Source organism: Xyrauchen texanus, chromosome 25, assembly GCF_025860055.1.
Source record: "Xyrauchen texanus isolate HMW12.3.18 chromosome 25, RBS_HiC_50CHRs, whole genome shotgun sequence".
Taxonomy (NCBI): domain Eukaryota; kingdom Metazoa; phylum Chordata; class Actinopteri; order Cypriniformes; family Catostomidae; genus Xyrauchen; species Xyrauchen texanus.
Window position 1 is genome coordinate 13,275,511 of NC_068300.1, and position 288,358 is coordinate 13,563,868.

Consider the following 288,358-nt stretch of genomic DNA (forward strand, 5'->3'; position numbering starts at 1 on the left):
AAAAGATAGCATATGTTTAAAACGGGTGAAAAGTTGGTGGTTTTGTTTTGTTTAACTAATAATGTGCTGTTTTACTCATGATTTGTGTGAAAGGGAATAAAAGTTGCTGTTGTAGTGATTCTAGTGTTTTTGAACCAGGAAACTGCCGCTATATGTACAACGAGCCATGTAAAAATTATTTAGCCACATTTTTAGGTATAGTAACATGATTCTATGAGACCAGGTTGTTATTCTTTTGAGATTTGTGTTTTTTTGTTAAATAGTTGACTCTTCTATTTTGTCCCCCATAATTCTGAATATGTGGTCATAGGTTCTATGTGACAAATAGGTTCTATGTGACCTTTTTTATGTTATTTATTGGTTGCATGGTTAGCAGTATGATGGTTACCATACATCAGCTTGTACAGTTTAGTGAAAGTATTTTAAAGTAACAAACACCAGTGACTTAAAATAATAGACTTAAAACTTGCTATGCAAGTTATTTATACGCTATATTTATAGAAATGTATATATGAATAAACATATGTTTTAATATATATTTCTAAAAAGACAATGTTTGTTTTGTTTACATATCCAAATATAATTGCTGTATATCAAACCAAGTGGCATTGATTTTAAAGAACAATAGCATAAGCACACTTTTCAAGCAAAACATAAAGAAGTTTGTTGGGTTTTTCATTTTAAACAATACATACTGTAAAAAAAAAAGAAGAATAGTTTATGCATGCTTTCTGGTTGTCAAAGTCAATGTGATGAACTATACAACTGTGATTACTCTGCTGGGGGAACCTGTGTTAACTTGTGGGAAATTGACTTTATACGTCCACTAAAATCAAATTGGGATCACATTTGTTGGTTAAAAATAGTAATTACAAAAATGGCTAAAACATACAGTATGTTCACCATATGGTCCATGCATACTGTGCTGGCCTCCTACACACTGTTATTTGTAATGACTGTTCATGTTAGAATTTTGCCAAAACTGTCAGTCTGTTGGACAAAGCTTGTATCTATCTGTAATGCCTCCAGACACCGTGTTTCCATGGAGACAGTGTCATCTCGTGGCCTGAAGCGCAGATTCGAGGAGGTGGACAGCGGCTCGCCGTGTTCCACACCAAAAGATTCGGACGATGACATCTCCAGCAGTGACAGCGCAGATAGCTGCGACAGTCTCAACGCTCCCTCCAGCTCCCTCACGCGTAAGAACATGCCAAAAGTTACTCTTAAAGATTCTGTCAATTATCATCGCAACTACCTGGCTTGTTGTAGCAGCTCAAACTATTGCCTCTTGTGCCTCACTTTACCACTAAAGTTGCTTTCAATAAAGTTTAGTTTGATGCCCCATTTAATTCCAGACATATGATTTGCACTGTTTGCAACTTATAACTTGAATCACCACAGAGACTAGGCTTTCAGTTTCAACGGTTTTCCACTGAAATGGTTATACAGCGGTGATACACAATACAGCTATGACTTCATTAAATTACAGCTATTCAGGGGAAAGGTAAGAGAAGGAAATACTGAACCGAATTTGTATTCAGTAACACACTTCTGTGACACTTAAGAAATTATTCTCGATAATAATTTAAAGTGCCTAATGAGATTCACATTGGTAACAGTGGTGTAGTCGGGGCCATATGCACATATACACTACATGCTTAATTTTTTTTCCCAGGGCTGTTTGCGTAAAACGAGTTCCAAGGATCAATATTTGGATATACCATCGATATACCCACTTGATTTGCTTCTTTAGAAGTCTTTAATCTACTGTTGTTAGTTTCCCTTTAACAGTATTGGATGCTGTTTTGTGAAACTGGAGATTCTTTGTTGTATTTGATGCATTATCACTTGAATTCTGCCATTCCCCTCTTCTGACAACTGTTGTCACTGCCATCACAGACTGAGGGAATTTATGACAGTGAGTGGAGAGAGTCAGCATCATGCTGAAGAAGTATCAGGTAAAAGGAATTAACAACGTCCTGTAAAATAAGGAATTGCCTCGTAATTAAGGGAAAAAACTGTGCTCTGTATTGTAGGAATGACACGTTTATGATATGTACAGAGTTGCAGTACCGCATCTCTGATTGGTAGGATAGGATTTGCCTTTTCTGTAGGTCTGATAACCATGCAAATAAGCACGGTAATATTCAAATGAAACTATTTCAAATGTATAGGCTGCAGTTGTTTTATTTGCTTTGTTGTATACAGGTACAGATCCATAAAATATTTGTACTATAAGAATCTTCTTAGGATGATGATTAACATGAAAAATCTCACCATTTGTACTAAACTAGCCAGTTAAGTACCCATGATGGCAAATTGCTTTTGTTTGCAAGTGTCTATTTTTTAAAACACCCTCTTGATCCAACAACCCTTTTTACATGTTGGAAATTGTTTACTAGAAATAAAGTATTAAGTAGTGGAAGGCATGATCCATAATACATGTAATGTAGTGTAATTCCAACTTCATACTTCAGAAACCCCATGAAAAGTTCCATATAATTTAGTAATGGAAAGTTCATTGCTGATCATAGTCCACAGATAGCAGGCCATTAATGAACATACATAAAGTTATTATGAGTGCTTCGATTGATTTACCCAAGATGGACAAGGCCCTGAAACAACATTCCAATAAATCAATCAGATTGTTGGGGTAGTTTTAAGGTAAGGGTTTGAGTTAGGTTTTAGCTTCAGGCTGGGGGTATACAATATGAACAAAAGTAAAAAATATCAATAATAATCAACCAATAATTTCCCTCAAATTTTACAGTTACAATATGATTAGGTTAGGACAAGGTTATAGAATATGGTTTGACCTATGAGTGTTTGGTAGGACTTTCTTATCAATGAAGGACGTGGGTCCAGTATTATGCTCTACTTTGCTAAATTATATTGTGTTACAAGCAGCAAGCCGATTTTAGGAAAAAGTTAGACTTTGGCAATGTTATCTCTAAAGGGCCGTGGATTAAGAGCTAAAGCTGTAGATAAATGATAACATTATTGTTTACCACTTGACTTGACTTGACTTGACATTATTGTTTACAGTGTCTCTTCATCTTGTTTCTGTAGCTCCCTCCATTCTCAGAAGACACAAAGCCTCTTTAGGTCGTAAGCAGGTACGCTTCGACGCAGTGACAGTCTACTACTTCTCCAGAAGGCAGGGCTTCACTAGTGTGCCCAGTCAGGGTGGCAGCTCTCTGGGCATGGCGCGCCATCACTGCGCCATACGCCATTACACCCTGGGCGAATTTGCTCGAGAACAAGATAGCGGCCATAAACACGTGCTGCGTCAGCACCTACGGCAAGAAAAGCTCAACGCACGCAAGTTAAAGGTAAGTTGTGTTTTATTGTATTGTTGTAGCTATGTTACATTGCTCATTGTAGCTTATTTAATTTTTATGGTCACAAGGGTTAGCTTGAAATGTATAGACTTAAAAGCAAAAGCAACAATTCGGAGGTGTTAAAACCAATTTTTATTTTGGGATTACACATTTTTACATCTTTCTAGCTTACACGAAATGGAACTGTAGAGTGCCCAGAGGCTGAGTTGCTTACCCTGGACGACATATCTGATGAAGATCTGGATGTGGAGAGTGTGGAGGTGGATGACTGCTTCTTTCTTCAGCCTCTCCCCACCAAGAGGCGTCGGGCACTACTGAGGGCCTCAGGCATTGCTCGCATTGATGCCAGAGAAAAGGCTGAGCTGCGTGCCATACGCCTGTCCCGCGATGAGTGTGGTTGTGACTGCCGCTTCTACTGCGACCCTCGGCACTGTGGCTGCAGCCAGGCTGGAATTAAATGCCAGGTAGGTCCTTTTGTAGTTTCACAAGCCAGACAAACCAAGACTTGTCCAATGTCTGGCACACATTAGTCTCAGCCTCAGATGGCACACTCACAGCTTGTTCTCTAACAGTCTGATGCTTATAAAACCCAAAATATGAAAATGCTTTCTCGATCAACTCAGTGCCAATCTGACTGGCTGGTTCGATGGAACTTCCGCGAGTACAGGATGTTTTATCAGTTCATCTGGAAGCCGAGTTATGTTCACAGGGTTCCGCATTGATAGAATGAGCACTTTTAAGGATGACATAATCACAGAATTTGACATCAAATCTTTTCAAGATATTCAGAGTTTTGTTTGAGGCATGTAACCGATAGTAAAGTGGACATCCATGAGCAGAGCTGCATTTTCTTATTTATGTCTGTGAAATTCTCTATCATGACGTTTTCTGTGCTGTACTAAGACTCTCTACACATTTTCTGCTATTCTCCTCATCACAGTTACATTATGTACTCTTGATTCCACTACCTCAACAGCTACAGTATCTGTATCTTCCCTTAAGTGTTATTGTGTTGTATCTTATTCAAATAAAGCAGTCTCCACCAAAAGTGGAGACAAGAGTGGAAAAATGACAAATTTTGACTTAATCTACCATCTGAAAGTAATAAGTACAGACAAATGTTTGGCAAAAGCTAATTAAAAGTAAGCTGCTAACTTAACAACATTTCTTAACTAAACTAATTCAGTAGCATGAAAGTAGTTCAGCTATTTTCACAATAGTTTAGCTTTTCCAGCGAGTAGAGGTGTAGCTTCACAAATCGCTACATTTGTCAGTGTATGTGTATGTATTTGAACGTGGCAATGGTGCCGAGGGAGTAATCAAGCACGATCAACTGAACCATCCTCTCTATCATACTGTATGTAGTGCTGGGAAATCCAAATAATTTAAGTAAATCGGTTCTTTCGGACAGTTCATACAGGTTAAAATTAATGTTTCACTTTAAGTGTTGGGAACCAAAACTGGGTCCAGTTCTTTCAGATGGTTAATGTGAATTACCTTTAATTTATGAGTGGATTGTAGCTTTGGATGCTACAGTTTATAAGTAGCTTCCCCAGCACTGGTACAGACTATTTTATACAACAGAATTTCCTTGCATTCATGGATATCTAATTTACAGCTCTTGCCATGTTAGTGTACATTAAGCATCACATAGTCTGTGGGCTGTCCATAGGCTGAGACTAGGTACTTGGTGATGTATGTGTTTGTCAGTGTTGGGTGTAAATTAGCTTGTATTTGCAGGAAGGATTGTGTGTTTACTGTACTATGATAGTTCAAATATTTTCACTTAAATGCAGTCCATCTCTTCAACAAGACACAGACCCACTCATATTGTTGTCTGCTGGGATATACAGTGGCATAGTGTCTTTCATATGTCTTATTTCTGACATTTTTGATAGTTGATACAAAATTTAACAGTGGTGAATAGCAGGTAAATTTAACTTTAGACAAATCACATTTTATCATTCTCTTGCTCCCCTCTTCAAAGGTGGATCGAATGTCCTTCCCATGTGGCTGTACCCGTGATGGTTGTGGTAACAGCGCTGGCCGCATTGAGTTCAACCCTCTGCGTGTGCGTACACACTATCTCCACACTATCATGAAACTTGATCATGAGAAGAGAAGCTTGTTGGGGGTTAGGTCTGCAGAAGACTGTGGAGTTGAGACCGAGCTGGTCTCCTCGCCATCTCTCTCTCTTTCTCCCTTGGACTCAGATGTGGAAGTGGAGACCCACAGTATTCAAGAGCTTCACAAGGAGCAGTGTGAAAGTCTGGAACGTGAGAATGAAACTGCTGTGCTACACCTCCAGAGTGCAGAGGAACAGGAGAGGAGACGGGAGCAGGAGGAGCAGCAGGTAGATGAGGCGCAGACCGCTGATCCAACCCTTTGTCTCCTGCAAGGGGCTTTGACAAGCCAGGCTGGGATGGAGGCCATGGAGGGTGTTCTTCTTGAAGGTCCTTTTCCTGAAGGTGCAACCCTGCTTTGTATTACAGAGAACCATGCTGATGAACAGACCCAGCAGAGGTTGCTCAAAGACCCAGCTTCTGTCCTATACTATCAGGTAGGCCCCGTGGAGACAGCAGCCTTTGAGACTCTTCCTGCTGAAGATGAGGAAGTGGTCAGCAAGGTTGAAGAGCCAGAGATGGAGACTGAGGGTGATCGGCAAAAACAAGGTACCTGCGGGCAGGAACTGGCTGAAAGCTTGTCTGCCGAAGTACCTCCACCTCCAGAGATGAACCCACATGGGGATGAAAAACATCTTTGTCCTGAACAGGCCTTGAATAGCGAGGAATGCCTCGAGACCTGCCTGGCACTTGATGAAGAGGCAGTTGAGCTTCCTCCAGAAGTGTAGAGCCCATCACCTTTGCAGATGTTTTGCACAAGTTAGTCATTCAATTCAAAGAGAGCCTACTCCACACAGTGGGATATGTTACAAGATTGCATAAAATTAAATACAGTAAATGTAAAAGAAACAACTTACCTACCAGATTTAGTCGGTGATAAGCATGTGCTGTGTTTGAGGTAGGTTGTCCATGGTAAAATAAATTATTAAATAGAATTCTATTCTATAAAAATAAAACAATGTATTTAAAGTAATGAAAAAAGAAACTCAAGAATAGGGGAGGTCCTGATTTGACAACAATTATTGCTGTTTCCCAAATAGTATCGGTTTATAATCTGATACTGGCGGAAAATGTGGCCTTTCTTTTGAGGAACAAGCATTTTCAGGATTAACCAGTGGCTTCTTATTGCCTTTCAAGTTTGCAATTTCCTGTAAAGCACCCCAACAATTAATTAGCACTGTCTGAAGTGTAGGCCATCTGTAGGCCCCCAGGAATCTGTGCCAGCAGAATTCTGCAGAATTTGAAAACCAGTCCAATTTATGCCGGTTCATTTATTAAAATCTTGGGCTAATTTGATTAGCTGTCTGCAGGGTTGCCAACTTTTCACCACGTGAATACTGGAAACTTGAGCATTTTAAGCTTTTTAATAAGAGACACAATGCCTTCAAAACAGGATGTTTCCCCATCCAACTAGAGTCTCGCTGCTAAAAAATTAGGCAATAGGCATTCTGTATGGGCATCTTCATTTTGGGCCAAATACGGGACATACCGGCTAATACGGTAGGCAACCTTAGCTGTCTGCTACCAATCAAGAGTGTTGAACACATTAATCTCAGTTTAACACATTTTACCATGTATAAATCTATTCCACAGAATTCTGTAGGTTAACCCTTAAAATCAGCACAGAAAACGCAAAAATGTCAACAGATTTCCTATGGGCCTGGCTAAATGCTTAATAAAATGCATATAGATAATGCTAACCCAGTGCTAGCACAAAGAAAATGGGGTTGCTAGTGTTTAGAAGAGGGTGTTAATGTGTAGCATCCCTTCCTGTTAATAGACCTAACAATCCTGGAAATACTTGGTTTTCATGTACTGTACAAGTGTTTTGCTAAGAGCTAGCATGAAGACGAGTGAAAAAGCTGCTTGTTCTCTGTATGCACGTTGAAAACTTGATTCATTAGAAATTATTGAGGCAGTTTGGGAGAATGAATGGATGTGCAAGCTATTTGCACAGCAGTTAATTAGTGATTTATCGTAATCTTGATCTAACGCCGTTCAAAGCCGAAGCCTGCCGTCCTGGTTCGCAGACATTTATTTATTTACCACCACTTTGTATTGTCATCTACAATCATTTTAAAATTGTAGTTATTTGAAAAAATTTTTTTTTACATTGTATTAGTTGTTCGGGGGTTGAATATAATTTTATTAAATCACATTTTATTGCACATCAAGCCTTTAAAGATAACAGAAGAGAGCTTAGCTTTGTCATTTTAATTTGGGTTGAATGTGAAAAAAATAGGTGAATCTCATGAAATCTGCCATATGTCCTGGTCATATTGTACACTAAAAGTCAAGTAATTTTTATTTGTATAGTGCTTTTCACAACACGCACATCATTTCAAATCAGCTTTACAGAAAATCATACTGAGTCATGATTGTGTAGTTTTACATCCATCAAGAGTCAAGTTCTATTTTAGTGGTTTATCTTAAGAGGTTTTTGGTGCAATAATTAGCACCTCTGTTTCAACGGAATTGAGTAGAAGGAAATTTCTGGACATCCAATATTTGATTTAATTTATACTTTAATTTACAATTCCTGATAATATCTCCCAGGGGATGCATATACAAGGAGAAAAGCAGAGGCCTTAAAAATTATCCCTGTGGCACTTCATACTTAACTTTTGTATAATTAGACATTACTCCTTTACACAGACAAAGTGGTAGCGGTCTGCTAAATAGGACCTAAACCATGCTAATGTGTCCACAAATGGCAACATCATTCTTAAGCCTATTCAAGAGAATGTTGTGATCTATGGTGTCAAAGGTAGTGCTAAGATCTAAAAGCACTAGAAGTGAAATGCAACCGTGATCAGATGATAAGAGAAAGTCTTTTGTAACTCTGATAAGTGCTGTCTCTTTACTGTGATGGGGCCTAACTCCTGACTGAAATTGTTCATATATACTATTTCTCTGTAGAAATGAACATATTTGGAAGGACACAATCTTTTCTAGTGTTTTCAACATAAAATGGATATTTGAAATCAGTCTATAATCAGCCAATTCTCCAGGATCAAGCTGTTGCTTCTTAATAAGTGGTTCAATAACTGCCATTTGAAAGTTTTTGGGACATGTCCTAAGGATAGCAAGTATCTAATAATATTAAGAAGAGGTTCTGAGATTTCAAGGAATACCTCTTTTAAGAGCTTAGTTGGTATTGGATCTAACAAACATGTTGTGGCTTATGATGTTTCAATAAGTTTTGTTAGCTCTTCATGACCTATGACAGCGAAGGATTGAAGTTACTCATGAGGAAAATTATGAGACACTGTTTTCTGAGGTGCTGTGACAGACAATTGCATAATTCCAATTTTATTTCTGATGATTTCAATTTTATCAGTAAAGAAATTCATGAATTCATTGCTATTGTACTGCAACAGAATATCTGGTTCAGTCGAGGCTTTATTCCTAACCAATTTAGCCACAGTACTGAATAAACAAATAGGATTGTTGTGATTATTTTCTATGAGTTTGCTAAAAAACAGACACTATCCTTCCATGCACCGCAAAATGCCTCCAATTTGTATCCTTTGTATTCTTCCTTCTGGACTCCATTTTATGAGCCACTCTCTTGAGAGCATGAGTGTAATCATTGTACCATGGTGCAGGGATTTTTTCTTTATTCGAATGGGGCGACACTATCAATAGTGCTAGAGAAGACTGTATGTATATTTTCTGTTATTACATCCAGTGTTGGGTAACGTTAATTTTAAAAGTAACTCGTTAGAATATTGTGTTACTCCTTAAAAAAAGTTACTAAATTAATTAAAAAGTTACTTTTATGCATTACGTTACTTTTGCGTTACTTTTTTCTCACCGCCACTCTCTCTTCTGCTGTGCATTCAATACTAATACAAGAGATATGTAGAGACAATACTGGTCATGCTAGCTACTGTACAATGCTCATGTCAAAACAACATACTAAACAAGTAGATATTTAGTCTACAATCAGTAGGTCTTCACATCATATTTATAATAAAGACTCAATTACTGGAATATGCATGATTTGTTTTTCCATTGACATGGCACTCAACATGAATAATGACGAATAACCACTGTCTTACCTAAATCAGCAAAGTCCAACACTTGAATCGTGCTTAATTGACAAAAATAATCCTAAAAATAGGCTTCGTTTTCTTTATGCAAAATATTTTTTCTTTGATTTTTATTTTAAATGTGAACTGGACATATGCTAGAGAGATTCATCTGTATGTCTTCACAATCTCTAAACCCAGTACTTACAATTCTAAGGTGATCTTTATACATCATGAATATGTATGACAAGTCAAGTCAGACTAGGGGGAGACTGTATATCATAATGTTGATTTGCACATGGACCCTGTTTGACTGGTTTGTCACACTGGGCCTAGATTTAAAAGATTATATGTTCCTGACAACAGTACACCTTGTTTTAAATGTCCAAAACCCTTGTTTAAATCCTTTGAAAACCATCTTCCTCACCCCTGCTGTTCTTACCTTTTCTATTTGAATCATTCATCTCTTCCCCATCCCTCTTATTTTAGAATATGAATTATTTGTGGCAGTTTTTACCTAGTTGCTTTCTAAGTTGTTTTGGTTCACTTTAAGTGTTAGTTAAATGCATAAAGGATTAATCTGAACTGTTACATGAAAGGAAAAAAAATAGTGTCTTCAAATAGTATAACAAATTCTGTGACGTTGCTAAATTATTTAAACTTAAGAAAATTGTCTTTTTGCAATGTGTGTGTATGCTTGTGTATGTGTGTTTGTGCGTGTGCCAGAAAGATATGAGATAAACCAATATTTGTAAGTGCAGTTTTGGATCATCATATTTCAAAAGGTGCTCTTATTTTTAGTTTTTACATATTCATTCTAACACTATATGTAAAGATTTATATGTAGAGAGAGAAAAAAAATCAGATGATCATCAAAGAAACAGATCATTCACATTTAATGATACAGTTCCATTTTAGCTCTGCAAACTGTTGTAAATGCAAATATTCAAATTATCTATCTGCTTCTGGTTTGCTTGACATTTAGTCATGGGTAATGGTGTCGTTTCTTTGTTAAATTAGTTCAAATGGAGCACATGAGGCTAATCACAAATTCTTTAGCATGGGTTTCCCCTCTTATGGGTTTCAGACGTTGTTAATCTCCAAGCATTAAGTTTGTAAATTCATACTAAATCTGCAATAATTAGACTTTTTGCAAATGACCAATCAAGCTAGAAGGATTTTTTTATTTTATATGGTTTCTATGTTAATACTTGTTTTTGTTTGTTTTTTTACTTTGATTTTGCTTCATTGTTCGTTAGCATGTCTCTCCATCTGAGTTTACTGAATGATATTAATGTACTGGCTCCATGTGTGTGCTTTTTGTCAGTTCTTTGTGTTGAATATGTGGAAATAAATATGCCACCAAACATTCCTGCATTCAAATAAGTTTTATCTACAGCAGCATCTGGACTAAAGACTTGTTTTTTGACCTTTGATCATTGTCTTGACATACTTTACGTAAAAACTTACACTAATTCAGTTGTCTAAAGCCTCATGGCTTTGAAAAGGAGGTTTGAACATCATATGTGCTTAATGTTCCTGTAGCTGAAGCTGAAAGTATTGATTCTGATGTGATTTTTTATTTTCAATGCCACCTCCTTTTTGGCATACACAGATCAAAAACCACTACAGTAACTAAAATCCAGTCCACATTATGATTATATGTAATTATGTTTGTTTGTGTGAGTGTGTATGTGTGCTAGAGGTGCTTTATTAATAAGGCTGAGTGGAGTTCTATGCTGTAAGAGTGACTTATGCTAACTGTTGCCTACAGAGGAGACAAAACATAAAAAATGTGAGTGAAATAAAATCTAAAATAAAAAAAAGATGTCTTCAGCTGTGGTCTGTCATCATTGAGTAAGCTTGTTGAGATGCATGAAATCTGAATTGTATGCTATCAGCATGCATAAAGGAAATCAGTTACGTTATGTTACATTAATGTTCTGGGTTAAATAAAATTTAAACTCAATCGACAGTGTCCAGTAATAATTTCTGACATATCTCTTAGTATGTAAAAGTATGTTTACAGTATTGTGCTAACAATAGAAATCAATGGGGCGATTAATTGCATCAGATTAAGCGTTACAAACTGTTTCTGAATGTATTACCTCAATACTTACACATTGTATGCCCCCTCCAAATAACCAGCAAAATCCTGAAGTCTTGTAACAGTTGGATTCCACGTTCATTCACTGTGTTTGTTGTGTTTATTAGGAGTCTCGCAGCAACCCTACACCTTCACCTATCCATAACTCTAACCATAACCATAAAAATATTTTTTTTAAAAAATGAAATTAAAAGTTATTTTGAAAACAATCATACCGTCGTATCACTAGGTGGCGACAGTGAGGAGAAATGTGATGAAAATGATGAGGAGATGAATCTTAAATTATGCTAAGTTAATAAACTAACCGATTAGCTTGTGAGCTAACTGGAGAAAACAGGCTCCATATTCACAAAAAATCTTAAGGCTAAAAGTAGCTTCAAAAGCGTAAATTTAGGAGCAACTCTTAAAAATTAGGGGGTATCACTCCTAATTTTAAGACTAGTAAAATTGTCATCTAAGAGTAATTCATGAAGCATTTTAAAGCTAAAAGTAGATCCTAAACCCACATTAAACAAGTCAGTTTATCATTTAAACCTTCGGGTTAATAATATGATATGTGACATAAAATGTCAAAGTTATAGTTTGTGATATTTAAAGAGTTCAGAAAATATGAACCAAACAGCAAACATTTTTAAAGTTCTTGTAGCCAATAGAATCGCTTTATGATCGAAGGTGGGCGTTACGTGTAGAGAGCGTGTCGTGAAGTGGGTGTTCTTTTTAATCTTGCGGGATGCAGATATTTACACTTGAAACTGACATGCCACTGATGCTGTGTCGATAGAGTGTAACTTCTTTTGAATCCGGAAAATTCCTTCGAAGTGGACTACCAATTTGTTTTGATCATCGCTCTCAACTTTAACACTGATTTCCAAACGGCAACCGTGGTCAGAGTCATTCCAAATAGCAGTGACTAGAAACAGAACAGCAGCACAGTGCTTCTTGTATTTGTGTAACAATTCCCATGACCACTAGAGGGAGAAACTGTCTCATAAATGGATTTAAACTAAGCATAATCCTGACAGATGTTCAGTAGGCCTATGTGGGCAAACGTCCAGAAAAAACCTTCTTTCCCCCTCTTCCTCAGACATAAACCCTCAAATGCATGAGGGATAAAAAAGAAGTCTGTCTTGTTCACTGTTTGCTCTTGTTCTTTGCCAATGAACCAAACACAAAAATCTAAAACAGACCACTAGTGAAACTACTTCTATTTTGCATTCATTTTAAAAAAGATTTTTTAATAATTTTGTCTATAGCCTTTTCATTTGTGACAAATATGAGACCTACCAAGCCGTCGCAGCAGCTCAGTGTTTGCAGTAATGTTCAGTTTCTTCAAACTCCAGTCACTATGTACAAATTTTTCAGCTCAGTTTCTCACTTTTAGTCATTTATCACATTAATGTTCTTAAAACACTGTTTTTGGTTAGAGACACTGAGTAATGGGACTCCTTGTTTGCATCCCTGATGCACTGTGAAACCAAAAAGGGATTTTAATAAATCCACAAAAGTCTCTAATGCCCAACACAGTCATTTAGAATGAAAGAGGAAGAGATATGACATCCTGTTGAAAAATTGCATTTAGGGCAAAACAGGCATATTTCAAGGTTCAGCTCAACTCAGTGCACATTTATATGAAATTTAAGCAAAGGGTGAAGGGGACAATCTTAAAAGTGTACTTAATATTTTTTGTTTATTTTGCACTGGCCAAAAAAAAAAAAAAAAAAACACGCTACATAGCCTGTGGATCATCCAAAAGCATTCGTTTTCAGTTATTTATGCCATTGTTTAAATGTGCTGTTCACAGTTAACCATTATTTAATTGGGTGGGTAACAAGATAAAGTGAGTAGTTTTTGGCTAGTCATGTGATCTCTACATGGCAGCCTCCATGTGGCAGGTCAGCTCTATGTAAAACAAAACAGCTTTTATTGGACTACTGATTTGACTGGAGTTTTCGAAAAAATAAATATAAATCTCCACGTTCACTTTCACATTATTCTTCATTTTGTATTTGTTGATTCACATGATTTGTGCATATCACCACCTACTGGGCAAGTTTGAGAATTTATAGTAAAAAGTACTTAAATATTGATCTGTTTCTCACCCACACCTATCATATCGCTTCTGACGACATGGATTTCACCACTGGAGTTGTATGGATTACTTTATGCTGCCTTTAATGATGACCAGAACTTCAAAGTTCTGGTCATCATTCACTTGCATTGTATGGACCTACAGAGCTGAAATATTCTTCTAAAAATCTCCATTTGTGTTCAGCAGAAGAAAGAAAGTCATACATATCTGAGATGGCATAAGAGTGAGTAAGAGGGAGAACTATAGAGGGTGAACTATCCTGTTAAAGATTATATCCTGTTAAACTTTTAATATAAGGCAAAATTACTGTGTGCACCTTTAATTTTAGCAAAGGGTGGGGGGCCATCTTAAGTACTTAAAACTACTGAGTTGATGAAGTCTGTTTTGTATCTGTTTTGACTACCAATAATAAAACTGCAACCATCTTTTCAACATCAGTTAATGCCTTGCTCAGAGAACAATGACATTTTCCTGTATACCCTGAATAGGAGGAAACAGCTTGGTGGGTACTATGACCGAATGCCTCTTTGTCCTAGGGGCTGTCTGCATTCTCTTCCTGTACACATAATGCATCAGATAGCAGTGAAAAACATTGCCACAACCTATTAGCCAAGATGCTGTGTTGTTGCACAAAAGTGCTTGCTTGCTAACAATTCTGCATTTCTAAGATTCAGTATATACATTTATGTAAAGGGTTGATGTAAAAGTTTCATTCTGTGAGGATGCAATGGCAAATATTTGATTAGTATGACTTTCAATTTAAATGCTAAAGGCGAAAATATGGGTAGTCAGTGGGACTTAGTGTTAGGTCACCCAAAAAGGAAACCTTTCTCATCATTTACTTACCCTCATGTCATCCCAGATGTGAATGACTTTCTTTGTTCTGTTGAACACAAATTAAGATATTTAGAAGAATATCTCAGCTCTGTTGGTCTTTTCAATGCAAGTGAATGGTGGCCAGAAATCGGAAGGTCCAAAGAGCATATAAAGGCAGCATAAAACTAATCCATAAGTCTCCAGTGGTTAAATCCATGACTTCTGAAGCTATAGGATAGGTGTAGGTGAGAAACAGATAAATATTTAAATAATTTTTTACTATAAATCTCCACATTCACATCTGAAAGTTACACGTGGCACCTATTTCATTTTATTTCACATCTGCAAGTCAGCTGCTTATGTTTTCGGATGCAGTCATTGAGGCTCTATGCATTTGGGGAATACCAATATGGCCGCTCAAACACTTCTGGTGGCTTATCCTCCTGCTGGCAATTTACTGATATATATATATATATATATATATATATATATATATATAGTGGGTACGGAAAGTATTCAGACCCCTTAAATTTTTCACTCTTTTTATATTGCAGCCATTTGCTAAAATCATTTAAGTTCATTTTTTTCCTCATTATTGTACACACAGCACCCCATATTGACAGAAAAACACAGAATTGTTGACATTTTTGCACATTTATTAAAAAGAAAAACTGAAATATCACATGGTCCTAAGTATTCAGACCCTTTGTTCAGTATTTAGTAGAAGCACCCTTTTGATCTAATACAGCCATGAGTCTTTTTGGGAAAGATGCAACAAGTTTTTCACATCTGGATTTGGGTATCCTCTGCCATTCCTCCTTGCAGATCCTCTCCAGTTCTGTCAGGTTGGATGGTAAACGTTGGTGGACAGCCATTTTCAGGTCTCTCCAGAGATGCTCAATTGGGTTTAAGTCAGGGCTCTGGCTGGGCCATTCAAGAACAGTCACGGAGTTGTTGTGAAGCCACTCCTTCGTTATTTTAGCGGTGTGCTTAGGGTCATTGTCTTGTTGGAAGGTGAACCTTCGGCCCAGTCTGAGGTCCAGAGCACTCTGGAGAAGGTTTTCGTCCAGGATATCCCTGTGCTTGGCCGCATTCATCTTTCCCTCGATTGCAACCAGTCGTCCTGTCCCTGCAGCTGAAAAACACCCCCACAGCATGATGCTGCCACCACCATGCTTCACTGTTGAGACTGTATTGGACAGGTGATGAGCAGTGCCTGGTTTTCTCCACACATACCGCTTAGAATTAAGGCCAAAAAGTTCTATCTTGGTCTCATCAGACCAGAGAATCTTATTTATCACCATCTTGGAGTCCTCCATGCGGGCTTTCATGTGTCTTGCACTGAGGAGAGGCTTCCGTCGGGCCACTCTGCCATAAAGCCCCGACTGGTGGATGGCTGCAATGATGGTTGACTTACTACAACTTTTTCCCATCTCCCGACTGCATCTCTGGAGCTCAGCCACAGTGATCTTTGGGTTCTTCTTTACCTCTCTCACCAAGGCTCTTCTCCCCCGATAGCTCAGTTTGGCCGGATGGCCAGCTCTAGGAAGGGTTCTGGTCGTCCCAAACGTCTTCCATTTAAGGATTATGGAGGCCACTGTGCTCTTATGAACCTTAAGGGCAGCAGAAATATTTTTGTAACCTTGGCCAGATCTGTGCCTTGCCACAATTCTGTCTCTGAGCTCTTCAGGCAGTTCCTTTGACCTCATGATTCACATTTGCTCTGACATGCACTGTGAGCTGTAAGATCTTATATAGACAGGTGTGTGGCTTTCCTAATCAAGTCCAATCAGTATAATCAAACACAGCTGGACTCAATTGAAGGTGTAGAACCATCTCAAGGATGATCAGAAGAAATGGACAGCACCTTAGTTAAATATATGAGTGTCACAGCAAAGGGTCTGAATACTTAGGACCATGTGATATTTCAGTTTTTCTTTTTTAATAAATGTGCAAAAATGTCAACAATTCTGTGTTTTTCTGTCAATATGGGGTGCTGTGTGTACAATAATGAGGAAAAAAATGAACTTAAATGATTTTAGCAAATGGCTGCAATATAACAAAGAGTGAAAAATTTAAGGGGTCTGAATACTTTCCGTACCCACTGTATATATATATATATATATATATATATATATATATATAGGAAGGGGTACCATAGAGGATATTAGTGTGAACTGTCTGCTTCTACGGTGCATTTTCTCTTTCAAGTCACCAACTGTCATGGTGGAGCAACAGTTTGAGGAGGATATTGCTGAGCAAGTTAGTTAAAGTCAATATATTAATAGAAAATTACCTGAATAAAAACACATTTCGATTAATGGCACAGACTTTTGAAGGTAATTCTATTGCCACCTTGAGTACTGAGGTTTACCTCCACATTAAATCAAGAACACACATTATGCTACACATTATGCTATATATGTGCTACATAAAACAACATAGGACAAACACCGAACCACATGAGCCTACACAGACTAAATAACATACCTATATAAAGTGCACGTGCAAACGTGTGCAAAAAGTACGGGACAGTACAATAAATTACAAAACATTAACAGGACTCTCTCACAGTGATTGACAGTGCAGCGACGACCAGTACACAGTAGTGCAAAAAGATGACAGTTTCTAAAAATGCTAAATGTAAACATAACATACTATGAGATGTGTTCTATGCACATAGCAGTTATTGAGGTAACAGCCAGGTATAAAGTGACAATAATTAAAGTGCAACTCAGGACACGTGTGTGGGTGTGTGTGTGTGTGTGTCAGTCCAGTCTCTGAGTATTAAGGAGTCTGATGGCTTGGGGGAAGACGCTGTTACAGTCTGGCCTTGAGGGCCCGAATGCTTCGGTACCTCTCTTGCCAGACAGCAGGAGGTTGAAGAGTTTGTGTGAGGGGTGTGTGGGGTCATCTACAATGCTGGTTGCTTTGCGGATGCAGTGTTTTTTGTAAATGCCTTTGATGGAGGGAAGAGAGACCCCAATGATCTTCTCAGCTTTCCTCACTATACTCTGCAGGGCTTTACGGTCCGAAACTTGATGCAGTGATGCAGCTGCTCAGGATGTTCTCAATAGTCCCTCTATAGAATGTAGTGAGGATGGGGGGTGGGAGATGTGCTTTCCTCAGACTTCGAAGAAAGTAGAGACGCTGCTCGGCTTTCTTGGTAATAGAGCTGGTGTTGAGGGACCAGGTGAGGTTCTCCGCCAGGTGAACACCAAGGAATTTGGTGCTCTTGACGATCTCCACAGAGGAGCCGTCGATGTTCAGTGGAGAGTGGTCACTCTGTGCTCTCCTAAAGTCAACAACTGTCTCTTTTGTTTTGTCCACATTCAGAGACAGGTTGTTGGCTCTACACCAGTCCGTTAGTCACTGCACCTCCTCTCTGTATGCTGACTCGTCGTTCTTGCTGATGAGACCCACCACGGTCGTGTCATCGGCGAACTTAATGATGTGATTCGAGCTGTGCATTGCTGCACAGTCGTGAGTCAGCAGAGTGAACAGCAGTGGACTGAGCACACAGCCCTGGGGGGCCCCAGTGCTCAGTGTGGTGGTGGTGGAGATGCTGTTCCCGATCCGGACTGACTGAGGTCTCCCAGTCAGGAAGTCCAGGATCTAGTTGCAGAGGGAGGTGTCCAGGCCCAGCAGGTTCATCTTTCCAATCAGGTGCTGAGGAATTATCGTGTTGAATGCTGAGCTGAAATCTATGAACAGCATTCGAACGTATGTGTCCTTTTTATCTTGGTGGGTGAGGGCCAGATGGAGGGTGGTGGCGATGGCGTCATCTATTGAACAGTTTGGACGATACGCGAAATGCAGTGGGTCTAGTGAGGGGGGCAGCTGGGTCTTAATGTGCCTCATGACGAGCCTCTCGAAGCACTTCATGATGATGGGTGTGAGTGCGACGGGACGGTAGTCGTTGAGGCAGGACACTGAAGACTTCTTTGGCATGGGGACGATGGTTGTGGCCTTGAAGCACGTTGGAACGATGGCGCTGCTCAGAGAGATGTTGAAGATGTCGGTAAGAACATCTGCCAGCTGGTCTGCACATCCTCTGAGCACTCTGCCAGGAATGTTGTCTGGTCCAGCAGTCTTCCTTGGGTTGACTCTACGTAGAGTTTTCCTCACAACAGCCATGGTAAGACAGAGCACCTGGTAGGAGGGGTGGTCTTCCTCTCCACCACGTCGTTCTGTTCTTCAAACCTAGCGTAGAAGTCATTCAGCACATCTGGAAGGGAGGCATCTTTGTCACAGGCAACTGATGTTGTCCTGTAGTTGGTGATGGCCTTGATGCCCTGCCACATGTGCCACGTGTTGCCGCTGTCCTGGAAGTGACTGTGGATTCTCTGGGCATGTGCGCGTTTTGCCTCTCCGATTGCTCGGGACAGATTGTCCCTCGCTGTTCTTAGGGCAGCCTTGTCGCCTGCTCTGAAGGCAGAGTCTCGGGTCCTCAGCAGCACACGCTCCTCCCCAGTCATCCACGGCTTCTGTTTGGAATGTGTGGTGATGGTCTTGGAGAAGGTAACATAATCAATGCACTTGCTGATGTAGCTGGTCACTGATGCTGTGTATTCCTCCAAGTTGGTAGTGTCGCCATATGTTGCAGCCGCCCTGAACATGTGCCAGTCAGTACACTCAAAACAGACCTGAAAAGCAGAGCTGGCTCCTGCTGGCCAGGTTTTCACCTGCTTCTGGAGCGGTATTGTGCGTCTGACGAGCAGTCTGTATGCTGGAATTAGTATAACAGATATGTGGTCTGAGTAGCCGAGGTGGGGATGGAGCTCCGCCCGGTACGCCACTGGGATGTTTGTGTAAATAAGATCAAGCATGTTCGCCCCCTCTTATTGCAAAGTCCACATACTGATGGAATTTAGGGAGCACTGTCTTGAGATTCGCATGGTTGAAATCTCCAGCGACAATAAACAGTCCGTCAGGGTAAGCGTTCTGCAGTTTGCTCATAGCCCCATACAGTTCACAGAGCACTTCCTTAGCGTTTGTGCTGGGGGGAATGTAAACTCCGGTTATAATAACAGTGGTGAATTCCCGTGGTAAATAAAAAGGTCTGAATCTAACAGTCACAAGCTCCACCAGCAATGAGCAGTAACTAGAGACTAGCATAGAGTTAGTGCACCATTCTGTGTTGATGTAATCACACAAGCCACCACCACAAGTCTTACTGCACAGAGCTGCATTTCTGTCGGCACGAAACGAGGCGAGCCCGTCTTGCTGAATGGCGGCATCCGGAACTCTGACGCTGAGCCACGTCTCTGTAAAAACAAAGACACAGCAGTCTCTAAGCTCACGTTGCGTAGTCTGCTGGAGTCGGATGTAGTCCAGTTTATTGTCCAGGGAGCAAACATTTGAGAGCAGGGGTTTGAATCCGGCTAGGGTTTGTTTTTAGCCTAGCATGGACCCCCGCCCTCTTTCCGTGCTTTTGCTTCCTCACACACCACTTACGACATCCCCTCCCCGGGCACTGGCATCAGGCGACGCCGAGGACTGGAGGCATGGTCTCCGCAGCAAGCCGAGTTCGCGTAGCAACTCCTGCAGATCATCATGCGGCTTGGTTGTTGCATGAATCTTATATTTTAACAGTGTCTGGCGATGGTAGACATGAACACCGGTTGCTCCGATGTCCATGTGCCGTAAATGTCGGGCTAAGTGACAAAAATGCACCATTTTGGATCCGGAGTGGCTGCTGCATGCTACCGCGCTGCCATATTGGATCAACGAGCCGGAGCCGGAGTCTGAGTAATAATCAAGAAATAAGAAAAGGGGAGATGTGTCAGTTATCCAACACTTCCTGTCATGCCTTTACCATTGTGTTGCACTTCCAAAGGCTGGAAAAGTCAAAGGAATGCAGACAGTGTAAGTACCAATGCAATACAACACAACTATAGGAAATGCCTAAGTGTTAACGTGTATTTTCTGAATAACAACAATGAGCGCTATGAATCAGAACATTTGAACAGTAAGTACCAGGTTTTTATAGATAAGCTGAAGGATGTGAAACAACAAAAAATTATGGTGCCAATTGCTTAATGCTGTCAGTTCAATAACAACAACAACATCCTTTTATATTACAGAGACACAAAACTGCTTAAACTGTTTATGACCTTATGACCCTTCTCCAATCAAAAAGAATAACATGACAATTTTCAATTCACTGGAGTACACTTACCGGAGTAAGTTCATACAGATCAGCTCAGAATTTACAGTATTAAACACCCCTGTCTGGAACACCGTGTATGGATAAAAACTCTAAATGTGATCAGAAAATTAGAGCTGTAAAAATGTGACTCAACATCGATGGAAAGTTGTTCGATGGAAAGTTTTATGCACTTGTAAAATGAATGAGCATGTCAAGAGTTGGCAAATGGACAGTGCTTGGCAAATGGAAAATAGTTTTTCACAGAAAAAAGAAACTTAGTTGTGGACTGAATTTCAATGTTGATGATTTCTGTTTAGTTTGAAACTTTATAGTAAAAGGAATTTGTAATCATAATGTTGATTATTTCAAAACTGCCTACACTATGTATTACACCTAAGCAGTGTTGGGAGTAATTGGATTTCAAAGTAATTAGTTACTGTTATATAATTACATTTAGGCATAAAAGTTCTTGTAAACAGATTACAGTTACTGACTTTCAATGAAAGTAATAACTTTTAAGTACATTACTTGGGGTTACAAATATAAAAAAAAACTATATGTATGTAATACAATTAAAACCATAATTCATATGTTCATATGTACGTCTGTTTACATTTCTGTTTCTGTAAGTTTTTGTGATGATGAACAATGAGAAAATAGACATTATTTTGAATTTGTTGAGTGGAAAAAAAAAAGTTAGAAAGTAACGTAATAGTAAAGTAATTAGTAATGTGGTTACCTTTTCATTGAAGCAGTCTGTAAAGGAATCTGAGTATAATTTTGGAGAAATATTTAATCATTTGTAGTGGATTCCTTTTATTAGTAACTTTAGTAACACTGCACCTATGGTGTTCTGGACATGAACCTAAAATGGTGTGACTTGTTGACGGGTGTGCTAGTACTTTTCTAAGCAATCTGAATTATGATTTCACCCGGCAGATGATAAAACGGGTGCAAAATATCCCATATACAATTTAGCAACCACAGAGACATGTCCTGTAACAGCCCAAAAAAATGCTGGTGGTGGCTTTTCGAAATGCAGAAATGTATAAAGTTTATAAATGAAATTTAGCTGCACTGTTGCCATGGTTTGTGTTTGTAATCACTGCATGCACCCTCTTACATTATGTCACACCCCCGGTACTCCATCCTGAGAGATGTGGTCCTTTTTTAACACTAAAACTATTCCTGAAATTAATCCAATAAACCATAATCAAAAAAAACAAAAACAAAAGCTCCCTTCACAAGTAACAGAAACGTCCCTTTTTCATCCCTTTTAAGTAGCCTTTAAGGAACAATGGCAACAAGGAAAAAATACAAAGTCTACCATGACAGCTGAGTAAACAGCAGTGATTTGAGACATTTCTGTTTTATGTAATGTACACATGAACTGTGCTTGTGACTCATTTGTAAACAATTTAGCAGCTAACAACCACTTGTTGCTTTGTCGTAAGTTGTGGTCTTAGCAACATATGAACTGCAAAAGCACATTTTGCCCAATAAAAGGATTTCTGTCATCATTTACTCACCCTCATGTCATTTTAAACCTGTATGACTTCCTTACATGCAATAACAATGAATGGTGACCAGAGCTTTGAAGTTTTTTGGATCACTTTTATGATACTTGTGATATTAGTACCCATACATTGTTATTGCACGAAACAGAGCTACCAATATTTTCTTATGTGTCAATATATATGTCAGTTTGTTTTTTTCAGAATGTCTCCTTTTCCACAGAAGAATGAAAGACATATGGGTTTGGAATGACAAATGTTATTTGAATTTTCATTTTCAGGTTAGCTATCCCTTTAAAAATAGCTGATTGACTGGTAGACCTTTCAGTTCCTCATTTTCTTAATACAATCTTTGAATAACACCTAGTTCCAACAATATTCAACAATAAGTTTATATTTGTACAGTATCCTCCTAGCAACCTAAGGCAGCTGTAAAAGGAAGTTGTGGTTAATTACATTTCCCCTTTAGGGTGACCATACATCCTCTTTTTCCCGGATATGCCCTCTTTTTTTGGATCTGAAAAAAGTGTCCGGCCGGGATTTCAAAATTCGCAATAAATGTCTGGGATTTGGCTTTCTTCATGTTGAACATACTTTGTGAATTTGATACTCCGCACCAGTGTTCATGTTCACGTGTCCTTACATGATTATTCTGACAGAGAGCGGCAGACTAAGGGTGCTTGGCTGCAGCCTCGTTAGGCTGGATGTCTCGGCTGCCACGTCATCAAGCACCGTCGAAGGCTTTTTCAATTGTGAGGACACTTGGAAGGCAGCCTCGTTTTGCAGCCTTCGTCTTCCACATTTTGGAGGATGCATCGGGTGTATCCTTTTGGCCTTCTATCACCCACAATCATTTGCACATGTCCTAAATTATTTTAAAAAAGGGTGGAAAACGAATAGCATGATCGTGGACGCGGAAACATTTATGAAGCTGCTTACTTTTTTCTTTTCTTTCTCTCTTCAGGTTTTATACACATTTACACCAAGATAATGTGTAGAAAAATGTTAATGCAAGTAGTTTAGACAATACAAGAAATTAGAAGATACAAAGCACAAATAAATAAATGATTAAAAGTAAAAAATGGCTTTAATGAATTTGAAAAGCTTTAAAAGTTTGATTGTTTTTACAAGTATAGGGTGCTGTTTTTTTCATATTTGAAAGGGTTTAAATATAAATTCTAAGATCAGTGTTCCAAAATGTAGGCTATTATATAAAGGATATACATTTGTATATTACATTGGGACCCTTTCCTATTAAAAAATACAGTTTTGATTTTGTTGTGGGGTCCATAGAATCATTACCACCTTTCACCCCTCTAGCTACGGCCCTGATCATAAATAACATAAGTTGCGGAAAAAAATATTGACTTTGAAATATGCTACTTATCAGGGACTTGTAAAGTAATAGGATGGATAAAATAGACCATGATTACAATTTTACAACCCCTTCTTCCGATATTTGTAGTGCAATAACTGTACTTGACCTGTAAGGCTGGAACTTCAAAATTCAGAAAATACAAAAATAAAACAAAGATCAGGCCATGTGAGGGGTGAAACAAACATCTACAAGATCTTCAAGATTTACACATTTCAAATATGTAAAAAATATTATAATTTTTATAATTATAAAATTATAATATTTTATAATATTATAATATTTTTATATCATTGATGACCTGGATCTCTGAACCCTCCAATGTCACAATATCTGTTTCTGTCCTACGATTTACAAATATATGCATGCCAAATACCAGCCTCCAAATGGTTATGTTACAGTATTACTTTTAAGGTCTTTTTTCACTCTAAGAGATGTTTGACAGTTGAGAGGGGTACAGCACAGCTAAAACCATATGAAATCAATTATGTCATATATTTGTAGGCAACGGGCCATCATGCAAGGAAAAAGAAAAGAACATAACAAAGGAAGAACATGACAACATGGCCAAGCTGTTCAAAGAGGACACATCAGCTGAAGAATAGTCTTCAACAATGAAAAATGTTCAATAGGAAAGTTTCACAATGTACCTGTCAAAAGCATGTCCAGGTCAGATTTCATACAAAGGTGTACACTACAGTCTTAAAAAACAAAGGACAACTGGCTCTAACAAGGACAGAAAGAGATGTGGAAGGCTACAACTAAACAAGTACATCAGAGTCTCTAGTTTGAGAAATAGATGCCTCACATGTCCTCAGCTGACAGCTTCATTGAATTCTACCCACTCAACACCAGTTTCATGTACAACAGTACAGAGAAGACTCAGGGGCGAAGGACTTAAGGGAGGAAAAGAAAAAGCCACTTTTGAAACAGAAAAACAAAAACAAAAAAGGTTAGATTGGGCAAAGAATCACAAACATTGAACAACAGATAATTGTAAAAGAGTGTTATGGATCTTAACCCCATTGAGCTTTTGTGGGATCAGTTAGACTGTAAGGTGCGTGAGAAGTGCCCGACAAGACAGTCACATCTATGGCAAGTGCTACGGGAAGCGAGGGCTGAAATGTAACATGAGTATCTGGACAAACAGACAGCTAGAATGCCAAAGATCTGCAAAGCTGTCATTGCTGCACGTTGAGGACTTTTTTGATGAGAACTCTTTGAAGTAATTTAAGAAGATTTTTTTTTTCAAATTGTAATAAAAGTTTTTGTGATCTACTGAGAAACTGATTGTGATCAGTTAAATTACACTTTGGTGAATAAAAGTACCCATTTCAGAGCAAAATCTGTACATTATTCAAAACTTTTGGCCACCAGTGTGTGTATATATATATATATATATATACACATACACACACACACACACACACACACCCTACTGTTGTAGTCCATCCGCCTTGAGGTTTGACATGTTGTTCATTCTGGGATGCTATTCTGCTCACTACAATTGTACAGAGTGGTTATCTGAGTTACCGTGGTCTTTCTCAAGTCAAGTGGTTTTTATTGTCATTCAACCATATACAGTTAGTACAGTACACAGTGAAACGAGACAACGTTCCTCCAGGACCATGGTGCTACATAAAACAACAAAGGACCAACACAGGACCACATGAGACAACACAGACTAAATAACATACCTATATAAAGTGCACGTGCAAACGTGTGCAAACAGTACGGGACAGTACAATAAATTACTACAAATTAACAGGACTCTCTCACAGTGATTGACAGTGCAGCGACGACCAGTACACAGTAGTGCAAAAAGATGACAGGTTCTAAAATGCCAAATGTAAACATAACATACTATGAGATAGTGTTCTATGCACATAGCAGTTATTGAGGTAACAGCCAGGTATAAAGTGACAATAATTAAAGTGCAACTCTGGACACGTGTGTGTGTGTGTGTGTCAGTCCAGTCTCTGAGTATTTAGGAGTCTGATGGCTTGGGGAAGAAGCTGTTACACAGTCTGGCCGTGAGGGCCCGAATGCTTCGGTACCTCTTGCCAGACAGCAGGAGGTTGAAGAGTTTGTGCAAGGGGTGTGTGGGGTCATCCACAATGCTGGTTGCTTTGCGGATACAGTGTTTTTTGTAAATGTCTTTGATGGAGGGAAGAGAGACCCCAATGATCTTCTCAGCTGTCCTCACTATACTCTGCAGAGCTTTGCGGTCCGAAATGGTGCAAGTCCCAAACCAGGCAGTGATGCAGCTGCTCAGGATGCTCTCAATAGTCCCTCTATAGAATATAGTGAGGATGGGGGGTGGGAGATGTGCTTTCCTCAGCCTTCGAAGAAAGTAGAGACGCTGCTGGGCATTCTTGGTAATAGAGCTGGTGTTGAGGGACCAGGTGAGGTTCTCCGCCAGGTGAACACCAAGGAATTTGGTGCTCTTGACGATCTCCACAGAGGAGCCGTCGATGTGCAGTGAAGAGCGGTCACTCTGTGCTCTCCTAAAGTCAACAACCATCTCTTTTGTTTTGTCCACATTCAGGGACAGGTTGTTGGCTCTACACCAGTCCGTTAGTCGCTGCACCTCCTCTCTGTATGCTGACTCGTCGTTCTTGCTGATGAGACCCACCACGGTCGTGTCATCGGCAAACTTGATGATGTGGTTCGAGCTGTGCATTGCTGCATAGCAGCGCCTCTTCGCAGGAAATAAAGTTATCTATGGGGTCCTATGTCAAATTTGTTCTTTAATAAGGTTGTAATAAGCTGAGGTTTTTGCTGCTGGCAGTCACGTGCACTTCATCTTTATCAGCACGCTTTGTTGTGATTTGTTGTTGTGTATAAACTACAACTACATACACAGAATGGCAAAAGTTAATTAATTATTTCTTTATTAACTTATTTTATTAAGTTTACTTGCATGCAGACAGATAAATTGTAGTGTACTATAGGTTCGGTTTGAATAATTGTATATTTTCTATAATCTTCTGATTATTTTAGTGTTGCACTGCACCCAGAGCCGCTAAGCTCAGCGTGAGCCGCGAGGCAAAAACAGGCTCAACGCGATAGTGTCCCTTCGGGGTCAAAATTATGACTTTGCATCATGCACTCTCTCTCAGTGAACGTGACATCTGCGTTTGTCTTACGTAACATCTGAGTGCGCCTTCACATCGCTTCACTCACTCATCTGAATGAACGGATTTTCTGCACCTCCTCTATAGACCTATTCCCAGACTGTGACAATCCACCTTTTAGCAGTGTAAATCTAGCAACCCTTTTTAAATGATAATTTCTAAAAAATATTGAGTGTAGGTTTATAACATTATACTTTGCGTTATATTACCCTGGAATTTAAGTAGTTTGAAAAAATAAATTACCACAGCTTTTAGAAACCACAAGGTTTCTATTGCATCTGCTGAGAGAGTAACAGTAATTTGGCATCTTCTCCCATCTGTCTTAATCCACTGCTCTCTATTTTTTCTTTTTTTGGAAAGTCATTCAAACGTAATAGTGGATTTTGTCTTTTGTTCTTGGAGCAAATGGGTAAGTGAAAATAATATTTGCTGTGGTCTCCCAAAGTTTATCCTGCAAATGTTTACATCCATGTTCCAAAACCCAGAGTGTGAAAAAGGTGTATTGTTTTGAAGGAATCTACAGCAGGTTGGAGGATTCAAAACATCTGATGTACCATGGGTAATGTAGGTGTTTACCATGTATTTCGCTATCAAACTCGATTTTTAAACAATGAAGTTGAGATAACGCAGAGGGATTGATTCAACAGAATGATATACCATCGATGAATAACCTTGTAGCTCATGGTAGGTCTGTTTTTAAAGTTTTTCACAAAATCTTTTTTTATAACAACAACAAAAAAAACATTTCTGGAAATAAAAAAAAGAGTAACCCATTTTTTATTTGGTATTACTTTTTAAATAAAAGTTTTCTGCAAAAAAACAGGCATAAATCAGTCAGAATATGGGAAGATGCCCACAAGGGGGCAAAGGACGCCTACCTCTCCCTTAACAGGCATGAATCAGTGTTACTCAACAATGCTCAACACACACTGACAGTCAGTCAATTCATTCAATTTAGCGGAGAATGAGAGTTTGTAAATTTGTAAGACTTTAAATTTGTAATGTTTTTCTGAACTGGTATGGGATGTGGTCCAAAATGCAAAACAATTTCAGCCCCTGAATGGAACGCTTCACTTGCATCCTAGCACTGAATATTAGTCAGTTATTGTTCACTTCCTCCTGTGTGAACTGTCCATTGACATGGAATCCAAAGACAGGATATTCAGCAAAACTCAATCTTGCAAAATGTCCCGTATTGTGAAACCGTTGTCTACCAGAAACATGTCACCTAATTATAGATGTTGGAGAAGTCCACAGTCAGCTGTTATTGCCTTGTCTGAGGCACCCACCATACAGGTCCCACCATACAGGTCACTGGCAAAGGTAAATCTTCCCTTTGTTCCATGCAAATCACGATGGCCCAGCAGCTTTGCCATTGGGGAGATTTCAACTGCACACCCACGAGTTGCAGTTTGGGGTGAAGTTTGAACCTTAAGTTCTCAATTAATCATATACACAATTACAGTGAAGCAGTCATTGGCAATGAACATCTTAAATCTCAGGCTCCCTCCAACAATGCTCAAATGGCATGTAAAGAAAAGAGAAACACGCAAGTTGAAGTAAAAATAATATAGTAAGTGTGACAGGGCGGAGGGTGGGGCCGGGTCGTGATGCTTCACACCCGGCCCCTAATCAGGCTAATCAAGCCTCAGAAAGGGATAAAGGCCGACTGGAGACTGCAGTGGGACAGAGAGAGAGAGAGATTTACGGGCAGCTGTCTGACACCTTTGTGTGTTTGTCTTTTTGTTTATTTTTTCATTAAACTTATTTATATCGTCAAGCCGATTCTCACCTCCTCCTTTCCATGAATCCCTTTACAGTAAGAAAATAGAATATAATACAGTGGTAAGATTATATGGCAGCAGGTGTACAGTAATGATAAACTGTCATCTAGACAGGCTGTGCACTAATGTATGCATAATGAGAACTGGCAGGAACAGGATGTAGAGAGTACTATCAGCTGTGCTCTTGCTTAGCCAGAACAAAAACTATAAAACCCATTGCCTATATCAGGGGTATCCGCAAAGGGCCGGTCTGGCTAACGTTAGCACACACTGGCACCAAACGTTGTTTTCTTCATTAGTTTAAGAATTGAAACTTACCTTATCAACTGCAGCCATTTCCTCTTCGCTTTCTCATTGCAAGGAAAGCAGTAGAATGACAATTTAATAGTTTTTGTTGGTCTCAGATCTGTTTGAAAAACAAGGGACACAGCACTGCTGCATGTCGAAAAGATGAGTGCCTCAGCCAAGGAAGCAGGGGCTTGAACCCGGAAACAGTATTATCAGAAGGTCGATTTTTAATTGGTTTAAATGGTTAAAAATAGATATATGACATTAATACATGTTGATAACTAATAACTGTTGTTCTTATAACACACTTATAACAGTGTGTTGCTGAATGTACTCAGATATTGTACAAACTTAGTTAATGTGTTATTACGAACCTACACCTAGAATCTGTAAAATAGATCATGTACATTTTCATATTTCTTTTTAGCTCACTCAAATATTTATTACTTTCATTTCTTAACAGGTGCTATTGGGGGCTAAAATGTTAATATAACATCAGATCATGACAGGAAAGTAAAGAAAGTCAATCAAGGCTTATGTTTTAAGATGAAAACATTTATTATTATTCTTGGTCTTTTTATAGGTGTAATTAAAGTCCCATTTACACCCCTGTTTACATTTTGATTTTTTTTACTTTTTCCAATGTCAGAGGCCAATTATGTATGACATTTATATCCTGATGAGACGGTGAAGCATTGGACTTGAAGGAAACATGTTTTGTATATTTATCTTGTCTTTGAAATACTTCAGGGGGCTGAACAAAATATGAACATGCTAGAGTCTGTAACATTTTACAGACCTTATTTTTTGGGAGTGCCTTATCTGTTTTGAAACAAACAGACACAAATATTGTTTTACTCATTTGTAGGTTGCTTTGGATAAAATGCAAGTAAATCTATTCAAAGTTGCATGCATCAAACCCAATGACTGTCAATTTAAGTATTTTTTATTACAATAATATATTATGAGATGCAAATTAATAAGTAGATTTCATATAAATTATAATAATTGTTATAAAGTAACGGTGAGGGCTACAATTGTTTATAAATCAGGTGCCAGGCCAAAAGCACTTGATTATGAAAATTTGAGAGTTTAATGGGCACTTTAGTGATGTTGTAGTTACATAACAAAAAGAAAGGGAGACCTCCCACCTTAGAGAAAACAAGATTAGGAGGAATATTCCAAAATGAGTCAGGGTTTGATAAATACTGTTTTAACATATTTACCTTGAAAGTATTATTTAAGGAAGCAAAATCTAGAAAATTAGAAAATTTAGACCACTACATTCTAAATATTTATATATAACCACAGACTTTTTTGACAGTAAGTCATTCTTGAGATAACCTCAGATTTAGCAAGAAGGGTTTGTCCTCTCAGAGATAAATCTCTCTGTAACCACAAATTGAATTTCCTATTTTTCAATAACTGGGTCAAAGTTCATTCTGCATCTGACTTTATCTTCCTTACACATGGATACACCTAGATAAGTCACCACTGACTTAACTGGAATACCGAAAAGAGAGAGAGAAGGACAGGTTTTAATAGCTACCAAATCACACTTATCAAGATTTTGATTTAAGCCGGAAGCTTTAGAGAGAAATTTTATGTGCTCAATGCAATCGGAATCTGTGATTCATCTTTTAAAAACAGGGTAGTGTCATCAGCAAGCAGGCTAATAAGGAAACGTTTGTTGGCAATAGTAATACCCTGCAGACTACTCGAAAGGAAGGAGGAAAGAAATGGTGCAGCCAAAATAATTAAATAACTCCTCTTGACAACTGGAATCTAGGAGAGGTACCCGGTTTAAGGTTGATGGAACAAGTTGGCATTATTGTAAAGAGTTCTTATAAATGTACAGAATGGATCACCAAACCCAAGCTTTTAAAAGATACAAAAATAAACTCATGTTCGAGAGAGAAATATACAAAAATAATAAAACTGTCATCATCTACTAATTTGGTATAGTCTAATAAATCTAAAACAAGTCTGATATTATTTGCTATATGTCTTTTTGGTATAAACCCTGACTGAGTCTCATCAATAACAGAACTCAGGACTCATTTAAGTCTTTTGGCCAAAGCCCAAGCTAATATTTTATAATCATTATTAAGAAGAGAAATAGGCTGCCAATTATCTCTCAAAGAAGTATCTTTTTTAGGTTTAGGTATCAGAGCTAGTAGGCCTTGTGTTAAACAGGGAGGCAGAGATTCTGATTGAATACTTTCCAAAAACATCTCTAGTTTCTCAACATCTCAAGAGACTTGTTATTCTTAAGGCCTTCAATACTCTCAGTTATTTCAGCCATGGTTATAGTTTTATCGCAGGCAAGCTGCTCATCTCTAGATATTGATATAACCTCCTTTAAAGACTGAAAGAAAAGAGAAGCTGAATCCATACAGTAATTGGATTTATGAAGTTTTGAATAACAATAATTGGCAGAACCCTCAAAGTATAAAAGTGCAACGGTAGCTGACTAACAAAGTCAAATGATTCTTCGGCATTATTGCAGTCAAATACGTGAGCTTACGCAAAATGAAAGCTTACACCCACCAAAATCAAACAGGCATACCATGCTTAAGGTGGATGCATTTCAGACCCATCAACGAAAGCATGGCCACTTACAACGTGAGCCCTCTTTCCCTCCTTTCAATCCTTATCAGGCTAAAGCAGCTGTCTTCTTTCCTGATCAGACATGATGAGATCCTCAGTGAAGTGAAGCTGATTAGCACGAAGAAACTCTGATGTCCTCGCTGCCTTCCACACTTCCACACCTTTCTGCTAGACTGCGTCTTCCTTCTGCTGATGGCAAAATGAGAGTATTCATTAATATGGTGAACTATCCCTTTAATTTGATGCAGGTAAGAAAAGTCATATGGGTTTGGAACAACATGGTGGTGAATGATGACATTTTCCATTATTAACAATAATATTAATAGTATTATTATTGTTATTATTAATCATTCTGTAATGCATGTTAAATGTGTATAATTTACTGGAATATAGGAGAGTAAACATCCATTACATTATATGTGAAAGTAACTAGTTACTCACTACTTGGGTATTCTTTTATTGGATACTTTTTCACTCTTACTCAAGTCATTTTTAATATTATTACTTTTACCTCTACTGTAGTAATTATTTTTTAATTGTACTTTTACTTGAGTAAAATAGTTTTTTTGTTTTTGGCACTATTCTGAGAAAACTCTAGAGACTGTTGTTTGTGAAGATCCCAGGAGATCAGCAGTTACAGAAATAATCAGAGCCCGCCTGGCACCAACAATCCTGCCATGGTCGTAATCGCTGAAATCAAATTTGTTCTCCATTCTGATAGTTGATGTGAACACTAACTCAAGCTCCTGACCCGCATTTGCATGATTTTATGCATTGCACATAATCACATGAATTAGTAGGTGTACAGATGTTCCTAATAAAGTGTTGAGTGAGTGTATACACACGTGCGCACGCACACACACAAATTTTTATCTACCCTATCTATCTATCAATCACTCAGTGTCTTTTATCACAGGGATTGTCTGCTGGGCTCCAAATGTGCAAATTCTTGTGTAAATGCTATCTTGCTGGGAAGAGGCCTTTCCTTCTAACAATTTCTCACTGGTAAGGAATAACGTTGCCTCACATATTCATTTTCATCTTTATTCCCTGCCATCTTTCTCTTTGTAGTTTTTCACCAGTCTCCGAACCTCCCATTGTTCCAACAACACTGATGTGTAAACACTTGTGGCGCTGGAGTGCCTTTTGAAAACAATACGGCTGAAATCTTTTCCAAATAGTTTTTACATTACCTAACAAATTACATCTTCTCTTCCAAAGGAAAACAAAGATGTGCACACCAATAAATTACATGTTTAAGGAACAGCTTACTCACCCACTCACATTTTTAGAAAAATTAATTAATTTATACATGGGCCTAATCCCTTTTTTAAAGTGGAGACATATCATGGAAAAACTTGCTCTGTGCTGTAGGCCCCCCTAAACACAGAAGGGACACACTGACATCATTCAGATGAAGGATGAGAGAGGTATGTAATTAGCTGCAGTTTCGTGGATGTGGTGCCTTTGGCCTTTTATGGTCTACAAGAGGGAGACCTCAGGAGACACAGCCTAACTGGGCAGGGATAATCAGACCTCTCCAACTGTGAACCCTGCCCCCGTATAATAACATAAGATTCATTTAGAGATTAGATTAGAGTCTACACAAAATTAACACTATTTCTCCATTAAAGTCTTATTGTGCTTAATTCATGCAACCTGATCCCAAAGAATCATGTTACTATACCACCATTGTACGTGAACACTAGAGACGCTACAACAATTACTTTTATTCCCTTTCAAACAAATCATGAGTAGAAGGACAGTTTCTTAATTCATAAACACTTACTTTTCGTCCTGTTCCTCACCCAATGCTAATTTATAATATCTAAACACTTTTACTCTTGTAAGGCAATCCATTTACACATTTGCAATACATTACCAAGTACATTTACTAGTTTGTTTTGGTGTGATAATGTTGCTCTTATGATGCGAAGGACTGGCATGCTGAAGACAATGTGATTCGACGTGAGAGCTGAAAAGTTCATAGAAGCACCACAAAATAACATGGTTGCTTCAGCAATAGCATTTTTCTAGTCACATTTGCTTATTATGACACTATCGGTTAGGTTTAGGTTTTAGGTAGGACTATAGGATAGGAACAGGGGTGGACTGAGAAGAGAATACGGCCCTGGATTTTACATAGAAACCGTCCTAAAAGCGGACCCCTTCACCATATCGTGGTGCCATTTTGCAGCACTCCTCAGACAGTCGAAGGCCCGTTTCAGCTTATCGCTGCTTGTTTGTGGCTGGGAAAAGTCCCGGTTCTCCCTATGGCCAGTCCACCCTGGATAGTAAGGTAGGTTTTGTTGATTTAAAACACAATAGAGAATTAACCTTTACAGCTGTTTAGGGGAAAATGTAACTCTATTTTAGCGCCACTCAGTGGACATTTCACCTCTGAACTGCCATGACATGAGTAAGGAAACACTTAATTTAGTAAAAATATTGCCACAGTAACATCATTTTCATGAGATCAAGCTGGTAATGGAATACTGGTTAATGCTGATGTATAATGTAATTTATGGCAGATATAATTAGCACATAATGCAGAATGCAGAGAAAATGCATTCAGGTGTGGCTCTATTCTGTTATGAAACCAATTTCTTATAGATAAAACTTATTAAATAATGTTTCACTTGGAAATACATCACAATATGGAAGTGAAATTAGTTTAATGTTGTCTTTAAAAATATTGGCGGTTCAGCTCCATGTTACGAATCATTAGCTTAAGGGGAAAGATCACAATTACAGTAAGCGAGATTACATTATATTTTGGCAACAGTGTCATAGAAACTCATTGCACTTTTTTCAAGTGTTGATCTCCCAGCATGCCTCTCTTCTCTGAGACGTGGCCAGACACAGGTGTGACCCTGTTTTCAGCAGTAATGTTTTGCATCGCTTTCATGAGTATTACATCTGTGGCCTCTTCAGTGTAGTATATTTTCAATTATCTCAACACTCTTCTATTTACAAGGCCAGAGTGCATCTGGGAACACAGAGGCCTTGCCTGACATGAATTGTTCACGGTGATGTCAGCGGAAAACCGCTGAACTGGACTTCGAGGGGTGAGTGATGACATCATCTCATTAATGCTTTGGCTATGAAATCATTTCAGTACATGAACAGCTTTATTTTGTGGGGTCACATTGACGGAGATATGAAAAAAGCTCTTTAAGCGTTTCAGAATGGGAACTGTTGAGATTTTGTCCATTGGGGAGCTAGTGAATCATAATAATCAATATACATTTGTCTAGTTACACTCATAGACATTTCCCATGACTTCCCCAGGCCTCGAAATAAAGATTTCAAAAAATTACCCACAGGTTATCCACACTGTAAACTATTAAGTTTACAGAAGATTTTTTCGAGGCAATCAGTTACATCAATTATTTTTGAAAGTTAATAAACTCCCAAGTTTAATTTAATAGAACTTTCAGATTTTGATATTGTACTCAACATGCATGTTAATTGCTCTTATCTTGAAATATTGAGTAGGCTAACTCATTTAACATTTTAATGCCACTAAACTTTAACTCTTTGGCTGAACTTAAAATGATCATGTAAGCTCCACTTAAATACTTCAAGTAGAGGGTAATAAAAATACCAGTTTCAGTTAAATTTAAAATCCTGTAAATTTAAATAGATCATTAGTTAATTAAACTCAAAAAAATAAAACAATTCTTAATATGTAAAGTTACTTAAAATTTATAAGTTTTGTGAACTCAAAAGAAAGAGAAAGCTCTAAATACTCATCAAGTAAAATATTTCTCACCATTTTGGAATGCCCAATTCTCAATGCGTTCTAAGTGCTCATGGTGGCGTAGTGACTCAATCCAGGTGGCGGAGGATGAATCTCAGTTGTTGAGGGTGAGACATCAATCCACGCATTTTATCACGTGGCTTGTTGAACGCGTTACCGTGGAGACACAGCGCGTGTGGAGGCTTCACACTGTTCTTCCTGGCATCCATGCACAACTCACCAAGTGCCCCACCGAGATCGAGAACCACATTATATCGACCACGAGGAGGTTAACCCAATGTGACTTTACCCACCCTAGCAACTGGGCCAAGTGGTTGCTTTGGAAGCCTGACTGGAGTCACTCAGCACGCCCTGGATTCGAACTTGCAACGCCAGGTGTGGTAGTCAGCATGAGCTATCCAGGCCCCCTAAGGTTAAGTTAGGGGGCCTGGTTAAATTTTCCCTACTCAAAACAATCAATTATTTTGAGCATTAGGGTTTACAGCGCATGACCGTGGGAAACCTGACCATAGCATATTCATAAAACACACTAAAGCAACAAAATAGCAATGCACTTGCAAGTTGCAACCATCCACAACATCCAAGCATCGTGGTGGTGAGGTTTGCACAGGCAAGCACCACTCACATTTTTTTTTTTAAGATTTGATGTTGGTCTGTATTCCCTTGATCATTTGGTGAGGGAGGAGACCGTAGCAGGAATGTAGTGTTCATGAGAAGACCTGATTGTGGGAAAATGTGGGAGGATGTTTGAATTCTCAAGGATGCCAAAGGCCTTCACACCATCAGGGTGAGTGTGGTCAGTTTGGGTGTAAAGGGCCGATCACTGCAGCTTGTCATCTCTGACCACATGAACTAGATTATCTGCCATGTGATACAGACTGTGCCTGGGTTATCTTTAGGAGGGAGATTCTCAGTCCCTGGAAGGTTGCTAGACAAGGTTATTGAGTGATTTAATATGTTTCAAATCAAGAACTAAGGAAGGTAATTATGCACAGCCAAAGATATCAACCGGGCAAGAGGTCAGTGTGTCGACTGAGACACATACAAGCTTGTAACATTCTGGTAAGTGATTACACATCACCTGACCCATGCCCCACACAAATGCTTCCTTTAAATAGACAGCAGATTATAAAAAAACCACTTGTTTTTCCAGACAAAAGCCCTATTTACAACTGGTGTTAACATTAGTCTCAGGTAATCCGATTGCAAGTGGTCAGCGCTAAATGCTGATTTAAATGTACAAAATAACCTGTGATCTGATCACTCAAACCACATTTGGAGAAAAAAAAGGACACCTTTAAAAATATTAGACATCAGCTTTAATACAAGTAGTAAGTCGACTAAAATAACAATGAGAACTAGATAGGTAAAGTTTGATGTTGGCTTTACAAAGCCTTGTCTGAAAGTATAAATTTATTAATGTTATGGTTATTTAGACTATATAGTAAGACAAATCGCCAGCTAGCAAGCTAGATAGTCAAACAGAAAAGTAATTTGTCAAAACCATGGTTATGACCATTTTTTAAAAGCGAAGCTATATTAAACAAATCTCTTGGTGTAGTACTTTAATACTAAGTAACAATGTTCTCAGTGTAATGCATAAAAACCAAAACATCCACTACGTCACCAAAATCCACTATGCAGCAAGGACCCTCTCGTTCCCTTTGTTCGATGAAGTCGGATCCTGTTTATTCCAGGTAATTTTTCTTTGTGCATGTGAATGCATGTACCTGAAGTGCAGCTTTATCTTCACTTCTTTGGGGAATCAATTGTTTAATGACTGACCACAGTCATTATTTTCGTCTGAGCCAGTTAAATTAGGTAGAAACAATAATATTAAAGTAATTACGCTCGAAATGTCACATTTGAGGACTGCAGATAAAAAAATGTCAAAGTAGTTTAAGAGAAACCCTCCGCTTGATGATTAGTGGTCACAGGAGACACATTAGATGCATGTTAATATCAGGTGTAAACAGCAAACTGTCTCGGCAGACCACTAGTATCGTATCACCTGAAAAAGATGTTAATACCGGGTGTAAACAGAGTCAAATGTCAACAATACAAGTTGCAGTGGTAGATAAACAGAGCGCAACACAAAGAGAGATAGGGAGAGAGAAGAGCTAGTTTATTCATTTTACGAAATACCCACAAGAGGCCCATTCATACAAGTATACAGAAATCATTGAAAACATAGAGGAGGACCCTGCTGAGAGAAGGGATATATACCGTAGAGGGGTGACTTAGGGTGAACGGACTGTTTCCTGTGTGCCTTTGAGAGAGAAATCAAGCCTGCAGTGTCAGGAGAAACAAGAAGCTCAAATAATAAAAGGAACGCTCTTGGTTTCTGGAGATGATAAGGAAGTGGTTGCTTTAGAATTTGAAGTCTGGGAAACATAGGATGCACACTTCCCATTATATTACAGCAATCAAAATTAGGTGTAATTAATCTTTATGAATCAGTGAATAGTATTATTTTGCTTGGATGGCTGACATTTCTCTACATGGCAACCTGTTCCAGGAATAAAGTCGGAATTGTTTTGTTTTCTTCCAAATTCCAACTTACATGCAAGGGTTAGGGTTAGTGAGGCACAAGGATATTTGTTTTGCTTTCTAAGAATAGGTGGATGTTTTGACTAGATGGATGGGAGATTGATTAGCAGCAAGTTTTTCCATTGTTATTTCTTTACTAAGAAAGAAGGAACTGGAGTTTTTTTTTTTTTTTTTAACACATTAGAATGTAAGGGTATTGATATTGGTAATGACTCACAAATGTGAAATGTGCATAGTCATGAAAATAATAAAAAGTACAAATCCTTAAAGGGGTCATGAAATTATCTTTTTATATATATATAGTTTTATTATCTTCCCTGAGGTCCAATGATAATGTTAGTAAAGTTTTTTTGTACATTAAAACAGTCATTATTTAGTAATATATGATAATTTTCCCACCCTGTCTTTGGCCCTCTGTCTGAAACACTTGGTTTTGGCCTAAGTGCCTCCTTTATACATCAACGAAAACACCCACTGTTTGGCTAACATCTTGCAGCCCATCGAATAGAGCCATTTTTGAAACTATCGGAAGAAACTGAATAAGCACCAAAACATTATAAAACTAAATGTCATGGTTTACACATACTGTAACACACACCCAACATATTGCATCCAAATATATTAAACGGTTCATATCAAGCACAACTGTTAACACTCACACCCTGTCTACAGCAGACGTGAGAGTCGCGTCAAAAGCAATAGAACCCATTATAATCAATGATGCCATCTTCCATGGAAACATCCATTGCGGCACGCCCCATTGCACCGACAGTAAACAGATGTACCTTTCCATTTTGCGGTGGTGCTACTGCTGCCAACAGCATAAACAGTTTAGACAGCTTGTGTTGATGCACCCTGTGTAGACAGCCTCAAGCAATTGCATCGTGACGCGTCAATGAACATGCCTGGTGTAAACAGGGTGTCAGCACCATAAACTATCACACAGTCATGACATATGAAATATTAATGAATGAAACTTTTTACTCATGGCTTTTGCTATTTCGCCTAAGTGTTTTTAACTGCCCCATCCATAAGAGTTCCTTTGCAAAGCTTGAACTGTATTATGACTGGTATAAGAGCCGAACATACAATCCACTCTAATCTATATGCTGAAGACACATCCCCATCCAGTTTCTATTTTTCATACACCAACAACTAAGAATAGTGCAGATGGGCGAAAGAGAGTATCAATGATGTGTTTGTGCTCAAAACAGATGGAGGCAGCAGCTGAATGCAGAGAGCAGAGTTGTAACTTGACACTGCATCTTTTAAAAGCAGCCCAAGATATGTATCAAGCAGTCAAAGATGTCTGCCTGTACATGTTTATGTAGAAATACATTTAAATCCAGACAGGCACAAGAAGGTGTCTTTTGTAAATTTACTTTAGATGAATCTCCCATGACAGGCCCATCTCTCTCCACTTCAACAGTGTGACTGTGAGCACCAGTGGGCGGGGCCAAGGGTGCAATGTTGGAAAATTAGGTGTTGCATATGCAGATGTATTTGGTCCTTGTGATGTCAAAAGTTCCACGAATTTCAAACTAGCCATTTTTGTAGCTTGGTTTAAATAAATGCTCGTTTTTCTATTAAGGAGGAAGTTTTCAGTTCAGAAACTTCCAGTATGTTTTTATAGTACAATGACCTCTTATATGTCAAAAGATCAAGGAAAATTTTATTCCTCATATCATGACCCCTTGGTGGAATGGATGGTTCTCCCAAAAATGATAATTGTATCATCATTTACTCACCCTTTGTTATTTTTCTTCCATGGAGATGTTTAGCAGAATGTAAGCCTTAGTCACTATTCACTTCCATAACATCCAGCCTAACCTCACCTTTTGTGTTCCACTGAGAAAAAAAGAAAGTCATATAGGTTTGGAACAATATAGCAGCTCTGTGACAGTGAGGGTGAGTTAATTATTGGGTGAACTATTACTTTACATGTCTCATAATTTCTAGTTTACTACGGTTTTGGCTGGTCTTCCTTTAATGATACCTTTTTGATACTCACTAGTATCACTTCGAACCCATTGTTCTCTTGAGTACACTCTTGGCTCTTACACTCTAAAAGAGTTGCTCGTAAATTTATCAGCATTTGTGGTGACAACAGGCCTTTGTTGGTTTTCCCACAAGGCCACCTGTTGTGTTTTGATGGAGTGTTATCCAGGGGTGTTGATTCCTGTTTTGGAGTGAATAGATCGGGAGGGAAGAGGCAGTGCTTTATTGGCCAAGGGGGGTATGAGATTTCAATATTATTGGAGGAAAATTCTTATAGTTTACCATATAGCCAACTAAGTTAATTCATTGTTTGTGAATGCTGCAAATAAACAACTGTCTTAATCAGTATTCTAATCTTGTTTTGCATGTAAAATATCCAAACATCATTTAAAAAAGGTACATTTACTCGAGAAGCAAAAATAAGTACTTGCTTTCACAGAATCTTGAATACTTTTTTCATACTCCATTTGTAATAAAAAAATCATGGATTTTATCAACTGGATTCATATTTCGCACAAGTATGAAAATTATAAACACTGCTTGAGAGAACATATCACATGTCTATGCAAGCTGGAATGAAAATAATGTCAGAACAGAAATAGGTACGCCTACTACGCCACCATAAGTCCAGCATGTTTTCATAGTTTATGTGTCTTTAATTGAATTCAGTGTAAGAGGAAGTGTTATGTTAAACACATTCAGATGTGAACAGATTTACTGTGCAAGTCTGTAAAACATTCAGAGGACAAAAAGTAAAAAGCACGAAAGAGAGACACTAGCGGGACAGCCCCTGTTTCCGTTCTCGAATGTGTTGATTTGTTCAGCACCTTTCTGGTTTCACGGTGGTCATTACACCCCACTGGGAGACATTAACCAGGTTGCCTGTGAGAAAACAAGCCCAGTGTGGAATCAACAAGTAAGCAAGGGCCCTGGGGGAAGGCGGGTGTCATAATACACCCCACAACATTTCCTGAAGGGATCCCCTGCCTGTAATTAATTACCATTTGCGATGAGCTCATAATGTTATTTATAGTGTCTCCCAGGGTACAGGAGCTTGCAGTGGGGGACCACAATATGCTCTTTGAGAATAATAGACACCTGGGCTCTATGCCCGAGTGTGTAGTCATGGGAATGGAAATTAATTGTATTCCAAGTAGAAGGCTATGGACTGTATGTTTAAGGTAATGCACACCAGTGTCCTTGGTTAACTTTTATAAACCTATAAGGCCAACCAACCATCTACTGAAAATAAGACAATATCTGAATCCACACGCACAATAATTTGTCACAGAGCCCTTTCCACTTTTGACGACATGCTATCTGATCTGATTACATAAACATCTAAATCCCTCTCCATGCGTTTGCCATACTGTCTTTGTGAAGTTTGTATTGAGCATCTAATAAAAAAAGTGTGCTTCTGAACAAACTTGCAGAGACAGCCTTCAAAATTAAAATGTTTCATATAATAATTATGGTCTTCCACTGTATAATTTATCAATTTAGCATCACAGAATGAAAACAGTTGAAAACATCGTCACTAATTGACAGCATTCAATTATTATAATATTATAATATTATCAATTAATATTTGAAGCATTCACAAAAAAAGACAGAATTTCAGAAATACTGTACATACACTTGTTAGCACAATAATGCTATCGTTTATGTAATTCATTGCACTCCGTTTATGGACATCTATCGTAGCGGACCGTAACTGCGGATATTTTAAGTAATCCCCACTATTGACTTCTTGCCAATAAAGTGAAAAGAGCGCACAAACAATTTATTCCAATGCTTTTTCAAACAGATGTTTCTAAAACTTTAGTTTTGCTAAATTTAGGTTTGATTATTAGGATAACCATTAACTACACACATTGTCTGGGAAATTTTTAAGAAATCTTACATCGTTTAAAACGCACAAATCTAACCGCATGACACGCAAGCAAGCAGTGACCGGCACAAAACGGCAAACAATCGCTCTTCCGCTAGCCAACCGGAAATTCTGCCCACCATGCAAAATACAGTGGACTCACTGAGAATATTGTGGATAGCTTTACGTGAATCAATACATAAATGAATTAACATTCAGTTATTAGCTTTAATTTACCTTGTAGGACATGTAGGTGTCCTTAGTGATGTTATAGATGTTCATTAAGAAATGAGGACTGACACAGTTTAATCCATAATATTCTCTTCTTTACATTTATATAAACTGCGTGTATCCTCTCTAGGTACCTTGTGTCACTATTACAAGTGACCCAGCAACATCATGTTTTACATTTTTGGGATGATTTCTATAAAATCCTGCTTAAAACTACTCAAACACATATTAATCTCATAGGCTCTCAATGTAAAAAAGCAAACGCATGTCAGAGTAATGGCGGCCCAGCAACACTTTTAATGCGGGGCTTATTGAAGGGTCAATTACTTACAAAACTTGAATGGTCTAGCTCCTATGTACATAAGCAAACTTCTATGGCACTATAATCCATTATGTTCACTACAATCGCAAAATTCCGGCCTGTTGATAGTTACCAGAGCCTGCCAGATCCAGCTCTGGTCCAGCCTGATGTCCCACAGCTATGTGTCTCTGAGTAATGAATACAAACTGCAGTCTGTGCCAACCAGACAGAGAGGGGGCGCATTGATGATCACTGTCTGCATCACTTCAAACTATTATGATGGACTTCACAGAGAATGAAATGCTGCCATCTCCAACCGTACAGCAAGGGATACTTCACTGGCCACTTCGTGCACCTCAGACTTAGGATGGACTTCACCGGGAATGAACTGCCACGCTAGACTTCAAGGCACATGGAATGGAATACACTCTCTTAAAATGGAATATGTAGGCAATAAATTGATGCCAAGTATAGTCTTCATCAGTCAAATAAAAAGGACACTTTGTCTACGTGCACTTTCACAGTCAATTCAGGATGGACTTCAAAGACACTTAATCATTAATCTTACTTTTCAATCAATGTCCATTTAGTTTTAAACGTTGCCCACAAACCTTTACTCAGTTTACTCAAACAATACATGACTTGTATTAAACATAGATAATTACTGTAATATTGGCGTTATTGGCCTTTCCCACCTACAGTTCTGGTACTTTTTCTTTAGTAACTTTCTAGATGAGAACTCTTACGAGGAACGACCCATGGAGACATTTATAAACCATACCCAAAATTTACAACCATTGTGATGTCATCTAGTATCGACCATTTTTCTTCTGACTTGGTTGGAATGTGTGATTCAATAGCAACAACAACACCAAAATCAACAACACTGACAGAGGATGCTGGGATCGGAGTTTACACAAGCTTTGGCTGCATTCGAACACGTAGGCAGCTGCTTAATCAGTTAACGGTTTAAACAACAGCATTTTTGGATGAATAGAACTCTAAAAAGGAAACTGGTCTATTATTTCATTCTACCTCCTTATACAGCCCTCAAAGGCAGCAATTTCCAGTTTTCAGATGCTGTCTGGGACTTCAGGTTAGAGTTTAAACTGGGCGCGAGAGTGGTGCGTGCGGAGCTCCGTGCTGCTGCAGTCGGAGTGAGAGGAGTGGGGAGGAAGTCAGACTACCATGCAGCATGCACTGAATTTAGTGAACAAAATGTTGAAAGCACTATAAACCTATTTATCTACACAATCTTTTACAATAAAGGCTTTTATGACTCAACATAAATTACTGTACTGAAATACTCATTGACTGTGGACCCCTCTCCTTTCTCAGTGCTTTATGTGACATAGGTTTTTGACCAATCAAAGACTGCAGCACTTCCCACAGTCTGCCACAGTCCCTATATGCCCACAAAGTACCTACTCCAGTTTAGGAGCTAAAAATGTCCCTAAAACGGTTCAGATGTACTCTAGTTCCTTAGGTGCGAAAGCGACCAAATGTACTATTCCCGGGGAAAGGGCAAATATTCATGATATATAGCCAGAGGCGAACTGACTCCCTAGCAGAGCCTGTTTTTTTTTTCTTTCTATTAACTAACATCTTAGGGAGTTTTGCGCTCCTTGCCACAACTGGACCGCGCATTAGCTATGCGTTGGACATGTGCTCGTGTCTGCGTACGCTTGTGAAAATTATGTTTCTGGCCTTTAAATGCTTAACGAATGTGCAATTTGGCACTAATGCAGAAGCTGACACTTCACTCATATGCTTCAGCTCCGCTCTTGCGAATCATGTGGAATCCCCTTAACTTAGCCTTTAGAATGTTCTGATGATTCCAGAAGTATCCAATGGAAATTATACTCCAATGTCCTTGGCTAACATTTATAAAACAAGAAGTCAATCTATCTATCCATGCACTGTAAATAACATTCCTTAAATCCTCTAGAATTTGAATTTACTGGTAATTATGAAAAATCCATTCCATTTTATGATTGTGGATAAATCAGTTGACACGGAGATCTCCATATCAGCAAATGTTCTGGATGAGTGTGACCTCATCATGATTGGTTCCTTAGTTATTTGTCTTGTAATGATTTCCTTGAGAAGTTGTAAACCATAGCAGGGCACAGAGTGGGGGATTCTAACAGGCACGGCTGGAATTAAGGTCAACGCATCACTCTCCATGACTGTGATTTACTGCCATCATGGAATAGGAGATTTAGGATATCGTGCCACCAGCCGTCCAAACTAAATTTTCTCCTTCGTATTACAATGTCACCAACTAGTTTGTCAAGAAAAACTTTGAGGTTAGCTTAACAAAGCCTTGTCTGAAGCTACCAACTAGATAGTCTGACTGTCACATAGTCAGGTAAACGGTCACAAAGATAGTCAGAAAAACCTTCAGACTGATACAGCAACATAAAGCTGATTAAAGGTCTTGTTTGAGTTTGTTTACATTTGAATGTTTTCAAAGTTTGAACATTCCGTCAAAGTAAAGCTATAGGATTTTGATCACCCACTAAGGGAAAAGTGTAAGTCTTATCAGCTAGAAAAGAACAGTCTGAAGGTCTGTGCTAAGTACTAAATTTTTTAAAAACCCTTAACCATGACTGTTTATCAGCATGTTGGCTTTGTCAAGCTAACATAATTACATAATGTTTGCGTTTAATATTTAATATTTCAGTCCCTAAAATTCTGCCTATTGGCTCCTTTTGTGTTGAAATAGCATGAGGGAAAGTAAATGATAACATAATTTTCATTTTGGGGCGAATTCTCTCTTTAAGTTTATTCAACGTTTTTAATTTCTGAGTGTGGTAGAATGGTCGAACATCGACCCCGTGCCACTCAGTGAGATGTTTCTCTCCACAGAGGGATTTCATGGTGCAAGTCTGCCCGGGGTCCTCATTTATCTAGCTCTCCCAAACCAGGCCTGACAAAATAAATTCCTGAGGACTTCAGAGGAAAGTCTCAAATCGCTGCAGATTTACACTACTCCCATGCTGGCAGGCTTCCAGGGGAACTGATAAAACCATTTCAATTGCAATCCAATCTCGCCTACGCATGATCCGGCACAGAGGGTGGGATAGGAACAGCTCTTAGCCACCATAAATTCTCAGGCGGTAATCGGAGCTGGAATGGGATGCTAGAGTTTGTTCATGATTAGTTATTGACCTTCCACAGGTACAACGAGTGTCCAAGTCATCTGAGGCCGATTATATGCTCCTCCTAAATAAAGGAAACACAACTCCTGATTAGAGGGGTGGATTCTTCGCATGTATCATCAGAGGCAAAGTCCACTGGGATTTTGCTGTTATAGCTGAGAGACTTGGTATTTGTGGTGTTAAATTGAGAAGTAAAGATAAGATAAGGAAACCTCCAAGTTAACTTGATTTGTACATTTTCTGAACAAAATATGAGTGGTGCTTGGTGTTCTGGGTGCTTGCTTACTCACATAATGGATGTATGGAATCATTCATGTCCATATCATTCATGGGTCAAATTCAATCTACAATAACCCAAAATAGTTTGGGTTATTAATGTATTCCCAACATTTGAAATGTGTTTAGCTCTAAATCATTGTTTTAGATCTAAATCCTGAGGTAATTTATTTTATATCTCAGTATCACAATATCAGCATTCATCTCACAAATTCCCCATTAATTATTGATAATGACAGCAGAACCAATCAAAACAGCCTGCCATATACTAAATCATAATTGGACTTGATTGGCATAGAAGTGTTAAAGGCTGTTGCATTGGCTATGTTGTGAGTAGGGAATAGACAGTCTCTCTCATTCCCTTCAACAGCTGAGATGGCACTAAGCCTGAACAGTCCACACTTAATCTATGGATCCTCCATTTACAAGAGTTTTAATGTGAGAAAGTGCCATTCTCACACAGTCAGTGATGGCAGGTGGAGTCTGATGTTACGAAACCTTGTCAAATGAATTTGCTGTATGAATCTCTACTTCGTTAGCTGCCTCAGAAGAAGGAAATGAGTGGGTAAGTTGTAAAGAATGCAGCTGGCAATGTTTTGGCTGTACAAAGAAACCCATCACATATTTGCCATAGTCAAAATTGTTTAACATAACTGGTTAAGGATTTGTAGAGAAATTAAACGCTTGAGGATACACACTGTATAATTGTAGATGATGAGCAGAACACACAAGCACACACACACACACACATTTATATACGGTGCATAATTGTTTAGCCTACTTACAGAGCTCGAATGAAGGCATACAGTGGGTCATGAGGCAACTTGTAGTGTACTCATACCCTTCCCAAGACCCTGATGAGAATGTTAACACCCCACACACACACACGTCCTTCATAATGAAAGGTTTCAAGGGGAGTGAGGGGTCATAGGTTCAGTTTTAATGGCTGCTTAAACACTTCACTGTTAACAGGTAAATCAAAGGTTTTTAAAATGGTCTCAAATTTGCCTTGAAGAAAAACAGGGCACACTTCCATTCATAGATGTTCTTTGTTTTAGGCTATAATTCAACTGTGCACCTGGGTTCAAAAGTAACAATTCAGTTGACTTATTCTTCCAGTCATCATCAAATCTTCAAGGACTTCTTCTGTAGCATCTTTAAAAATGTAGGGAGTGAGAAACAGAGGGGGACTGAATAGACAAATTCCATTATTGTAACTTGGACATAGCAGGTGATGGGCCTAAAGAGTCTTAATGGCTCTAGAAACTCATGCTGGGATAATGAGGAGGGATTGGTTCACTGTCTTGACCCAGCATGGGTGCTCTCTGACTGGACTAGATGTCTGGAAATCACTGCTGTTGGAGGAACAGACCTCAAAGACAATGTCCTGAGGAATTCTAATAATGAAATGTAGCTACTTATTAATTTCATACAGCTACAACAAAAGGCTTCAAAATCTCAAGATGGCATTTGAGGAATGTTGATTGAAATGTTTGCAGCATTACATTGATTTACACAGAAGGTAATGGCACATGCAAAACTTTAATGAATGTACTTTTTTAAGTAAAACTTTATGCTTAGTTCTTATTACACTATAAACCAATAGTGTTCCTCAATGTAGAGTTTCTGTGGTAAAGTGAAGAAATATTTAAAACATGATATCAAATATCAAACATGGGTCAGCAGCATTTTGTATGCTGTCTGCATTTACTCCCAACGAAGAATTAATAATTATTCTATATTCCAGAATAAAGATCACATTGAAGCTATAATCGAAAAGGAAACTTCTTGGGAAACCAGATTTAATGACTATCTGTGAATATAAATAATCCCAGAGCATTTCTTGGAAATAGGGATTTCCAGAATTGTTGCAACTAACAAATCTACACCTAATAATACATACATATTCTCACATAAACTCTGAATGACTGATCTGTGCCAATTGTTCTTGTTTAGATTAAGTGCTTTGGTATTTTCATATGGGGCCAAACCAGTGTGGTGGATAAACTATGCTTTGGGGTTTAGGAACTAGCTTTGTAAATATAATTGTCTTTCCTTAGGATCACTGCAGTCAATCTTACTGGTGAAAGGCACAATTGGGTAGACTCTAAAAACTATTTAACATTGTTGGCATTCAGAAAAAAGATGTGTGACATGCCTCAATCTGGGTGGCAGAGAACAAATCTCAGTTGCCTCCGCATCTGAGACTGTCAATCCGAACATCTTATCACATTGCTTGTTGAGCGTGTTACCAGAGACCTAGCACATGTGGAAGCCCATGCTATTCTCTGTGGCATCCATGCAAAACTCACCACACACCCCACCGAGAGCAAGAACCACATATTTTAGCGACCATGAGGATGTTACCCCATGTGACCAGGGGCGTCGGACTAGGGGGGTAAAGGGTACTGAGTACCCAGGGCCCGAGGCAGGGGGGGCCCCTTAGAAGTCAGTTTTCTATACATACATATTTGGTATGGGGGCCCAGCAAGATGGTTTGTACCCAGGGCCCAAAATTTGGTGCTACGCCCCTGCATGTGACTCTACCCTCCCTAGCAACTGGGCCAATTTGGTTGCTTAGGAGACTTGGCTGGAGTCACTCAGCACGCCCTGGATTCGAAATCGCAACTCCAGGTGTGATAGTCAGATACTCAATACGTCAATACTCGCTGAGCTACCCAGGCCCCTACATCCCACGTTTATTTAAAGAAATTCCAGGTTCAATACAAGTTAAGCTCAGTCGACAGCATTTGTGGAATAATGTTTATTACCACAAAAAAATTATAATAAGATACAATATAATAATAATAATAATAAAAACATTTCCAACTCACCCCTTGTTTATTCAAATAAAAAAATTAGGTTACTGTAAGACACCTACAATGGAAGTGAATGGGTACAGTCCATAAGCATTTCAAAAGAGTAGACTCAAAGACGGCTGGGCAGCTCAGAGAGTATTGACGCTGACTACCACCCCAAGTTCGAATCCAGGGCATGCTGATTGACTCCAGCCAGGTCTCCTAAGCAATCCAATTGGCCCAGTTGCTAGGGAGGGTAGAGTGGAAAAGAACAATTCTTTCATTATGCATTGGTTGTTTCTCACGACAGAAGAACACGAAGCACAGCTATGTCAGTTTCGTAAAACATTTAAGCTAAGACTGATAATCAGGACGAAAGGTGTCCCAACTGTACTTCTGTCAGTACCAAGCAGACTGTACCACTCGGCTTGTAAAATCGATTAAAGCATATCGTAGTTTAGATGCTTATTTTTTTCCTTTGTAGAAAGGAATGGAATATTTGGTCATTCCCATTATAATCAATAAAGATAAGCACGTGACTTGCACCTTCATTTTTTATACTGCGATCGATCTATAAGGTCACTTTTAGAGCACGTAAAAAATACTTTGACTAACTAGCCAGCTAGACTCTTCCTAGCAAACTTTGACAAAACTTTTGTTCACCTACAGAGATAAAATGTGTGCTACATATCCTATAGTTGTTGGTACTGCAAATATTCACTGCCTCTCTTCCTGAGCATCAGGCTCAAACAGAGTCTGTTGACTTGTGCAAATGTCCTCCTCTACACATTTCTGACAGTGTTATAGCCCCGGCAAGCCTCGCCCTAACGCCGCCACTGAAGGCTGGAACATTACTTTAACATATTGAAATGGAAACAGAACTTCCCTTAAGAACTCCAGTGATATGTGAAGAATTAATTGCATATTCTTGGTCACCCAGACGTGTTGAATGGCCCTTCAGGATAAGATCAGCCCAAAAAGCTTATGTTCGACCATTTATCTTTGGCATGTGTCAGCGACGTTGACTACATGTCCACTTCACTTAATCTAGTTCACATTCTTTGAGACTCTGTCAAACTGTGATATGGTCCTATTGGGGTCATCAGTCTTAGGAACTCTCTTCTGAGGTCAAAACAGGTCAAAATGTTATGCTTTAACTGAATCCTGGGTTTAAATGATAAACCTATTATAAACCTATTACTACTACACAGTTATAGAATGTGTCTTGCTTATTTATAACATATTGTTTTTATCATCCAATGACAGGTTCGATTTCTGCATTTCATATGGAAAGATCCTATTGAATAAAATAGCTAAAACCAGCTTAAGCTTGTTGGACAGTCTTAGCTGGTCTCCCAGCCTAGTCAGGCTGGTCATTTGGATGGTTTAGAGAGGTTTTAAGCACATTCTAGCTGGCCTCTCAGCTATACCAGTGAAGAACCAGCTTGACCAAGCGGTTTATTTTCCAGCAGGGTCCTGATATAAAACATTTCTGATGTCCAGAGTTTGGTAATTGGATGTTAGTTTGTAAAAGCAATGAAGATGAGGAAAGACTTTTAGCAATGTTGCATTTTAACCCTCAATGATAGAGTACATATGTTTATCTATGGATTTTCCCAAAACATTACACACTGACTGTAGACATTAGAGAGAAAACAGATATAGGAGGAGGAGGGGAATACTGAGAAAGACAGAGAGAAAGGAAGACTGTGTCTCTCAACATATATCTTCTATCCCTTTCTGCACTTTTTCATCAGAGTCAGGCACATGTCAGTTTGCATGTTTCTGCGTGAGAGCACAGACGCATACGTTTGTGAGTTTCTGACATGCTTGAGCATGTGACACTACTAGAGCACCTATGATAACATCTAGGGTCTGTTCCCACAGTAACATTTTGACCTTTCGCTGTCCTCCCCATACAAACAAGTTTGGTGCACCATGACCCCTACCTGCACAAATACACACACAACTCACCATGACACACTGTGGTCACAATAGATTTCAATAGAGATCAGTATTTGTTTCCATTACACAGAATGAAGGTAGGTCGGCACTCCACATACATTTTTATACATTACTAGTCAGGCTTCCCATCTCTTTTGACCAATGAAAAATATTTGAGAACCATTTCAACCACATTACAGCAAAGAACCGACTCACAAATCGACATACACGAGCTCCAAAGAACAACAACAACATTTAGGTGAGGAAATATTTTCGAGTGAACATTTAGTTAACTTTCATGACTTTTCCAGGCCTGGAAAAGTTTTTACTGGATTTTCGGCACTGATTTTGGAAACAAATCTATGGAATTAATTTAAATATGGAAAAAAGTGTGAAACAAGCTGAGAGTTGAAAGATTAAAACACAATCAAAGTGGCCTATAAAATGTACTAAACGTAAACGCAAGGTGCTGGGTATGTGTAGAACTTTGTGAATGATGGGTGTTCTGATTCTGTGGAAATCTATATAGCTTTCTGTGGAGTGTTTCATGCACAGATTCTGAATGGGCCTAGTCATAGCTGCCCTAAATGTTTCTGCTTGAAGGCATAGTTTACCTAAAATTAAACTTCTATCAAAAATTACTCACCCTCATGTTGTTCCATCTTCTTCTGCTCCTTTTGTCTACTCCAAGTCAGAAAGAAAGTCATAGAGGCTTGAAGCAACATGAGGGTACTCTTGTCTCTTGCACCAACTGGAGCTAAAAGTTTTGTCATGTCATTCATTATACATAAGACTTTATCACACAATTTTAAAAACTATGTCAAGGAACTATGTCTGTTTTCTGTCATGTCTGATGAAATTTAGTTATTCTTGCAGTAGGGAGGAGAACTTATTAATGTTACGGACAAAATTAGTCATAAATGTGAAAGCAACAGTTTTGCAAGACACTGCTATGAGCACAGGGAATCTCCTACGATTCGGATACATTGCACAGAAATGCAAGCAATGCCTTATATCATTAGGACTGGACATCCTCCAAGGGATGTGAACATTTTAGTTGACATTATCTCAACCTTCCTTAAAGTTGTGAACTGGTCTTAAAACCAGAGACACCCAACCTACATATATGCACTCATTATAAGTCACACACATAAACATTTGGACATACAATACACTTCTAATGTTTTCAAATGAAGCTAATCAAAATGACTAACGATTAACCCTCAACCAAACCCTACAAATACACATAATAGAAAACTACTTTCGAATTAAAAAACAAGATCAACAGTATTTTATGTATTTTTTTTCCAAATCAAGATGTTGCCAAATGTCCCCAAAGGGCGGTCAAATTTAGTTTTTGGGGGACAAATTTGTTCCCAATCTATACTTCCCTGCAAACGCAGTAACTACACATAACTCAAAATTGAAAATCAAATGTGCTCAGATTCAGAGAAAATAGAGTAAGACTATTTTATAATCAACATTTGGCACATTTATAAGCCACAAAAATACTTTTTTTTTGCTTCAGTGTTGAGATTCATATCCCAAGGTTAGCAGAGCCGGCCAGATCCAGCTCTGTTCCTGCTTGGTGTCGGACTGTTGCGTGTCGCTGAGTGATGATGACAAACTACTAGACATCACTTCAGTCTTTTGATGCCAGCTCCAACTGTAAGACGTCGGATACTTCATATGCCACTGCCTGAACCTTGGATTTAGGATGTACCCCACCGAACCTCACCGCAATGTCCTGCCGGTTGAACTGCGATGCACCTCATTGATCTCTGCCTGCATCACATTTGTCTATTGATGGACTACACTCTTATAATGGAATACATAGACTATCAATTAATTGCTAACAAAAGCCTTCATCAGCCAACTAACAAAGGATAATGCATCTATTTGTACGTCTGCTGTTAATCCAGTATGGACTTCAAAGACATTAGTCATTAATCTTACAGTTCATACAAAATCTGTTTTAACACTGTCCCTTAACACTTACTTAGTTTAATCATTTTAAACCATGACTTGCACTGCACACAAATAACTAATACTGACATTATATTCATGTTGTTTAGCCAGAGGGGAACTGACCCCCACAGTGAGTCTGGTTTCTCCCAAGGTCATTTTTCTCCATTAATCAACATCTTTTGGAGTTTTGTGTTCCTTGCCACAGTCGCCATCAGCTTGCTCACAGTTGTTCTAAATACAACTATTATTTAATAGTTTTTTTTATACACAATTTACTATCATATTTATTCAAACTACACAATGATCACTCTAAGACTTTATACACAATGGGAAAGACCTACACACACCTTTGACCAAAGGCAGGTCGGGGTTACATTCCCTCCCCAAAGGACAGTGAAACAGTTGTTCTGGCTTACAACATATTCTATCTTAATGTTTAGCTGTGGAATAGAGCTTTAACAATTTAAAGGGTTTAAATGCTAATTCTGTCCTAATTTACACACTCTCATGATGTTCCATATCCCATATGACATTCATTGTTTTATCTTTGTTCCTTAGGAGTTCCATGTAAGAAATTAATATACGTTTGGAACAATATGAGGGTGAATAAATGATGACAGAATTTGTATTTTTAGGGGAACTACATCTTTAATGACATGCAAGAGGTTCTAATTGGGTAATTTAAGGATAATGTAGCAATCTATTTCAAAACTGAAAGCCATGCAGGCCCTGTTCCCCCATTCACGTCAAATCAAATCAAATAAAATCAAAGAGACATGTGTTCAGGACACACCTGGAAAACAGTAGCGCTTAGATAAAGCACACCTGTGGAATTCAATATCTTCACCTGCTGGGAGAGTCTAGGCAGCAGACCAGTCCCCCTTAACCTCTGACCTTAAAATCATACTTGACTTACAAACACTCAATGTGGTTTCTATATAGAAGGGATGGGTAAAAATCTGAATTTCTGAAGTTAAATTGGAATGACATGAAATGGAATTTACTACATTACAATCTCGGTCACTCAACACAGGAATTTCATTCAACCAACACAAAAGCACACATTTTGTTTAATAAACAATTACGTTATACAGTTTGATTATTTATTCCAATTTATTCCTTGATACGATTTTTTCTAAACAAATTAGACATAATAAATTAAACTAACACTAAATTAACACAGCAACCATCAAACAGGTTTTAATTTTGCCATACAGCACCAGAAATTGTTCACCACAATATTTGATGTGAAATAAATAAGTAAACAAATAAATAAATATACTCACTGTGAAATATATTGAGTAGGTTAAATCCTTCTGGGTATTCAAGCGTTCTTCGACAATGATGCAATTTCCAAAATTAATTTATTAAATATAGTGAAATAACTAACACAAATGTATTTGGGTAGCATCACCTTATTTCTATCTTTAGGTGGCAAATTGATTATTAATAATATTAATTGATCATTAATAACATCTAATATGTCTGGAAATATCCCCTATTTTGCGTATGATAGCGTTTCATCTTATACTGAAAAATCTAACGTATTATTAAAAAACTAAACATACAATCATTGAATTTTGAATGTCATTCCATTTTAATTCTACTTTCTTAAAGGAATTCTGGGTTCATTACAAGTTAAGCTCAATCGACAGCATTTGTTGCATAATGTTGATTACCACATAAATGTATTTAGACTCAACCCTCTTTGTCAGGTTTTTGTTTTAGGTATTAAGGTTTGTTGACATTACATTGTCATGGCAACGATGTTGTGAAATGTGACTTTACACAGAAAAGGTTAGTAAGCGATTTTATCACACTAAAATAATTTTAACACGCACATTATTTACGTCATGTGGCTGTACTTTTGAAATTGTGAGTATTTTCACATTTGTAGATTGGCCCCCTTCACTTCCATTGTAAGTGCCTCAATGTAATCCAGATTTTTGCTTTATTAAAGAAAAGGAGGGATGGGTTGAAATGTATTTTTGTGGTAATCAATATTATTCCACAAATGTTGTCGATTGAGCTTAACTTGAATTGAACCCGGAATATTCCTTTCAATTCAAATTCAAATTGCAATTCTACATCCTGTTCTACATCCTCAGGAAGTAAACTGGATATTAATTCAATTCTGAATGGTGCACAACCCTGCTATAGATTTTTTTTCTGGTCCTGTGGGTTAAAATCATCTGGGTGGAAGGTGTTGTTGATATGTAAGCATGGAAATGGTCCTGTTTACATGAAAAATGAATGAGATTCAACTTAAGTGCTGAGAGCTTAATATTAAAAAAGTAAGGACATCTTCATATTTTTATGCTCCTTTCGAGGGAGCTAACACCGCTCTCGTGGAGAGAGCTCTCGCAGCCGAAGCTACAGAGAATAGTTTACTCTCCATCTCTGTAGTGGACGTAACCCGAGCCTTCCGACGAGTGAATATCCGTAAATCCGCGGGTCCAGACGGCATTCCGGGCCGCATCATCAGAGCATGCGCGAACCAACTGGCTGGTTGCTCACCTTCGATGATGTGTCTGGCACTTCGCACCACACTTTGCAGGGCTTTGCGGTTGTGGGCGGTGCTATTGCCGTACCAGCGGTGATGCAGCCAGTCAGGATGCTTTCTACAGTACTGGTGTAGAACCGTGTGATGATGTGGTGGTTCATTCCAAACTTCCTCAGCCGTCTCAGGAAGAAGAAGCGCTGGTGAGCCTTCTTCACAACTGCCTCAGTGTGGACGGACCATGTGAGTTCCTCAGTAATGTGGACACCAAGGAACTTTAAGGCAATTTAAGACTAATAATAATTTGACGAGTTGATGTTAAACAGGTGAGGCAATCGTGTTATAGTTTATAAGGAGCCTCCAAAAACAGCCTAGTCCTTCAAGAGCATGGATCATTCGAGATTTGTCAATTTGCCAACTGATGCTTCAGCAAATAATCCAGCACTTTGAGAACAATGTTCCCCAAAGAAAAATAGGAAGGATTTTGGGCATTTCACCCTCTAGAGTGCACAATATACTTAAAATATTCAAGGAATATGGTCAAATCTTGGTGCGTAAAGGGCAAGACGAAAACCTTTCTTAATGGACGTGATCTCTGATCCCTCAGACATCACAGTCTTACAAAACGGCATTCATCTGTAATTGATATCATGAACATGGGCTTGGAATTACTTTAGTAAACCTTTATTAGTCAAAACCACTCACCGCTGCATCCACAGATACAAGTAAATACTTAAGTATGCAAAGCAGAAGCCATACATCAACACTGTCCAGAAGTGCTGCCAAATTCTCTGGGCTCGGTCTCATCTTAGATGGAAAGTAGAACAGTGGAACTTTGGTCTGAAGAGTCCACATTTCCCAAAATTTGGGAAAAACAAAGCTGTTGTGTATCAGCATCAGGTCCAAAAGGCAGTGTCTGTATAGGCCAGGGGTGTGTCAGTGCCCATAACATGGGTAACTGGCACATCTGTGAGAACACCATGAATGCAGACAGATATGTACAAACATTGGAGTAACATATACTGCCATCCAGCACCATCGTTCCCAGGGACATCCCTGCATTTTCCAGCAGGACAACTTCAAACCATTATACTGCCCGGATTTCAAGTGCATGGCTCTGTCAGCAGAGAGTGTGGGTGCAAGATTGGCTTGCCTGCAGTCCTGACCTGTCTCCAATTGAGAATGTGTGGTGCATTATAAAGCAGACCATATGGCAACGAAGACCCTGTACAATTGTGCAGCTTAAGACATAATGGATTATTGGGGGAAAATTCAGCTTTTTAAACTTAACAAACTTGTGTCTTCAGTGCCCAAATGCTTATTAAGTGTTGCAATCATCTGATTTCTAATTACTGTACATTTTCAAAAAACAATGAAATTCATAAGGAAAGACATCATATAATGTGTAGTTGTAGTGCTTTAAATATAGCAAAGGGTGAATATAATTTACAAACTCTTTTTTGTTTTTATTAGCATTTATCATACTGTCCCAACTTTTTCGGAATTGGTGTTGTATATCGTGTGTATTGTACACTGTACATTGTATATTATTATTTGTATATTAGATATGTAAATTGTGTTTTGTAAAATGTTTATTGTAAATTGGTTTATGTCTCATCACTGTCATGACTGCTATGTTGCTCAGAACCGCACCCAAGACTTTCACCCACTGTTGAACTTGTGTACATGGTTGAGTGACAATAAAGTGATGTGATTTGATATTTAAGAGCACAGATTCACAAAATCATCTGCAATGCGTTTTCAATCAATGTCTCTTTTTTTTTCACTCTTATCATCCTGAAGCCAGAGCATGACTGCTGTGTGCATTTTCCATTCCCCTTTTTGATTTGTAACTATTAGCACCTAACAAACATACCAAAAACAAAAGTTGTCCTAAAAAAGACAATTACTATGCATGCCCGGCCCCCAACTGGGCTAATCAGCCGAGGAGAGGGATAAGTGTAGCAGAGAGTGAGAGAGCCACACGCAGCTGCCATGTGTGCGTTTAAGTTTTGTGTCTTTTTGTTTAGGTTTAAATTAGAATTCAACTTTGACTGTTGAATAAAGCCTCCTTCATGTCCATTTGAACCGTGTTTCAATAGTTTACAGTTAGTGGTGTTTCAGGACAATATTGAATGAAAATTGAGACAAATTTGCAGAGCAATCATAACTCTAATCTTGCTGATAGGATTAAGGCAGTACAGAAGACGGGGCGAGTTCACAATCAGATAAAAGGGGTGTTTCAGTGCCACTCACGTGTGCATATCAAATATAAAGCCGTAAATACATTTTTTAAACAATGAAAGAAAATGTAATTTGAGCCATTTCACCCTTTCTCTTTATTCCTTTTTAAATAGAAAATGATATAGTCAACAGAAAAATTACTTTCTATCTGCTTATTCTTTTCATCAGTGTTAAATTCAATAAAGAAGAAACCACATTTATAATTTTTGGGTTTAAAAATTAGAAAATTATAGAAAGTCAAGTACACAGACCCTATACTGAAGCCAAAACGTAATGTCCATGCATGTGGTCGTGGGGTCTCAGGAAGTTCTGCAGCAAGATTTTGAATAGAAGTGAGAATCAATGTACTTCTCTTGCATTTCACAAGAAAACCGGATTTGGCAGTAGGGCGCATTGTGTTTCACAAGTTTGCAGTTTCAAAGTTGAGTCATAGAAATCCTCCTAAAATGTGAATGGGTCCTTCTTTTACCCCCTCAGCTACTTCTCAGTGTGTCAAGGCATTGGAGATCGGACAAAAATAGGTTCACCTAGTTGTGAATTCCCAACTAGGTGACCTAATCTTCCCCACCCGTCCCTTTCTTCCAGCCCTCCATGCGTTCATTCTGTTGCAGTCAGCGTTGCCTGCACAACAACTGAAAGAGCTGGAAGAAATTAGGGCCGCAGGAAAGCACGGCAACATTTAAAAAGTGGGATCAAAGCCACCCTGCCTCTCTGCCAGCCAATCCATTGATCAACTGTTAAGAGACTCTGTGACACATGTGAGATGGAAGGTGATGTGAACTTAAGCATGGATGAGAAGATAGATGGCTTTACTGTGGTGTGAACTGCTGTTAGGGTGGGGAATCATAAATACCAGATGATTTTACAGATGATGGAAGAGAGAACTCGGAGATTAGATGTTTTTAGTGGACAAACATCACTCATAGCTGAACAGAAACAAAGTCATCCCATAAACATTGTCTCTGGCTCTTTTGTTTGCCTGGAGTGACATAGAACTGGCCATCCACCCAATTTATAAACTCTGTCAATCCCTGTCTCTATGAGTCAGAGTTCCCCAAGTCCCTGAGTTCTTGTTCCAATGAGCATTACATCATACATCATATATCTTTCTAAGGCAATTGTACATGGATGCAAGTGCTTGGACAACATTCTGCCAAAGGTCTGTTGAATATGCTTAATGTGCTTTCTTGCATTACTTTGGCGGTAACAAACCTCAGTAGTCAAATATATTGACTTTAATGTACTTGCTCAGCAATATTCTCATCAAACTGTTGCTAAGCCATGACAGTTGTTGACAGACCCCTTTGTCTTGCAAGAGTCTCATTTGCTGTTACTATGGGTAGGTTTAGGGTTAGATTTTGTGGTTGGGTTAAGGTTAGGGTTAGGTGTAGTTTCTGTAGGACTCCAAATAAACACAATAAGCAGTTTGTGAACATTGCATGCGAAAGAGAAATCTCACACTAGTAGCAAACAGTTCACACTAATGTCCGCTATAACGCCCGTTGTGGCTACATTGAGATTGCAATGTGTACTTGTGTTGGGATGTGAATTTATAAAGTTATGGTCTGACACATTTTGGAACACAACTACTCACAAAATCCAGCTTGCGTAGCTAGATGTGTCTGTGTTCACGTACTTGTGTAAGTATGTTTTGGGCTTAACGTTTTCATACATGCAAGCTCAAAGTCTAGTGTGACCGCACCTTTAGTCTGACCAAAATCATACACGATTTTTGCGAAGTTGGATTAACATACCTTGATAATGCTATCGTAGCTCAGCTTCATTCAGCATGTTAATCAGAACATAGTTGGCCTCGGCATTGTTTTCATGCTCAAGTGATGTGCTTAACAAGGCATATTTGGCATCCATCCTTCAAATATTCATGTATACTCAGACAAACAAATGAAGAATGTAGCCTGACTATGCAAAAACCCACTGTAGCTCGATTATAACTGTGCATACAAGTGTACTGACAGTCTCCTTCATCTGATCTGGCTGTATTAACCAGCTCTGCTCAAGTCAGAAGAGAAAACTCTGGGCCTTTCCAGAAATCATAGACTGAGCTCAGCGTATACAGCCAGAACATGACTGGGTGGTTAGCCATGAGTGTGTGCATGCTCCTAAAAGATTCCAGCTTAGCAACCAACTTACTTACACACTAAATTTCCATCTCACACACGTTCCATGCTCCGGCCAACAGCCTAAATATTCTGTTGGGAAAAAGGGAAGGTGGTGTGTGTGACTGTAGGGGGCTGGTAGCCTTTTACTGGTGGATAAGGACGAAAACAGGCGGAGATCGGAGCAATGATGGCTCTCGTGGCCGTGTGAACTGCCCCAAGGGGCATTATGCCAAACTGTTAATGTAAGCCAGACCTCTGGCAAATGTGAGAACTTTTCAAAGACTTTTCACAGTACAGGAAACGAAATAAAGGATCCACATTTAAGAGAAGAGAATAGTTAAGCGGGGTCCTCTTGCATGCTCTTTGCCATGACTATGTAAATATCACATGCTCAAAAAGTAATGTGGGTCGAGAGAGCACTACCCTAAAGTTTATTTAATTACCTAAACTAGAGTTTCTTGAGATGGCATCACACAGTACATTTACATGCACAGTTATAATCAAGCTACAGTGGATTTTTGTGTAGTCGAGCTAAAGTTTTCATCGGTCTGTCCAATTACAATGGTGGCAAAAATATTGGCACCCATGGTAAATATGAGCAAAGAGGGCTGTGAAAAAACAAATCTGCATTGTTAATCCTTTTAACCTTTCATAAAAAATAAAAAAAATATCACAAAAATCAAAAACACAAAAGAATTAAAACAGGAAATATCTCATTATTAAATAAATATTTTTCTCAAACGCATTGGCCATAATTATTGGCACCATTTTATTCAATACTTTGTGCAACCTCCCTTGGCGAAGATAACATCTTTGAGTCTTCTCTTATAATGCCTAATGAGGTTAGAGAACACATGGCAAGGGATCTGAGAACATTCCTCCATACAGAATCTCTCCAGATCCTTCAAATTTAGAGGTCCATGTTGGTGGACTCTGCTCTTCTGTTCACCCCACAAATGTTCTAAAGGGTTTAGGTCAGGGGACTGGGATATCCATGGCAGAACCTTGGTTTTGTGGTCAGTGAACCATTTTTGTGTTGATTTTGATGTTTGTTTTGGATCATTGTCCTGCTGGAAGATCCAATCAAGGTCCATTGTAAGTTTTCTGGCAGAGGCAATCAGGCTTTGATATTTTTATATGTTGGTATATGATATAGTCCATGATGCCATGTATCTGAACAAGATGTCCAGGACCTCTTGCAGAAAAACAGCCCCACAGCATTAAAGATCCAGCACCACATTTAACCGGGCATTGGGTACTTCTTCATCTCTTTGTGCGCCAAACCGATGTCTGGTGTTTGCTGCCAAAAAGCTCTTTTTTTGTTTGATCTTACCATAGAACCTGGTCACATTTGAAGTTCCAGTAATGTCTGGCAAACTGAAGATGCTTGTGTTTGTTGTTGGATGAAAGCAGAGTCTTTTTTCTTGAAATCCTCCCAAACAACTTGTGGTGATGTGGGTGATGCATGATATATTTTTTGAGACTTTATGACTCCAAGGCCAAACTAATTTCTGCAATTTGCCAGCAATGATCCTTGTAGATTCTTTGGCCACTTGGACCATACTCCTCACTGTGCGTGGAGGCAATATAGACACATGTCCTCTTCCAGGCCTATTATTACGATTTCCAGTTCATTGGAACTTCTTCATTATTGCACTGATGTTGGAAATGGGTATCTTCAATGCTTTGGCTATTTTTTTATAGCCACTTCACATTTTGTTAAGCTAAACAACCTTTTGTTGTCCAACAAAAATTTAACTTTAAAAAGGCAAGTAAATGTAGTTTCCAGCCCTACCAACTTTCTGCCCTCAAGTCATGACAGTTGGTGGGATATAGACAGATAGCACGGCAGCCAAGTCAGTACTTTCATGATGTGAGGTGTTACTTGATGTTCGGCTGTCAGAGCCAGACATTTGATAGAGCTTTCTTGATAGTCAGATCGAGAGCTATTTAAATTAGATTTGCCTGTGTTCATAGAACATTGCACATTTTATGACAAGCAGAGGTCTGATTGTGTAAAATTAGAATAAGTGGGTGTACATGTTAAAAAATTACTGACAAGGAACATTTCCCTGGAGTAGGCTGGGGATAAGTACCTTACAAAAGATGAAACCAGCAACCTTTCAACCACCACTACTGAGCTTTAACTGGTACTCCTCACCACCCCAGTGTCCACAGGATTGCCCAAAATGAATCATACTCAAAGAGAGGGCAAGAAATGGAAAGATATTAAAAGCTTGCTAGAGACTGGAAGTGGGTGTGTGAATATTTCAAGCTGTAAATCATTAGATTCATCATCATAAGTTTGTGACTCATGTTTCACAAGACGATGTAGGGGAGAGAACCTCTCCCTGCTGAAATAACCAGCTTAGACCAGCATGAATTTCCATGCTGGTTTACTCCTGCTGTGGCTAAAACCAGCTAAGCCCTACTGTTCACACTGAAAAAAATATAAATTGCAGTTTCAGACAATAAATGTTACAATAAAATATCATATTACATGGCTACAAAATTACCACTAAACTATTTGTAAAAGGGGTAAAAAAAATAAACGAAATAAAATAAAATAAGTAAATAAATACAATTTTAAAAAAATGTCCTTACCCCATTGCAAAGTATTTTTTCTTGTTACAAGTATACATTTTTACAAAATGATGTTAGATTTAACATCATTTATGTCTGTACACTGACATAACTCCACAATTATTATCCATTACACAGCACAGCATTCAAGTTCTGAACTAGTCTGTATGATCCTCTCAGAATGGACACCACTTACCCTGGCCTCTTTTATCAGCAGATCTAGGATCAGTTTCCCCTCACTATTGAGATCATTTCAGAATAGACTCAACATCAATCCCTCTGGGATCAGGATGCTTCTGTGTCAGGTCTTTATTTGGGGGGTATGACTCTGCCATGGAATCACTTGATACTAGTGTTCAGAAATGACAGAGATAAGCTGAGAACTGGCATGTGTTCTTTATAAACACTGCACTTACTGTGGTCATCATTAAGTGTGCTTGAATCAGCAGCTTGATACCCAAAGGACTTTGCAATAGTCTGTAATATTAAGCAGAGTCTCTTTGTGAGAGCACAGATTGCCATAGAAGGTGGTGACTTGGTCAGTTTGGAGTAAACAGACAAGACTTTAGCGTGTTCTTCCTGATGAAGGACTACGAGCTGATTCATTTGTAAGAACAGATGTCTCACGTCCCGTACTCACAAAGAATGAAGATCTTATCTGTTTGTTCGAGACTTAATGTTCAAAGGTTAAGTTTACCAATTAAATTATGTGTTGCATTGAGTAATACAGCGCTCCTTCATATGGAATGAACACACATTTCAGCAAGTTTACAACAATTTAAAAACAAACACTCACTGAATTGTATATATACAGTTGGACTGCATAAAAACAGTTTACATGTGAAGGAGGAATGCAATATCTAATCCAAAAACAGTTCTCTCACCTAACCAAATCATCTAAATATGTTTTGTACTGTGTTTAAACCCTGTTCTTCAAAGGCCTTGCTGGGTTAAAAGAATTACTAGTAAAAAGCTGCTAATGTCAATGCCGTGCACTCATTTTTAGGGCACTTTTAAGCTTAATGTGTACTTTATATATTTTGCTGCTACAATTCACTAGATTGAAATGGCTATAATTGAATGGAGAGTTTACCCAAAAAGGATTTTTTTTTTTTTGTCATTCAGCCTTACATGTCCTTTTCTATGGAAGAAACAACATGGTTTAAGAACAATATGAGGATGAGTAAATTACTACAGAATTTTCATTTTTGGGTTGAACTAAACCTTAAGGTACAGTGAACTTAGAAGATCTCTTCTGTTTTTTGTGCTTATGTTGCACAATGTTTTTGTGTTTTGGTGGGTGTCATCAAGTTTATGTATCTTATAGTAAGGTGCCATTATCTCAAAACAAACAGTGATGGATTCTCACTGGCCACTAGCCGATCCTGTTTATTTCCACTTTCCAATGTCAAACAAACTCAGTGAGAAGACTGGACATTTCAACAGGTTTGCTCCATCTTCCCCCAGATATGGGGGGATGTCTACACTTTTGGGGGTATTAATAGGCTACTTGTAAAAAAAAAAAAAAAAAAAAAGAAAAAATACATTTTGTGTGTGTATTTTAAAGTTTATGGACTGGCCTCATTCACTTCCATTGTGAGTGCAATCAGAGTTACCTCTATAGATCTGTTAGCAGGTCACATTCTACTTGGGTTTTCTGGTGTAGCAGAAAAAACAGCTAAAGACAAAACTGATAGGGTTGAGCAGCACAAGCTAAATTGTTAAAGAAACAACACCTTGGGCCCACCAGAGTCTGTCTGTCAGCAGGACAAGCAACTGTCTCATCATTCTCCAGTTGCTGTCAACAGCTAAACACATTTATCAGAAGGTTTGTTTGGCTCTTATGTGAAATACCATGCATTTCCTCTGTTCAAACAGTCACAATCATGTCTGAATCCTGAATCAGTCATTTTTCTGGGAAACATGTTGAGGAGGATATGGGACTCTCAAAGTAGCAGATGTTTTCACGCATCTTTCAGAGTCCCATGTGGTGACAAACTCCCTGTGGCAATCCACTGAGCTAAGTGTCATGAGAAATGGTCATCAAACATTGTAGGAAAGTGTATAGACAAAAATGCCTTAAAGAGCGTCATTTTTTAATTAACATGATGGTAGATTCCAAATAAAGAATGATGAATATTAACATATCTTAGGGAATACTCCTTTAGTTCATCATGGTGCTAGCACAACGTTATGGGTTCAATTCCCATGGAATACATTGATAAATATGTAATGATAAACAAATTAAATGTATAACTCGCTTAGGATAAAAGTCAGTCAAATGTGTAAATTGACAAGCAGTTATATCACAGCTTTGCCCCATGCTGCTCCAAACTGTACGTCAGCTTCCTGTGAAAAGATTTGTTTCCCCGAAGAAAGAAAGAAAAAAGCCAAGTACTCCATGTGAAATATGTTTTTCATTGTAAGAGCTGGGGATGCATCATACTTTGCACTCAAACCAAAACACAGCAACATTCCTTTTCACAATAGCAGGAAGAGAAGGATTGTTCCTGTAACAACACATAGAGTCTGGACCAAATGGCATAAATGATGACCACGCAAAGGGTTTTGGAGGTTGCATTTTCCCTCTAAGATTAAATTTAACAATCCACTGATGGTTGGGGTTTGGGTTAGGGTGCCTGGTTAATAAAATAAGCACTACTCTTGTATACATTATATAATACTTAAAACAACAGACTTTAAAACTCACTTTCGCACCTCTCGTTGGACATTTTACCCATAAACTGGTGCTCACACATGCCAATATGTTCAACAATGCTTCCAGCTTTGGCCACTGGGGGCAGTGCTCCATATTTCAGTATGCACAGACCAATTTCAGCTGAACAACTTTCGACCTACTGTCGCCGAATTCACAGCGAGATCAGTCTGGAATTTCCATGCTGGTCCAAGCTGATTTATGGTGATTAAGTATGGGTTTGGTTTTGCTGGTGGACCAACAGGGCAATGCTGTGAATTTGGTCAACCAGCGGTGCATTTCACAAAAGCACCGTTAGCCAATTATGGTCGCAATTTCCATCATAACCAACATAGTTCAATGATTTGGTGTGTCCCGAAAGCATAGTTCCAACGAACATTCACAAACATCAGAGCAAAGTTGTTTGGTTGGAACTACAGCTCTCCACCTGTCCCTTATCAGGCTAATTAAGCCTCGGAGAGGGATAAAGGCAGACTGCGGATGGTGGTGCGAGGAGAGAGAGATTGTTTACGATCAGCTGACTGTCGTGTGTTTGTGTCTTTTGGTTTATTTCTTCATTAAACTATTATTTATATTGTCAAGCCAGATCTCGCCTCCACCTTTTCCTTACATTCCCGTTACACTGGTGCCAAAGACCCGGGAAGGAGGAGGGAGACGCCGTAGTAGAGTTCTTGCCACTACATCCACCCCAATGGATGGCGTTCCGTCTGCCAGGGGCCGGAGGACTGCCTCTGATCGGCCCGGGGAGGCATGGCTGTCATCCGCTAGAGGGTGGAGTGACTGAGGACCAGGCTACGGCGTATCGGAGAACCGGTGATTAAGTTATTTTTGACTCTCTGTCCTCTCTCTCCCTCTGCCGCTCCGTGTTGGCTTTCCCCTCTCTGTTTTTTTTTGTTGGTATGATCCCTATTACAGGGTGTAGGTGCCGCAGTTTTTGTTATTATTGTTTCAAATAAGAACAAGGGAGGAATGTGGCAGGGCGGAGAGCGGGCCGGGTTGTGATTCTGCACATCCGGCTCCTAATTAGGCTGATGAAGCCCAAGAGGGATAAAGGCAACTGGAGATGGCAGTGCGATAGAGAGAGAGGTACGGGCAGCTGTCCGACACCTGTGTGTGTTTGTCTTTTTTGTTCAATTAAACTATTATTTCTATTATCAAGCCGGTTCTCACCTCCTTTCCATTGAACTTTGTTTCAGAATGCTGTAAGATAGCTTCAAACTGAATTTTCAATAAAAATGGCTAAAAAAGTCAGTTATTTTAGAGTCCCACAACTTTCAGCCCTCTACTGCTCTCACAGTGGATTAAATTTGAATTAAGCAACTTTCTGGTGTAAGTATAAAAGATATATTATCATTTTATTTTTCCAGAAGTTATTACTCCACCCCCTGCCTAACGTTGTTAATGCTGTATGTTGTTAACATGGTTTGAATGATGGATGTGTGACATAGCTACCGTTTCGGGAAACAGCTGTGACAAGCTAGTTCATTTCTCCAACGAGGAAGGTGGTTAAGCAGTGAGTTACGTCATTGTACAGAATACGCACCCTTGAATACGCACCCTTGAATAGTCTTTCTAGATTACCACCATGGCCATGCTGGTCCACCAATTAGACCAGCAGCAAACTAACACTAATCAGCATAGACCAGCTTGGACCAGCTGTGAAATTCAAAGGGCTCTTCAAAATGAATGTTTTCCTAAGGCCCAATCAACAGACACTTCAATTTACTACATTGCAGAACCTTTAACCTGTTGATACGCAAAACCCCCGCATGAGGTAGTGACGTCACTCTGCTTACATTTAATATATAATTTACCGTCTATAAATGTCATTAATGTTAACAAATTATACATCTTTTCAAATGTCTAAGGGTTCAACATTGATATCCGATCTCTGTTTCATGATAGCAATGATCCAGAAACAGCTATTTAGTTATTTGTGTCAGGAGTACAAATGCAAACATGCAATATCAAAACGAGACTTCATACCTTTGTTATGACAACGCGATCGCCAGATGAATCCAGTTCGCCAAACTTGGGTCAATTGTCCATAACAAGCGTTCATTGAAAAACATCCAATAGTACTTTTTGTCCATAAAAGTGATAAATCTGAGAAATATTGATATATTCTCCATTGTTTACATGAGATCTCACCTGAAAGAATTACCCTTTGTTGTTGTTTGTCAACAAACTATGCAATCTGAGCAGCATTTGTGTTGAAAAACTGTATATTATCTTATATATTAGAGTCTCGTAAACAAAACGAGCCTGTCTCCAAAGTCTATTTTTAAAAAAGCAGCGTAGTTTTATTCATAATAGCCAGGCAGTGCAGTCAGATTTTGTGTCGTCTTGAAAGGCGTAGCCTTAATTTTACTCCGTACACTTCCAGCGATTTTACAGAGATAAAAGCTTGCAGGGACCTCATTTTTTGTTAGATCATCTTCAAATTTGAAGCATAACTTCTTTAGACTTGTGGCTTTGAGAATATTGTATTTCTGGGTTGTCTTGGCACTATTATTATTGTTTTTTTGTTCAGAACATAATATTTCCATGACTAAAAACTTCAGCTCCTCTAACTTTAAAAAATAATAAAAATAATGCACAAAGTGTCTTCTTTCAAAAGATACTACAACTGTGTCCATACTCCAAAGTCCAGTAAATACAACCATTTAAGTTCAGGTATGTCATTTTCATGGTTTGTGCTCAAAAGGGGTTGCGTATCAACAGGTTAAGATGCAGCCACTGTGCAACATTAACAGTGGGTCCTCGAGTTTAAAAATATAATGTTAAATGTTCTAAATGATTATTATTTTCTACTTCAACGGCCTGTAGACTTTCACAGTTTACACCGTAGAAGGTCAAGCCTTTGCAAGGAACATGTATGGAACATGCTGATAAATACAGATATGACTCTGAGTAGCAGACTGAAGCCATCATTGGTTTCCTTGGTACATATCATTGTTTTTGTCTTTGCTGGCCTTTTGGAGACTTATTGCAACAAGTCATTTTAACAAACACAAGATTGTCTTTCCCTTTGGTTATGTTTGTAACAACATTGTGCAATCTATTAGTAACTACCCATTGTGTATCTTCGTTTATTCATCATCATTGTGTCATTTCTTGACAGTTACAGATTATCTATACATGCTGCATGAGGAGCACTTTGACCCACACTGAACTTGGGTCATCCCAACAGGTGGAGATGCTGTTGGGATTTCACAAATAGAAAATGAACTGCCATTATTAAGGGTCTGAATATCTCGAGTTACCAGCTGGACTCAAACGGTCACCATGCCTTGGACTTACCAATTAAAAGAAACATCTCGTTCTGGCCCCAAGCTTGTTTGTGAAGACAACTGTGGTTTATTTTCATAGCAACCAAACACTGTGAAAGGAAAGAAGTATAAAACCACACTTCCTTAGCCCTGCCCTAAATGCTTTAAGAGTCAATTTACTGCTCTCTAACATTTCTTGAAGATGTTCACTGCATGGTATCACATTCCAAACAACTGCTCTTAGATGGAGGGATGTTAGTTTGACCTGCTTGTGACTCAGTTTATCCGTCTATCAGAGTTGAATGGACCCCTCACTCATATGGAAATCGCAACATTATAATCACAACATTTCCTGCCATCTATATAAGGAACTGTAGGTCACTCATTTCACTGGAAAGTTTTACTCTCAACATAGGCTTATAAGGAAGATCTGGACATATTGTGGGGAGCAGAGTCTTTTACAGGACTACTCGAACATGAGTCATCCCTTAGAACAGCAAGTTTCATTGCATATCATTATGATGCGTTTAGATGATGGTGACATTTTTACATGAATGATAACACTCACTTTCCAAACATGGCAGAATCATGAATGTACAGGATACGGGGAACAATAAAAGTATGTGATAAGATACAATGTTTTCAATACAATGAATAGGGTTTCAGAGCCAAATACAACACTCAGAGGTTGTGGCCTATCAGCGGGCTTCAGATAGATAATATTATTTTTAAGAATAATATATTACTGTTGGACATGCAAGATAAATTATACCCCATGTCCATTGGCATAATGTATGTCACTGTAACATTTTTGAATTTACTCTAAAGGAACAAGTAAATTTTAGCGGAAGTATTATATCAGCTCCGCTGAAGAGAGTTCATCATATATGTTCCACTAGAAAAAAGTGTTGACCAGAAAAAAAGTGTCAAACAGAAGGTGTTTAATTTATAAAAAACTATTTACATTTAAAACAGTATATTAACTAGTTTTTATATTTAAAACATTAACATATTTTTCTGAAATGTTTTGCTTAAAAAGTGTGCTTGTGCTATATTTTATTAAAATAAATACACGTTGTTTTAATATATTGTTTTATATTGCTATTTAATTCATACATCAAGTGTGGCTTAATAGTCCAAACACTTTGTGGGGCCATATAGGCTATATATTTGGACTATATTGATTGATGGTCAAAGGATTTACAACGTATAGTAATTATTTTAATATAATAATGCTACTAACTGTCCCTAGTCATGGGGGTTAGGGTGTCCTTAAACAAATGGGGAATGTATACAAAATCTCATTCATACTTGAATGGTACCATTGTTATATGATATTACATCTGTTTGGTCATCTGCATTGACTCAAACTAAACTGAAATAATCGTAAACAGTCTTTGCATGGATGAAAACCGATCCTATACTAAGGCAACATATGTGTTCTGTAAATGGTATGGTGGGAATGTTTATGTGACTCATTAGCTGTCTGGGAAAATCTGAGCTTGGGTTCAATGCAGAATACAGCTCTTGCTTTCTCAGTGTGGGATCTTAGTGGATGTGCATTAAACACAGCCACGTGTCGTGAACCATTTTGTGGCTTTTTAAAGATAGTTTCTGAACAATACACACTTTAGTGTCATTTTAAAATGATTTCCTGTAGTGCCACTGTTAAAATTCCCCATAACGAGCGCAGTTTTCTGTTCTGTGCAGATGTATTCCCTATTTGAACAGGAAGTTTGGGCAGGACATGCTTCTTCGATAAGTTAATATTGTCAAAGTGTAGATGGTCTCAAAGCAAACACACATGATTTAAAAGCCACAAAGCCTGTGCTTGTAGTGCGTTTTAAAAATAATGTGTGGTTAACCCCATGTAACACTACATTTTTAACACCGTATCCTCCACCCCTTTTTTTTTTTTTTTTTTGCTGAATGAACACTATTCTCCTCTATCTCATAAAATGACCTACATGAATTGAATTGAATCCAGCTGAGCTCAATTTAAGTTATGTTTAGTATGGTACACAATCAAATGATTCAAAGTCAAAGACTGACCTGAGGTCCAGTATTAATAGCAGATTTAGTTGCCATAACACATTGATTCTCAACTGGTGGATTGCAGCTCTGTTCTCATAAGATTAAGGACAGCCAAGAATGAAACGGTGCGGGATGAGAATTATACAATGCAACTAACCATAAAATCGTACTTAGGATAGAAATATAAATGAGCCAATTCGTTTTTAAAAGGGAGGAGAAAATTCTTTCTATATATCTGTTGTTGATGTCAAAGGCTGAACATCCATTTGAACTGTATTGTGTCACTTGGAAATATGTTTAAATATGTCATATTGTTGGGCCTAGGCGATTTATGGTAATTTCAATACATTTCAAAGTTTGATTTTAATGACATTTTTGTTTAATTTTGGTATCTTTGTTAGGTCTGAACTTATTGTCCAATGTAGAATCTAGAGCCTGAAGCAAAACCAGTCGAGAACCACTGCCCTAGTACCAAATATAATGAGCTAATACACTTGGCAGAGAAAAAGGTACATTTAGCTAGAAATGAAAATAGAAGCTAGTCTTGAATTTCTTAGCATCAGGATTTCTTGCCCTGATGTTCTTGACTGATACTCTCTTAGTACCAGATCACATACAGATTTATGAGTTTCTTACTGTATTTTCAAGTGCATGACAACAACTGGTCCTTGTACCCTTTTTTCACCTTGAGCATGTGAAAATACAGTGTGATAATTTATGGCAACAAAGACACAAATAACTCTAATGAGCCTTTGAAGCGTGATGTTGCACTGGAGTAAGTTATTTAGAATCTGAAGGAGACCTAAGCAACAAACTAAACATAAAAAAACTGAAGTTCAGATCTTACTCTGTGGCATGAGTTACACACCAAAGTTTAATACTTAAGGGGTGTTCAAACACACATTAGTAGTTAGTCTCTATGTTTTTGGTTTGGTGTAAGCGTATTCTGTATTTAAGTGTATCAGGTGGTGGATCACTCACTGTACTCCTATTGGTAGTCGCAGCCATGCATTTCTTCCCTTTTTGCATAATAGAAGCCTAGAAGCCTTTATTATGGTCACACATTATACAAACATGTTTTTACATATATACAGTGAAATTCTTTTTTTCACATATCCCCCACCTAAGCTGGGGTCAGAGTGCAGGGTCAGCCATGATACAGTGCCCCTGGAGCAGATAGTGTCAAGGGCCTTGCTCATGGGCCCAACAGTGGCATCTTGGCAGTGCTGGGGCTTGAACCCCCAACCTTCTGGCCAGTCAGAGCCTTAACCGCTGAGCCACCACTGCCCCCATTTTATGTAATAATTTACCAGAGATTGCTGAGGTGGATTTATATCAGTCCTTGTAGTAAAAATATACAAACACAGAATTTAATGTACAAATGTCTACAATGTGACAAAAACTTCCTAATATTTGAATTTTGATCAACAAAGAATTCAGCTTTCAGGATTCAGGCCGGGAGGAGCTCCCTTCAGCAAGAAACAATTGTCTCTCATAAAGTTGAACTTAACTTGATTTGCTTCAAGGGTACATGGGTAAGCACATGTTCCATCAGACAAAATTCAATTTCTTAAAGATAAATCCATCTACCAACTCACAATGCAACAGGTTTTCAACAGCAATCACCAACACCTCCCTAAACGTACTTTCCTTAAAAGGAAAAGGTTAAAGAAGAACAGAATGAAGGAAATAAATTCCACAAAGTCTTTATGGCAGTAAGTCGAAGAGACAGGAAGTGAAGGCAGGCCTTTACGTTAGAAGCATTTCCTGTTGAAGTGATGCATATCAGTTTGCTTCAAGGCTTCTGAACGCAATACAAGAGATTTTCTCTCTTTTTCACAAATTCTTTTCTTTTAAATTCTCACTAGAAACTCCTTATAGAGGATATAAGTTATGCTACATTCAGGTTCAAGTAAAGCTTATTGACTTTGTTCAACTCATTGGTGGCTTGCACAATGTACCATAGTTTGTAAAGGCAAAACAGCTTTTACAAAAATGCATTTGAAACTGTAGCCAGCTGGTACGAGATAGCTGTGCAGTATGTAAATGAACACTAGTGACTGAGGCTAGAGGCCATGGCTTTTATAGTCTACTTGCTAATGCGTCTGACTCCCATGCCGTGGATCGCCGGTTCCAATCCCGCTCTGGGTGGGTCAAGTAGGACCAGTGACACATTTATAATGAAAGTTTATGGGCAATGCTTTGCACCAGGATTACCGTGAAAAATACAGAGTTTTTGATACCGTGAAAAAACGTGAACTAGTTTTAAACCCAGAAAATTATATTAAATGAATGTGTATCTAAGATTTATGTAGATTATGTGTAAAGATTCATGATTATAAATAAACTTCACATTGCTATGTGACCTTGCATGTGGTTATGGATGAAGGCCTTGGAATGAACACCAAGTGCCTTTGGTACTATGCAGATGCAACACCTGTGTATATAAAAGCAAATAAATATCAGTGTGCATAATATGATATGCTTTGTTCTTAAAACAGCGCCCCAGCTATTTGGAGAACACCATTTACATTTACATTTATGCATTTGGCAGACGCTTTTATCCAAAGCGACTTACAGAGCCCTTCTTACAGGGACAATCCCCCCGGAGCAACCTGGATTTAAGTGCCTTGCTCAAGGACACAATGGTGGTGGTTGTGGGGATCGAACCAGCGTCCTACTGATTACCAGTTTACCAGTTATGTGGTTTAGACCACTACACCACCACCACTCCGCACCACACACCAATGCAACAAATTATTTTTGTTGTGCTCTTTATCGGTCGCCATGGCAGCAGTTGTGATGTCACAATGCAAGTATGAAAGTTCTCCACCTACAAATCTGTCCAAGTAATCTAACATTTAACAAATAATATACAAGACATCTATAGGACACATTGGAAAATAGAATTGTAGGCTACATATAAGTCTTTGGGTGTAGTTTGAAATCAGATTGCCAAATTTTCTGATCTAGTGTTTATGATTTTCTACTGAAAACGGTCCCAAATACAATTTTATTTTTTACTAATGTATAGTGCATTTAGGTTTTCTGTATGAGGCAACAGTTGTAGTAATGGTTAAAACAGTCACAAGTCAGTTAATCTGAAGTCTCTAAACTCAAAGACATCTCAAATGTTCTCTAGACTCCAGACATTGATGACAAACCCTTTGACTCAGAGTAGAAGAACCAAAGACAGCACATTTTCCTTTAGTGACCAAATGCTGAGTTATTAACTATTGTATAAATCTATAGAGCTCCTTGGTACAGACCCATACTCTTGCTCCCATTCTTCAATTCCAGATAAAAGATCCCACATGCTCAACGTATTTGTGTTCTCAAAATTATTGCTATGTATGCTGGAGGGCTTTTGGAAAAAAAGAAGCATACCAACCTTGGATACGTAGCCATGGTCCCAGTCCTCCAGTGAAGACATTTTTGGCTACCACCAGCACTTGTTAATGTCCTACATGCACAGTACATGCATACCGTTAACATATGACAACATCCAAGCAATAATCAACAGATGAAAACCCCTTTGCAGAGCCCATAAAAAGAAAACCTGACCCACATCCAGGCTCATTACCTAATCTTTTCTAATTGAACATATGCAATGCTAGATCCCGAAGAAAGCCTCTCATACTATGGATTTTAAATGATTCCATGCATTACTATTTTGTGTTACCTGCAAGTTGCTCTAAGACTTTCCTTCTCTGGAAGCTTTGGTTTGTGATGCGATTTGTTAAATGTACAACATTCATTCCCTTTAAGGTGTCAGATGTTGAGATGCACAGCATACATAATGTGTTTAGTGTCATGAATTTAGAGTCTCTCAGGTATTGGGGAGGATAACCTTTTGGAGTGGGGGGCTGACTCACTGCACTGCAAAAAATATAGATTTTAAATGATGCTGCATCCAAGCTGCTAGGTGTCAATGTAAGTCCAAGATGACACAAATACAAAAGTTACTGAGTGCTCCTTTAAGATTAAAGATGTTCATGTTATTCACACGTAGTCTGTCATCATATAGTTAAAGTCTGTAATTTTTTAAAACAGCCATTTAATAGTTAAAAGCAAGGGGTTTCAAAAGACCAAGGGACCTCAGGAATTTCCCCAATAAATTTTTTTTAATGATAGTTAGTTATTAGTAAAGACTAATAACTAAACTTTCTGCATTATATAATTTTAAACAGCCCACTGGCAGGCAAATGTGAAATGGCATTTCAATAGTTATAAAAAATGAAAGAAACTTTTTTATGTCATCTCCACCTTCATGGAACCCAGAAGTTCCAATATAATTTACTCACCCTCATGTCACTCAGCTGAATTATTTATTTTCTTCCATGAAGAACAACAGCAAATGCTCAGCAGAATCTCCAAGTAGCCCTTTACAAAAACAGACAGTGACCAGAGACTGTGTCATAACCTTTAAAACATTTTACCCATTAGCAATGGTTGTTAATTTTCAAATGTCAGAATATTTAATATCTAGAATACATTTAAATTGTAAATATGAACAATTATTGCTGCATACTTTCTCTTAGTAAGATGCAGGGGTCTACATATTTGTGCTAAGTGTTTTTGCTCATCATTGGCTTCCGTAGATGAGTTCGCGCCAATTATGAAAAAGGCGGGCTATTTGACTGATACGTCAAGAATTTTGTTACCACAAAATTAATTGACACTCAAATTTTTTGAGTGTTATTTGTATATGAAACACAGTTATCATATCAAGTAGCCTAAGTCAAACAGGTACATTTACCAGATTTATAAGACATATTTTGCTCACCCCACGAGCTCACGTTACAAGTACAACTTAAATTATTAGAGGTAATTGACAAAATAATATAACTGTTTAAATATAGGCTACAAGCCATTGTTCCAAGTCTGCCTAAAGCTGCGTTCACACTGCCAGCTACTTTGTCGACTTAACACATTCTTGTGTCAGATCTAAAAATAAAGATTGCTCAGTCAGGCTTGTGTACTATTACAAACACTTCTACAAATAATTACGGACTCATATTGTACTTCAGTAGTTATATTTCAAATATTTTTTACCATGTCTTTCCTCTAAATCTCCAAATGACCCTGACATGCTTTGTCAGTATTTACTTAACATCTATTAACTTGATGCTGAGAAGGTCCACTTTGAAGGCAACAAGTTTGAAATCGTTATTTGGAGGATAACGATCTTTGAAAATAGCTCATTCATTGTTTAAAGGGTTAATCATTCATTCGGCTATCCATGACCAAAATGCAGAGTCTTTCGAGTGGACAGATAAACTATTAGACGAGTCACTATAGTCTTCAACTTTCCCGCATCATTTTTGCGTCTCAAAGTTGCGCATCGCCTGCTTAAACTAAAAAAGCATTAAGGTGCATCTGCATTAAAATCCTACTTAATTTTATGTATAGACCTACTTTGTCTATTTGTCTTTTTGTATGTATTGATTTTGTCTGACTGCTTTTGCGCTATAAGCTATTATTTTCTAGTATCTATTCTAGACACTTCTAAGGACATTTCCCCACTTTGTGAATTGAGCACTGTTAGCTCCACCTCTATGGGAGTTTGTCACGAGTGGAAGAACTGAACTCCCCCTTCCTAATACCCCTTCAGTTAAACTGGAGGGAGGACGCAGTGTGGAGAGAAAGGGGCAGATAGACAAACGGTAACGGAACGCTTGGAGAAATACGGATCAATCTGGTACATTTCGCTCAGGCAGGAGATTTGCGTGAGGTGGCATCTGCGACGTAGAATTCCAGGTGGATTCCAACCAAGTGACCCCATTTTGTTTGGAAAAAAGGTTTCATATAAAAGGTGGATTGTGATATATCGATTATTATGGGTTCCAAAAGGCACCGCTCAAAGACTGCCGTGGTTTTACACAACTCTCCAATGGGACTTTCTCTACTGTTGCTTCTTCTACCGTTGTCCGTTGCCTTCAACTTGGATGTGGAGAACCCGACGGTGTATAACGGACCCAGGGGCAGTTATTTCGGGTATTCGGTGGACTTTTACATGGTTGAGTCAAGGTAGGTTGTTTGAGCGCACAAAGGCAACATTTAAATGCGTGGACACGCAATGCATACAAAGAAAAGTCCTACTAAACTACAAAGATCTGTTCAGCAGCACTCACACTCATCATTTCTCCACATAGAGTTGTTACATTGACAAAGACATGTTTTAACAGCACACGTGAGATACTGTAACAGGAGTCTGTTTAAAATAAATGTTACCTGTGCAGGTGATTTAAAGGGTCACTTCAGTATGACACACCTTTTTGGGCACTGTTGTTGGGTTACTCTATTGCAGGATAATGCCACAGTATGATAAATTAGTGTCATTTCCAGAATGTGACCTGTTTATTTTAGCAATATGATAAAAAAGACTACTTTAGCCTTTATTCCAATACACAAACTTTCATTGATTGCATTTCAACTCCTTTCTCCTAGATTCAGTACTGATAATGTATTGAAATGTTCAATAGCTGAGGGATGTTTCACACTCGAATCAAGGGGCAATGAAACAATGGCTGTCCTCCAACTGTTGTTTACAATTCCAACTCAATGTGTACACTGTCATTTAGATCAAAGCATATTGGCACAGTTGGGAAGTGACTGTCCTAAAAGTGTGGTTTAGTGTTTGTATAGTCCTAGTGTGAGCCTGAAGTGTGTGCATGTGTGTTTGTGTGTATGCAAGAACTGATTGACACTCATCCCTCTGTCAGTGGTAATGCTGGGGTTTTTTCATAGAGAACATAGGGTGTAAGTGATGTCATGAGGTAAGGAGGGTAGCAGATGACAGCTCTTCTCTGGGAGAATGAAGATTGCCCCCCCATAATTATCCTTGATTGCACATGTTATGGGCACTTAAAGTCATTGCACAGTTTCTATAATCTCAGCAGGAGAATCTCAAACTCCAAAAAAATGACCTTTGCTAGATTATGAATAACCTTTTTAAGTAGAACCCTGTAAGTAGAATGGTAGACCTCTCTGATCTGTTGCCAGGTCTAAATTGCAAATATCTGCTATGTGTTCATTTCTACCTGAACTATTTTCTTATGATGTAATTGAGTCGATCAACTCTTGTTTAGAATATGTGACACTTTTTGACTTTTTGAACTGCCAGTCAAATGTTTGGAAACACAATACATGTCAACATTTTCGAATAATAGTCAAGGCAGCAGTTCTATGAAATGACATAAATTTAAGTGTGGGAATTATGTAGTGATCAAAGATGTCAAAGCAATCAATACTATCGTTTAATTTAACTTCTTTAAAGTAGCCGCCCTTTGCCTAGTTTACAGCTCTGCAATATCTGGGCATTCTCTTAACCAAATTCATGAGGTGCCACTTGAGATGCTTTTTAAACTGTATTGAAGGAGTTTCCATATATGCTTGATGCTACTGAGATGCTTTTTTCTTCAAAATCTGGACCAACTCATCCATTTATATATACAGCTCTAAAAAAAATTTAGAGACCACTGCAAATTAATCAGTTTATCTGGATTTACTATTTATAGGTATGTGTTTGACAATACTTCTCCCTAATTCCAAATAAAAATATTGTTATTTAGAGCATTTATTTACAGAAAATTTACAACAGGTCAAAATAACCTAGAATAATGCAAAGAAAACAAGCTGATATTCATTTTTTTAAAACACAATATTAACGTTTTAACTTATGATGAGCTCAGAAATCAATATTTGGTTGAATAACCCTGATTTTCAATCACAGCTTTCATGCAACCTGGCATGCTCTCTACCAGTCTTTCACAGCACCACCAGATCATCACCGATCCTCCACCTGGTTGTCTAATGGACGTAGACCTGGAGAGGCCTTCAAGCCATAGTGTCTCGCACCCACTGTGAAATTTGGTGGAGGATCGGTGATGATCTGGGGGTGCTTCAGCAAGTCTGAAATCAGGCAGATTCATCTTTGTGAAGGACACATGAATCAAGCCACGTAGAAGGTTATCCTGGAAGAAACTGGCTTCCTTCTGCTCTGACAACGTTCCCCAACTCTGAGGAATGTTTTATCCAGCAGGACAATGCTCCATGCCACACAGCCAGGTCAATCAAGGTGTGGATGGAGGACCACTGATTCAAGACCCTGCCATGGCCAGCCCAATCTCCAGACCTGAACCCCTTTGAAAACCTCTGGAATGTGATCAAAAGGAAGATGGATGGCCACAAGCCATCAAACAAAGCTGATCTGCTTTTTTGCAAAAGTCACCCAACAGCAATGTGAAAGACTGGTAGAGAGCATGCCAAGATGCGGGTTATTAGAATGGGGACAAATGTGATCTCAATGATTTGGACAGTAGCATGATTGTTGGTGCCAGACGGGCTGGTTTGAGTATTTCTGAAACTGCTAATCTCCTGGGATTTTCACACACAACATTCTCTCAAATTACTCAGAATAGTGCCAAAAACAAAAAACATCAAGTGTGGGGCAGTTCTGTGGACGGAATTGCCTTGATGATGAGCGAGGTCAAGAGAGAATGACCAGACTGGTTAGAACTGACAAAGTCTATGGTAACTCCGATAACCACACTGTACAATTGTGGTGAGAAGAATATCATCTCAGAATGCGATTCTGATATGCTGGTTGGCGGCAAGAGGGGGACCTACACAATATTAGGCAGGTGGTTTTAAAGTTGTGGCTGATCAGTTATATATATCTTATTTTGTAAAGAAATTCTCAATTGGCTAATATTTGTCCAAAAAAACTTATTTTAAGTAATTATGTGTAAGCATTTAAATCATGAGCTTTTTAAAATAATTAGACACAAATCAAGTTTGTCCAACGTTTTTACAGGTAGAATATGTTCCATAAGTATTAATAGCAGTCTGTTATTGGCACAGTTCAGAATGGAAATTGTTTGATGAATGGATCACCACTATAATCTAACTGTGATTGCAAATCTAGCCTGCCAGACTATATGATCACCTTCCACCAGATGTAATCTCCGTGTCTGTAAGAGGTGATAAATCTTAGGGGAAATCAACTTTGAGTGATGTCATTTAATCACAATGCTGATCTTTTGGGTTTCCCTGCCCTCTGGCTGCATTACTATGTCTGTTTCTTTGCTGCAGACAGCTGTATTGCACTGTTCTGTGGTATGTTTGCAGTTATCATTAACTCACACATGCCCTAACTAGAACATTTCACAATCAGCCATCTCCATCTGTGTTTTCGTCTGCTGGACTTGTGTCGGAGTGGGCTCATGCTGGCTTCAGTTTCCAGTGGAACGTTATGTTCAGTGACTCTTGGTCTTTTACTCCTTGATTCTTTAAGAGTCTATGGTTTTATTGATTTTTATTGGTGTTTAAGGCCAGCATCACTTACTATTCAAGGGTCCAGACTAAAAATATGACTTCGGATTAAGGAGACAAATGGCTGTTTTTAATCCGCGAATCACAGAATTGCTCGATTTAGATTGCTGTTGCATTTGCATCTTTTGTTGTCCTAGTCTGCCTTTCTCTTTGAAACGAAAACTACAATGTTGCTCTGGGTGTCTGTCAAAGATGAAATGCAGACACAGTGGATGAGTTAGCACATGACATATCACAGAATGAGTCAGAGTTTGTGTGTGCATTCCCTTGTGTGTGAGCTCAACCATACGCATGTGTTTGTTCATTCTGGGACTTCAATTATGTAATTCTGCATAGTATTTAAACCCCTCACCCAGTATACTTCCACTATTCTAGACTGTGTGTCCCCTCCTACGCAGTGCCTTGGCCTGACTCGTTCCTTATGAGCTGTGAAGTCACGGCGCAAGGCAGCTCTCTTGACTGTGACTTCATTTGAACTTTTCACTCCAGAAATGTCCTCGTGGAGGAGGATGGACAGGGAGAGACGGGCCTCAAATAGGAGGCTGAGTGAGAGGGTGAAGGAATGTACGATACCTGGAGTTATTCTTTTCCAAGCACTCGATATAATTTGTATTTCTTAGTTTTCTGTCACTGTATTAGTGCAATACAGTAACATACATGCCAAGTAGCTCAAAGGAAAAGAGCCATTCTAGGAACCACTGGAGTTTCATCTATTGTTTTAGAGAATTTCCAAAATAAATTGGGTTTGATTAAACAAAAGTTTGTGTATGAAAGTGTTTATTCAGCAGTAGGAACACCTGTAAGCTATAACAAACTTGTGAGAATAGTGAATTCATGATAGGTGGTTATTTAGCTGAAACTCATCACATTCCTTGCTGGGTCAAGCTAAAAGTGAGTAATCAATTCATATCATTAGTGGTGTTAAAAATTTGTGTAGTTCTAGCAATGCAGAGAATTCAAAGTAATTCCACACGAGAGACTTTTTTCTAGTAGCTACTCATAAATGTAATCATTTCAAATTGTTATCAATCGATAGTTGATAACAGCTTGGAGTTATCCACTACTCAAGAATGCAACCGTGGCATGATCATTGATGCGCAGCTCAGATTTGACAATTCAAGAGTACTTAACAGTTTTTCCTCAATCGATTTGGCACATTTACTGAACAAACATACAATTGTCAAAACTCTAAGTACAATCCTCACATCACGTGGTACATTCAACATACCAATCTATGTGAAAGAATTAACCCAAGAATGAACTTTCAAATGTAAATAAATCCATCAATGAATAAACCATTAGCATCAAAACAAAAGGTTCCTATATCATTGCTTAGACCAAGACAGTCAAAATGCAAATACATCTTGTCAAATGACACTTTACTCTGTGATAGTTATCCACTATGTAATATTGTCCAATTGCTAACATTGTATATGTAGGCAGCTGAATAGTATTGATGTCAAAAAGTCATGGCACACACTATACTTTCAACAAAACATTTATTCAAAAAAGTTTCATCATTGTACGTACACTACACTACAGCCAACTGAAAATACTTAAAGGTCCCCTGACATGAAATTTTCACATTCTGAGGTTTTTTAACATTAATATGAGTTCCCCTAGCCTGTATTTGGTCCCCTCGTGTCTAGAAATTTCAGTCGGTGTAAACCGAGTTTTGGCTATCTTTCTCTGCCTGTGAGAAAATGAGATCTCAGACGGGCTGATCTTGAATCTCCCCTATATGACATCATACGGGGGAAGGTTACCTCCCCCTTCTCTGCTTTGCCCGCCCAGAGAATTCGAGCTAGGAAGTACTGAGCAGCGATTTTAGTTTATCCTCGAGAGATATCATGGCGTGTGACCGATCGAAGCACAAAAGTTGCTCAATAATTGAATGCACAAATGATCACAGAAGTCTTTTTTTATTTCCTTCATCCAATCCCCAGAAGGATCAATGGATAAATTTAATTTACTCTGGGAATGCACCGACACAACACACCAAATTTTTGTATGTCTGCGCCAAACATTTCACAGACGACTGTTTTCACAACATGGGTCAGTTCAGAGCTGGGCATGCTGAAAGTCTGAAACTGAAGTCTGGATCAGTACCAACTCTCTTTGGCTCACCTACAAACCTCGGACAAGTAAGTCAACTAATTATATATAATTGTGTTGCTTTACTATTTATGGTTACCTAGCTTGTTACACGTAGAATGTGGCTGTAACATTAGCTATGCAGCTAACAGCCGAGTTACTGTCGCTAATGTAAAGGTAGATAGCATCAGGTATATGTGTGAATACACACACTGTAACGCAAGTGTTGTACACTTCTTTGTTATTTGGATATCCGTTCTCCTGTTGGTGATATGTTTACAAAATTACAGACGTTTCAGATCTCTGCGTACTAGAACATCTAACGTTAGGCACCAAAAAAACATTTTTCCCCATGCTATCTGCACACACTTGGCTAATGAAGCTCATTCTGATTCTGATTCAAACTGAAACGCTTGAACGACTGCGTGTCTAAGTGCCATTGCAATATATCCAAAGTAAACATGCATGGTACCGTTGCCGCAAGCTGGTCAAGACCACACCCACACTACACCTTGCCCCGCCTTTCTCCTCCTCATTAGCATTTAAAACTACAGACACCGAAACGGCACATCTGAAGGAAAGCTCATTATGGGTTGGCTTGTAGTGGCTATAATTCTGTACCAAGGCTGAATTTTGTAAAAGAGATTTCAGATACAGTACTAGGGACCACTAAGGCCTATATCAAAGCCTACAAAAAGAAGCATGTCAGGGGACCTTTAAGAAAGCTTGTACAGAAAAAATATATACAACATCAAAATTCAGGATTTTGGGATTGGGATTTAAGAAAGGGTAGTATGGTGGGAGAAACTTAATAAAATGAGGGTGGGCAACAAACCATTATCTGACTGTATTTGAACGATGGAATCTTACGTTGTCCCAAACAATAACATACATTGGCAAGTCATTACCTTTCCAACCTCCTCTCATTCTCAGGCATGAGATCCCTGTAAAGAGTTTCCAGGAAATTGAGGAGACATGTGTTATATGGCCCAATGATGGGAATGTGGCAGAGTACACCATTCCCACATATGCCAGCACACATTGTAATGTACCCTCCACGCTGGCCTGGCACATCAACAGTGGCTCGGTGACCAATAATATTATGGCCACGTCTCTTGACTTTGGTCAAGTTGAATCCTGTCTCATCAACATACACAAAAATGTTTGGGGATTCGTCAGCCTCTAGCTCCATCACGCTCTTTAAAATATATTAAATCAATTTATGAAATAATTGAATACAGTTACAGATATCCCACATTGTGTAAAGTATTCTGCATATACAGGCTGTACTTGTCAATACTTAAAAGACAAAGAGATTACAGCACTGTGTAGTGTACAATGATGAATACTTTCCTGTACATAATGGTACCTCAGCTCCTTCACACTCTCACCATTCCTCTCAAAAGTTACCTTGTAGAGTTGCTTCAATGCAACCATCAATTGTGGAGAGGCTGACGTGTTGACATTTTGAAAGATGCCGTCATCTTTTATGACTGCACTTTGAATATTGTTGTCTAATAGCATGATTTGCTATGACCATATTACAAATTTCAAGTTGAGCAGTGAAAACTGATCTCCTGCCACCACCATGGGGAAGACACTCAATCCTAGACAGAAAATACAGCACAGTAAAGTCAACATATTCTACATAAATTCTGAGACATGCATTGGCTAAGTTTACTGGAATACCAGTGTGAAGGAATACAGTACAATATTTGATTACACAACTGTTTTCTCTCCTGAATGTCTGGACTATGGACGACACCATGGACCGGCCCAGATTAGGCTGCACTCTCAGACCAGCCTCTGTCATACTTAGGCCATGGTTGATGACATGGCCTATAATTGTTGCTGTATCTCATTTGAGATTTCTCTTTGCCTTTCTCTGACTCTTACTCGCACTCTAATGCCCCTCTTTACACCCCCCCCACCCCACACTCTAATGCCCCTCTTTCCCCCCCACCCCGCACTCTAATGCCCCTTACTCTTGTACGAGAAGGCTCTTGCCCCAGTCGGTCTCTTGCCCCAGCTTATATTGATTAGAGTTGACTCCAGTTTACTCAACTGGCTATTACTTAATTGCTTATTTGTCTTATGCTTGTAATTGCTTAAACTTGTATCTTTATCTTTTTCTAACAAGTATCAGCGTGGTGTGATAAAACATTATCACACTGGTTTTCGTCACACTGCATTGTGCACATAGCTTTGCGGCAGCCGCTTAGTTTTTCCACCCTTTTTGACAGGAAATAATCTGCCCTGATAATCCACTGTTTTTAAACAGTTAGCCAAGGTCCGAATGTGCAGATAATTAATATTGACTGATATATCTGCAAGTCTCTATGAAGAACATGTTAAACAGAGCTGGTAGTACTACATTCTAATTAGTTGCTGAAACCATTATCAAATTAGACAAAATATTTGATAAACAAACACGCAGGGGTCAGGAGATGTGTGAAACCTTTGAAAGAAGTCACTTTTGGCAACATTCTTTGTTTTGAGTTTTGTGACCACATATTCAGTTTGGGCTGGGTTTTGAGAAATGGCTCTTTTTTGTTTTCATGTTTTGGTGTTGAGGTACTCATCATAGCCATAGTGGGACAGAAAAGGCTCTTCCAAACTTCAGTCGAACATCATCAACCTGCTGTCTGAAGGCTTTCTGTTCTTTCTCTTAAAATGAAGAATCTGGTGTCAGGTATATACTCTCTGTCCTGCCTGTTCTCTCTTATTCTCTCACACTCTCTATTTCTTTCTTACCTCCATATACACACTCCTTAGTCTGGCTCCACAGGGGCATGCATTGTTTGAGAAGAGTAGTACTTGGCACAAATTAATAGAATTAGCAGTAGTTGCAGACCACCGAAGAGAAACGCCTGAGGATAGGGTTCAGTATCTTGGTGTCTGGGGGCCTGTCAGCTGTATATATGGAGGAGAAATGTATGGCTCTTGAACATGGAGAGAAGAACAGCTCAGTGCTATATAGGGGCCTCCTTGGGATCTGGAGAAAAGCAACTGTAATTTGTCTTGAAGAATTGAGATTGGTTTTTTAGTCTCATATCTTCACCTGAGCTGAATTTAAATGTCTTCTAGTCAATTATTACAACAAGTGTCCAAACATTTCACCAACATTTCTTTTCAGAGTTAGACCCAATAGTTAGTTTATGACAGTCAGAAAGTTTACATGCATTTAAAAGTTTTGATTTGAGTCGGAAAACATGTTACAACTTGATTTAGTCTGATTTTTGCAAATTTGGACAAACAGAGGTAGATAATGCAAAGTCACACTGTTTGTACAGCATGTATACACATTATTTGGACCACAAACAGACAGAGGTGGTGTGCAACCAAATGTATTAAACCCAGACAGATAAAGACTATCTTGACTATGCAAAAACCCAGTGTAGCTCGATCATAAATGTGCACGTAAACGTACTTATTGAAGGCAAACCCTTCCAAATCCACAAATGGTGATGTGGAGGAGTACCAGATTCATTTGTCTCATTCTTTATTGCCCTTTGGATAAGTAGATGATCCTTTGTGCTGTGAAAGGGCAGAGGTCAGGGTCTGTAAATAGGGCTGAATGTCAGAAAACAAATACCTTTTTGAAAGGTTTAGATTGTAGAAACAATGGAAACAGAACACCAGTATATATTTTTTCCCCTTTTCTCCCCAATTTGGATTGCCCAATTCCCACCACTTATTAAGTCCTTGCGGTGGTGCGGTTACTCACCTCAATCCGGGTGGCAGAGGACAAGTCCCAGTTGCCTCCGCTTCTGAGACCGTCAATCTGCACATCTTATCCGGTGGCTCGTTGTGCATGACACTGCGGAGGATAGCAGCATGTGGAGGCTCATGCTACTCTTTGCGATCCATGCATAACTTACCACACGTCCCATTGAGAGCAAGAACAACTAATTGCGACCACGAGGAGTTTACCCCATGTGAATCTACCCTCCCTAGCAACCGGGCCAATTTGGTTGCTTAGGGAGACCTGACTGGAGTCACTGAGCACACCCTGGATTTGAACTTGTGACTCCAGGGGTGGTAGTCAGCATCAATACAGGCCCCTAGAACACCATTATCGTAAGTACCTTTAGACTTGCCGGGAATTGCATGGCAATTTTCAGTGAATCATGTGTTACTATGCATAAATTCCTTTTCTGTTTATGATGTTCAAAAGACAGTTTTTGCTGTTTGATGATTGTTGGTGTTAGGGCTGTCAAAATTGCTCAAAAATGACATTCGAATATTCCCTCTAAAAAAAACACATATATTCGAACTATTCGAATATCTGGTTGCGCATTTGGTCAATGACGCGCATTACGTCAATAACAGGACAAATTAATAGAAAGAGACATAACTATTTGTATAGGTAGTTTATTTAAGTTTAAACATATTTGACAACGTATTACCTACACAAAAACAAGTAAATCAACTAATGGCCAAGACCTCACTCTGCTCGCACGCGCGAGGCACTCTTTCTCTCTCTCTACGCCCTCACGCTCTCTGCATAGCGGTTTAAAAGAACAACAACAATAAACAAATGTTGAGTGCTGATCAAGAGTTTTGTGCAAGCAATATAAGGTCGCGACTCTTCTCCCAAATATAGCAGGCTTCATTCAGTGATTAAAACAAATTATTAGCGTTAATTGAAGTTTTACAGTATATAGAACCGACATTGAGCGCTCCGAGCGAGCTGTGCTGTGGTAAACATGGAACTTTTCCTTGACATGAAGCGGTAAATAATCAAACCAGTGGAAGCCTGCAGTGCATGAAACTGCTGTATCTAACCTACCTTATTCATGCAACATCTATTCAGTCAGTACAGTAGCCTTACATTTTAGTCATGTTTCTGTTTAGCGTTAAATAAAATGAGGCACACAATTCGAGAAATGTGACAACAAAGACCCCTCAGGCAGCACGCCCACTTGCAAAGCAGACAGCCGCACATCTGCTACAGCGAGCGCGTTTTTTCCACATTCGAATATTAATTTTCACCTTCGAATTTCTGTTTTTTAAAACTATTCGAATATATATTCGAATTTAGAATATTCGTTGACAGCCCTAGTTGGTGTCTGTTTGAAACTTGCGGCTGAATTAGTGGGACTGTCAGCAGCATTAGCCAAAAGCAACACATTTACAGCCACAATGTAACCAGTCCTGGCAGGAATATTACTGTTGAAACATTCTAAATTTCTCACCTGCCCCTGTATATTTTATAATCCAAAGATTCACAAAGTTGAGGTTTACCAAGTTGCTATCTTGGCTATCAAACATGTGAAGACTCTTTTGATAATGATCTACAGGTCTTGTACCATGTGTTGTCAGGCAGCGGTACGTTGAAATTAAATTACATCATAGATGGTTTGGCCCTGACATAGTATACAGTAGGTCATCTTAAGCTTTTTTCATTCTCTAAAGTTTACCCTCTCTAGAGTTATTGCTAGATCAATATTTCTCTGGGACCTTGGGCTCAGTTTGCCATTGCTAAAAACAGATAAGTTTTTTCCTCCAACCTACTTCAGCCCCACCAGGAGGGATTCCATTTGTCGTTGATCATTTCTGCTCTTCCTCCATGGATAAGGCTGTCTGTTGTCCGTTGTCTTGCATCCAGCTGGAGATGGGTGTGTCTATGTTAGCTGCCAAGCTATTCTTCACTCAGGTTCTCCCTGCGACGACTAGTGTTTTCCATGGATTCGGTACAATGGAGGCCTTTGTGCAATGATAGAAAAGGTTTGCTGTTTTCAGTAGCAAACTTTTCCATGTGACTTGAATCTGTATTTATTTATTCATGTTTTTGGCTCATTCACTTCTTGATAAAGCCTCATTTAGCTCTTTTGGCCACATGTCATATTGCACCAATGGCACTGTCACCAATGTTGGTCTGTGGTAAAATTACAGTCTGCTATTTTACAGGCTAATGGGTACAACTTAGCCATTGATTGGGACTATGGGTTAGGTTGTCTTTACCGTTTACGAGTTGTCTGCTTTTTAAAGCCTGGTTCAACCTGGCAGGCTTGTATAATAGGCTCTTGTGTGTGATAGTGTACATGTGCCCTTGGTGGAAAAAGAGGCATGTGTTCGATCATGGTAGAACAAATGGCCCAGTCAGCTTTGCAGACATTTACCCTTTAGGCTCCATAAAGGCCTTAGATTGACGCAGAGTAGAGCAGATCTCCATTGTTCACCCTTGTCCTGATGAACACTTTGGGTAGATCATTATCTCTTGATCTGTTCTGTTCTGGTGTATCAGGAAAGAAAGGCCCCTGCTGGGCTGGGAACAACAATTATAGTCCAGCCAGCCAGCATTTAGATGGCCTGTTTATAGCCTGCAGGATTAAAAACAATGGACGCAAGGCATAGCGTGTGAAGATGAGCGATTGATGTAAATGTGTTGTCCCTGATGGCCCCTCTCATGACTATTTTCAAGTGTGAAGAAAGGGACTCCATGCTGAGAAATCTGTCTTGGAGGTGAAAATGGACAACAATTGCAGCTCACTGTGGGGTGTTTACTGGATTGGTGACTTGGGGGGCTGGGTTTGCAATTTGTTATCAGGAGATTTAAGAGGTAAAACCACACTCTGTGTTTATGTAAACATTGTTGGGTGCTTTAAATTGTTGTCTCTGCACTTACGAAAAATGTTGTCACGTCCAAGTCACACCCACAGTTAGTTTTAACCAGTTATCAATACTCTTCAACTAGCTGAGTTCTTCTAGGTCAAGAATTTCAGGAATGTACACGAACAGGAGAAATATCACGAAAAAAAAAAAAATTTGTTTAGCTGGTACTTAATCATCTTTGTAAAAACCCAGTACACCAGTGGTCCTAAGGTCATACTTCGGTTTTCTGCAGGCCAATATATCTCGTGCACATCAACACAGTATGTGCAAACTGTTTGTGTACAGCATAGTTTTTGTAGATGCGTCGTCGGCACGGTGCTTGCGTAGAAGAACGTGTCCATATGGGCTTGGGGTCAAAAGAGCATTTATTTTGAAAAATACATATTGAAAATAAGGAGACATCAAATCATTGACTTAAAAGGCTCCTTTTACGATATTATGCTTCCACTTAAACTTGCTTCTGGTTTGATAGTGCATTAATTGGTATAGCGAATAAAAGCTAACTCTGTGAGTCAAGCCAGGTACTCTAGTTCTGGCTGACCCGTCAACACCTGGTGTTGTTGATTTAGATTCCTGTTTTGGCAGACATATCCTCTTGGAGGTAATGTTTTTGTGGTGACATTAAAATGTGCCTATGTAAAATGGGGTGGGGGTGCTTATCTGGTCAACAGTTGAGGGCATGTGTGCAGTTATAATGGCTATTCCAAACCGGCATAACTTTGCATTAGCCATTGCCTGAAATTTCTTGAAAAGTCCATGAGACATTACACTGTTGGAACTGTGGATTATTTTTGACATTCAAACATGCAGCCCCACATTCTGCAAAATATACTATTTAAACCAGTTGCAGGGAAGCTACGTGTGCGATGCAGTGTGACTAAAACCAGTGTGGTAATGTTTTAATCACACTACACTGCTACTTATTAGAAAAAGTAGCTTGTTACTGGAAAAGCAAATCTATATTCAAAATGGCTGTATTACTATCATGCTACTGAAAAATGTAAAGTTAGGAGTGTCACTACTTTTTAGTTACTCTCCAGAATTGATTCTACCTCAGATTTAATGCATCCACAGTTAACCTGGCAGAACAGAAAACCTTGAGGTTGTTGGCTGGTCTCCCAACCTGGCCAGGCTGGTTAGACTGGTCTTTTTGCTGGTTTTAGAGGGGTCTGGGACAGCAAGACCAGCATTGGCTGGTTTTAGCTGGTTCTATTAGCAGGGTAATTACTTCAGTAATGAATTAGTATGAACGAATTTGAATTTCATACTACTAAAGTAAGCATCTCTAACCTCCTAGTATGAGTGTTACATTTTCTTGCATTATCATTTGAGGTTATTTTTATTATTATTAAAGGAAATTTGGTGACCGTTGCAATTGTCTTCTTTCATTACTATGCAGTTCTCCTCAGGGCTCTTGGCACACAGGCTGTGTGAGTGAGCCGTCATCCTTCAGTTCCAGCTGACCTAGTGGTCACTGCTTTGCTCATCATCTTTCTTCCACAGCTCCCAGACAGCAGAACAGCACATGCAGATCAGCTCTACTGAGCAGACAGGGGCTGCAGACAGAGCTTCTTTAGCCCACTTATATTTGTCTCATTATTAGCTGCTTAACGATACAGAGACAGACTGGCAACTGTGTTAATGGTCACTGGCTTCTTACAAAAAACATACCAGCCTTAAATTTCAGTTTAGCCTTTGTTGATTTGAGAATGTTAGTTCATTGAGGTCCTCATGTGTTTCATTATGTAGAAGAGTGGCAACAGTGCATACTTTAGTCTTGCTTAAAAAAACAAACAGTTAAAAGCACCCTAAAAACCAAAGTATACTTTGCTTTTGACATGAACACAGAGTCTGCGCACCGTCGAATGATAGCCTTTGAAGTATACTTCACTTGATTGAGCACACATACACAGGCGGTTGGCGCATACACACTATGACTGCTATGAGATACAGAACTATTTCTATTCAGGAGCTTAGATCCACATAGATGTCTTTATATTACTTCAAACTTGAGTTATACAAATGCAGGTGTCGCCTGAGTCGATTTGCATGTCTACACATAGATGAGAGCCATGTGTGGCTTGGCTATGGCAAGCCATGGAAAATGTTAACTTGTGGTTAACATTTTATTTATACTTCAATAATGCCATTGGTTGGTCTTGTTGTTGTAGCATCTATTGGTGGAGGAGTGAAACTGTCACTGCAGCAGCAACTTAAATACTGGACAGTGGTCATTTTCCAAACTCTTTTCTTTCCTCACAACTGCTGTATATTGACACACTCTTAAGTAGCTTGAAGTAAGTGACGGTCTGGTCTGCTAGCCTCAGATCTAAAAGTGGCCAAAACTCTAAGCTAAGACCAGCTAAGACCAGCCAACCATCTTTTTGGTTTGGTTGATTTTTTTTCATCAGGTTAGTGAGTTACCTCTCTCCCTATGGCCTACATAGGTAGCTGCCTTCTAAGACAACATGTTAACCATAAGTGACTGATTTGGAACGCTGTATGTAGGCAGCAAGACAATAGTGCTCTACATGGGAGTCTACTCACAAATTGATTTCAATAATTTTATGTTAGCATGTTGCTAAGCTAACAGCATGATACCTTAATAAGCATAAAACACAGCTCACACAAATAGAGAAAATCGATTTAATTATTTTATAAATTAACTTTTTAATTAAGTTTGTGTCATTTTATTTGCACTCAACATTTATTTTTCTGTCATCTATTTGCCTTCTTCGCTAAGCATACATGCATCACTTGCTTAAAATTTGATCAAAAGAAGGTATCTTAAAAGGCGGCATAATCATGCTGTCTTCTTTTTGGAACAGCTTTCATAATTTTAGTGCACCTATGATAAATTTAAATGCTAACTCCATATGCAGCTAACTAGGTTTTGGAACAAAGCATTTGTTTTGGATCAGTTCCACATCTTCTGTGAGAACATGGTGTGCTATTTGTACCCGTTTTTGCGAATAACATTCAAATTCCATATGCCTGTGAACAGCTTGAAGATTGTTGAGCCTTTTTTGTGTAAATTTGTAGAAATGTTCCTTAGGCTATAAATTACAATCAGTCTTAAACATCATGGTCTTGTTAATATACTTCTGCAGTCTGCATGGTGGGCATGGAAAACTCTTGGATAATCACAAATGACGAAGTTACTTACAGAAGTGACTGATGGTAATTAATTATTCTTGGTGCACTTATTGAATTGCAGTTAGCTTGATTTTTTTTTTTTTTTTTTATGCACATGGGTTTTGAAAAAGCTAATGATGCAGTTGTATACAAAGCTTCCCAGGAAATTACCTGTTATGTCATGTCGTTTGTAGCCTTTTTCATTGGCAGTATTATTGTTTTCTGTGCCATTGCCATGTAGGCTAATGGTGGCAGACGATGTTTGTGTATTTTGTCTGATTTCCTTGCCCCTTCATTACCAGCTAATGTGGTTTCTTGGCAAGTTTAAGCAATTCAAATAGTGTTCGAGAGACATAAGCTAAACAGCTGGAAGATAATGAAGTGTGCAATGGGTGCAAGAATGTTTTATGCAGAAGAGTGAAGGAAATAAGGCAAGCATTTGCCATCTGATTTCCCAAGCCTCTTAACCATTAATGCCATGAGTTTTACGCTATCAGCCTCTTTAACCCAACATTTCTTGCCACAACTTAAGTAGATGATATCTGTGGTGCACCAATTCATTTTTATAGCTTTAATTTGGGTCTGATTACCAGACCTCAAAAGAGGGGATTTAAATGTGTTAGACATCCTTGCCTCAGTGGTGAGCATTTAGCAAGTTTAGAATTTTGGTGGTAACATATTTGAGCCTGACTTTCAGACTAACTCAATTAGCTTAAATAACACCACACTGAGAATGGTGTTTGAATCTGTTGATTAGCGACAGGGTTAGTGGTTGTCTCTCTCAGAGATGCCACGAGGGCGTCAATTCTGTTTTTCTTCTAACACATCTAGGCTTTGCTTCACTGTTGCAAAATTAGTCACATTATGAACACATAAAATGGTAAATTATAAAAGATTTTCACTAGAAAAAGGGTGGTATTATGCATGAGCACTACAAGCAGATTGTCAAAAATACAGCCCCAAACTGACTTGTATAAAGCAATTTTTTTTAATGACGTACAACTATCCTTGATGACCAAGCAAGATGGTTGTTAAAACAAGACAATGACCTCTGACATTTGCCTAAAGATGCTAATAACAGTTAAAGCTAAATTTGGTCTGCTTTTAAACTGGATTGAAACAACATTTTGTTGCTCTCTTACAAGGTCAGATTGTTTTAATTAAAGCAAGCAGCACCACAGTATTTTCTTTGTTGGATGTTCTCCTCAAGTCTTTCTCATTTTATGCCAAGCCTGTACAGAAACTAGCATATAAGCCAAGAGCAATCTGGCTATTATTGTTATGCTAATGTTAGCCCAATATTTAAGCATTTTGCGGGAAAAAGGGAATATAAGTGAGATGAGATCCCCTACAAGATAAACCCCATTACATGCTAATTGTTTGTTCTTTCTGATCATTATCAAACTCCCCTTGTTTAGGCTGTGTGTTCTTTTGAGTGTGAAGCGGAAGGCACAGTTTTTTTTCCACTTGTGCTAATGAAAGCAGTTTTCTGTGCCTGTTTTTCCTGTTGTATGTATGTACATATACTGTATCTTTCTTAAAACATGGAACCTGTGGTGTAATCGTTAAAAAAAAAAAAATAATATTGAAGACTTTCATTTGTTGTAGTGGTTTTGCGTTACTTTAAAAGGACTGTCAATATTCAGGATGAGCGAATTAGAGAAATTTATCATAACAAAAGTGCAATGCTTGTAGATGTACTGAAACTGTACACTTGTAAGTGATCCGCCAAAGCAGTAGTGTAAGTGTACTGCATTCCAGGAACTTGAGAAGTTAGATTGAAAGTGCTTGGGAAAGATAGTGAGTTTGCAGCTGTTAGAAGCATTTTACATGCATCACAGCAACGGAACATTTCATCAGACCCCTGTGCATTCAAGAGGCAGCTCACCCAAAATGAAATTTCGGTCTTCATTTACTCACCCTTCTAAAACTTGAATTAATTTATTTAGCTTCTGAAGATACTCTTTTAACCACTGGAGTCTTATGGATTACTTTAATGCTGACTTATTTGATTTTTGCTTAGCTTTAAAATGTTGGCACCCATTCACTTTCATTGTTTGTACCTACAGAGTTGAGAAATTCTTCTAAAAATCTTTATTTGAGTTCAGCAGATGAAAGAAAGTCATACGCATCTGGGGTGGCATGAGGGTGTATAAATAATGAGAATTAGAATTTTTGGGTGAACTATCTCTTTAAGGGCTCTTGTCAGATCTGGATGAATTTGTCAATAAGAGAGGTTTGAAAACACTTCTAGTAATTATTACGGTGAAAATGTGAAAATGTCCCACATGGACATTATATATAATGCTGAATATACACCAAAGCAAGATCATGCTTTATTAATGCCAACTTTCTCTATTTCATAGCTTTTCAAGTTATTTCAGTGTAGTTACAGTTTTCAGTGATGAAAGAATTTAGATAATTAGTTCTGTACAGCAGTACCGCTGCTTTCTAAATGGAGAGTATGCAGACTAGTGCGTAGGGTACCAACCCCAGTCACAGAACACTCACTGTGTCTGAAACTGCCCCTATCCACTATATACCGTAATTTCCGGACTATTGAGCGCACCTGAATATAAGCCGCACCCACTGAATTAAAAAAAAATATTATTTTGAACATAAATAAGCCGCACCTGTCTATAAGCCGCAGGTGCCTACCGGTACATTGAAACAAATGAACTTTACACAGGCTTTAACGAAACACGGTGTGGCAGCGGGGGCGTGGTCAAGCGCCCGTTCAGAAGAGAAAAGCGGTAAGGGCGCTTACATCAAGTGCTGAAAACTGTCACACTGGTGCCAGTGTGACAGTTTTCCCAAGAAGGACACGTGAAGCAGGGCACTTGACGTTCCAGGTAAGGCTTTTAATGGCCACAGCAATGTTTACCATCAATTTTATAGAGTTTCTCAATTCTTGGTCTTCTATGCGCCAACACTAGACTGACGTGTGTCTGTCTGTCTGTCACTCACTCACTCACTCTCTCTCCGCTGCCTTTTTATGCCGCTCTTCCCACGCTTACTGAAATTAGACACAGGTGTTAGACATTAGCTCAGGTGTAAGCGCCCTTACCGCTTTTCTCTCCCGGAAGGGCGCTTGACCACGCCCCCGCTGCCACACACGGCTTGTAAAAAAAAATTAGCAGTAAACAGTAGCCTAGCAAGAAAGTCATTGGTCACTATCTTCCTCCTCTTGTGCACATGAAACCACTGAAGTCATCTCCTTCGGTGTCGGAGTTGAATAGCCTCAGCTTTAGTTGTCTTTTTACACTGAGTCAATTCATCACGCTGCTGTTTCCAACGTCTCCCTTGCAGCAGCTCTATTTCCTTTTCCAACAGCCAGATCAATCGCCTTCAACGTGAAAGCTGCATCATATGCATTTCTCCGTGTCTTGAGGGTGACAAAATGACTACCGTAATCAGAATGATGGGAAGTTTGAGCGCGCTCGATTTAATCTAAACAGTAAACAAAAAAGTTGTTTGACCTTAACCCGTTCGGCAATTTCATTGGTCTAATGAAAGCTTCATGCCGCCAAAAAACTGAGTACGTCACAGAATGTTTTTTTTTTTTTTAAATAAAATTTGAAAGCGGGAAAAATCCATATATTAGCCGCGTCGTTGTTTAAGACGCGAGCGTGGGAAAAACGTTGCGGCTTATAGTCCGGAAATTACGGTATTGCTCTATTTCCAGATTTCGCCATTTTATAGGAGTATCTAAATTCTGATTGAGCCACTCGTTCCCTACTTTTGTTCACTTATTCTTACCCACAATGCACTCGAATTTCGTTCATTGCCAACAATCCACCAAGGGCAAAACGTACCAGCTGGGAGTTTACTGATTCCTTCACTCCTGTTTTATTTCATGCTGAATGTATTAAATAACTTTTTGACAAATAATTTCTTGATTAAAATAACAATAACATATGGAGAGGCAAACATACAGATACATTTTAAAATGTACTCTTTATTTGATAAAATGTGTTTACTCTTTATATTAAAATACAAAAATACAGAGTGAATATTTAATGTATTATTATGTAATAAGAATAACAAGTAAGGCCAAAGTATTTTAAAAGTTAATATGTGACATTGTTTCTGCGACAGCCCCAGGGCCCCGACACTCGTATATGTCAGCATCTGAATTCACTCACTCATTTCGTTCACTCACTGATGAGATATAGTGCACTCGCTGCCATTCACTATATAGGAAAGAGCATTAGAGCCAAATCTTACCTCAGCGTGCTGCCTTAAATTGAAGCTGAGATTTTAATCTTGAAATATCAGCTTGTCTTAAAAGAAGGCATTGCATGACAAATCTATTATTTTTTTCACTGTGTGGAGTGAAGAAAGTTTTTCACTTTGAAGAGTTTGATGCTGCAGCATTGATGACTTGAGTGTCAGTCTGTGTCAGCAGCGCACGCAGCTGTGTGAACTTTCTCTCTCGTAAAAGTTCCATTCAATAGTCTCTCAATAAATTACTTATTAACTAAAATTAAATCCCAGTAATGTAATGACAGGAATGCCGTCCACTTGTAAAGAAGTAAAAGTAAAAAAAAGAGTAAAAAGTACCCACTTTTAAACCTATCCTAAAAGTAAATTTAGGTAATCTAACTAAATTCAGTTCAATTAAATTAAACTAGTTCCAGTCCAAAATTTATTGCGATATTCCATGACTCAGTGAATTGCAATTCTGTTCGGTGGCAAATTAGGGGAAATGACACACTACAACAGGAGTCGGCAACCTTTGGCATGTGTGCCAGCATTGGCACGCAGAGGGGTAATCTACATCTTGATGTAATCCTTCCTCATGATCATGCAGTGTGTTTTCATGAGCTAAATGAGAGGCTAAATAAAAAGTTAAAATGTGACGAGACTGCAGGAGACCTAACAGACTCGTGCATCACGTGCAAGCCATTTGCACATCACGAGCCAGCAGCAAATCACTTTCGTTTAACCACACAAGTAAACGTGCCCGCTTTGCTTAGGACAGACTGTGCGGATGACAGCCTACATTCCATGTCTCATTTGTTTCTTTTTGCTTTCAGAACAACACGTAACGTAATAAGGAAAACACAGCTATTAATCCTTGAGATTTCCTACACTGCATATAGGTACACCCTCCTTAAGCCATGGTCACTCTCAAAATTACATTAAATTATTAAAAGAGAAAACATTAACCCACATCGTGTGGTTCAAAAATAAGAGTCTATTCAAAGTTAACCTAAAAGGGCTAAATAGTTGATAGACTTGTGATGCGCAAATGGCTTGCACATGCAGCGTGAGTCTCGTCACACTTTAATAGTGTTTAGTGTCCCATTCAGCTGATGAAAACACATTGCGTGATCACGAGGAAGGATTATATCATTACATGTCAGCACAGCCATTGACCAGGAAAATGGCACTCCATGTCAAAAAGGTTGCCAACCCCTGCACTACAGATTTAAATTGTGTCACCAACTGACTTGTTGTTTAGTTTTGCAGCTAATGTGTTGTTCACCCCCAAAATGTAAATGCTGTCGTAATTTACTCTACCTCATGACTTACTTTCTTCTGTGAAACATAAAAGGAGAAGTTAGGGTAGGATGAGGCTGTCAGTCTTTAACCATTCACTTTCATTGAATGGAAAAAAAGTTGACTGAGGCTAACATTCTGCCTAACATCTCCTTTAGTTTTCCATGGAAGACAGAAAGTCATAGGGATTTTGAACAACATGAGGATGAATAAATTATAGCATCATTTTCATTTATGAGAGACCTATCCTTTTTAAAAGTTAAAAATGTGACTGATATATTGTGAAAACTGACCCTAAATTTGTTAACTTTTTTTATTTAATTTAATTTTGTAATATATCTGCTCCATAAACCCTTTGAAAAAGGATGCAGTGAACAATCTGTCTCCTGCTTGCTCTGTTGTTTTGACTCAAGTGGTCATCTGGTCATACCTATATGACTTTATCTCTGAAGAGCATTTAAAGTGGGCTCAAGTCTCCATGGCTGACTGGAGGGTTTGCTGAATACAGCCATTGTAAGGAAGCCCTCTGTTACGCATCACTGAGACCAGCCCAGGGGTCAGGAAAGGGTGTTCTCTTCCTGTACATGGCCCCAACCCCCCAATGAGATGTACTCAGTGCCCTCTGATAAACACCTCCATATCCCCATCCCCCCTTCTCTCAATGGACCAGGCTTAATGACAGGAAAGATGATAGTAATTTAACAGACAATGAGTTCATGGCGGCCCTGCACCAATCCATGCTGGCTGAAGGAAAATTGGGCACAGATTAAAAGAGCAGGGACCATGGGAGTGGCCATCTTGCTGTTGGGTACTTTTTGAGAGCTTGTTTCGAATGTCAGCTCTAATCTCAAAATGCCAGAGAATAATTCCTGAAAGCTCACAAAACTAGTTGGTGGAGTATAATTTCTGTTCTTTTTTAGTTGTACTTGCTCAGAGATTTTGAAAATATTACACTTCAGTGCGCTACCTGTCCTACCTGAATGATATCTCAAATCATGTGGTTTATTGAAAAGGTATGCTATTGCTTATCTAAGTGATCAGATTTATGACTTTCGCCTAGTGGGCAATATAATTGGTGAAAAACTCATACGCTTACACTGAAGGAGAGACCCAGGCCATTTATTGGGACCAGAATAGATACTTGGGAGAGAGCTCCCAAGCATGTATGTTTGTGTATTTGTGTGTGTTGGAGGTCACATGTTGCCAACAAAGTTACTAAGAATTGCACATGGCCACAATGTTACATAAAACAGCACTGAATTTTATATTAGGAGCCAGTCCATTTTCTCAAACATTGTCGTCATCTCTTGGCTATAGTTTCTGGTCTTTCATTATATTCTAATCTTTTTAAAATATGAAAATTAGAGAAATATTGAGTTCTCTGTCTTCTGGAACATGTGCTACTGTTTATAATAAAGAGCATCTGTTTCTTTACAGATAGTCTCTGTTAGTTGCACTTCAAGTTGATTATAAAATCCAAATCCTTTACCAAAGTTCTCCACAGCCTTTTTGTAAATCAGAACACTGTTATACTTTGTCTTGCTTTCTTATACATATTCCAGACAGTCTTTAACAGTGTGCTAACAGCTTCCTTCATCTTTTGCCTCTTTGAACAGTGTGAGTATTATAGTTGGAGCACCCAAAGCCAACACCAGCCAGCCTAACATCACAGAGGGAGGTTCTGTCTTCTATTGTCCATGGAGCCTCAACCAATCACAATGCAGCAGCATCACGTTTGATCGATTCGGTAAGTTGTAGTAAACCAGCTGTGCATTGCATTTATTCGGAATTTACCACACCATTAGACTTTTATGTGATGTAGATATTGCTTTAAACATGTTTTTGTCTGTTCAGTGAATAAACACTGTTTTGTGCTTCAAAATGAGTTTCCCTGCTAATAAAGTAGCTTAAACCAGCCTAAAAAGTTTCCCTGTCTTACCAAGTTCAAAATGATCTAGCTGGTTTTCCAGACTGGCCAAGCTGGTGCTCAGCTGTTTTAGCTGATCAGCCAACTTGTCTCCCTAACTCACCAGCTGAAAAGTGCCTAAAACCCCTTTTAAAACCAACAAACAGACCAGCTAAGATCAGCAAACAAGCGAAGGCTGGTTTAAGCTATTTTTTTCCAGCAGGGTTATCAGCTTATGCAACTAATTTAGAGTTCAAAGACTTCAAGAATGCACCGGCATAGCTAATTGTCTACCAGCATTTAAGTGGATCCAGTATTTAGACTTAAGTTTGCACATCCTCCTAAAAACAATCCCTGTGTTGATGGATATCTGTTCCCTCCATTATGTGTCTTCCTGAAAGCTAGCATCTTTTGGTCATTGTGTGCACTGGGCTCTGAGAGGGTGATGGAAGATGGGATTTAGAGGAAGTGAAGGCAGACAAGCACTTGAGCAGACATCCTGATGTACATGCAGTTTTAAAAAAAAGTTTCTGTTTTTTTTATTTGAAAGTTTCTCAACAAGGAATTCTCCAAAGCTGAACATGGTTCCTGGATTAGAATAGGTGGCCTAAATAATTAAGTTTAAGGCCTGAAACGTACTTTAAACAAGTATGTGAATGCTTGACCAATGCATTGCCAATGTGTGGTCTGGTTGAACATAATAATGTGCGTTCTTGCATTACTGTAACGACACAAACCTCAGTACTTGAGGGGGCTTAATATTGCGTTTAATTTACTTGCTCAGCAATTTTCTTTTCAAACTGTTACTTCGCCATGGCATTAGTTGGCTTAAAAGTGAAAATTCACTGTAGGAGCAGACAGTTCACACTAATTTCTGCTACAGCGCCCCTTACATCAACGTTGAGAATGCAATGCATTTTTTAGAGGGCAACAACGCATGAAGTCGAGCTTGTTCACATTCTTACATTGAGTATGTTTCAGCCTTAAAGGTTGACTCTAATTTTTTACATTATATGTATAAAACATGCATAAAATCATGACCACTCATGTGAAATGAAGAGTTCAGTGATGTCACTAACCTTATAAAAGCTGGGGCACCTCATGGGGGCAGCCATGTTAGCATCACATGACCAACTGTGGCGCCTCGTGTGGGCAGCCATGTTAGCATCACATGACCAGCTGAATACTACTCTCTTAATATCACTAACTTTCCTGTTATTGGACACTTTATTCATGGATTAAATTAATCCTGGTTTACTGTGCATAGTGAATTTCTACAATGGCAATTAGATTGGTAATTAAATTCGACTATGTTTGAATGATGCATCATTCAGGCCACTAGGTGTCAGTGTAAGCCAATTTATGGCACTTCGACATCCAAAAATTTCTGAGAGCACTTATAATAAAAGGTGCAACATGTTTAATGTAGTTATGTCATTGATTTCCTGGACTGTGTTGGGGAAGCTACTTTGACACTGTAGATGACTGGATAAAAATAATTATTTCCGATGCATCGCGATCTTCATTTGAACAATCTTGATTCTTAAATCACAAGATTGACCTTTTACTCTATGCAGCAACCCTTTACACAATGAGAGGAAATCACTTGCAACCAAATTTCATGTTATGCGACAAAAATGTCTATGACTAGCCACTAGCTGGTACATGTTCAGATTTCACTCACAAGTGATTGAATAGTATAATGGAGAAAACGTTCAGCACCGAGATCCTTTCAATACATGTTGAGAGTAAAAGTTTGGTTTAACTCTTTCTTGCAATGTGTGTTCAAAGACGAGATCCACAAATCCATTTGCCATTGAATCATGTCTCTTTTAAAATCCTTTCTGTTCTTTACAGTCAGTTGTCGATGAGTTGCACCGATGAGGTAAATCCACTCGAGTCCTCTCTCCTTAATATGCGCTCCTTTACAGATGCTTCTAACAGAACAGTCGGTTTTCTTACTGAGACATTATTGTTTTTTAGCATGTGTTTAACAAATCAATTATAAATACTTGTATACAGTAAACATTATGCATGCAAACAATAAACCTGTAACAAAATGTAATATGCAATATAAAATTAAATTTATTAATGGAATACATGGATTTGATTCGTTTTAAAAAGCTAAAATGTGAACAAAATTATAAACTATTAAAATATAAATAGTAAAATAAATATTTTCATAATGTACCTAGCTAGAAGGTCCCACGTATAATAAACTTCATTAGCTGGGAGAGAATTTCTTTCATATGACAAAATGGACTGAAAAATACCCATATGAATTGATATCGGATTGAATCAAAATCAGAAACAAATCGAATTGGATCGAGAGCTTGTGAATCGGGATCAAATTGGGAATCTGTATCAATTTTGAAAAAGTGGATTACTACAATCCAAGATACCAACCAAATTAAGCGACAATATTTTAAATACAACTGAGCTACTGCCATGCTACTGAAAATGTAGTTTAGTTGTATCGTTGCTACTTTTAGTTACTTCCCTACTGGTGTTCATTAAGACACACTAAGAGTAAAACACATATTTTTGGAATACATGACCCAAAACTTACTGGTCAGTGAGTTTTGTTCACAGACAGAAGGACATTTTTTTTTTTTTGTCTTTGACATGAATAGGTCAATAGAAATTCATTGTTTCCATTTAAAACAATTCAATAAAAACAATTTACTCTTGATTTAAACAGCTGTCTGCTTTGAGGTTGTCTTGTTAGTGCCTGCATGCTAATCATTGTTGCACATTGATTTACTCGTAGTATCAGAACAAGTTGTGTTTAATTGTGGTCCTGATACAAAACATAAAATATGCGTTACCTAAGGAATCTAACTTCTGTGCACTACAACAACCAGGAAAAACAATGTGGGAACTAAACCTTACCTTCTGGCAAGTGTGTATCAATTCAAAGAAGTCTCTTTTCTTGAAGCTGATGGAGTACTAAGAACTGATCCAAGTTGCTGAGTATGTAGAACACATGTCAGGGGACATTGAAGTGTTCGTTCTCTCAGTGAGATACTGTTGGCTTCCTTTCTGTAGAATCAAAGTCTCCACTCAAAATCTAAGCTGTTATTTACTGCCTAATACTCATACACCGAGAGAAATGTTCCAGAAATTCTGAAACAAAACCTTTTACAGGCCTGTTTTGAATAGTTTTTCTTTTGTTTTGAAACACATGTCGCACATTTACTTCTGGAAAATGGCTAGCTATGTTATAGCTAGCTGATTTTATTTTCAGACTGAAGGGCCTTTTCTATGCCGTGCTGTATTAGCAAACATACAGTGTGTTTATGAATCATGCAAATGTCAAGCTGTTCTTCCTATTGGATTTGACTTGAATTAAAACATAATTTTATTTTGGTTTAACTCGATAGTCAAGCAGAGGATCATAATTAAATTAAGGTAATACCCTGTGACGCATGATGTATTTATAGGGTCTGGTTTAGTCTCAGAGGTTAATGCTTATCCTTGATCATTCAATTAGTTGTCAATACATCCAGGCAGACCCATAATGGTTGACATTTTGACATGTGAGAAACAGCTGAATTAACGTAATTCCATTTTGTTGCATTGATGAGGAGATAACCTGAAATTCACGTTTAACATTTCGTCAAAGAAAATATTTCAAAAGATTTTTAAGATTTCGGAATAAAATGTGAGTGGTGCTTGTCAATACAAAAGTCATCGCCACAATGCTAGGGTGCTGCCAAGGCATTGCTATGCAGTTACTAAGGTGTTCAAAGTGGTTTTTAGTGTGTTAAGTGTTTGCTTTGGGGTTCTGGGTGGTTTCTAGGTTGTTTAGAACTAGCCCAAGTCAAAATAGCCCACCGCCAAATCTCTATTCTAGTGCATAGATATGATTATGGTCCCTCCATTAATTTTTGTATTTGTTTTTTCCATAGTTTTTTGCAATACTAATAGTGATACTTGTCCTGGTGAGCACCACTAATAAAGACCTCACCACTTAAATATGACCCAACAGCCCATGATCCACAATTGTTTGGGCCACAGCAGGGTCACATAGTACTTCCTACTGCTTAACAACCCTCAGTCCAAGAGAGAGCATTAGCTAATCATCTCTCAAGATCTGACCTCTTTCCTCTTCCTCCCTGATAAGAAAATAACTGAGAATGATTAGAGAGAGCATTGACTCTTGTCTTTTTCCCTGTCTCTTGGCCTCTCCCCAGGGGTGCTTGATGTGATGACTGAATTTAGCCATGTGGCTCGTGCCTTCCGCTACCTCTCCCGAACACTCCCGTGCTCTCACACACAGATCTAGATTCTGTACTAATGGGGTTCTTTTCTCACGTTGAAAGAGAATGGTCTCTATGACCTCCTCACCTCCATCATCCCATGAGTGAATCGACCAGATCTTTTTGCCCAGACTGCAGAGACTAACAGCACTCATAGGATTACCAAAAGAGGATATTTTGATTAAACTGGCTGTAAATCCATGGCACAGGCATCTATGAAGTGTTCAAATTTTTTTAGCTTTGAATAGTTCCTCCTAAATCTTGTAGGTTGCATCACCAGAGTCTAGAATGTTCGCACTGTGCTTTCACAATGATTGAAAGTATCATAGTGTGTGTGTGTGTGTGTGTCTTCTTTGAATCTTGTGACGCTAACCTCAAGGGATTCTTTCAAACATGATTTTTTTGCTGCATTTTCTCACTGCGACTGTAATATTTTCAGTAGAATCAATGGATTCAAAAAGCTAGTTTTATTATTATTTTTTTAACATTCAGTGTCAAATGTTTTTTTGCCAGCTGATGAAATGTCTTGACCAATAAAATATGAGCTTTGAATCACGTTATGAGCCACTGTGTTTAACGAAACCAGTGTAACTGGTGCTGTCAAAGCGCACAAAGCTGTTTTGACTAGCAACATTAAATGTTGAAGTAAAACATTAACTTTTTTACTTCAACAATAATAGCTCTCTGGTCTATATTCTTTATTGCTAATATAGAAAGGTTTAATGTAATAAGGGGGTCACACAGAAGATGGGTTTTGTGTTTAGATGTCATCACGTTTAATTCATGACATGCAGGGTTTTGAACAAATGTATAATACAAGAATATGTACGTGACAATAAGATCCAATCAGCGTTCAAATCAAATCACTATACTGTATGTCCCAAATCACTTTCACATACTCCGCAAAAATAGTGACAATACATGCAAGAACCAATGCGCAATACGTATATTCTTCACCACTGCATTTTCTCCTGTGTGATTAAACTTTCAGCAGGCACCGCAACGTAAACAACCAGCTCCGTGGTGAATCACAACATCACAAACTTTGTTTTGAGGCAATAAAGTATTTGAATATCGGACATAAAGACAAAGGTACAAGACTGTGTACTTAACGTCTTTACTGAGGGCACGGACTACAATCCCATGAAGCATTGCGAATAAAAAACTATGGAAATATATAAAACTATTGATTTTAGGTTGTTGATTATAAATATAGAAACAATATATTTATTGCAAAATATCCAGATGTGTTCAAATATATAAGTGTTTAAGAGTGAAGGGAGACGACTCGATTACATCATTAACGGTGCTTCATGGGAGTGCGCGGTCCACGTTTTGCGGGTTTCGTTGGATGCGGTTCTCTGATTGGTGTATCTTTCTCTGCTGGACCATGGGTAATGTAGTTGTTTACCATGAATACCGCTATCAAACATGTTTTTTTTAAATTATGAAGTTGAGATAACGCAGATGGATGGCTTCAACGGAAGCATATACCATTGATGAACATCCTTTGAGCTCATGGTAGGTCTGTCTTTAAAGGGATATAAGTTATTTGTTTGGAAAAGTTTGAATGTTTTTGTTGTTTCAAAGGGGGGCGTGACCAACAAACTTTGAGAACCACTGGTGTATACGTCAAGCCTCAGGGGTCTAAAAAGGCACCATAAAAGTACTATGAAAGTAATCTATATTACAGATTCTCAAATGCTCACTTGAATATACAATGATTAAAATGCAGCACAGTATTTTGAATTAGTATCTGAAGTAATGATTTCTGTCGTTCTGATGCAAAGCAAAAATCTCGCCAGTTTTGGGTAGCTTTCCTCTAACCGTGGCCAAACAACACCATTTTTCTCCACCTTCCCCACTGAGCTTTATCATCCCAGCTGGACAATTCACCCATGATATGGAAAGTGAGATAATTGTTAGTTTTAATGCTCCACCTCCATTGACATTGACTGATTCTCTTCCCACTGGCTGTCCTCCCAACAGTGCACAAGTTTTACATTAGCCGGCGTCTTTATTCCATATACCGTGTCTTGGTGTGCATTACACACACTTCCTTGAGTTTTCAGTTGTAAGGAATCTCACAGAGGCAGGGCTGCTGGTTTTCCTGCTTGATTCTTTTGGCCTCTTTACTTTGGCAGTGTGCAAGGGGAGGAAAACAGATAGAGCAAATGATCACCCTGGAGGTGACCATAAGGCATATATCCTCTAATGTTATTAGAGGGCTCTAATCCCCACTGCTTTCATTCTGGGGTACCAAAGATCCTTGAGAGAGGGAAACAAAAGTCGTCTGGGGAAAAGGGAGGGGTGTGTGTGTGTGTGTGTGTGTGTGTGTGTGTGCCCTACCTTAAAATCATGTTCCATGTTTCGGAATATGATGGCTGGTTTCATCCACACTAGAACTGCATTTTACTCTTTCAAAAATAGAGACTTTTTCAAACTAAAGCAGTAGTTTGGAAGTGGCCTTAATGTGTAGGTAAAAGTTAGTCTATAGTAATTATAATTAGCTTTACTGTATATAACAACAATAGAAGTCTATGTCATGTTCTCATTTAGATATCTAAATGTTTGTGTTAGGAGGATGCAGGAACTGGTGTAACAAACAACAAAACTTTAATCAAACAGAATATCAAACTGAAAACATAACACCATAAACACACACACACACACACACACACACACACACACACACACACACACACACACACACACACACACACACACACACACACACAGAGTGGCTGTGTGGGTCTCTCTCTCCCTCTCTCCTTCCCTTATCTCCCTATCGCTGATTAGGCAACTCAGCGCCGGGCATGTGTCCTCATAGCCCGGCTACGCCCTCCTCCTCATACAGTCAGTAAACGTGTGTGGGGGTCAGGATTTTCCTACATTGTGTGGACCAAATTCCTGTCCCTGGATTGAAAAATGCACAAGGTTTCTGTGAGGGATATGTTCAGCGATATACACTCACTGAGCACTTTATTAGGTGCTAATAAGCTAATAATTGATATGGTCCTAATAATGTGCCTGACGTGGTCTTCTGCTGTTGTAGCCCATCTGCCTCGAGAGGTTTGAAGGTTGTGCTTTCTGGGAGGCTATTCTGCTCACTACAATTGTACAGAGTGGTTATCTGAGTTACTGTAGCCTTTCTGTCAGCTCAAACTATTCTCTGTTAACCTCTCTCATCAACAAGGCGTTTCTGTCCGCAGAACTGTTTTGTTTTGTTTTTGACACCATTCTGTATAAACTCTAGAGGCTGTTGTATATGAAAATCCCAGGAGATCAGCAGTTACAGAATGACTCAAACCAGCCCATCTGGCACCAACAATCATGCCATGGTCGAAATCACTGAGATAAAATTGTATTCCCCAAACTGATGGTTGACGTGAGCATTAACTGAAGCTCCTGACCCTTATCTGCATGATTTCATGCATTGCACTGCTGCCACATGATTGGCTGATTAGATAATCACATGAATAAGTAGATGTACAGGTGTTCCTAATATAGTGCTGAGTAAGTGTATAAAGAATAAGAAATGGCATAGAAAATATCATTAGCTCAGGATCAAAACAATAAGTCAATGGAAACTCTTCACCATGATATAAAAACAAACGTGCATGGTTAGGATTGTTTGGAAAGGAAGAGAACGTGTCAAAGAGATGACAAGTAGAAGGAGATAAAACAATACAAGATAGTAAAAGAATGAGTGGGAGACTGTGTCTAGAACAGGGATGAAAATAATGAAATGGAATTCCTAGAAAGGCACAGCAGACTTTGAGAAGAGGAAGGTGAAGAGAGTGTGAGTATATCTGTAGGAGTGTATCTTACAGATAACTGCGCTCCTGTTTTGCTTGGATGAAGGTACCTGGCACTGTTTCCTCACTCTGACTGAGACCAAGCTTTTTAGAGCCAGCTGAGAGGAGACGGTAATAGATGATGTTACCGCCAGTTGGGTGAATCTCACAAAGAAGTATCTAGGTCATATTTACAAAATAAAATAGAATGCAAAATATAATTTCACTTTTTTTTTGGGATGACCTGGGTGTTTATTTGATAGTTTTCGATATATTGACCTGGTGCTTCTGTTTTTGCTTTGGTTGTTGGCACTGTTTCTTCATGTCGAATGAGACCAAGCATTTTCTAAGACAGCTGAAAGGAGACTATAATAGATGGTGTTCCTGCAAGTTGTTTTTTTGACTAATTTCTTCTCTTCCTCCATTCCTCATTCCCCTTTCCCCTCCCTCACACCACAGCACCTTGTTGCATCATGCTTGTACTTATGGTGCAACTGCAGACATTTTTGTGGCAAAGTTCAGTTTGACAGTCAAGGAGGGGAACGGAGCATACTGAGTGTATACAGAACTTGAGCACTGACGGTCTTGGTCTAGCTGTCTTAACGTTGCATATCCCCATTTCAGCCCATATGTGACCATCTGTCTTTTTACCCCTCTTTGTGCTGGCAATTTATGAGATGACCTTTTAACCTTTGATGTCACCAGAGTCAAACTTGAAGCTCATCAGTGGTCAGCTATTTGTGTAGTCTGTTCTTTTTTGGACTTTCTATGGCATTTTCTTAATTATATAAATACTCTAAATGACTTGAAATGCCATTCGCAACACATTTCACTTCTGTAATGTGACATTTCTGAGTGAAACAGAATATTCAGTGGAAATAACATAGGGCGGGACTTTATTAATTTGGATTTGATTGGTTTTTTAAAAGTAGGCTATAATACATTTGGTCAATATTATTTGTCCCGCCCACATTGCCTTGGTTACATCAGCAGAAATTAAAAGTTGTTTCAATGCCAGGGAAGTTGTTACATTTTTATGAAAATCTATGAAAATTGTTCTTCATTAAGAATAAATTGCTCTGTTAAAACATAAGACAAAAAAACATTTATTGAAAAATTTAAATTATGTACATTTTGATTTCATGGTTTCTTTAGTGCTGAAACCCCCCTTTAAATAGGCACTAAACATCATGAAACCACATCTAGGCAATGTGTACCACTCTGAATTTGTCTTTTTAATGTTTTTCTCTCTGTAGGAGATCAAAATATGAGTTTGAATGAAACATTTTACCAGGGAGAGTTTAAATCCCATCAGTGGTTTGGAGCAACTGTACGAGCACATGAAGATAGCGTGCTGGTAATATGTTCTTACTGTTATTTTTGACTATATTTAAAAATTCTGTATAATAGTCTACATTCAGACATAAACACTGCACTAAAATGAATGTTCTTCCACCAGCCCTCCTGTGCTATCCAGTGTAAAATGGACACATTTCTCTGTTTGAATGCAAAATATGAATAAAAACACAAGTCTATGTTATTCAAGAGATAGTTCACCCAGAAATGGAAATGATCTCAGAAGTTACTCACCCTCATGCAACTCTAGATGTGTATGACTTTCTTTGTTGTTCTGAACACAAACAAAGATTTTTAAAAGAATATTTCTGCTCTGTAGGTCCATACAACACAAGTGAATGGTGACCAGACCTCTGAATCTCTAAAATATTTTGTTAAATATATATCTTCTGAAGCGATGCAATTACTTTGGGTGAGAAACAGATCAATATTTAAATCTTTTTTTTTTTTTTTACTATAAATCTCCAGAAATTGGAGATTTATAGTAAAAAAGGACTTAAATATTGATCTGTTTCTCACCCACACCTATTATATTGCTTCTGAAGACATGGATTAAACCACTGGACTCATATGGATTACTTTTGTGCTGCCTTTATGTAGTTTTTGGCACTTCAAAGGTCTGGTCACCATTCACTTGCTTTGCATTGATCTGGGATTGCATGATGGTGAGAAAATTAGAATTTTCAATTCGGGGCGAACTATCCCTTTAAGCAGCCTTTATTAGTCTGAAATGCAAAATGATCTGCTCCACTATTATTTTAAGATCCATATCAGATCCAGATGTGGATCTGTATGTGGCATTCATATTTAGTTGATCTCTGAGATCGAGCTCCATTTTTATTTTTGTTGTTGTAATAATTCCAAGATACATTTTCAAGACATTCAGCTTGTGATTAATGCTCAATTTGTATGTCTGTAACATCAAAAGCCCAGATGTTGTAGTTCTTCATGGATTATATTAACTGTGTCATGCTTGCTTAACTCCAGATGTACCTTTGACCTCTTGACCTCTTCCATGCACTCAGCTAGCATGCACATGTGTCTGTACAATGGACGTGACCTCTAGCATTATCCTTTCTTTCCAAGGCTTGTGCCCCCCTATACTCATGGAGAACCCAGCAGGACACGCCTAGTGCCGATACCACAGGGTCATGTTATCTCTCTGTCAAAAACTTCACCAAGTTTGTGGAATATGCACCGTGTCGCACAGGTTGGATGTCTAGCTCAGTCTCTGAATCATTGTTGATGATAAGATTGTGTTCCTGTTTAAATTGTTGCTTGGATCCACATGAGTAGAATTCAAAACTCAATGTGGTATTAAAAAATACATTTTTGAATTTGACTTTTGCTGAAAATAACATTGCATCCATTGCAGAATTCCCAGGAAGAAAAGGCCAAGGCTACTGTCAAGGTGGATTCAGTGCTGATTTTACTCAGGAAAGAATTTTTTTAATACACCTGTATAAAACAAAATTCACCTCCAAATCGTTGGGCCATCTCTGCTGTTGTGTCTACTGTTCTCACCTAGATACTGTTGCTATGTTACAGAAAGGAAAGGTGGTGCTTGGAGGGCCTGGTAGTTACTTCTGGCAAGGTTTGGCATTTAAAATACAAACACCAATTTTATATATAATAACTAGGGCTGTCAATTTAATACGTTAATTCAGTGCGATTAATTTTATTAAAAATAACGTGTTACAGAAATTAATGCAATTAACCGCAATGCCCCCGGACCGTAATATGGAAGATTCCTGAGAAATGCAAGCTTGTAGTACCACCTGTTTACTCCAGAGGGCAGTAAGTGAAACTACAGCTGTGTGGCAACACACAGTTTATACAGTGTAGAAAACAACCCTTCAGCAGGCAGCACAACACAAACAATGCATTCTTGCATTCAAAATACTTGATGGAGCGCAAATTCGAACTAAGTTATCTCAATATGTGTTCTAAGTATTAAACTATATTTAACTTGACGCAGTGACCTAAAAATTTTGTTTATGACGCAACGCACCCAAGACGCAACACAAGCATGTCTGACGCAGGTGTAAATTGACGGGTCTTTAAACAAGCCCTCATAATAAATCTCGAACTGATTGACAAATTCACTTGTGAAATGGATTGCTGTGAACGGTATGCCAATGATTGACTTATGTTCAATAATATGGCAGTAAAAAATACATTGTATTCTAAGTAAATTCTTATCAATGATTAACTCTTCTGCCACAAGAATGTAATGCATTTTAATTATCTGAATATTTTTGATTTTATATATATATATATATATATATATATATATATATATATATATATATATATAAAAAATATTCAGATAATATATATATAATATATATAATTTTTAAATATTTATAGATAACTATGTATAATTATTTCATCATTATATATTGAATTATTATTATTATTATATGAGGGGCTTTCTCAGCAAATACTTGTATATGCGATTAATTAAACCATGTAATTAATTTGCTTAGAATTTGTTATCGATTGACAGCCCTAATACTAACAAAATAAAAGTACCATGTTAATACCACAGAGTACTTTGTAGGGCATTGAGGTACCATTTAAATCCATGGTACATGAGTATCATTCATTATAATGGTATACTGTATATCGAAGCACTGTGATATTACCATATGGTACCATCACTTTACTTTGGTACTGCGATGGTAGCAAATTATTACTTATAAACAATGATTTTGGTTAAAAGGCTGACCTTCAGCCCTATTGATTGGAAAACAGTATCTTTATTGTCCTAAAAATTTATATTTACATTTGTTATTTGCTCTGACTGATGGCTAAAGGTCAATTTATCTACACCATCTCTAGGCCAAGTGATCACTGCAGTTAAACAAGAAATAGTAAAGGCTTATTACCCCGGATACTTCTTGACATCAGTGGATGGCCAGATTCAAACCAGACAGATAAAAGAGATCACCTTTGATGACAACTACATGGGTAAGAGTGTCCAGTCCTTTCTTATTAGTAATCTCAGTTAAAAGCATGAGGGTGAGTAAATTATGCAGAATTTTAAATGGTGGAAATATTTTGAAGGTCACATTTGTTTATCACTTTTCTTTGTGTTACAGGTTACTCTGTGGCTGTGGGCGAATTCAGTGGTGATGATGATGAAGGTAAATTATCTGAAAAAAATAAAACAACTACATCACACACAGAATACTTCCAAATATTTTTACTATATAATCACAATGTCTTTTTGATTGTACTTAAAGCTGAGGTATGGAACATTTTCAGTGTTAAAATACTTCTATTCCAGCTTAAAATGCTGAGACAACTAAATGTAAGCAATTCATAGGTACATTTTCTCTAAAATTGTAAACACTGTCTCTGTGGCACTATAAAAATTCCTGTTTGTTTTGAGAAACCTGCTTAGACCCTACCAACAACATTACTCAACCAATGGTGTGAGTTGGGGGCGGGACTATCTGACTGTTTGAACAACTGCTGACGAGGGGCGTATTCAGAAAGCTGTTTTGAAAACATTGTATATTTTTTAAATTCCATTCTTTGTTCACATCAATTACATACTTCAGATATTTTTTCTAAATTTTTCTCCCCAATTTGGAATGCCCAATTTCCAGTGTGCATTAGGTCCCTGTGGTGGCGTAGTGACTCGTCTCAATCCGGGTGGTGGTGGACGAATTACAGTTGCCTCCACGTCTGAGACCGTAAATCCACGCATTTTATCACGTGGCTTGTTGAGCATGTTACTGCAGAGACCTAGCGGGCATGGAGGCTTCATGCTATTCTCCGCTGCATCCACACACAACTCACCACCGAGAACCACACATTATAGCGACCACGAGGAGGTTACCCCATGCGACTCTACCCTCACTAGCAAAAATCGTGATACTACTAACCCTGCCCTTAATCAGCCCAATTACCCAATCACGACCCCGTGGCCCCGCCCTCCGCCCTGCCACATTGGCCAATTTGGTTGCTTATGAGACCAGGAGTCACTCAGCACGCCCTGGATGCGAACTTGCAGTCCAGGGGTGGTAGTCAGTCTTTTACTCGCTGAGCTATCCAGACCCCCATATTTCCTTTCAAAGGAAGTGTTATGATTCTACCCACTTTACAAATTTGAAAAGGCAGCCGTTGGAGTGATTTAGGCTCGGACCACCATTATTCTCAGAGTTCCTCAGGAACCCACACATTTCCAAGTTTCCACTATAAAATCTTTCTCTTTTCCTCTCTCTGTTATTGATTTTTTTTTTTTTTATCTGTCTCTCAGACTTTGTGACTGGAGTTCCCAGAGGAGTAAGACTCCATGGACAGGTGAGAGAATGTGCTTATACCACTGTCAGAGCAAAGAGTCCCTTTACTGTGACTTTTAGCATGATAACTTTTTACTAGAGCTGTCAAAGTTACCGCGTTAACTTGTGAGATTATTTAAAAAGTTTAACACATTGAATTTACTCATAAAATCCTGATCGTCTTTCCACTTTCAGGTCCCTCCTCAAAACCCACCTTTTTAAATTAGTTTACTACAAATAACTCTTATTTATGAAGGTATTTATTCCTATGATAATGCTAATTTTTATATGAGAGTTCAGATATTTATTTACCTTGTATGTTCTCTTATTGTAAACCTGTAAGGTCTGTAAGGTGTCCTTGAGAGTGTATGTGTGTGTGTATATATATATATATATATATATATATATTTATACACACGCTCACCTAAAGGATTATTAGGAACACCTGTTCAATTTCTCATTAACGCAATTATCTAATCAACCAATCACATGGCAGTTGCTTCAATGCATTTAGGGGTGAGATGGTCAAGACAATCTCCTGAACTCCAAACTGAATGTCAGAATGGGAAAGAAAGGTGATTTAAGCAATTTTGAGCATGGTATGGTTGTTGGTACCAGACGGGCCGGTCAGAGTATTTCACAATCTGCTCAGTTACTGGGATTTTCACGCACAACCATTTCTAGGGTTTACAAAGAATGGTGTGAAAAGGGAAAAACATCCAGTATGCGGCAGTCCTGTGGGCTTAAAATGCCTTGTTGATGCTAGAGGTCAGAGGAGAATGGGCCGACTGATTCAAGCTGATAGAAGAGCAACTTTGCCTGAAATAACCACTCGCTACAACCGAGGTATGCAGCAAAGCATTTGTGAAGCCACAACACGCACAACCTTGAGGCGGATGGGCTACAACAGCAGAAGACCCCACCAGGTACCACTCATCTCCACTACAAATAGGAAAAAGAGGCTACAATTTGCAAGACCTCACCAAAATTGGACAGTTGAAGACTGGAAAAATGTTGCCTGGTCTGATGAGTCTCGATTTCTGTTGAGACATTCAGATGGTAGAGTCAGAATTTGGCGTAAACAGAATGAGAACATGGATCCATCATGCCTTGTTACCACTGTGCAGGCTGGTGGTGGTGGTGTAATGGTGTGGGGGATGTTTTCTTGGCACACTTTAGGCCCCTTAGTGCCAATTGGGCATTGTTTAAATGCCACGGCCTACCTGAGCATTGTTTCCGACCATGTCCATCCCTTTATGGCGGCCATGTACCCATCCTCTGATGTCTACTTCCAGCAGGATAATGCACCATGTCACAAAGCTCGAATCATTTCAAATTGGTTTCTTGAATATGACAATGAGTTCACTGTACTAAAATGGCCCCCACAGTCACCAGATCTCAACCCAATAGAGCATCTTTGGGATGTGGTGGAATGGGAGCTTCGTGCCCTGGATGTGCATCCCACAAATCTCCATCAACTGCAAGATGCTATCCTATCAATATGGGCCAACATTTCTAAAGAATGCTTTCAGCACCTTGTTGAATCAATGCCACGTAGAATTAAGGCAGTTCTGAAGGTGAAAGGGGGTCAAACACAGTATTAGTATGGTGATCCTAATAATCCTTTAGGTGAGTGTATATATATAAAATGAGATTTTGAAAGTACTGAAATTTGACTCAAAATATACTCTCTATAGAGTATTTAGAGTAAAATTTAAGCACTTTCAAAATCTCAGATTAACCATGAAAATGTATGTGATTAATCACGATTAAAAAATGTAATTGACTGACAGCATTACTTTTTATTCAAAATTATAACAGTTTCTCAGAGACCCACTGCAGCAGAATTGCATCAGAATTGCAGCATTTGTTTAAATGTGCACTCAGTAATTTTATACTCATTTAAAGGTGTATTCAGTAGTTTGGAGCCAATTTAAAAAGTTTTACTCATTAACAAATTAATTGTGTTCTTATGAGCGATCTGAATGGTGTACACTGATGACAGATGAAGACTGTACTCATAATAGTTTTCTATATAAAGTGTTTTATTCTGCATGGTGCGGGTCACCCCCTTCAATGTGTTTCGCCATGTTGAAATCACATGACCACGGTGTTTCACTAAACGTCGAAAAAGAGTATCCTCGTGCTCATTGGCTGCCACCTGTGTAGATATACTTAGCTATGCTTAGAACATTGTTGTTTGGTGACGCAAAGAGCGAAATGAAACAGAATGAGCTGTATTGTCAAGTTTGCTTACACACAAGGAATTTGTCATGGTGAAAACCAAATGGAACATACTCCTAGATCCAGTAGCTGTACTGCTGAAGAAGCAAAAAAGGTTTGAAGCAACTTTTTTCAAGCAAGAAGACAGAAAAGACCGGCAAAGGCAAAAAAACTACGAGTAAATGTTGGTTTCTTGGAAACAAAACAATTTCTTCAAATACAGTATTCATGGACATGCTAAATTTGATCATCAAAAACAATGCTAATCTTTCCTTTACCATAACATTCTGTATCGCTAGATAATTGAGGTTTATTTCACGCTAAGCAGTGCTCTTATAGAGGTATAATAACTGTCTCTAGAAATAACGTGAAACGTAGACAGTCTTCAAAGATTATTGATGTGAGGGTCAATAATAATCTGCCCTTGTCAGTAGAAGCATATTCACTTGATTTCTGACATTTGTTTTTAGTCAAAGAAATAATATTATATGAGTAATAAATAACTTTAGAAATTCCCTTCAGTCATATCAGTAACTTTATGAAAGCTGTTTTATTCTGCATGGAGAGGGTTCCCTCATAGGGGCTGCCATGTTAGAATCACATGACCAGCTGAATACTACTTACTCTGATTACACTTACTCCGTAACCGCCCCGTTATTGGATGCTTTCACATAGGGATTTAATGAATCCTGGCTGGCTGTGAATAGTCAATTTCTACAATGGCATCTGTAACTGAAAGCCATTGAGTTTGAATGATGCTTTGTCAGTGTAAGTCCAAGACAATGTAAATCGTCCTTCCCAAGCAAATCCATTAAGGTGAATTTAACCAGATAACTATTTGCTCAAAACAATTGCAGATCAAAGACATTTTTAATATGTTGTGTTGGACTAAATCCAAACCTAAAGAAAGTATTCCTTTAACCAAAGATTGTTATGATAGCATAATCATTTGTTGTTTGTATTGTCAGGTTTCTATTCTCAATGGTTCGCTGGATATGCTGAAAAACTTCACTGGTGAGCAGGTAAGTTCAATTAACATCAGATGGCATTTTTTTCATTGCTTTTAAGATTAACATTAAAACAAATTCCAGATCATTTTTCCCATTAAACTCTTGTGGATTTTTGGGCTGCTGTCCGCAATTTATAAAAGCTCACCATTAATAATTAAAATAATAAAAGCTCACCATTCACAAATACTGTGGACTAATTGCAAAAAAATGCTCTAATTTAACAGTGAACCGCTCAAAAACAAAAAACTCAAATTATTCATAAATAATATTGTGTTTATAAGTTTATGATAAACTGAAATAAATATATTTTTTGTAATTCAGGTTCCGTTAATTCAACCTCACTCTGAAAAGTCTTATTTAATTCCACTAGGTGGCAGAAAGCACTAGAAAAAATAACAATTTCTCTATCACATTCCATCCCAATATACAGATTTGAAATGTAGGTGGCGCTCGTCCGTAGATATGCAGTCTAATTTTCAGTTCAAGCACCACCCTTGTTGTTTCATTGAATATTTTTGACTCTTTATGGGCTAGAAGCTTAATCGAGGTGCCATTCGAGAGCTGAGATCCTCCCCTTTGCGATGATGTAAAATAATTTATCATCTGTAGTCGAAAACATATTTTCTGATGATTTGTTTTGCATGCTTTTCCTTTTGGATTGCATATTTTGTTGTGGTTAATTTTCAACGTGAATGTTTTGAGGTCTTATTTTGTTATTTTAAGTAATATACAGTACTGTGCATTAGTCTTGGGTGCATTATATTTTTCACAAAAACATTTGTCTTAAAATGGCTATTTTATATATTCTGCTTTTAGTGTATCAGTAGGAAATATCCATTTTAGATTTCAAAATTCCCTTTGCAAATATAATTGAATAGAAGTAGAACAAGGAGTCCTACAACAGATGGCACGGCCCCCACAGAGCATGGATCTCAGCATCGAGTCAGTCTGGGATTATATGAAGAGACAGAAGAAATTGAGACAGACTAAATAGATTGAAGAACTGTGGCAAGTTCTCCAAGAAGCTTGGAACAACCGATCTCCCAACAACCTAGAAAAATCTGTCCATGTGTACCTAGGATAATTAGTGCTGTTTTGAAAGAAAAGGTGGTCACTCCAAATAAATGAGTTAGCTTTTTGTTACTGGAGTTTGTATGACATTAACTGATAAAAGAAAAATATTTATGGCATTATTTTTGAAGACTTCCTCACTATGCAACATTTTTCATAAGTGCCTAAAACTACTGCACAGTACTGTAAATTCAGAAGTGATGGTTATCTCTGAAAGTTGAGATTCTAAGCTTTCATATGATACCTCATATGCCTGACTTACTGTATGTATACAGAGACTTTAACGCTTTTAAGCGTAAACATTTTTTTCCGCAATGTAGCTTAGGACCTGCCGGCTAGTCCATAGAGACTAAAGGGTTAAAAGATGATAAACCTACAAATTACAGCTTGGAGTGTATTGCAGTAGAATACTAAAATGATGTCATACTGGAAATGACTGTTGGAAGAACCTACAATGGCCACAAGAATATATTTGAACACTTACGTTTTTTTGTGTTTTCACATTTGTGCACTTACGAGCTGCACAAATGTGTTAGTGGCTAAAGTGTCAAAATACTTTTTGGGCAACTGTATAGGTACTAAAATATGCAAAAAGAAAGGATTTTGACTGGTAATTATTTGTAATAATGTAGTTTACAATATTTCCATTTTTTTCTTCTATTCTAGAAATGCAACTATTTGTTTGATCAAGTGATGCATAATTGATGGGATAAACCGTAGTTATGTAATACTTTCTGCTTTGCAAAACTTCATTCCACTATGACATTTCTCAACCCGTAACTCTTAAGGAAAATAATTTCCTTAAGTCCCTTTAAAGCAGGATTTAGTGCTCTGTGGTAAGCAGTAAAGGAAGATTATTGGAGGCGAGTGCTTACAGGCAAATGTTCCATCAACGAGCACCATGGTTTTGAAAATGGAAATTGTTGGAGGCCTGTAACTGCTCTGATTGCCTCAGCTGAGTAAATACAAATCAAAAAGCAGTTGTGTGTGCCCGCCTCAGGGGGCTGGGGAACAGAGCCACATCTGAATTATCAAATAACTCTTTTTCATCTACTAAAATAAAATAACCACTGGAATAAATGTCAGTGTTTGCCTTAGGCTAAATTATGCAAAGTTACTGTCCATGTGATATTCACAAGTTGTTTGTGTATAGTTTGTTGTTCTTCATATAGAAGCTTATATAAGCAAAAGTTGGAACACACAAGACTAAATTTGTTTCTCATGCTCCCAAAAACCTTTTGATCTTAAGTCTCATGTTTAATTGTTAGATCAGTTTTACTGATGTAAATTGCGCCTGCAATTTATTTACAAAACTAACAATTCAAATGGATTATTTCAACTGGATAGTAAAGGAAAGCAGCAAATAAGTGTCCAGTGTACATGGGAACTCCTTCAAATGCATCCACAGTGGCACCTCATTGAGAGAATGCCCAGAGTTTTCAGAGCTGTAATCGAGACTTTGAAGAAGCTAAAATATAAGATAGTTTTGGTTTGTTTAATGCTTTTTGGTCAACACATAATTCCCATACTGTATTATTGAGTTAGGTATGTCAAGACTTTTGAATAGTAGTGTACATGGTGATTCAGATCAGTTAAGTGTCTGGGATGACAGTGGTTAGGTTTCAGTTGTCATGGAGAACATCTGACCTACAAATCAGTTATTTCTAAGGTATTATTTGGCATTTAAATAATGTAGTAATTCTTAAATGTTTCAGATGGGATCCTATTATGGCTATGCAGTCGCCACTACTGACATTAACAATGATGGGTAAGTCACCATGACTAGGTTTAGATGCTTGAAACCATAACATGAATTTCATTCATTTGATAATTGACTCCACAATGTTCTACAGATCACATTTTGCAATTCTGTGAGATTTGTTTATTTGTTAAATTTGTGGTTGATATTACCTCCAGGATGACCGATCTGCTGGTTGGTGCTCCCATGTTCATGGTTCGTGACTCTGATGGGAGGTTGGAGGAGTTGGGTCGGGTCTACGTGTACCTGCAGAACGGACCTTTGGATCTCACACCTCAGCTACCACACCTCACCGGCACTCAGATGTTTGGCCGTTTCGGAAGCTCAATCACACCCCTCGGGGACCTTAATCAAGATGGCTACAATGGTGAGAGGACATCCATCCATCCATCCATCCAAATGATCATATTCTTTAATGTCCATCCATCCTAATGATCATATTCGTTATGTCCTTTTGACAGATGTGGCCATCAGTTGTCCGTTTGGTGGGGAAAACAAACAAGGTTTGGTGCTCATCTATAATGGTCACGCTGGAGGTCTTGGGGACAAGCCCTCTCAAGTTATCGCCGGCCAATGGGCTTCAGTCGTACTCTCAGCTCTGCCTGCCAGTTTTGGTTATGCCCTCCGTGGAGGAAAGGACTTGGATAACAACGGCTACCCAGGTAACTGCAGAAAATTTGCGTAAGAAGTCTTGGGGGGCCGTTCGCACAGAACATTACATCTGTCTGCTGTGTTTTTCAATTGTTTTTCTATTATTCAGTGTTTTTTTTATAAATGTGGTAGATGGTCATCATTGACTGTTGCACTTTCTCGCTGTTTTTAAAGGTCTTGTGCAGGAGCGCCATATTTTTTAGATGCTTTGTCAAGTTAAAAAGAACTTTGTACTCTGTTCTGTTTATTGCGCTGTCTATTTTATAATTTTTTTTACCAAGAATATGTTCAATCTGAATAATTAATCTGTTTAACCACCACAGTTTAACAGCAAGTGACTTAATAACATAATCTAAACTATGGCCCTTCTCCCATTTCTCTTTTTTTGAAGATCTCATTGTTGGTGCATTTGGTGTGGATACTGCAGTTCTTTACAGGTCAGATTCCGTGTTTTCCTAATGTAAAATCATGTTAAAGACAGCACAAGAATTTAATGAATTGGATCTTTTGTCCTTTTATGCCTTTCCAGGTCTCGTCCAATTGTTAACACCAGCGCAACCCTAAGTATTAACCCAACTATGATTAATCCAGAGGAGAAAGTTTGCATCATAAACCGTGGGAATGAGACCCTGCATGTGTCCTGGTATGTCTACCTTTTTATTCCTAGTTTACAGCTGTAAATAGACATTATAAGGCCTGACATTGAGTTTATCCTAACTTTGAGCTAATAGTTGAGCTAATCACTTTTAGAGTGATTCAACGGACAGTAGTACTTGAAGAGATAATATCATGACTATGGAATTTGTCAAATGTTTCTTCCTGAACAATATTAAATGGCATTGAAATTGACTTTTCATGGGCTGCTTGAAAAAGGGATTTAAAAAATCGAATTGGTTACTTCATCCACAGTCAAGCTTTGTATGTCGGGTAGGGTGCCTAAAAGGGTGTAGTTATGCTGTCAGCAATTTTGTTTAGAAATGGCTTGGACATGCTACGCTGGTTGAGAGTGAGCCAGGAAGCTGTCGAAAAAGAATTAAATGGTCTTTCCCCACAGTTCTTTGAAATATGCATCCTATCTGTAGAAGGAAAGGAAATTCTTCTGGGCTGTGCTCCCTGTGACGTGAAGCGTCTGTCTGAGAGTTTGTATACACATGTCTTGATTACAACTCGTTGCTTGGAGACAGGCTTTTGGGGAAGTTGGAGAGAGAGAGTGGCTTTGAATGAGATATTGTTTTGTGGTGGAACACAGCTGGGAAACATCAGGACACATTGAGCTACACATGCGTGTGAGCTAACACACTCATGCACATACACTCATACTGAGGCTTAGAAACACACATGGGAGCACATTTCATTTATTGCACAAGTCAGGAGTAACCTGGATTGTGCTTTTCTTTTTTTTTCTTCACTACTTCACTCTGCCCATTGTGTATTTTATTTCTTTTGTATGTTTTGTATTAACTCTCCTTAGTTACCTTTTCTTTTTGTTTAAAAATGACTTGCTTTCTTTCGAATAAACAGTATTTCAAACAAACTTTTCTTTCGAACAAACTTTCTTTGTTTCTGTCGAACAAGCTTCCTTTTTAACAAACTTTCAAACAAATGCTCTTTATTTCTTTCTAACTTCTTGCTTTCTTTCAAACAAACTTGTTCTCTGTTTCTTTATTAAGAACTTCATTCTTTCAATTTTTTTTCTTTCTGTTGATCCTTTTTCTGGCTTTCTTTCGAACAATCTTTTATTAAACTTTGGAACTTTCTTTTTAAACTTTCAAACTTCCTTTCAAACTTTCTTTCTTTTCAAACCTGCTGGTCTCTCTTTTCCCTTTTCTCTGTCTCAGACAGCTAGATGGCTCTGTGGTGTCACAGATCATAATAAAATTCTCAAAGACTTCCTTTTTGAGTACATCAGATCAGTTTCCAGTATTCAGTTACACTAATATTGAACAGGGACAACTGAAATGCTCCTTAACCCAATGTCCTGTCTGAAAACATATCTGCATGCCTCATATGATCTATTACACAGTATTCCACTACAGTCTTCCTTCAATCTGTCGAACCATGTAACAGAAGGAAACTTAATAGCAAGGGCTTGATAGCCAAAGTTGTAATGAGAATCATTTGAATAAACCCATTTAATCTCTCATCATTTGTCTGTTCTGCCTCTTACAGTGTCAACCTGAGCTTCTGCCTCTCAGCCAATGGGAAGCACCTACCAGATTTTCTCGGTAAGCCAGCAGGACACATCTGCTTCTGTTTACCTACCTACTGTATAGAAGCCCCTTTGAGAAGTCATCTTAAGGTGTTTTCACACTGGGATCTGAGAGCAGTTTGTATGAATTTTGGCTTACATTTGAATGCTTTAAATGAACCGGTCCCTTTGAAGTAAAATAAACTCAGACCATCTTGGGAGTTGAGATTAGCCAACCCGAGATTGGCATCTTATTTCCCTGGTGATAACAGAATGAAAAGCATTTAAAAAAAAAAAAAAAAAATTAACCATACACTGTTTTATGCAAAGGTGAAGGTTTTAGGATTTAACCCAGACAAACGTACGCTGTCTAATAATAATAATAATAATAATAATAATAATAATAATAATAATAATAAAAAATCTGAAATATAGTACTATTGCATTCTAATATTCAATTTAAGAAGAACTAAGAAGTAATATATAATGTGTGTGTGTGTGTGTGTGTGTGTGTGTGTGTGTGTGTGTATATATATATATATATATATATATATATATATATATATATATATATATATATATATATATATATATATATATATATATATATATAATATTTCACTTTGTTGAGGTGGTCTTGGACCGATTATTTCATTGCATACCAAACTAAGGGAAACAAATGCTCCAAACGACCCAGGTGTGAACCTTCTCACACAGGTTCTTCACCTCATCCAAGGTTTTCTTCACAAACTAAAACAGATCAACATTTTTTGTCCCTAACTGTATCTTCCCTACTTTTTCTGTTCCCATTCCATCCATTAGCCATTCTTTGTCCATACGCTACCTTTACATTGTAATTATTTGTAATTACTTCCCTCTATTTTCCCCCTGGGCTAATGACACTGCCATATGCCCTGCCATTACAGGCCTTGACTATGTGCGAAGAATAACACCTACTACACACACTCACATAACTGAGCACAGGTGCCCAACACACTTCGAACAGGGCTGCAAACACAAGCAAATTCCTTAATGCCCTTATGGCATTTGATCAGAAACATAATAGCTTTTCTTATAAGTCTTCTCTTCAGGTGTTGGATCATGATAAAAAGAATCTCTAAAGAATTTTTTTTGGAGAATGTCCACTCTTGCAGTGGAAAAGGTTAACTCTGACCAATAGGCTATAAGATGCCACCTGTGTATGTGGAGCCAACGTGAAGGTATCATGCCCTACAAATTGTAAATGTATCCATGAATGTGTGTGTTATAGAATTTACCGTTAATGTGCAGCTGGACCGTCTGAAGCTTCAGCAGAAGGGGGCTGTACGGAGAGCTTTGTTTTTAGACACCCAGCTACCCAGTCTACAGAGAACTCTAACTGTGCCAAATGGAGCCAGATTATGCAGTGAAACGAAGATCTTCTTGCGGGTGAGCATTATACAAAAAAAAAAAAAAACAGTTTCAGTCCCTGATGGAAAAACAAACATCTTAGATCAGCCTAAGCCTGATTTGTTATTTGTAGCTGGTCTTCTAGCCTGTTTCCTGGTTTTAGAAGGGTTTGGGGCATTTGACAACTGTGCTGACCAGTTAAACCAGCTGAGCACCAGCTTTGCCATACTGGGACAGGGGCACTCTTTAAGCCTAAACCTCAACTGAACTTCAGCTAACATAAAAATATGAGCACTTGTGGTGCACACATTAAATGAAGCTGGGAATTTAATTAATAGAAATGACTAGTAGCTGCTATGAGTCATTGCGTTCCTGTTCTTGATAGACAACAATAATAAAACTGATGTCTTGCATGAGCAAGCATCAGCGTTTGCAGAACACGCTTCATAAGGCTATGAAACATTAACAAGTCATTTGCTTCAAACAAATGCTTTGGAGCGTATTTCAAATTAGCCATATCGTGTGATTTTACCACCAAGTGTCACCTGCATGTGGCGTTTCAAACACTTTGTAATATTGAATAGTTTTGAGATTCGTACGATTAATACGATACGAAACATCCAATTCATTTAGTAGTAACAGTTAAATGCTTCGTAGTTGCTGACGCTCCCTCAAACAGTATCATATCCAACTCAAAGGAACACAGTCTCAAAATAAACCCATGTCATAACATAACACGACATAATTAACATTAAACTTAAAACGTAAAAATAACCTACGATTCCTTTTATATGTTAATGAATAATAACCCCAAACAATCACAAAACCTGCACAGACATACCTAATTAAATTATGCAATGACAACAGCCAATAGCAAGTCCTCAAGCATAAACAATATTAGACATTAAAGTATATTCCTGGTAAGGACTATAATTCAATGTAGTTTTAACATCTGATGCCCTTTGCATGTGCCATTTTGCCCTTTCGCACAAAAAAAAGGGAAAATATGCAGATGTCTGATTGGTCCATCTATTTACTGATCTACAAAAGCCCCAGAACATGAATAAAAAAAGCTCTGGACCCTGAATAACAAAAGCTAGAAATGAATGAAAGTGGATGAGGGTGTGCTGGATAGTTGTCACTGCCAATCTATGTAGTTTGTATATATGCGTTTTGAACCATAAGGAGATGTTCCGTTCTCAACAAGTCCAGATGTTTATGTAAGTAGTCATAACTTGCATGATATGACTTATGTGATAGTCGTACAATGACCATATACATTTTTCACAATGTTATACAGCTACATTTTTTGTATGCACAATGTTGTCAAGCTTATAAAGTAAAATAACAATGTTTTGAAACCTATGTGGGTTTCGTGTTATTCTTCTTACAAAAGGGAAATTTGTCACAGTAAGACAAGATTGATAATGAAGATCAGTCATCAAGTCAAATATTGCTTTTTATCCTATTATTGGGGATGAGGATATAACTTTAACCCTTACCGCTTCAAGTCACACAATGTCAAATGCAATTTAAAATAGGTATAAAACACAGGGCATATTGTGCTTGTGTAATGCTGTTGAAAGCAGACACAAACAATAAAAGACTGTCAAACTATTTAATAGACACCTAAAAAAGAGGGACCCATACAAAAGAACACACAGTTGAACCAGTACAGTGTTCCAGTAGTATCCAAAACCGAAGACAGCTGCCTTATCAAGCACCATCTGCTTCAAAACTTGTTCCGGTGCCGGTGCTCTGGGAGACCAGTTTAAACCAGCTAAGGCCAGCTTGGCCAGGCTGAGAGGCCAGTTTCAGGCTGAGGCTGAAATTGTCTCTCACTATTAATTTCGCCACTGATATAATCTTATTTCCTAATTTCACGTACATTTTAAACACACTTGTAAAGTGTTCTATTCATTACATTTTTAAAAGAATTTCTTAGTACACCTTTAAAATCAGATTGGCCTGAGCCATGTGTCATATGTTGATGGAAAGCACTCAGAATAGATTACAACCAGCATATTTGTTTTACTCACAGAAAAAATATACCAAGTAATAGCTATGTACATGTCTATAACATACATGTTAGATGTAAATAGGTGTTGCTTTTTTGCTTATAACTTCACAAAAAATAAACAGAACATGCTTTTACTTGGAGGAGGGGATTCCCGTTAAAACGAGACTACACACAACTTAATCAGATGCATAGATCATTAGATAATCCAGATGAAGCACAGTGTTATAAGCACAGGGCATAATGTGCTATCGGCCTAAAAGCATGTTTGGTTTCCTGGATCAGATGACTTAATTGGAAATTATGTAGTAGTTGTCCAGTGTCATGGAACGCTAAACCAATGGTATAGGGTTAGGTTAGGTATAGGCTAGGTATAGATTCAGTTTGCTGCAACCAGTGGTGGAAGTCATCCAAATATGGGCAGAGAGGATCGTTCACTCAAAATGCATATGGCCAACAGGAGATGGTGCCAAGTTCACAGACTCAGTGAGGGTTAAAATTATACAGAATCTCGTTACTCATGCTTGCATGTTTTGGAGAAAGAGCATACCTTTAGTCATTGTTGTATTTGCAAGGTGTAATTAGTTCTTATTTACAATTATTTAATTTTAGTATTTGTTTGATAAGGCCTTTTGGAACTAGAATAAATGATATTTTTAATGCTATAACTTTTGATTGCTTTGAGGTATCAACACAAAATTTTACAAATTTACAGTTTACATGATTGGGAACAAAACAAAAGCAGTTTTTCTGAGCTATATAAGACTGATACTCCCTGAGATATATAATGTCAAATCAGAATTTATTTTAAGCATTGAAAAGGTTTATTTAAAATAATACTAAACAATTGACCCTTTTTGTTATTTTTAATTTTATTATTATTATTTTTTTTATAATGAATGAATAAGCCTTTAATTTTGGGCATGCCACTGAAACAGGAAATCTTTAAATCACCTTCAGAGCTTAAAGAGTTAATTGAATTTTCCATTTCTTAATACAAGATAAGTATTAAAATTGTATTGAGGATAAGTAAGATAAGTTAAGCTGATGCGCCAACAGACGCTAGTATTAATGGGCAAAAATGCACCTTAGTATTAAGAGTGTCACCTCGTCCTGCTTTCTGTCCATTCTCACAAACTCTCACTCTGTTTTTCTCTCTGTTTGAGTGCAGGATGAGAAGGAGTTCAGGGATAAATTGTCTCCCATCTTCGTCGCTCTCAACTTCAGCCTGGACCCACAAGCAGCAGCAGACAAACACGGCTTGAGACCCATCCTCAACTACCAGACAGCAGAGCTCATCGAACAGAAAGTATGTACATCTGATGTCAATATACAGTGGCCCCAAAAGATTTAGGACACTTAAAGGGATAGTTAACTCAAAAAGGAAAATTCTGTTATCATTTACTTGCTCTCATGGAGCAGTGCTCTCCTTCCTTTTGTACGGTAGTAAAATGACCCAGATCTATGGGTTTCTCCTTTTAGGAAAAGGGAAAACACCCCCTCCACGTTTTCAAGACATACATCTGGGAAATTCTCCAAATTGTCTGGAAAGCTGTTTGAGAGCAGGGGCAAATGTGCAGTGTGTACGGCGAATAACTTTTTACTGTCCTACTTGGAGTAGCTTGTTGGGCTTTATGGAAACTCCAGTGTAGATCATAGAGGGTTAATAGATTTCTGTTTTCTGGGCGGGGCCCTTATAGTCCATATGTCCTCTGTTTGGGTTTAACTTTTTGGGTGGCAGTTTTCTCTTGGCAGTTATTGAAACTGCCCTGAACACATGGGCTACCCTCACCAAATGCAGAAACATTCCAATCAGAGGTTTTAGAAACATTGCAGATGGAGTGATCTCCTCAAGCTTTCTCATATTTAAACCAAAAAGATTAAGATAAAGCTCTCTCATTCATATCAAAGTTCAATCGTACCTCATATGTGGTCTTTAGTTGCATAGGACTATAGCTCTAAGGCCAATAGTAAGGCTTCTTTTTGTTGACAAAGAATTTGTGTTTTTGGTAGTGCTAAAGCCAGCTGTGGAGGATAGGGTGGTAGTACACTTGGCCAATTCACCTAAGCCATAACAACTTACACATAGAAAGACATTGTGGGAGACCTTGTGCTAAAAGGTGGACATGGTCTTTTAGGGTAGCCCATCTGTAGCACTTTACAATAATATTGTATTCATTAACATTAGTTAAAGCTGAAGTATGTAACTTTTTCAGTTGTAAAATACTTTATTCTATCCCAGCTTAATATGCAGAGACAACTATAAACAAGCCATTCATAGGTAAATATTCTCGAAAACTTTTAACACTGTGTCTCTGTGGCACTATAAAAATTCCTCTCTTTGTTTTGAGCGACCCGCTTAGGCCCTACCCAACAACATTAATCAACCAATGGTGTGAGTTTGGGGCAGATTATCTGACTGCTTGAAAAACAGCAGATGAGGTGGATAATCAGAAAGCTGTTTTGAAAACATTGGTGGCGTTAGCGTAGCAGAAATGACATAGTTCAGCTATAACTACATTAGTTAACATGAAGTAACAATGAATAACACTTTTAAAGCACTTTTTAATATTGGTTAATGTTCATTTAAAAAATACGTTTTATATGTTAACATTAGTTAATGAACTATGAACTAATATTAACTAACAATTGTATTTTTTTATTAACTAACATTAACAAAATATATAGTTTATTGTTAGTTAATGATACATGATGCATTAACTAATGTTAAAAAATAGAACCTTATTTTTGTGTTACCAGTTATTCAAAAATACATAAAATGTTATTCAAAAATACATAAAATGTGTGTATATATATATATATATATATATATATATATATATATATATATATATATATATATATAAAAAAAATTGTGAATTGCACTCACCTAAAGGATTTTTAGGAACACCTGTTCAATTTCTCATTAATGCAATTATCTAATCAACCAATCACATGGCAGTTGCTTCAATGCATTTAGGGGTGTGGTCCTGGTCAAGACAATCTCCTGAACTCCAAACTGAATGTCAGAATGGGAAAGAAAGGTGATTTAAGCAATTTTGAGCATGGTATGGTTGTTGGTGCCAGACGGGCCGGTCTGAGTATTTCACAATCTGCTCAGTTACTGGGATTTTCACGCACAACCATTTCTAGGGTTTACAAAGAATGGTGTGAAAAGGAAAAACATCCAGTATGCGGCAGTCCTGTGGGCTTAAAATGCCTTGTTGATGCTAGAGGTCAGAGGAGAATGGGCCGACTGAGTCAAGCTGATAGAAGAGCAACTTTGCCTGAAATAACCACTGCTACAACCGAGGTATGCAGCAAAGCATTTGTGAAGCCACAACACGCACAACCTTGAGGCAGATGGGCTACAACAGCAGAAGACCCCACCGGGTACCACTCATCTCCACTACAAATAGGAAAAAGAGGCTACAATTTGCAAGAGCTCACCAAAATTGGACAGTTGAAGACTGGAAAAATGTTGCCTGGTCTGATGAGTCTCGATTTCTGTTGAGACATTCAGATGGTAGAGTCAGAATTTGGCGTAAACAGAATGAGAACATGGATCCATCATGCCTTGTTACCACTGTGCAGGCTGGTGGTGGTGGTGTAATGGTGTGGGGATGTTTTCTTGGCACAATTTAGGCCCCTGTGCTTAAATGCCACGGCCTACCTGAGCATTGTTTCTGACCATGTCCATCCCTTTATGGCCACCATGTACCCATCCTCTGATGGCTACTTCCAGCTGGATAATGCACCATGTCACAAAGCTCGAATCATTTCAAATTGGTTTCTTGAACATGACAATGAGTTCACTGTACTAAAATGGCCCCCACAGTCACCAGATCTCAACCCAATAGAGCATCTTTGGGATGTGGTGGAACGGAGCTCAGTGCCCTGGATGTGCATCCCACAAATCTCCATCAACTGCAAGATGCTATCCTATCAATATGGGCCAACATTTCTAAAGAATGCTTTCAGCACCTTGTTGAATCAATGCCACATAGAATTAAGGCAGTTCTGAAGGCGAAAGGGGGTCAAACACAGTATTAGTATGGTGTTCCTAATAATCCTTTATGTGAGTGTATATATGTGTATATATATATATATATATGTATATGTATATGTTGATTTTCTGGGGCAAAAATATCTGAGTGGTGTAACCATTCGGAAACAGTAAAAAATGTAAATGAATAATAATAAAATAAAATAAAACAATATTGCTGAAATTCTTGACAAAAAATGTTGGCTTAAGTATATTTTATTAGGGGTTCAAGCTGAAACCCTTTTGCAATTGTAAGGAGTTTTTTTTTATTATTATTTTGCCCTAAAACTGATCTTGCAGACCAAACCGTAAGTCGTAGAGAGCTGAAACTTTGAGGAAAGGTAGTCCCCCAGAGTACTACAGCGTATCAATGGTTTGTCGCACACAAGTGATTTACATAATTGTAATTCCTTGGCTCAAGACAAACAAAATGTCTATTTCTGCGAATTTGCATAATTCATTAATCAACTCCTCTAAGGCCATATTTCCGCACGAAAATTGGGCTGTGTCTACCATGAACCCTCCTGACAAAAAGTTATCAAAGGAATTTTGATTTGTCTAAGCATCGCATAGATATAAGCCAACAAACTGGTCAGGTGTCATCCGTTTTGTACGGAATTACGAATATCTTCCAAATGATATGGCCAAATGTTACGAAACTTGATACTCTTAGACAATAGGACATTTTGAAGATGCACGCAAAGTTGTGAAACTTTTTGCCTATAGGGGGTGCTACAACAAAAAACGCTCATATCTCTGCAACTGTATGATCAATTAAGTTGAAAATTAGTATGCATCTTGTAAGGGCCAAAGGCTAACATATCCTACAATATCAGTCAGACAAATAAAAAACAGCAGCCAACCAAATTTCAGCAGCTAATAACATCAAATCTGAGTGGCCGACCATAACGAAACTTTTGTAGACAGTGTCAGAATGAGGCTGTATGCCAAGTTTTATCAATCTATTACAAAGACATTTACATTTTCGCCAATAAATCTGCAACCAAGTTGAATAACCTCAAAATTCGAATTCCTTGCACCAAGACCTACAAAATGTATATCTTCGTTTTATTGCAATTTATCAAATGTTTCCACTATTCTAATTGTCTAAAAAAGCTACTTTTCCTAACTCCTCCTAGGCCGTGTGTCCAATTCTCAAAAAATTTAGTGTGTGTCTACTATGAACCCTCCTGACAAAATGTTATTAAATTAATTTTGATTCGTCAAAGCGTTGCGAAGATATAAGCCAACAAATTAGTCAGGCGTTGTCCATTTTGTCCAAACGAAAAGGCCAAATGTTATGAATCCTGATACACATACATCAGCACATTTTGAGTCTGCATGCAAAATCGTGAAAACATTTGCCTATAGGGGGCGCTATAACTAAATAATGCTCATAACTCCGCAACTATTATCAATGAAGTTTAAAAGTGGTATGCTTCTTGTAGGGGTCAAATGCTAACATATTCTACAATATGACTCAGACAAATAAAATAATATTGCATGCAATCAAATTTCAGCAAAATGGCTGTATAAATGGTGTGTAAATTACTGTATATTATCCAATGTTACCTGCTATTGTGAACTACGTCCCTATGTCAATAATTCTAAGAAAATGCTGAACTTTAGTTATTTAGGGGTTGCATTTATCATGTGGGTTTGACCAAGTTGGGTTGGTGGTTCGAATCCCGGCCCACACGACTCCACATGCAGAAGTGTCCTTGGGCAAGACACTGAACCACAAGTTGCTCCCAGTGGCAGGCTAGCACCTGGTGTATGAATGTGTGTGTGAAAGGGTGAATGAGTCACAGTGTAAAGCGCTTTGAATACCGTTAAGGTTAAAAAGGCGCTATAGAAGTGCAGACCATTTACCATTTTCCATTATGGTAGCCATTTTGTTGAGAAATTCGTGATATTTGTAAAAATACGTTTTTTTCCCTTTCAAAATATGCAACTTTAGGTTTCTGATGATTAATAATTAAGTTGTGTACATTCAAATGTATTCAACGTGCAAGTATTTCAATACCTTTAACTTGATAGAGTTGCACATGTAACAAAAAGTTATATGTGCAACTCTATCAAGTTAAAGGTATTGAAATTGTTATAACTTTTTGTTATATGTGATTCTGATTTTGTTGTAGAAAATGCTATAAATATTTTTCAAAAACAACATTTCTACGGAATTGACAGAATATTTAAAAAATATTAATTTATTACCTCGGACAACCTTATTTGTCAACAACCCACATGCTAAAATCTGCACAGATCCCTTGCTATTCCATTTAGAAATCTCTACACTCTTCATGATGTGCAATTCATGTGAAGAAAATGCATTCATCCTGCATATAAATGGAAATGTTTCAGATCCCCCCTTCAGTTAATGTTGTGATAGTTCGAGTTATCCAGCTTGGCGACCTCCAGTTTGTTGACCCAACCACTGCTGTTTGCAGACCACCACTCTTCTGTATACACTTTATGGTGGTTTTGGCTTTGGATCAGTGTTCTTTGACATATGCACATGTGACCCTTTTACCTCTCATATCTCAGGTCTTCTAATTGTTTGGTTGCAGCAACAAACCAAACAGCCCTGATCTCTCAAGGAGTCTCAAAGTGACCCAATACAGGCCTGTAGGGAGTTGTGGAAAAGGGTGGCCACCCTCATTGGTTGTAATTAGAGTTTGGAGCTAACTGATTACAGAGAAGCCACTTTGCCCTTTTTAATCTCCTTATTCTATTTCTTATCCTCATCGACATGTTGCGTCATTCTTGCACATGTCCGAATAACACAATCAGGAGGAAGCAATTAACCACGGCACGATTTTCCCTTTTTGCTTCACGTCTTAAGAGACATTCATGAGTTATGTGGAGTTTGATTCTTTCCCTCCTTCACTCATTAATGTGTATGTGCTTTATGTAATAGCCTATATATATTTGTGTATATGGTGTGTTGGGTGGTGTCACGTGCAGCAAGCGTGTGGTTCAGGGTCAGCAGCCTCTGATGTGAATGTTTGTGGCTGACCGAGGCCTTATGGTTATGGACGTAGCTCTTTATCCCTTCAAGCAAATGTTATATGATTTTAAAGTACGTACACATCTGCTCTCCAGCCTCAAAATACATTCAGAGATGTATACTAATCTAAAAAGCCATGTTTACTAGTCAGAGGAGTGATGTCTACCATTCTAAACGATAATGGTTGCATTATGCTATGCCAAAATTAGACACAAAAAAGCAAACCGCAGCTCGTGTTTACATAGAAAAACAATTTGATGGTGCAGACAGTAGCAAAAACATGTTCGGTTTGAACAGCTCTTTACACTGCTACCGTCAAATCGTGATGTGTGATTATGTACAAGCATCATCCATTATGATAACATCAAACTGTCGTGTGCAAATACTTGACCTCAACAGGCTATTTATTACATTGCAGCCTAAATGCACATTTTTAAAATGAACATTAAACTGTACTTCTGTAATCCAATGTGTTTCCAAGTGAAATGGGTTATGAAACAATAAAAAATGTAAGATGGGACTATTAGAGCACAGTCTTTGTAAATCAATGGCTGTATTTGTCCTGCCTAAAAGCTACTTTGTCTTGTTGTCCCTTTTCACCTTGGTTACATTTTTCCTCTCTCACTTTTGTTCTAGGCCCAGATTTTACTGGACTGTGGAGAGGACAACATCTGTGTCCCTGACCTGAAACTCTCTGTGAATGGGTAAGATTAGCAAGGAACGCAGAAAAAAGGCTTGGGTGTTTAGTTTTCTTATTACAAAGTTGATTTATCACATAGTTAGTAAAATTTTGTATGCATAAAAAATAAAGATAAATATATTTCATTAATATGTTCATTAACTTCTACTGCAGAGAACTAGAGACTCTTTTAAAGAGAATTTGTTAATGGACAAAGTTTTCCCAATTGAGACTGTGCACACACACACACACACACACACACACACACACACACACACACACACACACACTCAAACTTTTTGATAAATTGCAAGTAACAATTTTTCCCCTCTGATTTTTCCCTCTTCTGTGAAATATTTTGTGAGCCAAGTACACATAAAACACAGATACACTTGTGCATAAGGACAAAAACAGGAAGGAGGGCTAGGCAACAGGTGCTGGGATTGGCTGACTTAACTTTAATTTGTGAAATCTGTGGGTATTTTCAGTTCTTTTTCATGCACAAGATTTGTTTGCAATCGGTGACTGTTGTGCAACCACAAAAATGCGACTTAAACTTTACAGATTTGTTGTATTTGTCTTAGGTCATATATTTATAAAACATCAGAGAACATTACATTTTCTCTACAAAGTGATTTGGATTATCATTCAAAAAGCAAAGAGAACAATACATCTTATAAATTCACTCGATAGATCTCAGGGACTAACACACACATTCACACTCTCACACAGAACCATTGAAACCACAAAAACATACACTTACCTCGGCCAGAAACTCACTCCAATGGGTAACTTTACTTTGGCTGTGAATTAACTCAAAACGAAAGCTCTAAGGGCTTTCTATGCCATTAAAAGATCAATTTAAATTGATATTCTAATTCAAATTTGGCTCAATATTTTCAAATCAATAATTTAACCAATTGCATTATATGGCAGTGAAGTGTGGTGTCCACCTATAAAATTTGACTTTGTAAATTGGGAAAAACTTCCCATTGAAAGAAAAACACCAAACAATGCAGGGCAGAATTAGGCCAATACCCTCTCCAAAAAAGAGCCATCAAATTCTGGAAACACCTAATGACAATTGACCCCACCACATACCATTATAAAGCCCTGAAATACTAAGAGCTGAGCGAGGTGAGGAGTCCCCTCTGCCAATTGGTACTGAGACTGACTGACCTCACTCCTACAGAGATCAGACAACCTCAGGACAAACTCACAATGGAACCTAAGTTATGATTACTCCTACACCTGGCTCTGACGCTCTGATGTGCTTTTTCAGGTCTGCCTCTGCCATCACTATAATCAGAGACAGGTGTAGGAGTAATCATAACCCAGGTGACCATCCTTACCGCTCTCCCTTTCCCTCAGACTGACACATGACCATGTCCCCCCATGCCACAGTCATGTTTAGATTGGTCATTATTTATTGTGAATTAACTCCAGATTACCTAAATGTGTCTTTTTTCACTTTGAAGCTTATTATGGACATTCATTTTCATGGTACTGTATCGAAGTAAACTACTTTAGGATCGACCCGCCCGTCCCTACCTCATATGTGCGAGGAACGGGTCAAGATGGTTAACTAGTCTGTAAGCGACTAGTCTAGCTAGATTGTTTCTTATGTTTTGTTTTAGAAGCAATAGTTTAATTAGTGTACTAACACTGTGCTATGCTGTAGCTATTAGTTTGCACTATTAAACCTTCTCTGAAAAGTCTAGCAGCGGTGTTCCCTTTAAAACACAGCTGCTACAGCCATACAGATGGAAGTCTTTAGCCATTGCATCAGGACTCACGCCATTTTTTTAGTGTCCGCCATGAGCATTACCTTTTTAATGGTTTTCAGTTAAAAGTAGTTTTAAAAATGAAGTCTCCCCTGAATTCTGTTCCATTTTGTTGCACTCCGTACAGCTTTTTTTGAACACGAAAACATGTCCTATGTAAATGCCCTCTTAGAAATGCCATTCAGGGATAGGTGAACCCAAAACTATTTATATACAGTGCTTTGTTAAGACAGTTGAGTTGAGCAGTCATTCAGGTAACCTGTCAACTTGTCGCTTTTTTTATCCCTAATATGTGTTGTCTGGAGGGATATGTTGTAAAGTGCAGCAACTGATGGCATCCACGTAGGTTCGAGTCCCCGAACCAACCGAGTGCCAGCGTTTGAATTCAGTCTGTGCTGTTTCTCCAGCATGGCTTTATGAGGCCAGGCAGTAATTGGAAGCGTCTGTGTGGCCCTCACATGGAATTTCTCATTGTGTCTGAGATGTAGAGAGAAGAGAAAAGGGGGGAAGGAACATGACGGAATAGAAAAAGGGGACATTGTGGACTGGGAGGTGGTCTATGTCATTGCATGTTTAACTTTATAGCTACAATGGAAAAAAAAATGTTTAATAGGAAATGAGTGTGTATGGCAGGAGGAAGGGCTTCCTGTTGGAAATATGTTGCTGGTGTATTCTAGGTGACGTTCCACTGCAAAATCAGCAGAATTTTATGCATTCCATGTTCTGCTCGCAATATATATCACTATTCTTTGCTATGCTGTTACATATCACTATTGCTCATACTTTGCACAAACTCCCCCCTAACCATAAGTATTTGACTTTGGTGCTTAAATCATCCCACACATTTTTGTTACGGACTTGTATGATTTCTCAAACTGTGTGGCCTGTTGAGGCAAGGTGTGCTATTACTTTTCGAAGTGGGCAGACCTACAATTTTTGTCTGGCGGATGATAAAATGTGTGAAAATATATCTAGAATTGCATTTATTTTTCTTACCTCGTTTTTCTTGTTTAAGGTAAAACCTCACTAAATTTTGTTAGATTTATGTTTAAAACAAGAAAAAATATGGTAAATAGGGTAAGACAAAAAAAAACGTAATAAAAGTCAAGAAGTGCTCTCTGAAATGTCTTAATATCTTATGCAATTTTGCCTCTCAAATGCATTTTGTTTTAAGAAGATTTTGATATTTTTAACAGGAATACAAGACAAAAATACTTTTTAAAAACATACTTCAGTTTAGAGTACACTGATTAGGAGGAAATTCTTGAGCTTTGCACTGAGCTTCATTTGGTTTATTTGTACTTCTGTGTATGGCCATACGTTTACTTAACAGATTGTTAAATTGACTCCAGACCCTAGAGGAGGTAAATTAGCAGCTAGTGTGAGAGTTTCACATTTTGTTTGAATTTTTCGGTTTGTGTTCCGCAGGGACAGGAAGGAGGTGTACATGGGTGGTGAAAACTCACTGACCCTGACTTTCAACGCAAAGAACGATGGAGGCGGAGCATATGAAGCGGAGCTCTATGTGGTCTTGCCACCAGAGGCCGACTACAGCGGAATAGCCCGCAATAATGAGGTGTGATATATAGCGACCCACCCACCAGGTGCTGCACATTAAACAGACGTGTGCGAGAACCTTCCCATTAATTCATACACGTGTTCAGCATTTCAGCTGAGAAGGACCTTTGATTTATCAGTTACTTTGATACTTAGAAAAGAACTTGGAAACTGCTGAATAAATTGAGTATTTAGAATGAATCCAACCTAAGATGGTTTGCTGGTTTTAGTTGATGTTCCAGCCTGGTCATGTGGCTCTGTTGGCTTGTTTTAGAGGGGTTTGGGGCACATTTTTAACTGGTTCAGCTGACGTCCCAGCTTGGCCATCCTGAGAGACCAGCTAGACCAGATAAAGTCCAGCTTGGCCAAGCTGGGAGACCAGCTTAAACCACCTATCACCACTGCTTATTTGACATTTTTGTTATAAGAAATCCTCTAGTGAGGAATAACTTGACAGTGGTTGATGTTTTACAGAATTACAGTGTTCTTAATTTAAACTGTGTTAGGATCATTTAGTGCAAAATTGTAACATTCAGCAGTTGTAACCAGAACAAGTCTAAGCAGGTCAAGACATGCGATATGAGTTATCACCATTTTTGTTTCCAGACATTTACTGGTGGTTCTGTTTTTTTTTATAACAGAGTCTGACCCAGCTGACCTGCAGTTATGAAACGGAAAATCAGACCCGTTACCTCAGCTGTGACCTGGGAAACCCTATGAAATCAGGCACCAACGTAAGAACATTAAGCTCTCCTATCTATTTGTGAGTAGTTCACCCCAAAATTAATTAACTTTCCATATCATTACAAACCCGTATGACTTTCTTTCATTCTTGGGACACAAAAGGAGATGATTAGGAGGAGAATCAGTCAGCTCTATTCTTAGCAATGAAAATGAATAAGTATGCAGTCAAGGTCCAAAAATGACAAAAAATAATCACCTTAAAAGTATAAAAAAAAGTCTTTTGAAGCCATATGATAGTTTTGTGTGAGCAACCGAAGTCCTTTTTCACAGAATAATTTGCTTTAATTTTGCATCTACGTGTATCCATATATGACGTACCAAGGTGGGGTTCGCCACGTTTGACATCAGTGATATCATACACCATTGGTTTTCCTTTGTTCAAGAAACTTTGTGCAGTGTGCAGCATCCACCTGGATGATGCGACGGCAGCCATAGTGCGCCAGAACGCCCACCACACACCAGCTATTGGTGGAGAGGAGATGGTAGAGTGATGTAGCCAATTCATACAAGCCATTTTGACTACTTTTATGTTTTTTTTATATCCTTTTTGGAGCTTGAAAGCCTGTGATCACCGAGTATCGCCTTTTTATAGAAAAGAGCAGCATCAACTATTGTAAAGTTCTCCTTTTGTATTCTTTTGAAGGAAGAATGTCATACAGGTTTTGAATGACATGAGGGTGAGTAAATGATGATCAATTTTGGGTGAACTTTTCCAATTAAAGGATAGTTCACCCCATAACTTTTAATTTCTCTCATCAGTTTTACTCTGAACTTTACTTCCGCTGACCACAAAGATTTTTAGAAGAATATTTCAGCTTCGTAGGTTCATACAAGGCAAGTGAATGGTGGCCAATAATTTGAAGGTCCAAAAAGCATTTAAAGGCAGCATAAAAGTTATCCTTATGATGCCAGTTATTGAATCTATATCTTCAGAAGCGATATGATAGGTGTTGGTGAGAAACAGATCAATATTTAAGTGCTTTTTAAAATTTTAAATGCAAAAAGAATGTGATTTGCTAAAAACAAAAAAAGAAGAATGTGGAAGCTAAAGTTAAAGTGGGGATTTATGGTAAAACAAAGACTTAAATATTTATCAGTTTCTCACCCACGCCTGTCATAGTGTTTCTGAAGATATGGATTTAACCAGTGACGTTATATGGATTACTTTTATGCTGCCTTTATGTGACTTTTGGAGCTTCAAAGTTCTGTCCACCATTCACTTGCATTGTATGGACCAACAGAGCTGAAATATTCTACTAAAATTCTTTGTTTGTGTTTAACAGAAGAAAAATAGTCTTACACATCTGGGATGGCATGAGGATGAGTAAATGATGAGATGATGATTTTTGTTTTTGGGTGAACTATCCCTTTAAGAAGCAATGCTCAATTTGCACACTTTACTGTAATATGTTACAGAAATATTTAACCTTATGTTGATCAAAGATCACCTCAAGTGCGGTCCAATCTAAGATGACTGACAGCTTGTCTCAGATCAGACCTGACTACCACTTAACAAATTCAAGCCATGGCTTCCAGCAACCATAATCATGCATCCTATTAGACATGTAACCTTTTTTGACCATCTAACTTGTGTTAGTCAGCTCTTAGTGCTGTGTCAGGGGTTCATAAAGGGCTGTGTAGGATCATGTTTGGACAGGCAGGAAGTTCCCATCAGTGATGCAGGATGTGACAGTCATTTTGGCTAGACCCCCTTATCGAGTGGAGTTCCCCTTTCCAAAATGCCACTATGTGAGAGTGAAGGGATTTGTGGCTTTTTAATAGGTCTGTTGAGACAGACTAATTTAGGTGACTGTACAAACTGCTCCATGTCCAGATGGGTTTCCAGACACCCCTGTCTGTATTAGTCAGTGAGTAGGTTTGACTTGAGACACTGTTCTCATTAGTTCAGTTCAGGTTATATAGGTAAAAAGCTATTTTATTATTAAGGTTCATTTATGTAATTATTTTGAGGTTCCAAGACCACAAAAAAGCTTCAGAGCAAGGAATCTGATTATCTTTAATAGTATTTTATTCAATAAGAAATTCAGAAATAAACACATGCAAATACGCCTACATACAAACTCTCACACACGCTTGTATAGGTTCTTATTGGGAGGCCCTTGTGAAGGTTCTTATTGCCAGAGTTTGTGTATGTGATAGTAGCATAAAACCTAAATTATAAAAGAGAAATAAGAATTCCCATGCAGTTTAGAGCTGACTAGGTATACATATACAACAATAGTAAAAGACAGTTCACACTAAAATAAATATTTCTGTCATTATGTACTCACCCTAATGTTTTTCCAAACTTGTATGATCTACTTTCTAAAGGAGAAGTTAGGCAGAATGCTAGCTTCAGGAACCATTTAATTTCATTGATTAAAAACACAGATGACAGTGAATTGTGACTGAGGCTGTCATTTTGCTTATCTCCTTTAGAAAGTGATGGAGGGTGAGTCAATTATGACAGATTAGATTTTTGTGGTGAACTATCCCTTTAAGAGTGAGGGGAGGGGCTAACCAGACTGCTTTAGATAGTGCAGGTAAACATGACTTGATGAAGATGAATGAGTGTAGGTATATTTCCACTTGCATTTTTTTTGAACAGGAAGGAAACATTCCACCAACCTTAATATCAATTCTGTTGCTGTACTGTGTATGTAAAAAAAAATAAAAAAATGTCTGTTATAACTCTGACTGCGAAAATATGATATTGTGGCAATACTAATATTGTTAGCTACTTTGAGGTAAATTTCTGGTTTTGTCATTTGTAAGTAACTCTGGTTTAAGCCTTTCTGCTAAATGAATATTGTAAATGTAGGTAGGGCACTTTACATCACTGAGGTTAATGGAATATGATTTTGAGTTATATTTGTTTGTATATTTGTTTTATTTCAAGTTATGGGCCGGACTGCGATTCACAGTACCACGTCTGAAGGACACACACAAATTTGTGCAGTTTGACCTGCAGATCCGCAGGTACTGAACTTGCAAATATACATGCATGCTCACACTGCTAAATATCACTATATTATTTATGAAGATCTTGCCAAAACAGTGGAAGTCAGAAGTTTACATACACGTAGGTTGAAGTAATTTAAACTAATTTTTTAACCACTCCACGTGTTACGTGCTTTTGAAACCTGTTATAAAGAACAAATAATCCTGATATTACCTGTTTCCAATATCAAACTAATCCAACCAATGGGAATAATAATAATAATAATAAAAAAAAAATTGTTAATATTGGGCTATACATATATGGTCAAAGATGTATTGTGCATCTCTAATATATGGTCAGATGTTCTGACCCTTAAATGTGCTGCTTTTCTCTCCATCTGCAGTAAAAATGAGAATAACTCCCAGAGTGAAGTCGTCCCCTACAAGGTGGAGGTTGTGGTCCAGTCTGATGTGATTCTTCAGGGGTGAGTTCTCTTCACTACTCTAACTAGGAAGCTGTCCCTGTTCCCTCCTCACTTACAAATTTTTCCTTCTTTCTTTATCTCTATTTTACAGCATCTCTCGACCAGACAAGATCTTCTTACCCCCTCCGAACTGGAAGGCGACCAAGAATGTAATGGTTGAACAGGATGTTGGACCCTCCGTCAAGCACACTTATGAGGTAAAGACCTTGTTGAAGTCCTTCAGTTGGACTTGAGGGGTCATTTTTAGGAATCCAGTGTAACTTTGATCAGCTGTAACATATTATCCCTATGGTGAAATCTTATGCAATTTTGCTCTGAAGTAAATATATATTGTTTTAGGGATTTTTAGATATTTTTCCAGATTGCAGGTAGCTTCCTATTGCTGGATTCTGCTACTAGCTGACATATTTCTTTAAAGGACAGATTCCAGGGTTTTGCAGATCAGGCACAGAAACACTTTTACATAGAAATGTTGTCATGGAGAATGTGTTAAAGAGTAAAACAGAGGTCCTGAAATAGCACAGGGTATCAGGTCATTTATGGTTACTAGAGATTACTGGGACACCTGTGAAGTTACTTTGGTAGCATGACTTAATCCTGTGGTTATGATGGTGTACAATGTAATGGTGAAAATTGAAAAGCAGTGGTCTTGATGGTACAGAGGGTTTATTTGACATAACACAATCTGGAGTCATCACTCTCTCTCTCTTTGTCTCTCAGTTGGTGAACAACGGGCCAAGTAATATCAGTCACACAATACTGGAGCTGAAATGCCCCATGAAGCTTCAAGGTAATAGGTTAATTTACCCACTGGAGGTCATGACTGAGGGTCCCGTTAACTGCACCACCCACAACATAATCAACCCCTTGAACCTCAAGGTAAGTAGCCATGGGTTAACCACAGGCCAGAGATTTTATCAGAGTTGTGTTCTGTGATTATGTGCATGACTTAAACCTGTTTACGGGTGAATCCCTCGAAGCCTGTCAAGAACATGTACAGGTCATATATCACTCAAAATCAAAAGATAATAATAATAATAACCTATTTTTTAGGATCATTAGGATTTTTTGCATTGTAACATTTTCATGACAATTTGGCACATTTTCCACAAAATTCAGGATTATGAAAAATCTCATTGTTTATTACATTAGATGCTTATTTCAATTGTAAATGTTAATGCATATACATACTGTATATTAGAGCTGTCAAAATTAATTGATACACTTCAGAGGCTCTTAAAAGGATGGAGCCTGGTGATCACTAACTCATTTTAAACCTGTGAGACATCATCTTTCAATCACACCCAGTTTGTCCTATACAAACTAACAAATACACATGCCAAACATATGCAAGATACACACACATAACACCATATTTCCTAAGTATGTTCTCATCGCGAGTCCACCCTGTCCCTGTGCAGCCCCACCCAAGGACATTAAGGCCGTCCTTGATCCCCTTTAGGCTGCTCTCTCATCTCAATCTGTGTCTCTTCATGCTCCACATCCTACTGCTGTCTATATAAACACAGCCATCAGATCATCAGAGCCCCTTCTCAAAGACCACTCTGAAAGACCTCTCTCTGTTTTGACAGAACTGGTTGGCTGGTCTTAGCTGGTCTCCCAACCTGGTCATGCTGGTCAGTTGGCTGGGTTTAGAGGGGTTTTGGGGATATTTTAGCTGGCCAAGCATGGAAACTGTTTTTGAAAACAGTTGTCATTTGTGCAGTCCTGTTAGCTGATGCTAGTGGCGCAAGAAAATACACACCTAAGTAATTGAGAGAGAAAGATATGGCTAAAATATATATATATATATATATATATATATATATATATATATATATATATATATATATATATATATATATATATATATATTTTTTTTTTATTTTTTTTTTTTTTTTTCGAAATTTAGATAAAAATGAAGCTCAAGTGATACTGCATGGGACTAGCTGGGCCACAGTTATGGGTTCAATTCCCAGAGAACGCCGGGATTTGGGAATTGATCAGGGAACTGATAAAATGTATACCTTGAATGCACTGTGTAAGTCACCTCGGATAATAAAGAATTTAGATTTGTTATTTTCAAAAAAAAGTTTGCTGAGAAAAGGGAGGAAAAGGCAAAAATAAATAAAAAAAATCTTGTTCTGTTTCTCTCTGTTGTTTGGCACCATCTGATGCACTGCTGTGGCTCTTTTGAAGGCCGTCTTGATCAGTAAAGAAAAACTGATGTAATATCTGGGATTGTGCACAATTCCTCCCTCAAGTGGTTGTTTACGCTTTTTGTTTCGTGTTTCTTGGTTTTGAACAGTTTATGGTCTACACAACGGAGTGTTGAGTAAAATTCGGACAAATGTTCCGAATTACCTCATGACTCGTCCGTACTGTTGAGCTCACCATATGTGTTGAGTCAGTGTGCGTCAGGACAAACTGAACTGTGATGTCAGAGTCAGAAATGTCCAAAAGGGTGGTGAGTTTAAACTAAATGTTCTGTTCTCTTTTCTCTCTCTCTCTCTCTCTCTCTCTCTCTCTCTCTCTCTCTCTTCCTGTAGCTCCAGCAGTCATCCACCGAGCAGCCTCCCTTACGAGACGCAGCACAAGGACACCACTTAGAGAAGAGAGAAACGCACAAGGGTTCTCAACTGTCCCAACTGACTAATCTGGTAAGATTCCTTCAAAGTACAAATAGAAAAAAGTTTAGGCTATGAAAGAAATGAAAAATACACAAAGTCAGTGAAACATGAAACCTAGTAAGCTGCTTTGCTGTCAACTAGTTAGGCAGGATCCTAAATGAAATGGAACCTCATAAGTGACTAATTTGAAGTGCTCTACATAGCTAGAACATGCTACACAAATAGCACTCCTTATGGGAAATGCACAGGAAGCTCTACTCACAATAGAGTGCAACAGTGCCAATCCACTTTTTTAGTCGTCTTGATTCCAGAAGTAGTTTCTGCGGCTCTTTCGGCCCATTTTGTGACTGGCCTGTATGGTTCTTCTGATGGCCAGTCCACCCCTGATCGGCCGCAAAGTGCGTCAGCCCACTGGGAGAATGCCCGGTATGCCAGATTACCAATCCAGCCCTGAGTGTGATTTAGCATGCTGCTAAACTAATGATTTGATACTCTTAATTAGCATAAATATTACATGGCCCCCAAATATTGACTAAACTTTAATTACACCGAACAATGGATGCAATATATCAATACTTTACATTATTCAATCAAATATAATTATTCCGCCATCTGTGTTGCAATGCATTATGGGATTACCCTCTCCAGAAATGTGAAATGCCATGCTGCCATAGATTTCAGCCCAAATTCGGTTTCTTAGAGGGGAATGTGCCAATGATTCCTTAAACTGCAGACCTTTTGAGTCCTGATCAAGAGACACCATGTTCTTGAACTGCTGGTGACTCATACGTTGAGTAACAAACATTCAAAAAACAAATCAAATGCAGAATTCTCACGACCTCAGAAATCACAAGAGTTATCATTCACTGGTGTAGCAACTCAAATGGTCAAGTCATGTAGGGTCAAAGGTCTATTTGGACTGAATGGCTACCCTCAAGGTTGTTTTTCTTGGCCAGTCTAAGTGCATGTGCGATTCTGCGCTTGCGTATGTGTGTTCATGTGATACGACATTAATAACCTCATTATTCTCAAAGTGATGGGTCTGCTGATGTGTCCTTGCTCTACCTTATTGTAATTTCACTGGTATTCTCTGCATCATTAACTGGCCCAGCTACCACCTCTCTCAGACAGCAGTCAATTGTGTAGCTCAGCCCAGATTGGATCCACCCTCAGTACCTGCCCCGAGGGCTTTGTGTTGCCACCTGCTACGCTCAGTTGCCCATTTTTGTCATCGTTCAAATCATGATGCGTTCCAAGAGGATTGTTTTTCTCCATCCTGTTCCCTTTTGCTCTTGTTTTGGTTAGGGAGAAGGGCCTGCTTATGGCCTGTCTGGGGCTCAGCTAGAGGTTTAGACCCATGCTTGGCAACTCCCAGCCGGGTGAGATGATTAATAGAGGTCCTGGTTTAGAGAGGCCTAACCATTTTATCCTTTGGAATTGGGTTGACCTTTTCAGTATCAGTATCTCACAGTTTCTTCAAATACTCCACCACATCTTCAAACTTTCTCATCAACATCATTTCTTTTAATTTTTGAATTATGTTGTCTGTTATCATTTTCAGTAATTTATTTTTTTTGTTTACTATAATAATAATAATAATAATAATAATAATAATAATAATAATAATAATAATAATAATAATAAACATAATTGAATCTGACACAGAGGAAACTGTCCAGTTCTATCCAAATGTCTAAGATCTAAGATAGTCATCAAGGGACAAGAGCTGAAATCTCCAAAACCCTTAACAAAACAAACACAACCCCTTAAACCAGTTTTGGGGTTGTCCATCTATTCTCTAGGTGTTTGCATGTTCTGTGATTATGTTCTTAAGCCCCCTAATGTAGTGAACATCACCTTACAGTGGTATTGTACAGGTTGTAAAAACCAAGCTAAATGTTGTTGCGCTGGTGGGTCGGGAATTTGTCTTTAGACAACTGCAGCCAGTATTTTACAGTCCTGTGACTCTACCAGGGAATTCCAGCTAATTTGAAGCAGTCGATGCATAAGACCCCAACATAAGGCCGTTTGTCTCAGCTGTTGGCTTGTGACATTAACATCTGCCTCATGGTTCCATCTCTCCATCTGGATCTTCACATTCATAATAATTTTTTGGTTTTTAATTAATGCTTTCAATGAGAGTTTGTTTCAATGGGTGTTCAAATGACAAGCGGGCATGCTTTCATGTTGCCTTAATTTCTTCCTGCAATTACATTTAATTCACATGATCTATGTTTGTTTAAAGAGTATTTTTTTATATCATCATTACATTTCTGTGTCATTTGTTTATTTGAATAACTGCTGTTACGAAGTATCTTTACGAGTTATGGGAGAAGTCAAATTCCAAGCACAGAAGAGAATTGCTTTATTTCTATTATTTTTATTCTGTAAACTGATCTTTATTAACTGTCTGCTTCTTTTTCCTCTTTTTGTCTGATGTTTTAGTCTTGCTCTAGTGTGGATTGCTGGACTCTAACGTGTAATGTTGGCTTGTTGGGGTATGGGAGCCGTGCCATACTACATGTTCGCTCACGGATCTGGGCCGAAACATTCATGGAGGTGAGCGGAAATCTTGCAGAAAACTTTGGTGCCATCAGTCCAAAGCTCTTGTCTCTTTAAACAGGATCATTGTGGTTTAGAAAATGTAATCAATTTCATTTGTATTTTGGTTTTAGTTAGTTAGTTTGTCAGACTAGTTAGTCAGACTAGTTAATCACTCCATCATTTAATCATTCATAGTCTGACTAGTTTAGTTTGTTAATGGTGCATAAATGGATGCATATTTACTTTTGTTAGTCAATCATTCATAGTAGGGTTAATTAGTCTGACTAATAAGTTAATTAGTCAGTCAAGCCAGTCATTCATAATCTGACTAGTTCAGTTAATTTGTTAATGGTGCATACATGGATGCTGATATCTCCAAACAGGAATTCTTTTGAGAGACACCGTACATGCTCTCTGCAGTTTTAGTCAATACAAAGCTTATAAGTGAGTGCATTGAAAATACATTAGCAGGCAATCCTAAGAGCTCAGAGGATTGGAATGTCAGAGGGGTTTTGTGAGAGCCAAGGCCAAACTCAAACCTTGTGGTTTAGTAAGGCAATACTGCCTCCTGCTGAATAAGACTGGGACTGTCACATGAACAATTATATTTAGCCAAGAACAATTAATTATTGTCAATTTTTTCACAGCCTGTTTCGTTCACACGGTTAAAGAAATATGTTGACAATATAAAAAAAATTAGCTTTCACTTATTTCCAAAAGTGTCTCTTTATGCTTCCCTACAGAATCCGTATAAAAACTTAATTCTGGAGTGTCTTGCTAGTTACAAAGTGGAAAAGATGCCATATGCCATTTTGCCCAAGGTGACTTCTAGTGGTGCTAAAAAGGTAAACCTCATACAGTTTCATTTTTACATTTTTTTCTGATCCAATACATTTCTCCCTTTCTAGCCATTATCTCTGAGATATATAATGATTTAGGTTGCTAGTTAAAATCATCCACTGAGAATGGAATTTTTAATCTCCCTTCTGTAGTTGGTCACTCCTGTAGTCTGGATCAAGCCAGAGAGTTTGTATGCTGTTCCTCTGTGGATCATCATTTTGGCTATTCTAGCCGGCCTTCTGCTGCTCGCACTGCTGATCTACGTCCTCTACAAGGTGAGTGATGGCAGCCATTTTATTTCTAGTTGGGTTTTATAAGTTAGATAGTTGGACTATCTTGTAATTAATTGTAATTAATTTAGTATTCTTTGTAGACTGTAGTCAGACTAGCTTATAACGTTTCATAAACAAATTCTTATCCTTTGAAATCGGGCTAGCTTGTAACTTATCATATATATATATATATATTTAATCCTTTGTAGTCGGACTAGCTTGTAACTTAGGCTATTAACAAATTTGTTAACCTTTTTTAATCAGACTAGTTTGTAATCTATCATAAACAGATTCTTATCCTTTGTAGTGGGGCTATTTTGTAACTAATTGTAAACAAATAATTTTTATTTTTAGTTGGACTAGCTTGTAATGTTTTGTAAACAAAGTTGTATCCTTTTGTAATCAGACTAGCTTGTAGCATATCAAAGAAAATCATTAAACTTCGGGCTAGCTTGTAACTTAATGTAAACAAATGATTGTCCTTTATAGTCTGACTAGCTTGTAAGGTATCATAAACAAATTCTTATCCCTTGCAGCAGGGCTAGCTTTTACCTTATCCTAAAAAAATGTCTTATTCTGTTATGTCGGGCTAGCTTGGAACTTATTGTAAAAAAATGTTTTCCTTAGTAGTTGGACTTTCTTGTAACTAGCGGTAAACATGTTCTTATCCTTCATATTAGTTGTAAGCAAAATCTTATCCTTCATAGTTGCACTTGCTTGTAAAATATCTTACACAAATTTGAATTCTTTCTTGTTGGACCACTTTTTAACTAGTCATAAATAAATGATCTATTGTTGTCAGACTAGCTTGTAACGTATTGAAAACAAACTCTTATTCTACATTATCAGATGAGCTAACTAATCATAAACACATTTTTTATTACTTCTCTTCTTGCATCCTGTAGCTTGGCTTCTTCAAGAGAACTCCCTATGGCACTGCCATGGAAAAAGCCCAGCTCAAACCTCAGGCTGCATCTGAGGCCTAAACTACTAGAGCATTCAGAGAACACATGCCAAAGAATGTTCCTTCACCAGAGGCCATCCAAAAAGAATTGCTGTTTTAAAAAAGACTAAACTGCAGTAGAAGGAATAGGGATAAAAGATCACTGGATCTTCACTGTACTGCACTAGATGACGAGACCATGAGGACTCAAAGCCAAATGAATGTTGACATGCGTGTTTATTTTATTTTATTGTTTTCCTTGATGTTGGATTTGAATTTTAACCACCACTTATAGTCTACCACTTACAAACAGTTTGGGCTAATCTTAACCAAAACTCAGGATTGCTTCCCTGGCAACTGGCTAAAGGAGATAAACAGCAACAAATAGAGTCTCTCCTATGGATTTTGCCCAATACTCACTCATCTGCACTATTAATAACAGGAACATTCTTAACAATTTACATAGTTTTTTGGTCTGCACCGGCTCATATGCTTTAAGTGTTTTAGATGGTTTATCAATCTGCAGTGCAGCATTTTACATTTTCAGCATGGTATTTTGTCATGCATATGCATATATATTTACACCAAAAAAAAAAAAACATCTATGCAATATTTCACAAAGAATCAAAGATTTTGATACAGGTGGTGTTTTTTGTTTTGTGTGTTTGTTTGACGTGTTTTTAAAGTTAGAACAAGTTAGTTGGATACCTCACCGTGGACCCTCATCTCCATTTTCCTGCTGTTTTTAAGATATTCCAAATGTTTTTTTTTGTTTTTTATTTGTTTATGGAAAGTCTATGCAGGGCCATTGCTTAAATTCACTGGGCCTGGGACAACATTTTTATGAGTTGGCCCCCATCCCTGGGCCCAAAGAGTAGACTATACCATAGGGGATGTTACTGGGGCCTTATTGTCAGGTTCTTCGAGGCCTTAGAGGGGTTGTCCATTAGAATGTGCTGTTTTCAGATCAGTCACCTCTGTATCTTCTAAATAAGACAAGCCAAATGGTTTCGGTCTCGGGTGAAACTGTGGAAAAGTAGCGTACATTTCCACAGAAACATAGTCAGGATCCTTCACGGAAGGCGACTTCTTCCCTACTGACTGTCAACTGTTTATGTCCTGTTATCTTGCAAAGTCCATTGTAACTAATGGTAAAGGTGCCTTAAAAGTCATCTGGGACATGACTGGATCCACACCGAGCCTGTGAAACCTCGCAAATGCCTTGAAGCAGAGCTCTGCTTTGCCTTTGCCTTCAATACCGACTCTTGGGCCAAAGAGTGGAAAGGGTCAGAAAATGGGGGCCGATTTCTTCCTATATGGACCCCTCTGTTGTCCCTCCAAACGTCTGTGGGCAAACAGAGAACCACTGTGGACTTGGAATGAGATTTTCGCAAAGTCCGTTTGTCAGTGCACATTCAGGTTATTTTGTACACATATGCATACATAAACATACATATATTAAAGGGATAGTTCACCCAAAAATCTAAATTCTGTTATGTCGTCACAAACACGGAATTTCTTCCGTGGAACATTTTTTCCATACAATGAAAGTGAACAGTGACCAAGCCTGTCTCGAGTCCCCAATCCACTTTCAGTTTGTTTAAAAGAGCAGCTTGTACGTTCTGCTAAATATCTTTTTTTCATGTTTTAAGGAAAGAAAGTAAAATGGGTTTGGAATGACACATAACATTTTATCACACAAATGTTTTTAAGGTTAAAAGCAACTGACTCACGGACTAAAAGCAGACCTCTTCCAAGGCAGCACTCTCATCCAGGGATTGAATGTTGACCTGTATAGTTTTTGTTTTGTCTATAATGTTTGTGCGTCTGTGTATTAATCTGCTTGTGTGTGACCATATGTGTGCTTATGGAGAGGTGTGTGTCTGGATGTGAAGATATGAGAGTTTGTTGTCCAAATGCTTGCGGAGAGCCACAGTGATTGACATTCAAAACGTAGAAATGCCTCTGTACATCATGGTGCTGAAGTGGCCGAATCGGACAGGATGCAACTGCAATCATTTATCATGAACGTTTCAGCAAGCCGCTTAGAAAGGAAATGCAGCTGGAACTGTGGATTGTGTTGGACCTGTATGGAAGTGCAATATTGTAATATTTTCTGTTCATTACAACTTATATTTTGTCATGTGTATATTAATACTTTTAGTAAGATTATCAGAAATAAGAATTATTTGAAGACAACACCCAGTTCAAGGGTTGAAATTAGCCCAGAAGTTAGAATATTAAAAAAAACAGTGAAAAACTGTAATCAATCACGTGGCAAAATATACATTTAGATGTTAACATTTGTTTGCTACAAAGGGCCAAAAAAGCAGATCTTCAATTGTAAATCATTTTTGTCCCATGGAAAGCCTGGTCATTTGTCACCAGCCAAGTCACTTGCCAACGATACTGGCTGTAGTGTTTTATGAGTTTGACTGTTTAACTGTAGTTTTACCTGTTTTACCACAACACTCCTTTTACATTGGCTGTTTGAATTGGCACAAAACCAAAAATACTAACTCTCAGATCACTTGAATACTTTGTAATTTTCTTCAGTATTTTGCTATATTTATTCCTCCAAATGTTAGAATTTTTTTTTTTTCTTTTTTTTTTTTTGCATTTAAGCGGGAAGTAACACTGGGTTTGTCTTTGGGTTTTTTTTTTTTTTTACTTAAACCGCCCCAAATTCCTGATTTTGTTTTGTAAATATATGTTTGGTGAGGAGATTATTTTAATTTTCAGCTGATACTGATTTGACATTGTATTTCATCGCCCCATATTGGGGAGAATCAGAGGGATGTTCAAGTAATTATTTGTATTTACAGTTTGCATTTTAAAATAAATCTTTTTCTACAAATTCTGATTGTTACATTTGATGTTCTCTGTGATTATTTAGCGTAATTATGCCAAGACAAAAAAGTATTTCAACAGAAATTTTGGGAATACATCACAGTTTGAGGTTTTGATATTAATTTTGGATACTTCAAAGTTTATATCAAATACATACAAAGGGGTCCACATTGAAAATCTGAGAGTTTGTTTTATTCATTTAAATTTGGAAATGAAAAGCGTTTTAGGATTTGGGCAAAATTAAGACAAAGTTAGATGTATAACGAAGGAAAGGAGTAATAAATTGCACTATTTTTAGGTCTCTAATCAAATGTTAGAACATTTCTGACATTGACCATGTGAGCAATACAGTTTAGTGCCAGCCAGCATGCAAGCTCACAGTGGGTTGTTAAGAAGTGACCAAAGGGACCAAATACTGTGAAACTTGAACTAAAAGACCCCAATTTATGTAATTTACACATTTTTACATCAAACAACAACATGCACCACACATCTTCAATAATTTATTTATAAAAATAAACATCAATAGAAATGCATAAGATATTTATTTTCATTATATATATATATATATTGACAAAACTAATTGTGCTATTGTCATAGTATTTAACTGGTTTAGCTTAGTGGTATTTGGCTTTGTATATACAGCAGCTCGTAAATAATCTGTACACTGTTGTTTTCCAGTGCAAGCTCACTTTCCATACAAGTTAGAATTCATTTGCTAATTTTATAAATAACAGTGAATGCCAGCAGCACTAAAGTGAAGTTCTTTGCCTGTGGTGTAGTGTGCATTTCAGATACAGCCCAGCATTTCAATCAGAACATTTCTAATAAGGCATCAAAGGAAATTGTCATTTGCCAATGCTCGGCTAAGTGTAGTCCATGAAGCACTGACAAAGTGTTACACCAATTAACCACACATAGGGTGATCGTGGATTTCTTCAGTCACATGAAAATGAATGGATGACATATTTTCTCCAATATGGAGCAAGACAGGGTGAGGAAAGGCAGTCTGGCAGCTTCTCATCGCTCTATGGTTCTGGATAACTGAGTTAGTCTCTTCTGATTGTCAATCACTTTAAGATTCTGAATGTACTGTCTGACACTGGTGGCACTGCGGAGGGTCAGGGACTGATCTGAATCTACAAGAGATAAGAGGCAGAAATCATGGTGCATAGCAAGGACAGACTGTGCAGTACACAAACTGAAAGTAGAAAAAACAACATACATGTTGATATTCGTATAGCTTGGGCATCCAAGAACATTCGCTCTGTCAAACCTTTTTGTGGCGATGAAGGCACTGCAAAACCAGAAATAATCATCAAAAATGTCTTATTTGTGGAAAGCAGCCAACAAAGACAAGGAACAGTCTGATTATTTGCTGAAATTGAAAGAACAACATGGAAATTGAATGCTACACAGATAAATACTGTGACATCCTGTGATCCACACCACTAAGGGGAGTATTAGCCTACCGTAAGGTTGACTTCGGCACTCTCGAACTGTTTTCACTGTCCTGGCAATCATGCGCTGCAGATAGGGCAAGAAAAAACACATTCTAAATGCTTTTTCTAAAGGTCTAGTGTTAATTGAATTTGTATTAGGTTAAATAACATGTCAATTGAATGCAATACTCCATCCAAAAACAAATGTACAGGGAGCAAGTCAACATGCTCACCATTTTCTCAAAGTTTACCAACTTATTAGTGTAGTTTTTGTTTCCCTCATGGATAAATGTCATATCTATAAAAATAAATAAACAAGAGAAAGATTAGGTAAACTAATGAATAGCTCATGACATAGATAGTAAAAGTGTAAATCATAGTAAATAAGCAAACGACACCTTTAAGCAGTAATGGCATGAAGGGTATATACGGAGGGCTGAGTTTGGCTACAGTTAGCCTGTAGGCTCTGTGATTACGGGATGGATCCTAAAACACAGAGATATCAATATAAATGCGTAACAAAGTCCTTAAAGGAATATTCTGGGTTCAATACAAGTTAAGCTCAATCATCAGCATTTGTGGCATAATATTGATTACCACAAACATTTTTTTTTTTTTTCCTTAAAAAAAAAAAAAAAAAGCAAAAATCTGGGTTACAGTGAGGCACTTACAATGGAAGTGAAAGGGGATAATCCGTAAACAATAAATACTCACTATTTCGATAGTATAGCCACAAGACATAAACAACGTGCATGTTAACAGGATTTTAGTTTGATTAAATCACACACTAACCATTTCTGTGTCAAGTTATTGCCAATTTTACAACTTTACCATGCCAATGTAATGTCAACAAACCATTAAACCCTAAAATGACTGTAAAAATGATGATTTAAACAACTGTACAGCTCAAATAATATATGAAGTTTAAACAATAATTAATGTAAGTGCTTTTATTAAATTATAAGCTTCACATTTCTGCCTTTAAACCCTCCAAAAATTGACCCCCCCATTCACTTTCATTGGAAGTGTCTCACTCTAACCTCCATTTTTGCTTTTCTTTTTTTTTTTTTTAAGAAAAGAAACCAAGAATATTCCTTTAATTTTATTAGGGTCTTATAGGCTCATATTATGTATTATAGAAAATGTTAAAGACAATTTCTTAAATCCTTGTAATAAAAGTTGCTTATACAAACTGAACATATAACCTTGCTCTTAATTGCTCTTACCATTAATCTTTCATATGCACAGTAGATCCTTTTGGTTTTGTTTGGAAGCCTCTATTAATCAATATAAAGTAGAACACACTGTTTCAGTTATTCTGCAAGATTTGTCATATTCAAAATAACCAAAACCAAGAAATTGTTCACATTTAACAGTATGTTTTAGAATAATGAAGGTGAATGCATGTATTTCACATTAACTGATCTAAAAGCAAGCAAAAACGTTTGTACCCAAAGGCCGCTTACTACCTTACTACTATACTTGCACAACAGATGCTAAAATATTATATATAATAGTGTATGTTACAATACAGAGCTTTTGCAGGGGGGGACTGCTTATTTGTCCTTACCTCCCATGTTTTATTTAGTCTCTGAACTGCACTGTTACTGAGCCCGAACATCACAGCGAAAAACGAGTTCAAGTTCTTCTGCTCTTTCAATCTGAAATAGAACAAAAATAAAATCAGTTCCCCTTCAGCCAAACCCACAAATGCAAATCATAATTCTTGTAGCAAACAAGTCAAATGTGTTTATCTCCCTGTGAATTATTAGAGAAACCATTGTAAATAAGCAGGTGAGCAGGTAGCATGTATGGATATTTCTGTTTCACCTAGTGTCACAATGGACATGCACTGCACCTCTCTGCATGTTAGTTTACTTCTCTAAATGAAGTATGATAGTGTGTACAGATTCTCTTGAGCAAGTGTGCACATAGCTGTAACTTTGAGCTGCGTGACACAAAATTAACAAAGTTTGATGAGGGATTATTTGAATGACTCTTAGTAGGTCAGACGGATATGCTGATGTTATCAAGCTCAAGTCATGCAATGGTATGACTAAATAAGAAACTAGCGGCTGTGTTTGTCAAACTAGAGTGTAATACTATAAATCACTATGACAGATGTGGAATGGCCTCCATTATAGGAACAGCCTTGTATCTTGTGGGAGTATTGAACATTTATTGATTATTGTCCATTTGGAGAATACTCACACAATGGCCATCTTGATGAACTTCTTCAGCAGTACGGCTCTCTTGACCAGGTCCACACAGAGACACAGTTCAGTCACCACCCAGTATTGCATCTCGTTGAAGCGACGGACTAATCGCTCAAGATTAGCCGTGGTGGCACCTGGGAACTTTTCCCGTCCGAAAACATAGTAGATCAGCTCCACCTGTAAGACAAAAAAATCATTTCAGAATGATCTGTCTGACAGCTAAATTGACAAATCTTAAATGTTTTGCTCTATTAGAGGATATTTAACCCCATAGGCCTTTATTTTATATTTATAATAAAATGATATAAATAAATGTAAGTGCAGCGCAGTTCTAGTGGGAAGACTAGCAGCTGTACATCGTCATACCATTAGCTAGGTAACTCCTAGCCAATCACATGTCGCTTTATAAGTCTGCTCAAAATCTATCACATTGCTGTTTTAGTGTGCTAACACGGCAACCTCCACCACCCCACCACCACAGGTTGAGTACCGTCCTGCACGGGGGTAGGCTCCTCGCCCCTGCCTCTTATATCCGGCAGGATATGACGTTCCGAGTATAACTTCTTCGGACTGCCAGACAGGCTTACGCCAAAGAAAGACATTACTTTCCTTTCATATTCATCACATAAATGTCATCTTAAATTTCCCTCAGGTCTGCGAGTCTTCCTGATAGAATTTTATTTATATTTAAAATAAAAATCAATCTTCACTTTCATAGTTACTATTTATCTGGTTTGCATACAAAACAGAATAATTTGGTTTTAAATAATAATAATACAATAATAATAATAATAATAATAATTAAAAAAAAATCCCTTTTTTTGTAAAAGCATTAGAAACTGTGCTTAAAAGGATAGTTGATAAATGGTGCTCAGTAAATTAACCTCCAGAGACCAGAGCATGACTGCTGTGTGCATTTTCCATTCATCTTTTAGATTTGTAACTAGTAGCTCCTATGAAATATGCAAAAAAAAAACATTTATGTCCACATATGTGGACAGTGGGACTAAGTTGTGAAATTAAAAAAATAATACCAAGCTATAGATTTTTAGATGTTATATATTATATACCCTAATTAGGGAATGACTTAACCTCCAGTGAGTTGTCTGTCTTTACTGGTCTCAGAACAGTTTGAAATCCACCTTATTTTCACCCTAACTCCATATAAAGCCTCTGAAAGCATTTTCAGAGGCTTTAAAAATAAAGAATTTGTTTATAGTCCACGAACGTGGTCATTGTGTTTAACAGTGTGCCATTTCGTGATAAATCGATGAAATCTTTAAAATGGCATTTGGATGAACCAAGAGACTCTAGTCTTTTGCCTCAAACAGGTTTTAATGTAAAAATTAATGAGGTTTAATTCCAGACGAAGTTTTGTTGCTGTTGCTCATTGTTTCTCTCGTTTAGCTGAGATCTTATTCTTGTTTTGTCACATGACTTGGTGCGTCAAACGTTTAACCCTTTAATAACATCCTTGAGTTTCCTGAACTGAGATCAGTCAGTTTAAATGAAATTAAATTATGCACAGCCTACAATGAAGCCAAAACGTAATGTCCACGCATGTGGACGCGTGGTCTTGGGTGGTTAAATTTAATAATATTATATTATCATTATTCAATCATTATGTATTATTATTCTTATTATTATTATTATCATCATCTATTAAAATATTATTATTATTTATATTTTATGGTGGACAGAACAGATACATTAGTGGCTTTTTGAAATATTCATAAAAATTATATATTCTTTGAATATACAGTATACTACAGACTACTACTTAAAGTAGCCTACATCACTTCTCTACAAGATAAGAACTGCTTTTTTATGCTTCCTACTTGTTCCAGTTGAACGTTGTAATTATTAGATTGTTCTAATCTTACACAATGACGAATAGTCATTGAAACGCCACATGCCTCCACTTATTACATTCATCTAATAAACACGGATTTGTGTATTTGTGAACTGGCGACAACGTAGGTGTCAGATATTTTGTTTAAGTGTTTATTTACCCAGAGCAGACGTGAACCAGTGGAGAGAGTCAGACAGCTGGCTGTAAGTATTTCACTGACTCATCTGAAACTGCAAATGATTCTCAGATAAACCGCACACATCACTGATCACGTCCTGTGACGTATTTGTCCCTGAACGTGCAAGACAATTTCCATTTAAATGATGAGTACGGTACATGCTGATACATAGAGCATTGAGAATTTATAAAAACATTGATTCTGTAGTGCTCTAATTAGACACAAAATAGTACTAAGATCCAGAGTGATTAGTAACAAATAGCAAATCCAAAGTCTTTAAAATAATTTCTCTTATTTCACTTTAGAATTAGTATTTAGTAATTTCGGTTTCATTCTAGATGCAAAAGCAAACAAAACACAGCTTAAACCAACCTAAGGTGGTTTGCTGGTCTTAGCTGGTATAAGTTGTTTTAGTTCAGTCTCCTAGCCTGACCAAGCTGGTCTTGGTGTTTTACTGATATTTACTGGTTTAGCTGATCAACCAGCTGGTCTCCCATCCTGACAAGCGGATAAGTGCCCAAAAGACATCTAAAACCATCAAAACGTACCACCCAAACCAGCTTAGCCAGACTTAGTTTAAGCAGTTACTGAATTTCTCTAATTCCTCATTTACCTGCTACTACTGATGCCACTGATTGTCTAATGAAACTCAGATTGTGTGATAAGCGTTGATGTTTTGGTATGGCAGTTACCTCATGCATGGCCATGAAGAGCTCCCAGTCGTAGCCGGTCAGCTGGCTGGCGATGTCCTTGGAGCCCATCTGCTCCAGAGTGTCCATGGTGTTCTTTTCTGGACCAAGCTGCTCCTTCAGGGGGGTCTGTCAGGGGCAAAACCCACAAACATTTGAGAAGTCAAACTACAGTTTTAAAAATGTTTAAATCTATTCATTCAATCATACTGTTGCCTTCTTAAATACCTTAAATATCATGGTAGTATCAGATGGACATACCATGGTACTGATTACCATATTTATGTACTGTGCTATTCTAAGGTTCTTCAAAGATTACCAACGCATTACCATGATACCGTGTTCAGAAAACATGGTTACACCATGGTACGCTTCGCATGTGCATCTAGATTTTATTTGGCATAAATGATTTTAAAAGGTAAGTATTAGTCTTAATCTAATCAGATAATTCTTTTGAGTACATATGTAGACATACAAATATGTTGCTTGCAGCTCACGTGTATGGATAGGATCTCTTTGCAACATTGAGGATCTTGCACTATGAAACAATGTGAATTATGAAAGTGTCTCTCACCAGTTGTTCCACTTGACTGGCAGAACAGAGGAAAAGCCTCTCGTTTACTCCTAAAGAAGCAGACACTGCTGTGGCTTCCAACTTGAGCTGGACCCTGTCTGAGGGAAACATATCAGAAAAAAATTGTATCACAACTATGGAACTGGAACTACTTTATGATCATTTTGGTTCCTTTTTAAGCTTTAAAGAAAGCTACTGTCCACTGCCACTGTTTTGGGAAAAAAATAGGCTGCAATATTTAATAAAACATCCTTTTATGTTCCGCATAAGAAAGAAATCATTTGGGTTTGGAACGACAAGAGTGTGAGTAAATGATGACAGAATTGTAACATTTTAGTTAACTATTGCTGTATCAAGTATTTCACTACAACATTTCTGACACACAGACACACAGACCGAAACACTGAATAGAAATCATCTGAGTCTCATAGCTTACCTCCTAAAGAATTCATCTTGATCAGCACATAGTTTCTCTCAGGATCCACTAATGTAGACAAGATGTCCTTTACAGAGGCATCGACTTGCAGCATCACAGTTACAGCCTTATGGTCCGGTTTAAAGATCTCATACAAGACTGCAAACAGACAAGAAGACTAACTTAAATATACCAATGTCATTAAGGATTCCAAAAAGTCAAGAGTTGATTTTGACATTGATACAGTTCATCTGAGCTATTTCACAGGAACGTTGTTCTTGTTTTATCTTAAGATCTTTGTGCGAAGGCTTATTACTAAAACTCTCCACAGAAGTAAAAATACAAACCTTTGTCTTGAGCTCTGATTGATATTAATTTCCCCACAGGCTCTTCATAAGCAGAAAACCAATCAAACTTTTTGTTCAACTGAAACAAACAGATGACCATATTAGTGCTTGTTGTGCTTCAAAAGATCTAATTTCTGGGAAACATTTTTGCTGTAAAAAATAAAAAAAGTGGGGAGTGATTTCAGGTATGATGAATTTTCTTTGTGGGAGAAAATAGCTTCAGCTCCTTGTTCTTATTCCAATAATGTGAGGAATGAGAGACAAGATTATGTACAGTTAAGAATCAAGGAAGAATGGTCAACGTGGCGTTATAGTGCTGTCAGTCGATTCAAATATTTAAATGCAACTAATCACATAATTTTTTGTAGTAAACGCACTCATTCCAAGAATAATAAAGGTTTGGCAATTTGTGTGAATGATGCTCATAACGTAAATGTTCTTTACTCTCCTAAATCACACAAAATAGGCTACAACAGAAACAAAAGATGTAAACACGCAAACACAGAACTCAAACCAGCAATGATTTAAAAAATAAAGCACGTTTTCCCACAATTTAGAGGCTATTTCTTATGCACAAAGTCCTTGATTCTCTTTGAATTTCTATGAATGACAGAATGTTTTTAGAAATTGCACAAAACAGAATTAGACTGAGAGTCAAAATGTAATAAATGCATTAATGGCAATAATGCCATGCAAGTTTTAAATTGCATTCATTAATGTTAATTTCGACCATTCTAAAAATCATACTTTAGGATTAGGGCTGTCAACTGATTAAATATTTAATTAGTTACGTGATATTTCATCAAATTTATTGCAATTAATTTGTAACTAAACACATATATAAAACACATATTTGCTGAAAAAAGATGACAAATGAAGATGCTTAAAAGTTATTGCTGTGATGATATGAAAATTGGAATTGAATACAGGTCAGAAGACATTACTAATCACACTAAATTGACCCTAGTTAGGATTCATTTTCTCACAAGACATTAAAATGCTTCCTAAACTACACAGACACGATATGTTCTGCATTAAAGGGATAGTTCACCCAAAAATGAAAATTCTCTCATCATTTACTCACCCTCATGTCATCCCTGATGTGTATGACTTTCTTTATGCTGAACACAAATGAAGATTTTTAGAAAAATATCAGATCTCTAGGTCCATACGATGCAAGTGAATGGTGGTCAGAACTTTGAAGGTCCATAAAGCATATAACGGAAGCATAAAAGCAATCCATACCACTCCAGTGGTTAAATCCATCATTCACTTGCATCGTATGGACCTACAGAGCTGAGATATCCTTCTAAAATCTCAGTTTGTGTTCAGCAGAAGAAAGAAAGTTATACACATCTGGAATGACATGAGGGTGAGTAAATGATGAGAGAATTTTCATTTTTGTGTGACTTATCCCTTTAAAGTGGCACTATATGGAAACAATGTCTTTTTAATTATCACCCACACCACTGGTTGACTGGATTTTATATGACCCACTTAATGTGGACTCATTTCAATTCTCATAGCGTGCCATGTAGTGTACGGCTCTATCTGACCAGGATTTAATTATGTTTTGTTCTCTGAACTTGTTTAAGTAACTCTGGGCAGAGAACTGTTGACTTTTCCATTGACGAGTTTGTTTATCTTTCTGTGTCATACAGTCCGTTAGGAGGATTTATTGGTCTGTTCTTATCTCTGCAAGTTTCCCATAGACAGAGAAAACCCCATGTCTCTTACCTTCGTCAGAGTGTGGCATCCATTCTCAGTTCTGAAAGGAGATTGAATAAAGCAGTAAAAAGTAGGATTATGGGAGGTAGGAGGTGGACTAACATACATGCATACAATATAAAAAGCAGGTCAAGGAAAGATGTTGTATGTGTGTTTATGGCATTAATAGGCTTGCAGCTTAAAGATGCTTTTGAGTGATTAAGTTGGCAACAACCCTCTGAATGTGTTTGTGTGTGCAGATGTGTGTGGTACATATATACATTACCAAGTGTATTACTTACATTTTGGTCTTTCTCCTGTCCCTCAGCTGTTCTCTAAGTATGCTGGAGAGTCTTGAGTCAGCCATCACCCCCTCTCTGAATTTCTATAACAAACATGGAGGTTGTCACTTGTTTTGTTTACTCTTTGTTCAGTAAGTCGAGGGACTTGAATTTGTCATTTTAGAGTAAGAGAACCTCACATCGAACCATCTGAAGAATTTAGTTTTTTTTTTGTACTATAACAACAAAGGATGCACCTATCTATTTTTATGTTATAGCCAAAAACCAACATCATTTTTAGTGTTCTTTACAATAAAGTTCTACATAGAAAAGTCAAATAAGGCATTAAAACATTATAATGTTATTGTTGTTCTTTTGAAACCTGGCATAGATAAAGAGTATAATATTAACTGACATTGGCTTAATCAGACAGATGATGACAGTGTTTTTCCACATACATTTTTTCTGTAGGCATTCCTTTAAAGTCTTCATAGAAGCATTCTAAGCCATGAACCAAATCAACTAGCTTGGAGGTGAATCGCAAGACTACAAACTTTGATTTTAATCAAACAAGTATTTGAAATATCTGATATAAAAGGTACAAGACTCTGTACCTAACGTCTTTAATGAGGGAATGAATTACAATCCCATGAAGCACACTGTACATAGCTTAATCAAATTTAAAATTAGGTAAATATATTTAAATCTTTTGAGTTTAAGTTGTTGATAATAGTGTATGTATTTAAACAATATATTTTAATTTCATTGCAAAATATTCAAATTTGGTGTGCTTTGTTTGCCACAAAATCTGATATGTGTATTTTCCTCCACAGGATCATGGGTAGTGTAGTTCTTCATCAGAAATTCTGCTTAAAAAAATGTACATAATGTGGACTGATGCTGTCATCAAAAGCATATATCAACAATTAACAACCTTGGAGCTCACGGTAGGTCTGTCTTTAAAGGTTAACTTTAAAAATGTATTCACCTATGGAAAAAATGAATGGTATTTTTACATCTGGAAACAGATTGATGCGCTCTATTTGACTGATAATGCTGATCAATATATTGTGCACCCCTAATGACTCCTCAGTTATATATACTGTGATTACACTAACCTCCAGAAATTCTGATGCTACAGGGTCATCCCTCAGTAGTAGACCATACAGACCCACCCAGTGACCAACCAGCTTCACAATCTTCTGTTTGGTGTTGAGAGTGTACGCTGCCTTCTCCAGATCTGAGCCTTCTGATGGTTCGGCTTGGTAAGTGCGACACCAGTTAAGGAATGAAATTGGTCCAAACATGCTTATTTATTGTTTCAATTGAGCTTTGTGCTCTCTGACAGGAAGAACATACACCAAATAGCACTATTACCAAACCGAGAAAAAATGGAAAGACTAAAAAAGCAATATAAAGGCAGATTATGAGTGGTTTGTGCAATGTCAGGATATTGATGCTGGAGGGCCGCACATAGCTGACTGCAGGGCATGAAGACTGGATGTGTTAAGATGAAGTCACTTGCACTAGAATCTGCAAAAAGCACAAAGAAGGCCCATAAACTTCATTAAAAAGGACTTGTTTTTTTGAGCTTTGTGGAGAACACCAGAACAATCTGAATCATCAGACTAGTGGTTTTTAATGGATGTGTAAACACCAATCTTAACAAACAGGAATGTTTTGGTCACTCCCTTAGTTAATTCCTCTGTCTCTGATACAATTTGTGCTTGAATAAATGTGTAATTTATTTTGAACAAACAAATGCCAAAGTCATGAAAATGTTTCCGCAGATGTGAATTCTTGCCCATCACATGGTCCAAGATGAACATGCATAATGTGCTTTCTTGATTTACTGTGGCGGTAACAAATCTCAATATTCAAGGAGGGGATAGAGTTACATTTAAAAGTCATTAAACTGATTTTTATAACTATTCAGGTAAGTTTCTACACAAACAAAGATTTTTAGTTTAACATATCAGCTCTGTTGTTCCATACGATGCAAGTGAATGGTGACCAGACATTTGAAGCTCCTAAAATCACATTAAGGCCACATAACAGTAATGCATGCGACTCCAGTGGTTAAATCTGTATCTTCAGAAATGATATAAGTGTGGGTGAGATACAGATAAATATTTAAGTCCTATTTCCACTATAAATCTCCACTTTCAATTTTACCTTTTGAAAGTGAAAGTGGATATTTATAGTGAAAAAGGATTTAAAGGAGCACTCAGTAATTTTTTTCTTCATTAAAAAAAAATTAAGTAACCTTATAAAAGCTGTTTTATTCTACATGAAGAGGCTGTAACAGGGGCTTCCATGTTAGAATCACATGACCAGCCGAATACTTCTCACATAATCTCAGTAACTGTCCTGTTATTTGACATGCTCACTCATCTGACTGAGAGTACTACATTTCTACAATGGGATCTGAAACTGAAAACTATTGATTTAAAATGATGCTGCATCCAAGCCGCTTGGTGTCAATGTAAGTCCACGATGACACAAGGCAAAAGTTACTGAGTGCACCTTTAAATATTGATCTGTTTCTCACCCGTACCTATCATATCGCTTCTGAAGACATGGATTAAACCACTGGAGTTGTATGGATTACTTTTATGTGGCCTTTATGTGATTTTTGGAACTTTAACTGTCTGGCCACCATTGACTTTCATTGTAAGGAACAACAGAGCTGAGATATTCTCCAAAAAATCTTTGTGTTCAGTAGAAGAAAGAAAGTCATACACATCTGGAATGGCACAAGGAGGGTGAGTAAATGATGAGATAATTTTCATTTTTGGGTGAATGTTACGAGCTGGGATAGGCTCCAGCCCCCCGCGACCCTGTACACAGGATAAGCGGTTGACGATGGATGGATGGATGGATGGTGAATGTTACGACCCCAAGATGGTCTAGGGGTGTGAGGGTGTAACATAATATAGATATTAAAATGTATGTGTGTGCTGAAACAAATTACATCAAACGGGGGAAAATACGGAGCAATAATCAAGTGGTTTATTATATACAAAGTGGTAAGTGCACGGTGAAAAAACAATATGTAAAATATTAACACTACATTGCATTAGACAAGACACACAGAGAGGGGGGAAGGTATGCGAGTAGTGCGAATTAAATAAAACAAAACACACTCTATCTATACGTAAACCTGACTAGAAAACAAAAGAGATAAAAAGATCTTCAGCGCCCCAGACCACCCTACCAGTACAGCAGAACGATCAAAAGAGACAATACAGGTACAATAACTTACCTATAAAATCAGTGCCATTGGTTTCCAATTTAATCGTCTCCAGCATGTGTTCTAGTATCTTCTCTGGTGTTCCTGACATTACTGTATACCTGAGATAGATAGAGAGAGAGAGAGAGGGTGAGTAATGTAGGTGTGGGTAAGAGGTGGGTAATTCATAATGATAATTCTATCATGGTTTCATAATTATTTTAATGCACTTGGAATCAAATAATAGCGATGACTAATGCTCTAGCTTGCTTTTCATAGTAAAATAATACTTATGTAGCTCAGATAAAGTCATTTGTTTCACTCAAAGCACATACAATCATACTGGCACTCTCATTGTGAACATTGTTTCAACATACTTTTAAATGTGACTTATATTACATTTACATTTATGCATTTGGCAGAGACTTTTATCCAAAGCGACTTACAGTGCGCTTATTACAGGGACAATCCCCCCGGAGCAACCTGGAGTTAAGTGCCTTACTCAAGGACACAATGGTGGTGGCTGTGGGGATCGAACCAGCGACCTTCTGATTAACAGTTATGTGTTTTAGCCCACTACACCACCAATTATAAATAATTATATATTACATTTGCTAAAGTGAGCCTAATGCTCAATTTATTCTCCTAAAATAAGGGAGCAATAAGGGAGTTTGGGGTGGTGCTTTCTATTTGTTTGACCAATAGCAGACAGGGGCACTGTCTGAAAATGATCATTATTTTTGAAATTTCATTTGTTGAGGCAAACGGAATTGACACAAAGATGACATACTTCAGCTATAATTAAAAGGGGTTTATATAACTAAAATGTGAAATGTAGTATAGAAATGAATTATTAACTTGTTGCTGCCAGCTGATCCTCCCTGATAGTTGGACTCCTGTACTGAGCTTTTCTCAAGAACCAGAACGACTTTGCCATGTTCCTCCAAACGGACAGTGTTGGCCTCCACATCCTGCAGAAAAACACAGGTAAAATAACACCTGATAAACTTCCATGCATTACACATGTTTGTGCAAACTGTCATTTCGCCAAGTATGACATATTCCTGGATCAACATTCTGTACATGTTGGACATGGAACAAAATTACTATCTACTCAGATTTTAGGGTTAGGTTTAGGCTTAGGGCTGGGATTGGGGTTTAGCCAACTGCATTCTTCTCAACCAATCATTCCCCTGTGATTTTAGGGGTAGTCAATTATTAGGTTTACAGTTAGGATTAGGGATCGGTTTTGGACAGTATTTGATTGACAGGAATATTGTTTCAGGACCACCCATGCTGGTTCCGGCTGGTTTATTCTAGTAAGTGGTGGCTTGGTGCTGATCTAGCTGGTGACTCAGCATAGCCTTGCTGTTCACCACCAAAAAAATGCTGGTTAACCTATATACATAAGGAAACATGCTGGTAAACAGCAATGTTTTATTTTTCAACAAGGAACCCATCCAGACAAATGCACACAAACACATACCTTTAGAATACGTATAAAGTCCTGCTTGTCAACACGCAGGAAGTGGCAGTTGTCCTCTCTTAGGATTATTGTTGCCGCTCGAGGGGCATCGTTCACCAGGGCCAGCTGCCCAAAGTCATCTCCTTCATGAAGCGTGGTCACCAAGCCCTGTATAATGACACACACGCATTCATAAGCACAGACAATAAGATCGTCTTTTCTTAAGAGGAAAAAAAAAAGTGTTTTCTTCAAACAATGTAAGCATCTATATATAAACTTCTCAAGGTCGCCCAGCTAAAAGATGATGGCTCTACCTTTCCATGTGTGATGACATTAACAGAACCCCTCCAAATGATGTACCAGGAAGTCCCTTTGTCCCCTTGACTGAACACTAAAAAAACAAATGCATTACCCTTTTTATCTCACAGTAAATACAAACATGCACCAATAATAGTAAATCATCTTAAAGGGAAAAAAATCGCTTTAAACATTTAATAACTGAAAATAACCATGTAAAGTTCATAGCATCCATTTATAAGTCATTTAATGGGATAATTTACCCCAAAAGAAAATCTCACTCTTATGTTGTTCCAATACCTGTATGATTTTCTTTACTCAGTGGAACACAAAAGGAGATGTTAGACAGAATGGTAGCCTCAGTCACCATTTACTTTCATTAAATCTTTTTTCTATAAAATGAAAGCGAATGGTGACGGAGCCTGTCATTCTGCCTTCAAGGATCCATAGAAGACAATAATACCGGTTTTGGAACAACATGCTGACTGCGGCAGTGACGCCATACATGCCGTAATCACTCTCAGTTTCTTATTTTAGCTGATATAAGAATGCCAATCATCTACTTCAGGAAATTACACCGAAAAATTGTCAACTTATTCACATTGTTAACAGTGCTGTCTGCTCTGAAGTCTAAACAGGAACTTCACTGCTCTCTTTAACTCTGGCTAAGCGCTAATTCAATATTAGCACAGTTTATTATTCCCGCCCACCACTGACATAATGCCATCATTGCTTTCACACTCACAGACTGTTCCCGCATTGGCATGGCTTTCAAAAACCAGCACTGCTGCCAACTCCTTCCGAACCTACGGGAAAGAGTGAAGGATGAAAGACATGAGGGATAAATTAAGATTTGTGGTGCAAACAAACACGAAGGGTGCCAGAATAAGTTAACTCACAGATGTGGACAAGTGGGCCACAGCCTTGACATGAAGAAGCTCTTCGTAAATAACTTCAAGATCCTCTGGAGTGCGCTGGTTTGGACTAACGCACAGAAAAAAGATGAGTAAAAGTATTATGCTGTTTAAATTAAGACTATTAAATGATAATACCATTTATTTGTGGTTATAAGTCCATGTATGTTAATTTTGAGGCCATTTATATGCTAGTGTACTTCTAAAAGTTGAATCTATCCATCCATCCATCTATCTTCTAATCTTCCATTCATCTATCCATACATCCATCCATCCATCCATCTTCTAATCTTCCATTCATCTATCCATCCATCCATCCATCCATCCATCTATCTATCTTCTAATCTTCCATTCATCGATCCATACATCCAGCCAAAAGTTGTTGGGGGGGTGTTCGCTGTCCTTTCTGCATATCGCGGCACCGTTTGGTGGTCCGTTCTGCATAAAACTGCGGCTCATTTTAGCTTATCGCGGCACATTCAGTCCGTTTCGCACCCGACCCATCAGCCCGCTCGGTTCTTCCGATGGCCAGTCTGCCCCTGATCGGCCCCTAAGTGCGTCGGCCCACCGGGAAAATGCTGGAATGGCAAATTACCTGTCCAGCCCTGCATACATCTATCCATACACCTATCCATCCATGTATCTGTCTGTCCGTCTTTCTGTCTGTCTGTCTGTCTTTCTATCTATTAATAGATCTATCCATCCATCATGGTTAATGGCTATGATGTAATCTAAAGGCTTTTGTTATAAAAAAAAAAAAGCCCATCTTCCTGTTTCAATAGGAAATACATCAACATACAGGAGAAAACTGCACTCATCAAGCAATTTCATGGGGTCATTAATGACAGTGGCACAGTTCAACCTGTACATATATTATTTTTCAGACTGGTTTAGCATCATCTCTTGTGTCTTACCATTTTCGCAGTATCATAGTCAGAAGAGCATCTGGGCCCATCTGGATCAGCAGCGATAAACTCTCTTGGAGCTCATCTTCTTTGTAGTCTTTCTCCTTGTTTGAGTGATTAAGGTCAAATTCCGCCTCCATAAAGCGGTAAAATTGAGTTTCTTTGTCATGGAAGTTTAACTCCTGTTTCACTGCACATTTGAACAAAGATGTATTGCTTGTCAGTTAGAATATACTGATATGTTAATCTTTCAGTTATATATTAATACCAATATAATCATAATAATAATACTAATAGTAATAATAGTAATTCTGTTTTAATGGACATCTACAAAGGCAAAACCATTGTATTGTATTATGTTATTATTTGAAATAAATTGGAATACCATGCAAATCCCATGGTCTATGAATATGGTAATCAGTGAATACCATGGTACAGTATACAGTATATCAAAGAACCATGATGATAACTTCAGATACCATCACTGTACTATGGTACTATAGAAATCTTCTATAGATACTATATATAAAGTTGATGTTGTTTATATTTACTGTGGCCCAAAATGCCCTCATCCACCAAAACCTGCCACATCCCGACTGCCTGACTCCGGGACTGAAAACAGTCATTCAGTTTTATCAGCCAATCAACAAGATCCTTTCCACTACAGCACTGCCTGTGGTAGAAACAAGAGAAACATAATTTACTATTTAACAACTGCAGACTGATTTTAGAGTGTTACACATTTATCTACTTGTTTTTGTTGTTGAATTGTGTAACTGATTGATACCAAAGTGACAGTGATCAGATGCATTTCCATCACATAAAAATGTACATAAAACATGCAGTGAAAGATGCACCTATATGTCTTAAGATGGTGTTTTCTGTCCCTTATCAGGCCTGGGTTACGCTCTATCAGCGTGCTGTACACCACCCTAGCGGCCTTCAGGATTCGATCGGACAAAAACTGAGAGGGCAAGAGAGAAAAAGAGACAGAGAGAAAAGGTTATGTATTGTTAAAGCTTAACACTAATAATGATAATTTCATACTAATAGTTAATATTAATGTTTATGTATGTGAATGTTGTCTTTATCTTCACAAAAGGTGAATGCTTTTGAGTACAATTTAATTATTATTATAATTTACATAAATAGATGTCTATTAATTTCTTAATAAATGTCCCTGGACTTACTGTGCACCATTCATTAGTACATTTTACTCTAAAGAAAAAACTATTGTTTTCAACCTAACTTTACTGAAATTACTTTTGGCCACATGGGTGGAGAAAAGAAAAATAACCCATAATATCAATCCAATCAAATCCCTATAGAAGTGTCACCAACATGATTTCCCACTGAATATTCTGTCACTCAGAAATAGGCCACATTATAGTTAAAGTCAACATTTATTACATTTCTGAATATAACAAGACATTCAGCTGAATTCAAATATATGGTAGGACTTTTTAGTGATATTTTTAGGGGTTTTATCCATCTGGTATTGAATGGGTCATAAAACATTGTATATAACAGATAATTGGATTGAAAGTGGACGTGTAGCAAGTTAAGACCAGGAACGTGTGTTAATAGGGTCAATTTTTCATGTTGACCCCTCAAAAGAGTTCATGTTGACATTAAATTAGCTGTGAATGTCATTACTTGTTGTCTTTAAATGGAATGGACATTGGTTCATTATTGGTTCCGAATGGTTAATTATTTCCAAATAAATAAATAATAGAAATCACAATGATTGCCCCACAAGTTCAGGTGCTAAGACCAAAAAATCCTTCCAAGAAAAAGCACAAAAAAGTCTGAAAATGTATATATCAAAACTTCTTGGTAAGACTTTACAGTTCAGTTGTACTTGTTCAAATGAGTAAACTACATTGGTTTACATGAACAAACAATGAACAATGCTTTTTCCAACACTTAATAAACTTGTTTTTTTTTTTAATTAAAAGTTTTATACATTTACATGAGTTAATGCATTATGAACTAAAAATAAACAATTGTATCTATATAAAATAACATCAAATCTAAATATATATAATATATATAAACCGTGCAGAAGCACAGTGTCAGTTAAGAGGAGGTAACAGATAAAGATTCAACAAGAGTTGAGTGGCAGGTGAAAACGTGCCACATCCACACAGTGCTACACTCTCTAACACCTCCTCCGCTTAAGATTGCTACTGTTCACACTCCTCCCCCCTATGGAAACTGTTTTTCAGCTCTTCTGCTTTCCTTCTATAAAACTGTTTTCATACACTCCAGCTTTTCATCCCTCCCTCCCTTTCTGGACTTCTGTTTTCATTCCTTGCCTCCATATTTCCCACCCTTCATTCTGTTAGACCCCCTGTAGATGGTGTATCCCGCTCCAGCTCCCAAACAGACTGAAAAAAACTGGAGTGTAAAAAGTCGACCTCATTGATTGAGGCTGCAGTTTATAGAGCTACCGAAGCATGCCATCGTTGTTGCTATGCAGCCTTAGTTTTTGTCACTGTAAAAAATGAACGTCTGCTAAACTGGAGACACACATAAGAAGATGATCTACTGTGAAGCACTGCACAGAAAACAATGTGAGCGAAAAAGAAAAGTTCTAGAACATACAGTATATTGACTCTTTCATTTGAAAATGCATTCATTTAGCAACGTTTATGCCTCTCATCCACACTTGAATGGCATGTTCCTCGACAGCATACGTTGGAAAACAATGACATTTACATTTATGCATTTGGCAGACGCTTTTATCCAAAGCGACTTACAGTGCGCTTATTACAGGGACAATCCCCCTGGAGAAACCTGGAGTTAAGTGACTTGCTCAAGGACACAATGGTGGTGGCTGTGGGGCTTGAACCAGCATCCTTCTGATTACCAGATTACCAGTTATGTGCTTAGACCACTACACCACCTCTACGCATATAGAAAATCTCTCTAATGTTTACAATCTAGATATCATATACTGGAAAAGTAGTACAAGTCAAGTACCATAGTAGGGTGTTATTCCAATCATTGCAATATGTTGTAATTATTTAGTAACCCTGTGTGCTAGCATTGGGAGATATTATCAAGTCATACAATTGTGTCTTGATACCACAGACCCTCTGCAATAGTTGTCTAAAACCCGGAGGAAATAGTATACTATTTGGGCACCATTAGCATACTATTTTCAAAATTGTACGATCTAGGAAATACATAATCTAATTTTGCATGCTAATTATGATGTATGGTATGCATACTGAGACACAGGGTTAGGGGCCATTTACACCAAAAGTGTTTTTCAGTTGCCTGTCTTTTTACTGTTTTTCTAAGTAAAAATGCACTTTTTTGTGCATGCGTGGCACATTTTTTTAACGCAATGTCAGCTTAAAAAGAAGGTCAACTTTTAAAGGCGCGTCTCGATAAACCAACCTACTATTATATTCATTGCAATGCGTCATTTTTTTTTTTTTTTGTAACACTAAAGAATGTTAAACATGTTACACTGAACTTAGGCCATATTTGTTTGTTATTTTTCCTCCACAGAACATTTTGTCCAAGGATGTGGTCTCACACTTGAATATTCCTCATTTCTCACTCTTTCTCTCATTCTATTTGTTGTGGTTGTTGCTGAGGGCGGTGATGTGTGTCCCTTCTCGGAGGCCCCTGGTCCGGTCGGTCAGTTGTGGTGATGTAATTGGCTTCTGACCCGTGAGGGATCGGCTGAAACATCTTTTCATTCCAAAAGGAAGGCCACAGTGCTTTTCTTATGCAAAAGCTTCCTCAACAGGCTTATTTTCCAAATCAATGCAAAAGGACAGCACTGTATACAACACACGCTAATTCGGAATGAGTCAAAGTTATACAGGGTTGAAAATGATTTTTTTTGCCTCACCTGGCAATGGCTGGTGAATTGGGAAAATTTCTTACTTGCCAAGAAACCAACCTGGTCTCATAGAAATATGTTACAATTCCTAAATTGTTGCTTGTTAGGGGTCCTTGGCTGCTCAGCGAGTATTGACGCTAACTACGACCCCTGGAGTTGCAAGTACGAACCTAGGGCGTGCTGATTGACTCCAGCCAGGTCTCCTAAGCAACCAAATTGGCCCGGTTGCTAGGGAGGGTAGATTCACATGGGGTAACCTCCTCGTGGTCGCTATAATGTGTGGTTCTCGCTCTCGGTGGGGCGCGTGGCGAGTTGTGCGTGGATGCTGCGGGGAATAGCGTGAAGCCTCCACACGTGCTATGTCTCTGCGGTAACACGCTCAACAAGACACGTGATAAGATGCGTGGATTGACAGTCTCGGATGCAGAGGTAACAGAGATTTGTCTTCCTTCACCCGGAATGAGGCGAGACACTATGCCACTACGAGGACTTAGAGCACATTGGGAATTCCAAATTGGGGAGAAAAGGAGAGAAAATCACAAAAAAAATAAAACTAATAATAATTGTTGTTTGTTATACTTATCGCAGCAGTTTTCTGGTAAAATAAAGGAAGAGGTGCTAAAACGTCTGTGACTTTTATGTCCTTTCACACAAATCACAAGTAAATTATCAGTTCATAAACACTAAGTTTTTCAAGTTTGCCATGAATTTCCAGTACATACTAAAAACATGACTTTAAATCAAAACAGTGCATTCCAGTGGACCTATTCACACCAGGGACAACATCAGAAAAATGACATACCAGTTTCACCCGAATTAAATCATTTCCAAGCTATTTTACTCTGTTAATGCCTATAACTGTAACTCAGTTGGTAGTTTTGTATGCAAGTTCAACCAAGCCCAGCCAACCAATATCTAGCCCTATCTCCTCTGAGACCTCTATACTACAGACATCTCCAACTAACTAACTCTACACTGCCTGTGCCCAGACACCATGTCTACAGACCCTGAGCTTGTAAATCTCTCCCCTGTCATCTCTGCCTCATGGCTCTATCCCTGGAGAAAAGGGTATAGATGGGAACTTTTACTGGCAGCCTATTCCTAGTATTCTCTAGTCTCCTGAGGAATAATTACCTCACTGTAGAGCACTGACACCAGGAATTAAATGTATCATAGGATAACTGTGACAACAAAGAGTATTGCTTCTTGTACTTGTTTACTTAATACACTGTTGTGGATTCTCTATTATCAAACTTATGTTATTTGTAAATGGCTTCACATGTCTCTCGACTGTTCTCAGCCTTTGATGTTATCACCTCACAAAAAGCTAATAAAGATGGCCTTTCATAATATACAGTGACACAAAAATTATTGGATATTTAAAGGGATAGTTCACCCAAAAAAATTATAATTTTTATGATAATACTCATCATTTACACTTATGCCATCCCAGATGTGTATGACTTTCTCTCTTCAGCAGAACACAAACAAAGATTTTTAGATTAATTTGTCAGCTTTGTTGGTCCACAAAATGCAAGTGAATTGTAACCAGACCTTTGTAGCTTCAAAAACCACATAAAAGCAACATAAAAGTAATCCACTCCAGTGGTTAAATCCATATCTTCAGAAACCATACGATAGGTGTGGGTGAGAAACAGATACATATTTAAGTCCTTTTTTATACTAAATCTCCACTTTCACTTTCAGATATGAAAAAACATTTCTCCATTGCAACTAACAGTGCATTCAAAGAATACATTTTATCAGTGCATGCTTCCCAGGAATTGACTCAATGGACTTGGCAATTCTAGCACCAAATTACCATAGTATGAATAACACATCAAACTAACTATGGACATCATTTACCAAGTTTGACAACCCGAAAGTGTCCAAATCCTTTGTCTTAATATTAAACAATATCTTTTCGATTATAATTAAAAAAAACTTATACTTTAAAGTACTTTCAAATAAATTCCACTTTGTATGGTATTTTGTTATATAATGCAATTATGTTCATGTTTTTTTTTTTTTTTTTTGCTTAAAGTGCACCTATTATGGTTTTGAAACATGCCTAATTTTGTTTTAAAGGTCTCATTCAATAGATTTACATGCATCCAAGGTCAAAAAACACTTTCATTTGCTCATAATTTAAATTGCAGCATTACCTTTTTTTTCCCCAGTGTCAAAAACGGCTCGTTCAAGGAACCGCTCTAAAGGATTCATTCTAAACTCCTCCTTTCAGAGACCTACTCTGCTCTGATTGGTCAAATGTCCCAGTCTGTTGTGATTGGTCTACCGCTGTGTAGTCTAGTGTTTGAGGGCGGGACAAAGCGGTTCGCAAGCAGCCAATGAAGACCAGAGGTGGGTTTTTTGTTACCAAATTACGTAGGTTAGTGCAGGAAGTAAGACTGGAATTACTAACGACTCGTTTCAGGTGTTCGGAATCGTTTCTTTCTTTTAGAAGTCAATAACTCAAATTGTTGTGCACTTTGATTTTTGAAACTTTGCAGACTTTTTTACATTTGCAAACAGCTATATAACACACTACATGAAAGGTAATATTTGAAAAACCATAATAGGTGCTCTTTAATAAATCTGACACATATTTATTATGTGACGTGTGCTTGTGGGGCCAGTGCATATATTGATTTTTCTTCTATTTAATTTTTCTATATAGTTATTATATAGTTCTATTGAGGTTGTGTTATATAGTTGATTAAATACATTAGAATACATTTTTAATTGTGGCCAAATACCTTTACTCATATACATACAGTATATATTAGTAAAGAAGTCACGCTCTGCTCTCATGCTTTAAGCGATTTTTTTCATGTAAAAGTATGCAAAAAATCATCCTACTCCCTTAAAGATATTAATGAAAAAAGTGTCCTGAGATACCTCACCAGTCTATCTGACAGCTGTAGACTTTGTAAACAGCAAACAAAAATCCATCAGTCATTTTGCTCGTTCTCATAGTGTTGTCTCTGAAGCAGATCATTGAGGCTATGATTCATAATGTTTGTCAGTTGAGGGCGCTATTGTGCCGCTGTTGAATTTGACAGCCACAGGAACAAACAATGCTGCTCTTTTGCTTGGTTTTGTTTTCCAAATTATCTTTGGAATGAGAGCGCGTGGCTAATTCAACGACTCCGTCACATGAAAGCTTCAGAACACTTAAATAGCTTAGATCACCTTTAATGATGATTCTCATTAATGTAAAACAGTCAAAACTAAACTGAAGTAAAAATGAAAGACAGTAGACCATGACCATCTTTTTTGTCATTGTGATAATGACAATTGGGGTGTAAAATGTGGTAAATGTCACGTAAATAATGTCACAATGTAAAAAATCTTAAATGGCTTTAAATATGTTCTTCATTTTCATTATGCAAAATATAAATACATATGGTACCAGGAATTTTTTTTAACAGGTTATGTGAGAATCACCCACATTTCAATAAAAATATAACAAGAAGAGCAAGTCTGGTTTGCTTTTCTTAAGCTCTCAGGTGTGTCCAAGGATCCCTAAAGAGCTTTAAGCAAACTCCTACTTGGTCACAGAAGAGTGCTTTTGTGACGTCTCCATGAAACTATAAGGTTTGTCCAGAGGGAATGGGTGGCATTGTTTAAGTCTGGGTCAGATTGCTATGCAAACAGTTACCAAAAACAATGTGGAAGAGCAGCTTGAAAGTACTTAATGTACAATATAAATGTGTAGAATGTGTGGTTGTAATATTGCACCATGGGAGCACCTAAACACAGCACGTTAACTCTGATTTCTTACTGTGATTACCTTAAACCACTATGTGAATTTGAATGTCCAAATCACCAAACAAGAGAGCCTCACCCAACCGAAATGTGCAAGCATCTAACACAAATAACCTCAACTACAGAGATTGTTGGGAAGGTGGTTGAGCTTCCTTTGAATTCAAGTGTTAGTCACCCACAGGCGATAGGCTTTGAAGTAGCAGCAGTGCAGACCCGTCCTCCTCTAAGCTGTAGGGAGGAAACAGGCTGAGTTTTCCATCTGTGGGCGACGGTAACAGTGGAGGCAGTTGTGATGGTTTGACCTTGGTGAGCAGAAGGAATAGCTCCATCCCACACAATACATACACAATGACAGAGTTGGGCAGGAACCATAGCAGAGAAACAATGGCCACTCAGAAAACATTATGGTTATGAACTTACAGTACACCTTCTGTGTAATGAGACTGAGTTTCATTACATGACTTAATAATTTCAGAATACAGTAAATAAGCAGCCACATTTTCTCATGGACACTGCACAGACAGTGAAAATATAAAGCTTTCTTATGTGGTTTTATAGTGATCACACACAAACTGTTAAGACCTAAATCATTTTTCAATATTAAAAGATAAAAGATTTTAAAACTGTAAGCGACTGTTCACACCAAATGTGTTTTGTATCCATTGTGTTTCTATGTAAACATGCACTAGATGGACGTCTTTGATCATTGTGCCAAGTCTCACTGTGTTTTCAGTGTGTGTGAACAAGAGCACCATGTCTTTAAGACAGGCTAAAAGAACTTCAACTTCTAAAAACGCATCTTGCATTCTGTAATGTGTTTTGGGCTGCAGTCTGTGTTCAGTCTGAAAGCCTCCTGAATCTCATGGGCCACAAGATGAAAAATAGCAACATGATCACACAGGAATTCGGCATATTGTTTCCGAGAGTTCCACTACTCTAGGATCAGCCACATTATGCAGACCCCCTGACAAGTGATCTCCTATCAGGTATTTTTGCATCAGCTCCAGCATGTTTACCTTTCCATGTGGTGTGACCGGCAGAGTGTTGCATCAATAGCGTTAGTTCGGATCCCACATTGAAACCAAGATGTACTCATGTTTGCACAATCAATGACAAGTGCAATTCAGAGGTTGCATTTTGCCCTCTAACATTAAATTTTTACATTTATGTTAGGGTTGGGGGTACAGATTGTAAAATATGCATTCCTCTTCACTGTACAGCTAAAAACAACATGCTTTTGGTGCCCCTCCGTGGACGTTTCACCCAGAAAATGGATGTCCCATGTGCTCATATGCCCCAAAACACTTACCGCTTTGGCCACTGGGGGCAATGTTTCCAATTTCAGTAAGCACAGACTGATTTTAGCTTAAGAAATGTCAACCTACAGTTTTAATATTGTGGGGTGCCAAAGAAAAATTCTCAGTAGCTTGAGAACTATTTACAATATTTTCAGAAGATTCAGTAAGTGAAATTTAAAGAAAAATACAAACTGCAGAGAGGTTTGCTTCGGAGCAAAGCTTGCATCAATATACAGAACGAAACACAAACACAACTTATCGTTTTTAAATTTTTTGCTTCAGAACATCAAAATTCTCAAGATGTATGTGGTCAAAATAGCATGGTAAACAAACGTAACATTACTAATAACAAAGGACCTTTCCAGGGACCATATCAGCATTCCTTGTTCAAGAGCTCTAGCCTCTTTCTGCTCAGAGAAACACACTCCAAGAATCATTGTGCCCACCAAAAGAACACTCCAGGAGTTGAGAGCATTCCACAGATGAAAGATGCTTTCAGAGCCCGGATAAACCCCATTTAAATCTTTAGCAATATTACATTTTCTTCCATCAGGCCCTGACTTATTCCCAAATATGCAAGCTCAGATGTTTGCGTTAAACAATCTACTGGAAAACAAATGTCATTGCAGCTGCATTATCTCAACTTTTTGGAAACGTGTCTTTGCGTTGTAGTGTGGAAAAGGAAAATGGAGATATAAGAAAATATGACGTATTTGTTGCCATGTGAGGCAGTCATGTGGCCATGTTGTAACGCTGTTGTTGTGCCTACTATCCACTAGTGTTGTTAAAGATAAATGTTACTTTGTAAAAACTACACATTACATTCCTTCAGAGGCGAAGGAACGTTTATTTGGAATTGCTGTCCGGCAGGCAGAACACGAGGATAATTGCATTTCAGACTGAATATGGAAATGACACATGGTCACGCTTCTAACGTTTTTTCTTTCTTCCCAAAAACACTGTTGACATAGCTTAAAGGGGTCGACTAAGGTGGTTATGAAAGTATGTGGTTATGGTAATTATAACAGCAATGTTTGTGTATGTATTGGCTCTCAAATCACGAAACAGACTCATTTGAGGTTTGACTGGATTAAATGTTCATAAGATAAAGCCAGGAATAACCTTTCCGTACTGTATGTTTACTTGCAAATTTCTCTTGCTTATCAATGACAAGGCTTTCCCGTTTAAGTCACTCTTGAAGAATGAGAGATAAGGTTGAATGAACTAAGGTGGGGATGGGGTGGAAATTGAAGACTGGATCTAGCCCATGGGAAAGAAACATCACAAATGAGATCTTGTTAATATCTCGGTTGTTTCTCCTCAGTTGTTTCTCCTAGACAGAAATTAGATTAAACTGAGAGCAAATGGAGACATTTGTCTCCAGAATCAGATGTTTTACACTCAGATGAGAAAGAAATAGCCCAGTAATCGCACACATGTCTCAAACTGTGTTCAGATTAGCCAGGATACCGAAGTCAGAGATTTAAGATCCAGCAATTCTCAAGAAATTCTTCCAAGATCGAACTATCTGTACTATAGACCAAGACCAATGGTCCAAAACAATATAAGTGCCATTAACAGCATTTGTGACTATGTTTATTGACACAAAATGTATTTTGACTCATTTATTTAAAACAAAAGCAAAAATCATGGTCACAGTAGGCCACTTACAATGGAGCGAGAATGGGCCAGTCCATAAACATTAAAATACACATACATGTTTCAAATGTATAGCTACAAGACGCAGATATTATATGTGTTAAAATTATTTAGTGTAATAAAATCAGGGATTTACCAGTGTTACAGCATTATACCAGATTACAGGGTTTACCAGTGTTATGTCAACATGACAACGAAGTTGTAATATTATATATAACTTTACACAGATAAGGTTGGTAAACGATTTTATTAAACTAAAATCATGTTAACACGAACAATGTTTATGTCTTGTGGCTATACTTTTGTAACAGTGTGTATTTTCATATTTATGAACTTTAGGAGAAACATCTGAGACACAGTTGAGTCATACCGAGCTATTACTTCAAGTCAATTAAAAATACAATCTCCTTTATGAGTAGAGACCTAGTTTAACAATGTATTCAACAATTAACTGTACAAATGAGATCGCCTGGCTGCAATGCTGGAGCAAAAACAATTTACAGTGTCTCTCTCCCTCAGGGGCTCACATGATACTGAAGGGACATGTATCATATGAGTTGAAAGAGGTGACACTGCAGTGTTAGAACCGCCCGGGGCAATTAAATAGCTATGAAGAAGGAATAAGGTTTCATGAATAAAATACAAATGCAATCCTTCTTGGAAAACAATAAAACAAATAGTGGTACAGTACTTTTTCAATTCAGTTTGAAAACATGAACAATTATGTATGCAGTAACTCACTACATTTTGAAACTGATCAAAGCACAAGTTGGATATATTCTATGCGTCATATTAACATTCTATTTGATTTGATTGAGTTTCACCTCAAGCAAATATTGGCTAGGAATAACTATGGTTGTAGTAACTCCTAAAAACTTATTTAAAATGGATCTTTGTATCTATTTTATTTATTTATTATAGCCTCTCCCATTCTGGAGGAATGTTGTGACTGGGTGAGAGATCAGATTCCATTAGAAGTGTAATATTTTACTTGACTTTTGTTATTATGTTTTAGCCCTATTTAGAATTCCATAAGCCTTATTATGCCTTTAACATTGTTGCATGTAGAGCCACCCTCTAATTATCTCTGTGAGCACAGTATTACTAAGACATATAGGATAGAAGTGTGAAGATAAAAGCATGTGCACTAAATGCCATTCAGCTGGTCTAGAATACGGTTTTACTTTCCATCCTTATGAACTGTATTTTAGGAATCTAGTAGAATTCAGACCTCTTGACGTGTACAAAAGGGCTTCCTACCTGTTTGATGGAGTTTTGTGTGTCCACAGCTTCTGGCAGAGGTGTCTGTGATGAGAAAAAGAGAGAAAGAAAGAGTTTAAGGATCAGAACAGGACTAGGGCAGAGCTCTACCTCTGAATATTAGTGGTTATTATTATTTCCATTTCATTTGTGTGTTATAATAAATGGTGAGCTGGCACTGGAATTTCATTTTAATGTTTTCACAAGTGCTCCTTGTGGCTGTTATCAGTAGCGTTGATGGATAGTGGCAATGTTCTCTTGAGCAGAGTGACACGCACTCTACTGGCTCTGCTAATCCACAGCTAGCGCTCTTTGATACATAGCAGTCCATTTTGCACAAGCAAACATCACCCACATTTTCATCAGAGCATGTAAATTCTAGTTTTAAGCCATTATAGATATTTACACTGAGCGTTATACAAACTTTCAGCCTTAAAAAAAAAACCCCAGCCAGGTTGTGACTGGCAAAATGCCCCTCTGTCCATGTACAATGAAAATATTTATACATGGTGCAAAAAAGGCCCCAAGGAGGGCTAAAGTATACCAGAAGACATGCCAGACTAATGTAGCCATGTGTGGCATTTGACGCCTGCATTGCACATGATCCCTGCCACCTACCTTGCTTTCATCAAAGACTAACAGCTATAATGTAATTATGAGTCACACAGGAATTCAAGAGGAATGTTTGGCTCTGTAAGCTTGCTTGTCAGGTGGTGAGAAGAAAAGAGATATGATCATTTAGAGGTTAAACCTATGTATTAGCAATACAACTGGCTTGACAGGTTAACAAATGAGCTGATGTTATACATAATGCTAAATATTAGACTGGGTAAATATGGGTCCTATTTTTTACAGAGCACTGGTAAACATTACAAATATATATTTAAATAAAACAATGAATATTTGATATAGCCTAATTGATAAAGATAAATAGATTTAAAATAAAATGTTCAACCAAAAATGAAAATTTTGCAAACATTTACATCGTTCCAAACCTGTTTGATTTTTTAGAACACAAGTTGTATAGACTATTTTTATGGTATTTTGTCCTATTTAGAGCTTGAAAATCATTGTATATTGATATATTGCAGAAACTTCCAACTGCATCTTAAGTGAAGATCTGACAAGTTCAATCCTAACTGAAATCACTTTGGTTAATAATAATTATAATATAATAATTTAAATTTTAAATTAAAATATTTAGCACAAAGTGCTTCACAATATATAAAATCATAACACACTCTACACACTTTAACATCAGGTTAAAACAAAAATTCACAAAGAAATAAAAGCATGTCTATACAAATTAGTTTTTAAACAAGACTTTCACACTGGGCATGTTTGCTGCAGTCCGATTCGAGTGCAAATGTTCCCGGTGCCCCCTCCAGCGTTGGTCTGGTTTCACACTCACTTGATTCTATCAGACCCTGGTCCATTTGCGTTCATCTTACATCATCAAAAACACGCATGGAGAACGCAACGTGACTCATCATATTTTTTTGTGCCATTATGCACAGCAGAGTGAACGACAACTGTGTATATGTGCGCTTCAAGGCGTAACTTATCAGATGTCCAGGGGAAGGCGGCTTGCTGCTGATTGCAAACTGCGTTTTTTGAGGAGACAACTGATTGCAAGGGCTTCGGTTGCATCTTTGTTTACACTGCACACTTACTCACGCTCATGGCCAAGGTGAAGTTATCGCCACTGCCATCTCCTATTTTACCCTATATTTGTAACATATAGTAGTATTTATATATAGTATTTATAAGATAGATATGTAGATAGACAGACAGACAGACAGTTTGTATAGTGTTGATTGTACTTGTATGCCATTGTGGTGTCATTACGTTTTGGGGAATTTCAGTGCATCCTAGTCAGAGTTGCTTTCACGTTCACGCAAATCGCGCTACAGTTCCATTGCAACCAAATTCTGACCACCTCCTACAGGTAGTCTCTTGTTCGGTACCGCGGTGCTTTCCCCGGTCCAAATGACAGCTTTCACATTACCAATTTTTCATGAGAACCGTGCTCTGTTTCAAACTAAACTGGCAGTGTGAAAGCACACTTAAAAACAGACACAGATACAGCCGATCTAATCTCCCAGGACAGCCGATCTAATCTCCCAACAACTCACGACAAGTACATCTAAGAGGTTGATTTTTTTCGTAAGGTCTTAAAAGTTACTGCTAAATAATCTGGCACCAAACCATGTAATGCTTTAAATGTAATTAATAAAATCATCAAATCAACCCTGAAATGAATTGGTAACCAATGCAAAGATGCTAAAACGTAATATGATTAAAAGTCCTAGTTTCTGTCAAAAGTCTAGCTGCAGCATTTTGCACTGATTGTAGCAGTGCTAAAGTGGGCTGATTTAAAGTTGAAAACAGTGCATTACAATAATCTAGGTAAGACAAAATAAAAGCATGAATAAACTTTTCTGTTTCCAAAAACTCAAAACATGTCTCACCTAGGAAAATGTCCTTAACTGATAAAAACAAGAATGAACTAACTTCCTGATGTGATATTCAAAATGTAAATTTGCATCAAAATAGATGTCCAACAATCTCACCACCTGCTGAATATTTGGGACCACCTCATTAAGCTGACTCAATCTGATTCCCATGAGACACCGATGGGCCTGGGTAGCTCAGTGGTAAAAGATGCTGGCTACCACCCCTGGAGTTTGTGAGTTCCAATCCCAGGGCGTGCTGAGTGACTCCAACCAGGTCTCCTAAGCAACCAAATTGGCCTGGTTGCTAGGGAGGGTAGAGTCACACAGGGTAACCACCTTGTGGGATTGAGGTGAGTCACTATACCACCATGAGGACTTAGAGTAAATTAGGAATTGGAAAATCCAAATTGGGAGTAAAAGGGGATAAAAAAAAACATGACCTATTATAAAAACCTCTGTTTTATCAGTATTTAATTGAAGAAAAATTACTTTTTTTGTTGTTGTATTTTCAAATCACAGACCCAAGCTTTAACATATATATATATAGCGAAAACAACATTGTCTCTAACTGGGATCTTTGTGGAACTCCTCAATCTATAGTTAAAGAGAAGGACATTTCATCTCCAACAGACACTACAAATTTCCTCATTCGACAAATAGAAAACAAACCAATTTAAAGCACCCCCAATACTCCCATCCATCTCTTCGATGTATCATTTAAACCTGAATGATCAACTGTATCATACGCTGTGGTTAAATCAAGCAGTCTAAAATGGAGCACTCTCAATAAGTCATTTTTCACGACTGAACATTTGTGTTTGGTGTGCAAAGGTCTTTAAGAAGGGCAGTTTCGGTACTGTGGTTTTCTCTAAAATCTGACTGAAATTTCTTAAAAATAAACAGATAAAATAGGATTCTATAAATAGGATGTTCCTGTAATATGTCCCCTGGTCATGTCTGCTATCATTGTATGGAAAAGAGCAGCTTGGACAATCTGTTAAACTTGTCTTTTTGTGTTCTACAAAAAAAAAGAAAAACGTGCGGGTGAGTAAATGATAACAGTATTTTAATTGGGGGGTTAATTGTAATGCCCGATATGGTGTAGAAAATACAAGTCATTGAAATGACACTAGCAAAGAGGAAGCATTCAAGTGATTTCAAACAGCTGAACAAGATTATGTCCTTGAGAATTTATCTCTGATGGGATTCTGGCTCAAGAGGCACTATAGGATTTGGTGCAGTGTCCAGCCATTAATGACAATTGCCACCAGCTCTAATCCATGTCTGCAATCAAAGCTTTTTCAGACAAGAAAGGCTTCACTCCCCTCTATATGATGAAAATCGGAGCATCGATGAGATTGAAGATAAAATAATGGATGAACTGTCGTTTTAAATATTTATATTTATTGGTAAGCTGTTAACCACTGCTGATTTAGATGCCCATGTGCTGTGCAGTTGTTGATTCTGAAATGAATTGACCTATGGTGGAATATCTGCAGATCATCTCAAATATGATACAACATATCAAACTTCACAATAAGGGTGGACTATAACGGAAAACTCACTATTGTCAGTGTTTTATAAAATAAAGTGATAAAATAAAAATCTTTATTTGAAAGTTATTTAAAGACCCATCACTGTTTTTTTCCAGTGTTGACATGCAATGCTTCCAATTGAAACAGGAAGTTGAGGCAAGACATTTCGAAGGGCTATATTCAAGAGAGCATTTGATTGGACAAAAATGTGGATATGCTTGTGTGTGCAAGATGAGTCATAAATATTTATGCTTCTTTTTTCTGAAAGTTTTATATCAGTGTTACTGATTAATCATTGCTCAAAGCTAAAAGACATGAACTAACAGCCAAAAATCTCCAAACAAATTTATTTCATCGGTTTTGACACATATGTAAAGTGCCAATTAATGACAAATTCAATTACATGGCAGGAGTTCTAAAACCATAGATTAATTTTGAAATGCATACCATCTTTCACTACGAACTTTACCATCTATTATGTAATTCTGCTAACATATTAGCTAATTGTTTGAAACCTTGCTGACAAAGAAATTCACCATAGGCATCCATCTTAAAACTTCCCACCTGATTCCCTAATACAATATGGCAGAGAATCCTTAACTCCGCTTTTATGAGCCACTGCTAGAGTCTGTTCCCACGCCAGGTGTTATTCAGCATCAGCTGACTGATGTTGTCATCTCAAAAGAAGCATATCCTGCCATTTATGGGCTTGGCCTGATAATGTATCTTTACTAATCTCATAGATTTTGTGTTGGGTAGTGGGGGAAGGGGTTGAATGTTTATTCAAAAAAGTAAATGATACCTTTGGAACGGTCGTTGGGGGCCATTATGCACATGACTTTATGAGTTTGTTTACTTAGGATAAAATGGTGTTAAAGGTAAAGTGTGTAATATATGCACCAATAGGGTAACTAAATGGAATTATAATTAATCAAAACAACAAATGCTTTCAAAGAGGTTTCCCAAACTCTCCAACCCATCTTCCATTGGTCGCCCAAGCATTCTGTCGAACATCTCTTTTTGTGTTCAATGGAAGACAGAAAGTCATATGGGCTTGGAACAATAAGAAGGTGAGTATAGCTAAATTATGACATGACTAAAGTTTTTGGGTGAACTATCCCTTTAACATGAAGTAAACATTCAACTTCACCTTTAATAGAAGAATCAAACTTTATTTATTGCCATGCAACCAGAACCGGTGTAATTTGTTTCAATGACTTTGATGCAGTGATGTACACCATGAACATATTTCAGGGACAATCCCCCTGGAACAACATGGGTTTAATTGCTTTGCTCAAGGGCAAAACGCTGATGGCTTATGACCTGCTTCTTTTGGTGATCAAACCAACAACCTTACAGATACCAGCCCAGAGCCTTAACCACTACACTACACCAGTGAACATTTTAATGCAGCAGATGCCCACTGATTGAGTCAACAATACCACCATTTAAGCCTGATGTATAATAATCTCGAAAAGATTTTAGGGATAAGCTGATTGTTACAAACAGTAAAAAAAGGTATTTTTCTTCAGCTAATTTGGTAGCTTCATTTTCTACATCAATTTTGCCTGTTTAGTTTCCTTCCAACAGTCGCAAAGGACAGTATGTTTGGATGCTAGAATGAGGAGGGATGATTCCCAGGTGTTCAAGTTCACTGCCTCCTCATGCTTCATTTCTCATATAGTTTAAGGCTCGCCAGCATTGAGATCTCTCCACCTTGTGGGTGTCTGTTGACTGAGTAAACTGCGTGGACTGTGACTGCAGCCGCCTGGATCACATGCTCCGGCTCAAGAGGGAAATTACGCTTAGCTATTGACTCTATGTCTAATGAAACTGGTTAAGATCTGAAATGGCCTGCAGATGAAATGCTTTGGAGATGCTATTTCACTTTTGGATTGTATTGAATTGGGATGGACAGATTTAATGCAGTCTTTAATACTTAAGGTTGTGCTGTCTACTTTACTTTTTGTTTAATTAACGATTGCAAAGTTTAAATAAGAAAAATGGAAAGCAAACAACCAAATGTCTTGTTTTATAACAAGCTCCTGAGCAGTAAAAGCAATAAATTATACTACATTAATTAAAGAGGCCTTGCCATTAATCTTAGTTAAAACTCTTAAGGGAGTCTCTCTTAATGTGGTGGGCAAAAATACATTACAATACTAATGCAGGATACTCTTGAGGCACATGCCTGGGGCTCTGTTTTGGTTTTTATATTGAATGTGGACAAAATGTTTATGTAATTCATTACAAAAAATACCAGCCAGTTAAAAATCAGTTCTGATATGGTCTATAGAGTGGTAGGTGTGGAGGTGGCGTAGTGGGCTAAAGCACATAACTGTTAATCAGAAGGTCACTGGTTCGATCCCCACAGCCACCACCATTGTGTCCTTGAGTAAGGCACTTAACTCCAGGTTGCTCCAGGGGGATTGTCCCTGTAATAAGTGCACTGCAAGTCGCTTTGGATAAAAGTGTCTGCCAAATGCATAAATGTAAATGTAAATGGTATGTTGACATAAAACAAAGATTTATTTCCCTCTTTAACTAAGAGGTTCAATCTACTTTAACTACCTCTTTATCACCTCTCAGGGTAACCTCAGGCAATGTGAGGTATTTCACCCTGTCCAGTAGTTATTGCTGGAATGCAAAAGAGGGACACTGGGGTCCTGTGCCTCAACATATAAAAGACAACCACTCCATGACAACCAACCATCATTAGTGCAGAATGTTCCAAATGATCAAATTAAATATTTATTGTTTGTTTAATATATCAATATAACACCCAAATAATCAACACAAATTTTTCATTCTGGGTTTTCTTAAATTTGGATGTAGAAAACAAATGCTGAATACATGAGGTTTACTCTATTGTGTACGAAAGTTTACTCTAGTTTGCTATGGTCTACAGTGGGTCTTCCTGTCCTGGAATCCTTTCTGTGCACATTCTTTTCCAAACTGCAAGGGAACAATAAGGTGGACAATAAACAATACGTTATAAATAACTTGTTCTTGTTTAAGCCTTTAGTCCAACACATGTTAACACTGAAACATACACACACAAACAATGGAAAGTGCTTTTACTCCAGTGAGTCTTAGCTGTTTGGGGTCCCGTTAAATGTCTGGGGGATTTTGGTCAAGTGTCTTAACCTCTAGCCTCCATTTACATCATTTGGCATTGGCTTCAATGCCATTACCCCTTCACACACACACACACACACACACACACACACACACACACACACACACACACACACATATATATAAAAGGTCTTTATAAACACTAATAACTAATCCTAACCAAAACCTTCCCCTACCCCAAAATTTATATTTACAATAATATATATAAATAAAATAAAACACACACACACACACACACACACACACACACACACACACACACACACGTTGTGTTTCCATGTTTTATGGGGACTTTCCATAGACATAATGGTTTTTATACTGTACAAACTTTATATTCTATCCCCTAAACCTAACCCTACCCCTAAACCTAACCCTCACAGAAAACTTTCTGCATTTTTACATTTTCAAAAAACATAATTTAGTATGATTTATAAGCTGTTTTCCTCATGGGGACTGACAAAATGTCCCCACAAGGTCAAACATTTCGGGTTTTACTATCCTTATGGGGACATTTGGTCCCCACAAAGTGATAAATACACGCACACACACACACACACACACACACACACACACACACACACACACACACACACACATATAAAGGTCTTTATAAACACTAATAACTAATCCTAACCAAACCTTCCCTACCCCAAAATTTATATTTACAATATATATATAAATAAAACACACACACACACACACACACACACACACACACACACACACACACACACACACACACACACACACACACACTATATCAATAGTATGTTCCAGCTACAGCAGGGTTCCAATACAATCACACCTGCATTACTTTACATGGTGTAATTATATCTTTCACCTTCATTTATAGAAGTTTTCAAAACACCCATTCTTTCAAGCCTTGTCAAGTAACATTACTATAAGATTGTGTCTTAAATCATATTAGTTCTGCACACTTACCCAACTAATTCCCTGGATTTTAGGTGTTTTCTCAACGGAACCGCGATCAGGATATACTTGGTAATTGTAACTCCGAAAGAGATGCATGTTTCAATGAGGTCCGATATATGAACAATTATTTCACTTGGAGATCATCTGTTGCAGTAACACATGGCGAAAGGCGCATTTCCAGTAAGAGTTTGGCCATCCCTGCCTGAAGACAACGCAACCTATTCTCTGCATTCCTACATGCGTGTTTTCACCAGGTTCCAAAAGCCATTAAAACCTGCTGTGAGCTGTCAAACAAGCCTGCGCGCTCTCGACAATCCAACCTCGCACTTCTAAAACATGAGGCGCCACCCCGTGCTGCGCGCTCCCGCCCCTACTGCCTCTCTCTTCACAGCGTCCGCACGGATTTGTTTCAAGGATTCATAATTGTGTAACCTTTAAATTTCCTTTGTTGTTTACCGCTTTATTCGTATTCATGTAAGTTCGCCATTTTAAAACTTCCTAATAGACCTAACTTTAATTTAGTCAATAACATTGAAAGGCTACTTTATATTACACTGGTCATGTTCCCTGCTGGCACATGTAGCCTACATCACCCAGACATCTATTTTATCCGTGTGTTTACACCTGGAAGACGTATTTTGTTTGCTCATCTATGTATGACTTGTGTCATTAATTATGTCTCAGATGTCAGTAAGACATTCAGCAGATGTTGTTGAGACGTTATGATTTATGTATTAATTTTTTTTTGTGATGTTTAGTAGATGTTAATTAGATTCCAGATTAAATCATCTAAAACCGAGATGTACATGTGCTATCTGGGCTACATTATGTACGTTTTAGTGCCACGTTTATATAATAAAAAAAAAAAATAGAATCCAAAATTGGCCCAATAGCCACTTACCATAATATGGTAATATAATATTCAGGCCATATCCACACCAGAAAGAGGCCAAAACTCAGCCACACTTAATCCCACTGCCTGAACCTAACTAGAAGTGCCAAATTTAAAACAGATTTGGCTCAAGTTCTGTTGCTTTCTGGTAAATTGTAGCATTATCAGATTAAATTTGCAGCATTGTGAGATTAAAATAGGAATATTTTTAGAATAAATTGTACTTTACTACTTAAATCTCATAATGCTGTGAGTTTATTCTCATAATATTGGGAATTTAATCGTTTAATGCTACGTCTTTAATGACTTTATTAACAAAATAGGCTATTACTACTTTAATCTCGCAATGTTGTCTTTATTTTCAAAACTTTGACTTTATTGTCATAAAAGGCCTATTGTGAGATTATTCTCAAAACATTACTACTTCATTTTCGTATGTAAAGACTTTAGTTTAATTAGTTTAATGGTATTTGTTTTAATCTGCGGCACAAAAACAGTACTGTACTATATAGTATATATACCATGGTACTGAATCATTACAATGTGCAATGGTTTTACATGGTACTCCAAATATTTCATAGAATATCATGGCACTACAACGGTTCATATTCAAAATCTATGGTCTTTCCATGGTACACATCAGGGAAAAAAAACATGGTACCACAGTTAATTTAGGTTAGTGACTAAAGCAATTGAAACATGCTATATGCTACATGGACACTGTAATGTTAAGTGCTATTAAAGCATTGAATAAAAGGTCAATATGGTCAATATGGTGTCCATTCAAATATGAATGAACTATAGTAGCCATTAGGAAAATTTATTAATCAAAATTCATTTAATTTCTATATGTTGATATAAATAAATCAATGATGTAATAAGCATTACTCAATGTAAAAAATATTTTTTTAAATGTTATTAATGAAAGTTATTATAAATGTAATATATTACTTTCAAGGTCTTATTTGTAAACGATTGGAGGACACCTGACGTGTTCATTATGCATTTTATACGTATATAATGGATATATATTTATATAGTACATAGTCCTTTTAAGAGATAGAATAGAGGAGTGTGGAGGAATACAAAGAAACTAATATAAGAATACAAAAACTAAACAGCACCCCTCAGAATACACATTGGAATTCACGTGATAGACCACAGCATCAAGCTAATAACAATGCTGTAAAACTGTTAGAATGGAGAAAACCTGTTTAGCTGATGTGGCTGACTCAATAACACACTCTCTCTTTCATCTCTCTTATCTGTGTGCCGCAGCTGCATGATAAACCTTGAGGGGATTGGGGTGCAGACATCATTATGAAAATAGTCTCTTTTCTTTACCTGTTCAGGGGGCAGAGAAGACTGGATGAGAGTGTCTGCTGAGAACATGACTGCCTCTGAAAAGACAGACGTCAAAGAGAGGAAGTCAAAAAATGTATCAAACTACACTTCAGTAACTGTTACATAAAGTTATTTCTCATGTCATGCTAAAGTTTTGGGAGATTTCACAAGACCCACAAAACTCAGTGGCTGGTTATTGTGGATGAATAATTTTGTGTGCATACTTGTAAGTGGATAAAAAGATAGCAACTACACCTTTGTTTTAAATCTAAGGAGGCAGCGTCCTAACCACACATTAGAACTAAAATTGACTAATGCTTACAATTGATTCCAAAAGAATATGACATTAGTACATTGTAAGTTAATGACTTGATACTTTAATGAGAACAAAAATACATACAAAAGCTGCAAATATTGGGTGAAATAGTGCATTTAATCAGATGGATTTCAGTACTGAACAAAATATACTTTTTTAATGTTACTATTTACATACAACAGTTTTCACTTATGCATTCTAGGATTGACTTACCAAACAAAATATACAATGAATGCTGCCTCAGATTTTGGCCACAATCTTACAAGACACAATTACAAGTACAAGTGCACCAATAGACATTATTCACAGTAGCGCCATCTTTGACATTTGACAGGAATGAAAATGAAGCTGTGAGGGATAGACATACTGTCTTGTCAAAGACATGCAGGGCTGGACTGGTAATCTGGCATACCCGGCATTTTCACGGTCTTACGCACTTTGGGGCCGATCAGTGGCGGACTGGCCATCGGGAGAACCGAGCGGGCCGGTGGGTCGGCTGCGAAACGGGACGAATAGGCCGCAATAAGCTAAAATGTGCCGACACGTTATGCAGAACGGACGACAAAACGGCGCCGCAATATGCAGAAAAGGACAGCGAACAACTTTTGGGCCAGTTGCTATATAAAATCCCTGGCCGATTTCTCTTCCCAGTCCAGCCTTGATGACATACACTGTATGAAAGCTCCTAGATCACATCTAATTTTGAGTCTTTTGACTACTGGAACTTCTTTAAAAGATATTATTTTCAATGTTTCGTCACCGGAACGATCTAAAACCACTTTAAACAACTGTAGAACCCACTGATGAAACCGTATATCTATCTCTCACGGCCTTGTTGTCATTCCCATCAAAAATCAAAGACAGCGCTGCTGTGAACAAGGTCTATAATGATAAAAATGTTGCATAGGTCGGCAGGTCACTTGGTTTTGTAACCCACCCTAAGAATGTCCATGTGGCGCACTTCAGGGTGTCCACCGCCAAAAGTGTCATTTTTGTTCTGGAGGTCAAGGAGCATTACATAATGCTTGTTTAGACCCCGGCTATTGTTTTAGGAGAGTTGGCTTCCCTTCCTGGAGGAGCTTTATGGAACAACATAGAGCCTGCAGACTGTTTGTGGGAGATTTCTTTGTCACTTTTGCTATGCTTTTCCACTCTTCAATCCATGTTTACTGCCTTTTTTTACAGATTGGACATCACAATTTTGTGTTAAAGTAATATTCTGGGTTCATTTACAAGACAAGTTAAGCGCTATCGACAGAATATGTGACAAAGTTGATAACCACAAAAAATGATTTAATCTCATCCCTCCTATTATTTTTTCTTTTTTAAAAAGAAGCGAAAAATCAGGGTTACAGTGAGGCACTTACAATGGAAGTGAATAGGGCCAATCATTAAACATTAATATACTCACTGTTTCAAAAGTATACCCACAATACGTAAACAATATGCATGTTAAAATGATTTTAGTGTGATAAAATCACTTATTAACCTTCTCTGTGTAAAGTTATATCCAGTGTTACAACTATGTTGCCATGACGACGCAATGCGGTAAACAGCAAAACCCTAAAACGACCATAAAAACAACTATTTAAACAGCTTTACATCTTAAATAATACACACCTTTTAACAGCAGAATTAATGTAAGTGCTTTTATACAATTATAAGCTTGACATTTCTGCCTTTTAACCCTCGGAAAATTGGCCACATTCACTTCCCCACTCTGTTTTTTTTAACTAGGGATATTATTATTTTGTTACCATGAACACGGACAATAATAATAGGATTCAAAGTGAAATAAAAAAGATTGGGTTATATTTGCAAATACTTGTGCAGGATGGAAACTATTTCTTCTTCTTCTGCTCATCTTAACATACATGCTGAAAGACACAAGCAGACAAGTGCTTGCGCCGTCACAAGACTTGTTCAAACAAGAGGGATCAGTGCCTTGTAGAGGTAATGATAGAAAATCAGAGAAACCACTTCTGGAGTAAATTCACTCTAAAATAAAAACATATCTAAAGGTGACATTTCTTATAACAATAAGATAATTGACTTGAAATTACTGGTATCGGATCGTAAAGAAAATATGTGCTGTCGCCCATCACTACTGTAAGCGATTTCAGCCGTTCTGTTTCCACTCTAAGCCATTGGATTAGCCTCTTTCCAAAATCCCAAATTCCAAAGATACCAAAATGAGCTTTATTTTTATTTATTTATTTTTTCTCCCCAATTTGAAATGCCCAATTCCCAATCCACCCTAAATCCTCGTGGTGGCGTAATGACTCACGACCTCAATCTGGGTGGCGTCCTCAATCTGAGGACGAATCTCAGTTGCCTCCGTGTCTGAGACCGTCAATCCACGCATCTTAACATGTGACTTGTTGAGCTCGTTACAGCGGAAACTTTGGGTGTGTGGAGGCTTCACGCTATTCCCTGCGGCATCCACACACAACACACCACTCGCCACACCGAGAGCGAGAACCACATTATAGCGACCACGAGGAGGTTACCCTATGTGACTCTACCCTCCCAAACAACCGGGCGATTTCTTTTGCTTAGGAGACCTGGATGAAGTCACTCAGCACACCCTGGATTCCAACTCGTGACTCCATGGGTGGTAGTCAGTGTCTTTACCTTGCCCCAAAATGAGTTTTATGAGAGCAGAAATGGTTGTTAAAAGCAACAGCTGCAAAATAGCGCCCTCAGTTGACAACTGTTATGAACAACATGGCATAAAAATGCATTATACCTCAATAATGAAAACGCACAAAATTATTGACAGGTAGAAAGTGTCATTCTCCGTGGACTGCAGACACATTAGAGTCTAGAACTGTCACAGGGACAGATATCTCAGGACACATATTTCATTAATATCTTTCAGAGAGTAGGAACATTTTGCGCATACCTTTTCATGAAAAAATTCCCTGAATATTCCTTTATGCTTTGAAGTAACACAACAGCAGAGCAAATTCTCAGGGTTTGTTTTCAAGGTAGATGCAATAAATATTTTAGCCTATTTTTAAGAGTAATGTCATTTTCATCAAACTGAATTGTGTAATTTTTAGCAACATTAAATAATTAAAACCTAGCTTTTTAAATTTTCTTTAGGCAAGATTACTTCATGCAGTTTGAGGAAAATGGAAGATTATTTATTAATAGAGTATGACACATCAGAATTAACTATTTAAATGTCTTTTAATATTTGTGTCTGATTTGATATATTTTGATATAAATCTGACAATTTACCTCTCACAATGATACATCTTTTGGACAAAACATTAAACGTTTTTATTAGGATAGGATGTAATAAGCCATATTAAACTCATTGCTCAGAGTTATTAAAGATTCGTGAAATGGTGCAACAGCACAGACTCACATGCATGAGCACCAGTTTTCGCTTCTAGGGTGCTTGCTTTGGATGCTTGTTCCTATTCCAATTCACCTGCTCTCTTCCACGAGGGCCCCAAAAATGTTTCTAAAACGTTGTTTTGGTTGCATTATCTCTGTCTGGCTGCATTGTAGCAACAGACATAGATAGCAAATAACTTTCTATGAAATAACGTTCCATGAAACAGAACAGGCTACTTGTGTCAACATGAACATGACAAAGCTGTCTTCTACGATTGTGAAATTGGCTGCATGTACTGTATACTTAAGTATACATACACGCTAGTTATCATACATGCGTTTGTGGGCACACAAAAACAGACCACATTAGAGAATGAAACGCCTTGTGAATTGATATTCACACACTTCTACAGCTCTAACACTCACAAACCTCCTAAACAACTACCTTCTCAACAGAACTGAATCAGTTCAATCTTACCGTTTCTGTTTTTCTTCTTAGCAAACAGTATGTGTTTAAAGAAAGAAAACATTCTGCCATATCCTCCATGTATATCTCACTTCACAGTTGCTAATATAAAGCCTTAGGCCACAACAAGACATTTAAAAAGAGAAGATCCACAATGTGCTCTTTCAGACTGTTTCTAAGTGCATTTTTGTAAGTGTATTCCTGTGTGTTTGTGTGTGCTGATCAGTGGTAGCCTATGACAAAACTAGTGCCAGTGACAGAACTCAATGTGACCGTCACAAGGTTCTTGAACATGGTAGTTTGTATCTGATAAGGAGAAGCACAGACTTAACTTAGATCATACAGCAATAGACACTTTGACTGTAATTGTTTTTAGAGTGTGCATACACTGGGGGTCAAAATCTGTTGCTGAGCAGTGTATGATCATTTGTATGCAGTTCCCAGATTTTGAGAAAGCTGAAATGTATGCATCGCTGTACAACTGAACTATACAGTAAATACAGTAAATGACAATCTTCTTATTTAAGATTTGGCATTGAGACAAGGTAGGACATCCGATTGTAAAAACAAAGATAGGATGGAAACTTTGGCAGAGGTCTGATTCATGGCTGTGGAATCAAATCTGATTAATTTGATAATATACTGTATACATCTGCAAAAAATATTTAATTTGTTCTATAAACAATAGAGTCAACTATACACATTAAATAAAAAATCATTTCAGTCACAGTTACAGGCCTAAGTATGTGCAATACTGTAGGAATAGCTATGCTTGCCATGGCACCATTGATGCTTCACTAGCTAGATGCTAATCTATGTGTGCCCTCTAGTGTGCATTTGTAGCTGGTACAGTTTACATGTGGCTTCACAGAGTAGTTTGGCTGGTCATAAGTACTTTTTGGTTTGTCATACCTTTTGTCAAAGCTTATCTTTGAACGTCCGGTGTTGGGCTTGTCAATGCCCCAGATAGCTCGGAGATGTACATCTCCGAGATGTCTGTTTTAGATCTTTTCATCTGGAATGCATTGCATTCTAATTAACATCTGCTAAACATCTTAAAAATGTCAGATTTACAAACATTTAAAATCATGAAAACATCTTAAAGACATGTGCTGAATGTTTTATTGACATTAGAGACATAACCTACTTATTGACATGCATCTTTATAGACACATTTCATTAGACCACACAACCTAAAAAAATGTCTTCCAGATGTAAATACACATTAAATAGACGTCTGGGTGATGTAGCTATGTGTGCTATCAGGGTCTTTATTGCGAAAAAAGCTTACCGGCTTTTGTAAATGTTGGGTATTTGATTTGTAGGCCTAAGTGTCTCAGTTTCATGGGTTTCAAAATGTCATTTTCTAGCACCTCAGAACAAAGGATACACTTGTGATGTGGTTTGTTGTTTATCACAATGCACATGAATCGTTATCTGGCCTATTGTTCGCAATACTGTTTTTTTAATGATTCAGTTGAATCAGTTGATTTAATGAGTCACTCATAAGACATACAAGATGCTCATTCGTCACCTCCTACTGGTGGATGACCTAATGGTTACTGAACTAATCTTTTTGGTCAACGGATTTAAAATGGATTTAAAAGACTTGAGTCACTGGGATGAATCAAAATTCCTAATTCTATAAACACTCCAGTCCCTCCAGCTGTCTGTGACAAGGAACACCCACTTCACGACACACCCACTCCAAGTAATGCCAGCAATACACCCTTGTAGTTAACAGTTTGTAACCTAAAATTATTTTTATACTGTACGAACTAAAGATTCTATCCCCTAACCTTAAACAGGGTTGGGAGGGTTTCTTTTGAAATGTGTTCCACTACAGATTACAGAATACATGCTGTAAAATGAAATTTGTAATGTATTCTGTTTGATTACTCAAGGTCTGTAATGTAATCTAAATACTTTGGATTACTTCTTCGGCACTGGTAAATTTTTTCACTTGTTTTACTATAAAAACTGTCAGTAAAGTAAAATACACATGTTAAAAATACATTCTCTGAAAAACCTAAATATCTTGTGCAGTGTTGTTTCTAAAACAAGATAAATCAAACTGACCTTGTTTTAAGGATTTTTAGATATTTTTACAGGAAAACAATAACATTTTTTTTTATCAAGAATATGATTTTTGCCATAACATCAAAGCTCTTACTAGAAAAAAGAAATTATGATACAACATGAATTTTCTTGATAAAAAAATATGGTCGAGCCTGGTAATGTGCATGTAAAATGGCTAGAAATAGCATTTTAGCTTAGCGTAAAGCTGACAATTTACACAAGGTTTATTTCTATTTCTTCTGATCCAAACTTCTCTGTCTGCTCGTATGAATGTAACATCATAAGAAAGTGTTTTATCGTTGTTCAAATGCACTTTTGATCACATCATTTATATGTATAAAAGTTTTTCCATCTGAAAGGACTAAATATTAAATAAAACAAATGACAATAAAATGCAAAGTAATCTCTTCAGTAATCAAAATACTTTTGAATGTAACTATTCTAATTACCAATTATTTAAATTGTTACTGTATTGGAATACAGTTACTTATATTTTGTTTTTTAAAAACGTAATCCCATTACATGTATTCCGTTACTCCCGAACCCTGCCCCTAAACCTAACCCTCACCGAAATTTGTACATTAAAAAAAACAAAACATTGATAAGTATGTTTTATTAAGCGATTTGAATTATGGGGACACTAGAAATGGCATAATGAACCACATTTATGGCATAATACCCTTGTAATTACCCATTTGTAACCTAAAAAATTACCTCATATATCACCCAAACCCACACACAAATGGTTAGCCTATTAACTTAGCATATTTTCTTTTCCTCTTCCTTTTCATCATGTTTCTCATCACTGTCGCCTCTTAGTTATATGGCAGTATACTTTGTATTCTATAGAACTAAGTTGCTGTATATTTAATATTTTTGCAAACTGTTAAGTTTAATTTTTGTTGTTATGGTTCAGTTTAGAGGTGAGGATAGGTGTAGATGAAGGGTTTCTGCAGGACTCCAAATAAACACAACAGTGTATGAATGTGGCATCCATGTTGAGGTGCAAGACCTCAGTATTTTACCGGTTCATTGAAGGGGGCGTAACTTGTAGTGGGCATGCCTTGAAGTAGTCTTGCAGGACACAGACCCTTCTTGACAGGTGCTTATGCCCCCCACAGGTTTAAAACTGTGAGGGGCAATTGAACAATTGGAACATGAAACACACATTGTTGAAGTAGTTCGTTATTTATAACGATGCACGTGAATCCTTACTGTTCATCATACTTTAGTCATTTTGTCCATTCTCTGTTCTAAGAATCTTTCTTTGTAGCTGTATAGCTATAGAGTACTCAAAATAACAGATAGACCTTACTCATTCCTAGATAGGTAGGGAAACTTTCACATCACAGTGAGAGAGAGAGAGAGAGAGAGAGAGAGAGAGTGAGAGAGAGAGAGAGAGAAAATACTGTTCCTTTGGGAGAGGGTGTAGGTCTTCCTGTAACAAATCAGTGTTTTTGTACCCAATCCTCAACTCCCTGTTGACTCTAAATGTAACAACATTTTAAATGAAACATAAATATCACACACTCATACACACATTGATATCCTGTACACAGACTCACAGTAGTGGGAATTACATTTTTGCCCATCACTCAGTTCAAGTAAACTGTGATTATACATGATCGTTATCCTGTCTGTTCAGTCATACCATTCCAAAAGTTTTCCTTTCCACACCAGCTCAGTGCCATTTCATAGAAAAACCTATGACCTCTCCATCAACGCTTTAGCCCATGGAGGAAGGAAATAATGTTATGTTGGAACGAGATTAAAATGAAGTGATAAAAGTATTGAAATGGAGATGGAGAAAAAGAGAGAGATGTTCTTTAATAGCACACCTCTTCACATAAATCGGCTCATGTGTGACTTCCTGTCTGCCACCTGGGGGCTTCTAAATTCACAGCTAACTCTCTTCTGCTCATTTTCCCCCCAATAGCATTGCCCACCTTTCTCGGCATCAACAATTACTCATGGGCCATAACATTTCCCACGGTAACAAACGTTACATGGGAATTTTTGTGTAATGCACAGAATGAGTATTATAACAGTACATGCACATCCAGAGACCTTGTAGACACCATGTAAAACTCAAATTTTGGCCACGCGCTGTAAAAGACTGTTTGAGTATTCAATCTGAACAAGTATTTATACACATTGAATACCATAAAAGTCAGAAAATGCAAATGACTGAGTATTATTGAATTGCACCAATAAAAATTTAATAATAATACACAAATATTACAATATTAACTGTAATATGACTGTTAACTGGTATGTCTTCTCACACGAAAGACTTTTCTACTTAAACTAAAAGGAAAGATGATTACATCTGTCAGTAATAGATTTGATAAACATACTTACCGTTATGCCTGGTATTTTTTTTAAAAGATGTTGGCAGTGTTTTCTTCTTTGTAAATAGTTTCCTAGAAGTCAGTCAGGACAGACTTGTCTTTCTGGTCTTTAATGAGAGCACCAATTATATCTCTTTACAGCTCTCTCTCTCTCTCTCTCTCTCTCTCTCTCTGTCTCTCTCTCTCTCTCTCTCTCTCTCAAACTCTATTTCTTTCACTTTATCTGTCTCAATCTTATTTTGTCTCTCTTTGGTGTCTGTTAAGTATACAGAGGAAACCAGACAGAGTTTTGATCTTATTTGAATTGCTGAGACCACATGAGTTACCAGTTTCCTGCTGCACTCTGATTGGTGACATACAGCTAATGTGGATTTGTGTTCATTTTGTGAAGGCTGCCTTAAGAAGGTGTGTTTAAAAGCTTGATGACACTTGCTGCATTCAGTTGCCCTAAATTTTAAGCAAATCCCATATTGTAATATCTCTCCACTGTGACCAGGGGAAATGGGGCCAATGCACATCTGTGTGCTGTTGACCTTATTCACGCCCCTCTGGACTTTCACTCTGTGTACATGTGCATCAACTTCTGTGCTGCCAAAAATTGTGTTTACATTGCTAATCAGCACTACTTGACCCCTAGAATAATAGGTTATTTGTATCTTCCCACTTTTCCAATAGATCTTTTCCTGGATGGTCCAACTATCATCAAGAAAAAGACACCAGAGCATCAGTACTATTTTACCGACACAGCTTCTGTCCTGTGTGTGCTGTGAATACTGCAACAATGCCATTCTGGATAAAAGTGCCCCATGGCCTTTTGGGAATTGCTACAAACTTGATATAGAATATATTGAACACTTTGTGGATGATGTCAGTAAGAATTCAACCTTCTAGTGATAAAATCTAGGTGTTGTATTTAATAAATCTTTACTAATATTGATACAGCATTTCTTAATATTGTCTCCATTAATGTATGAGATCAACCACATAATCATAATAAATGACATCAAAGGATGCCATATTATTTCCATCAGGTTACATTTGCAATTAAAATGATACTTTTTTATAATCATACACTTTTTGTTGTTGTTTGTATATGACAAAAATCAAGAGTAATGTCAGTTCAGGCAGCCCATGTAAGTCAAGATCATCACAACATCTACAAATATAATTCAGACCCTCAGAGTGGTCCTATTTAAGTCCTCCATTTATTTATTGCCTTAGCTGACTTTCCATTGCATGGATGCAAGCTGCACTTAACACCCTCCTCTTTCCCTATTCCACTTTTTGTATGGCAGTTTGCTTTGTAGTTTTCTCTAAATCTGTCTTGTGTTCTGCGCTCTAAGACTACAATTGTTCGACAGTCTGGAATTCCTATCTGTTATTGTGCCTTGTTCTTAATTTATCAACTTGATACACAGTAAAAAAGTTATTTAAGTGTCCATTTAATCTATTATGCAATTAAGTATTTGTGGCAGGGCGGAGGGTGGGGCCGGGTCGTGATCATACACACCCAGTCCCATATTAGGCTAATCAAGCCTCTGAGGTTTAAAGGTCGACTGCAGGGTGTCGTGCGGGAGAGAGAGATCGTTAGCGGACATGTCCGTCATGTGTGTGTTTATGTTGTCTTTTAAGTTTCTCATTAAAATATTATTTATATTGAAAAGCCGGTTCTCGCCTCCTCCTTTCCACTGAATACCTTTACACTGGTGCCGAAACCCGGGACCGGGTGTTTATGATCACGACCCGGCCCCGCCCTCCGCCCTGCCACAGTATTGTACCACATTGCTCTTTCAGAATGTTTAAAAATGGAACATGTTGTAATAATTCTGCTGGACCTGTTCTGTTTCCCCCAGGGTTTTTTTTTATTTGTTGCTCTGTTTATACATGGCTGCATAAAAAACATTCCCAGTGGGTCAGAAGTTTACATACACTTTGATAGTATTTGGTAGCATTGTCTTTAATTGTTTGTAATTGTGTCAAAACATTTTGGGTAGCCTTCCACAATCTTTTCACAATAAATTGGAATTTTGGCCCATTCCTCCAGACAGAACTGGTGTACTGAGTCTGGTTTGTGGGCCTCCTTGCTTGCACACGCTTTTTCAGTTCTGCCCAAACATTTTCTATCAGATTGAGATCAGGGATTTCTGATGGCCACTCCAATACCTTGACTTTGTTGTCCTTAAGCCATTTTGCCACAACTTTGGAGGTATGCTTGGTGTCATTGTCCACTTTAACTTCCTGGCTGATATCTTGGGATTTTGTTTCAATATCTCCACATATTATCCTTCCTCATAATGCCATCTATTTTGTGTAGTGCACCAGTCCCTCCTGCAGCAAAGCACCCCCACAACATGATGCTGCCCTCCATGCTTCAAGGTTGGGATGGTGATATTCAACTTGCAAGCCTCACCCTTTTTCCTCCAAACATAACGATGGTCATTATGGCCAAACAGTTAAATTTTTGTTTTATCAGACCAGAGGACCAAAATGTAAGATCTTTGTCCCTGTGTACAACTGTAGTCTGCCTTTTTTTATGGCAGTTTTGGAGCAGTGGCTTTTTCTTTGCTGAGCAGCCTTTCAGGTTATGGCGATATAGGACTCGTTTTACTGTTGATATAGATACTTATCAACCTGGTTCCTCCAGCATCTTCACAAGGTCCTTTGCTGTTGTTTGGGATTGATTTGCATTTTTAGCACGAACATACGTTCATCTCAAGGAGACAGAATGCGCCTCCTTCCTGAGCGGTATGATGGCTGTGTGGTCCCATGGTGTTTATACTTTTGTACTATAGTTTGTACAGATGAACGTGGTACCTTCAGGGGTTTGGAAATTGCTCCAGACTTGTGGGGGTCAAAAAACAAATTCTGAGGTCTTGGCTGATTTCTTTTGATTTTCCCATGATGTCAAGCACTGAGTTGGAAAGTATGCCTTAAAATAAATCCACAGGTACACCTCCAATTCAGTACACCTCCAATCACAAGCTAATTGTCTAAAGGCTTGACATAATTTTCAGGAATATTCCAAACTGCTTAAAAGCACACTTAAATTAGTGTAAGTAAATTTCTGACCCACTGGATTTGTGATATAGTCAATTAAAAGTGATCAATCTGTCTGTAAACAATAGTTGGAAAAAATACTTGTGTAATGCTCAAAGTAGATGTCCTAAATGACTTGCCAAAACTATAGTTTGCTAATATTAAATCTGTGGAGTGGTTAAAAATGTAAACCTGCTACACTTCACTTCAACACTTCAACCTAAGTGTATTAACTTCTGACTTCAACTGTACCCTACTATGAGGTTTTAAGGCAGGAAGTTATTTCACAATTACTGTAGAGGACTTGAATGGAAAACCACTTTCAAGATCAAACACAGATTAAAAAGCCCCTATCTGCAGTGCTGCACAAAACAACAAAAGATGCATATATCATAATAATCTATTGTCTTAATAAAGTTCTATATTTATAGAAACTGTATCGGTAGGCAGAGGAAAACATCACATAGCATTTACTGACAAATATAAGTAACCATTTTTCAGTTTATTTGGTTGAGTTTTGCTCCTTTTTTGTTTGTATATGAAAGCAAGGCTGTTTTTTGCCTGTTTATTTCTACACACTTTATATGTGGAAATCCTAGAAACACTTTTAAACATATTTGCATATCTTTTTGCATAAAATATTTCATATTTACTATATTTTCACATATTTTTTCCATGCTAAAATGGCCTTCTTCTATAAAATGAATAACAAGTATCATATGAGTATACTGTAAGTAAATTAAACACAGGTTCAATACAAATCAAACAAAATCAATAGCATTTGTAGCGTAATATTGATTACTACAGAAATATATTTTGACTCGTCCTTCCTTTTCTTAAAATAAATAATAATAAAAAAGTGAATGGGGCCAATCTGTAGACATTAAAATAGCCACTGTTTCAATAGTATAGCCACAAGACATAAACAATACATGTACACATGATTTTAATGTGATACAATCTCTTGCTAACCGTTTCTGTATAAAGTTATTGCCAATTTACAATGTCGTTGCCATGGCGATGTGATGTCAAGTTTTAACAGAACAATTTTTTTTTATAAAATTATAAGCTTACTATTTCTGCCTTCTCTCCAAAAATTGCCCCCTTTACTTCTATTGTAAGTACCTCACTGTAACCTCGATTTTTGCTTTTATTTTATGTATTTTTTTTAAAGAAAATGAGGGACGAGTAGAATTTTTGGGGGGTTTATATTATGCAACAAATGCTGTCCTGAACCTGTTGTAATTTTCCTTTAATATTGGCGAAAGATACAAATGGGAAGTTTTTTTTTTTTTTTAATTTCTTCTTAAACACTTAACAACAAATTCCTTTTCAATCATCAAAACCTTTGGGTTATCAATGTTGTTGACAGTTGCCATGGTAATATCGTGGAGCTCTTCCGGGTCGTACCATCATGTTTACGAATAAACTGCTCTGCATTACATAATCGCTATCGGATGGTGTAATCCTTCAGTTCAGCCAGTTTATCGAGCTTTTCTAAAAACCTCGATACTTTAAAGATTATTAATGGGTCCGAACAGGATCTATATAAGTGTAGGCTATGCCACATTCGGCATGTTGGTTGGTTTTTCGGCGTTTGTCGTTTGGAATGTGGTGTATAAACAGCCGTGGACGGCGGCGATGGGCGGATTATCGGGTATGTAAATAAACCCAAGGCCACAGGTTCTCTTTATTCTCATTGCTACTGTGAAAACATCGAGTTTTCGTATTTAGTTTCTTACTGTCATGCCTTTCAATGCATTGTTATTGTGCTTCTTGGCATTTTGTGGTTGACAAGGTAGTCTGCAGCTGTAATAATTAGTGTTCTAAGTGTAATACACAGTCTACAGTGTATGATTAGCACTTCTAATAGAGATATATAACTATAATTAGTAATTGTTTTATGTATTTCTTAGAAGGACCAACCTATTTATTATTATTACAATGTACAGCATGACCCATTTACTGATGCAGACCCATTATGATTTTTAACCAGACAGACGGACACAGTGGGATTCAAAATTTGAGTCCACATTGAAAACCTGGGATTTTATTCTTTTAAGCTTTGAAATAAAAAGAAAGTTTGAGGATTAAAAAAAGGAAACATAGAATGGATTTATTATGAAGGATAACTGTATTACAATTATGCACTATTTCTAGGTCACAAATACATTTAGTAACATTGGCCATCTTATCCGTACAAAAGGTGAGATTTCCCTGCTTCCATTGTAGCACACAGCTTGGAAAACATGGATCGTCCGGGTTTGCACAAACATTTGGTATTAAATTAGATAATGCAACACACTTTTACTAGCATTCCCAGACTTTTGGATTCTTCTGTAGAAAGATAGATTTGTACTAATCCCATGAGGGAAGACCCAATCAATACAATGTGTATTTTATGTGTGTTTTCAAATCTGCAGGGGTTTTGGCACTCTGGGCCTTGGTCACCCACATTATGTACATTCAGGACTTCTGGCGCACATGGCTGAAGGGACTCAAGTTCTTCATGTTTGTCAGTTCTGTCTTCTCCCTCCTGGCAGTTGCTGCTTTCGCCACCTTCATAGCTCTAGCTGTTATAGAAAAGCAGGGTAAGTACTTTTCACATGGACATCTTGGAAGGGCAGATTTCCTGACAAAAAAAGATTAAAGTAGAATTAGAATTGTGCTATCTGTAAGCTATTGTGTCTGTGATTAAAATCAAGGTAACCACACAATTACCTACTCATAGCTTCACAGTTTTACTTATCTGTCTTAAATGTTTCTTTTTTTTGTTGTTGTTGTTTTGTTTGCAGCATTATCTGACCCCAAAAGCTACTATCTGTCAGCTGTGTGGAGCTTCATGACTCTTAAATGGGCCTTTCTGCTTGGCCTGTACTCCTACCGGTATCGCCAGGAGTTTGCTGATATCAGTATCCTCAGTGACTTTTGATTGTCTCTTTCATCTGGAGATGAATGGATTTGTTGTTGCCAGTCGGTGGCTTCACTTGCCAATATGGAAACATAAGGATTAATGGTTATCCTTTTTTAAAACTGTCTTCTTGCTTTCACAGAAAAGACAGTCAAATCTCAGCCCCATCGTCCCTCAGATCCAGGCCCTGGAATAAGATGTTGATGAATGTCTGCCTCATTCCTGTCTTTATCATTTTTTTAAAGGTGAATTGTGTACGTTTTTCAATCTTAAAGAGTTAGTTCACCCAGAAGTGATATTTCTGTCACAATTTACTCATCTTGGTGGCGTTCCTTTCAGAAGGATTGATTGGAAACATTATATTTTGCAATTCCATTTGCTGCCATTAGTGAGTGTGTCAGGATTTTTGAAGGCATTGTGGGATACATGAAGATGGGGACACAGGTAGTTGTTACATTATTCAAGGCAACTTCTCCCCAAATGTTAGATGTGAAGTTCGATCTCTCCTTGCAGTAAGCAGAGTGGGTTAATAAAAAAGGATTTGCACAGCTATTTCTTGGGCCTAAGAGAGGGATGGAGTAATGTAGGATGGCGTCCGCATTGGCATCTTTCTACAAAGCTGACTTTGATTCATTGTGATGTTTTTATTGTTTTCAGATATAGGGCATGTCCACACTAATACATTTTCGGTTGAAAATGCATCGATTTTGCTATGTTAATACCTCTAATCCACACTGGAACAGCGTTTTCCTCCACCGAAAACTGAGACTTTTGAAAATGCTTTGTAATACTGCTTACTTTGTAAAACTATGACTTTAGGAATCGGAGGACAGCTTTCAACCGAAAATGTGTTAAAGTAGACCTGTCCATAGACAGTGTTCTCTATTGTTTACCAGATTGTTATATATATATATATATATATATATATATATATATATATATATATATATTTGTTTATACTGATTTTTATTTATGATTATAAGCTTTATTATTTTATTATCAGTAGCTATGTTCTGAATATAATTCTACCATACTACTCATACATACTATTTGCTGCAGTATGAATACTGTGCACAGTTTGTACATTTTCTGGATCCACATAATACATGGACGAACTGCTACATTTGCCAAAATGTGGAATATGCAACAGGACACACCGTATCTCACAAATTAATTGCTCTCGAATTGACCATTCAATTTCCAATGTCATGAATGAACAGTAAGTCATTTAAATCATGATTTTGAACATATTCTTGACTCATATCTGTGTAGAATACCAAAAGTTAAGATTTAAAGATGTAACATTTTTACACAGAGGTGATACCTGAACGTTATTTACTGAATTAAACATGCAACATGATGAGGTCATGTGACAACAATGTGAAAACAATGTAGCATACACAGTTTATCTTTTATAATAATGTAATATATTCTGTGCAGCATGTAGTAAGCAGTATGCTAGTATTACATTCTGAACATGGCCCACGTTACATTATTATATAATGCAGTTCCTCTCTTTGCCACTAGTGGGGGTGATGGATCTATTGAATGACTTCATGGTGCTCTGTCATCTGCAAATATCAAGTATATATTCACTAAATTGTAATAAGTTACAAGAGTGAACTGAATTCACCATAGTACTGAATAATAAATATCTGTGTTATGTTATTTGAAATGGCTTTTTCTTTTCAACAGTTATGCGTTTTAATGCAGATATGCTTGTTTATTTCAAAGAGTGTTTATCTGTCTGTACCAGAGCTTAAGAAAGTGTAGTGTTTGGCTGCTTGAATCTGAACAGTTTAAGAGCCAAAAAGTAACTAAAACATATTGCACTAGATTGTATAGGAATGTTAAATGTGTTGTTTGTTGAAATTTAGAAAGGTGAGGTCACCTTCAAAAAACCTTTCACCTACCATGCTTTATGCTTCAGCATATGTAAAAATAAATTGGTATTATGTTTGCTTTTTACCAACTGTACGCAGATTCATCACTGATTACAGTCATACTACATGCAGTTCAAAATTGCACAGACTGTATACAAATTAAGTTAGAACATCTTAATTGGAATAAAGTTCTGCTGATTTAATCTATCCCACAAATAATGTTTCCTCATTTCAGGACTTGACTATTATTTTTATCTGCACACTGTTTTGAAGTAAAAAAAACAATAGTATACTAATAGTTTGTATTATTAATTAATGCAAAAGCACATTACGTCTGCGAAGAGGAAGGGTTAAGATTATTACAAATAAAAAGCAAAAAAAAAAAAAAAAAACATTGTCTAAAAAGCATTGAATGACACACCAAGGCCTGACTGGGTGACATTGCAAATATTTGTGAAGTTAATGAGACTCCTCCCTAGAGATATTTGCTGATAAAAGAAAATGAATTAGCACATGCAATAAACTCCTGCAAGGAAAGGTAAATCACTTTACTACACTATTTGGGGTCTATAGATCAGCTGTATGAAAAATGAGAGCAATATTTGCTTACTTTCCTTTGCAAGACATTCGGTTGAAAAATGTCAAATTTGTAAATAATGTCTGATTTTATGACTTCATCTGTTAGATATTTTTGCATATATGTATGTGTATATAAACGGCTAAAGTCAAGAAGTTTACATACACATTAGCCGAATACATTTAAACTCAGTTTTCACAATTCCTGACATGTATTCATAGAACACATTCCCTGTTTTAGGTCAGTTAGGATCACTACTTTATTTTAAGAATGTGAAATGTCAGAATAACAGTAGAGAGAATGAATTATTTCAGCTTTTATTTATTTTATTACATTCCCAGTGGGTCAGAAGTTTACATACACTTTGTAATTATTTGGTAGCATTGGCTTAAATTGTTTAACTTGGCTCAAACTTTTTGTGTAGCCTTCCACAAGCTTCTCACAATAAGTTGCTGGAATTTTGGCCCATTCCTCCAGACAGAACTTGTGTAACTGAGTCAGGTTTGTAGGCCTCCTTGCTTGCACACACAAATTTTCAATCGGATTGAGGTCAGGGCTTCGGATGCCATTTTGCCACAACTTTGGGGGTATGCTTGAGGTCATTGTCCATTTGGAAGACCCATTTGCCATCAAGCTTTAACTTCCCGGCTGATATCTTGAGATGTTGATAAATCCATATATTTTCCTTCCTCATGATGCCATATATTTTGTGAAGTGCACCAGTCCCTCCAGCAGCAATGCACCCCCACAACATGATGCTGCCACCCCCATGCTTCATGATTGGAATGGTGTTCTTCGGCTCACCCTTTTTCCTCCCAACAAAATGATGGCCATTATGGCCAAACAGTTTAAAAAAAATTTTTTTTTCATCAGACTGGAGGACATTTCTTCAAAAAGGAAGATCTTTGTTCCCATGTGTTCTTGCAAAATGTATTCTGGCTTTTTAATGGCAATTTTGGAGCAGTGATTTCTTCCTTGCTGAGCAGCCTTTCAGATTATGTTGATATAGGACTTAATTTACTGTGGATATAGATATTTGTCTACTTCTTTCCTCCAGCATCTTCACAAGGTCCTTTGCTCCTAAATCAGACTTTAGTCACTTCAACACGACCCTCAATGCCACTGTAGTGGATGAGGAGAGGATGAATGAGGTTCGACTGGGCATTTCAGGCATACCATTAGGTATACAGCAAACCCAAAATCCTGTCAAATAATAATTCAGCCACAACACAACAATGCTTCTGTGTGCAAACTATTTGTGATATGTTTTTTTCTGGTGTCAGCAGATTGGTATGATGCAGTTCAGATTTGTTGCCATCTACCTTTCTGAATCGTTTGTAAGAGGCTTTATTAAAGATACTGGACTACAAATCCTCATATCTGTTCTTAAATACATATATCAGATCAAAGTGCCATCATACAGCAGACCTTTAGCTCTCATTTATGTAAGTGCCAAACATTGTTACATTTATTCCACTGAAAAATCTTTACTCAAGACAAAATAAAGAAAGACCTGGTTATAATTTGATGAGCAACTGAGACCCAATAATGAAAATACTCTCATCATTTACTCACCCTCATGCCATCCCAGATGTGTATGACTTTCTGTCTTCTGTAGAACACAAATATTTTTAGAATAATCTCTGATAATCCTGCAAGTGAATGGTGACCAGATCTTTGAAGCTCCAAAAATCACAAAAAGACCACATACTATAAAAGTAATCCATACAACTCCAGTGGTTAAATCCATTTTTGACCATAAATCTCCACTTTCACTGGAGTTGTATGAATTACTTTTATGTGTTTTTTATGAGAACACATGTCTGGTCACCATTCACTTGCATTGTAAGAACCAAGAGCTGAGATATTCTTTTAAAAATCTTCATTTTTGTTCTGCAGAACAAAGAAAGTCTTACACATCTGGGATGGCATGAGGGTGAGTCAATGATGAGGGAATTCATCATAACTACACTTAAAGGTAAAGTGTGTAATTTATTTAACACTAGCAGTAGAAAAACACAATTCAAATCTGTTTGTTTATGTGGCCCAACTGGGCTGACCATAACAAAATGAGCTCAACCAAAAGGATGAGTTTGGAGCAGGACTACCTGTTTGCTTGGATAATGGAAGATTCTGCTCACTTTTTTCCCCATTCTGATGGTTGATGTGAACATTAACAGAAGCTCCTGACCCATATCCGAATGATTTTATGCCCTGCACTGCTGCCACACGATTGGCTGATTAGATTATCGCATAAATAAGTAGGTGTATAGGTGTTCATTATAAAGTGCTCACTAAGTGTAGATTGAGCAACCTTTCATATGTGTATCAGTGTTCGATATAATACATTTATAAAGGTAAATAATGCACTTTGTATGTATTGAAATGTAAACAAAACAATTTATTAACATTTTTGCAACCTACCCATCAAGTGGTTGTAGCAATAGCCATTTCTGGACCTCTGGACTTGCCTGAGAAATATCATAAGGACATAGTGGGAAATATACCTTTAGGGTAAGAACTTAAACATCATATATGCAAGCCAGTAATAATAGTTGAGGTGAAAATATATCACAGCATTATAGTATTACGGTATTAAGCTTCAATGCTAATATTATCAAAATAACAATCAAATAATTTTAATAAATATCTATCTATCTGTCCATCCGTCCGTCCGTCCATCTGTCCATCCATTCATCAGCCCATCCACCCTCACTTTCACCTTTCCTTCCATCCATCCATCCATCCATCCATCCATCCATCCATCAGACCATCCAGTTAATCTGGAGTGATTTAGAAGATCATACACTTTATGCTCATTAGGTCTCATCAAAGTCCCTTTCAAAGCAAGTCAGTCCACTCGGCGGCCACCTTTGCTATGGATACAAGTGGCATAAAAGCACAGCTCCTATGTACTCGAATGGGGAAAGACCAAAATCTCAATTGGTCAAGGTTATGATCAAATAAGATATTTTCAATCAGCAGTTAGATATGACAACAATGGTATCATAAATTGCACTTCTTAAGCTTAGATCACACTTAAAAACGCTGTTTTTCAGGCTGGTCCAGCTAATGTGCATGCGCATTCTTAAGCTGACTGACAGGCGATGTCTTTTTCTATAATGTGATTGACTCTTTTACTTTAAGGGTGGGACTTCTTTTTCTACATCCACCATATTGGGCTTTCCACTTTCTCCCATTTATTTTAATATAAGTGCTCCATATAGGGCTAAATAATCTCTGGTCTCATTCAGTAGTTTAAACTTCCTTGGTTTTAGACAAGCGTGCAAGACAATATTATGGATTAGATGCTTGAAATTTGACTTACATTCAATGTAAAGAACTAAATAATCTACACAAAAAATGGTCAAATGTAAGTAGTCCACTTCGAACTATGCTATGCAAGTATTTATGTATTTAGTATGTTTAATACTATAGGCTACATTATTCTATTACATCATCAATAGTCAAACCATCAGAAAAATTGAAAAGTGAAAAATGAGCACATTACCTTTAAAAAATGTGTATAAAAATAGTTTTTAATGTTTTATGCAATGATTTTTATGTTTAGTTACTAGTTAATTACCTCTTGTGCCATACATTCCCTTGCATGTGTATAACAGATTTGTATTTGTACATATATATATAATGGGGTTAAGATCCATAACACTCTTTTCCAATTATCTGTTGTCCAGTGTCTGTGATTCTTTGCCCTCTCTAACCGTTTCAAAAGTGTCTTTTTCTTTGCAATTCTTCCCATAATGCCTGCACACCTGAGTATTCTCTTTACTGTTGTACATGAAACTGGTGTTGAGCGGGTAGAATTCAATGAAGCTGTCAGCTGAGGACATGTGAGGCGTCTATTTCTCAACCTAGAGACTCTGATGTACTTACAGTATCCTCTTGTTTAGTTGTAGCCTTCCATATCTCTTTCTGTCCTTGTTAGAGCCAGTTGTCCTTTGTTTTTGAAGACTGTAGTGTACACCTTTGTAGGAAATCTTCATTTTTTTTAAGCATTGTATAGCCTTCTGTCCTCCAAACAATGATTGACTGATGAGTTTCTAGAAATAAAGACATACTATTGTGATATTAACTTAAAGAAAGTCAGCACAGGGCTGTAGCACAATACTACACTCAACAGGAAGTGGGTTTATAAGTGCAAAACCAGTAGGGGAATTATCAGGCCAAAAAGTTTTTACACCGGAAGTAGTGTTTTTTTGTATTGTTTTTGGTTTATAACATACAGTCTGCCTTTATCAGTGAACAACACACCAGAGTTGACAGCTGCTGTTTTTGAACAGCACAGTACAACAATGCAGCTCAACAGAGGTAGGAATACAGAGCATGCTTCTCTATTTTAAATGTATTTTTTTGAGTAAAGGTAAAGGATTAAAACCACTGTGAATCTTCAACTGATAGATATTGCGATTTCTGTAGATACAGTTTTATAACAGATAAAAAAAAATGATTTGTTTTTTATTTGAGTACATTTTGATATATTAATATGTAAAATGCTCTTGCTTCTATTGTGTAGTCATGTATGCTTTGCATCTTTATCAGGCAAACAAATTTGTTAAGATTGAATTGATTGAATTGTCATGAAAGTTAAGATTTAATTGATTGAAAGAATTTCCTATGAGACATTTTTAAACTATGTTGCTCGAAAAAAGTGCACATTTTTTGCTCTAATTTGTTGCCTGGGGTTAGTGCAGTGGAGAATTTTGTTGCAACAGTTACACATATCAGGTTGTGGTTTTTAATTTAGAAAAGGAACTTGACACAGTCTTCACTAACATGCAATAACAACCTTATAAAAAACTAATATAAAAATCTAAAACATCTGTTCCAACACCAATCAAGTTATTAATAACTATATTCCTTCTCCCTTGCAGCTCTGCTCATCTTTTACCTGGTAATTTCAGTGGGTAAGACTGGCAACTAGCTGTTATATTTTAAAATGTCATTCAACCCTCCATTTCCCTCAAAAAGAACATTGCATTTGCAATGGTGTCATGCAGTGCAAGTGCACTCACTGTTGCTAGATTAGACAGAACCTGAGAAAGGACACATTTGAGAGGCATAACAAGCATTACCTTAGAGGGTAACCTCAGGCTATCACTAAGGGCTCTCAGGCTAGTAATAATAATACAGGTTCTCTTTCACTCATACATCTCAGGTGCACGGAGGGACCACAGAGTGACGTGCTTTCTGGATGTTTTAACACACAGCACACATGAGGGTCTGTGCACTCATATTGTTGTTCCCTCTTCCTCTACTGATGACAAGCTCAGTCTTCAAAGCTTGTCGAAGGATAACTATGATACTCTTAGTAAGATGAAGGAGAGGTCTGTGTCAAATAAACTATGCCATTTCAAAAGCATTCTTTGTATACCCAGAAATTATGTACTAATGTTTTAACAAAGTTATGTTAATTTTGCCAGAAATCCAAATCTGAAGATTTTGCTTGGATTGGAAGTGAAAACATCAAGGTATTCAAAGTGTTTTGCACACATTGTCTACTAATGGCATCGATTGACTAAGCAATCACTCACGTAAACATTTCCAGGTTACATTATACCCTAAAATCAATGAGGAATACAACAGAAGCAATATATCCTAAGAAGGCAGTAAAAAGAGAAGTGCTCTCATAAAAGCACAAGAGAGGAAGGTGAGAGACAGTGGTAAAACAATAGACTGAGAATTTTTGTTTAGTTTTTTTTTTGAAGAAGAAGCTAGGATTGGGTCAAGTGCTTCCGAAAGAGATGTGTCTTTAGACATTTCTTGAAGGTGGCTAGAGTATCAGCTGCTCAGGTGGAGTTTGGCAGGCCATTCCACAAGTGAAGAGAAATCAACCCTGTTGTGGGAAAAAGACAGATATTGAACTTGAGTAATCGCGGGGACAAGATCATTTACACCATTGCAGTATAAGACATTCCAGACTCACAAATACGTTTTTAATATCAGACACAGATCCACAATTATGCACCTCATGCAAAAATCTCCTGAAGCACATTTTGTTTCTGATGGTTATGGTTTTATTTCTTTTTGGAAATTATTTTACACAGCAAAGACTTTTGAAGAGATTATCAAAATCAACCCAGAGTCAGTTTTAGAATTTTTTATATTGTACCCAGAAATGCATTTAAAGATGTTTTTAGTCATGGAAATAGCCATGGAAGCTGGCATGGCGTTGAATTACAAATTTACTCTGAGCTCTCTTGAACTTGTTGAAGGCCAAACGTTCTGGATCAGTTGCAGAGGTTTGACTGTACAGTTGAAGTCAGAAGTTTACATACACCTTAGCCAAATACATTTAAACTCAGTTTTCACAATTCCTGACATTTAATCGTAGAAAAATGTCCCTGTCTTACTGAGTTAGGATCATTACTTTTTTAAGTATGTGAAATGTTAAATTACAAATGTACTCACTCACTCACTCACTCACTCACTCACTCACTCACTCACTCACTATATAGAAGAGAGAGAATTATTTATTTCAGCTTTATTTCTTTCACCACATTGCCAGTGGGTCAGAAGTTTACATACAATTTGTTAGCATTTGGTAGCATTGCCTTTAAATAATTTAACTTGGGTCAAACATTTTGGGTAGCCTTCCACAAGCTTTTCACAATAAGTTGCTGGAATTTTGACCCATTCCTCGCACATGCTTTTTAAGTTCAGTCCACACATTTTCTATAAGACTGAGTTTAGGATTTTGTGATGGCCACTCCAGTACCTTGACTTTGTTGTCCTTAAGCCATTTTGCCACAACTTTGGAGGTATGTTTGGGGTCATTGTCCATTTGGAAGACCCATTTGTGACGGAGTTTAACTTCCTGGCTAATGTCTTGATATGTTGCTTCAATATATCCACATACTTTTCCTTCCTCATGATGCCATCTATTTTGCGAATCACACAGTCCCTCCTGCAGCAAAGCACCTCCACAGCATGATTCTGCCACCCGCTTTCTTCACGGTTGGGATGGTGTTCTTCGGCTTGTGAGTCTCACCCTTTTTCCTCTAAACTTAACATCATTATGGCAAAAAAGTTCATTTTTGTTTCATCAAACCTGAGTAAATATCTCCAAGATTTTTGTTCCCATGTGCACTTGCAAACTGTAATCTGGCTTTTTTTGGCAGTTTTGGAGCAGTGGTTTCTTCCTTGCTGAGCAGCCTTTCAGGTTATGTCGATATGACTTGTTTCACTGTGGATATAGATCCTTGTCCACCTGTTTCCTCCAGCTTCTTCACAAGATCCTTTGCTGTTGTTCAGGGATTAATTTACACTATTTACACAAAACTACATTCATTTCTAGGTGACAGAATGCATCTCCTTCCTGAGTGGTATGATGGCTGTTTGGTCCCATTGTGTTTAATCTTGCGTACTATTGTTTGTACAGATGAATGTGGTACCTTAAGGCATTTTGAAATTGCTCCCAAGGATAAACCAAACTTTTTTCTGAGGTCATGGCTGATGTCTTTAGATTTCCCCATGATGTCAAGCAAAGGGGCACTGAGTTTGAAGGTAGGCCTTAAAATACATCCAAAGGTACACCTCCCATCAGAAGCTAATTGGCTAATTGCCTAAATTCTTGACATCATATTCTGGAATTTTCCAAGCTGCTTAAAGGCACAATTAACTTAGCGTATGTAAACTTCTGACCCACTGGAATTGTGATATGTCAATTAAGAGTCAAACAATCTATCTGTAAAAAATGTTGGAAAAATGACTTGTGTCATGCACAAAGTAGATGTCTTAAACAACTTGCCAAAACTATAGTTTGCTAATATGAAATCTGTGGAGTGGTTAAAAAATTAGTTTTAGTGACTTCAACCTAAGTGCATGTAAACTTCTAACTTCAACTGTACATGCAGGAAGTCCTGCCAAAAGAGCATTGCAGAAGTCCAGCCTTAATGTAACAAGAGCCTGGACAAGGAGTTGTGCAGCATGCTCAGTTAGGAGGGTCTGTAATTCCATTCAGAGCAAATCTGCATAATCGGGCTGTTCTTATGATGTGGTCTGTGAAGTTCAACTGATCATCAAACAGAACCCCAAGATTTCTGACTGTCCTGGATAGTGTAGTTTTTGAATGGTAAAGTTATGATGAACTGCTGGGCTCGCTGGAACAATGAGAAGCTCCGTCTTTGCTAGGTTGAGTTGAGAGGTGGTGTTCTTTCATCTAACATGAAATGTTTTACAAATTATTTATAAGAAATTTAATTTCTCATTTCTCATTGATTTTGATTTTCTGGATATGTTGTTGACAGGTTTCATAATATTCATTCAAAAACTAAATTTGCTGCTGTTTAGGTTGGAGCTGATGTCTGCTAATGAGTCCAGCGTTGAGAATTTCATATCCACGGCACTGAGATACTTGAGGGAGAATAGTTTAGATGGCTTGGACTTGACTTGGCTGGACGGCCCCGTTTCTGAGCAATCTAGCAAAAGCAAAGAGCTGTTCATGAATTTTCTCAAGGCAAGGATTATTATTTTCAGGCACTCAATGTTTTTTATTATATACCAAATATGATGAATCTCATGTCATTTACAATCTTCTATATTGATTGCAGAGTCTAAGAGGAGCGATTGAAAAAGAGACAAGTGTCTCTGTTATCCAGTCTCTACTTCTTTCCTTGTCTATACCAGACCACGCAGACCACAGCAGCATGGTCAATTATGATGAGCGAACACTTTCACAGTAAGTCTCATTCTTCAGCATCATTCATAAGTGTCGCTTACATCTCAGTGTACTTAACATGTTTTTTCCTTTCAAAAGGTATGTGGACTTCATCTCCCTTCTGCCTGCTCATCTTGAAAATGATGGACCATACATTGTAAATTCCTTTCATTTATTTATTATTACAGTTTGTCATAATAATCAATTACTGTATTAATAATATGATGTGTGTCGTCCAGAAAAATGGTGTGATTTACACAAGTAGGACATGTTACTGGATTAACATCCCAATCCTTCCAATTAACTAATCATAGGCCTAACAGTAGCCTCACATCACCCCCAGTATTAGGATAGTGGTCCATTCATATGGGGTTTTCAATTACCGATTCGACTTAAAATTTTACATTCCGTCCCACCAATTTTAAATATTTGGTAACATCCTTGCTTGACACTATCCCTAAAATGAGAGGGAAATGTTAAAGTTGCAAGAGAAAGTCCACTGAAAAAAAAGTACTTTATGTAGGAACATCTGAATTGATGAACTGGTTTGATTAATGTCAAAAACATTATTTAACATGCCTGACATCAACATAACTAATTAGGTTACGCCAGCAAAATTTATTTTAAGGGTTAGATCAGGTATAAATAGTTACTGTTGCCAGTTAACAATTTTTAGTGTGTAGGGAAACAAGAATTTCTGCATAAATTGGTCATAAAATTTCACACATAACCACAATAGAAAAACACATTCTCCTTTATATATCTATATCTATATCTATATCTATATATATATATATATATATATATATATATATATATATATATATATATATATATATATATATAAAACAAACAAGAACAACAAAACATTTTCATGTCTTCTTATTGAACACACCATATAAACATGTACAGTTTAGGGTGGGTAAAAAAATATATGTGAACCCTTTGTATGTTTCTTGTAATGGCGGATCAGACCTGCACAAAGTTACTATTTCTCTGTACAAAACGGTTTGCGTACAGCAATATTGTTGGGATATCTGGGGTGAATCGCTCTCTTTAGGTTTTTCCTGTTTTAATGTAGCCCCTAATCCCAGCCCTACCTCTAAACCAAACCAGTACTAACAAGGATTATCCATCCTCCTTGGCTAAATCACAACAAACTATTAGCCCATCAGACCTGAACCTTGTGTTTCACCTTTCTCTGTTGCTTTGTAGAACAAAACAGTCCAACATTGGCAGGATCAGCAGGTTGACCTGCAAAAGTTGAATCTAGCCATGCCTGCTTTTCTACAAAGATCACGTAGAAGGCATTACCACAGGGACCATCCAAGGAATGATGACTTGAATATAGAGGAAGAAAAGAAAGATCACATCCACGGTGTGGGCTTATTTCTGGCCAATCAGGTATAACCGTGGATAGCATTAGTTTAGGATTAATTATTTGCTTCATCAGGGACGGCTTAGGCAGAGTGATTCAGTCATCTGAAACTCTTATACTTTCAGGTGTGTCAGGCCATTAAAAGTGGACAAGAGCAGTTCATTGCTTTAACAAGTCTCTCAGACGTGCAATGTCTTGTCAAGGAGGTAAGTGATGCATATTTTTTAAGCAGGTACATAAGTTGGAAAATTAAACTACTAAGTAGATTACAGATGGCTAATGGGCAACTTAAAAAGATACTGTAAGTACAAGATGGCACTGTTCCAAAAGCTACTGAGCTGTCTTGCTGTCTACTGATTACATAGGTATCTGCCTTCCAAGGCAGCCTTCTAAACAAGATAAGTGACTGATTTAGAAAGCCCAACATAGGTAGCAACTCTGCATGCCACACAAATAGTGCTCTGCACAAGTGGACTCGACTCATGATTGATTATAATGAAGTTTGATATTAGCATGTTGCTAAGCTCAAATGTGATACTCTAATAAACCTAAATATACATACCACACACAAATATTGGGTAAAATAGTAAATTTTAAATGAGATAATTTTAGCATAAAATATAAATATATTTCTAATCAACATTTTGAAATGTACAGGTGTCATAGTTTCTCGCAAAAGGCTTTGGTGGTGTAGGTGTTGTCTTCGTTGATATAGATGTCTTCTGTAACTCCATATGTGCTAATAGCACTCTGGATGAAAGGGCGATTGTTAAATCTAAGGCGATTATGCATTCACATCATGGACACCAAGGTCATGGTAATCCACATCACATAAGGGATCATCACCATAGCCATAGGGATCACCATTACTCTTCTAAGCTTCCTGTCCATAATAAGGGTCACCATCATCACAGACATCATCATCGTGGACATCATCGACATGGTCACCATGGTCATGGCCACCACGGTCATCATCACCATCACCCACATCCAACTTCTCCTTAAAGCATTATGGCCACTGAGGGAAACCAGGGTTTGGAGTGACCTCAAAACTGCACAATAATGTTTTTCTAATCATGCATTTTTAAACGTAAATCTGTGTTTTAATCTTGACAATTTTGTGCTTTGCCTATTAAATGCATTTTTGGTGTAAAATTATATTAGAATGAGAACATTTGCATGGTTTATGATTTCATACATAATCATTGTTATTGCTAAGAATAAACTACACAATGTAATCATATTATGGACCTTGTGTTGTCAGAAAGCTTGATAGCAAATTAATACAGCATTATAAAATAAATATGTAGCCGAAATGTTGTAAGTGTTTAAACTTTTTATCTTTGACTGCAGTGTTGAGCATTTAGTCGAAGCCTGAGACATGGGACCTACGGTATGTTTGTAAGTTAATCAATACTTTTACATTTGGATTAAAATGAATTCTCAACACAAAGTTACACACATTTTTGCTAATTTCTTCTGTGTTTTTTCTAATTGACTGTGGACCGACAATGCCGGGCAATTCGTTTCTGACCACGGAGGTTGATTGATATTTGTGTTGTATAAATTATTTCAGATCAAGACACCCCTAAATGGCAAAACATAACAACACAACAAACTGTTGTTTACATATCGGTCAGACAGTCTGTTCCCCGTTTAAGTGGGTGGTTCTTGACCAGAATAAGTTGCCAAAGTTGACCAGACTACGCTTAAAGGGAAAAATCTGGAAATGTGAAGCTATGCAGAACTGAGGTTTTATTATTTACTGTATATATGTACATGTGGACTTTTCACAGTTCATTATACTCTAAAACTAATTGTATTACCAAAAATACGGGTTCCGCCAAAAGCTTATTAAAAACAGACCTGGATGAACCACTCCACAGAGTTGTCCCCTTGAGAGGCCACTGGCTTATGAATTCAGGAGCAGCAGGTGCAGGCATGGCTGCCCAGTGGTTTTGTTTTATGCATGAGTAGATTTATGAGGCTATTACTTGGACGTCCTGGGGATTTTCACAAACACACACACACACACACACACACACACACACACACACACACACACACACACACACACACACACACACACACACACACACACACACACACACACACACACAGTTCACACACCTGGTTCTCCGCCTGCCTGTGGCTCAGAAGCGCAGTGACACAGTAGGTATGTACAAGCATCCTGCTGTTTCAGCATTTAATTGAGAGCAGTTGGAGATGCAGGTAAATTACAGTCCATTTTGTCCTTGTGTGAGAACACAGTCCCTTAATGTCATCGCAGCATCACAAGCTGATGATTGTCATTTAGCATCTTTGTGGGGAAAATGTGTGAGTTAATGCTCATTGCACTAGAAGTAAACCATTTACAGTCATATTTTAAAAGAAAATTTATTTTAATAGTAAATCGGCACAATTTCAGTCATGCTCCAAAATGCATTTAGGTGACATGTCTAGTGGCATGACATGCCACTGGAGCTCATATACAGTATATCCATTGATACACATCTGCAATTTTGTTTAATTAAAAAAAACAAAGCAAAATCCTTCACACAGCAAAATCCTTACAACTCGATCAAAAAGCTTTACTTTTAAAACAAAGTGATGGCCATGTATACATGTAAAATATTTTAGATTGTGATGGTAGTGTGTCAGATATGAAAATTTTATTTCTTCTCATATTGACTTTAGTTGCATCCCACATATCCAAAAATGCCCATGCACCCCAGGATGGCATCAGAGTATAATGCCACTGGCTATACTACATTTAAAAACATTTTAAAAAGCATTTAGAAAATTATTTCATAATTATTGTGCATATGCAGTGTTACAACCTCATATTAATTGAGAGGTACTTAGTTAAAATACCTGTACATGTAGGATCATTCAAATGAAAAAGAAAAGTGAAAAAGTGAAAAAGTGATTAAAAATGGTGCAAAACTTAAAATGTAATGGCGACTAATCACAGCACCCAAAATGTACCTTTCCTCTTATACATAATATACATTTTAATCTAAAATCTTAATGTTGGTAAATAAAGAAATTGTGCATCAACTTGTGTGAGCCCTTGTGTTGTAAGGCATGAATATAAAATATAAAGCCTATGCCAATTATTTCCCTTCATTTCTATAACATTTTAATAAAAAGTCTCTCAAAAAGTTACACGATTATTACATCAACACCCAAGTGAGAGTAAATGATCCATGTTGTGCAAATGAACCATATGTCTATTTTCTCTCTGGTGAAATAGAAAAGGGAAAATTGGAAACACAAGATAATTGTCTTTTAGTGAACTTTTATGGATGAAGATAAAAATAGTCCCAATTTAAGTGTGCCTTTGAGTGTTTAAAGTTGAGTCACTATTTATCGTAGTAAAACTTTTACTCAAGGCTCAGGGCAAGCTAAGAATGCTGTGAAATGTTCCTCTCTGTCCTTTCATTAAAATGGAAATTCCAATTTGAAGCACCATAACAAGCAGCTGACCGTTGCTACATCATTGCCATATAAATAAACTGTTCCAATTTAGCCACACTTACAGAGGACGGAGTATACCAGCACCCTTTCAGAAACTTCAAATAATCTTTGGACAGTGATCAACTACTGTGATTAATCTTACAGATATTTTACTGCCCAATCTATTGTTTGATTTAAGGAACAAGTTTACAGAAAATGGTGCTATAAATCTCTGGCAAGCCACTGGCCACAGCAAACCAACTCTGGACATTACCGGCCACTGTTGGCTAATATTAATTTATGTTGTCCATTGTTTCACTTCACTGGTCTGATTGTAAATACGTGTTCCATGAGCTTCATTGGTAATTAATTTAGGCATAAAATTGCAAAGCCTGCAATTGGTTGGAGGATGGTTAATTACTTAAAGTCCAATTGAGCAAATGGGTCATGCATCTTATAGCACACAATTCATTTTGTTGTCTGTTTTCTCCAATAAGAGGAATGGAACTCTCATAGAAAACTCTCATTTGGCTTACGCCAAAGAGAAACATTACATTTCTGATTTTATATTCATCAAATACGTCATCTTAAATTTGACTTAAGTCTGCGAGTCTTTCTGACAGAAATACATTTACTTGCATGTGTATCGCTCCAGTATGTTGTTGGGCTAAATAAGGCCTATAGCTTTTTTCTTGTGTTCGTGGACGGTTAGGTATTCTGTGATCCACAATCAGTTATAGTAAAACTTGCTGTTCTGAATCTACATGTGGAAATCTAATTTACTAACTGTATTAACTGATGTAGACTACAAATAGTAGAATAATGTTTAGGTAATTTTCCAACTAAAATTGTATTGCTTCATGATTTTAAAATAGTTTTTTTAAGACAATCAAAACTGAAGAAGTTGACAAATAAATCGTATTAATCTTATTAGAAAAATTTAAATGTGCATATATGTGAAATGGAGAGTGTATATTTCAGGTGCTATAACAGTTGGTCAAGTTAAGTCATTTGTATAGTGCTTTTCACAACACACATAATTTCAAAGCAGCTTTACAGGAAATCATATGAAATCATGTTTATTTGATGTTTTTCACCATTTTTTTATCACTTTAAGTCATGGAGTGCGACAAAACCTTTTTGGGGGATTTTTTGCCACTTTTATTGGCAAACATAGTTGAAAGTGGACAGGAAATCAAATGGTAGAGAGAGAGAAATAGGATGGGAACATAACCTGGCACAGACTAGGACCCCCTTTCTCCCACACTAACGTCACAGCTCAATATTCCATGTATTCTAACTAATGAGATCATAAAAATGCATTTATATAACAGCAACAACAACAACAATAGAGAATTCTAAAAAAATGTTTAAATAGTTTTTAGATTAAGTATAGCATTTCACAATGCAGGACACTGCTTCAAATTAAATTTCAAATCACCATTTAGCAGCTTGTTGCCTGTCGTTCATATGCAGACTGCAGTGCTAGTGGTAGTAGAATTCCACTCATTAAAAAACACATTTTGCATTAATACATTTATTTAAAAGTGTCAAACTCAAAATTTTAATTCCTCTGGAGTACCACAGCATTTAAAGCTAACAGAGAGGAAATACTGTATCCCTATGTCGTGTCCCACTGCCACCACTGAAAGGCACTGTGGTTCTGTCAATTCAACCTTATTGTCTTCTGCCACGAGCATTGAAAACACTCAGGAAGAGTCTCTTACTGAAGAACAGAACACCAATTCGCATATCATAACTTTTGACAAAAAGATTTAAGTTTGCTCATTAAATAAGCCACAGATGTTTATCTACAGTTTCTGATGTGTGCACAAGATGGTGTTTCTCAGAACGATGTCAAAAAGAAAGAAAAAGCAGAAGGTAAAATCATCTAATAGCACCAATCATTCCCTTGAGACTCATCGCTTTAGCGTATTTCAGGTAGAATGAAGGCCCAGGTGTGCACTACAACACAACCAGTCCAGACTAAGCGTGGAAAGCTCTATGTGGTGGGGCGAGGGGGAGGGGGCACATTAAAGCGTTAATGTTTTAAAAGCACTTATATTTTAAAAGTGGGCGAACAGACATTTCTAGTTGTTGACACTTGTAATGGTTGATACAAACCTAGATATGCATACATTCTGTGTATCAGCAGAGACAGACCATTTTTATTAAAATGCATGGGAGACATTGGAAAGGTTGAAGAAAAGAAAGTCCTGCCTTACAGGTAAAAGAGCCAATCAGCTTTAGGTATAGAGATCACCTGTTAATATTCTTGAGAACACACATGCTCATTAGCTGAACTATATTTTTTGTTTTTGTTTTGTTAAAGCATGACCTGAGTGAAAGAAGCACATTGTATGATAATATTGTCAGATTTATTGATGATTTGAAATCTGTTCTTTAATTGAAATGTTGACCAACCTTTATAGAAATTGCTGCTTGTTTACATAGAAAATAGCTGTCCACTCTGCATGGTAGTGTACCAAAAATGGCCACCGAGTGGATTGACTTTGGTACTGGGACACCACTCCACCACCTCTCTTCCTCCCTGCAAAAAGACAACTTCAGGCAACCCATATACCACCTAATATAAAAATGCTGTAACACTTTATAACAGTTTTCATTTAGAATTTGAAACACCCCACGAATAGGCTTTTAGTTCATGCTATTTATAGTGTAGCCACTAATCAACATTGTCAAAAATTAGTTTTATCAGAAAACCGTGTCAAATTACAGCTCTGGCTTAAACCTGCCTAGAGGCTTTGCTGGTCTTTGCTGGTTTAAAGTGATGATTTATGAGTACTCTGGTTCATGTAAGCTGGGCATAGAAATGCATCTCCTCTTTGACTTCAAACTCTTGAAATTTGTTTTGTAAGTTAGGTTATCTGGTTTGTGTGCAGCTGTGTTGTGTTTTCTGTGGTTAATATCTCTTTGGTGGTCCGATTGTACCAAACACCACATTTTAGCTTGAACACCCCATCTTGCGAGTAGGGTCCGCGTAACTGCTGCTCTCTTGCACTCTCATGAACGCATGCAGGCAAGCAAGGGTCATTCAAGGTTTTCACTAAATAATCAATATGAAAATATTGATTATTTAAAAATAATTTAATTATCTTCCCTGAGGTCCACTGATAATGTTTTTTGCACCAAAATAGTCATGATTTAGTAATATGTTAAACTTTCCAACCTGTCTCTGGCCCTCTGTCTGAAACCCTTAGATTTGGCCTAAGCGCCTCCACAGTTATGACTGGCTAACATCATGCAGCCTCTCAAATACTGCCATATTTGAAACGCAATCTGAAGAGAATGAACAAGCTTCACAATATTATAAAACAAAATTTCAGGGTTTACACATACCACACATCCAACACATTGCGTCCAATGATGTTACATTGTTCATCTCAAGCACAACTGTCAAGCACAACAATCAGCTCCATAAACTATCAAACAGTCATGCCATTTGAAATATTCATGAATGAAATGGTTTACTACTGTTTTTGGCCAATTGTTTTTAACTGCCCATCCTTGAAAAACTGTTGAATTGTATTATGACTGGTTCACAAGCAGTCCAGACTGATATGAGCCGAAAAAACATACGGTCCACGTTGATACGAGCTGAAACAAATTCACATAGTCCAAAAGGACAGTGAATAGATGTACAGTATCACATCGCCGGAAAGGCATCAAAACGATCAAAGACGTCCATCTAGTGCATGTTTATATACACCAACAATTAAAAATAGCAGAGATGAGTGATAGAATGCGTTTTGTGCTCAAAACAACAAGAGGCACAGAATGAAACCAAATATCTTCTCATTTTCAGACTTGACACTGTGTCTTTTAAAAGCTTTGCCAGATCCATGACTGCAGTTGAAGACATTAGTCTAGTGCATGTTTATAAACTTAACTAATTTTTATAGTCCAAATGGGATCCTTTTTGTGTTCAGGAATATTTAGGCCACACTAGGCCTGTTTGTCCTGCTCTCTCTCTCTCTGTGTATGAATGGAGTACCAGTGGATGGGGCAAATGATGCGATTACTCAAAGTAGGCGTTGATGTTTTTTTTTAAACTTGTAAATGCGGTCATGAATTAATGGGCCCCCAAATGCCGTAGGGAACACTGAAGTAGAGAACAAGGAGTTTTTGCATAACAGGGCTCCAGACTGCGACTAAAACGTTTACAAATGCGACAAAAATGTTTTTATTTCGACAATAATTTAAAATCAAGTTGCCATTGCGACATTCGGGTTGTATGTAACCATATGCGTTTTTGTCAGATATAATCTGCTTTAGAGCAGACAAAACCAGTGTGTCTCGCAACACATTTCACCCGTTCTGCTGTGATGAGCTCGCTGCACCACACGCAACAACAAACTCAGTGCAAGAGAGTCATCTTCTTTCTTTTGTAATGCCGGTTTGCAAGCTTAAATAATGCATTACCGGCATCTTCTGTAATCACTGGATCAGAGACTGGATCTATTCAGAGCTCAAGCCTCTGCTGGTGCTACATGTTCAACTCCTCCAGAGTTTGCTCCGAGTCCCTCACAGCCCAGAAAGCACGAGAGAGTCATGACCAAATGACTCTTTTTCATGAAAAGAACTGAGGGTGTGAAGTGAACTCAGGAGCTCAGATTAGCAGTTTGAATCAGTCACTTTCTCAGCGAATGTGTGTTCACAACTGGGACAGCAGACATTTCAAAATAGGAGTCCCATGTGTATTTCAGGCTTCTTTTTAATTCAAAGTATATATATATATACTTTGAATTATATATATATATATATATATATATATATATATATATATATATATATATATTAGAGATGCACCGATCCGATACCTGGATCGGTTTCGGCTCCATTACTGACGTTTTTAAACAGATCGGGTATCGGTCCGATGAGCCCGATCCAAAACTGATACTGTGTGTTAGTCATGTTCGTTAAGGTCAAGCTCCAAAAATGGCAAGCAAGAACCATTAAAACACAATTAAAGTAGTTCATATGACTCGTGCATTTTATTCAGTCACTTGAAGACATCCGATAGCTCTGTGAATCACAAAAGTGTTGTATAGAAAGTTGCCAGGAGTTGGGTGGAGAAACTATATTCTTAAATAAGCTGGACAAAGCAGAAGTACCTTTGATTTCTTTATTTTCTGTAACAACACGAACTCATAACACTCACTCACTACTCCTACTCTGTTCTCTCCCCAGGAGCGCCCTCTACTGTTTATCGCAGGACACAACAAAAAGGCCATGTTTTATAAGTAAATATATAAAATGCACGCGTAGCTCCAGCACGTTATTGAATGGTGCTGATCTGTTTACACACGCACACCTATTTTTAGCTTTCACAGTGGTGTGCAATATTTGAGCGCTACTCATGAACAACATCTCAGATGTATATGCTCAATAGTTCGGTTCACTTATATGTATTTAGAATGGCACCAGAGGTGCATTTTTACCAGAATGTGATATAAGCTAATTAAACTACTGTGAACTTTCCTACAATCAGACTTCCTGGAGAGTTTAGAATGTCAAAATACAAGCGTGAGGGTTTAAAAGGTGTCACGGAGGCAGAGATATTAACTCAGTAGTAGGGTTTATTGACAGATGATTGAAACAGTGATGTAAACATTATGAGTAAATACAGTTGATCAGAGTTGCAAACAGCAGGTGAGTAAATATCCAGAATTCAGGTCAAGGTATAGAAACAATGAACAGAAAATTCACAACAGTCTTATGATACTTGCAGGTAATAATGACGACACAGAAAGTTCTGGAGTCTAAGAGATACTATCAATGAGAACAGACAAAGAGTGTGTGTTAAAGCAGGGTATATATGCAGTACTTGATTAGCCACTAGTGATAAGCAGGTGTGTGTAATCAGAACTTAGGGGAGAGTGAGAGACACCGGTGGATCCATGACAAAAGGTGCACAATTGAGATATATTACTATATAATACTATATTAAGGAAGAAAAAATAGATCCGGTGCCATGCAACAATTCGCTAATATAATAATTTTTTTCCACTTCGAAGCTTATGAGATGCATTAATATTCGTGTAATCTAAATAATAATAATAAAAACTTCAGAATCGATATTTTTATGTGAGGATCCATATTCTGGATACCACATCAGTATTGGAAGAATCGATACTTTAGTATTGATCCGTCCATCCCTAATAAAAGCTGAAATGCATCATGAGTGGTGACCAGATTCCTGCTTGTGGAAAATGGGACAGCCCCCTTAAGGATGGAAATATCCTTAACTGTTGTCACCGTGTATTTTATGCTGGCTTGTCTTTCAACAGTTTATTGTAAAATGCAGAGCAGTCCAGTCCAAAATTAAGACATACAAAAAAGCATTGCCTACATGCCTGTTACACTGAGTTGAGATTTATCCAGTGTCCATGCTGTGTTCAGTAATGAGAACACACGCTCCACAGATGCCCCAGGCAGGCATAAAAGAAACTCCACTTTTGTCCAAATCACTCTGAACTTCTTCCTCTGACAAAGGAGCGAGTACGTTGCACATGACAGCTTCAGATTTGGTGCGGGCAGAAGATGATTTTGGATCTTGATCAATTTTGCAGTACAGCCGACCGTAAACTATCGCCGTGCACAACAGAATGATAAGCAAAAAGTCCTTAGTTTGCATGCAACTTGCCATATTCTGAACTTTGCTTCACAAAAAATCGCTAACACTTGGTGTGGCACACTTAATTTTACCAGCATCTACGTGCTTTTTTGTATGAACATGCTGCGTGATGTCAGTGCGGCCTCCATTGGCAACAGAAAAGCAAGCTCCACAAATTTCACACCTCACTTTACTAGGCTCTGTCTGTGACTCAATTTTTAGGAATTTAAACTCTTTTAGAAGATCCTAATTAAATGTACATGCACATTTTTCCAGCTGCAATTTCATCTGTGTGGTCTTTCAAACTGACTCTTCAATCAGTTCACTAACTGGACGTCTATTGCTATGGGAATTGAGATTGGATAGTTTAATCCAATCATGTACTTCAAATATCATGGTTTGATTTTATTGGTTTTACAAGCCGTATGTTTGGCTACCTTTGATTAGAATACTCATGTGACTGAGAAAGCCGCATAGGTGTTCAAGAAATTTTAAGAGGGGGGAAATACGGGACAAAACAAGATTTTTTCAGAATAAGCCGGACACAAGAAAAAGAGTTTGACCTCAGAGATTGTCCCAGGAAAAACGTGACATCTGGCCATCCTAGTTATGAGGCTCAGTGCAAGCAAGTAGTCTATACCAACTGTCACCGACAATAGATAGCAATAGAAAGAAGCAAATCATTGGTCAGGAGTATGATATAAACTAAAGGCTATTGGGTATTGCAAAAGGGCATTTACTATGTTCTGTCCCAACTTCCTGTTTCAATAAGAATTATGTGAACAAAGGACAGAAACTGCACCTGTCAAGCTATTTTCATGGTATATTTAGGAGTATTTACATTAAAGAGTATGAAATAAGAGTATGTCTGTTAATCATTCTCAATAGAAAAACATTCATTTTATGTCCATTTGTTAGGGCTTTATTGTAGAGATTATAGGCTAGTTGGCATTAGGTTGGCTAATGGGAAAAGCATGATGATGAATACACTTCATTCAGAGCAGATGACAAATTTAATTTCACGTGAATGACAATGAAGATGTGAGAGATGGAAGTACAGTCTGTTCAGTGTCATACTGATGTGATCCTTGTTGATTTTTCAACTGAAAATCTTTTGAAATAGTTTTTTCACAACATTCCAGTGGATAAAAAACCCAATATCCAGGACACAACACATCATTTTCCATTACCATTTTCATTAATTTGAAAGAAAAAATGGCATCCACACTGTCTGTCTATAAAAGTCATTTTATTGGCTCAAATGGGTAGCATTGCAATCACACTGTCACACTAAGGAAATGTTGACTTGCTTTAGCTTGTTAGCTTGTTAAGTGGTAAGTTGCCTACCTTTGGATGAGAATGTGTTAATGCATGAATCCCTTCATTCTGCTGTGAAGATGAGCTTATTTATTACAGATCAGAGAGGAACAGGAAGACAGACATGACAAGACATGTCTCACAGGTAATCTCACAGGTAATATCTACAACTGAAACTTTTTCTGAGAACTAATGGGGTGTTCACACAAGACTTATTCTTGCAATGAAAACAGCTAGACAGCGTGACGGACTTGAACAGAAGGCTAGTTTATAGGCACATTAACTCCTGTAAACCATTGCTAATGAAAATACAGAGTTGCCTCTCCCGCCTCCAGATTCATCTGATTAGTCCACTGTTTTAAAATTGACATTGATTCACTGAAAACAGCACATGTGGCACTAGTCGCTTGAAAAACAGACGGCCAATTACGTTTAACCAGCAACTAAAAACTATCACATATGGAACAAAAGAGCACATCCTGTGTGTGAACGGTCCCTAAAATTTGTCTAATTGACCATGCCTATGCAGTCTTGTATTTATATTCACTGTGTATTTTCAAAGAGGTCAAACGATCATGGACGACTTTACAGTCACACCTGGAAATAAAGTGAGAACGTCTTGGAAGGGATGAAATCATTTTCCCATTGCAGCATCAGTTACTCAAGGTCGGTCTATAAATACCGTACTCATATTAGGCAATTTGGAGCTAACCTTGGGAGGGCTTTCAGAATTTATGCGCATGAGAACCATATTTGATATGATGATGGTCCTTGTAAAGTCTCAATTACTATTTCAAAATGTGCCCTACTTCATTAGTAGCACTCTAATGACTGTTTAAAGCCAGTACTAAATTTGTGGTAGTGCCTGGAAATGCCATTTACAGTAAATGCAGCAGATCTGTAGAATGTTTCTCCTCTTTCTAATGTGTTGTGCACTTCTCTCAGGAAGACTGGCAGACTTGAGTAAAGTTTTAGATTACATTTATTTGATGAATATGAAACAGGAATGTAATGTCTCTCTTTGACGTAAGCCCATCTGGCGGTCCATGGAAGTTGTAATCAGAACCATCAGGGGCAGGGGCGAGGAGGCTATCCCCATGCAGGACGGGACTCAACCTGTGGCAGTGGGGTGGTGGAGGTTGCCGTGTTAGTACACTGAAACAGCAATGTGATAGATTGTTAGTAGACTTATAAAACGATGGCTGACATATGATTGGCTAGGAGTTACCTAGCTAATGGAGTGATGATGTACAACTGCTAGTCTTCCCGTTAGAACTATGCTGCGCTTACATTTCTGGTTTTATGCAAACAAAGATGTTCTCACATGCCAGATGTTATCAGGCAAAATTCAAAAAAAGTGAAGTTGGTTAAAGTGAAAGTTCAAAGAGGTACAAAATCACTTCCAACGTACTTTCCTCACTGGTAGAATGATCTTCCCAACCCCACCCGAACAGCCAATTCCCTTGCAACTGTCTTGTAACAATCTCTTCCGTGAGCACTTGACTCTTTCCTCTTACAAAATCTCTTAATCCATTCTATAACTATTTTCTCTCATTTTCCTCTCTACACTAGCTTGTACTTCTCTAAACAATTTTGGAACTTTTATATTGCAGTACTTCTTATATTATAGCCTCTTTATGATGGAATTCTTAAAAACTGTAATCTTTTCATCTTTTGTAGGGCTTTAGATGACTTGAAATATAGTGCTCAAGTCTTATGGTCTACTTGTTGTAGTTTTATGTTATTTTAATTCTTGATGGCTCCAGTTACTATGTATTTATGTTGCATGGACAACACTAGCTTGTTTTCTTTTAATGTGTCTCACAGAAAAAAAAACCTCATACAAGTTTTGTATTACATGAGAGTAAGTAAACGATGACATAATTTTTATTTTTATATTAACTATCCCTATTTTAATCAGCTTGAAACAAATAATCAAATACTCGTAGGCTGACTTTAATAATGCCACACTTCGCACTTGTTTGATTTGTTGGTTTGTTGACTAACATGTCGATGTCTAATCTACAATACCAGCAGGTCTCAATGATGGAAGTTTCAGTATGTGGCCTTTTTACCCTTTCTGTGTTTTGAACTAACCCCATGAACTAATTGCTTGTAATTGTTGCTTATTACTATTGATCCATGATGTCTGGTTCTAGGAGCACATTAGTCTGGATTTGTATAATGATGTTATTAGTAAAATTATAGAAGACATAAAAAGAAAAGAAAGCGAGAGAAAGACGAGGAGGGGGCAACATTTTTGGAAAAAGCGAAGCACTTAACTATGAAGAGGGAAACTATAAGAGAGAAGAGGATGCAGGGTTCTATGAAATAAGTTTAATTTTTTCAAAAATTCCTTGTTTTCAGTTTTTTTTCTTTCTGAATGGTGTCTTCTAAAGTTTAATCACATTTTATCATCCAAAAACTGTCCAATCAAATGAATTCTTAGAACTAGAAAACAGAACAATTACTTTTCAACATACCATTGCATTAACGTAAAATATTACTTCTTCGGTACAAAAGCACTTTTGCTTTTGAGATATTACTTAATAATACTTTTAATTTTTATCGAAAGTATTCATTTTTTTCACTTCCTAAAATTCAAAATATAAGTTTCCCCACATCCTGTTGCTAAAATTGGCATATATAAATTTCCATCATGTACATGCTTGACTCGACTGCACGTTCTAGTACAAAAACTGATTGTGTGGAGCAGTGCATGCTTATTCATTACACATGATACATGTCCCAGCATAATAAACACGAGGGCAGATTTACTGTGTGGAGAATGTAGACTTTACCCACAAGAGGTGAGCCAGGTGTGGGAGAGAAACAGGCAAGCTGCTGTATCTCTTCGCTTCACCTGAAAACGCACTCTCGCTGTTATCTGAACCACTGCAAATGCGGAACCCCGTGAGAGAGACCCAGCATGTGTGCGAGACTGAACGGCAGCCAGAGAAAATTATAGTTTTGAGATTTTAAACTTAAGCAACATACACTTCGGAATTACATTTGTTTTACACTGAATAAGCACTTGAGCACTATGGCCCTAATAAAGTGCCCGATGTGGTCTTCTGCTCTAGTAGCTCATCCGCCTCAATGTTCAACGTGTTGTGCATTCTGAGATGCTATTCTGCCTTCCGTTGCCTTTCTGTCAGCTTGAACCAGTCTGGCCATTCTCCGTTGACCTCTCTTATCAACAAGGAATTCTGTCGGTTCCGATTTATCCATGTAAAAATGTGTCTACCCTATCCACAAAAAACATACATATTTAAATAATTAAAATGAGCAATGACTAACCAATTTCTATTAAGTTCTTTGAGACAAAGCACAAATTAAATATATTTATGATTATATTTTAATGTTTTTTTAAGATACCATGTACCACGATTAATCATGATTAATCACAGAAAACCCTGTGATTAATTAGTAACACATTTTTTGTCAATTCACAGCCCTAGCAATTATTAATATTACTACTTCATGGAATATTACATTTTACTATATAGGAGTTATATATTACTGTCACAATTTTTTTGTATATTATACAAAATACATAATATAATGTAATAATTTTTATTTTAGCAGGAAACAAAATGAAACGCTTTCAGTTTGTATGTTTTTCACAACAGCTTCACACCTCCGGAAAACAATATTCTATATGGCTTGATGTGCTTATTAAATCGCAAAAGGGTGCAATTTATATATATACATATTTAGTCTGCATGTACTGCATGCTTCAGGATTAATGAGTGCACGTGATGCTCATGGTCAGAGACCTTAGTGCTCATGATGCGATATCAGTGCATGAGTGGCCACCTCCACACATTCATTTAGAAGCATGTAGCACATGCATACTGCATATTTATTTAATTACATGCAACTTTTTGTGGTTTAATCACACTAGTACATACAGTATCATAATTTGTATTTGTTTATGTGTACATTCATTCATTCATTTTATGCCAAACATGTCAAATTCCATAACGTTTTTCCATAACGAAATCATAAGTCCATAAGAATGCCACTGTGAGACATTTCACTTGTGTGAACATTTATTCAGTTGAACTCATTTTCTCGTGCATTGCTCAACTTGGTTAAACAGTGAAGTAGTATTTTCTGTATCCCAATCCAAATCTTCAGACGTTCTCTCTAATGAATTTTCATACCATTCCCACCCAGTCTATCCTGAGTCTTTTAGGCTGAGGTACAGACTGCATTGTCTGCAGGCATTGTCATTGTTATTAGCCTTGTGGATTGCTTCAGGGGGTATGTGCAAGCTCAGGGGAGAAGGAGCCAGGCTGGATAATTAGTTTTTCCTCAATGCCAGACGAGCACACCAGCACTGTCGCATTCTGGAAACAAGAAGTGCTAAGATTGTCAAGGCAACAGCAGTCAGGCTGCTGGAGGAGCTGCATTCCAGCACAGCTTCCCTGCACTGACAGGACAATGGCAGCAGTCTCGATGGAGGTAACAGATTGCTGTCATTATGTTCTGTCAGGTGCTTTACGGCAGAACTATCTTCATGAGAGGAACTGGGAATTGGCAGAACTGGAGGTGTTGGCATGTGGTTCTGTCTCACTAATTTCTGATGTAATTTATATTGCAAACAGATAATATGATAGCCAATAGAAACTATTTTAATGGATGTGCTGTGGCTCATTATCAGCCATCAAAGGCAAGGTTGTTAAATATAGAATTTTATACAGATGAACATGGCTTCATTATTGTTCTGAATACCCAGTACTATGAAATCTCTCATCGGGTGTCCTCTGGACAGAGTTTCTGTTTTCTAATGATGTCATAACTCTGAGGAAGGTACAGCGATGGTGTCGATGGCCAGTCAAGGATTTGTTTGTGGTGCCATGGGATACACATATGCTGATAAGCAGGAAGGACACACTTGTGAGCAGTGCACTGAAAAATCCAAGGAGGAGGCTGTAAAGTAGTGGCCACGTTCTTTGTAGAAGTTGGTGCTGAAAAGTTGGCACAGGTTGCCTCTTCACAAATATATCCTCATCTTTTCAGGTGAACCCTCTGGCTGTCAACCAATCAGTGACGATATTGGTTAGCAAAATTCGTCCTTTTTAGACAAGTTACTGTTGCTTACAGACAACTCTTTTCTTCAATGTGACTGGTAACCAAATGAGATACTGAATTATAACAGATTATAAGAGTAAGAAGTTGCCAAAGTAGTTCTACAACTATAACTCCCAGGTATTGTGTTTACAGAAAAGGTTTAAAGTGATAGCTCACCCAAAAATGTTGTTCACCCATGAATTTCTTTCTTCTGTGGAAGAATGACAGCCTCAGTCACCATTATCTTTCATTGTCCGGAATAATTTTAATAAAAGTGAACAATGACTGAGGTTGTCAGTCCCTAACATTCTGCTTAACATCTCCTTTTCTGTTTTAAATAAGCAAGTCATATGGATTTGTGACTTGAGAATGAATAAATGCTGAAAAGAATATCAGATTTGGGTGAATTAAGTCTTAAGCAAAACATGAAACGGTGTTCCCAACACATTTTACTTCCATAATGTGACATATTTGTGTGTGAAACATGATATTCAACAAGAAAAAATGAAGGGACTTCATTTTATCCATCAGCGATTGATTCTATCTGGAAAAGTGATCTCTCTATATATAACAGGTGGTTGGAGGGGAGGGGCTGAAAAAGTCTGGAATTGGTGATGTCTGCCAAAAAGGAGAGTCGTTTATGACAAAGCACAGCAAGTTATTACATTTTGAGTTATTACATTTTAATTATTGCAAATTAGGGCAGGGTATTGATACAGATTGATTCAAGTCAAGTCAAGTCAAGTGGTTTTTATTGTCGTTCAACCATATACAATTAGTACAGTACATAGCGAAACGAGACAACGTTCCTCCAGGACCATGATTCGATTCAATATTAATTAAAATGGGTATATTTCAGTTATAATGCCACTTTTGCTAACATATAAAATAAATTATCTCCCAGCTAATGCTGATAGTTATACAAGGGACCTTCTAACTTGGCAAATTATGAAAATATTAATTTGACTAATTATATTTGATTAGTTTTCCATCATTTTGATCACATTTTAGCTTTTTAAAAATGAACAAATCTTTGAATTCAATCAATAAATATATTATATTTAATTACTCATTACTCATTTTATTAATCATTACTTTTTGTTACATGTTTATTGTTTAATTGCATAATTTTTACTATTTATAAGTATTTACATTGGTTTGTTGAACACATGCTAAAACCAGTACGGTCTCTTTAACAAAACTGGCATTTCTGTAAAGAGTGTCTGTAGATTAACGCATGGTAACAAGAGAGACTCTAATGGCTTTATCTCATGTGGGCCATGCATGATTAGAATTTTTAATTTTTTTGACCGACAACTGACTCTAGAGTACAGAAAGGGTATTACAAAAGACATTTTTCAATTAAAAATGGGTCACGTGGATCTTGTCTTTGGACACACATTGCACAAAACAACTTTTACTCTCAACATGAAGTGAAAGGCTCTCGCTGCTGTGTACATCACCACTATATTACGCAATTATTGGTGAGTGAAATGTAAACATTTACCAGCCAGTTGCCAAATATATACATTTTAGTCGCATAGCGCAAAATGTGGTTGCAAATAAAGGGTTTCGCATAGAGTAAAAGATTGATCCTGGGAATTAAGTATCGATATTGAGGGGGTCTGGGTTGCTCAGCTTGTAAAGACGTTGACTACCACCCCTGGAGTTGCAAATTCGAATCCAGGGCCTGCTGAGTGACTCCAGCCAGGTCTCCTAAGTAACCAAATTGACCTGGTTGCTAAGGAGGGTAGAGTCACGTGGGGTAGCCTCCTCTTGGTCGCTATAATGTGGTTCTTGCTCTCGGTGGGGTGTGTGGTGAGTTGTGCGTGGATGCAACTCGCTCAACAAGCCGCTTGATAAGAAGTGCAGATTGACTGTCTCAGACTAGAAGAGGCAACTGAGATTTGTCCTGTGCCACCCAGATTGAGGCGAGTTACTATGCTACCATGATGACGTAGAGCACATTGGGAATTAGGAATTCCAATTGGGGAGAAAAAGGGGGAGAAAAAAAAGAATCGATATTGAGATTGTTCAAATGAAGATCGCGATACATTGGAAAATCTATATTTTATTCCCACTCCTAATGGTCACCAATGAATTTTGCGCAAAAGACCTGGAATGTGCATTAAAACAGTAAAAAGGGATCATTTCAATTTCATATTGACTTCAATATGATATCAATATAAGTGTTCTTATATCACTTAAATGACTGCGTGCACTGTGACACCAATTTAGATAATTAAATGACCACTTATGAAAGATGTTGATGCCTTCACACTGTTTTGCGGAGTACTGCAGCATCTTCTCATATTCTCATGATCCTCAAGATTTTCTAGTTGGTGCTTCTCCAGGTCAGCAGTCATTTTGCTAACAAGTTCGTGGTACCATTTCACATATTTCTGCATGGCAAGAGTTTTATCCTGGTTGATGTTCTTAGCCACCTCTGAAAGAAAATGAACATATACAAACTCTGCATTTACTTCTTGTTGTTTTAAGTACATTCATGCCTCTTCTCCTTACTCTGCACACTCATATAGTTTTAATATGAATTATCTTTGATGCTTCATGACATTTATGCTCTTCAGTTGCCTGCAGCTCTATCAGCTGTTTATTCATGACATTCATTTCATATTCATACAAAACACAATGCAATTGTTGCAGCACATTAAGAAATAAAACACTCAGTAATGTCATCCAAGAATGCCTTGAAATGAGATTATAAGTGTGCAGGGTCCAATAAATGTACCAAGTATGATTAAGCAACACACATGCCGGAACATAAGGACACAATTTATCCAAGGTGCCTTGTGCTGAGTGGCGACTCATCATAGCCTATTTACAGGCCGGCAATTAAAGCTCTTGTAATTACCGTATTGTGCGTTTTCCATATGCATAAGCTTCTATGTTTGCAGAGGAATTTTCTGAAACGCACTACTTTAAATGAAGGATGTTCTTCGGCTATCAAGTCTGTCATTTTCCCCCCTCTTCCTCTCTGTTTATCCCTTTCTCCCCCTCTCTTTCTCTTTAATGGAGATGATGAAAGGAACAGATGGCATGTAGTGAATCTGGTGTCAGCTCCAGCGAGCCTGCTGTCAGATCATTTGCACCTTCTCATATCCGATGCCATTCGACTGTGGAGTCGCCCACTCACCGGACCACAATCACTGCCAGAGAAGTGACAGGGTGCAAAGCGCGTCCCATCAGAAATGTATAAAAATAACAGTATGCTCTGCTGAACTTCATCATTTTGAAAACAGTGTAAGATGGATTACTCTGAATTAGCTTGATGCTTATTGCATCAGTGGTGTGCAACATTTTTGTCTATTCAACAGTTTTGTTTCTGACAGAAAACTATTTTTTTTTGCCAAATGCAGATGTTAGTGGAGAATTCAGGTGGTTTATGTGATAGCATGTTATTTGATCATCTTAATACCCCACACAAAGTTTTGAAAAGAATTGAGAAGCAATTAGTAACACTTAACAATATTGCATAGTGATCAACAGAATTGTATATGCATGTGCCTATGTGTGCACAGCTGACAGGTGCAAGACAAATGACACCATGTAAAGGCAATGTGACTGTGAATTTGGATGTGCCAATATCGATATATGATTACATTGAGCATTTGTTTGGTACAGGGGCCACATTGGACTTCACTTTTATTAAGGAATAATTCACACAAAAATGACAATTCTCTCATCATTTAGTCACCCTTATGCCATCACAAATGTGTGACTTTCTTTCTTTAGCAGAATACAAATTAAGATTTTTAGAAGAATATCTCAGCTCTTATGGTCCATACAATGCAAGTGCCAAAATTTTGAAGCTCACATAAGTCAGCATAAAAGTAGCCTAATTCATGTGACTCCAGTGGTTAAATCCATGTCTTCAGAAGAGATATGATAGTTTTGGTGAGAAACAGATCAATATGTGAGTCCATTTTAAACCCCCTTTTGATATACAATGTTCCACATTGATTTAGTTCTTGTATCTTTTAAGCCCAGCTATAGTTGTGTTCTCATTCTAATGCATGATGCACAATTTTCTGAAGTTTAAGGCATTAAACTTCTATAAGGCATTAGAAGAAATTTGATAAAACCTGATAGACCGTGCTCAATTCGGTTACATGCACACTTTGATTATGTCTGACATTTTGATGCAAATACACTTTTTGTCCCACTGTTTATGTTCACTTTAGACCAAACCGACTGTGTTTACATTAATGCCACCAAGACAGGCATTGGCTAAATTATGAGGTGTATTTGACCGTTTAGGCATACCAGCATAAGTGCACAAACATTATCCGCCTGTCAATCAAACAGCATACAGCTACAGACATCAAGAATTAAGAAGTCAATCTATTATATTTTATCTAGCTCAAGCAATCAGTGGTTGTCTTGTTATCACGACTGATGTAATGAACACCTCTGGTATAGATGTAGAACATAGTCTAAGTATAGAAAACTACTCAAAAGTTTATCATCGATTTCGAGAACATCTCTTCTTCTTTCCTTTTCTTCAGATAATAATCAAGATTGTTTTATTGCCCAGCCCTATTGATAACATTGCATTAATCTCTCACATCAACCCAATAATCTGAGTGATAGATTTAAATTGATAGAGTTAAATTACATGCCACATTATAGACACACAGAGTCTGGTAGGCAGAAATACGAAATTTACCTCAATATGTTTCTTCAAATTAGAGGCAGGATTAATGCTGATATCTGGCTTGAGCAAGTTAAACTCACATGACACAATCAAGCAATTGGACTTTTTCACTGCAAAAATCCCTTTAAGGTGCTGCTGTGATGTTCAGGTATTGAACTGTGCTTGAGGCATCCTCCACATACATAACAGTTGGCGCTGGATCAACAGGAGCCGTTTTTTACATGTGATTTGATTTGACGGGAGTCACGAGATTCTCCCTAGCCAATCATGTTGATAGATAAAAATAAAATCAGGACTGGGAAGTAGCGAACACAGATGTGGGAAAATAGCGCATTAAAAATACAGTTACAGCACTTAAAATATACTCAAGTAAAAGTATAAAAATGTTTAACTAATTACAAAAGAACAATTCCTGGGTGAAACTACTTAATTACAGTAATGTGAGTATTCCCTTCCATCTTGTGAATTGTAGCTGTGCAAAGCTTACAAATTGCATCTCTGCTGTCATTTTAAGTGTCTCAGAGTAATTCCACACAAGAGACAAGTTGTAGGCTAATTGCCTAATGTGTTTTTTCTGCTCCCTATTGACAGGAAATAATCATCTCTGATCAATGGCTGTGGCAATCCTGCACTATCAATGTCTTATAGCAAAGATATTTGCTTTTATCAGCCAGTACCAATATTTTGCAAATACATCAGTGTATCTCTAATGAATACACATCTCATAATCATTTCTGATAGCTGTCAGTGTCAGTTTCATTAATTTGTGTAAAATCTGTCAAAATTTGCCTAATATAGTCATCTTCAGTTTTCTCACAGAGAGTGTGCTCACAGTAAATACTTTATCAGACAGCATATACTTAATGGCTCTCAATAGTGAAGAAATTACTTAAAATCAGTTTCAGTTTAAGTGCAAAATCGGAGTGTACAATATTTGTAAATTTTGTTTGCATGCAGCTGACCTATGGTAATGTCAGTCCTGCTGATCTGCTGGAGTGCACGAGACAGCCTGTCATAGTATATCTGCTTGCCATGAGTCTGCAGCCAGTCCTTAAGTGCTGAGCGACAGGGGGACTATTTGTTTGACACACACACGCACGCACGCACACACACACACACACACACACACACACAATTGTAAATGTGGTCTAGACAGTCAAAGGGAGAGCAGTTAGTAAAAGTCGGAATGACTCTTGAATTTTCAGGTAATTAAACAATTGAATCATGTCCCACTACCTCAATAGATTTCATTTCTGATGAAAAGAGATTACATCAATAATATTAGTTTGGTTGAGATGTCTCTTGAGTGGACCTCTAATGCTATATGAGTACTGATGAGAGTGTGTCCTCTACGCTACCAATGGAGACAAACTAATACATTAGTTGTCCATGAGCACTTCATTTACAACAGATGTGTCACACGAAAAACTGCACTACTGGATTTCACCAGCAAAAACAAAAAACAAATATCAATTCTTTGTAATTATTTTAAAGGGATAGTTCAGCCAGAAATGCAAATTTTGTCATAATTTGCTCATCTCGATGTTGTTTCAAACCCATACGACTTTCTTTCTTCCAAAGAATACAAAAGGAGACGTTAACCTCAGTCACCATTCACGTGTATAAAACAGATGCAATATATTTGAATGGTGACTGAGGCTAACACTCTGGCTAGCATCTCCTTTTAGTGTTCCATAGAAGAATGTCATACAGGTTTGAGCTCCTGTCAGCACCAGCTCCAGCTGGTGAGGTCCAATGTCCTCTGCCACTGTGATAGTAGAAGAAATCAGCCATATTCCTTTAGAGCATAGAGCAATGGAGCTGGCATGAGTTAGGGGGATAGTTCATGCATAATAATTTACTCACTTTGTTGTTTTTCCAGACATGATTGACTTTATTTCGTGGAACACAAAAGATGTTAGACAGTTTGTTAGCCATTATAGTGTCTTTTTTCCATACAATGAAAGTGAATGGTGACTGAGGCTATCTTTTTCACTAACATCTCGTTTTGTGTTCTATGGTAGAAGGAAAGTTATATGGGTTTGGACATGAGGGTGAGTAAATGATGACATAATTTTAATTTCTTAGGGAACCATCGCTGTATCTAAAGTGTTTATAAAGTAGGACCTTTAATTGGTACTGAATAACTACACCACCCCTCTGCATCTCCAACAATCACGCAAACATACATTCTGTGTATACATACACAGACAAGCAGAGTTGTGCCTTGAATAGCTTTCTAGTTGTACCTATATCATGTGACACATGACAGTCTCTATGGCAGCTTTTCACTTGTGGAATCTGAAACTAAACAGTCATCTGTTCTCTTGATGAATGACTCTGTTTGGCCAGATTCTGATGAAGATACAGCCAGTGTTGGAGGCCAAGATCATCAAGGCCTGAAATATTCAAGGTCTTTTACAAGCACGCCTTGTTCTTCTGACTTCTGACTTTAACTGTATATGCAGAATATATATACCAATCACCTATGTGTAACCACCTGCCTAATATCGTGTAGGTCCCCCTCGTACCGCCAAAACATCTCTGACCCGTAGAGACATGGACTCCACAAGACCTGTGAAGGTGTCCTGTGGTATCTGGCACCAAAACGTTTGCAGCAGATCCTTTAAGTCCTGTAAGTTGTTAGGTGGGGCCTCCATGGATCGGATTTGTTGGTCCAGCACATTCCATAGATGCTCAATCAGATTGAGATCTGGGGAATTTGGAAGCCAAGTCAACACCTTGAACTCTTTGTCATGTTCCTCGAACCATTCCTGAACATTTTACCCAGTGTGCGGGTGCATTATCCTGCTGAAAGAGACCACTGCCATCAGGGAATACCATTGCCATGAAGGACTGTACATGGTCTGCAAAAATCTTTAAGTTGGCGGTACGTGTCAAAGTAACATCCACATGAATGCCAGGACCCAAGATTTCCCAGCAGAACATTGCCCAGAGCATCATTCTGCCTCCGCCAGCCTGACTTCTTCCCATAGTACATCCTTCTGCCTTCTCTTCCCCAAGTAAATGACACACACGCACCAAGCCATCCACATGATCTAAAAGAAAATGTGATTCATCAGACCTGGCCACCTTCTTCCATTGTTCATTGGTCCAGATCTGACACTCACATGCCCAATTTTGGCGGATGCACAGCTCCATATGCAGCAAGATGCGATGCACTGTGTGTTCTGACACCTTTTTATCATGGTCAGCATTACGTTTTTTAGCAATTTGTGCTACAGTAGCTCTTCTGTGGGATTGGACCAGATGGTCTAGCCTTCACTCCCCACGCACATCAATGAGCCTTGTGTGCCCATGAGCTTGTCACCGGTTCACCGGTTGTCCTTCATTGGACCACTTTTAGTAGGTACTAACCACTGCATTCTGGGAGCACCCCAAAAGACCTGCTGTTTTGGAGATGCACTGACCCAGTTGTCTAGCCATCACAATTTGGCCCTGGTCAAAGTCGCTCTGATCCTTACACTTGCCCTTTTGTCCTGCTTCCAACACATGAATTTCAAGAACTGAGTGTTCACTTGCAGCCTAATATATCCCACCCCTTGACAGGTGCCCATGTAGCGATATAATCAATGCTATTCACTTGACCTGTCAGTGGTTTTAATGTTGTGGCTGATCAGTATATATATATAGTATATTTTGGTCTGAGATAAACCATTCTTTCACATGCTGTATGCTTTAAAAATCTGTTTGTGTTTAATAGTGATGTTGAACTATTAAACTGTGGTGTCTGCCAAGTGAAAATCAACAATAAGCAAATCTAAACAAATCCAAAACACAGCAAATTAGATTAAATTTATTTGTGCTTCATGCTGTTAAAACCTTTTAAAGATGTTGATCGTGTTTAAACATGACCTAATGATGAAAAGATCAAGGAAGCACTTTTGTTTTTGTACTTGAAAAGCCACAGTCATTACCTTGGGGCAAAAATCTCTAGTTTTGCATTTATTTTTCATTTTCAAAGGAGCTGAACATGTCTGTCCAAAGGGGGAATCAAGGAACAAGCTATTCATAGCAAGTCATAGCTAAAGTTTCCATGCATTGACATTTATGAATTTGGCTGACGCTTTTGTCCAAAGTGATTTACAATGCATTCAAGAAATACATTTTTATCAGTTTGTGTGTTCCTTGGTAATCAAACCCATGATCTTGGCATTGCTAGCACCATGCTCTACCATTTGAGCCTCAGAAGCAATTCACTTTATTTTCAACAATACTTTAAAGATTTCTCTTGAGTTAAGGGGTTTCTTGCAGTGCACTTTCCTTACTTGGAACTCTGTTCACCTCTTTGTGGCTTTGTGCAGAATGATTTCAAAGGCTTACAGCTATCATTATCATTAAGTGCAGGTCGTAGAGAGAAAATCTGGTAGACTTATTGCAACTTCAAAAAGCAGCCATACTACAAATGCCAGGGGAGCAAGAAAGGGTTGTGTTTTTACTATTCAAGTTTATTGTCAGGATTAAGGAAATCACACAAACAGTTCACACACGCGCACACACACACACAAACGTTTTGTGAAGTGAGTTTATTAGTGTGGGTTGAGTGGATAAGGGCTGAACCAGCATAAATAAATATACTCTGAAGCATCTCTTCTAGTTCAGTCGGTGAACCTCATCTTGTGTGTGTGTGTGTGTGTGTGTGTGTGTGTGTGTGTGTGTGTGTGTACTTAGCCCGTCTCTGCTTAGACAGTGAACAAGCATGTTGCCGGGGGCCAACAAAGTGCACTAAAGAGTAGGGTGAAGAACGTTGCTTTACATACAGTAGATGTTTTGATACTGTGAACTTAAAATCATTCTCTGCACAATAGGACAACTATAAGGCAAAGAAAGGGGCTTGACATTCACAGTGTTTAACATAAAACTGTTTCTGGCGGCATTGATCCACTCAGGCATGAAAACACACAAACAAATGATGCTACTGAAAACTAGTCATGCATACTTTCTAAATCGTACTTCGCACTCAGCTCTTGTCATGTTTACCCTGTATTTCACCTTGTAACAGTACTGTTATTTTTCTGTTAACAATGCATCCCCAGAAGTGAGAAACCTTTTTCAAAATGTCAGCATGTAGGAGGTAGTGAGATTTTTCCATGTCTCCTACACTTCACACCACTGAAATCTGATTGGACAGCTACACAGACTCCGGTGGAATGAAGGATAGAATTCACAGAGCACAAAAAATCTTTGTACCGCAGCTCTTCATAAGTCTTAAGGTAGGGCACCCCTTCCATACCTGTATGCAGTCTGATATAACAAGAATATGACAATGTTATTATATAAAACATGGGGATCACAGACCATTTGAAACGTGTGTACACATTCTAAAATTGCAAATATAAAATTCTAATTTATAATTCAAATTCAAATGTAGTATTTTCCTAATTCAATCTATGTTATTAAATGTACTTTATAAGCTCAGTTTATTCCAGTATATTAAGGGCCATTGTTGCTGGAAGAGTCAGAGTGTATGAGGAAATGTACTCTGCAACTCGGCCTCTCCCTTTAGCGAGCCCAAACCTGTCTCTCCCTCTGTGCCTGTAGGCCATAGAGGTATGAGGGCCTACATGTTTGCTTTGTCATCCACAAAAAAACCTGTGCATTTTGACTCCCAACACTGTGTAACTCAAACCCAAACCCCCACCCCCCTCCAAAAATGTTTGTGTGCCTGAGAGGGGCGGTTTTCCAAGTATTTTGGACTGATCTGACTCACCTTTCCAGTCGCTCATTATCATGAGTTTAATTTTTTTTTATTTAAGTCACTAAAATGTAAAACAAACATGTTTAAATAGAATATTATTGAATACATGTTTTTTTTTTCATATCATAGAAACTGTGCACCAAGCAGCATGTTTTCATCATGCAGAACAACTTGTAGATCAACTTACAATGAAATATTCAATGAAATAATTTTAAAATGACTATGAATTACACGAATCAGTCACTCAATCTGATAAATGGTACCTACCTTCATTTTTTATCATACACTTACCTTTTACATGGTGTTAGATCCAAACCCACTCATTTCTAAACCTTCTCAAATAAAAAAATAAGGAAGATGTCAAAACTTGCAAAAATAAATATTCTTGAGCCTTTAGTAAAAAAAAAAAGTCTGAAACAGAAGGAATGTTTTTAGTTGGTCCCATTGTGAGTTGCAGGGCAGGCATGATGAGCAACACTGTGATCCTCTAGCTCAGGTCTGTCTTTATTTGCCTACCTGCTTCAGGTAGCACTACTTCACTACTAGGAACCGACCAATGGGATTGAGCCTTTTTTTGTAAACCGCACCCCTCTCTATCATAAATCTGAACCACACCTAGTGCGCCACTGCCTGTCCATATTAAATCACTAAATGTAATGGCTATTGCTATAGTCATTTCCACTAAAATATAATTTATGTTCCATGTTTTGGTTTGAAAATTGAACAGCACTGTACTATTTTCATTTTAACAATCATTTATCAATAATTATAATTATTAGTTTAATTAATCCATGTTGTGTTAATTTGCTGAAGCAAAGCAAGCAGAAACTTTAAATCTTGTAAAGGCTGTTAAGTACATTGATATTTGTCTTTTTATTGACTATTTTGTATTTTATGTTCTCTATAGCCAACGTTTTTATTAATATATTTGTACATGCATTTTTTTTAATACGTTGGGTGATTTCATACTTCAATTTACATTACACTTATTTTTTTTACCTCACCATTACCTGTGTTGACGTGACAAACAGCCACAGATTTGGATCTTTATGGCTGTAACTTCTTCACACATTGTATGACTGCCGTGTTTAAAATGGCATGTCTTATTACAATGCATAGTGAGCTCAAGTCTGAACAGGAGAAGGAATGCCCCACCCCTCCTGTTGATTTCAATAGGCTTTCTGAAACAAGACAATGGGCATGTGGGTAAGAGCCAGTGGGATTTGACTGATGACAGATCTAATGGAATTCCTAAGGACAAATTCCCACAATCACTTGGGAATACAACTTTGTTGGAAGCACATACATATTGAGAGTTGATTTTTTTTTTTGTACTTGTCATCAGTAATCTTATCAGTAATTCACCACAAAAAAAAAAAAAACAAAAACCAAACAAAAAGTAGTTCAATATCAGTTTATTTTATATGTAATTGTCATGTAAAAATATCTGGTTCAAAAAATCTTTTCTCATGCAAAAATAATTTATTCCTATTTGTTTTAGGGTGATGTATGACCCAAACATGTTCTTGACAGGTTTTGTTAGATTTACCAGGCTGAGACTATGAAAAATGGAAACAATGAAAAACGGAAGAGATAGAGAGCTGGCTAATCAGGTGAAGAAAAAACATGAACACGTGTACCTGTAACAGGCATGCAAATATGCTAATCAAAATGTATATGCCTGTTGCTTACATGCCACTCACACTTTATAGTTTGACCTGATCCCCTCTAACTGGTGCAGTATAACACTTGTGTGCTATTTCAGTTAGATTCCTATTATTTCTAAGGCTGCGTTTATGTTCAATATCAATCTTTTTGAACAAAAGTATAGTAAAACTATTCAACAATACTTTTCATTTCATTTGATCTACAGAGAGAACCATTATACATTGTAGAGTATGAACTTCTATGATGAGTTTGCAGAGCTGTCTGACCACCTATTATCTCTCTCTTTTTCTCTTCTCGCCCCCAGGAACTCTACACCAGAGGGGGAGGTTTAAGATCCCATCAGATAAGATTTCTATTGTAGTTGTGTCATTCTAACACTGTCTGTGTATTAACAAGCACTTATGTGCATAAATTAGCACAATGATGTTTCTTCAGCAAGACTAGTTGTTACACAGGCATCTCAGAAAGATTTAAGTGATGTCCACATGTAACAAGAATGTATGATATATATATATATATATATATATATATATATATATATATATATATATATATATATATATATGTGCACTGCAACCTGGTCAGAATCTTGAAAAAGATTCCCCCACAAAGAAATGGCCATCTTCCTCCCTAAAATAAATCAGTAGTTCAACTGACCCAAGTCAAACTTTGCCAGAAAACAAAAGGTGTGTCAATGGATGGTTTAAGGCAAACATCCTGCATGAAGTGTGAGGAGAATAGTCACACAAATTCACATTCCAAGTCTTTGTCATTCTGTCTGACCAAACAATCAACTGCAGACACATTCTGTCCCCAATAGTTTAACCACATTACAAAGGATATGTCCATTATATTTTATTTGCCAATGCCACTAAATTATAGCAGTTGGTAATGTTTTTACTCTCTCTAAAGGGAAAGAACAGTGGCGGACTGGCTATCTGTAGAACCAGGACTTTTCCCCGTGGGCCGGCCATGAAATGGGGCCAAATGGGCCGCCGCGTTATGCAGAAGGGGGAAACGATATACAGAAAAGGACAGTGCCAACCCGCATCTCAGAATAGCATTCTGAGATGATATTCTTCTCCCCATAATTGTACAGAGTGGTTATCTGAGTTAACATAGACTTTGTTAGTTCGAACCAGTCTGGTCATTCTCTCTTGACCTTACTCATCAAAAAGGTGTTTCTGTCCACAGAACTGCCGCTCACTGGATGTTTTTTTTGTTTTTGGCACCATTCTGAGTAAACTCCAGAGAGAAGCCTTTATTTTTGTCAACATTATGAATTTGTACATATACAGTGAAATAATTTTTTTGCTTATCTCAGCTAAGTTGGGGTCAGAGATTTTTGTGTGTGAAGATCAGCAGTTACAGAAATACTCAAACCAGCCCATCTGGCACCAACAATCATCCATGCGATTATCTAATCAGCCAATCATGTGGCAGCAGTGCAGTGCATAAAATAATTCAGATATGGGTCAGGAGCTTCAGTTAATGTTCACATCAACCATCAGAATTTGGAAAAATGTGATTTCAGTGATTTCAACTGTGGCATGATTGTTGGTGCCAGACGGGCTGGTTCGAGTATTTCTGTAACTGCTGATGTCCTGGGATTTTCACACACAACAGTCCCTAGATTTTACTCAGAATGGTGACAAAAACAAAAAACATCCAGTGACCGTTCGGTGAACAGAAACGCCTTGTTGATGAGAGGTTTGCAGGTTTGGTTTCCACTGATGAATTTCCATTCATCTATGTTTTCCATGTTTTAATGTATTCTGTTAGAGTGTCCGTTAGTGAGATACTGCTCCAAATGATTCAGGAGCACACACATGAGCTTTCTGAGTGATTTAGATTGAATCGCAAACCAGTTCAGACCTCTTTTCTATCAAGTGTGACCAATATACTGTAAAGAACAGACTCAAAAGTTGTGATTAATTTATAAATCGGACATCTTTAGTGCTGATTCAAAACTGCCGACAGTAAATAGTCGGCACATGGCATGATGTAGTTGCGTAGCTTTTATCAACACAACTTTGCTACTGAAAAGTTACTTGATTACAAACTAGTGAAGCTACTACCATTCTACTGAAACATTTAGTAAAGCTAATAGCTGCCCATCACTGCAGGTAAGAAAAAACTTAATCTAATTCAAGTTTTCAATCTGAGTCAATTGAAGATTAAATCTAAAATGGTTTATTTAGTAATGGAGGAAAACCATTCACTGGTAATGCAACAAGATTCTGTTCTGTTTACGCTTTACGAGGAGATTGCCTGTTGGTCAACAAACCAAGATGTGCACCTCTCACAGCAAAGGATGTGCTGTAAACTTGTTGCATTATTTTGAATCTTCAGGTCAGAGTAGAGTTATGACTTGCTATTTTGACCCCCATTGAACATGCACACGTACACTCACACAATGGTACTGGGTTACAGTAGCCTCTTCTCTGTAGGCGGCAAATCTGTCTCAACGCGCCTAGGAATGTCTTCATTCTTTCTTTGCCCGTGTGAGCAGCTCCTAAGAATGCTAGATCGCTCTTTCCCTCCATCTACATCAGAATCTACCTTTACTCTTTTTCTCTCTTCCATGAGAGCAGGAATACTGATTAGTTTAAAGACCTGTATATGTCCTGTCTTCCCCCACCTCTGACTCATGCATGCAGGAATGTAGGCCGTTTTGTGGTTCTCTGCTTTGCTCATGCAATCATTGGCTGAAAACCTCCTTTTTTACAGTACGGGTTCAGTCAGAGCATATTAAACATCTGAAAGCCATGATTAGAAAATATCTATGCAAATAAAACAAGTCCATGCCTGAATGGTTACACACTTCACATTTACACTGCTGAAATGTATTAAAGGTATAGTTCAACCAAAAAGGAAAATTCTGTCATCATTCACTCCTGTAAGAATTCCTCTCTTCTATTGAATTTTTTAAAGAGTATCCTGGCCACTCTTGTCCACATCAGTAATGTTATCAAACTCCAAAATGACTAAAAGGTACCTTAAAAGTGCTCCATATATTCCAAGTCTTCTGAAGCCATGTGATAGCAATAATGTGAGCAAAAGACTGGAATTAAAGCTTCATGAGAGAAGCAGTGATGTCAGATTTGTGAAGAAATCCCTCTTTTGAACCAGATCTTTCAATGAATTGATTGATCCAGTTCAGAAAACACTGTCTGAATGATTCATTCACGAATCAGCTGATCTGGTTTTCAAATTCTACTCACTGACTCGTTGATACAGTCGCAACTATTAACAGCTCTCTGGAAGAAACAGTTATCAATGAATGATGACTTGAATTTCAGGTCTGTTTCAAAGTCATATGGAACACTTTAATAATAATTTAATGGTGGTTTTTGTCATTTTGGAGTTTGATAGCCTCCTTCTTCATTCACTTTCATTATTTAGAAAAGTTGGCCAGGATATTCTTGAAAAAATTACTTTTGTGTTCTTTAAAAGAAAGAAAGAAAGTCATACAGGTTTGGAACAACATGATGCTTTGCTTTGGGGGTTGCTTTGGATTTAATGCATACTTGTATAACTTTCTAGAGGCAAAGCATGCCATATAATATATTCTCTCTCTTTGTCTCCCTCCTCTCCATTGCTGATGGGAATGCGAATCCTCATTGCCTGAGTCTGTTCTGACTTGCCCAAGCTGGAATGCGGCAGCCATCTAATGTACTTTTATGTCCAAGCAAATTGACAATGAAGAGTGCCATTATTTACAGCATAAATATTACATTTCCGGTTGGGATGCAAATTTGACGAGTCACCATTGGAATATAAATAGGCCATCTTCCCTGAGAGCTGACTGTGAATGTGATTTGTCCAAGAGGAGGTGTGAGTGTGCGTGATTGTGTGTATAGAGACTGATGAGAGAGATACAGAGAACAAATTTGTTTGCATGTGACAAGCTCAGTCACGTTTACAAGTATTTGAAATGGTCCTATGGTGTGACAAAGGAATTTTCTTTAAAGTACACATGCCACTGTAAAATCTAATTAAGTAACCCTACTTTAAAAAGCATATAAACTGATTGCCTTAAAAATCTTAGTAAAATGTACTTATTTTATTACCTTAAAAGTATACTTTTTAAGGCAATTGGTTTCCTCACTTTTTAAAGTAAAGTCAACTTATTACATTTTACACGTCTCTAAATTAATATGAGATCATTAAAGCTGCATGCATAATGATTATAAAAGAATTGGCAAAATTCTGTTAAAAATAGATTTAGTTTGACTATAGCTTGCCACATCGTAAGACCTGACAACTTTCCAGAAGTATTTCATGCCAACTACCTGTATACATGCAGAAAAGATGCCTTTCCATATTCCCAAGCTCTATTTTTTTCTTCCCTTAATAAAGGAATGCATTGAACACATTTATATTTCTCTTTCCCGCCTCCTGTGTAAATGCCATGAGCATCTCATGTTCATGGTCCCCTTCATTAGACATGAGAAACCAGTGCTTTTCCGCCCCTCTTCCTGGCACGCTGTAATTAAAAGCTGGGTAATAACAGTGGAGGGCTGGCATCCCAGCAGGCCATCATCAAAATGCTCTTTTCTCTCTGCCTTACTTTTGGCCCAATCAGCACATTAGTACCAACTCACTGACTCCTTCAGACCATCAGTGAACTCTAAAATTAACTTGCACTGTCTGTTATGGTCTGTCTGCAGGGATGGCACAATGTGGCCAAAAAAAGCCTATGGTGTTGTTTTTGGTTTACAACTTTTTGTACCCTTTGTTAGGGATGGGCGACACCACTTATTTTATTTTTGATGTGATAATCATCAGCTAATATCACTGATGTCAATACTGATACTTTATTTAATGGATTATTATAATTTTCTGAGAATAAAATGTTTAATTTAGCAATTTTATTTTCATTTTTTAGGGATTTTGTATATTTTATTGTAACATTACTAAACCTCAACTACAAATTGTGACGTAATGAAGCTAGGAAGCAAGTTGCAAGTTGACAATTAGTTTATTGACAGTCAAATTGAGAAGATAGGGGAAAAGTCCGGGGTGATGGTCTAGTGGCGCAGAGTCTCCAATGGTCAGATGATCGTGGTGAGAAGAGTGAAGAGAAGTGTTGAACAGACACGGCGAATCCGGGTAACAGCAAACAGGACACGAAACAGGGACAACGAGAGAACTGGACTGGAACTCTGAAGAGCGAACAACACCGGACATCACAAACAACGATCTGACAAGGAGATGAGAGAGTGGTGAGAATTTAAAGGGAATGGGAATGAGTAACAGCTGGTGAGAGGAGTGATTGCGGCAGAGCGCTAATCATGGTACAAACAACACGCCCACACATTCACGCACCCACACAACACACACTAAGAACAAGGCACGAGACAAGGAAGAGACATAGGATTAAATACCGTGACAGTACCCCTCCCCTAGGAACGCCTCCTGGCGTTCCCAGGCTCCCTACCTGCCGATTGTAGTCATCGATAAGGGAGTGATCCAGAATGTCTCTGGCCGGTACCCAACCTCTCTCCTCCGGACCGTAACCTTCCCAGTCCACCAGGTACTGAAATCCGCGTCCCCTCCGTCTTGAGTCCAGAATACGGTTGACCGAATAAGTAGGTTCCCGTCTACGAGTCGCGGCGGGGGAACGGAACCGGCGGGTTAATCGCGGGAATAAAAGACGGGTTTTATTTTGGATACATGAAATACGGGGTGAATTCTCCTGTACGCTGGAGGAAGGTTGAGGCGGACTGCCACCGGACTAACGATCTTGGTGACAGCGAACGGGCCAATAAATTTAGGTGCAAGTTTATTAGATACGGAACGTAGAGGAATGTTCTTAGTAGAAAGCCACACTTTTTGACCAACGGCGTATCACGGGAGGCCTAGACCGGTGGCGATCAGCTTTGGCCTTGGTGCGTGACCCCACTTGGAGTAGAGTCTCCGGGCCCTAGTCCAAGTCGCGGTGACACCTCTGGACGAAGGCGTGAGCGGAGGGACCGCGACTCGGATTCCAGACTAGGAAAAATAGGTGGCTGGTAACCTACACTACACTCAAACGGAGATAGGCCCGTGGATGATACTGGTAGCGTGTTGTGGGCGTACTCAACAAAAGACAGTTGCTGACTCCATGAGGAAGGATTCTTGGATACCAAACATCGTAACGTTCTCTCCAGATCCTGGTTGGCTCGCTCAGATTGACCATTGCTCTGGGGATGAAACCCTGAGGACAGACTAACAGTCGCTCCCAGTAATTTACAAAATTCTCGCCAAAATTTGGACACAAATTGGGGTCCTCTGTCAGAGACCACATCTGTCGGGAGGCCATGTAGCCGAAAGACGTGGTCAATGACAATCACCGCTGTCTCCTTGGCAGAGGGTAATTTGGGCAAGGGAATGAAGTGGGCGCTTTCGAGAACCGGTCCACCACGGTTAAAACTACCGTGTGTCCCTGTGAGGGTGGGAGGGCGGTGATAAAATCTAGAGCGATATGGGACCAGGGTCTCGATGGCACCGGCAGCGGTTGAAGTAACCCGTCTGGGGGTCGATTGGAACTCTTACCAGTGGCGCAGACTGAGCAAGCCAAAACAAAACTGTGAACGTCACGAACCATCAAAGGCCACCAGAATCGTTGCTTGACTAAAAACTTAGTTCGATTAACTCCTGGATGACAAGCCACATTAGAACAATGTCCCCACTGAATAACGCTGGACCGTAACCCTCCGGCACAAACAAACGGTTCGGTGGGCACCGAGCCGAGCGTTACCCTTCTAAGGCCGTCTTGACCTTCGATTCGATCTCCCATGTGAGTGTAGAGATGAATAGAGTCTCTGGTAAAATGCACTTTCGGGAGTAGACGAGCGTTCGGAGTGATCAAAAATACGTGATAAAGAATCGGGTTTGATGTTCTTGGAACCCGGGCGATGCGAGAGAGTAAAATCAAAACGACCGAAAAAAAGAGCCCACCGAGCCTGCCTGGAGTTTAATCTTTTAGCTGTGCTGAATATATTCCAAATTCTTGTGATCGGTCCAGACGATAAAAGGTACCCCGAACCCTCCAACCAGTGGCGCCATTCCTCCAAAGCTAACTTGACTGCCAACAACTCTCTGTTACCAATGTCATAATTACGTTCGGCCGAGGACAAGCGATGAGAAAAAACAGCGCAAGGGTGTATCTTGTCGTCTGAAGGAGAACGCTGGGATAGCACTGCGCCTACCCCCACCTCTGATGCATCGACCTCCACCACGAACTGACGTGATGGATCAGGGGTTATCAGGATGGGGGCTGAAACAAAGCAACCTTTCAGTTTGGCAAACGCAGCCTCAGCTGCGTCTGACCACCTGAACGTTGTTCTGGGGAGGTCAGGGCGGTCAGAGGTGTGGCTAGTTGACTGAAATTGCGAATGAAACGCCGGTAGAAATTGGCGAACCCAGGAATCTCAGTAGGGCCTTACGAGACTCTGGACTTGGCCAATCTACCACAGCCTTGATCTTCTCAGGATCCATGCGCATTCCCTCAACCGACACGATGTACCCTAAGAAAGGAACAGACTGTGCATGAAAAGCGCATTTCTCCGCCTTGACAAAAAGCCCATTCTCTAGCAATCTCTGAAGCACTAGCCGGACGTGCTGCACATGTTCCTGGAGAGAAGAAGAAAAATCAATATGTCATCCAGGTAAACATATATGAACTGATCAACCATGTCTCGCAGCACGTCATTGACGAGTGCCTGGAAGACCGCTGGGGAGTTGGACAAGCCGAGCGGCATGACCAAGTATTCAAAGTGCCCCTGGGGGTGTTAAAAGCGGTTTTCCATTCATCCCCCTCCCTGATGCGGACCAAATGATAAGCATTACGTAAATCCAATTTACGTGAAGATGGATGCTCCCTGCAACCTCTCAAAAGCTGAAGACATCAACGGTAGAGGATAAGTATTCTTTACCGTGATGTTGTTCAACCCCGATAATCAATGCAAGGTCGCAGAGATCCATCCTTCTTCCCCACAAAAAGAATCCGCCCCGGCTGAGAAGAGGAAGGGCGGATGAATCCATTAGCTAGAGAATCAGAAATATATTTCTCCATAGCCTCCCTCTCTGGAATCGAGTGAATATAACTTGCCCTTAGGCGGAGATGTACCTGGCAATAACTCTATGGCACAGTCATAGGGACGATGTGGAGGAGAGAAGCCGCCGAGACTTACTGAACACCTCCTTCAGGTCCAGGTACTCCGCGGGCACGTTAGATAAATCCACCGCCTCTTCCTGAAAAACAGGGACAAAAACAGGCGAACAGGCAGAAACAAGACAAGACTTATGACATTGAGTGCTCCACGCTGACACAGACTTAGACTGCCAGTCCACTTTAGGGTTGTGATGGGTGAGCCAGGGATGACCAAGGACGATGGGGGCAAGAGGAGTGTCCAGTATGTAGAAGGAGATGGTCTCGGTGTGATTGCCTGACGTGACGAGAGTGATGTCTTCAGTGGCTAGGGAAATGGTGGGAAGTTTCTGGCCATTGAGGGCGTGAACAGCGATCCGGTGAGTGAGAGACTTGAGGGGACTTGGTGGTTGAGTGCAAAAGTGTAGTCCATGAAATTTCCTTCGGCCCCAGAATCCAGAAGTGCTCGACAGTCGTGACGGTGATTAGACCATTGAAGACTTACCGGAAGGAGGGTAGATGTGGATGAGGTCTTCTCGGCGGAGATCCCACCCGATAGTAGCCTCATACTTGCTATCGGGCGGATCCTTTTAAAGGACAGTTGTAGGCAAAATGTCCAGCACCACCACAGTACAAACACAGTCCCTGGGATCTCCGCCTTTCCTTCTCCTCCCGGAAAGCCGGGCTCGACCCACCTGCATGGGCTCGGGATCACAGACGGGGCTGAACGCGTCCCCGCCTCCAGAACATTGACCGCCTAATCCTCTCAAGGGGCGGTTGGTTTGTACTCGCTGTTCCATTCTGGATAACCTTGCGTCCACTCTAAGCGCCAAGGCGATCAAATCGTTTAGCTTGGTGGGGAGATCCATGGCGTATATCTCCTTTTGGACGCGATCAGCCAGCCCATGCAGGAACATGTCCCACTGCGCCTCCTCGTTCCATTGGCTCTCCGCCGCTAGCGTCCGAACTCGATAGAAAAGTCTGATACAGATCTCTCCCCTGACGCAAGTCGGCCAGCACTCTGGCTGCCTCTCTACCGGAGACAGCACGGTCGAAAACTCGCTTCATCTCCGCGGAGAGTGCTTGAAAAGAGGTGCAGCATTCATCTTGATTCTCCCACACCGCCGTTCCCCAAAGGGCCGCTCTCCCAGAAAGTAGCGTCAGGACAAAAGCGACCTTGGTTCTTTCATCACAGAATGTTCTGGGTTGTAAAGAAAAATGCATTGAGCATCGTGTTAGAAAAGCTCGGCAAAAATTAGGTTCACCTGAATATAGCTCTGGAACCGGTAGGCGGGGCTCCGACTGGGAGGGGCGCTGGTGGTGGTTGAGGAATCAGCGGTGCGGGTGGCGCAGTGGGAGCTCGCAGAAGTTGAATTTGCTGGGTGAGTCCGGACACCTGCGCCACTAGAGCCTGGACAGCCGAGCCGTGTCATTGAGATTCTTCTCCTGGTTCTCCATACGAAGTCTGCTGTTCATCACGAATTCTTCTAGGCTGTCTGAATTGTTACTCGCTGCTTCCATCTTGTGGTCAGATCGTTCTGTGACGTAATGAAGCTAGGAAGCAAGTTGCAAGTTGACAATTAGTTTATTGACAGTCAAATTGAGAAGATAGGGAAAAGTCCGGGTGATGGTCTAGTGGCGCAGAGTCTCCAATGGTCAGATGATCGTGGTGAGAAGAGTGAAGAGAAGTGTTGAACAGACACGGCGAATCCGGGTAACAGCAAACAGGACACTGAAACAGGGACAACGAGAGAACTGGACTGGAACTCTGAAGAGCGAACAACACCGGACATCACAAACAACGATCTGACAAGGAGATGAGAGAGTGGTGAGAATTTAAAGGGAATGGGAATGAGTAACAGCTGGTGAGAGGAGTGATTGCGGCAGAGCGCTAATCATGGTACAAACAACACGCCCACACATTCACGCACCCACACAACACACACTAAGAACAAGGCACGAGACAAGGAAGAGACATAGGATTAAATACCGTGACACAAATTATAAGACTTCTGCTTAAAAATTAAAAAGAAAAATTTTATAATTTATTAACAAAATTAAAGAACATTATCAGTGTTTAAACATATTTTTATTTACAGTAAATTAACTTACAAAAACTTCACTATCATTGAATGTGTGAAGTTCAAAATGTATTGCAGATTAAATCTAATATGTAAAACAAGTTAACAATGTGACTTTTCATAATCAACTGAAGTAAAAAATTTAGTTTTATCTAACATATCTTGAATGTTATAACCCATTCAGAAGGAAAGAACTGTGACAAACTGTGAAAGCATGACACTGTGATATCACATTATTTATTTATTTGTCTTTTAAAGCATCATATATGTTTACATCCATTTGTACTTTAATTGACAAAAGTGGCTTTCAGCTGATCACAATGTATATTCAGGACATTTATAACATGAAAAATTACTATTACAATTTAAAAAAAAAAAAAAAAAAAAAAAGTAATTCAACTAATTACTAAGTAATTAAACCCACTCTAACATTTTCTTTTAGTTTTTCTGTTTCAAAAGTGGCTTTTTCTTTGAAGTTCTTCCCATAAGAACTTCCCTCCCTGCACCCCTGAGTCTTCTCTGTACTGTTGTACATGAAACTGGTATTGAGCGGGTAGAATTCAATGAAGCTTTCAGATGAGGGCATGTGAGGCGTCTATTTCTTAAACTAGAGACTCTGATGTACTTATCCTCTTGTTTAGTTGAACATCTGGCCTTCCACATCTCTTTCTGTTCTTGTTAGAGCCAGTTGTCCTTTGTCTTTGAAGATTTTTTTGAAATCTTCAGTTTCTCTTGGCAGTTTTAAGCATTGTATAGCTGTCATTCCTCAAAACAATGATTGAATGTTTCTATTTTGAACTTTTTGACCTAGTATTGACCTTAAGACATGCCAGTCTATTGCATACTGTGGCAACTCAAAAACAAACACAAAGAAAATGTTAAGCTTAATTTATCGAATCAAATAGCTTTGAACTATTTGATATAATGGCAAGTGATTTTCTAGTATCAAATTAGCAATTTAGCATGATTACTAAAGGATTACTCAAGGATAAGGTGTTCTGGAAAGAGGGCTTGTCTAGATTTGATCAAAAATGACTTTTTTCAAATAGTGATGGTACAGATTTTTACATCAATAATGTACTGACTATACTTTGAGATCAGCTGAATGCCACTTTGGTGGATTAAAGTACCAATTTCCTTCTGAAACAGCTAAATCTGACATTATTCCAAACTTTTGGCCACCAGTATAAATATATATATGAATATTATAAATTAAATTGTAGATAAAAGATATGTATATATATATATATATATATATATATATATATATATATATAAAAACTAAAAAATGTTTATTATCCATTTTCAAGTCTGTTGGTGTATTTTGGAACTGACAAATTTCAGCCTGGTCGATATATCAGTCCAGCAATTCTTAGTGCCATTTTGCCTCCATCGTTGTCTGCCTACATGCTTGTATGCATAATATATAAGTGAATGTCTGCAAAAAAAATCACTCCACCCATATTTAGAGTTATCGTCCATGAGTTTGTGCATGCCTGTTCCTGAATTCCTGGTGTTCTGTAGAACTCTTTGGAAGCCTAGTCACCGTCTCTATGGTAACTCAAAGCATGCCATGGAAAGAACCGCTGGAGGGCCTGATTATAGCAGAGCACAGACCACTTTGGACGAGACAGTGCACGCTTCATACAGGTTGAACGTTGAAGCCTCTGCCTCAAATATGCAGCTCTGTTAAGAGCCACAGGAATTTGCGAGCCTTGATTAATTTGTATTCAAGTGAAGGAGAATATTTTAACAGCGTCTTTACCTCCTAGGGTGAATTGCAAAATTAAATCTATTGCTTTTCAATGCTGGAAGCTCCATGAAGCTGTTTTTATAAGTTTAGGATGGTGAAAAGTTTTGATCATAGACAACTGTGTTGAAACTGGACAACCAGAATCAATGTGGTCTCTTCCTCGTGTCCAAATGGTAATAAAGTCCAGTGCCTTAAGGTATAAGATGGAAAGTTATTCAGCTTGGACTCCTGGCCCTCAGAGTGGTGTGGAAAATTATTCGAGACCATGCAGTCAATATTCAAAGTGTATATTTATCCCTAAAGCATTGTTCTGTAAGGCTTTGATGCATCTGTGCTTAAAGTCCAGTGCTCGTTGGCAGATTATTTAGGTTGTCTTGTCTACATTTCAAATGATCCCAGTTACAAGCCGAGAGTAGGAACAACCACAGTGTTACATTTGCATAGGCTTGACATAAAACATTGAGAGCAGAAAATTATAGCACTTAGTGTTTAAACTACTTTAATTCTGCTTAGCTTGTCTATCTATCTATCTTGAGTTGCAAGAGACTGCCATTGTATGTAATAATTTTTTAGTAAGACAAAAACTAAGCTGGCATATTAATTGTATTTCATATTTCACAAGTTATTTTCATAAGGTAATTTTTTAGATGGTCAAATTTGTTGTAATAATTGTTTCTGTTGTAGTAATGGAAAATAAGATAATTCTGTGGCAGGGCGGAGGGCGAGGACAGGTCGTGATTGTACACACCCGGTCCCTTATCAGGTTAATTAAACCTCCAAGAGGGATAAAGGCAGATGGAAGATGGTGGTGTGGAGAGAGAGACATGTCCATCTTGTGTGTGTGTGTGTGTGTGTGTGTTACTGTCTGTCTGTCTGTCTTTTGGTATATAATTTATATTGCCAAGTCGGTTCTCGCCTCCTCCTTCCCATTGAACTCCTTTACACTGGTGCCGAAGCCCGGGAAGGAGGAGGGATGCCTGTCGCAGAGTCCTCGACACTGCCGCGGTGAACGGCCGCCGTCCGTGAGGCGAGTGGGGACTGGACTCCCCGACCGCCTGGAGCGATGGAGCCACTGCCAGGGGCGGAGGAGAGCCCCGCCATCCCCCAGAAACGCGGAGGGGTCGGAGGAAGGCCGCCGTCCGCGAGGGGAGGAGGGAAGTGTTCCCCAACCGCCTGGAGCGGTAGGGCCGCTGCCAGGTGCGGAGGAGTGTCCCCACAAGTCATAGAGAATGCGGAGGGGCATTCTGACCGCCGGGGGTTGTGAGTCCGACTCCGGTCCGCCCGGGGAGAAGCAGCTGTCCTCTGCCTGAGGGTGTTGAAGTGATCGAGAGAACCGGCAAGTAGGTTTTTTTTTTTTTTTCATCTCTCTCTCCTCTCTCTCTCTCACTGCCGCTCTGCGTTGGCCTTTTCCCTCTTGTTTAAATGTTAGTGTTTTTTTTGGGGGGTACTACACTGTTATAGGAAGTACCCCCATTTTAATTATTTCTGTTTCCCTCCCCTTGTCCCCTCCCTCGTCCAGGTAGATGGGGATGACCTGCCGGCAGACCAGGCTTAAAGCATGCCCTCCCCCAGGGAAAGAGGGGGGGGGGGGGTGGATGTAAGACAGACTGGGGGCTCCCCAGCCTGAGAGAACGAGGGAGGAATGTGGCAGGGTGGAGGGCGGGGCCGGGTCGTGATTATACACACCCGGCCATACAAACTGTATTGTATGTCCCAGTATTTATGGACCTGACTATAAATGAAATGCAGTTGTTATTTTAGTGCAAACTGATCAATTTTACCACAGATGTTACCTCTGACATGAGAAACAACTAGTGAAAATAGGGTGGCTAGAGTTGGGGGGTGTTATTGGACAACTATTGAGACATTCCTGGTCCAGGTGTGCAAAACTAACACCCTTTATGTTCACTCTTGGAGGTAGTACTAGATCCATGATTCTACTGGAGTGAGCTTTGGATTATATAGGGTGTTTTAAGCGTCACCCCAGTCACTCTATAAGTGAATTCTGTGATATCTATGTTATGGGATTATCTGTCTAATCCTGTCAATGCTTCAACCAAGTTGACTTTAACAGTATTTTAAGAAAAGATTAGCCCAGATCAGCCCACAAAGTCTGTTTTTGTACTTTTTTTATGCCTATTCCCATTTTCTTCCACATCACTCAAAACTGTAAGACCCCATTTTTCCAGAGTGTGTTTTGTTCAATGTGGAGAATGCTTTACAAGTTCAGTATGATAGGTTACAGAAGAGAAAAAAAGACATGTTAAACTTGTCGTACATCAGAGACTCATTTAAATTAAATGCTTGTTCATTTACATTTAACAGCCCATGGCTGGGATATGGGATTCAAGCAGTGTGTCAAAGAAGTGTCAATGAACAAGAGCGTTATTATCATACACCTTTAAATGAATGCTTGTTTGAATTCAGTATGAATGCTTTTAGCTTGTTTGAACCCTGTTTTCCGAGGCTAAACAGAGACATTATTAAGTGAGAGGCATCCCACTTTTGTACATACAGTATGAATGGGACAACCTGGTGTCATAGAATCATGTTACCATTACCTATATTTTTGCAAAATGTTTCGGTGGCTTGTTGAATCGTGGCACATTCCTGGTGAAATGAACATCAGAGGCGCTACACCAACAATTACTTTTATTCCCTTTCATACAAGTCACAAGTCACTATCGGTTAGGTTTTGGGTTATGGTTTATAGTAGGGAAATAGGTTTTGTTGATTTAGAACTCAATAGATTAAAACCCTTAAAAATCTCATCTGTTTGGGAGAAAATCGCTTTTAGCACTACAAAGTGGACATTTTACTTTGGAACGGCAATGATACGATTAATGAACCACATAATATTTAGCAAAAATGTTGCCACAGTCACATTATTTTCATGAGATCAGGCAGGAATGGGAGAAATCGTAACACTAAATATGGCTGCTGTTGCCCTGCCTTACAGTTAAATGAGTCATTTTGCATTTTTAATAGTGGGACTGCAACACTATGTATGGGGGCTATATGGAATAAAAGTCCCTTCTGAAGGCCTGTTCACACCACGCCATTATTCGGCGTGATTGCTCTGCATATGGTGATTTGTCTTAATGTACATTATTTAATATGCATATCACTGTGCCTGTTGTATTCTCGTGGCATTCAAAATAGCAACAGAGGTTCAGAAATTAGTTTTCACTTTCCCTAACACTGTTCGGGAAGCCGACACGCTCACTCAGTTTAAGTCTAGACTAAAGACTCATCTGTTTAGCCTGGCATACACCTAATTTATCCATCAACTCACAACTAGGCTGCTTTAGTTAGGTCAGCCTGAACCAGAAACATCTATCAGGATCTATAACTCTGCATAAAATTTAATGACATCTATGCTAATATTATTCTATTTTTCTCTCAAATTACCAGAGCCGGCCAGATCCAGCTGAGTTCCTGCTCCATTGCTACATGTCTCTGAGTGATGGAGACTAAATGCATCCGGTGCCAGCCAAACATCACTTCAGTCTTTTGACTTCAGAGGATGAACTTATGCCAACTCCAACTGTAAGACATTGGATACTACATATGCCATTGCCTGAACCTTGGTTTTAGGATAGACCTCACCAAAATGACTGGCTGGTTGAACTGCGATGCACTTCATTGATCTCTGCCTGTATCACATTTGTCCATTGATGGACTACACTCTTATAATGGAATACATAGACTATCATTTGATTTCAAACAAAAGCCTTTATCAGCCAACTAACAAAGGACAATGCATCTATGTGAACATCTGCAGTTAATCCAGGATGGACTTCAAAATTGTTAGTCATTAATCTTAGTTCTATCGGGAAGACACGCAGTGAAGTTTAAGATGCCATTTATTTGATAAATGTAAAACAGAAAGCAATGTCTCTCTCTTTGGCCTAGGCCCCGTCCGGCAGTCCGAGGGAGTTGTGCCCGGAACCGTCATGTCCTGCCGGAGATAGGAGGCAGGGGCGAGGAGCCTACCCCCGTGCGGGACAGGGCTCAACTTGTGGTGGTGGGGTGGTGGAGGTTGCCTGTGTTTAGCACACTGAAACAGCAATGTGATAGATTGTGAGCAGACTTATAAAGCAATGGCTTATATGCACTTGGCTAGGAATTACCCAGCTAATGATGTGATGATGTACAGCTGCTAGTCTTCCCGCTAGAACTACGCTGCGCTTCCATTTCATAAAAAAATCATGTTTATTTTCCATTTCATAAACACTCACTTTATTTACTAATCTTAAACCATGACTTGCACTGCACATAAATAGCTAATATTGGTATTATATTCATGTTGTTTAGCCAGAGGGGAACTGGCCCCCACAGTGAACCTGGTTTCTCCTAAGGTTATTTTTCTCCATTAATCAACATCTTATGGAGTTTTGTGTTCCTTGCCACAGTCGCCTTCAGCTTGCACACAGCTGTTCTAAATGCAATAATTATTTAATTATAATTTTTTATATACAAGTTCAAATCATATTTAATCAAACTACACAATGATCACTACAAGACTTTTAGATATTGCAGTTTCTTTTTTTATTTAATGCATGATTTCCTGTAAATGTGTGTTGTGAAAAGTGCCATGCAAACAAAAATGATTTGACTAAGGTCGTAAAATATCCCATAAAAAATGTCTTTACATACAATATTTTACTTTAGACAAAAGAATTGCAGAAGCACACTGCTATTTTTATTGAAAGGATAATATAACAAAGTATTGCAATAATTTAAACAAAGAATAGACTGTGAGCCAGAGTTTTCTTTTATATTATTGTTAATATTCTCCAACATATTTGATAATACCTGTTATACTTAATGTTCATTATTCCACATGTATTTATATCACCGTACCTTGTGCTATATTATCCAGGCATTAATCCAGGCATTAGAGAAAGAAAAGTTGGCTTCTGGAGTCCTTTTGGAATATACTCACAACAAAATACATGTGCAAATAAATATCCAACTGTGCCCTTTACTCATCTCACTCACATAAAAACAAAACACAAATTATATACTCCTCAACATGAATCAACACCATGGCAAGAAATAAATGAAACAGCTATGCCAAATTAGGTAAATAAATGCTTTAACAGCATTAAATATGTGAATCTCTAGCACTGATAGCTGAAGGGTTCCAGCCAAGGAGCTCTAAAATACTGTGCGGGCAGGACACTTATATAAATGTTGGTAAAACAGCAACAGTTCCACCTGCTGTACACGGGGAAAATAATTTTTCGTTTCAGTTTTTAAAGTGTGAATAGACCTTCCATTGGAAGTTGATCTCACAGAATCGTCACGGATTTGGTGTGAACAGGCCTTTATAGTTTAAAAAGACAAGCACATTAGCTGAACCACCCTTAAATGTTTTTGTTTTTTGTGATTTGAGCTAAAGGAGTGCAATTTATATTGCAATTGTTGTCAGATTTGATTGCTTATTTGAACACAAATTATGACCAAAATGTTCCCCATTCAAATAGATAGAAGCAGTAATGAAAACATCTTACTTAAAGGAGTTTCTTTATATGGCCGCCGAGTGACCTGATTTACCTTAAAGGGACTTTGGTTGGAACAATCTTTTTTTTTCTTCTTACAATTGTGGCAAAATTAACTGAATCACTGAATTTTACATGAAATTGCCACTTTTTCATTTGAGAATATAATGAAAGTAAAGACTGAAATGATTTAACATCCTGGAGAACAATGGAGAATAAAACTCTGAAGGTCAGTCAAGCTAAATTGATGGTTTTTAATCTTTTCTAGTCTATTTCTGAATTGTTCCTTATCTGCATGAAACATTAGCTGCAGAGCGAGGCTGTGAAAATATGATCCCGTTGCTCCTGGCTTTACATATTTATTTCATGCCAAAGGTCGGATAAAGCTGGCGGGAAAAGTAAATTATGAATCTACCTCAGATTCTGATATATTTAATTTTTTTTCTGTGGTGGCAAACTCAACGTTTTTTTCTGGAAAAGATGCAGCAAAGCCAGCAGATATATGGTCTCACGGTTCTAGATTTATCACCATGGAAAAAAAATATATATAGAGAGATGCATATTTTCCATTTCAGAAGTAGATAAAGGGGAGCTTGCTTCCTGTATTTGGTGTGATGGAAAGCTGACAGCCTTATCTTGTCTGATATTACCTGCTACTCTGTTAGACTGGTGCTTTAAAATTACATATGTTCTGATATAGTGCATTTAGAACCATGACTCTTTGGTGAAATGTTACAGATTCTGTTCCTATTTATGTATTACACAGATGTGCATACATTGCTTATGATTTCAGTTTTCTGCAGTTGATGGGTAGAACGATGTGGAATATTGATACATTTACTTTCTTTTGCCCCATAATGGTGACTGCAACTTGACATGGTGATAATTTTTCTTCTGCTTTAATAGCCATCAGCGCTTCCAAAAACATCCCTCTGATAAATACGTTTTGAGGTGTAGCGGCATTTGCTAGCAATGAGATAGCCGGTGTGACAGGCCCATTGCTGATGGTGATTTAAATGGCTAATGCAATCTGCCTCTTAAATGTAGGCCTGTCCACAAGCAGACAGTTCAGACGTGTCTATGACAAGAAATGACTTGTATATTACAAAAGGCTGTGAACCAGAACCAGCAGTCACCATTTAGCGAGGCAGGGAGCCGGGTGATGAGTGACAGGTGAAAATGTTGACACAAGCCTTCGGAATGGCCCTTCGACAAATTAGTTTGGCACACCATAATTGACACAATAAGGGGGCATATTGAAATATTTGCAGGGGTAAATATCTATGACTGTTGTTGCCTGGGACTATTTGCAACATTTTTATTTGCAGCCAGTACATCATTTTAAGGTTTGATTAGAATTTCTGGAAACCAAACCTTTGAAAGACTTCTGAAAGGTTGGCAACTGTTGGCAGCAGTACCTTTAAGACTGTTTGATGTGATCTGGGTACATTTAAGACATTTATCCATTGATGAACACAATGTTTAAAACTATAATTCATAATAGTATTTGGACACTTAAGCCACCTTTAAAAATGTATGAATGTTTTGCATTATATTCCTGATACTGGAGCATGACTGCTGTGTGCATTTTCCATTTCCCTTTTGATTTTTTTGCAACTAGTAACAAAAATAATAATTATAATAATAATTAGGATAATTAGGATAATTATTTGTCTAGAGCAAATAATTATCCTAAAAATGGATGGCAACATATGTGGACAGTGGGACTAAGTTGTGAAATTTTCAATAATAAAAAGCTATGGAAAGCAATTTTTTTTTATCAAATTGTTTCTTTTTTCAAGGAGATGTTACAGACATTACATCAGCAATTAACATAACTAATTATGATTCGAAGTAATGTACAGCACCGTCCAATCCAAAAACTTCCAATGTTAAAATAAAATGATACATTATGTACTGCCAAACATGTTGAGTGGTTTAAACATCAGCTGCAGCCTGAAACTGAATTATTTTGTTTGGATTGAATGCAAGGATGCTCCCTTGCTCCCTATTTAGTAAATAACTTAACCTCCAGTGTGCTGTCTGTCCAAAATTTCAAAATGCATCTTGTTTTCATCCTAACTACATAGAAAACCTCTGAAAGCAACATTGTTCATCTTTTGGATAAACCCATTGATTCTCAGTGTGACACTGCACAGTAATTATAGGAATTCTAAGGAAAAAATGCACTAAAGTACACAACAGTGTACACTGAGTTTAGCACGTGGTGTTTCGTGATAAATCGTTAACATTTTAAAAATGGCATATCGGATAAATCTAGAGACTCAATCTAGATTTAATCTTCAATGTAAAAAGATTTCTTACCAGATGTAGTTTTGTTGGCATTTTATTCCCCAAAGACAAACTCTGCTGTGGTCAGCACCATGTTGTTTTGTCACAAGACTCTGGGCATAGAAAGTTTAACCCTTTTCTAACAGCCCTGAGATCAGTCGGTTTAAATTCATTTAAATGATGCGTTGCAAATAGCGAAGCAAAATTGCAACGTCCACCCATGTGTACGCTGGGGGTCACACGAGGTTAAATAACAAAAGTTAAAACCAAGTGCCATTTATTTTCAAGAAATATAGCACAAATACACTTTTCAATCAAAACTTTTAACAAAATATGTTTATTTGGTTTCAAAGTTTCAAAAGTATTCCTGGTTGTCAGACTTTGTGAGCATGTCCATAGCTGTGATGTAAGAAACTACACTTGTGGTTACTCTGTAAGGGTGCCTGCATGAACTTGAGGGTAATTTACTTTATACCTACATCCACAAAAAATTGGATTGAGACCAGTTGGTTAAAAGTCTTTGCAAATTGGTTAAGTGAAGTTATTTCTAAGAAAAGCCCAATTGGTTTAATATCTTATGGAATGACATTTAGACATTTGTAAGTGACTTAAGATTCAAAATACTGTACTTTTGTGGCCACTGTATATAACCCATAATGTGTTTGTCTGAGTTTGTAAGACTTGTCAAGCAAGTAGTGAATTGTTTTCTGAACAACACAAGACTTGTCAAGCAAGTAGTGAATTGTTCTTTCCGTGAGACCAAGTACTTTAAGGGGTTTACAAATTCACAAAAAGACTTGACCGCAGAACCTACATATATAGCCTACATTTGAATCAAACACATCAAACTTCAGTCTTCAATAATATGAGTGCATTTTTTTTAGTTGTTCTTCCTCTTATCTTGCATCATAATGGAATTTTCCATGAGGTAGCAGAAAAGAGTGGAGAGATCTGGAATATGGGCAGGATGGAACTTGCCTTCTGCTCTGTGCTGTCCTTTTGGAATCCCATCTGAAAAAAAAAAGTTTTTACAACACCCTAAGAGCAGGTCTGAGATCTCAGAGCCCCAATTTCATGTTTTATGAGAGTCCTAATTATCTGCGCTTCTAATTACACCACCCCAGATTTAAACCAAATCTCATTCTTTAACATTATAGTGAGATCATTATCCTAAAGGATGTTGAACAAATCCCCAACACATCATGGAGCACATTAATAAGCCGACAGCTATAATGTCATGTAAATGCATTAAACAGAGTTTCTTGCATTATCTGATTTTTAATTTTGTTATTTTATTTGCTGAATTTGGGAGTTATCAGTGTATTGGTGTTCATGTAAATGCACTCTTTGTTGCAATCTCATGGAACAGCGATAATATTTGATAGACATGCTATCATATAGAGGGATCAGTAGACAAATTGTCCCATATTGTATGTCACTCAACGATTTTCATTACCTTGATTATAATTGTGGAACATCCTATTTAAATACCACAATAATCAAACCCAGGGGTGAAACACAGACCCAACACTTACAATGTAGTATTAATATATTACAGTATATATAAGTATTATATTAATATATATATACATGTATATTCTTTTAACATTTGCAGTTTTTAAAGTTTCATGTATTTCAAAATAATTGTAAAATTTAGCTAAATTAGCTGCAAAAATAAAGGGCATCTTCTGTTTCACACATGGCAATTAAAGACTGAGCACAAGCTGGTCCTGAATAATTAATTTAATCAGTTACAATAATGACAATTGTGCATGTGCACAATTTTTGTTTTTACAGTGTTTGTGCATTGTGGGATTTAAATATATCCAAGTAGCTTGAATGTTTTGACTCTGTTCACCAAAATTAGTTCAGATCCATTTTATGATTCAGAGACCATTTCTGGTGATTCAAGAAGGTGGTGAAAAATTTGAGAAATTAGTTAGTCACTGAATCAACAATCAAAGTCTACAGACCTCCAATGAGAATTTAATAGAGGTTTTAAGCATTATAAGAACAAAGCATATCTATAATTTCCCTACAGTTTGTGAGCTGCTGAGCATGACTTATCAAAAGACAACAATAGGTCTTATAATAGTTACGAGTTTCAATAATGTCTGTAAATGTATATATAAAAAAAAAGTGTCTACATATCTATTCACTTCAGTAAAATGCTTAAGCGTTCAAAGAACACAGCAACTCTCTTCTTTTTTCTTTTTTTTTTTAGTTTTTTCAACTGCACACCAACATATAGGTAAAAAACAGGAGCTGATATTAAAAATAGCTTAGCATATTTAACACAGATCTAGTAATCTGCTTAAATTGTCAAAAATAACCGATCAAACTATTACCTCACAAACATAATGTAAAAAGCATTACTTAATGAAGAGTCAGGCACTGATATAAACTCCACTTACAATGTGTGCTAAAAAGAAGGATTGTCAGGTATTGGTGCCAATCAAGAACGATATGCTGATAAATAACTCTCCTTTGTGTGTTACTCATCTCTAGATTATTAATATAAATCAACATCAATGCCGATAAATAACATGGATAAATGAGCCTTGTTGAAATCAACTTTGTAGAAATTAATGGAGCCGCGTTGATTAAACTGTCTGACTGACAGCCCATTACACAAGGATTGTTTCGGCTCATGAAACTCACCTGTGATTGGCTGGATGGTTGCTCAATCAGCCCAAAGTAATAAAACACTAAGAATACTGTATACAAATCCATCATTTGGACTCTGTATGGGTTTAGCTTGGAAAAGTGCTGGGGACAAAAATCACCTTCTTAAAAGAGTGCAGGGGATGCTGCTACGCCCTTGATAAAACCACAATAACATGAATCACTCATTAGACAGATACACATAGCAGAGGACAAGCAATATCATTACTGTTTAAAAATAAAGTCTTGGAGACCCATGAACTCTTCAGCAGAGTTAAGGAAACATAAAAGCAGTGAAATTCTTTACTAGTTTACAAATTAATGTTCAGAGAATGGGTTCCTTTGTACAGTATTTTACAGTAGTATTTCTATTCAGTACAAATTTAGGACCATTAAAAATGGAAAGGCTGTCATTCTAGCTGACAGTTCCTTTTGTGTTACATGAATGAATGTCATGCAGTTGGGTGAGGGTGAGTAAATGACAGAACTATACCTTAAAGGTGCACCCAGTTATTTGTCCTCATTAAAGTTGCAATTTGTAGCAATTTTCATGTAATATTTGTTTATATTTGTAATATTTATTTTATTTGCCAATGTGTGAACGGCTTGTAATGCTTTTGCCGGGAAAATCCAAAGGATGTGAAGTTTTTTCCGCTATTCAACAACGACAACACTAAGTAACGTTATCTTAGAGATTGAATCCAGCACAACACAGACTCTTACACAAACTCTGAGTAAGCCAAAACAAAAACAAAAAAACATTTATCTACTGAATCCCGTCTGGCTAAGCGGGAACGTGATCGTGGTCGAGCGAAAACTAGAGTGAACATTTGCAGGGCATTTGATTCCTGGAGGGAACTATTTCCGGTTATGGGGATCAAAACCGACACTGAATTGGCATTCTTCTTATTGGACAGGTAAGCTTACATAACTTCAAAGCATGTGAAATATAGTGCCATAAGGATTGATCTGTGTCATTTTAAAACTTGATCTTGCCTGCAAAGTAACTGTCATAAACAATATTAATCTGTAATTATTCAGCAAGGTAAACTACAATAACACATGAAATGAATGCTAGACAATGTTTAAGATAATGCAAAAATACCCATTCATTAGTGTAATGTAACTTGGTTATACACAGAGGCAGCAGCAGCCGATTTTGCTGGGATTTCAGCCCCGAATGTTTTGAGTGTAGCCCCGAATGTATTTTGAAAAGTTGACTGACAAATATGAAACCGGACAATAGCCTATGTAAACCCCGAAATCATAAGTTGCCTTATTTCATTGTGTTTTGGCTTTGCACATACTGCATACAGCCTGTAAAAATAGACATAGGCATAATCTAGCCTATAGAATAAATTTCTTTGCTGTCGGTAGCCTATGGGCGACTCCGTTTCTTCCTCTCTGTTGAATATGCAGCAGGTAGGGGAGGAGCTGACATCAACTTACTTTACTTAGTGGCGAGTTAACAGCAATTAGCAGGAAAGACAGCAAAAATGAAGCAAATCATGTCTAAAGATCTTGTGGTTAACACATTCACCTTTCACGTTGGAGACTGTGGTTCGAGTCCCATTCAAAGCATAATTTTCTTTTTTATCAGGTGTTGTTTTCTCTAAGGATAACCAATAAGCATTAGCATAAAATGTATTTGTGACTTGTTTTGTGATATTAGTTTGTAGTAAATATACACTTTGAGGGTAGCAAAGATGTGCCAGAATCAGGCATGGAAACTGGTAACAATTAATCAGTCACTTTACTTTTGAGAAAGTTAAAAGTGAAACATTGTTTATCCCAATGCTCCTAATGAAAGGATTTTGACAGATGAACATTGAGAATTATATACCGTTCGATGCCATGGTGTGTCAATGAACTTAGACTAAAGTCATTCATGTATTGCTATAACTTAGGATCTTATACATAATTTTGACTATTTATGTCAAAAAATATAAATTATTTATATTAAAAAAATTTTTTACTTCACTTTACTCACTATAATGTAACTCTTTTGTAATGACTTTATGTTAATGTACATGAAAATTCAAGACTCATGATAGATATTAGGGCAATTCCACTGATCTGCTCTTCCCAATACATTTTCTTCAATGGTAATCGACATATGTAGCACTTGATGAATTAGTTGTTTGAAGCTGATTTGCAATAAGTTATGTGCTGTATCTGTTCTTTTGCATCACAGATGATTCAGGGAGGAGAGAGGATGAGTTAATCGAGGATAGTACTAGAGTGGAAGATTTAGGAACTGTAGAAACAGGCCCAGCCAGAGCAAAACTCAAAGAATACCCTCTCACCAGATTTGGACTACAGGGAAGTGGTTGCTAGTGTGAAAATAAAATGCTGGAAACGCCTCTGGTTAGACAGAAAATACATACATTAAATTATTATAAAACAATAGCACATCGATGTATCAATTACAGTTGTGTTTGAATCACATCAATACTGAATTGTCAACATATTTATAATGTACACTATTTTATAAAAAGCTACTGTCATCATCCCCCAAATTTAGCTAACAGCTATTGATAAAGCTGGCTAGCTCGCTAACACCGGCATAGGCTATCGTATAAATGCAGTCAATGTATCATGCAAAGAAACGTGATTATTTCAAACGTCTTGGAGAGTCAGACCTATACCCACACTTTGTTTTAGCTGTGTTCCAGCACTGGAGAGTCAAATATAATATACAGTCTCAAAGCTTGTAGTAAAACAATCATAATAGTGTAATTTTAATTATGCTACCTTATCTGTCAACATGATGCCGGTGGATCACGTTCAGACTCTTTGTACATTACATCATTGTTTTGGCCAATGTTCACTCGCGTCCCTATGGAGTGTGCATGTGCACGAGCAACAAGTAGCTGGCTGCAGTTCACTTAATGGCCACAAGTGTCATTAATACAAGGGTTTCTCAGTCTTACATACAGCACCTTATAAATGTAAAATATATAAATGAATAGTCAATTTGAAACATAGGTATAAAATCATTAGAAATTACATGAGATGAAGACTCTAGTCATATCAGTAACCTTACAAAAGTCATTTTATTCTACATGGAGATGGTCTCCTCATGAGGGCTGCCATGTTAGAATCACATGACCAGCCAAATACTACTCGCTTAATCTCAGTAACCACCTTGATATTGGACACTTTCACTCTTGGATTAAATCATGGCTGACTATGTATAGTGAATTTCTACAATGGGATCAGAAAGTAAAAACTACCGATTTTGAAGGATGCTGCATCCACGCTGCTAGGTGTCACTGCTGGTCAAAGATGACACAAACGCAAAAGTTACGGAGTGCGCATTTAGCGTTTTTATTAAGAAATTCTAACATACAGCAGTTACACGTTTCCATCAAAAGTTTTGTACTGACAACCCAAGAGGCACCTTAATACGGAGGACACTGTCCACACAGATCTGAAGTTATAATATTGCTGCAGGTTTATATCGATCCAGACCATCTGCAGTTGTTCTGTACAGTGCAAAGGTGGCACATAAGACACTGGTTTATTGTTATGGGGCCAGGGTTTTATCCTTTTATGTCACTTGTCTGGACTGAAGAACAACACCCGATCTTCGGCTTTTTTCACAGCCTAGAATTCTAATGAATGCTCAGGGATTATAAACTCATACATCTGTTTGCAGCTCAGGCTGGGGCCATTTTCAAAATGCATTAGCGTGGAAGATATTTCCAACACTAATGGAGCAGAATTTAAATTTAATAGCAAAGGAGTCTAATTTTAAACCAGTAGTTATAAGACATCCATCCATCTAACTACCACAGGATTGGAATCAGATTGTGATGTTCAACACCTTTAAACTGATGGCCAAATAACATCTGATCCCAGGCTTACAAAAACTGCCACAATATGGTGTATTGTGATTGGCATGTGTGCTTGTCATCTAGTCAGAGGGAGACACGGTAGCGCCATCTCTTGGTATATTTAGAAAATTGCTATGACATTCTACAGCATGAAAATAGTGTCTTGATACAAATTTCTTCACTGACAGGCAAATGTGCAGTGAGCTGCTGCTTTTGGCTTGTAATGAGAAAAATGGTGAGTTAACGAGCAGAAATGAATATACTTCTCTCACCAGTTGCCATAGCTTCAACGTTAAATGATTTCTTATGTTAGAACTTTTTCTTAATGTGGAGTCTCGTCTAATTAGAAGCAGATAATTTCTGTTGTGGTAATTGTACTCCTTAGTAATTAGGGAGTTACTTTAGAGACAGTTGCTCAAAGATTTGTTTAATATGGAACCCATTAACAAACTTGAAAGCAGAGTTTCTAATGAGCAACTTTACTGCCTCTAATTCAAGTGCTGACTACCTCCAGACTGCCTCCAGTCCTGCCCATCAAGCTTTCAGGTAATCAGCAAGATTAATTCTGCTGTGTGCAGTGCTTTAATTGAAATTTCTATTGTGCCAAGGAGATTTGGGAGAGTTAGGTTCGCGTGCCATTGCATTCTCTGCCTCACCTGTGCAAAAACAAGCAATGTTGCATTTTATCTATTAGTATCTAACCAAACGTCTGTGAGAAAATGCATATAAACTAGAGCATACCTAGAACAAGGCTATGTCAAGGAAATGCTAGTTGAGTATGCACACTATATCCTGTATACTACACTGTTCAGAATGGCATACTACCACTGATCTATATAGATCAGTGCATACTACTGACCGTATGGCAGAAATATAGTAATATGCCATTCAAACGCTGTCAGTGTGCATTATGTAAACGGCAGTATGCTGCATTGTTCACCTCAATGCTTATATATCTAAGAACTGGATGCAATTGCCCAGATTAAACAAACATATGTGGTTATTTTGCTTTAAAATCAAATGTGTAAATTTAATTTGATTGAATGTCAAGGAAGAGATTAAGTCAAGCTTGTTGCATTATGGGAAACCATATCCCACAGTGTGTTCTGGTTGTACTGTATACTGCAGATTTTGCAAATGTAGTGGAATTTGCACACTGCACAGTAGGCCTATATACAGCTAGGGCTGGGTATGAAAACTGATTTCCTGATTTGATTAGACTTGGACTAGAAAGCTCTCGATTTGATTATATATCTTATTCGGGTACATTTCAATTGTAACGTCCAGTTAACAATTCTCAATACCAAGTTTGATACCACAACAAAACATTACTTGAAACCAAAAAAAAAAAAAAAAAAAAAGCAAGATTACAAGCAACAGAAAAACAAGATACAAGATACAAGCAGTATCAAGCAAACAGAAATGGAAAAAAAAACACTGTATGTTAAAAAGGAACATTAACTTTTTAAAGCTATTAAAGTTATCCAGCATAGAGCAGTTGTGTTTTAGATGCCAGTTTTTTGTTATTGCGGTTTGATTAATATAGTTACATCACTCTCCATCAAGGGAGGAGTAACAATGCAAAGAAAAAGAACCAAAGTTGGACAAAAGGAAGGATGTTCCAGTCTCCCACCCCCAGCACTTCAAATAGCAACAACCAAATTAGAAAAAGTCAATTTTATTAACATGTATAGGAACAATCTTCAGGGGAGGGCAAGGCAAAAATAACAAACTGTCAGGAAGTTACTCAGAAATAAAACAAATTAAAAACTTTCCCCATCTCCCTTTAGGCAAAAACAAGATTTACAAATAAACAGGCAACCTCCCCCTACAGCTCCTAATAAATAACCATTTATAAGCCAAGGAAACTAAGTGAGAACATAGAATAAAATCTTACACCAAGGTTTTCTGGTAGTCTGATACATGGCAACAGATGCAAACAACAGAAACACAAGCACAACATGTCTGAAGACAGGACCCATCTTAATAGAAGAAGCTTCTCAGTGTCATCTGTGGCACTTTTATCCTGGCTTCAACACTCCACAAAAAAATCACAGTAGGCTCTTGATAATTGGTGACAGCTGATGGCAATCAAGTACCTGTGAGAGGAAAGTGGAAGGGCACAGAGCAGGAACAAGATGGAGAACAACACATACTGTATAAGCACCACAACACTGAAAAAAAATACACGCACACATCGGTAATATATAAGATGTAAGAATATATCGTAGGACAATATTAATGATATACTACATAGCGGCAGGATAGGTTGCATTAGCACTTTTAAGTCTCATATTTGATAAAAATCCACTTTTTGTCCTGCTGTTTATGTTCACTTTAGTCATAAATTGAAATCAAAACGGGCATTTTCACAGAATTTTAAGTGCATTTTACCATTTAAAAACATTTCTGCATTACCACAACTCTGCGAGTGCTCTTAGAGAGGCTCATAAATCATGCACACATAAGCCTTCTGTCAGTCAGGATCTCAAAAGTGATCTTTCTCCGTCTGTCACTCAATTCGACGTTGTGTCGAAGAAGCGACACTAGGGGTCTCTCTTGAGAGCCTCGCGCATCTCTGAACTTGAGAAAAGGCCAATGAGAATTTGGCAGAAAGAATTTGCATGTCCCGCCCCCGGACAAACGGGTATAAAGGGAGGGAAATACATCTGTTCATTCAGAAATTTTTTGTGCGATTCACAAAACAGTTCACCTCATCTCTAAGATCGTATGCTGTTGGACCTACGGCGTATAACAGTGAATTTCTCCTTCTCCGCATGGCAGTGCAGCTTTGCCCCTGGGCGCTTCGACAGCGCTGTCTAAAATAGAATTTAGAAAAAGAGTTTTATTCTCTAAAAGAGCAATACACAGTGGCGTTGAATGTCCTTTTCAGGACGCGTCTTTATAAAGATGCCCTTCCGCCCCTGTGTAGTTCCTGGATGCGGTCAAGTTCTCTCCGCTCTTGACGGTCACAGGCGCTGCCTCGTGTGTCTGGGCCGTGATCACACCGAGGCAGCGTTTGTGGATGGTTCGTGTTCTCACTGCGAGAACCTTACCATGGCAACGTTGCAGTCGCGGCTTTCCTTCCTTAAAAGGAACGCCACTACAGCCAACCCCTGCGTCGCTCCTTCTTCCCATGGGATTGAGGACGACCCAGCTGGCGATGGAGGCGATTTGGGGATGGCAGCGGGCTTGTTTTCGCCGGGTACATCCCCACGAACTACCCGCCACCCGACAGGCTCGTTGACTTCCGCCCGGGCTCGGGGTGATAGCGGCTCGCCTCACGGCCAGTCTGCCTATCCTCTTGAGCCTCCTGAGCTGGATGATGAGCTTGCTGCTGCATCGGAGAGTGTTCCGGTGTCTGACGCGGAAGACTCGATTGGGCTGCCACCCTCGAGTCAGCACGCCCAGTCAGAGGCTGACACCCAGATGGCCGACATATTTGCCCAGGCTGCCGTCAGCGTGACTGGACTGGAACCCTCCGTCCTCCCCACAGCCTTTGCGGCAGGATGAGTGGTTCCTCGGGTCTGGGCGCCACTCACAGCCACGCCCCCCTCTGGTTCCTTTCTTCCCGGAAGTGCACGATGAGCCGACGAGGTCGTGGAGGGCACCTTTTACTGCCCGTAATCGACCCCCTCGCTCATCTGCTCTCACTACCCTCGACAGCGGAACAGTCCACGGGTACTCGGTGCTCCCCCAGGTGGACAGAGCAGTTGCGATCCACCTGTGTCCTGAGAACGCCGCTGCCTGGCGGGATTGCCCAGTGCTCCCCTCCAGGGCCTGTAGGATGACGTTGTGACTGACCTCGAAAGCCTACAGCACTGCCGGACAGGCCGCTTCTGCCTTGCATGCCATGGCCAACCTGCAAGTCCACCTGGCCAAGGCACTTAAAGATCTGCACTTGGGTAGTCCTGAACCCGATGTGTTGCAGGAACTGCCCTCAGGGCCACGAAGGTCACAGCACGGACACTCGGGCAGGCGATGGCCACTCTCGTAGTTCAGGAACGACATCTGTGGCTGAACCTGGTCGAGATGCAGGACATGGACAAAACACGCTTCCTCAACGCCCCTGTCTCCCAGTTCGGTCTCTTCAGCGACACCGTCGAGGACTTTGCCCAGCAGTTCTCAGCGGTGAAGAAGCAGACTCATATCTCTCATATCATGCCGCGGCACGCCACCAGCACAGGCTGTGCTCCGTCTGCCCGCCGAGGGCATCCTCCTGCGGCTTCCAGGAAACATGCAGCTCCGCCTCAACTTGGGCCCAGCTCTCAGCCCCAGCGTTGTGCGCCTCGAAGCAAGTCTCACAAACACCCTCCAGGACCCGGAAGGCTCCCAAGCTTTCCTGAGATGGACGACCCAGAGATCGAGACGTTTTCTCTGGAGCTGGTAAGCAGACCACTCCGTTCCCTGGTGGAGTGCCGGTAGGAGAATCCTCAGTTCAGTTTGTTTTCTTTGCCTCACCCCTGTAGAGTATGAACGGAAAATCATGAACTCATTAATTCTGAATGCAATGCACACATTTTTACTAAGGGTTCTAAAACCCCCACACCCTGTGACTCCCCATCTAAATCACCAGGTAGTGCCAGCAAGTCTGGGAGTTAGAATGCTTCTTGACGTTTTTACAACCCATAGAGCCTCTCCAGAGACACTCGTGATCTCGCCATCTACACACTGAAAATCTATACACTCATACCATGTAAAACCACGAAATGGCTTATTTTTAAGGAAATATGTTTTATTCCCGTATGCTTGGGTATTTCTGCTGTTATATCAAACTAGTTAAGATTGTTTAGTTGTGTAGTTAAACTCTGAGGGCTTATATAAATAATCTTAAAATATATATTCACTTTTAAGTGTACCAAATACAAGTTTCTTGGTATCAAATTAAACCTTACGACTCGCCCTAGCTGAATATATATATAAGGTTACATTAAAATGTATTCTGCTATGTTTTACCATCTTTTGAGTGATTCAAACCACATCCAGAACCCTGTCATAAATTAGGCAAATGACCAGCCTTGACAAGACAAAGGGAACCTTCTCGCACCAAAACTGAGGAGCCTCATTGGGTCATTCCTCCCAAAGGAGGCGTGACCTCCCTACCTTAAAGTCAGGATCTGGTGTGAAATCACTCTCTCTTGCTCTCTTTGTCCTCTCTTGCTCTCTTGCCCTCTTGCTTTCTTGCTTTCTCTTCTGAACCTCTTAAAGTTTTCTTCAACTTCTCTTCAAACTCTCGTCAGACATGTCTTTTGTTTTATTTGGCGTTTATCTCAGTCTTTTTCTTGTCTTCGGACAAAGCTCAACACTCTACGTTTTTGGAGCAGTCCGATATCCTCCGGGTGAAAGGACTCTCTCTCAGTTTCAACCATTACTCCTAAGATGCTTTGCACTTCCCGCGAGCGATCCACGCTCCGGAAGCACCAACAGAAATCCTCCAGCTCACGGACGCAACGCGGACATTCACGCACACATGCAGTCTTGCTCAGCGACACAAAGGTCCATTTTGCAAGTATTATTCCATCTAAATTCAAATGCGTTAAAGTGTGTAATTCCCTTGCTGGCTCTTAAGGTTTAACTGTTGTAACAAGTTTGCTATCATTTTCCATACTGTTTTACTTTGTTTGTTCTATGTTAAATGTTTGTTGTTAAATGTGTTCTATGTTCATTTAAGTGTAGTGATATACCCTAGTTCCTTGTATTAAACCCAATTATACGCTTGATTGTCTGTGTTTGTTGGTCATAAAGCAAAGCCTCTTTAATGTGCGATCTAAAGCTATGAGCTGATATTATCAAAGTAAGTTAACGTGCTTTGATTAAATAAGCTTATGCTAAGAATAAACCTGGAGAATTGATCAAGAGTTATCGAGCAAAGTGATTTGCTGGACGAACTGGTTGGTTGCGGTACGGGTTAATTCCATTAAGGTGTTCTGAAAATTAATACAGCCTGTCTGTATATGATGTATATTCCTAATTAATTATAATTCGTTGTGTTTAATTATCTATATATATCTGAAGTAGACTGTTGGGCTATATAACCCCTGTTTTGGGGCAATTTAGAATGTATTGGTATCTGGTTCAAACCGTATGATTAATCATTGATTACAATCATTAATATTAATTGTACATTCCCCAAACCTGAACCAAGAAACCCTACACCCCCTTCGGACTGCGGTACCCACATCCTCAATGAAGGAGCAATTTCCTCTTTCTCTGGGTCACCTGGCCCGCAAATGACATTCTCACGGCACCCCAGTGCCACGCCTCAACAGTCCTGGCACATCGGACACGGCCATCCTGCCTCCAGATCCATGACTGTTTCCCCCCAGCTGGCCGGTTCTGACGAGTCTAGAGGAAGCCTCCATGGGACCTCCTCCTCAGTCACTAACCCGCCCCTGCAGGGTTTGCGGAGCAAGGTAAGTGCTTCGAGTCTTCCCTCAGCACCAGAGCCTCAGGACGCGCTTTTGCCTCCCGACGCTGTATTACCTGCGAACCCCCGCTGCGAAGCCCCACTGGGTACGTCAAAACTATCGTCCCCTTAGTGCCTCTAGCACGGAGCTTGGATGCGTGGCTTTCACTTCCCAATCCGTCACGCTGGCTGGCCAGGACCATCTGACTCGGTTACGCAATTCAGTTTGCCAGGCCTCCGCCCCCTTCGGGGGTGTCCAATTAAAAAATTTGCGGAAAATTGCGACTCTCTTACTCAAAGACGCAATAGAGCCTGTCCCTCCAGCCGAGATGAAGAAGGGTTTCTACAGCCTTCATCGTACCCAATAAAGGCGGCGGCTTATGACCGATCTTGGACTTGCGAGTTTTCAACCAGGCTTGCACAAACTCCCGTTCAAAATGCTCACACAAAGACACATCTTAACTTGCGTCCGGCATCTAGATTGGGTCACAGCGGTAGACCTGAAGGACGTGTACTTCCACTTCTCAATCTTGCCTCGACATCGACCCTTTCTACGGTTCGCGTTCGACGTCCAGGCGTATCAGTACAAGGTCCTCCCATGTCCCTGTCCCCTCGCGTCTTTACGAAGTTCGCAGAGGCAGCCCTCTGAGCACAATACAACATATTAAAATTGTGATATGTCTGTGGCAGCAGGGGTGTGTTCAAGTGCCCGTCTGGAGAGAGGGAAGCAGTAAGGGCATTTACACCTGAGCTAAATTATGTCTAACACCTGTCTCTAATTCCAGTGAGCACAGGGAGAGCGGATAAAAGACCCACGCCACCAGCACTTGGGAGAGAAAGTCTGGGGCCCGAATTGATTGTTGAAAATTGAAGCTGTGTTATACTGCAATAAAATATTTACCTTGAGAGGAGCTATTCACCTTCGTGTCCTCCTTAGCTCCTGAACTCGTTACAAGGTCTTAGTGTGATCATTAAACCACAAAAGGATGCAATTTAATTAAATACACAGCCCATACCAGGTCTACTCAACTTCAGAAAGGTCATGGTCCACAAGGTTGGATCCCTCTACCCTCGAGGGCACACTCTTAATTTTTATGATTATATATGTACAGTTGCAATCAAAATGATTCATCCCTCCTGACCAGCAATACGTTCTGGTGATGTGGGTTAAAACACATCAACTAAAACCTCAGTAAACAGACAAAGCACGTTTTAATACACATTTGAGTCATTTTTAGAACAAAGAGTTCAGTTTACCCAAATTTTAAAACACAAAATAACATTCTCTCCACAAATGTCATCAAAAATATCCAACCCCTAATGTCAATCATTTGTGGTGCATGCGTTACCCATAGAAACATCAAATAAATGTTTCAAGTAAGTGTTCTCAGGCTTTGGATATCTATCTATTGGAATTTTTACACATTTCTCATGAGCAAAAGCTTACAGCTCATTGACATACTTCGGTTTCTGTGCTACCACTGCTTCCTTGAAATCCCAACAAAGATTTTCAATGGGATTTTAACAATGGACTGAAAGGGCCATTCAAGAACATACCACGACCCATCCTTGAACCAGATTATAGACAACTTGGATGTATCCTTGGTGTTATTGTCTTGCTTGACAGTCCAGTGATCACCGAGCTTCAATTTACACACTGAAGGCATCACATTTTTGCCAAAATTGACTGATACCTGAAATAATCCTTGGCGTCAGTCACATAGTCAGGATAGCCATTTAATGCAGCCAGAAACGCCCCCAAAACCTTCTTCCAGGACTCCACAGTTCTTTCAAAATTCCATCTTGAATATTCAAGTCATCATTTCCCTTGGTGAAATTTAGCTTTCTTCCACACCCAAGAAGGTTGCTGTTGTGCAATATTTTAAAGCTGTATGAATGGTGCTGCCAAATATGTCTAATGGAAATTGAAGTGCCTTGGAAATTTACTTTTACCCATGGCCTTTCTTGTGTAATGAAATAATTTCCTTGTAAAGAAGTCAATGGAAAGGAGGAGGCGAGAACCGGCTTTTCAATATAAATAATAGTTTAATATAAAACTTAAACAGAAGATACAAAGCACACACGACGGACATGTCCGTAAACTATCTCTCTCTTGTCGCACCACCGTCTGCCATCGGCCTTTATCCCTCTAGGAGGCTTAATTAGCCTGATAAGGGACCGGGTGTGTATAATCACAACCTGGCCCGCCCTCCGCCCTGCCACACTCCTCTATTAGCTTTTGTGACAGATTATTTTTAATTGCATTTTTGCTTAGAAATAAATTTTTGTTTACGACACAAAACTTAAATGTTAAAACTCAAATAAGTGCCACTGTAGAGTGATGGCTTACATATTTAAGAAACAGCTATATTCAATAGGGGTTGAATAATTATGGCATGGCTGTATTTAAAAAAAATAATGCTATTTAGAAATATTAGGTTATTATATATTCACACTATGACTCAACTGATATTGATCTAATGTTTAAAAATTCTCGGTCATCAGAAACGCTTACTGTCTTACAGTTGCAAACTCCCCATCATTTACAAAACCGCCAGCATTCAGGCCATTATAATTGACCATAAATTCACAAGCACATTCATTATAAGTAAACTTCCTTTCTGACTGGGTTCATAAAGAGTTAATTCAAACTAAATGACTATATATTCGTTATGAGTGCTCCCCTCCTGGCCAAAACGAGTATCACTCACTGCGGCATACTTATGTCGGTCGCCGTCCCACAAGACATCTCATCATGTTTCCTCTCTGGGAAGTTATGTTGTGTAATGCGGATTCTGTTCCCCATATGCGTTACTACGCATGTTGAGTGTACTGAGTTGTAAGGGAACAAACTCGGTTCACTGAGATGAAGGGAAAGAGACATTGCGAACACTAGCCGCGCTACAAGAGTTCTTGAGGCACGAGTGATGCGCTCCTTGTTCTCAGTCAGAAATCCTGAGGAAATAGTGTTTATGCACCTGTTTTTATAGTGGACAGTTTCGTGCCAAAACAGGCAAGGCTCAAACACCAAAGCCAATATTAGAATATTGCCATTATTGTAGAGAGGTTTCAACTAGTTTGTGTAGTAAGGCGCACCCCATATGCATTACTACGCAATGTTTCATTCGATTCATCTCAGAGTACCAAGGTTACATAACCGAGACAATATTATTCGTTGTTCTTTTTATTTTTTATTTATTTGTAATATACACTTGCAGTTGAATTCCCTGTCTAACATGATTCAGCAAAGTAGAGAACTAGCATAAATCCTCATGAAAATGAACACTTCACAATTCATAGAGATTTGATAGGCTGCTTTTAAATATATCTCCGATGGCCGCAAAAAATCGCTCGAGTGCTGCATGCGGCCCGCAGGCCTTGTTGAGTAGAACTGGCCTATGCTGTTTGCATGTGCTGCATGCTTAACAGTGAATGTGTGAAGCTGCTCATATGTTGAAAAAAACACATTATAAGCATCTCATGCACTGTGAATGATGTAGTAAATAACAGAACAAAGTGCTGAAGAATGTACCCAGATAGCAAAAAATATCTGCACGGCTTCTTTTTGCCGCCGTCCCTAAGCTGTCGGCTATAGGTGCGTCCCACTGGTGGGGATGAAACGTTTGCCGCCGAATTCGTCACTCCCATTTCTTGCGATATGCCGCCCGCGAAAAGCTGGCGGGCCGCCCGCTTCATTTTCTCTGGCTGATGCCTCGGGCTGATCGACCGCGGGCGGCTGGCGGCAAGCCGCTTTGAAATACAAGGATCTCTACTCTCAAAATCGACCAGCCATGTTGGCTATTATTATTTTTTGCTCCAAAGCCATTAGGGTTTATAACAGAGTCTTGACTCTTGATTCCATGATAAGGTAAGGTTTAGGAAATGACATTTAAATTACTTTGAAACTCTGAAGCGATTATACAGTAATATATGTAAAATATATTGAATTATTTTATGCACTTGAAAATTGTTAACATTTCTTTGATTGCTGCGCATTTGAGACATGCACCAATAAACCAAAAATAATTCCTTTTGTAAAACTTACTTGGCAATAAATATCTTTATGATTCTGATTAGGTTTTAAAATAGATATTTAATTCATGGTATGAACAATTTAGCAGAATAAATTGATGAAGTTAGACTTTTCACCGAATGCCTGACTATCAGTGAACAGTGAAAGACATCTGCAACATGGCCAAAATCTCGGGTATACTTTAATTTTTTTTATTAATTTGCAACCATGGTGATATCTGTCATAAACATGAAAATCCCTGTTTTGACGTGAAGGATAAACTCAATGAAAAAGCGAAATTATCCTCTGGTTTCACAGTTGCGCAGAAATTTCGTTTATGTCTACATTTTTTCCAACCTCGATTTTTTTTTTGTTGTTATTTTACCTTTTACAGGTTTTGCAATTATGACCTGTACAAATGTTTAAGAAAGTGTTAAAGTCCCTGTAAAGGCAATAAAAAAAATCTAAACGCATTATAAATGTTAAAAATGTATTGCTAAAACACATTACAAAGACTGAACTGTGAAGTTTCGCTGTCGCCATATCTGTTTCCGGTTTACTTGCGCGTACGCCCAAAATGTCTGTTTTTACTCGATGTCTCCAGAATCTTCCGAAAATACGCGTCAGCGATGTTCATCGCATTGTTGATGCCTGGTCCCCTGCTCCGACAAGCAAGAGGGACAAGGGCTTTAAACTCTACATATCGAGTTATCTGCACAACTACAAGGGTAAGTATTTTAATCTAATGTGGTGTGCCGGCAGATAGCGGCTAAGCTAGTTCGCCACGTGTTCATTTTTTATGTAAGGTTAGTATAGAAGCTTGTTTTTTCTTAGTTTTAAAGCAGACTGTTTGTTAATTTTTGTGATAATTGTAATATAAATTATATTAACTTGCTCTCCTCTCAGTTTCTAATAAAGATCAGGGCACAGGTGAAGTCACTGTCAGGGCATTGTGCTACAGGTCCATGAGGAAAACAGATAAACCTCACAGTTTGAGTGTATGGTGAAGCTAGAATTGATAAGACCGCAGTTACAGGCTTGTTACTTTAATAGCCCGATGTTCCTGGGGACTCGGTTAAGGTTATTCATGTTTAATGTAACTCTAATCAAATGAAAACAGTTATTGTAGGCAGGTAAGTTTCCCTAACTGGTCCCCTCTGTGTAAAATGCGTTCTTATTCAAGTTTTAAACTCAGTCATTCATTTAAGATGCAATCTTGTGTTATAAGTATTAGGCTATCATGATTATACAGTGAGCAAGCTATATAAATAAGTATTCAATATAATAAAAGTGTAGAGCAACAACCGAGGGTGTAAGGTAAAGGCTGAATATTGTAGAGTTATTACAATATGTTGCATGTTTGAATTAAAATACCTGTGGATATGCAGGAGCACAAACTCTACAAAGGCCTGACTGGAGATTTGCCTGATCTATCCGTCCTTCAGGTGAGTAGGGATACAACAATAGCAAATTTCACTGTACAGTATGATATATCAACCAAAATCTGTATACCAATGTTTCATTATTTTCTTTTTCCTCCCCTTTTACAAAGAAATATTCTGCTTCAAAGAAAAAAAATGAAATTGATGTTATCATAAGGGTTCTTCATTATGAACTTGTATGCCATGCATAACATACTGTGGATAGAAATTACAGGGAAAGTTACTGGTATGATAATTGTGGTTATATTATATTACTATTATATTTAGTGTATTGCTAATCAATATATTGTTACTTCCCAGGTGACAGCGGCTCACTTCAAGAGCAGGTGAAGCAAGTTGGGACAATGTTGAAGACATTTGCTCGCACTGGGCAATCGGGTACAACTTGCAAACAACACCTGTGGTTGTTGTTGTAATTCCCACTGGGGCCACCTGTACATGTAGTAGACCTAGATATAAATGTCATAGTTTAGTAGTTGAAGGACCAGGACTGACTACTTTATTCTTTTATTCTGGGAACCCCTGTAGGTGCAGATCAAACCCTAATGCTGCGACGTCTTGGAGTTTGGTGATGTTGTGCGTAGCATGGACAACAAAATGCTATGCTGCAACATTTCAGTGCCAATGTGTCTGTTGGAGAGTTATCCCTGCCAGGGGATCTGTTTCTCCCCCCTAGACACCCAGGAAGATTTGGCGTTGCTTGACAACAGTTTGAGGCAGGATAAAGAGCTCCAGCAACGATTTGTAAGTGTGCCGATTTCGTTTATAACACCATAGGGTAATCTAAAAAGTAAAATTAAGATTGTACACTGCATATTCTACAGTCTGAATCCACAGCCTGTCACATTTTAAATTTATGAGAAGCTTCAGAGAAATGTAATTTGTAACATGTTTTTTTGTATTTTCAGCTTCGGTTTTTGGCAATCAAATGTGGGAGGGACCTAAAGACAACCGTGTGGCTGAATGCTTCAGAGTATCTTCTCTAATCACCTTTCCATCAATACAACCTGGACTGGTGTAGGGGATAAAGCATGTTTTAGAGACATGTTCCTGAAGACCATTGTTCAAAGTAAGTTGGATATTTTTTTATATTTAAGTAGATGTGTATGACCTTATGCCATTCAAATGGAATGACAGATCTTTATTTTCTACAGGAGCCATCCGGAAGAACCCGGCAACCCAGGATGCCACTGATGAGGTGATCCAGGTTAACGTTACGCGTTACCTGAAAGGAGCATCTGAACATGAAGGTGGAAAAAGGCGCCGCACAGCTGAGAGGGACCCACAGCCGACCCCTTAAACCTAGGCTGACTACTGACACCCCAGCATCACTGACAACTGGAACCCTTTCTTTATCCTGCAGTCAGTAACATCAAGACCCCTAAAAAGCCTGCTAAAAGTGTCAGACTACACTCACCCAATCCACACTGTTCACTGTGGAAATTGCTTTTTTTTTTCTTCTTCTTCTTTTCTCTCGTGACCCTGCTTTGAGGGCAGCTCCTTGGATGAATATGGGATGGTTTGTCCTTTTATACAGGCGCACAAGGAATCACTGAAGATATGCCAATTTGCACTGCCTCATTCTGGAGGTCGGGGAAAACCGGTGATTCTTAGCCCACTACGCCACGCAGTCCACAACCTCTCCAGACATTCTGATTCACTGTGTTCTCTACAGCCAGATTTTCTGCTGTTAATTATATTTATTCCCACTTGTTGTCATGTGTAAGTTGAATGTCAAAATGTATATTATACCTGTTATCCTGCACATTCCTTGATACCAAAAATCTAAATTATTTCATATACAATTTGCTGCTTATTTCATTGTTACAGTGCTTAACTATTCTATTTTTAAATATAGCTTGTAAATCCTAGATTATACATCTAATACTTGATATTTGCACATTATCTGGTATCAAATATTCTACTTACCGTGACTTTAGTATTGGCTTATTTCATTCCGTCAGTGCTTAACGAATCTATTCTGGTTTGTAAATCCTATTTCATGCCTGATATTTGATATTGCACATTAACTAGTACCAAAAATTCTACTTTCATTCCATCACAATGCTTAACTGTTATTCTATTGTTAAATATAGCTTGTAAATCCTTGTGCCACAGGTCAGCATTGCAGTTATAATGGTATATTCTACTCCAGAGCTTTACTCTAAATTATTACCACTTATCCTATTGTTAGAAATGACTTGTAAATATGATGTTATACCTCAATTTATTTGGTATCCTGCACTTTATTTGGTACCAAATATCCTCATTGCTTATGTTTACTGGTAATTCTTTTCATCCCAGAGCTGACCTCTTTATATTATTAACAATTATTGTAAGTGTTACAATAGTGTTTTTAAATTTTTTTTTTTTTTTACCAAAATTGAATTGGAAACCTGCATGTTCTTTAGTGTGTGTGTATATATAATGTTTGTATTTTTCTGTTATTTATATTTCAGTGATCTAACATCTTGTTTCAATGACAGTTACTGTACTTTGAAATGTGGAATTAAAACGCCAAATGGAAATTTGTCTGGTTTGATCAATCATTATTCTTGATAAACTGCATGCTATATAATATATATATATATATATATATATATATATATATATATATATATATATACATATAAAAATAGATATACAATAAGCGGCAGATCGCTTGAAAAAAGCGTTTGCCTCCGACGGTCCGCCTTCGATATAACGGCGGCGGAACGGCGGATAGCTAGCGGGCCGGCCGCGGAATGAAGGCGGTAGGAAGGCGGCTGCCGCTTTTAAAAAGCGGCTGCCGCCGCCGGTGCGCCGTCAAACGTGTTTGCGATATCGCCATTCTGCCGCTTCTACTGCCGCCGGAGCACCGCCAGCGGCCCGCCAACTTATTGCTATCTGGGTAGGTCCTGCAGTCAAGCACAGCATTTTTTGCTCAAGTAATTTCACTGGGCTATAACTGCTTAAGTGGAGGTGTGAAGCTAGCGCCAAAAAGATGGAAAAACTGAAAAGTCTTCATGTCAAAATAAAAGCTTCAGCCAAAATAAATGCTCGATTCATGACAGAAAAACATGACTAATGTAAAATGAAAATTTTGTATTTTGTAATGTATAATTTAAAAGTAAATATTCACTGAAGAAATAATAGTAACTATTATTGTTGTTATTATCATTTTTAATGAATAAAATGAATATAGTCTGTTTTCCACACTTCAGTCCATGCTGGGTGAGCAAGTGGTGTTCTCTGGACGGCATTATTCATTATCCATTATAATACTATAATACAGAATTTATAAGGTTTTGTTTTGTTTCTTTTAGTTAAAACGTTTGATGTTGCCATGATGTTTTGACATTTCCGTGGAAATGCATAGTATGAATTTGTAATGTTCAATCATATACAGTGTACAATGTGAGTTCTGTTGTTTTGAACTGCAAAAACAGAAATTCGTTTTAGAAGTGCAATATAAAAACAATTTCCATATCAATCAGCATGTTATCATATTTAGTTATTTTTTGTAGCCTATTTTTTTTTCTAGTTATCTATTAATGTGGGTCTCTTTAAAAATGTGGCCTGTTATGTGTTCAACTGATCCAATCCATGTTCATGTCCATGTGGAATCGAAATTGGCATCGACAATTGTGAAATTTTACTAGTATTTGTACAGACTACAAAATTGTTACCACCCTAATGGAACTATTCCATTCTGAACATACTGTACCTCAAATCAGTATTGTTATGACTTTATATACTTCACACTGTCTATTTGATTACCTCCCTCACTGGTCTTCACTTCCTCCTGCTCCTTTTATTGCTCTCAGCTTGCCTCTCGTCTTTGCTGGGTAAGCGCAGAGAAACTCAGCCAGCATGCCTCCAAAAACACCAGAGGAGATTAGCCTCCATTTTCTACTCAATCAGCTCCCACTTTGTCCAGACTATGACATGTAATTTGATTTCATCTTTGCCTCACACTGGCATGTTCACACCTCAAGCCTGCCTGCAATTAAGATGGAGGTGCTGGGGATGCGGCGAGCAAGCAGTCTGCGAATTAAGGGATTTCACAGCATCATCCAGCTTGGCAAAAATCTCCTTCCTCTCTACAATTATCAGAGAAGAGTGCCGCCTTCTTGTTCATCTGCTTGATAGTGGCACTTTTCAGCACAAAGTGTTAATGAGAGAGCATGAATAAAGAATAAGATGGATGCTAACCCTGCTAATCCTGAAAAAAGTAATCAGGTTTTCAGGTTGCAAGAGTGAGACACAGAGCGAGAGAGAGAAAGTCTCTTGATTGCTTTTGCCAGCAATCAACAAAAACACAGAGATACCAGTGAGTCAGATATTGAGTGATTGCTCTGGATCTGCTCCTAATGAGAGATTTTCTCACTCACAGCAACTGAGAATGCCAGAACCAAAGAGTGTTGTTAAGACCACTTAGTTGAAGAGTTGCTGCATTCTGTTGTGTGAATAATATTGATGTTTTTCCTCTGTATGTCTAATAAAGCAGTGTGCTAATCTGAACTAGACGAATCTGTTTAGATTTAGGCATTTCTATACACACAAAGCATATTCATGCTTGGGGTTGCTTTGACAACTTACATACTTCTGACTATACTAGCTCTGTCACAAGACGATGTGCTGGGTGTGTCGTCTAGTTCAAATAATCAAATAAGAGGGAAATTTCCCTATCCATAAACATCATCCCAGTATATTTGATTGTTTTTACTGCCAGTAGCGAAAGAACGTCCGTTAGCATGTTCAGCTGAGTTGGCAGAGTGCTCAGGTCTGTGTTCATGTACTTGTGATAAGTAAGTTTTTGATACGAGTACGAGTGTTCTCAGAAATGTATAACCAAAATTTACTGCGAACTTCCATGAATCTAATCATGCTTCTCCCAAAAGCTGACAGATACTATGAGTGAGTGGAACATGACTGTTTTTGCATGTTTATAATAATGAAATAAGGATAAGTCTTTTTTTCCCCTGAAATGGTGTCTTTTTGCTAGCGCTGCAGAAAATTGGATTCCCTGCACGGTTTGAAATGTACAAATGCTACATGCTCATGGCTTACCCCATAAGACCAGAGAGAGAGAGAGAGAGAGAGAGAGAGAGAGAGAGAGAGAGAGAGAGAGAGAGAGAGAGAGAGAGAGTTCTTAGGAGGTATTTTCCCCAGGCTGCAGGAGACACATAAAAACGAATGATGGCAATATTAGCTTGGCAACCAGGCTGATGTAATTGCGTTTTTATGCGCCTGGGGAAATCACCTAGTCTGTGACAGCAGAAAATGATTATTGAGAGCTAACAGGGTGAAATGTTTAATATAAAAGATAGAACAGACGAAATCATTCACTGCTCCGTGGGGAACAAATTAAGAAGGAGAGATTGTGAAGGTGTGCGACAATGCGGTAGAAAGATGGTGCTTATTACTGCAGCAGCAGTTGCACCTTTACGGGAGCACAAAGCACAGAGGTACACTTCAGAGGCAGGAGGTAAAGAGACTGACTGTCCATGTCCCTCAGTTCCTTTGTAAGGGGAACATTTGTTTACAGGAGAATTTGTTTCTATTCCTATAAGGCCAGCAGAGGTCCAGGACATTTCTGTAGAAAAGATGCTACCATTTTATCACAAAAATAGGATGTATGTCTCCGCATGGCTGTTTTGTCCCCCCTTTTATTTTTGTTATATACCAATAATTGTACTAGTCACTATCAAGATAGATATACTATAAAATTTGCAGACGACATTGCAATTATAGTGAGTTTACTGCAAAATCAGGCAATCCACCATGGACCCATTTTAGAAGAGTTTGTTGAGTGGTGTTAAAGTACTGTTTTATTTCAAATACAGATAAGACAAAGAAAATGTATATTGATTTCAGGAAAACATCATAAACTTCATCCTGCACAATTATTAAGGGAAATATTATATAATCAGTAGAAGACAAAGTTTGCCGGCGACCTTGCGATCGGTATTGTTTACAGTTAATGCTTGTTTTTAACATACAATTCTTATTTAATCATGACAACTATAAATCATAAGGTGCACCGCAGCTTTGATATTTCATTACAGTTTTACTAGAAATGTTACAGCGAGAGTAATTTCTTAATTTATGTCAACATACAGAATCAAAACATCAGAAAGACAGTTATTAAAATGAAACCGTAATGATGATTCACATACAGTGTAAAACCCCCAATGATTTATCTCTTGCAGGTTTCAGTGAACAACATTCAATAGAATGTTTACTGCAAAAGTTTGCACATTTACAGAAGTATTGATGGATTCTAATTTGTTTACTAAACATTTCTTCAGAAATAAATGTCATTCATGTCCATTTTGCACTAAATTATACATTCTAAAGCACTCTAATGTCATG

General features: G+C 38.1%; 5 protein-coding genes across 7 annotated transcripts in view; 4 read left to right on the forward strand and 1 right to left on the reverse strand.

Moving 5' to 3' along the window:
• The window catches only part of csrnp2 (cysteine-serine-rich nuclear protein 2), a 23,914-nt gene extending 12,619 nt beyond the window's left edge, over window positions 1-11,295 (forward strand). The window contains exons 2-5 of one of the 2 annotated variants that reach the window (XM_052090771.1): window positions 1,030-1,199; window positions 3,070-3,332; window positions 3,509-3,805; window positions 5,329-11,295. In XM_052090771.1, the coding sequence (XP_051946731.1) occupies window positions 1,043-1,199; window positions 3,070-3,332; window positions 3,509-3,805; window positions 5,329-6,192 (1,581 nt within the window). In that variant the 5' untranslated portion in view covers window positions 1,030-1,042 and the 3' untranslated portion in view covers window positions 6,193-11,295. Of the gene's footprint in view, window positions 1-1,029; window positions 1,200-1,908; window positions 1,959-3,069; window positions 3,333-3,508; window positions 3,806-5,328 lie in introns of those variants that run through there. The other variant, XM_052090772.1, reaches the window with a different exon arrangement.
• Window positions 11,296-75,335: 64,040 nt separating this feature from the next.
• Window positions 75,336-149,633, forward strand: LOC127618704 (integrin alpha-5-like). Of its 2 annotated transcripts, XM_052091306.1 has the most exons (30): window positions 75,336-75,731; window positions 98,006-98,136; window positions 107,611-107,711; window positions 108,797-108,920; window positions 109,086-109,144; window positions 109,256-109,304; window positions 110,555-110,683; window positions 110,815-110,859; window positions 111,981-112,024; window positions 115,194-115,247; window positions 118,022-118,074; window positions 118,224-118,432; window positions 118,527-118,727; window positions 119,108-119,153; window positions 119,246-119,359; window positions 120,886-120,941; window positions 122,175-122,332; window positions 125,482-125,619; window positions 132,002-132,069; window positions 135,257-135,404; window positions 136,027-136,119; window positions 139,029-139,108; window positions 139,474-139,554; window positions 139,646-139,751; window positions 140,275-140,433; window positions 142,104-142,214; window positions 144,630-144,743; window positions 145,472-145,573; window positions 145,721-145,843; window positions 146,746-149,632. In XM_052091306.1, exons 1-30 carry the CDS (start codon window positions 75,541-75,543, stop codon window positions 146,824-146,826), a joined length of 3,168 nt encoding a protein of 1,055 aa, XP_051947266.1. In that variant the 5' UTR covers window positions 75,336-75,540; the 3' UTR covers window positions 146,827-149,632. The 2 variants fall into 2 exon arrangements, with proteins under 2 accessions (XP_051947266.1, XP_051947265.1); XM_052091305.1 differs by having other exon boundaries at window positions 109,086-109,304; window positions 146,746-149,633.
• A 443-nt stretch (window positions 149,634-150,076) lies between these two features.
• LOC127619179 (rap guanine nucleotide exchange factor 3-like) lies at window positions 150,077-186,384 on the reverse strand. Its single transcript, XM_052091971.1, has 27 exons — window positions 186,066-186,384; window positions 177,995-178,039; window positions 167,005-167,111; window positions 166,699-166,820; window positions 166,157-166,337; window positions 165,228-165,312; window positions 165,074-165,134; window positions 164,346-164,422; window positions 164,053-164,199; window positions 163,425-163,537; window positions 162,600-162,688; window positions 160,789-160,867; window positions 160,453-160,603; window positions 159,356-159,438; window positions 159,084-159,114; window positions 157,347-157,425; window positions 157,021-157,158; window positions 156,585-156,682; window positions 156,014-156,139; window positions 153,287-153,468; window positions 152,646-152,736; window positions 152,302-152,352; window positions 151,474-151,561; window positions 151,309-151,373; window positions 151,106-151,160; window positions 150,859-150,930; window positions 150,077-150,772 (listed from the first exon to the last, which is right to left on the reverse strand). Exons 1-27 carry the CDS (start codon window positions 186,150-186,152, stop codon window positions 150,654-150,656), a joined length of 2,622 nt encoding a protein of 873 aa, XP_051947931.1. The 5' UTR covers window positions 186,153-186,384; the 3' UTR covers window positions 150,077-150,653.
• A 14,936-nt stretch (window positions 186,385-201,320) lies between these two features.
• Window positions 201,321-204,891, forward strand: LOC127618866 (heme transporter hrg1-B). Its single transcript, XM_052091527.1, has 3 exons — window positions 201,321-201,545; window positions 202,312-202,479; window positions 202,684-204,891. Exons 1-3 carry the CDS (start codon window positions 201,416-201,418, stop codon window positions 202,818-202,820), a joined length of 435 nt encoding a protein of 144 aa, XP_051947487.1. The 5' UTR covers window positions 201,321-201,415; the 3' UTR covers window positions 202,821-204,891.
• A 4,626-nt stretch (window positions 204,892-209,517) lies between these two features.
• LOC127619072 (acidic mammalian chitinase-like) lies at window positions 209,518-216,822 on the forward strand. The gene is made up of 10 exons (XM_052091802.1): window positions 209,518-209,588; window positions 210,152-210,184; window positions 210,436-210,604; window positions 210,701-210,748; window positions 213,570-213,735; window positions 213,830-213,957; window positions 214,036-214,093; window positions 215,152-215,340; window positions 215,440-215,520; window positions 215,981-216,822. Exons 1-10 carry the CDS (start codon window positions 209,573-209,575, stop codon window positions 216,317-216,319), a joined length of 1,227 nt encoding a protein of 408 aa, XP_051947762.1. The 5' UTR covers window positions 209,518-209,572; the 3' UTR covers window positions 216,320-216,822.
• The last annotated feature ends 71,536 nt before the right edge of the window (window positions 216,823-288,358 follow it).

What these genes read in the sequence shown, in the direction of transcription:
- LOC127618704 (XM_052091305.1), top strand. Translation starts at nt 75,541, where the DNA reads ATGGGTTCCAAAAGGCACCGCTCAAAGACTGCCGTGGTTTTACACAAC. An exon ending in CTATGAAATCAGGCACCAAC is followed by an intron (nt 136,120 to 139,028) that starts GTAAGAACATTA and finishes TTTTATTTCAAG; the next exon opens with TTATGGGCCGGACTGCGATT. An exon ending in TCAACCCCTTGAACCTCAAG is followed by an intron (nt 140,434 to 142,103) that starts GTAAGTAGCCAT and finishes CTCTTCCTGTAG; the next exon opens with CTCCAGCAGTCATCCACCGA.
- LOC127619072 (XM_052091802.1), top strand. An exon ending in TTGGAAGTGAAAACATCAAG is followed by an intron (nt 210,749 to 213,569) that starts GTATTCAAAGTG and finishes GCTGCTGTTTAG; the next exon opens with GTTGGAGCTGATGTCTGCTA. An exon ending in GCTTATTTCTGGCCAATCAG is followed by an intron (nt 215,341 to 215,439) that starts GTATAACCGTGG and finishes TTATACTTTCAG; the next exon opens with GTGTGTCAGGCCATTAAAAG.
- LOC127619179 (XM_052091971.1), bottom strand. Translation starts at nt 186,152, where the DNA reads ATGCATCTCTTTCGGAGTTACAATTACCAAGTATATCCTGATCGCGGT. An exon ending in TCTTCATGGCCATGCATGAG is followed by an intron (nt 153,469 to 156,013) that starts GTAACTGCCATA and finishes TTTGTCTTACAG; the next exon opens with GTGGAGCTGATCTACTATGT. An exon ending in GACTAAATAAAACATGGGAG is followed by an intron (nt 152,353 to 152,645) that starts GTAAGGACAAAT and finishes ATTGATTAATAG; the next exon opens with AGGCTTCCAAACAAAACCAA.
- LOC127618866 (XM_052091527.1), top strand. Translation starts at nt 201,416, where the DNA reads ATGGGTCCGAACAGGATCTATATAAGTGTAGGCTATGCCACATTCGGC. An exon ending in GGCGATGGGCGGATTATCGG is followed by an intron (nt 201,546 to 202,311) that starts GTATGTAAATAA and finishes TCAAATCTGCAG; the next exon opens with GGGTTTTGGCACTCTGGGCC. An exon ending in AGCTGTTATAGAAAAGCAGG is followed by an intron (nt 202,480 to 202,683) that starts GTAAGTACTTTT and finishes TTTTGTTTGCAG; the next exon opens with CATTATCTGACCCCAAAAGC.